Raw genomic sequence first — 288,358 nt, forward strand, 5'->3', positions numbered from 1 at the left:
TGTTCAATATTTTTGGTAAAGTCAATAACCATTCATGCCGCAATTCAGGTAATTTCCTTCCATTTATATTCACATAACTTAATTTATGACTATTCAAATATGGTGGGCTCTAAAATTAGACTGTGCTATACTGGAACCATGTGAGGGTGAGGCGCTACAGTTACTTAAGATGAGCGAATGAATACACACAAAAACACACACAATATAAAATTTATAGTAAACCATATTATTTATTAATTATTAAAGATGTATTTTGTTTCTCAAATTCCCCGTAATGAATGGAAATTCAAGTTATACTATATCATTATAAAAGTACAATAAAAGTGACCGTATTTCCATAAAAATCATAGAGAATGCCGGTATAAATTTTGAAATAAAAAGGCTTATTTAGTTTCAGTGAAATTTAAAAGAAATTTGTAGTGTTTTTATAAAATAACATTTCTACTTTTAATTGTTTCAAGGGTAATTATACCATCGCATGGCGTGAGCGTGAAGGCTAAACCGTGGACCACAATATTATTAGAGTTAGCGATTAGACTTTGACTTTCAGTGCTAAAGGATGTAATATGAACATCTGCGACTGGGGTAGGCACTAATACATATTTGCATTACATTACACGCATTAACAACTTGCATGACATTTTTTTATAAATTATAAACTACAGCTTAACTCCATTATGTTGACCAAAAGAAAAACTCCAGTAACTATACTTAAATTGTGCCATAACTATACAATAATAATAACAAAAGTCTTATTCTACTAACCAGGGTTGATGATAAAGAGAATTGTGCCACAACAATGATCACGAAATTTTCACATTATGAAATACTCATCCATGAAATTCAGCAGATGCAAGGGAGGGAATTATTACTCTCCAAGAACTAAGATTCAACAACGCGAAGGGCAACATGGTAATATCATAAATTAGGCATACGTTTAATTCCCTCATTAATATCTCAACATCCAAATGTACATCTCAAAAGCTGGATCTAATCCCGTTGAAGCAAATCACATTCATCAACTTTCTCAAAACAAATTCAGAAAGCCATTTTCATATCATTTTTAGTACCCAAACGGCTTATCACTTTTTGAAAGTACGAAGGCACTTTTTGAGTGAGAAAACCAAATAACCCTTTAATCATGCTTACCGTGAAGTTTGAAGTGCGCAGACCAGCTAGCAAGGAATGCTCATATTAGTGGCTCAGATGTTCAGATAAATAGGAAGATCCGTTAGTGTGTTCAAAGGTTTATGCTATAGATAAAATTAGGCTGTTTCGCGGGCTCAATTACTAAAGAGAAAAGGTCTCACCCCCTTTCCTCCAGAGCTTTGAGAATATCATAATAGAGGAAGCGAGCACTGTTTTCGGCCATCTAAAACTCTGAAAACGCATACAACCCACTCTCGTTACACTTATAATGTCTAACTTATCAATCACCCACAAATACAACCGAAATAGGGTTTACATAGCTAATAAACTCAGCTATTTCAAGATGGGAAATGCCTCGGAGTCCAATGGTTTCAAGAACCACTCGCTAAAAGGAGGTTTCCGCTTAAGAACTTTAGAAGATAATCGGTATTCTTCTGCCCCATCCTGCAAAGAATTGATCAGAGAAACAGATTAGAAGATTACAAATCATAACACATCTTCTCACTACAAAGAAAAACAGACAGTGTCCAGGATATTTAAGAACAAATCAGGACCTTAAGTTCTCGATAAGTAACTACAGCCATAGAATTCGAACACTCAGGTCTCAGTGACAAGAAAGCCTCCAGCAGCCTCTTTCTGAGACAATACAATACCGTAATTAGGGTCCAACAGGCAAAATTTTAAGGGAGGTGCTGCTATGCTTACTTGCATAATGATGATTCTGTGGATGGGTAAAATGCCCCTTTGGCAGAGGTGCCCTGTTTTCTTCCGGTGGTTCCAAGAATGACTTCATGCAAGCCACATTTATTCCAGCAAATAGAATATCTGCAAATTTGAGCATTCAGATACACTAAAACATCAAACCATAAATTAAACGAGCACTGGGAATTTGCCAGCATTTGATGCAAATACCCGCATGTTAGAGTGTTAGCAGCACTTTCACAATGTTGAAAGTCCTTGGGCGGTGCTGACGCAGCCAGAAATAATGGCTGCAAAATGAAATATATATCTAGTCACAGTTTTGTTTATTTTAATATCTACTAAGAAACTGAATATTCAATCAACCTGGTTCACTCGAAATGGACTTCTTAACTTGTTTGACAAAGGTAGGACGCGATCATACAAAGCACCTTTTAAGTGATCCTCGATTAGAAGATTTTCAGAACTGCTAGGGGGCAATCCAACAATGATTGAGGATATATAAACTGGTTGGAGAAAGTAGGAAAGCAAAGCTCCTGAAACAAGAGAGACAATTACTCCAGTCAAATCATACACTGGATGTGGTTACTACCACAATGTTTCATGCAGAATCACTAATATTCATCTACACATTGATGAAGAATGGGAATAGATTAGGAACGAATTATTAATTATAAGTTAGAAATTAACAATATCAGACCAGCACAAAGCTGTATGTCATGTTTGTCACATTACAATTTGATGTGTAGGTAACTGACCTAGCTTGATCCTCACCTTTGCGTGAATAATTAGTTTATAAACATCTAAGCACTACTCTTACAAAATGTAATAGCTTCGCAGAAGAATAAAATCAACAAGGGACAGGAAATCATATAACCAAAGGTTTTGGTGCAAAAGATAAGCATGCATAACTGCCTGCATAAAACTAGTTCAACATGATCTATTAAAATTTTAAAATCATAACAGGAGTTTTCAATCTCATTCACATGTAATGTAAGCATGAAACTCCAACTTTAAGGAACGAAGTACTAGTTGCCCCACTTTAAGTATGTCTAACCTTGAACACCGACAATATTCCATCGGGCTATCTTGTCTGAGCAACTAACTGACAGAGTTGTATCACCTCGACCTGGCTTCCTCTGAACTTTTCCTGTTTGTTTTGGACCATTATCTGGAGATGAAGACAAAATAATTCTGTTAAGACTATAAGAAATGAACACCATAACAACTTTTGAAAAAAATTCCATCTGATATGCAATTAAAACAATATACTATATGGTGAAAATAGAATGATATAATTTGGATAAGAAAATAATCAAAGATAAATACATAAAAGATTGAAAGACACGATAGGTACATAAATGCTTCTGCTATCAAGAAATTCTCATTACTTAAGAGTGTTTTCTCGTCTAACAAAGCTGAGATCCAACTAAACCTTCTGCTATTGGCCTTTGCTATATTACAAATGGATTACTTTATCCTTGTTACTAAGGGAGGAAGACAGTTATTTTACTCAATTGGTGGGAATATAAGCAAATTGTATAGCGATCTCCAATCTCCAATAAAATCATCACATTACTCAAGCTGGGTCTATCAATATAGAACAAAGTGAAAAGTTAATGCAGCTATAGTACTCTAGTGATTTTCAGGCAAGTGCGAGTGTGCAATAGCAACTGTCCAATCATAGTCGAAACATGGTACTTGTCTAGGTGCACTAAAGTAGAAAGAATTGTGTCCAAACTAACAACTATAAATCTAGTTGTAAGCACTCAATCTAACAAATAATATCCAAGAGAAGTGAAGTGTTTAATTCCCACGGGGGAATTGTTGAGGGGGTGATGGTTGGCTGCGTTTTGGTAGCCATCTCCTGTGACAGAGGCCCTAGTGCAGGGCTGAGTCATAATCAAAAAGCAGCACTTGGACTAAGTGTGTGCCTCCTAAGATACATACATACATACATATTGTCTTAGTGATAGGTGTTCAATCAAGTTAAGATGTCCTATTTTTAACAGAACGGAAAACAACTAAATCACAAACAATTAGTCAATCATTTCATCTTAGAATAAACCCCATGACCAAATAAATGTTTAGGAACAAGAGAAGCGAATGAAGTATGAAAAGTTGCATTCAACAAAGAAATCTACTTATGGTAGAAATATAAAAGTCAAAAGGGCTGTGAGAAAATTATGTAAGCCGTGCATCCAATCCTATTATTATTGGATATTTTAAGAGCAAAACCCATGGGTTTTTAAGCTTATCCAGACACGACGATGAATTACTTTCTCTTTCTCCAAGTGAAATACTATCTGAAGGTGAGACCAGAGAACTGAGTGAAGCATCCCCGCCTACAAAAAGCACCCAAATAAGGGATTTAGCCTAAGCCAAATCGACATAATAACAATGACGGAGGCATTATTAATTATTAAAGCCTTGGATTACATGGTAGCTGCGATATGTACATATGTAGTTTCCAACCCTCTTTCAAGTTATATTTCGCTGTATCAGGACACTCTGGGACCAACACAAACGGTATGCTATCGTCGCCAACTTTGAACCGTTTGCATCCGTTGCTGGGTATATGCTTATTACAAGTTTCACTAACATGTTGAATCTGTGTATAGAAGAACCTGGCGTGAATAGAAAAGAATGAAAAAACATCGCTTCACATGGCAACACGTTACATGAAGGGGGGAAAAAGAGTAGGACTTAATTTTGTTCCAGAAATCCTTTGAACACCTCAAATGGTAACATGTAAAAAATCACAGAAAAAAAAAATCCAGGCTAGGAAATGATGTTCGTATCAGCCATGCCAACGTTTTTATTGGAAAAAAAAAAAAAAAAACAAGAAGAAGAAGAACTTTCCAAATTAATCATTCAAATTAGAGTACCAAACTTTATATACAGATTTTAAAGTAAAGAAAATGAGAATACCTTAACAAAGCTCTTCGTGATATAATTTCAGCATGAGAATCATTAACAACGTCACCATAAGGGCGCAAAAGTGAGCGTCCAATACATTTCGTTCCCGTTCCGAGAGAAACAACCTCCATATCTGCAACCTGAAATGAATTAATGACTTCCTTGGGCCAATATATGTGTGTGTGTTCATTATATATAGCATTTAATAGAGAAAAGGAAATATATAGGACAGAAATCCAAATTTCTAATTTGCATATGACGAACAGACTTAGAGAGAAGGAGAGAGATTCAGAGAGCAAAGAAGAGAGTGAACGAACCATTGGAAGGAGAAGACAGAAGGAAAGCAGCCAAGACGGAGACTTCGCGCCCTTGAGGTTTCCCTTTCTTGGGAAGAGAGTTGTACAAAGCAAAAACCTTATCCGATACTCTCTGCGCCCAACCCTTTTCCTCTGAAGATGAAACCGGCGAGGCCATGAACGTTGCCTCCGGGAACGCCCTCAGTCCCGACTAGACGCAACCGGGACGGTGTTTGTTTAGCCAAGTTCACAGCTCGCCTCATGTATAATCGTATCTGAAAAAACAAAAAAGCTAGAATGACTAAATCATCATTATTTAAAAAGAAAAAAAACACCCCACAGCATAGTTATTTTTTTTTTAGTATAAGACCACAACAAAAAATCATCCAAAAAGGTTAAAGTCAAGTCATATCAAAAGTTATAATGCTTCTACAATCTATGGGAGGCTTATCAAATAAAATAATATCAAAATGCTCGCTTGAGACATTATGGCTAGAAGATCAACACAACAATTAGCTTATTTGTAGATGTGTTCTAAAGTAACTTCCCAGTTCCTCATATTTCTAATGCTTTTGATGATTGTAGATAGAGGATGGTTGTGGTCAAAGCTGCAATTAATGAGGGATATAGTCTTTATGAAATTAGAACAAACATTAATATTTAGAATCTTAGCATTCCAGCAAATGTTTAGTCTTTTTAAAATTCCTATAAGTTTAGCAACTATGCTGGGTTGGTAGTCAATATTTTAGAGAATCCTTTAATTTAGTTACCCTTGTCATCTTTGATAAGACCTCTATAAGCAGCAGTACCATTATGATTGATGAATAATCAACATCAAGTCTCATCTAGCCAAGATTCGGTGGCTTCCATCTCGCTTCATGTTTGGTGTTGAAATCACTCAAATGGTTAAGTTTGGATTGAAACTATAGGTGATTTATAATTTATTGGGTGCAGGAGAAAGCAATGTCTTTGTTCGAAGTATTATCTTCAAAGTAAACTTTCTTGCATCTTGCTTTTCATATGTTCCAGCAAGCACGGCTAAAAAGTTTCTTCTAAGGCAATCCTTTGGTAGATATGCTTCTTACTTCATTTTTAGCATTCTAAATTATACAATCCTATACAGGAAGAGAGAAAAAATTATTATATTTAGAAGGGTTGATCGGTTTTTCCCAAATCTCCTTAGCATCCTTACAATCTTGTAAAATATGAATAGAAGATTCAAGAGAGTTATAACCTAGGTGACAATTTCAATGCTATGCGATATTTCCATTAGAATGCATGACATTTATTCGGAGATGATCTTAAGCCACTTTCCAAATGAAGCATTTGATCTTCACATAAGTAGGCCATTTCCAAATTTTGGCCCAAATATCAAAGTGATCCTGTGCCTGCCGATTTTCTAAGGCTGAGTTGGCAGATTTAATAGAAAAGTCACCATCCGAAGAGGGCCTCCAAATAAGAATGTCATATTCACCTTGAGTATTGGGAGGTTGGACAAGAGCAATTTGTTTTTTAATATTCGGGTAAAGGTAATGTCTTATAAAATCCAGATTCCATCCATCATTGGGCTTGCAGAAATCTAAGACTCTTGCATAAAGAATAGAATCGATATTGTGAAAAGTATGTTTAACAAGAGGGTCAAGTAGAGAAGTCCATTTATCATACTAAAAGAATACTTTATCACCTTTACCAACTTTCCAACCAATGAATGACATGAATGTGTCTCAGATTTTGCAAATGCTACTCCAATTATAGGAGCAAGAATTCAATTTAACAACCATAAGGATAGTGGGTGTGTTATAATTGTAGTTATCCTGTAGGACCCGTACCCAAAAACAATTTGTTTTAGTGAGAAGGCCCTAGCAAAGCTTTATGATAAAGGCAATATTTTGGCTTTTGAGATTTCTGATGCCAAGTACCCTAACCTTTTTATCAAAAGTAATGCAATCCCGGGAAAGAAAGTGAGGTTTTTTTCTACATCAGAAGAATCCCAAAGGAAATTTCTAGAGATTTTATCCAAATCTATAAGCACATTATCTAATAGGAGCATAGTTTGCATGGTGTAGCTGGGAAGAGCCGAGAGAATAGATTTTATGAGAACAGATTTTCCTACAATGTTGAGGTGTCGACTTCTCCAATTGCCCAAGCGAGAGTTTGTCTTCTTAATTAAAGGTGCAAAGGTAAGTTTAGTAACTTGCTTGTGAATAAGAGAAATTTCAAGATGTTTTTCAAGGTTACCAATGAGAGAAATTCCAAGTTCATCACTAATTTGTAGAGCGTTGTTGATATTGACATTCCTAAAGCAAAAAAGTTTGGATTTGCTAGTATTGATCTTTTGTACTTGAGAAACATTGAAGAATGAAGATTTGTGCTTGAGAAAGAGATAATTCTATAAAAAGGAACAAATCATTAGCAAAAAATAAGTAGGAAATAGGAGGCCTATTATTAAGTGTAAGTTTGGTGGGTTTCCATTCATTTTTATCAATACTACTAAGAATACAATAACCCAAACATTCAATACAAAGGATAAAAAGATAGGGAGAAAGAAGATTCCCCTGACGAATGCCATGTGAAGGAGTGAATTTTTTAGTTGGTTCACCATTCCAAAAGATTTTCATTCGAGTGGTAAAGATAGCTGTAAGAATTAATTTCCTAAAGTGACTGTTTATCCCAATGGAGATGAAAGTATCCTCAATGAAATTCCATGATAGTCTTTCAAAAGCCTTTTTCAAGGTCTACCTTAAGAGCCATAAATCCTTTTGTACTTGTTTTGTTCCTTATAGAATGAATAATTTCTTGAGCAATAATAATATTATCACTATTTTACTGTCCTTAAATGAAGCTACTTTGGTTATCTCCAATTAGATGATTCATGCAAGTATGCAATCTCGTGGAAAGAATTTTGGTGATAATTTTATAGCTAACATTGCAAAGTGAAATAGGGTGGAAGTCTTTTATACAAGTAGGGTGATCAATCTTAGGGATCAAGGTAATGAAAATGTCATTAATCTCCCTTATAGAGTTAAGTTCTCTAAAAGCCCTTTTGATCAGGTTGAAAATGCTGTCCTTAAGATCATTCCAAAAAGAATGAATGAACTCAGCATTAATGCCATCAGAGTCAAGGGCTTTGAATGCCTCAATATCAAAGGCAACATTTTTTATTTCTTCTTCAGTCACTTCCCTATGTAAGGATTGTAGTTGAATAGAAGATAAATGTGGAAAGCAAGTAGTAGTAGGGAGTCTAGGTCTAATATCGGTATCTTCCTTAAAGAGGTCTTTAAAAAAGGAAACAGCCATATTCTTCATAATATTTTAGTCCTCCACCCAATTGTCATCATCGCTTTTAAGAGATATGAGCTAGTTTTTTTTCTTTCTAATGACAGATGTAGTATGGAAAAATTTCATATTTTGATCTCCCTATTAAGCCATTTACATGTAGCCTTTTGGTATCAAATCATCTCTTCTTGCAAAAGAACCTTGTTATAGTCTTCTCAAAGAGATTTTTTCAATTTTCGCAAGAAGTAATTATCTTTGTAGCTTCTATTCTTATTAATACCTTCCAATCTCTTTAAAATTCTATTCTTTTTTGATGGAATACTGCCAATTTTTTCCTTATTCCAAGTAATAGTAGAATTGGCAAAATTTGTAGCCTTATCCGTCTAAGTTGTTATTAGTCTATGAATCTTTGACCATAGGATGGAAGGATTCCTTAAGCATCTGACAACATAAAGGTTGTGTCTATTTCTTTAAAGGAGACTCTTTAAATAATTGAATTCTAATTAGATGATGATCAAAACCATATCTAAGCAGATGAAAGGAATTTTCCTAGTGAAATTTGAGTCTCTATTCAGTATTGTAAAAAGCCCAATCAATCTGTTCTTTCACATTACCTTTTTCCCAAATAAATCTATCACCACAGAAGTTGAGATCAAGAAGGTTGGAAGAGTTTATACATTGTCTAAACTGTTTCATAGGTCTCTGGTTGAAATTATGTCAACCACTCTTGCCATCACAAGAAAGATATAAGTTAAAGTTACTAACGATAAGCTAAGGATCAGTAATATTATGAGCAAGAGAATTGGTAAAATCCCAAAGCAAGTCTTGCTGGAGAGGATTGGGATCTCTATAAACACATGAAAGCAAATAAGAGCAATTATTGGCTGAGATATTAACCTTGCAATGCAACAGTTGAACATTAGAGCATGCATAATCGATATTAACAAGATCATTATTATTCCAAAGTAACCAAATATCACCACTATAGCCAATAGCTTTGACATGAATCCAGTCAGAGAAACCTAATTTCCTGACAATATAATCTGCTTTGGAACTACTGGCTCTAGTTTCAAGAAGAATAAGAATTTAAGTATTAAAGGTTTTAATGATGTTCTTTGATACATGTAGGAAAACTTTTAGTACAAGCATCTTTACAATTCTAACAAATTAAATCCATACTAAAAGAAAAGGATGAGATAAACCTGGTAAAAGATTACTCTTCTTGATTTTCCAAAGAATCCTCGACTTGGTCATCACTAAATTCTTCATCCTCAAGATCTTCATGGTGGACAGATTTGTTATAATCTTCATCTAGGAGATCATCCTTGAGAATATCATCTTCATCATTATCCTGTATGAATTCGTTTTGGTTGACTTCCATAGCTAATAGGTCATTTGTCATAACTTTAGGAGAGTCCTTTTGTAATTAGGTTTCTAGTACAATACTAAGGTTGATATCAAGGTCTAGAGGTTTTTTATGGTCAAGTTGTGAAAAGGAAGAATTAATATGATTTTACTAGAAAGAAGAAATATCTTCATTGATAAGATTTTGTTAGATTTTAGATTAGGGGAGAAGACATTTTCAATCAGATTTAGCTCAGCATTTTCCCTAAGGACGTTTAATTTCATTGATTCGTTAATGGGCTTGTCACAAGAGCCCGAGTTTCTTTTGTTGCCTTTAACCACATTGTGTATTTGTTTGGAGGTTCTGCTAGGGATGCTTTTGGGCTTTATCTTGTTGGAAGCCCTTTTATCAATATTAATCGAATTCGAGCCTTTCCATTCAAAGCTTGGCCTAATTTTTTCTATCTTTGATAATATCTCTCTTTCATTTTTTACCCTAGTTCTCACTTCATTATCAGTTTCGTCTAGCTTTTTGGCTCGATTTCTTTTCGTGCCAGCCAGATCTTTTCTCCTCCAAATCTGTCTAACAACCTTAATAGGTGAAGCTTAAGGTGGAACATTAAAGGTAGCTTCTCTTTGATTTATGCCGCAAGAGTCATGGTTAAGGTCGGTGAGGATGTCAAATCATGACTTAGAAATGAAGCTTTGTCTATGATTGTGATGTGTTGCCTGAAAATCTTTTAGGTTTCTAAAAAATTAGGAGTTTTTTGAGTGATCCATTCTCCATATTCCTCTTCTAACAGGTCAAGGATGTTTTCCGATGAGTTTCGAGTTATATGATTTTGATTTTCATCTTCAACCTTCTTCAAACACTGTTGATTGTTGTTGTTATTTTGGCCAACAGTGTTCACATATTCTTTAGATATATTATCATTTATGTTCTTTAAGTTGTAGGGGCAATTGTTTTTGTCATGCCCTTAGCATCCACATTTAAAGCAGATCAAATTTAGACTTTCATATTCCACATTATATAATTCATCTTTAATTAATTGCTTGAGTACCAATTTTTTTTGGAGGTCAATTTCAATACTAATCCTCACAAATTTCTCCCTTTATATTTTCCCCTATTCATCTTTAGAGTTAGATTCAGATAAAGAATTAGAGTCAACCTTCAAGGTTTTTCCTATGCAATTTCCTAATCTCCATAGTATTTCTTTGTCATAACATTGTATAGGGATATTAGATAATCTGACCCATAGGGCAACTTTACCTAAGATATTTGAGTTTAGGTTAAAACTAGGTGACCAGCGTTGCATAGGTATGCGATGATCAAAGATTGTCCAAGGACCACCATTTAGAATTTTATCAAAGGCTGATTCATCCTTGGTTCTAATAATGTAGTAACTATTAATCATATCTATCAATTCAAAATCTTTTAGTTGCCATATTTTAGCTAACTGGGTTTGAGGGATCTAGGATTGAGATGTAATCCTAGTGTGTTGATGACTATGACATCCATCGAGGGCAATCATATTTTCTTCTATTCCTCATTTGAAATTTGTAGGGCTAGCTATTGGTCCATTAGTTTTTTTTATTCTTTCAGATGGTGACCAAGCCTTATCTAATTCTTTTGCAAGAGCTTCGTTTCTATAATTTGTTTCCTTCCTAACATTGATTCCATAACAACCATTATAATCGATCCGTGACTCCTTATAAGAGATAAGAGCTTTAATCCTTCAAATTAGTGAAAGATTATTATAGTTTGCATTATCAATAGGATCGTCATTGGATTGTATTTCCATTGGTTGCTTATGATAGTTCTTAGAAATGGCTATGTTCTTATGTAGAGACTGAACATTTGATTGCTATTGTAATTCTGAAACTTTATCAATCATCTCATCATCTAGCTTTGAGTTGTTTCTAAGTAGTAAATCAATCTCTTCCTTAAAAGCAAGTGGATTCATGATCTCTTTATGTGATGGCGTTATTGAGAATGTGAAATTTAGATTGACAGGTGGTTTGATGTTCATGGAGAAGAGAAGAGTAAAGCAAGAATGATATGTAAGAAAAGGAAACGAGAAAGAAGTTGAACCTTCTACTTGGAGAGAAGGCAAAGCTTCAACATAGTTTTATTTTGACAACCTTTTGAATTTCGATCCTTTACCAGAAGAAGCAATCCTTCCATGTTTTGTTTACATATATGATAACGATTTCAACAGCTAAAAGCCATATCTAAAGGAATAGTGGAGAAAATTTTATGTAAACACACACTGCTATGTTATTATCCCCAAAAAAATTCAAACATATTATTTCGTGCAAGTTCCTTTTTGTTGCCAGGATTGTTTTGCGCCAATTCAATTGTTTGTAAGAAACATACAACTCTTAGAAGTTACATCTAGGATCTGTCATCCAAACAAGACTAAAATCATCATCATCAAAAAATAATTAAAATCCTCACAATGAAATCAATAGGAATTGAAATTCTTACAGTAAAATTAGTCCATAAGATTTGTCTAAAGAGAGAAAAAAAAGTAAAATTGGACTTGTTTTAAACAATTTTCGTTTTATTGTTTTGAGGGTTGATATTTTGTAACATATGTTCTAAAAATAAAAAAAAATAATGAAAATAAGTGTTTCTTGCATTTCTCTTATTTTTTAAAATAATAATTCTAAAACACTTAAAAGAAATTTTAATTTTTTTATTTTCTAAAATAATTTTTTTCAAATACTTTTTAAAGACAAATTGTCAATTAGATTTTGTTATTTTTTTATTTTAAAGAAATAAAAATTGGTTCATAACATGTTGCCAAACAAGACCATTTTTTCTGTCATGCTCTCAGCAAAGTCATTCATCTTATCCTATGAATATTTTTGTTAAGGTTGCCTAAAATTGCCTTCTCTTTGATAGCCAAAGCCACGTTATGCTCGATGGGGTTCAAGGTGTTCAACTATGTATCATTTTAATTGGTTCAATTTCGTTCTAATCATATTAAAATAAGTTTTTTTCTAGGATGGAAAAGGGATTCAGGATAGGATGGGATATGAGATTATTCTTGGAACATCCCATCCCATTTTGAATGTTATATATGTATGTGTGTTATTTTTTATTTTAAAAATATATATTAAATATATTAATATAATATATTTTTATTCTAATTACATTAATCATAAATTATATTAATTATAATTTAAATATTTATAATTCCTATTTAAAACTATAAATTATTGATATTGATAATTTTAATAACATAGAGCAAGTAGTAGAAAGTAATATCTTTCTTTACAATATATTAATTATATTAATATAGTTTATTCATATACCTATCTATTTAATAATTTTTATTTATATCTTATTTTTTGCTTTATTTTTGAAAGATGTATTATTTTAACATATATTAAAGAAAATGAACAATAACTTAATGTTGTATCTTGTTTGTCTATTATTGCTACTCTTATAGCTTGGAAGTCACTTGTAATTGCTATCATAATATATCATGTCTCACATATATTTGGCCTTGAATTATACATTTGTAGTTGTAATTGATGTAATTCAGTAATTGCTTTAAATTATTGTGATTTATGTACTCATATTGTTTTAGGTTTCAACTTAATAAGTCATGCAATTTAATTATCATTTAAACATTTTTCCTACATTTTTTGCTTTTATAAGGACAATAGGACATCTTAATCTTTTTATGATTCTTATTAGGATGGGACAACTTCAGGATGAGGTAGGACACGAAACAAAAATTCACTCCCAATAATTTTTCAAGATAAGATACAAGACAAGAATGTTTCGATCTTATCCCATCACATGATCACCCCTGGCACAAGTGCATGTTGCTTTTAGATATTTAAAAATGCATATGCAATGGATGGGAAAATATACCGTTAGCTTCTATGTCATGTTGTAGGAACCAAGGTACTTAAAATCAAACTGGTCATTGAACCAGTCAAGGCATTGAGTCACGGGTTAGCAGTTCAACTGGGGTTGAACCATGGGTCAAACCAGTGGCAAACTGATCATAATTAAAATAATATAATTTAAATAAAAAGACATTAATTATAAAAATATTCAATCAAATCCAAGATTAATCTTTAATATAAGATATCAATACAACAATAATTATAGAAATATAACTACTCAAAAGTCTAACAATAATAAAAAATAACAATAGACAAAAACAATCAGAAATGCTAAGCAACAATAGATAAATTAATAACAACAAATAATGTAAAAACCACTTATTCTGAATTAAAAATGTAGAGAAGGAAGAGGCATAGCAATTAAAAAACTAATGACTAGATGACAAGGAGATTCACTGAGAGAGATAGAGGATAGTAACGTTACAATAAGTTCTGCTTTACGGCAAGTTTTGCTCCACGATAAGAGAGAGGACAGCTAAGAGCGACACAAATTATGCATCATGATCACGTTGAGTTTCACACTTTTACTACATGGAGAGAAAGATAGAGTACGAATTAGGAAAACTAGGAGCCCAAGAGAGTAACAATAGCAAAAAAGGGCAATGATAATGGTCGATGACTGACGAGTGGGGTTTGATTTAAGCTAGGGCTAGGGATAAGTGTTCAGAGCTAATAGGGGTAGGGTTCGATCAATTGACTTCAACATTCAAAAGCAAAACCAGCAAAGCCTTTTTGCTTTTTTAGTTTTTTCTTTTTTAAAAAAACTCAAAAACGTGATATTTTAGATATTTTAAAGGGCAAAATAGAAATTTTTATGGTTTTTGAAGAGCAAAATAAGTAACTTAGTTGACCCATCTAACCTATTGGGTTATTTGGTTTACATCGGCTTGACCTTAGGTTGGCCGGCTTATATCGAGTCACTTGCTGACTGGGTCAGGATGAAAACCAAATCAGTGAAAAGGCCAAATCACCTGTTCATAGGTTGACTTGGCTGGTCCAATCTGATTTTCTATGCAATGGTAGGAACACATAAATTGTTAAATATTCTATTCTCAATATAAGTGTGAATGTGTGATTAACCAATGTATCTTAACAGGATAAAGCTAAACAAGTTTGACTACATACAGCCCAATGTAAGATAAGATGGTAGCATTAACAATTGCGTGGAATTAAAAATAATGGTAAGTTTTTTGGGCCAACAAAAATAATGGCAATTACTAAATGATAAATGTAAATAATGACCTGTAAATTATAAGAATAAAAAAATTTTAAAATTAATACCATAACATGTCATAGCGAGCAAAACAACACTAATAAAAAGTCAATCTACTAAAAATCAGTTCAGTGAAAATTAATTATTATAACAAAATTTTTGTTTTTTTACTGAAAATAGCAAAAATTTTGTTAGAAATACTTTTTAAAAAATCTATTTGGTGAATTAAAAAATATTTGAAAGATAATACATGTATACTTTTATGACCGATGAAAATTAACTAAATATTGTTTGAAAGCTAAAAGTGACTTTTGAAGAGTCTAGTAAATGTATTCTTTGAAGTAAAAAAATTAATCAAATAACTTTTAATTTTTGAAAGTACTCTCCAGACCTTTCAGTCTAAAAGATCGAGACTGAACAACGAACGTGCCTTTATTTTTATTTATTTTTCTTTATTATTATGATGATGATGATTAATACTATTTTTGCCGACTTTATTATTATTATTATAATTTACAAAGGCGGTCTGTAATGGCCAGAAAAAGAAAAAAAAAAAAAAAAACTCGGTTAAGAAGAAGTTGGACGCTTTGTGCATTATTAGCGAAGAAGCGGGGCCATTCAGTAAATAGAATCAATCTTCTTCTTGATGCCCTAGTAACTTGGAAGGAGGTCTCGCCATTTTTCCTGCTACTACTCTAACGTTCCAATCAATCACAAGAAGTACCAAGCAAGAGAATTAAGAAATCACTCTCCTCTTGTTCGATTTCTGGGCTTTCATCAATTTTTCTTGGCAGAATATAGATCACCGCCAATCCTCACTTTTCATTGCACTCTTTTTGCGATAGATCTGTACAAAATCCCTAACGATTTTTGCCTTCACTTTATTCCTGCCATCATAGGAGAAACGATCCCTATTTTTGGGTCCTTTAGCTCTGTATTATACTCAGAAATTTTAGATTTTGGCAGATTTAGGTTTAAACGCGAGCCATTTCTAGAAGCATTCGTGGGTTTGGTTCCACTTTGCGAGAAACGCTAAATTTGTAGTTGGTAGCATCTTTGACATTTTGTACATTTGTTGGTGGAAATTTCTGTAGGTTTTTCTTTTGAATCGGCGGAATGAACAATAGAGCTAGATATCCGCCTGGGATTGGCGTAGGCCGAGGGGGAGGTATGAACTCAAACCCTGCGTTTCAGCCACGAGCCCCTCAGCAACAGTATGTGCAAAGACATTTGGTGCAGAATCAACAGCAGTATCAACATCAGTATCAGCAGCATCAACAGCAACATCAGCAGTTACAACAGCAGCAGCAGCAATGGCTTAGAAGAACGCAATTGAGTGGCACTGATTCTAACGTAGTTGACGAGGTCGAGAAGACTGTGCAGTCTGAAGCCGTTGATTCAAGGTGTGGTTCTTGAAATGTTATGCATTAGACATGCTCCTCATAATGGAAGTGTAATGTGTTAAGACTGAATGTGTTGGAAATGTATAACTTTTTGAAAATTTGGGTTAGAAAATAATGTATTTGGCATGAGACCTTTAACCTTTTCCGTACGATGTGAGCGAGCTTGACTCTCTTCCTAAGAACATCAGAGAAATAAACGGCAACATCTTCGTAGTTAGAGACTTTTTTTTTTTTTTTGGGCTTGGTATTCGTGTGACTAGATTTGTTGAGAAATTTAGGTGTGCTTTACATCGTTTTGACGGTCAATATAACAATTTGTCCAATTTCTTTGTCTCTATGTACAAGAAGCGACTCTGGGGCTTTTGGTTTTCTTCTATCTGGTTGCTTGCAAGGTATTTAAAATTGGGATTGTTTTAAATGGTCATCAGTTTGCTAACTTATGAAACAAATGGAAGTGGTTGATTGATTCTTGGCTTTCTCATTTTTCTTCTTCTTTCAGTTCACCATGGTTCTGATTTTGTATATTTTAAGTAATGCCTGATTACTAAATTGAACCTATTTTATCCATGCAAATATATTGCACCTCAATACTTTAATGCATGGTGGAGTTGTTATTCCCATATTGCAGGCTTAATGCCTGATGAGATTTTTATGTCATGGGGTTGATATTTGATCGACTATGATTTTTGAGTTTGTGGAAGATTTTGGAACTGGCACTATGTAAACCTATTTACTAGACAACTGTGGCATGCATTGTCACCACAGCAGCATACTTCACTTCTGAATACAACTAATTTTTAGATTCTAGTAAAAGAATTGAAGGTGTCCTAATATTATCCTCCTTTATTTTGTCTTGGTAGTTCTCAAGATTGGAAGGCTAGATTAAAGATACCACCACCTGATACACGCTATAGGACTGAGGTATGCTTATGAGTACTATTATCTTATGCTTCGTGTGATGGGTTATATGCACTGGATTTTGCCCTTACATTTTGAGTGAGATTTGTAGGGGTATAACGCGTTATTTGTGATTTCCTATTTCTTTGCTATTCTGATTTTATTTATCTTTACTAGGATCTAGTTGTTATTTCATAAAATAATTTATTGAAACTGTTTGTTGAAGTTGATTTTGTCTTTAGACCAGCATTATAAGATGCACGTCTCTTTTTTTCTGCCTTGTTTTTCAAAAAAAAGGTTAGAGGCTGTTAGTCACAAAGATTGTAGAGTACATCTGAAGTGCTTTAGTTGTTTGTGCTTAATGTAAGGATAAAGATGTAGAAAAGGTTTGCTGGATTCTACTTATCATAACCAATGCAATTTAATTTAGTTTCACAATTCATGGGGATTTTTTTTATCCTATGAAACTTGAACTGTATTCTTATAACAGTGTGTTTATGGTTTTGGGCGTTCACATGATGTTTTTCTATTCACTTGAAAAGCCCAATAAGTTATACCATCTATGGTTCGGTCATTTAATGTCTATTGTTTATGGTGTTTTGGGAACTTATTTAATTTTAACATTTATATCTGTCTTCGCCTGTCTTTTGTTTTCCCTAGGATGTGACAGCAACTAAAGGAAATGAATTTGAAGATTACTTTTTGAAGCGTGAGCTGCTTATGGGAATATATGAGAAGGGTTTTGAAAGGCCTTCTCCTATCCAGGAAGAAAGTATCCCAATCGCTCTTACTGGTAGTGACATTCTTGCTAGAGCAAAAAATGGAACTGGAAAAACAGCTGCATTTTGCATTCCTGCACTGGAAAAAATTGATCAGGATAACAATGTAATTCAAGGTTTGTTCTGCTAAAAGCTTTATTTCTTGGAAAATGTTTTAGTCTTGTATGGAGTATTATTGATAAAGATTCTTTAGCAACCTGCAGCTGATTGAACATTTTAATGTATTAGCGCCTTCCTCTTTGTTGTGTTGAAAAGTTAGTGCCTTGCTCATGAAGCTGAAAGAAACTAGTGGAGCCTTTTAGGATATCAGTTGGGCTTGAAAGGACATGGAATTATTTTCTGGCATTTAGCCTGAAACGACACTGCGTTGAGAAAAATTTGTATTTTGTCCATACATTTTAGATTATTTTAAAATTATTTTAGTTGATTATTTTTTATTTACTGCTCTTTCATCCTTGTTATTATTAGACAGGAGAGATAATTGTAGAGATAGAATTTTCTTTCCAAGTTGATCAAAAATGGTCATGGCAGAAGGCTGGTGCCATTGTTGATACTGTCCCAATTAAGTTGAATGAGCATCGATGATAGTCACTACTCATGCTGACTGTTTTTGCTTATAATCTATCTTGCAGTTGTTATACTGGTCCCAACCCGTGAATTGGCTTTGCAAACATCACAAGTGTGTAAAGAGCTGGGAAAGCATCTGAAAATTCAAGTCATGGTTACAACGGGTGGTACCAGCCTGAAAGATGATATTATGCGTTTATATCAACCTGTTCATTTACTTGTTGGAACTCCAGGAAGAATATTAGATCTTGCAAAGAAGGGTGTATGTATTTTGAAAGACTGTAGCATGCTTGTTATGGATGAGGTAAATAACTTCACCTAAATTTACAATTGTATATAAAACCCAGTTGGGGGATGGGGGGGGTTTAAGAACTTTTTTGAAGAACCAGGATTTGAGGTTATTCGAAAATTACGATCTGGTCGCTGATGCCCAGTTAGGTATCTCTTTTGCTTTGTTAAATCTGTTAGGATTGGGGATCTGTTATTATACTTCCAAGTTGGTAATGCTCCATTCGTTCCAAAATAATTGTCACTTTGGAGGTTTGGTTTTGTTTCAAAATAATTACTTCAGGTTTCTTTCAAGAAAGCTTAATTTTTTTTTTTGACAATTTCACTCATCAATGAATGAGAAGTTTTTTAAAGCATTATAATAAGGGTATTGTAGTAAAGTACTATTATATTTTTTAATGGGTGCGCACAATTTCAAGTTGACAATTATTTTGCAACGGAGGGACTAATGCATTATGTATCTCCAATTTATGTTGTAAATGTTGAGCACATCTTTCTTCTGCCCTTCACTTGTGTTCTTTAAATGGCACTCTGAACATTAGTCATCTAACTATAATAATTGTTTATCAATGTGAGGAGCTTAATGTTTTCTTGTCTTTTAGGCTGATAAGCTTTTGTCACCTGAGTTCCAACCTTCGATAGAGCAATTAATTCACTTCCTGCCTCCAACCCGTCAAATCCTGATGTTTTCAGCTACTTTTCCTGTTACTGTAAAGGACTTCAAAGATAGATTTCTTCAGAAACCGTATATCATTAACCTTATGGATGAGCTAACTCTGAAAGGTATTACACAATTTTATGCATTTGTGGAAGAGAGACAGAAAGTCCACTGCCTCAATACGCTTTTCTCTAAGGTTTGATATTTTTTATCCTTTGTTCCCCCCGCAAATTGATCTTAGGCAGAGATAAATAATGTGATGGCTTGTTTATTTCAGTTGCAAATAAATCAGTCAATTATCTTTTGCAATTCGGTGAATCGGGTTGAGCTCCTTGCCAAGAAAATCACAGAACTTGGCTATTCATGCTTCTATATCCATGCAAAGATGTTGCAAGATCATCGCAACAGAGTATTTCATGACTTCCGAAATGGTGCTTGTAGAAATCTTGTTTGTACTGGTATGTTTCTATCACTTCTGCACTTGCCTGAACCCTCTTGTTTGTATAGATATAATCATGTCTGTAGAGTTAATGTCAGGGAAGCTTATAAAATTTCTATTCTCCTTGAATGTATGTTTTTGATAATTACAAGTGGGGTGAAGGCCTCTATTTATAGGGCCTATGGAAGAAGCAAGTTTACTCAATTGTCCCTAGTATGAAGTGGAATGTCTAATAAGTGTTGAAGAGTTAACTTATTTACAGTAAACCAAAGAAAAAAAAGTTAGGGATAATACAATTTTTGGCCCTATAATTTTAATGTGTTTCGGTACAAGTCGTATTTTTTTTTTTTTGGGTTCTAGGTCTCTCTAGTTTATCTCGTCTATGACATTAGTCTCTACTTTTGAATATGCCCAAAAGGATGATAAGGTCACACTTATGTTGAATATTTTGACATGTACTAACACACCTATAAAGGCGACATCCGACAGTGTATTCTGGCGTCCAAGTAAATGGGGTCAAGCATTTTTCCTTCGGCTAATGCTCTAAGAACCCTCAATTAAGTGGGGTCACTTCACGTGCTGCCTTTAACAATTAAACCTGGACCCCTTTTTTCGCTTCTATATTAACAGTATTAGTGACAGGTAAAAAAAATTGACACTTTTGAACATATTCAAAAGTAGAGGGACTAACATTGCATACAAGATAAACTAGAGGGACCTGGAACAAGTAAAAAAATTACTGGGACCTATAATGAAGTATGTTAAAACAATAGGGACCAAAAGTTGTGTTTCCGCAAAAAGTTAATAATTCCACAATGTCTCAAGCCTCTGTGCTGATGGTGAGTCTTATTTTCCCAAATTACTATTTCACATATGTAATTGTGGCTGGTGACAACTTTCCTTTATCTTTTGAATTATTTAACTATCTTGGTGTGTTTTGTTGCTGAATTTAACTATGTAACCTATACTAATATAATCCGTATTTTTTCTGTGAAATTAATTGGCAATGTTATGATGGGTATAAAGATAGTATTTGTTACAATTTTGTTGAATCTGTTCGATGGGCATGGAGCAAGCTTGGAATTTGTATGCGCTAAACTGGTTGTTTGTTTCAACTTCCATTTTTCTAAGTTATAATTGTTTCCTTTTTATTGCAAAACAAACGCAGATCTTTTTACCAGGGGAATAGATATTCAAGCAGTTAATGTGGTCATTAATTTTGATTTTCCCAAAAATTCAGAAACTTATCTGCACAGGGTATGTTAGAGCCTTCTTAGTCTCCTTTTTAGTTTATCTTGGTAGCTATTTTCTGCATGTGTTTTGGTCTCATTGATGTTTTGCCTATCCACAGGTTGGTCGTTCAGGGAGGTTTGGGCACCTTGGTCTAGCAGTTAACTTGATCACCTATGAGGATCGCTTTAATTTGTATGTAATTTACATTTAGATTTGAATTTAAATATACTTGCTATAGATTTTGATTTTTTTTTTCCTATCGATTTTGTTCAGATATAGGATTGAGCAAGAACTTGGCACTGAAATAAAGCAAATTCCTCCACACATTGATCAGGCAATTTATTGCCGGTGACTTGGGTAATTATCAGGGTTGTGTTCCCAACTTTGGTCAATAGCAATGGTGAGTGGTAGGTTCTAGGAAAAATTGTGCTGTATTTGTAATTGGCTCTCTTGTGGCTGTCAATCATTGTAGTGTAGAAGTGCAAATATATTTGTAAAAACATGTTTTGAAAACTCAGAAGTTGGCTTCATATTATATATTCTCATGTTTAGGCAATGGCTTAATCAATAAGCTTAGCTCAGGATAATGTTTTTATAAAATCAACAACCAGTCAAGGAGAAGTTGATTTTATTCTTTTCTTGTAGGTTATGATTAACATGTTTTGGTTTCGTATGAAAAATTGTATGTTCATTCTCGTGATAAGTTATTGTCTCTAATTGAATTCTTTTTAGGAAAAGAAAGGATGCATTGTGGGATGCTGGACTGCCTATCCTTTTGTCATTTTTTTAATTTTCTAAGAATTACTGTCGAGTTATGAAGAGGGATGGAAGATAGTCTTGAATCCTATGAAAGGGGTAGAGGAGGACCAAAGAAAATGTTTTAGTTGTTGAACGGGACCTTTTGCTTAATACATCCAAAGGATTGATTATTGATGGAGTACAATAACATTGTACAATTCATGTAGTCGGTTTTAACTTGTGAAATAAGGCTTTTTTTTTTGGTTGTTGTTTCTAAAAATTACTGTAAAATTAACCAACCAATCAAGCAGAAAGGGTTTTGTGCACTAGGTGATGATAATATTGAATGTATGATTGGTTTTCAAGCTTGAATATGCTCTATACAAGGACATGTGATAATTTATTATTCATCGTGTCTTCTTCAAAAAGCTAGTCATGTCAAGAACTGTGATTTTCAAATCTGAGACCGGTTCCATACAGTATTTTATGCCTGATGCTTCAATTATTTGAGAATATTTGACTTGCTATGATGCTTAATTTATTCCGACATGTGATACAGTCAGCGTACTTATAGTTTGTAACGTGCATGTATGGATTGTTCCTTTCTTTCAGGTTGATGTGAGTGGCCATTTAAGCGGGTTTGCATGTAGCTCTGAATCTGGAAGAATGTGCAATGATCATTGGGGTATTGTTGGACCCCTTGTTGAATGCTTTTTCACTACTTTGTGGTTAAGAGCCCTGAATTTTCTAGGACCGTTGGACTTTAATATTGGCTTCTAACTGCCAGATACATGTCGGGTCAAGTTTGGGATTTCTATGGTTACATTTGCAAATGTTGTTTGTTTTTAATGTGTAGTTTCTTTTGTCCTCGCACTGTTTGGGGATGCACTATCCTTTATGCCTTATGTGCTATTTGGCCTGAGATTGTAGACTGCTAGTGATTCATCATATTTGTCTCAGCATCTTCCTGCTTATATTATTTGGTTGACAGCGGTCCGTGCTCATCATGAAAGAGTGCTCTTGGGCCTTGGCAATGGCGATGTGCTTGATGTGACTATATTATTTAGTTGCGTCTTGCATGGTGTTGAGAGACAACTGTTGCAGAAATTGTATGCGAATGCTACGAGCAACTTTTTGATGTTAATGAATGTATAGTGACATTCCTCATGTGGCTTTGGTTATAGCTTGCCTCGGAAGAAATTGCTTTTCGACGATATCCAAGCAGTCGCAAGTGATGATTGGGTCATACGCTTAAGTAGGGTTCTTGTGATAATAGCTTGTAGTTTATTACTCAGTTTCATGTTATGAATTTTTAGTACTCAAAGCTTACGTTCTATTCACACCATAATTAATATTGATATTCTAATTTAATATGATTAATAAACAATGAAGAATATTTTAATTTGTTATAATTAATATCAATCAAATTGTCATATATTCAAATGTGAGTAGAAGCTGATTGGTTGATACTTCTAATAAATTTTTATTTTATATTTTTTTGAAGTTGGCTAGAGCAAGTGTTTTTCAGTTTCTTTAATTGCACGTTGTGTGTGACAATTTACAATGATTTTGTTGCCTGGTAAGTGGAACTTATTAATCACTCTAGCCAGTTACCTTGTTCTAGAGTCTTCTCCCGTTAAATGCACCATGACTGTATTATGGTTAAGAGGCTTCTCTGTCATTGACCCTTTGTAACTTCATATTTGAGAATTTTCACTGTTATTGTCATCTATCAGCTTATTCAAATGACCGTATGCTGTGAATTGAGGTGTAAAAATTTTAACTTCGTTATCATCTATTCAAAAACAAGGGTTTGCATCTACTCCACAAAGCATCCTTTTTAGCGTACCACCTTATGTTGTAAAATGGTAATCAATCTTAAAAATCTTACTCTACTATTTCATTGAAAGCACCCATTCAACTATTCATAAAATGCTAGTTTCCATCAACAACAACAAGCTTTTATTCCATTAGGTGGGGTCGGCTACATGGATTGTAAAATGTCATTGTACTTTATCATTTATCAACTTTTTAAGAATATTATTAATTAAAAGATCGCGTTTAACAACTTTCAAGAGTGTTCTCTTAAGCCTTCCTCTACCTCTCTTAATCGGACTCAAAGTTATATATTTCATTCTTATTGGTGCTTCCTTTGGTCTTCTTTGTACATGTTCAAACTATCTCAATCGATTTTTTACCATTTTTTCTTCAATAGGTGCCACCCTCACTTTTTCACATACGTGCTCATTTCGAATTTTATCTTTACGTGTATGTCTGCACATCCATCATAACATTCTCATCTCTGCTATTTCAATTTTATGCTCTTGTTGTCCCGTTAGAGCCCAACATTCACTACTATATAACATTGCCAGTCTGATAGCAGTGTGATAAAACTTTCCTTTAAGTTTATTAGGCACCTTACGGTCGCAAATAACTCCTTTAGCTTTTTTCTAATTAAACCACCCAACTTGAATTCTATGTGAAATATCTCCACTGATTTCGCCATCATTTTGAATAATGGTTCTCAAATATCTAAACTTTTTCACTTGAGGTATAATTTAATTTCCCAATTTCATTTCCAAATTATTGTCGAATAGTCCTTTACCAAATTTACAATATAAATATTCCGTCTTATTTCTATTCAGACGAAAACCTTTCGACTCCAATGTCCTCTTCCATAACTCAAGTTTGCAATTAACCTCTTCTCTTGTCTCTACTATAAGAACTATATCATCCGCGAAGAGCATACATTTTGAAATTTCCCCTTGAATATGTTCCGTCAAAACATTTAAGATCAAGTTAAACAAATAAGGACTCAGAGATGATCCCTGATGTAGTCCAATCTTTATAGAAAAATCCTTTGTTTGACCACTAGGCGTTTTTTATACTAGTTTTTACCCCCTCATACATATCTTGTATGGCTTTAATATAAGCAATCCGTATTTTCTTTTTTTCCAACACTTTCTAAAGCACTTCTCTTGGTATACGGTCATAAACTTTTTTCAAATCAATAAAAACCATGTGTAGATCTTTATCTTTACAACGATATTTTTCCATTAATCCCCTTAGTAGATAAATCGCCTCTATAATTGATCTACTTGGCATAAAATCAAACTGATTCTCAGAAATACTTGTCTCCAATCTGAACCTGTGCTCAATTACTTTCTTTCACAATTTCATCGTGTGGTTCATGAGTTTAATCCCTCTATAGTTAATACAATTCTGAATATCTCCTTTATTTTTATAAATAGGAATTAATATACTTCTCCTCCACTCATCAGGCATTTTCTTGGACCGTAAAATCACATTAAATAATTTAATTAACCATCTCACCCCTTCTTCACCTAAACATTTCCACGCTTCGATAGATATATAATCAAATCCGTTGGCTCTACCATTTGCCATTTTCTTAAGAGATTCCTTTACCTCCTTATCACGTATTATTCGATAGAATGACAAATTTTGTTCTCCTTCACCAGTTACTAAATCCTCCAAGTTACTAAATGAACCCTCTCTATCATTGAAAAGCTTAGAAAAGTAAATCTGCTATCTATTTTTAATTTCATCATCTGTAATTAAAATTCTTCCCTTTTCATCCTTAATACACCTTACCTGTTCTAGATCTCTTGATTTTCTTTCCCTACTCTTGACAATCTTATAAATATTTTGCTCTCCTTCCTTCATCTCAAGGCTCTTATAAAATGCTAGTTTCCATCAAATGAAAATTTTATAATTGGCTTGTTTCTTTTATAAATCTGTATTTAATGCTTTTAAAAAGCCAAGTAATATCCAAAACACTCAGACCATGAGAAAGCATGCCCTTAAAATTTTGTAGGGAGAAAATTAACTCCTAACCATAATAGGAGGAGGAAGAGAAGGAACAACACAACCGTGCATTTCAATTTTTTTGATGTCCGAAACACCCTTTCTCTTCCTATTCTCAATCATCATACAATGAACTAAATTTAGTGAATGAAGATGAAGATGCTAATTACACGCATCAAATTTACGGTGTTAAAGAAAAAGCTAACAAGATTTGCTGCTCAAAACAGCTTTCATAGATTGATTCCACAAACAGCAAAAACCAGTATCTCTATTTGTTGCGTTTGGTAGCGCGCCTTCCTTGGCCCTTCTTGGGGGGTCCTTTTCCTCTCCGCTTCAACATTTCCAGCCTTGATAAGCGCCTGTAAGAACAACATAATATGCATAGAAAATCTTAAATTATTATCCATAAAATTAGTTAAAGCTGTAACAGTTTCGATATAACATAAGAACATCCTTCAGATAACCATAATGACCATGCTGTCCAACTTGTGCTTTTAAATATATAAATGCGCTAGAAAGAATAGATGAATTTAGAGAAGTTTTCTCATAGACAAATAAGCATCAACTTGTCGATTGCGTGATCGGCAAAAAGGCAACTAAAAATAGCCAATCACTACAGAATGAAATCCCACCAAGGAAACACAAACAAAACTATATTTCACTTGCCTAGGTCTAGCTTTTGTTCTCAAAAAAATGAGATCACACTGCAAAAACAACAACAAAGGAACTAAATTCAGGCATAAAGTGAACATCAATGGCAAACAGATCATTCAGATGGCGGAGCAACAACCAAAAAGATCTTATTTTCCCAACAGATTGTTGAACATTCCATAGCAGATAAGATGAATATTGTGAAATTTAATTGCTGTTTCAAGTTGAATTTAGGTGTTGAATTGCAGTCAAGGAATTCACATCGCTGAAAAGACTAACCCATATTACTAAGATTCACGTAACATCAGACAACGGGCATGTTAGATATGCCATGAAGCTCGTTTATTATCAGTATAAATAAGCCACCAGGTACCATGGATAGTAACAGATTATCCAGATAACCAGCAAAGAACCAAAATATAACACATGCCCCCAGACCAAGAATTACCGCCTAAAGATAGGGAATATCTATAATTCTATATATTTAAACTGAAAAGACTCGAAATCAGTTCAATTGGGGCTGAACATTTACGGGTCATCCAAGGTTACGTATTGCAGAAAAGGACCTACATTGTAGTCGACAATTCCACACGACTTCAGAGATCAAACAACTTCAAAACTGAAGGTCATTTACCAGCAGATTTACAAAACTCAAACAATGTGTATCCAAAACTTTGGAATTTAGACTAATAGACTGATTCTATAGTCCCAAATGAGAACAACGGCATCATAAGAAAGCTGAAGTCAATTGTCTCAAACAGAATTGCTAAGGATGGGGTCTCCAAAATTCGCAATGATCTAGAACGCCTAACTTTGCTTCGTTAAACCTACAATTTAATTATCAATCCCCAGCCCCACAAATACAACAAAAGAGGGGTGAGGGAGGGGAAGAGGTCACTTTAGTCTTTCCAGCAATGTCATTTTCTTAACAGTAATTGCATGAGGAAAAAAGGAAAGGATTGCTAAGCGTATCTAATTTTAGCCTTCGAAATGAGAAAGAACATGAATTAGAAGTAACGAATGCAGTGCACACGTTCAATAATTAGAGCATGACGAGTCATTTTCGAAAACTTACAAAGTCTGTCTGCTAATCCTTCCAACGTCTGAAAATTACTTGAAAAGAGAATTAATTTGACGTATGTCATTTTTAAAGTGTGAGCAATGACCAAATTGTTAATTTTCCCAAACGAAAGACAGAATGAAGAAAACCAAGAACCTAGTTTTGCACAAATTGACAGTCAAAACATAACCCACAATCAATACTACCAGAGACAGTAGAGCAAACACATGACGGACATCAGGCATTCAATGTGCTAGGGTTTATGTGGTTCAAGTGAGAGAGTAGGGAAAGAGAGAAGTTACTCTTGTTCTTGCTGGGCCATGACGAGAGGGTCGTCTCGCTGAATGTCATAAGGGTACCACTGCGCCACTTTCTCACCGATAAGCTTCTTCCGCAGAAGCTTATGCGCAGATCTCTTGCCTGTGGGATTGATTACATGTCCGAATATCCTTGCTCGTGCCTCGGTCAATCCCTGCGTTACCGCCACAGCCAGAATGCTCTTCAAGCTCCCGCTTGCCATTTTCGCATTCGACAAGAACCTACCATCGTCTTTCGGACGTTTTAGGCTTTTAGCCCAAGTGGATCAGAATTCGGAAACTAGATGGATCGGGCTGAATCAGTTCCCGATTCATTTTAAGTTTTAGCCCGAGTTATTTGAGCCGCAGGTCTCATTTTAAGTTTTCCACACGTTTGCGTGTGTGTGATGCTTCTATTCTATGCGCATATTATTATATATGAAAAATACTCTTTGCCAGTTGCTACCTTTATTTTTAAATCAATCTTTATATTTTAAATCATTTTAATCAACTCTCGAGATTTTGTTAATCCTTATGCATTATAATATTTTTAATTTTAAATGACTCTCTTGTCTATCTCAACTTGATTTCATTGTACTAAGAATCATGCACATAAATTTTAAATCAGTTTATAAGTACGCTTCAACTTTTAATTTTTAATTGCGGTCCCCTATTAGGTGAAGACACAATAAATCTGATTATCTTCAATTTTTTATTTGTATTTCTCTCCCTACACAATCTAAAACCATAGTTCAATCCAATTGATTGGTGAAAGATGATATCTCATCTCATTCATGAGGTTTTTTATTTTTTTTTTAACTATGAATTTCATACCCAGTTTATTTCAATTCAATTTATCCTTCAAGTTTGCCGCAATAAGTTTCTGTTGTTAATGAAGCACCAAGAACAATCACTAGAATACATAAAACTGGCTCTCATATATATATATATATATATATATATAAGAGCTCGTAACAACACTCTTAGCATATTCCTCCTTTGAGATTTTGAATTGAATTTCTATTTAATTTGAGTCAGAACTGCAAATCACATGCGAAAGGGGGGGGGGGATGCTCGGAGAGAGTACCGTTTAAGATCCAATAACATTAGAGAAGTCAATTCTTATTTCACTGAATTTACTTATCATGACTCAGCTTTGATCAAAATGGATTGAATATATTTTTGCACATATGCCACCTTTTACACAGATTTGTTAACACATTCATCATCACATCCCTCATGTATCTCCAACCCCAACACTGAAAAGTGAAAACATATGCCGGTTTGGAGAATTTCAATTATGATTATCAGTAGTTATTTAAAAGCAGCTGTAACTTAAACTTTATAGAATCTCATTTGTTGCCAACTTTTGTTTACTGAACAAACAAAAGTAGTGTTGTGATATCAATAATAAATAATATATTTTCAACAGTTATCACTCACATAAAGTAACCTCAACATCTAGTGTCTACCATTTTCCACACCAACCTTGCTTCAGAAACTTCTGACTTGGATTCTACTTCCATTTTCAGACCATCAATCTTTTCCTTCAGAGCTGTGACATTCAAGGAAGAAAGAATACTCTCTTTGATATCTGCTTCAATATTTTCTACATCCTTAGGGCTTGATCCTTTAGCCAGCTCATCTTCCAACTCTCGAACTTTTTGTTTAAGGCCTTTTGAATTTACAACCTTGTCAATTTCACTGTAGATTTCATTGTTCACCTCTATTATTTTCTGTTTTACATCAGGCGGAAGGTTAGTTGCTCTTCTCTTCACTACTTTAACAACCTCCAGATTAGCTGATCTCAAGATCTCTTCTAGCTCTTCCTTTGTTGTCTCTGCTTCTGCCACCAATTCTTTGTTTGGTGAATTCCCATTTGATAGCTTTTCTTGAGCGTCCTTCAAGTTTACTATCTTTGCCTTGATATCATCCGAAACCTTCTGATTGATCTCTGCTTTAAGTTTCTCTTGTTTGACTTTCATAACAATCAGTCTGTTCACAGCTTCTAGCTTCTGAAGCTTATGCTTCAATCCCAGATAAGCACCTGGCCGTGACAAGTTGTCATTGAATTCTTGCATGATCATATCCACTTTTTCCTTCAGGTTACGATCAAGGGGTTGATTCGGTGAGTGATTTGCGATTTTAGATAATTCCAGCCTTAAAGACTCAATCTTCTCTTCTAATCCCATTTCAACAAGTACATCTGTTATCTCTTGGTCTACTTCTTGCTCGCTCTTCTCTATTGCTTCCTCTGTAATAGGATCAGATTGTCCCTTTGTTTCAAAAATTGTCTTCTTGAGATTTTGGAGCTCGGACTCAATATCCGTGATCTTAGAAGTGTTCACATCAAGTGGCTTCATGTTACGCTTCCTCTTTGGTTCTACAATTATGCCTTCTTGCACTTTTCCAATTGACTGGAACTTGAGCATTCGATGGCGTTGTACCTCTTTTGAATCCATTTTTTCCATCTCCTGTGTAGATTCCAGAACTAGTAACTTGGAGAGGATTCATCTAGTAACTTGGAGGATTTAGTAACTGATGAAGGAGAACAAAATTTCTCATTCTATCGAATAATACGTGATAAGGAGGTAAAGGAAGCTCTTAAAAAAATGGCAAATGGTAGAGCCAACAGATCTGATTGTATATCTATCGAAGCGTGGAAATGTTTAGGTGAAGAAGGGGTGAGATGATTAACTAAGTTATTTAATGTGATTTTACGGTCCAAGAAAATGCCTGATAAGTGGAGGAGAAGTACATTAATTCTTATTTATAAAAATAAAGGAGATATTCAGAATTATACTAACTATAGAGGGATTAAACTCATAAGCCACACAATGAAATTTGTGGGAGAAAGTAATTGAGCATAAGTTGAGATTGGAGACAAGTATTTCTGAGAATCAATTTGGTTTTATGCCAGGTAGATCAACTACAAAGGCGATTTATCTACTAAGGGGATTAATGGAAAAGTATCGTTGTAAACATAAAGATCTACACATGATTTTTATTGATTTGGAAAAAGCTTATGACTGTATACCAAGAGAAGTGCTTTGGAAAGCGTTGGAAAAAAGGGAGTACGAATTGCTTATATTAAAGCCATACAAGATATGTATGAGGGGGTAAAAACTAGTATAAGAACACCTAGTGATCAAATAAAGGATTTTCCTATAAAAATTGGACTACATCAGGGACCATCTCTGAGTCCTTATTTGTTCAACTTGATGTTAAATGTTTTGACGGAACATATTCAAAAGGAAATCCCGAAATGTATGCTCTTCGCGGATGATATAGTTCTTATAGCAGAGACAAGAGAAGAGGTTAATTGTAAACTTGAGTTATGGAGGAGGACATTGGAGTCGAAAGGTTTTCGTCTGAGTAGAAGTAAGACGAAATATTTATATTGTAAATTTGGTAAAGGAATATTCGACAATAATTTGAAAGTGAAATTGGGAGATCAAATTATACCTCAAGTGAAAAAGTTTAGATATTTGGGAGCCATTATTCAAAATGATGGCGAAATCAGTGGAGATATTTCACATAGAATTCAAGCTGGGTGGTTTAATTGGAGAAAAGCTAAAGGAGTTATTTGTGACCGTAAGGTGCCTAATAAACTTAAAGGAAAGTTTTATCACATTGCTATCAGACCGACAATGTTATATAGTAGTGAATGCTGGGCTCTAACAGGACAGCAAGAGCATAAAGTTGGAGTAGCAGAGATGAGAATGTTACGATGGATGTGCGGACATACACGTAAAGATAAAATTCAAAATGAGCACGTACACGAAAAAGTGAGGGTGGCACCTATTGAGGAAAAAATGATAGAAAATCGGTTGAGATGGTTTGGGCATGTACAAAGAAGACCAAGGGAGGCACCAGTGAGAAGAGTGGAACATATAACTTTGAGTCCGATTAAGAGAGGTAGAGGAAGGCCTAAGAGAACACTCTTGGAAGTTGTTGAACACGATCTCTTAATTAATAATATTCCTAAAAGCTTGATAAATGATAGAGCACAATGGCGTCTTGCAATCCATGTAGCCGACCCCACCTAGTGGGATAAAGGCTTGTTGTTGTTGTTTGTTGTTGTTGCTGTGTAGATTCCAGAGTTTCTATCAGTAACAAGCCACAAAAGGAACTACAATATAAAAAAGCTCTAAGAATGACAAGAAAAAAATTCCTTCTTGGTATATATTTATTTGTAAATGGCTTAAAGTCACGTTTAGGTTTTTGAAGCAAAGAAAGAAGGTATGCGTGAACATATCTTGGGAAAGTTTAAGAGGGGAATAAATTGCAATTTCAGAGATTAAAATTCATATATGCCAGACGTAAATACCTCCATAGCCTGCATGATTGCATGTTTAATTAGCTGTGACGTCCATGCAGGATCAGCATGTGCACCACCAAGTGGTTCCTGTGCGTAGAAATGTAAACAAGAGCACCACTATCTATGAATTTGAATTTTGTGGAAAACAAGAAATACCTTACATATAATATTCTGATTATCCCATAGTTATCACTCATTTTTCCTCAAATCAAATGTAAATAAGGTTACTTATCTTATCCATAGCCAAGAGTATTCTGATATTCTGATGTACTTTTGCCCATTTATTTCTAAGATAGGCTTTTGTTCTAGCCCATAACTTCACCTACAGATCTCTGTGTGTGCGTGTGAGTGTGTATTCAGAACATTTACAGATCCCGACTAATGTCCTGGAAGTCATTGCTTCTCTGAACAAGTTTTTAGTTGATAGTTAGCTAGCAGAATAGTGTGAATCATTTTATGTGCCGTACAGATTCCAAGGAGGAACAATCAATTCACATTCCCTGAAAGTTCAACTGTTTATGGCATGTAACCAAAGTTTTTATTGAAACAGAGAACAAAGAGATATAATTTCCTAAAATATTCGAGCATCCATAAGAGCATACAGGTCACAAGAGAAACACAGAGAAGGATCAATGTACTTACAGGAATAATACCATCAGCAATTCCACGTTTGTGATGTTCCTGAGCTGTTATTCTTAACTTTTCGGCTGCCTATAGATTCACAGAGTCGACCAAAATACGTGAAACAAAAGACAAGATGCCTCAAATAACCATTAAAGTTGATATTAATGAATGCTAACCTTTGGAGCGGCTTTAGAAGATTTCCACAATATTGCAGCACAAGCTTCAGGACTGATTAGAATAATACATCATTTGGAACTTTTTAGTATTGGCATGTCATTTAGATAGGACGTTTAATAGAACGCAAAAATTAAAGAAAAATATAAAGCAACTTATGGACCAAATGCCCATGAAGTGATTTATATCATATTGTTAACAAGAGAATGGACCGTAATCTTTAGGGCTCCGAAGTGAGCTAGGAAAAAGATGGCAAAAGTGAAAAACAGCACCTTGCAACATAAAATGCAGAATTCTCCAGCATAAACAGCTTATTGGCACAGGCGATAGCAAGTGCTCCACCTGAACCACCTTCACCAATTACGACAGATATTATGGGGACTTGGAAGCCAAACATGGTCCTCAAATTTTGAGCTATTGCTTCACCCTGCATAAGAAGAGCAATCAAATGTGCAGTGAAGATAGTGACTGCATGATAATCCAACTTTAGAGTTCAATAAAAGAAAGGAAAACGGTTATGCGCGCACACACTTGGCCAAGTTCCTCAGACTTGAGATCAGCATAGGCTCCGGGAGTGTCAACAAAAGAAATGATGGGGAATTTATGATGATCAGCATATTTCATCATGCGCAGAGCTTTCCTATACCTGTTTATATTAAATTTCTCAGTCAATATGAAAAATATACAAAAATTTCATTACTGTGACTTCAAATTTTATAGAACTACATCACTTTAGCCATTAGAAACTTTATACACATAATATATAAGTCAGAGTTAAATGCCAGATTGTGGCATACCCATGAGGCGTTGGCATTGCAAAGTTCCGGGCTATGTTCTCCTTTGTGTTCCTACCTTTTTGATGGCCTATAAACATGTAACTTTTTCCATCTATGCTACCTATACCCGTCACAATTGCTGGATCATCATAACCTGCTCGATCTCCATGAAGCTCCACCCACTATAGGTTCCAAGATAAGGGGAGAGAGAAGCAAAGAAGTAAGGAACTGTCTGTAATCAATTGTAAAGGTGATAAAAAAAAAACATACACCTTATCTGTAATATTAAGTATATGATCAAGAACTGTTGGCCTGTTGGGATGTCAAGCAATACTTAACCGTTGAATTGGTGTCAAATGAGTGTATAGATCTTTAAGAGCCTGAATCCAAAATGGAGAAATTTGGACTTACAGATGTGAGAAAAACTAATTGTTTTTGTCAATAGTATTAGGTCATCTGAACTACAACGAATGAACTGTAACATAACAAACACACTCATTATCCTATGTCTTCTCAATTTTGTTTTGATCATGTCACTTTTATCATGACAAATTCTATTTTCTTAATAATACCAGTCACTGATTATTAGTCTTGTGAAAGGACCAGCTAGTTTAAGTGCTTAAGTCTCTTAATTTTATCAGACAACCAAGAACTGATTACTATTTTGAGGGTGGGAGTATTTAGTGTGTCATTATTCTGTTGCATATATGATACAAGCTTGAAATAATATTCTCTTTCCAAATCCACAAAAAAAAAAACATCATTTCCCTTCATCATTTAATTCTTGTGTTTCACTTGTGCTTTTGAAAATGCAATGCTCCCATAGAAATTATATATTTTAGTCAATTTCACTCATGAAAAAATTCATTTGTTGAATTGTTCTGGGATTCAATTCTGAATTTAGAGAACAAGCTTAAGGCATATATGACCAAGGCACATAAATGAAGAAATAACAGTGCGTTATGGTTATTCCTCAATGAACTTATAGAACTATTTGTAATATGATAAAATTTATTTAACACACCTGTTGATACTTGTTCTCCAAAGCACCAATTTGATCGCTGAAGTCTAATCCGGTGTCATCTGCCATTCTACGCACCTTCAAGAAAATGAAAACAAAAATATATAGACAAAAATATCAAGGATAAATTGTGCCCCAAAAAAAAAAGAAGCAATTAAGAAATGTTGCCTTTGGCCAAAAAAAAAAAAAAAGAGAGAGATGTTGCCTTGGTAGAGGCTTTGAAACTATGTTGCTTAGCTACAATAAGTTGTAAAATAGCTATCTAGGATACATTACTATATGTCCTTCTGGAATACTTAATGGTCTTTAATCAAGATCTAGGGTAAAATCTGTCATGAAGGACCATTAGGAAAACAACCTTAGTTTACCTCTATAATCTTTTCTTCAAGATCAACAAGTGGCTTCTCAAAATCAAGCGTCACAGGTTTTGGTTTCTCAGGTAGAGGCTTGACGTTAGACAGGTAGGTCAAAAATCCGCTGCTGATAGTTGGATCCATGTTGTCAGGCCATGGATAATCATGCTTATTACCCTTTTTAATCTTAGCGACAACATGAAACCAGCTGTCTTTTGTATTCCTTGGACCTGCTAAGTCCTTTGGCCAAATAATTGCCCTTTTGGATAAACTTCCAAGAAAATTATTTGCAGGGTCGTCTTTTCTGATAGACTGATTTACCATTTCACTGGCATGATCTTCAAATCTTCTTCTGCTAAGATAGTTTCCGCCTAAAAATGATAGGGAAGTCATCTTCACAAGCTCAAAAAGCGATATGTTTGATGTGTATAATCTGCATCATTCCCGCATGCCAAGCTAGAAAAGAAAAACGAAAAAGATATCAAGTGAATTCAAAAGTATGTTGTGCCTGAATGAGCAGAAAGGAAAAAGATGTTTGGTGGGAAAAAATTGCAATTTAGATATCTCTTCTAGTCAATCATCAGCAAGAAATGTTAGAGAATAGAAAAGGTTAGAAACAAAGCATCTTGTTGAAAGAAATGTCACATTTGTTTTAGGAGAATATCTAACAATTCTCTTTCAAAATACAACAGCCTTTTAGAACTCATATGTCAATAATTGAAAAAAAAAATTACATGCAATCACTTCTGTGAATGCAGAGAATCCGAATTGAAGCAAGACGTGCACCTTACATCTACATTATCCTTTCTTCTAACATTATTATTGTTCTTAATTAATTTATTCTAACATTTACATTTAGGAAACTCTCGCAGATTCTTGGGCATGGATTTTCACCTTTTTAAAAACAAGAGCATTATATGAAAATAGAAAGATTGTTAGCATAATAAAGTAAGTCCAGAAATCCACAACACAAAATCATATGTGAAAATTGTTCTCCTGAACCAATTTAAATAAACTTATGATAGTTGAAGAAAATCATTGAGATGACAATGACTAGTTAATTTCCGGACTCAAAGTAATTATAAATCACTAGTAAAAAATTGAATGCTCTATTCCTTTTGCCAACACGAAACAAAAAGACAGTTTTGAATTTGAAGCACCAATTCTCAAATTATGAGCCCAGCAGCAAAAATTGTGGAAGTATTCGACAAATTCCAGTCCCCCTCCACTTTTTCCTCGGTTTCTAGGCAACCAAACAAGAAATTGAGTGGGTGTGAATTACCTCGAAAATTGAGGCTTCTGGGGTTCGTAAGAATGCAGGAATGCTTTGGCAGTAACAGATGGTAATGAATAATGAAAATGAATTAGGGACGAACAGGATGGAAGGCGATCATACTCGTAGCTAGCATCATAACAATACGGCCTACCACCCGCATGGTGCTATAATCTAAGGAACCATACATTGCATTCAGAGAAATGACAGGGATAGAGGAAGACCCCTCACCCTCAATGCTAGTAGTACCTTCCGACTCATTATCAAGCGACTGTACCCCAATAGACTGGTCATCAAGAGCATCTTCCACTAATTCCATAAGGAAAATCTGTGAACCACGCTTTTGTACACAATCATGACCAGGTGAATATTTCTTCTTACAGTAATAACAAAGATTCTTAGCACGACATTCTTCAAGTTCCTTTGGCGTCAGCTTTTGTTTAAAAGAGAAATTTGAATGACCCATGTTCTTACTATTATTCAAGTTGCTCGACACATTGGAAGTGGATGAGAAACCCCATCTTGGATCTGTAGCTGCATACTTATCCTTGGAGGGATATGTTAGTGCCTTAATGGGGGGCGAGGACGGCAGTAAACCCTTCGATGAATTTGAAGGTGGGAGAGACTTACCCGATGATTTAAGTGGGTACTGTTGTAAAGAATCCAAGTGTGACTCTTGAAGACGAGCCAACTTTGAAGCTTTCAGCAAAGATTGTGGACGTAGCAATTTCACCCCTGAAGCTATCTCAGGACGAAGGCCGCCGATGAAACATCCAATCTTACGAACCTCCGGCAAGTCAAGTTTGCACATCAGATTGTCAAACTCTAGTTGATATTCAGACAGCCGTCCATGCTGGCGAAGATGCATCAGCTCTTCCATTGGGTCTTCATTCAGAGGTCCATAGCGAATCTTAATGGCCTCAACAAATGTCAGCCATGGAACTATTCCATTCAGACTTTTCTCAAAGTGCTGGTACCACTTGTAGGCAGCATCATCTAGTGCTATGCTTGCCATGACCGTCCGTCGAGCATCCGGAGTGCCGTCAAGCAAGAAAAAACGCTCACACTTAGCCAACCAAGCCTCCACATCTATGGAAGAAAAACTGGGAAAATCAAGCTTGGTATATCGTGTGGGTACCTGATAGTCCCCATCTCAGTGATCGTGCAGTCCACGATCTCGAGGAACTTGAATATCCGTAAACTGTATGGACAAACGTCGGACCACATCTTGGAGACCCAACATTTGCGTACGTAACTCCTGCACACCTTCTAATTGCCCTTCAATTCGAGACAAACGGACATCCATTTCAGTGTATAACCTGTCTTCAAGCTCTTTCAGTGCAGTTACCGAGCGAGTACCGTCAGCCATGGGATCGACTGCTCTGATACCAGTGATAAGCAGAAAACAGAAAATAGAGATAGAGCAAGAGGAGATGTAACAGACGAGAGAGAGAAAAGAAGTGAGCAGGGAAAATTCTCATTTACAATTTTCATAACTGATACGTGCAGCGACGTGACCTATAAAACAGAAAAGCTCACGTGCCAATCATTAGGTAAAGGTCCCCACAAACTAAAACGGATAGGACAAAAGTAATTGCAAAATATTCAGTATTTATTTAATATCCTATCAATAACAATAAAGAAGAAGGGGATTCAGGTTTAAGGATAATAAAAGCAGGAAATGGGCCCTGTGTTTTCTCTGCTACGTCCGTTAATCCCAGTCAGTGGGAGTGTCTGCTTCACGAAGGGCGGGGGGTCAGAGAGAGACAAGATCTTTTGATTGGACAGTGGATATACGCGCTTCGGTTCTCGATTGGAGGTGACAAATCTGGCTCGACACGTCCTCAAAATTGTAGATAACTGATACTGATAACGCCAGAAGAGACGGGTCCCACAAAGTCAATTTCCAAATCACAAATTTTATTTTTGAAATAAACACTCCATTTTATAGATCATATTTTATAAAAGTAAAGTAATTTACTTTATAAATTATTAAATTAATAGTAATATTTTATTTTAAATAAAATATCTGAATTACTCTTAAAAAATATGAGAGAGGATAACAAAAAAATAATATTATATAATTTATTTACTTTTTGAAGGTTATGTTTGTAATTTTATAAAATTTTATTTTTTATACCTTTATTGTATTGGACATTGGTATTGATAAGGTTGGTAAAAATAACTTATAAATAAGATCAAAAGGAATATTAGCCATTTTCTAAAAATATCATCTGAATCACTTTAAAAATTGATTAATTGATAAAATTATTTTATTTTAAATTAAATTATTTAAACTATTCTTAAAAAGTAAGGGAAAAAAGACAGAAAAATAATATTATATTATTTATTTACTTTTTATTTTTTACTTAAAAGTTATATGTAAAATTTTACTTACTTTTACTTTTTATATTTTTTTATATTGATATTGATGAGTTTAATAATAACTTATAAATAAGATTGAAGGGAGTAATTTATTATATATCTATTGTAGGGTGACTGGATTTTTTTTCTTATGATATGGTATGCAAAATAAAAATAGGAACTTTTGAAAAGAATTTTTAGAAAAACCTTAAAAAACAATTTCTATGTGTAAAATTTTAATCAATACAAATTTCGGCACTTAACACCCAACTATTAGGGGTCCGCTTGGATTTCAGTTGGATATAATATATTATAAAAATAATTGATTAAGTGGTAGATTTTAATCATAATTGATTATATTATAACGCAATCTGTTTGGATACTATTTTTCTAAAATTAATTTTAACAAAATTGAAGATGTTTGGATAATTTAATCAGAATTAATTTTTTACTATATAAATTACTATATAATTTAATTTTTAAATATCAAATATTAATTTTTTGAAGATGTAAAGTTAAAATTTTATTAAGAAAAAAAAAAGACAAAAGAAGAGAGTTTAATTTTATTTTTATTTAATTATGTGCTTTCTTTGTAATTTTTTCTTGAGCCTGTCTTTATAATTTTTTTTAATATTTTGGACAAGCTTTTGGTATAAAGCAGATGGAAGTAGCTTACGGGAAATATGAGTATGGGCTCAAAATTGATTTTCATGCTTTTCTAACTGTTTGGGTAATTTACTGAAAAAATTAATTTTCAAATTCAAAACGCACGTTCTTTCTTTATCCAACAGGCACTAGGTACAAGAAGCACATGATACTAGGCTTTAACATATATCAGTACTTCTCTAACTATAGCAGGTGCCACTGCCGTGGATAAATTTTCCTCTCAAGGCTACATGTTATTCGATTTCAATAAAGGGAACCACTTATAAATTGAGGTGCCGGATTAGAATTTAATGACGTAACACCTTAAATTGTAAATAAAACTCAAAGGATAAAAAGCGTACTCTTGCCTTCATTTTATCTAGATACGCAATTTAATCTATAAATGTAATTTTATTTTTCTAAAGGAAAATTATCGAGATTAATTAACATTTTTCTTTTTTTTTTTTAATTCTGATGAATGAATGCAGTATCTGGTTATAATATAAAAACCTAATAATATCAATATCATATGATACTCATCATAAATTTGGACTATCTATCAGAACCTGAATGGTCCAAAATATAAATTTTTAAATATTTTCTATTTTAATAGACACACTATATTAAATAAAGATAACTCTTCAGCTGTCATTTTTTTCAAAAAAAAAACAAATTAAAAACGAGACCCACAATATATATTTCCCAATATTGTTTATTGAAATTAATGAGGGGAATTTAAGATAATTTTGGACTGCTGGATTCTTTCTCCTTCCACAGGATTGGCTAATATATATGGCAGGTGTTTTACGCACACATCGTCATGCATTATTAGGTTTTGGCAAATCAATTGAGTGGAATGAGGAAGAGATCGAGCTTTCTGACCCGGGTTTCCTTCTTCATCTTGTTTATGCTTATCTTCCTTCTAAGCTCTCTCTTCAATCGGATCGACCTCGTGTGCCTCGTTTCATTTGATTATGTAAGTCCTTTCTCAATTCTCATCCTTATGTTAATTCGTCTCGCTCCTTTCTCTGATGATGATCAATTTCAAGATTTATTTACCTTCATTAGAATGAATTTTTATTCTTCTAATATTCATCTAGCTAGTGTAACTATGTCTGTTTTGGATGCGTTAATTGTCTTCTCTTTGAGATTTTTGAGCCGTTGTCTCTTTTACAAATTTGCTTGTTTAATTTGTTCCTTATCACTGTATTTAATTTCTGGGCCCAAGGATAGATGATTGAGGTCTCAAAGCTTTAAGAACAAATTCTTTTAAATCTTCTCTCAAGCTCGCTATATTCTCATATACTCACATGTAGTTGTGTTAGTACGCTTATTGTTTGTTTACTATATATATGTTTCCTTCTTTCTGGTCTTGATGCATCTGATTCTCAAATCTCACTACAAGTTTAGTTTTTGTTTGTAATGCATTATAGTGCTTCTCTTATCTACAATCTCATGCTAATAAAACTGAATCCATGTCATACATTTGGAGAGACAACGCAGAGAAAAATTAAATATAATAACAAGAATAACAATCAATGAGATATAATTGCACACAATGACATTATTATTTTATTTCACAAGCAATATATATATATATATATATATATAAATGTGGATATTAAGTAATCCGTTACAAACATCTTGAATGATTTTTACTAATTATATCAATAGACTCAGTTTTTAATATAAGTATACAATCATCTTGCTATTCTAGTTAGGTACGCACTTTGATTTTGATCTAGTCAATATAACTATAATAATTTTTTGCCACATGATAAATAAGACACGTCATTTAAATTTTGCCTATTTTTTTTTCCTGATTTTAAAGTGTTCATCGTTGGTGATATAAAACATGTTTAAAATAGTATAAAGTTTGAAATATTTTATTGACAAGGCTTTGTTCGAGTCATCAGTATCTGTTAGTTTAATGGGTAAAAAAATGTTAGACAAACTAATTCAACAGAATCTGCCGACAATCAATATTGATCTGACAAAATTATAAAAATTCAATTATATGTTTAGTCATAGTGATATTTGTTAGTCAAATTATTAGTGACAGTAATTATCTCTCGGTGATTCAGCGTCAGATTTCAAATAAAGAGAGATAATTATATTTTAATTATTTATTCTGATGATGTGTTAGTTAACGTTTGATCCAACAATATTTTGTAAATCTTATATATAATCTCATCCCTTAATATATAATGAATAATCTTTCCGGATTTAATTAACATAGGAATTAATTAATTAATCCACTCGTGTTAAGAAAAATAATTAATTAAATTAATTATTCATCTTTTTTTTTTTAAATACCACTCCTTTTAAACTATACTTGTAGACGTTTTTCTGTTTGTTTTTTTCATAAAACAATTAAAGGAAAAGAAAATTGATCATCAATAGAAATGAAAATTATATAATGATGGGTTGGAATGGGGATGAGTGAAATTGCAGGCGAAAATAAGAAGCCAGATAAGCGAAGCGTTGGAGGGAGGGGAGGAGAGGAGAGAAGAATGTCCAGAGCACTTCAGGTGGATCCACGAGGACCTCAAGCCCTGGAGCAGCACCGGCATCAGCAGGGACATGCTCCACAGCGCCGCCGCCACCAACATGTCCAACTTCAGGCTCCTCATCCTCAACGGCAAGCCCTACCTTGAAAAGTACAAGACTTGTTTTGCCACCAGGGACGTCTTCACTCTCTGGGGCATCTTGCAGCTCCTGAGGTTGTACCCCGACAGCGTCCCAGATTTGGACCTCCTCTTCCAATGCGACGACCTGACTGTCGTCAAGAAGACCTCCTTCCCCGACCACCTCCCTCCCCCTCCTCCTCTCTTCCATTACTGTGGCGACGATCATTCCTTCGATATTGTCTTCCCTGATTGGACCTTCTGGGGCTGGTAATTTACAACCTCTACTCCTGCGCCTCTAAAACAGCTTTTTTTTTTTTTTTTTAGTGTAATGAATTAATATGATGATTGATTGATGAACTTTTAATTTGCTTGCAGGGCTGAGACCAACATCAGGGCATGGGAGAGAACATCCAAGAGCATACAAGACAACAACCACAGGAGCCAATGGAAGGACAGGCAGCCCTTGGCATTCTGGAGGGGCAATACCAGAGTGGCTTCCACTCGCCACACCCTCTCTCACTGTAATGCCACTGATCACTATCACTCCAAGGCGCACATTTATTCTCTGGTAACCAATCTTCTATATATCATGCACATATTCAGATGACAACCTTGATTTCTGAAATATTCATATTTTACTTTCAGCAATGGGATAAGGAAACCAAACGAGGGCGCAACAACCACACCAAGCTGGAAAATCAATGTGACCACAGGTAATTAAAGTTTGTCAAGTGTTTTTTTCCCCAACTTGTGACCGCTGATTGTGTTTATGAAAATGGAAGGTACAAGATATACGTGGAAGGGAGGTCATGGTCGGTGAGTGAGAAGTACATTCTAGCATGCGACTCCATGGCCTTATTCATACAGCCCAACTACTATGACTTCTTCTCAAGAAGTTTGGTTCCTTTGCACCATTATTGGCCCGTCTCCGTCAAAAATATGTGCCAGGACATCACTTTTGCCGTTGAATGGGGCAACTCTAATCCTGATAAGGTCCATTTTTCTCCCTCTCTCCAAATTACTGGTGATTTCAAATTAAAGTGACTTTTTATTTAATTTAATTAATAATATACACACACACACACACACACACACACACATATATGTTCTTATAACATGGTTGATTGATCAGGCAGAAGCAATTGGGAAAGAAGGGAGCAGCTTCGTAGAGCAGAACCTGAGGATGGAACTGGTATATGATTACATGCTTCATGTGTTGCGAGAATATGCGAAACTGCTGAGGTTTAAAGTCACGGTGCCAGAAGGGGCCGTGCAGGTGTCTCTCGAGACATTGACCTCCATGGTTAATAGAAAGGCCAGGAAGTTTCTAGAAGATTCCAAGGTGCAGAAGCCAGCAACAGATAGACCCCCCTGCAAGATGCCTCCTCCTTTTGAACCTCAACAGCTTCATGTCTTGCTCCACACAAAACAGAGTCTCATCAAGCAAGTGGAAATGGAGGGGAATCAATACTGGAAATCTCGTCACATTAATAACAAGTAATCATCAATAGATATTACAAAATCCCATTATTCATGGTTTATTAATAGCACCATTCATTCTTTAATTAAGCATAATGCATGAAAAATTTTTATATATAGCTTTAATATCATATTGAAATACAATTTTGTAATTGTCTTTCTAAAATTGACAATGCCAGATTTGAAAAGAGATACGTTGTTTAAAGTTCATCATTTAGGTGAGATTCTCGCCTGGTCAACTACAAAAAAGGTGAGATTATACATGCGTGCACATGCATCTTCCTAAATTTGATTATTAATTAGGCGTTTGGTTGTTGAAAATATTTTTATTTTAATGAAGTAAACGATGAAGAGGAATAAAATTAGATGCATGAAATGGGAATTTAAAACTGCAACAGTAGCTGTTTTAAGGAAATATGACCTCAATATATTTAAAAAACTCATCAAAATACTAGTTCAAGAATTAATAATAAAAAAACATGGTTAAACCATTATCAAATTGATTACATATAAAACATTTTATTAAATTAATTAAGATGTTGATTTGACAATTTATTAGTTTAATCAAGCAGGTTGATCCAGATTTTCATATTATGCTAGACCCGAACATGTGCTGCATGTTAAAACGAGGTCGTTTTCCTCCAAGGAATGCAACAAGGGCTGGTCATTTTACGAGAAATCCTGATCGTTGGTTTTGTTCCAAGTGTGTTTCTTTTTAATGGAAAATTAAATAAGGAGAATGACAAATGAAGAACTTATAAGAATATTAATACCAAATGAAAAATTTTAGTATTAAAGCATGGTAAAAGGAATATTGAAATTTAAAAATGTCAATGTTTAAAAATTTTAATTTGACATTAATTCTCTTACAAGGTACTTATGATATTTGTCATTCTTCCAATTAAAATTCTTAACTTTTTTTCCTTGTCTGGTTTGATGATGGAACTCGCTGCCATTAGAGAATTAGAGAACAGGAATAGAGGGACGAAGGTATGTGAATTTTACCACTTATTTATTTTAAGATTAAAATAATTTATTTTTATATAATTTAAATATTTTATAAAAAGAAGATATCATTTTATACTTGGTTACAATAATAAAAATAATTATTAATCAACCATTTTAAGATTTTATAGTATTTTCATAGATTTTTGTTTTATATAAACGATATATTATTTAATTACTTTAAAAATTTTATGATACATTCATTTACATGAGGCCGACCCAATTTTATTTTGGTCATATTAGAAAAGGTCTTTCCTAACCTGAAAAAAGTGAGATGAGATTTTTCAAGATGAGATGGAAAGTGGTTCGAGAAGGGACAGGACGTGTGATTGCTTTCGAGACATCTCATTTCAAATATTATAATATATATTATTATTTTTTAAAAAATATGCATTAAATATATTAATATAGTTTATTCATTTATTAATTACATTAATAATAAATTTTAATTTTAATTTTAATATTTTCAATCCCTATTTAGAATTAAAAGTTTTTTATATTAATAATTTTAATGGCATAAAACAAGTAGTGTGAGGTAATATTTTTTTAATAATATGTTAATTATGTTAATACAATTTTAAGTCCCAAGTCTTTTTCCTATGTTATCCATAGGGATGTTCATGGGACAAAACAAAACCGAAACACCTCCATCTTATGTAACACCCTCAAATTTACAAACCGATTTTTCGCAAATTATTAATTCAACAAATTATTTTTTTTTCTTTTTTTTTTGAACCCTTATCATACCCTTATCATGGTAGAAAAAATTTCCACCATGATACATCCAAGACAATATACCACAGTCTTAAAATATCTCAAAAAGCAATTAGAACCATGAGGGACAGACATGATCCTCATAGTATGTTATTCAAATTAGGTCATGAATCAAAAGGGACAGACATAATCCTCTTGGACATATAAATGCATTTAATAAAAAATTAGAGTTTACATGCTCCACAAACAAGATATGTCCTAAGTTGGCACAAGATACATCGTATAATCTAAAATAAGAGGCAACGTAAAAGATGGTGTCTCATACACCATAATTACACCTCTGGTGCTTTCTCGGTCGGATTCGCTCCTGTAAAAATATTAACCACGGGGAATGAGACTTAAAAGTCCCAGTAACCAAAAATTAATATGTAATGATGCATGCGGATGTAACTAATCATGCGATTGCTAAGTGGGCACACAAAACATTTAACCGAACAATATTTTCAAACAAACCGAACAAGTATTTAATTTGCATGACTACACCTTATATCCTCCTTTCGCCATGCTCGGACGCCAAATCACCCGGCCAAAGGTGAGTTGGACCAAGCGACACGCCACTCATTAGGTCCAATGAGGGCTTACCACGTGGTAATAATTAACCGAACAGAAATTCCCATTAACACCATACATTAAAATATCCTGACAAGTCATGCATCATTCAAATATCCAAACAGGAATATATCCGAACAATAATATCTCATCATGATAAATAAAAATAAATTCTTGACCCACTTGGCAATAATTTCAAACAAGTATATAACAGTATTTATTTTCAATAATTCATAGTTTTTTTTCCAAACGACAAGTCAACACATAACCATTCACAAACACACTCATCACAACACATTAATAATGGTTACCTTGTGTCTTGAATAACAAGTTCCCCTTCACAACTCCTTTTTCACTACTATCTTTGTCAATATAATCTACATAATTATTTCACAATACTATATATTAATTTTACATTAAAATAAATAACTCTAATTTAAAGAATTAGAAAGTCTTAGATCTATAATCCATATTAATACTAATTTAAGTTTTATGCCTCATTTAACTTCCCAAATTCTTTTTCTAAAATTCTCGTACCCTAATAAACTATTTTTTTATCCTTAAATCACTTCTCGTATCACAATTTCATCCTTCTATATTCTAAAAATTCGTCCAAAAATAAATTAAAAATTTTAAAATTATCCTGAAGTCTCAAATCACCTTTCTATAACCTCAAAAATACCTATTCATACTTAAATAAATATTTAATAATCATAAGTTTATCCCTACATCTCAGATTCCACATAAATTCAACCATATAGATCTAGATTTTAACTCAAAAATTCTTAAACATGAGTTTCAACCTCAAAAAAATATTCTATAATATTTATTATATCCCTAAGAGTTTTAACCTATATTTTTAATCCATCATATCATCAGATTAACTATCATATAGAAAAATCCTAATCAGAATATTTACTCTATCCTACAAAATAATCATATCACTAGAAAGCTAATATTATTTAGAAAATAACTATAAAATTAATTTTGTAATTAAATAAATTTTTAAATTTTAATCTAAACAGGAAAGTTAGAACATACCTGAAGAAAAAGAAAATAATCCCCCCTTGCGAGAAAACGCCGAGCAACGTGAGAGAAAGAGAGAAAAATAATATAAAAATGGGATTGTGGTCCCAAAATTATATTTAAAAAAATTATAGGTTTGAATTTAATTATTCAAACCTTTGGGCCATTACTTGCAATTTTCACAAATTGCATCTTGGGCCCTTAATTGCAATTTTCACAAATTGCAATAAAAAATTCTTCATGCTTCCTCCACAATGCACCTCCTCTTTATACAGGAGGTGGTGCTTTTCATTCCCACATCTAACCGATGTGGGACTAAACCCCCTTCCCCTTTTTTTTTTACTTTCTTTTCTTTTCCTTTTTTTTAACTCACACTCACACATTAATAATATTTTTTTTAAATCTTAAAATTATATCTTAACAAAATATTTCTTATATAATTTTAAACTTAAGTTTTTAATTCATAATTAAATGCCTAACCATATTATTATTTTCAAATAACCTCAAATAATATAAATTACTATTATTATCATCATTTTAAAAAAAACTTAAATTTCATAAATTTTTTTTATCTAAAAATTAGGATGTTACATCTTATCTCTTGTCTTGAAAAAAGATTGAGACTAAATTTTTATTCCATGTTTTGTCCCATCTCGTTAAGAATTAAGACAGGATCGAGATGAGATTAAGATGTCCTGCTATCTCGATAAATCGAACAATATAAGAGAAAGGTATGGATAATAATATTAATTAAAATTTTAAACTACATAATTTATTAAGTTTAAAATTAAAATAACAAGAGTACATAAATCACAATAATTCAAAATTAGTTATTGAATTCTATCAATCATAATTATAAGTGTATAATATTATGATAGCAATTACAAGTGATATTTAAGTTATAAGAGTAACAATAAAAGACAAGTTAGATACAATATCAAGTCATTATTATTATTTTTTAATTAAGATATGCTAGGCTAATTACTCTTTTAAAAATAAAGCAAGAAATACTATATAAATAAAAGTTATTAAATAGATAGATATAATAATAAATTATATTAATATATTTAATATATTATAAAGAAATATATTATCATGTACTGTTTATTCTATATCATTAAAATTATCAATATAAAAAACTTAGTTTTAAATAATAATTGCACTTATTGAAATTATAATTGACATAATTAATATAAGTATAAATTATATTAATATAATTAATATATTTAATATATATTTTCAATGTATATATATATAATATTATGTCTCGTCCCACAAAGTTCCATCTTAATTATTTTCAGGCCGGGATAGAATCAGATTTAATTGAAATAGGTACAAATTAAACACCTTAGTTATTGACTTGGGATGTCCCAATCTCAAGGTTTGGAAACTGTAAGGCAAGTAAGACAATTGCTTTAGGCCTCCATAATAATTTCTTGGTACCCCTGTTATATATATATATATATATATATATATGAGTGTGTGTAGGAGTTGATATTTGTATTGTTATATATTTAATTGTATATCAAAGGGAATAAAAATTATTGATTGTTTTTCCTATTGAAAAGCTCCAATTATTTCCAATAAAACATTTTTTTTTTGCCAACATTCCTAGTATAACATTAGGGATTAGCTAAGCTCATTAGCTATATGAAAAATGAATAGCGAGATCCATGATATATTGATTTGCATTACAATAAATTGCTATAACATTTTTCATTTTCTTTTTTTTTCTGATTCTAAAACTTAAAACATTGCCCAACACCAGAAGGTCATATGTAGTTTTTGGCCATCAATGCAACATCTTTAAGTCTTATTAAAATCTCATTTATAATTTATATAATTATTATTGATTTTTTACATTATTTACCATTGAAAATCATTGGTATTCTTTTTATTAAAAATGTATTGCCACTGCACCCCATATCAATGCTAATATTCACATTCTATCACAATATATATGATGGACTAGGAGCACTTTGTCACTAATTTCCATCTCTCTATTAAATTAATTTAGAATTTTATTAGAATTACTATAATGTAAAATTTTAATATACAAATTTGTAAGAAATGATGAGTGGATTTTATTTTATTTTATTTAAAAAAAAGAGCCAAGTGCACATACTAGACTTTACCAATAATTTTGCCTTAAGCCTCAAAATTTCTTCACACAGTTCTATCCAATCTTGTCCCGATCCTTAACGAGACTTAATGATTTTTGAGATGGGATGAAATATAAAACAAAAATTTAATTTTAGTCATTTTTGGAGACAGGACACAGGACAGAAGTATCTCAATTTTATCACATCTCATAAATACCCCTACATATATCTCTGTATTTTCATGCTCTCATGTTGGTCAAATTATTTTTCAAAAGCTAACGTAAGTAGCTTTTCAAAATAATTAAAAATTTATTTTTTTTATTGTGATTATTTTTTAAAATTTAAACAAACATTATAAAATCTTTGAAAATAAATTTTTTTACAAAAAGTAAATTTTTATGGGAAAAAAGGTTGAAACAAACAAACCTGATGGCTTTAGAATAGTATCACTAAAAATGATTGACATTGGGAGCCGTCTAGAGATTGTGATTTTATTTTATTATCTTTGGTAAAAGATTATAGGAATGTTCACAAGCGTAGCAGAGTTTGGGCAGTGGAAGAAAACTGAAAAAGAACAAAGAAAGCACGATTGCGGATTGTCTCCCATGGAATGAAATGGTCAAATCTATAGCACCACGTCGTTGATGGATAAGCCTGGGCCTGGAATCTTGACTTGCTTTTGGAAACTCGGACTACTTAAACGAAAAAAATATATTAGGAATAGAAACGCAATTTTAACGAGTCCTAGTCGTGTAATGTCAGGTGATTGGATATATTTGTCAACGAAAGACAATATCTATGTATCTAATTGTGGGGATAAGCTTTCTCACGATCGACAACAAAGTAAACTTTTAACTCAGCCAAGTGAGGGATGTAGCAGCCAAAATTCAAACCCCAGTAAAATTTGGGGGACTACTATAATTAATTATATAGTACTTTTTACAAATAAAATCGTACTAAAAGTTGGGAGTGAGCCCCTTATAGACCCAACCAAGAATTTCATTCTTATCATTACAATTACAGTACAAATTGCTACCAAGCAAGAAACATTGGCTTATCCAAAAATTGAGAGAATTTAAACCCCTCATCTTCTTAGCATTTCATACCATGAGAGGTTACAATTTTTTGAGAAAAATTTTGCAGACAAACTACTTGTTATTTGGTACATGATATTACCAATTGTTTCAATATTCTGTATTCAAGCAGGATTGAATCTTAAATGGGAAAAGACTCTTCTAAGATAACTTTTTTTTATACACGCAGTTCATGAAAATAGTGCATTTTTTAAATGGTAAAAAGAGCAGTTCATGAATATAGTGCATTTTTTAAATGGTAAAAAGAATAAATTGACTTATAAATTATAAGTATAAAAATATTTAAGACCGTAAGTTTAATTTTTGTGCAAGATTCTCTTTCAATTTTTTAAAAATTGTACAATTCAATCTCTACTATTAACAAAAGTTTACATTGGCCATTATTTGAGCAAAGAAATACCTCAAAAATTATAAAAAAGGGACCAATAAAATTTTTAGGATTGTAATTTTTCATCATTTTTTTATAATTTTTGATGTCATTTTCTACATTTTATTGTCAATTAAGAGTCAAAACTATCTTTTGTTAATGGTAAAAGCTAAATTACACAATTTTAAAAAGTTAAAAGAAAATTTTATATAAAAAATAAATTTAAGATCCTAAATGCTCATAGACTTTTAGAATTTAATTTATTTTGTTATCTTTTTTTAAAAGCACATAAAGAAATATACAAGAGTATACTTGAATATAATAGATTTTTTTAATGAGACCATAAATTCTTATTACAAAAAGAAGAGTACATATACATTGTGGCATGTATTAGCAAGAAGAGGTTAGCAAGAATTTTCAAAAGACCTTGAAGTCTTTGTTTACTTATATACTAAGACATTGTGGTATATGTTATCCAAGTTAATTGAAAATCTAAATTATAGAAAATAAATTAAGAATAAAAATGTACGAACATACTTCTTCTTATGTTTATTATAAGTCATTTTTAAAAGGAATAGATGGCTCTTATTATAAGTTATTAAGTAAGATATTACTTAATTTTTTATTATATTAACAAGTCCTATTAAGGTATTAACAATGATAATTACGTGATTAACAAGTAATGTAACTTTGTTATGAAAGTCATGGACTTAACAAGGAGAATTAAGTAAGTGACAAGTTCTGTTAAGGGATTAACAAGTACAATTATATGATTAACAAGTAATTTATTTCTATTGCAGTAGTCGTGGAGTTAAAAGGAAAAGTTAATTAATTAACAAGTTCTGTTAAAATATTAACAAGTAAAGTTATGTAATTAATAAGTAATATAATAATCAAGTGGTTTGAAAATAAGGTTTATTATATATATAATTTTATGTATTATATAATTGAATGGATTAAGTAGCTTTTTAGTTTAAAACCTTTTGGTGAACCAAAGGGTATTGGGTTTTACACCCACCTTGGTCACCTTTGGAGAAATTAATTCTCCAGCCACTGCCAACGGTAGTTCAGTCAATGGTTGGAGCTCTGACAACAGAGGTCCAGTGGCTGCAGTCATCGACAACAGTGGCTAGTGGGTTTTTTTTAAATATTTAAACTGAGGATATTTTAATCTTTTTTACTTTTAACTTATTTTTAATTTAGTCTCATAAGACTAAACTGATATTTTAAAATTTTTTGGGAGCCACTTGAAGATATGTTGATTCTCTTATCCTTAAATGAAATACTTGCAATTTAATATCATTAATGTTCAGAGGGACTAACATTTTAGAAGGCAAAAACTAGAGGGATTGATAGCAATGAAAACAAACTACAAGGGTTAAAAGCAAAACATCATGAAATTATAAGGATCAAACATTATGTTTTTCCTTTAATTAATGATATGTGAAATACTCATTGGCTATTGGGGAAAAAAAAAACAAAGGAAAAAGCTTAGTGACATATATTCCTAAAATTTGTACCATTGAATTTGTGTAACAATATAAAATTCGATTAGCCATATATATTTCCGTTTAAAACTTTAAAAAATAATAAATAAAGTTGCAGGCATTGACTAAAAACATTGATCGTCAGCCTCACATTGATTGATAAAAAATAAAATAAAATTTCATAGACTTAAGCGTCTTGACTAATGTATTATATTGATCCGCCCATGTGTTGATGTATTTTAAATAAAATCGTGAAAAGGAGATAAACCATCAATTTCGCTTAAATAATTCAATCTATAAATGTCTTTATCAGCCAGTCTTCATGTGTACTCTTGCCAACCTTCAAAAGAAAATAGCAATTAAACAACTTGTATGAAATGTGTATCAATCAAAAATTAATTATTATTAAAAATTTAAATAAATACTTATCAATTTGAATTAATTTTTTATCAATAAGTATCTATTTAAATTTTAATAGCAGCTTATTCTAAATTAATAATAATCTATTCAAACTTATTTTTTATTTAAATTTTGGTAACAACTAATTCTTGATTGATATAAATTTCATGTAGAGGTATTTGATTACTATTTTTCCTACTTTCATTGTAAATGCCTAAATTATATATAGACACTTAATATTTTTTATCTAATCAAATAAAAAAAATATGAATTTTAATGTGTTAATCATATTAGTAACAAGAATTTATTATGGAATAAATAATTTATAAAAAATATACATATCCTTATTTAATAAAAAAACAAATACTTTAAATATATAAAAATAAGTATATAAGGTTTTCTGATAAAGGAATTTGCTCATTATTTACTCTTCTTGCAAAACAAAAAGAAAAGAAAGAAATAAAGAAAGAAACAAGGAAAGGAAAGGAATGGGAAAGGGAAAAGGAAAGGACATAAAATTTTCATCACTCCAAATAAGTTATCTTTTAAATATTTTAAGTTTTAATTACCCATGATAAAAAATATATGAATAGTATATACAGTAAATTTAGTATAAAAATATAAAATTTATAATAAATCACGTAATTTATAAATGATAACGTGTTTCATTTATTTCTCAAAATTCTATGTAATAACAGATAGAATACGTGTAAAAACATGTATAGTTTTACTAAATTTTTACATGCTTTCTTCATCATGGTAAAAATAATTATTAGCATTTAAGGATAAAAATCCTCTAAAGTTCATTTTCTAAAATTTCCTGAACTTTAAAGTATTTGATTAAATGAATATTCATGATTTTGCCACATAATAAACAAAACCATGTGATTTTAATTAAGTGGTTTCAATAATATAATATTTTATGTCAAATGTCGAGTGTTTCGTGTGTAAAATTACACGCTTATATTTTCTAATATTGAGGCCTAGATGTTCTCAGCTTTTGGAAATTGTAGAGAGTGAATGTTAGAAAATTTTCATCCAGTAGTACTTAAAATAAGACAAAACATAGTACCAAAATCCATATGATGGATATTTAACATATAAAAATAGACAAACATGCTTTAAAAATTAAAAAAGCGCACGCATCCAAAAACACCAGATAGGAAGTTAAAAACCGAGGCATCCTCAAAGATAACTTGGTATAAAGATTACCAAAAAAAAAAAAAGTAACTTAGGTATAAAATAAACGGCAATTAATTAAACATGGTTATTTCATCTGTTGGGACGTATCAGAGCGCGTGGCCAGCTGACCCCACTCAGAAACTCTACACGAAGATGGTCTCTTGGCGTTAGCATTTCAGAACTTCATTCATTGGCGCGAGCCATGCCATTGCTTTGTAACTCTGAAACTGCACGAAACGGTACATCCTCTGATAACGACTTTTTGTACTACTCGCCCCTGCCGTTTTACTCGTTTTTGAATTCAACGACCCTTGTTTCTCTTTCCTCCTAATTTCCCTTGTAGGCTTGTACCATTCCTGGGTTCTGTATAACTTCTATCCTGCGTCCCTTCCCTCGTTCTCCAAGTCTTTGTTCCTTCTTCTCTCTCATTATTATGCTTCCTTGTTGAAGCTCCTCTTCTTTCCTTCTCCTAGGCTCTTCGAGTGGTCGTCCAGAAGGTCAAACCTGAGGTGCGTTCACTGTTTTTCTCTGTCTTTCTTCTGGGGTATGTTGAGGCTTATGCTGGTTTTTGGCTAGATATGGTTTCTTGTTTTGGGGGGAACTTTTACGGGTTCTATTGATGTTTGACATATGGTTCCGTGAGTATATTTCAAAAGTGGGAGCTTTCATGAAGCCTTGATTTTCTTTCGTTTCATTTTGTTCTTAACCAGAGGCTTATGATTCGTTCCTTGATCCCCCCTGTCACATGGAGGCCTTACCTTCTGCCCCTCTTCTAGACTACATATTTCTCAAAACCTCGGGAGTACTTTGATTCTCTCTGTCCTAGAAAGTATGTTCGTTTGCTTCTGTCTTACTTTTTGGCAATGGAAAAGACAGTTGCTGGATCCGGTGGTTGATACTTTTCAACTCTTCCTCTTTTGCTTGAGCCCAAAGGATTACTTGCTTTTTGGCAGACCGTCCCTTTTCTCCTTCTTTTTTCAACTTTTATTGGACCAAAAAAAAATTATATTCAGCTCTGTTTTTCTTTATGTATCGCTTTTAGTTCTGTTTCAGCGTTGTTCTCCTTGATTGATTGGAGTCACAAGACTCTAAAACAAAAAAATTCGGATGCTCTTTCCTTTTCCTGATGATTGAAACACTGAATATCTGTGCTTAATAATCAGTGTCCTGGGAATTTTCAAATATTCATGCTCACATCATAATATAGACTCAGCAAATCCAGGGATACATTGAATATTGTTAAGGACAGCTGCGTCTCCAGCTTGATGTGTTACCTTCAAATTTATTATAACAAAAAAGGAAGAGTTCTTCTGCCAAAATAATTGAAATTTGTAGCATAGATAGCTTCAGACCTCAGAAACTTTAGCATAAGTATTCCAATTCACTTAGAACTGCTTTTAGAATGCTTCTGTGAACACAATAGGATTAGGAAAGCATGAACAAAGTGCTAGAGGCTAAGGAATATCTACTGTCTCATTAATCTTGACTGTTTTTGCTTCTTTCTGTTTCAGATATAATCAACTTTCTCTCTGCATAATTTCTTGGAAGCAAATTAAATGGCAAGTCTCAAGCTTGGTGTGGAAGTTGTGGGTGCTCATGACCTTTTGCCCAAAGATGGGCAAGGTTCATGTAGTGCTTATGTGGAACTTGTCTTTGATGATCAGAAATTTCGAACCACAATCAAAGAAAAAGATGTGAATCCATATTGGAATGAAAAGTTTTATTTCAACATCTCTGATCCAAGTAAACTACCAAGCCTCACTCTTGAAGCCATTATCTATCACTACAACAAAAGCTCAGCTTCCAAACACTTCCTTGGTAAGGTTCGTCTTACTGGAACATCATTTGTTCCCTATTCCGATGCTGTGGATTTGCACTATCCTCTGGAAAAGAAAGGCTTCATTGGACGCATAAAAGGAGAGCTCGGTTTGAAAGTCTACGTCGTTGATGATCCTTCTGTGCGATCCTCAAACCCTCTTCCTCCTATGGAACCCCTTTTCAATACAGGCCACTCAACTGAGGATCAAATTCAAACTCCAGTATCACTAACAGATGCAATCAAGAACACCATTCCTCAGAAGAAAACTGAGCCAAAGCGCACATTTCATAAGCTTCCTAACTCAAAACAAGATCCTGCTTCCTCACCAGGTTTGCAATCAAGTGTAAACTATGCTATGAATGAGATGAAATCTACGCAGCCTGCTACAAAAGTTGTTCAAGCATTTGCTAGCGCATCATCTCCGGTTGATTTTGCACTCAAAGAGACTAGTCCATTTCTTGGAGGAGGACGAGTTGTTGGTGGGAGAGTTATTCGCGGGAATAGGCCAGCCAGCACCTATGATCTTGTTGAACAGATGCGTTACCTTTTTGTGCGGGTTGTGAAAGCTCGAGACCTTCCAATGAAGGATGTCACCGGCAGCCTTGATCCATATGTGGAGGTGAAGGTTGGAAACTACAAAGGGACCACCAAGCACTTTGAGAAAAACAAAAACCCTGAGTGGAATGAGGTGTTTGCCTTTGCAGGGGACAATCTGCAGTCATCTGTTCTTGAGGTTGTGGTTAAAGACAAGGACATGGTTCTTGATGATCTTGTTGGAACTATAAGGATAGATCTCCATGAGGTTCCTACACGCGTTCCACCTGACAGTCCACTGGCTCCAGAATGGTATCGAATTGAGAACAAAAATGGGGAAAGGAAGAATGGTGAATTGATGCTTGCAGTATGGTATGGCACACAAGCTGATGAGGCCTTTGCTGATGCTTGGCATTCTGATGCAATCTCTCCTGGTGGAAGATCTTCAGCTGTCTACTCTCAGATTCGGTCAAAAGTCTATCATTCACCAAGATTATGGTATGTTCGGGTAAAGGTGATTGAAGCACAAGACTTAGTTGTGCCTGAGAAATCTCGATTTCCAGATGCCTATGTCAAGGCACAGCTAGGTAACCAAATTTTGAAGACAAAAGCTGTTCAAGCAAGGACCATGAACCCACGTTGGGAGCAGGAGCTAATGTTTGTTGCTGCAGAACCCTTTGAAGAACCCTTGATTCTTTCAGTTGAAGATCGCGTTGGTTCTAACAAGGATGAGACCATTGGCACTGTTGTTATACCTTTGACCACAGTGGTGAGGCGTGCTGATGATCGATTCGTCCCAAGTAAATGGCACCACCTTGAAAAATCTGTCTCATCTGCTATGGAGGGTGTGGAGCAGGGAAAAAAGAAGGAAAAAGATAAGTTCTTCAGCAGACTTCACCTCAATGTCTATCTCGATGGTGGCTACCATGTGCTTGATGAATCAACTTATTATAGCAGTGATCTTCGTCCCACTGCGAAACAGCTCTGGAAGAAGTCAATTGGGATCTTAGAGCTTGGGATTCTAAACATTGATGCACTTCAACCTACAAAAACAAGGGATGGGAAGGGGACCTCTGATACTTATTGTGTGGCAAAGTACGGACAAAAATGGGTCCGAACTAGGACCATTATTGATAGCCTCAATCCAAGGTACAATGAGCAATACACATGGGAAGTGTATGATCCAGCAACAGTTCTCACCGTCGGAGTATTTGATAACGCTCAAATTAATTCCTCAAATGGTGGTAACAAAGACTCCAAAATCGGCAAGGTTCGGGTTCGGATCTCCACCCTTGAAACGGGTCGAGTTTACACACACACTTACCCTCTGCTAATGTTGCAACCTTCTGGGGTGAAGAAGACGGGGGAGCTTCACTTGGCAATAAGATTTTCCTGTACATCAATGATGAACATGATGCATTTGTATTTCAAACCCCATCTGCCTAAGATGCACTATGTGAAGCCACTCAATATCATGGAGCAAGAAAAGCTTCGTCACCAAGCCGTCAACATTGTGGCAGCTCGGCTCAGCCGAGCCGAGCCGCCTCTTAGGAAGGAGGTGGTTGAGTACATGTCTGATACAGACTCTCATAAATGGAGTATGAGACGTAGCAAGGCGAATTTCTACCGTTTGATGCAAGTTTTCCATGGATTACTCTCAGTAGGAAGATGGATGTGGGAAGTTTCAAGGTGGAAGAATCCTGTAATGACAGTGCTAGTACACATTCTGTTTATGATGCTCGTGTGTTTCCCAGAACTCATTCTTCCAACAATCTTTCTCTACATGTTCGTGATTGGGATGTGGAAATGGAGGTTCAGACCAAGAAACCCTCCTCACATGAACATTAGAATCTCTCAAGCAGATGTTGTGATGCCGGATGAACTTGATGAGGAATTTGACACTTTTCCGACCACAAAAAGCTCAGACATCGTGCGTTATAGGTATGATCGGTTAAGGAGCGTGGCCGGGAGGATTCAGAGCGTTGTGGGAGACATAGCTACACAAGGAGAAAGGATCCATGCGCTTCTGAGCTGGAGGGATCCTCGTGCCACGGCCATATTCATGATACTTTGTCTTGTGGTTGCGTTTGTTTTGTATGTGATTCCATTTCAGATCATGGTTCTCTTTGCTGGATTTTACTTCATGAGGCACCCCAAGCTCCGGCACAAGATGCCGTCGGCCCCGGTGAATTTCTTCCGCCGCTTGCCGGCTTTGACAGATACGATGATGTAATTATAGGCTTTGTGTGGCAGTGCTTGTAAAAACCCTTGGATGATGTTTATGGAGTTCATGGAAGTTGATACGGATAATGTATACATCCTGTGCAAAACCGCAATGTTTTGGCTCAAAAATGGCTCAATTTTGGGTTCAAACACAATGTAATAATAGATTTCCCCCTCTTTTTCCTCGCACGATGTGGTAAATCCATTCGAGTACAATTTTTTGTCACAATGATCAAATTTAAAAACTATTAATTCCTAAAAACCTCGAGTGTAACTATTAAAACTGTAAATTTTTGTAATCTAAACTGTTAATTGATATTTAGACATGATTAGCTTCTGAATTTGATCATTGTGAATAATGTTTCCTAAATTTTAATTAAAAAATAAATATAATTGTGCCACCAAAAAGTCAAACATGAATTTAGGAATTAAATGGTGCCATTAGATCTATGGTTTGGAAAAGTCAAACGGAGTCATCAGTCTCATTTGTCACACCGCACGAAACTTAGACGTGTATGGGAAAGCCTTATCCTCATAATAAATTAGACTGTAGTGTGTACACACGCGCGCGCGTTTGATTAAATTATTGAACAATGACAACTTTATATGAATTGATATGTGGAAAATAAACTGTTGGTGCATTAGATACGTTAGGCTTAAAATCTTTTCTCATGATGAGGTGTCACATGATTGTGCCCCGCAGTCTAGGACTCTCCGGCTACATATGATAGAGGCATTGCGTGGTGGAAATCCTTATTTATGATCAACAAAGCCATCGCAATCATGATAAAATTATTATAAAATCTATAACTGAAACTTTTCTATATCTAATTTCATCCAATACTTTGTTTTACAATATTTTTAGCATATATTTTTCTGGTGAAAAAAAAGAAGACATATTTTAGTATGATTTTGAAAATTGAAAATTTTACATATATCTTTTTTTGTAACAAAATTCTACACGATTAATGTCAATTTGGATGCTTTAAATTAGTTAAGTTATTTTGATAATATCCATCATTATTTTGAGTTGATCAGTTGAATATATTGAACCTTAGAATCTGGTAAAAGAAAAACCCTTATACAGTTACTCTCCTCCTCCATTTCTGTCATCATTTGTAGTGCTATTTGATTTCGGTTAGAGAGGGAAGAGCAAATCGTCCGTTTCTGTTCTGCAGAGATGCTGGTCGGTCACTTCTTCCTCCGTTTTCGCTGACTTCAAGTTCTTTGTATTCTCTTTAGTTTGCTTCTACGCGTTGCTTTTGTTGATTGTCTCTAGGCTACCATTCTCTTTTCTTGGTTGCTTTCTCGTTTACATTTCTTCTTCTTTCTCTCTGTCTTTAAATTTTATATCTCTCGCGTTGGACTATGATGGGACAATTTCAAGATTAAAGGTCTATTTGAGATTGTTTTCATTTTATTATTATAAAAATTTATGTTTTGTAAAATATATTTCAAAAATAATAAAAATAATTATTTTTTTATTCTCCCTTACCCCTTAGAACAATAATTTCAAAACATTTAAAAGATGCTTTTATTTTTTTTTGTTTTTTAAAATGTTTTTTAAAAATAAGTTATCAAACAGATTTTTTTTATTTTTGTTTTTATGTTGAAAAACAAAAAACTGTTTTCATTTAAATCTCAAGCAAGAAATGCATCCATTGACCATTCTGTTCCATAAAGATAATTCAACTGCAAAATATGAAGATCCTGTTGGTTTTCTTCTATTTTATTATCTTATACCTCCTTTATTTTCTTTTTTATTTTTCCTTCAGTATATAACTTTGAAGTACTATCATTCAATAAGCGTTCCATTTATCTCTAGTCTCAACTCAATGGTTGACTCAAAAACAAGTAATCTTCAACGTTTATTTACCTAATTTTAATTCTTCTCAAGACTCACATATTACATAAAATGATTGAATTTGTAACTAATTCACTCACTTAATATGTGACAAACTGTCTAATGTTAAGCAAGTTTCCTGAGTTTGGATTGCAAAGGCAGAGAAAATTTCATAGATGAACTTGGTTTGGAATGGACTTCTAATTCTAATGATAATCTTTCTTATGAAAAAAAACAAAAGCATAGTAGAAGATCTAAGCAAGACAGGAAGGCAATACATGACATCACAATACTTTCCTGCCAATTTCAAGAAATACTATTACATGCTTGATATTGTCAGTAGGACAAGATGCCTACTAAGAGCATCATTCTTGTAACATTTTAAAATTTAACTCAATGCTTAATTAAACTAATTGAAAGTAATTGAATGCTTAAAGAGCACTAATGAATTTATTGGGTTATGGTTGTAGCTTAAACATTGAGTCCGAAGCAAAATTAGGCCTTAAAAGAGGAAGAGAATATAGAGGGTTATTTCTGTACCACACGCCACGACACCGAAATCACATATGTATGATGATTACTCTCTATATCACATGCTGTAGTTTGTGTAGCATGTGTCATGAAATGTGGTCAAAATTACGTATGCTAAATGCTAGCCAAAAGCTTAAAAATAGAAAGAGAAACTCAAGAGTTTGACTTGGACACCATTTGGGAGCATTTTAGAGTTTCTCAATAGGCCACCCATGATGAGGGCTTCATAACTTGGTTGGAGGAGTTGTTACATCCCACATTAAAGAAATTTGAGAAAGATCTTAAGCATATAAGCCGGTGCGTTGAACATCCCATTGAACTAACTTTTTTTAAAAAATTAATGACCTAGTGATAAAATAGTATTAAAGTCAAGCTCAAGACCTTCCCTAAGTTCTTTCAATATGGGATGTAACATATCACTATCATTATAAAATCTATAACTAAAACTTTTCTGTATTCAATTTTATCCACAACTTTATTTTTATTGTACAATATTTTTAAAATGTATTTTAGTGGGAATTTGAAAAATTTTACACACACACGTGTGTGTGTGTTTTGTGAAAAAAAAAATCTACGCCATTAATGTCAAGTTGAATATTTTAAATTAGTTAAATTATTTTGACAGTATCCATCATTTCAATTTGATTATTACTTTAAATGACTTAAAAATTCATAATTATGTATTAGTGACGTTAAAGTTTTCATTTGCATCCTCATTCATTTGTACTCCTTCTTTGTGACCTTTTAAACATTTTAATTGTAATAGATGGAAGTTTCTTCTCCTCCTCCTCTCCATTATTTTTTTTTTTTTAACAATGTATGGATTAAACACGAGACATAAACCTGAATGGACCAAAGAATTATTATAATGGCCCAAGTCCCTTTACCACTTTTCGGTTTTCGGTTTTTGGTTTTGTGAATATTTCTCCCTAAACGGGGCCGAACATTTATTACAAGGGCCCATAAGTGTTTACACACACACACACACACACTCGTTGAGTTAGTTCAGTATATATTATTCTTCAGAGTTGATCACTTGAATATATTGAACCTTAAAATCTGGAAAAAGAAAAGCCTCAAAATAATGTCGCATTTTGAATGGTTGGCTTAATAATATTCTTCCGGCATGGGGTGAATATACTTCAAGTTTTACCAAAATTTAAAACTTTCAATCCTTAAGTTTACCTAAATTATTAATTTAGTTCCTTGAATTTATCTTTTTTGTCAATTTCATCATTTATATTTTCTTACATTATTATATCAGTCCTTTGAGTTATAAAATACAACTTAATTTTTAAATTAATCTAATATGTAAAATATATTGATAACTTGACATGTATATATAATTTAATAAGAACAAATAGCCCTCAAGTCATTTTAATTTTTTTTATCAATCTAGTTTCTCATTCTGCTTTTCGTTTTTTTAAAAAAATTTATTCTGTTTTTTTATTTGAATAATTACACTTCTTTTTATTAATTTACATGGTTGCCATCTATATTCCATGATTCACGTTAGAAGAGTTTGAGAGATTAAAAGTTTTGTTATTTTAAGAAATTATCAATCTTTAGTTTCCATTCACGTCTTTCACACTACATAATATCCATGGCCATGTGTGACACTAGACAATTAAGGCTGTCATCTTAAGCCTAAAAAAATGTTCACTTATACTCTATATAATCGATTGTCATTTTTCTCATTAGGTATTAATGTTAATTGTATATTTTCATTTAGAAATTATTACTTGCTTATATCTTAGATAACTATTCATTAGGAAAAGCGATATAAAGATAGATAAATAATACTCCCTTCAGTCTTTAATATAAGGTGCTTTCAACTACTTTACTAGAATTAAAAAATGATAGTTAATTTATTTAACATGTCTTAAAATGAAAAAAAAATTCCCACTTTACTTCTATTAAAAATAGGAAGAGAGGGATACATATTATAAGATGAGCCATAAAATTAAATTTAAAATAGGGGTAAAATTGAAAAATGGTGATAAATGACCTTCATTATGTCTTATAGAGTTAAAAATATGAGTCAAATTATATGGGTTGGCTTGAATAACTAATCATAAGGGTTGGATCGAGTTAAAAAGTTTGACACAAATAAAAGTTTTTTCTTGCCTAGACTATATAAACCATATGGGGTATGACTTTGTGAGATAGCTCAATTCATATATCTTAAATAAATATTATGAATTAATATTTTGGTATATCTAAAATGACTCATGAAATTCATCGCTTAGATATGTATTTTAAAAAAAATCATGAAATAAATAAAATAAAATAAAATAAATGAGTTAACAAGTTATCTCATTTAATCTGTTAACCCTCAAGGATTGGGCTAAGTTGTAATTTTTTCAACCAATAATGAGTTAAACTCAACCCAACCCATATTTTTTCCAATCCACATGGTGTGAGTTGACACATTTTTTAAGTTTTAAATTATCTTATATTAAAGACCAAAGAATCTCTTTAAAATACATCTTATAATAAAAACAAAAGGGAGTAACACATCAAGCCCAGGGCCCATGCAAGCCATAAAGCAAATGAGGCAATTGCCTTAGATTTCCAAAAAAATTTCTTAACATCCCTATTATACATATGTGTAATTGATATTTGTACTATTATGTATTTAATTACAAATCAAAGGGAATAAAAAATATTGATCATTCTTTTTATTGAAAAGCTTCAATCATTTTCAATATAACATTAATTATTAAGCTAACCCAATTATCTACATAAAAAAGAAGTGAAATCCATAATATACTAATTTACATCACATTAGCTTGCTCTAAGTTCCTTTAATAGTCTCATTTTTTGTTTTCTTCTTTTCTTATTCCAAAGCCTAAAATATTGACAAATATTAGTATCAAAACTATGCCTAGTTTTAGATAATCAAGGAAAACCTTTAAGCCTTATTAAAATTTTATTTATAATTCATATAATTATTACTAGTTTTCACATTAATCATTGGCATCATCAGTCTTACTTATATCCTTTTATTAAAAATATATTGCCACCCCATATTAGTATTAATATTTATATTTTATCTCAATATATAAGATGGAGTAGGAGCATTTTATCAACACCAATTTTCATCTCTCTATTAAATTAATTGAGTATTTTATTAGAATTATTATATTATAAAATTTTAATATATGATTTTGTAAAAAATGATGAGTGTATGTAAATATATATATATGTATATATATTTTTTTTTAAAGGGGCTGACAATTACTCATGCTAGAATTTAATACTAATTTTGCCTTTAGCCTCGAAACTTCATCACACGGCTCTGATTGGGCCCCTTAAAGCATTTTGCCTTATATATTAAAACTCCTTCACATAGCCTTGATAATATTGAACCCAATACTATAAGTCAATAAGATATCCATGATCTTTGCTTTTCAAACTTACCTGCTGTCAAAAAAAATCAACTACATTCCAATACTTGTTTTTCTAGATTTAGAGCAGAGTCTCTAGTTAAAGTATAAGTGCTCTATGTTTTTTACGCGCGCGCAAAAAGAGCTAGATAATGAATACTACAAATGTTTGTGTCCAACTTCACTCTCGAATTCTCTTTTTTATGCTTTCAAGTTTTTATATTAATGTCTCATCACTCCTTTATCTCCATAGAACTAAATAATATTGAACCCCCTATACAAAAGGCAGCTGCTAGTATATTATTGCAAGGTTAGAAATTAAAAAAAAATAAATGATTCCATGTCAGCTGCTTGTATGTTGAGCATGCTTTTGTTGGGTTCCTCTGGTCATCACCGGGAAATTATGAGTGATGCACGCTCGGATGCTCTAATCTTGTCTTGCAGTGGAAACCTAGCATCGTACATAAGATTCTGCATTATTTTTTAAATTTATTGTTTTATGGGATTTGAATGATAATGGCCAATAAAGCAAAAGCCTTGCAAAAGATGCAGCTATCGTTATGGCTAAGACAGGTGACACATAACTCATTGGCTGACCAAAAGATGAAACCTTTACAGATCAACCTATACACACACACAAACACAGTCATACATAAATCAAAAAACCTTCTTGCAAGTTGAGGAAGAAGAGAGAAGAAGATACAAAATCAGAATGAGAATGTTGTGCAGGAACGCATCCAGCTTATTGCTTCTACTGGTTTTCCTGCTGGCAACAAATTGTGTGTACATTGAAGCTCAAAAATGCCGCGCAAGTGGTGTGGTCAAAGGCAAAAAGGCACCTCCTGGACAGTGTAACAAAGAGAATGATTCAGATTGTTGTGCAGACGGCAAATTCTATCCAGTTTACAAGTGTTCACCACCGGTGTCTTCCCGCACAAAGGCACATCTCACACTGAATAGTTTCCAGAAAGGTGGGGATGGAGGTGGCGTCTCAGAATGTGACAATCAGTATCATTCTGATGACACGCCTGTTGTTGCACTCTCCACAGGATGGTTCAACCACAAGAGTAGATGCCTCAAGAACATCACCATAAGTGCCAATGGACGTACTGTGGTGGCCATGGTCGTTGATGAGTGTGATTCCACAAGAGGGTGTGATGCAGACCATGATTACCAGCCTCCCTGTGATAACAACATTGTTGATGCCTCCAAGTCTGTCTGGGAAGGATTGGGAATTCCCAAAAATCAGTGGGGCTGGTATGATATCACATGGTCTGAAGCCTAACTGTCAGATATTTACACAGTACTGTACTGTCTGTGTCTTGCAAGCTTTAATTTTTTCTTGTTTTCATGTTTTAAATCCTTTGTCATGTATATTCTCATGTAACTGTGCGTGAGTGTGAGTACTGCATAGCCATTGCATTGTCTGATATGTAATCCTCATATACAGTAACTTTTTAACCAGTTCTGTGTGTCCGTTATACATTTTGCTAAATGGTCCAGCAGCTGAACTCCTAATACCATGCGTACAATTGTATAAAGCGTTGTGTTGTGTAGTGTTGGTCCTCCATTATTTGTGCTGGAAAATGACAAGCTTTTGGAATCAGTTTTAAATTGATGAGTTTTACAAGAAAATAACTATCTGTAATCTGAAATAATCTCCAAGCTCCGGTCATTTATTACTCCCTCCATCCCCATTCATAAATAGTTGCTGGACTCTTGATTTTCCAAATTATAAGAGCTAAAGTTGGAGAAAGTTAGTAGTGTAATTAATGCGCTCCTATTTTATTTTGCCCTTCATTTAGTGATCATGAATTATTTAATGCGTGATAATCTACTTGGGCATTTCTGGAAATAAAAACAAATTATATAGCATGTTTAAAGCATTTAAGACGCAAAACTAAAATTTTTCTTGGTATTGAAAAAAGTTAGTACTCCCTCGCCACCATAATATAAGACATTTTTTAAAAATTTTATCTAATTCAAAATATAAGGTGTTGAATAACTTTTATATTTGTTTTTCTAACTATATCTCTACTGCATTTATTACTCTTTTTTTCAAAAAAAAAATATGCATTAAAATTTTAATTATTATTATCAATATTTTTATATAGGATATTTAATGAGAGTGTTAATGAAAAGATATGGATATTTTTAAAAACTTAAACTTTCAACTAATATTGTTCGTAAATGTAAATTAGTTAACTATGACTTATATAATAATCTGAAAGAAGTATTTTTTATGTGTATTTAGGTACAAAGTAAATATGTCATTTTAAAGAGATACTCTTTTTGGTTCAAAATACAAGTATTTTCTTCTAATTAATCTTGTTCAAAATATAAACAACTTAATATTTGTAACAAAAACTTTCATTTTACTCCTTGTATTTATATTAACATCGATTTTTGTGTACATGAATTTATAACCTTCTTCTCACTTATCATAAATTAGAACTAAGGATAACAAAATATATTTTTTCATGAGAATAAAATTTTTATTGTTATCAAGTTAAAAAATACTTATATTTTGGTAAGAACTAGATATTGGCAACAACAAGAAGTAATATTATCAACATCAATAATGTAAAAAAGGGTCAAGAAAACTAAACTATTACGGTTAGAATATTGATGGGTGCTACTGCTTGGTGCTTACTCTGTTTTGTTCCTACAAAAGAATTAAAAAACTATAATGTAGATTCAAGGCATTTTAATGGAACGAAATTCTCTCCAATTAAAACTCAATTAATGCCGGCAAACTAGATTCCAGATTGCTAAAAAAATGGTTATTACAATTCAAAAAAGGCATTTTTGAAACTGAAGAGGCGTATGCATGAAATGAAATTAAACAAGGTTAGTGAAAAAGAATATAAGATTTTAATAATAAAATGTTTAACAAAAGTCACTCCTACTATATTTCAATTAAATTAAAAAAAATCTTAAAACTTATTATCTTTATCTAAAAATTTAAGTATTTCCTATTTTTCTGATTTTAAATATATCATTAATTTTTCTTACTTTCCTATAACAATTAAATAGGGTAAAAGAAAAAATTATAATAAGAAATTAATATCACGGCCTATATAAAAACTATAAAACCTCTCATCCAAGTGCCTTATACTCTTTCTAATCCTATTTATAAAATAAAAAGAGAAGATTTTTTGTAGTATATTTATAAGTCACTTTCAGCATTTTCATCAAAATAAAAAAAACTTGAAATTTCATTAATTTTGTTTAAAAATTTAACAAAATTTTAACTTTTTTCCTATTAAATATATACTCTATCATTTAATAACATTATCAACATTTGATAAGGGTAAAAGAATAAAGATGAATATAATAATCATTAAGGTTTTTTGTAAGTAGAACCAAAACAAACAAGCTCTCTCTTTGTCTCTCTCTCTCTCTCTCTCTCATAAATATGATAAGAGGAATATAAGTTATATCATTAAATTTTTATCACAAATTTTAATAAAAATAAAGTTAAAAATTTATTGAATTTTTAGGCAAACTTAATGAATTTTGAGATTTTTTTAATTTTGATGAACATGTTAAAAGTGACTTGTCATAAATAAGATGAGACAGAGTATTACCATAACATTGTTACATAAAATTATGACACATTGGTTGTCCTAATCAGCATTCACATTTTTGTGTTCGACCAATGCATAGTTCGAAAGATTGGTATTTGCAATTCCACTCTCAATATCTGAATGCTTTCCCATTGATGTTGATACAAAGACGACTACTAATTCCTTGCCCTAAGTGTTATACCTTTCATTTTCAATTGAAACCTCGAAGAATTAATCTTCTGTGTCTTTTTTTTTTTTTTTTTTTTTTGTAATTTGAAATTCAATTGTTTCAAGGGGTCAAAGTGCTAGTGGCCAAGCAAGAAGTCCTAGAATGATGTAGTTATTATCATTTTGGTTGAACAAGGTCGAATTGATACGAAGAGACCAATTTTCAATTCCAAACCTCTGAATATAATCTGGTACCTTTCATGTTCAATTGAGACCAGGCTGCATCTAACGATCCTCTCTGTTTTTTGTCCTTTAAATATTTGGAGGGCTTAAAATGCTATTATCCAAGAAACAAGTCCAAGAGATGTAGTTGTCATTTTGGTTAAACAAGGTAGATCAAACAGAATAAAGAAATTTTGGTACATATAACTCTAGTCTGGGAAATAACTACATATACCCCTCGACATTACCAGCCACAGATCAAACCCATCCAATCCAAGATATCACGACACGTACGTAGACAAACAGCATGAAGGGCTTTTTCACAGGAGCATTCTTATTTCTTCTGGTTTTCCTCTTGGCAACAAATTGCCTTCACATTGAAGCTCAAAAATGTCGCCCAAGTGGTGCGGTCAAAGGCAAAAAGGCACCTCCTGGACAGTGTAACAAAGAGAATGATTCAGATTGTTGTGCAGATGGCAAATTCTATCCAGTTTATAAGTGTTCACCACCGGTGTCTTCCCGCACAAAGGCACATCTCACGCTGAATAGCTTTGAGAAAGGTGGAGATGGAGGTGGCCCCTCAGAATGTGACAATCAGTATCATTCTGATGACACGCCAGTTGTTGCACTCTCCACAGGATGGTTCAACCACAAGAGTAGATGCCTCAAGAACATCACCATTAGTGCAAAAGGGCGTAGCGTGGTGGCCATGGTGGTTGACGAATGTGATTCTACAAGAGGGTGTGATGCAGACCATGATTACCAGCCACCCTGTGATAACAACATTGTTGATGCCTCCAAGGCTGTCTGGGAAGGTTTGGGAATTCCCAAGAATCAGTGGGGCTGGTATGATATTACATGGTCTGAAGCTTAATACTAGCATGTATTGATGTCGTACTATGATATCTCTACTTGGTATATGTGTTTTGTGGGCTTTAATTTTCTCTTGTTTTTGAGCTTGTGCACAAATCCTTTGTCACATGCAGCACCCTATATGTAAATATATTAAATAATGATTGCACTGTATGTTATGAAAATCTTGCATGCATGCTGGAGTGTGCACAAAGCAGCTTCTTAGCTAGTTAATGATGCGATTAATATGGCAGTGCTTGTTTTCCTATTTTAGTTGTGCAGTTAACAGATTATTGCATACCACGTTAATGATTAATTTTCATATGGGCTGAGGTCCTTGATTATAAATAGAACTCTGAAAGATCTTATCAATACATAACTCATGAGTCAGTGAAAGCCACCCATCCTCATGAGTTTCTATCTATGAAGCATCTTCTACGCCCAGTAAAGAAAAATGCTTTGAAAAGGATGCTTAGGACTCGCGGGCAGTGTACAGAACATTTGATCAAAAGATCCTTATCGTATGATTTGTAACATAACAAGAATTAAGTATCAAAAACCAAATCTCAAAGGATAAGAAATGGAAACTGAGCAAGGACCAAGATTTCAGAAGAAAAGACCTTGAACAGTGGTGATCTATCTACTTGTGTGCTCACTTTTAATTAATGGATTAGCTACCTATTTGAATTTGATACTAGAGGGAAAAAAAAAAGTCAAAAGATTCTGAAAAGTTGCTTTTCTGTGATCAATAGAGGATCACTGTTTCATTCCTTTCTTTTCATTACAAATATCGAATACATTGAAAATTAAGAAGATAATTTTTTTAATTAAAAAATCATTTTTTAATGCTTTGTGAATATTTATCGAAAATATATTGGCGCACATCGGTGTCGGATACAATACTAGTATACCACTATCGATGCATCAAGAGCCGACATCCAAATGACTTCATTCCACAGTACTTCATTCGGCTTTCTGCCGGTCAGAACCTTCTATAGGTAACCCTTCTCTTGACACTGGCTCTCAATGAAAGCACCAACATGACGAGCATAAAATTAAAAGAAGAGCCCATCCTAAAAGACTAACCTAATGAGTGAAAGAACCCTTTGAATTTATAAACCTCACGTCACTTATGAGGTTTCTCAATGTGAAACTCATGACATTGGTACATTCTGTTTTGGGCATTTAAATGTATTGGATGTTAACAAGAAATTAGAAGGCCTTTCTTTTGTTCTATGCTAAAGATTCTGATTATAGCTCAATCGTCACTATGTTATAGATCGTCATGACTTCTTAGAAATACTGTCATCATTTTTTTTACCCAACTTTCACCAATTGCAGGTCATCAATTTGAGTTCATGCCACTGTCATTGATGTTGTTGATATAGATTATTTCTTAATAAATCTTACTAAAATAACTATATATAGTGCATTGCTGCCAAAATCATGCACGTATGAAAAGCATCACTTGCAAAACAAAACTGTGGCCATAAATCTGTCATATCCCAACAATTTGCTTTGCAGTTCAATTCATGCCAACTCTCAAATTAATTTTAAAATATACCACTGGCCAAAAATATTAAAAGAAAAAAGAATCTCGTGAGATCAGCCAAGGCTATTTTAATTATCTTTTTCCTCAGCCTCTATAAACTTCTTTTTCCACTTTTGCTCCAAGCAAACCAGCAATGAATCGCAGAACCGAGATCAACTTCGGTGTCAAGGGCATCAATTTTGGTGCTGGCCATTCTAATTCTGACAAGCTGCTTATATTGCGAAGCTGGCAAGTGTCACCCCAATGGAAGGATCAGAGGAAAAAAGTCAGGTTCAGCACAATGCAACACAGAGAACGATGCAGATTGCTGCATAGACGGCAAAATTTATCCGACATGTATATGTTCACCATCTCTGTCTTCTCACACAAAAGCTTATCTCACTCTTAGAAGTTTTGACAACGGTGGGGATGGAGACGGCCCTTCGGCATGTGACAAGCAGTATCATTCTGATGACACACCTGCTGTCGCACTCTCCTCTGGTTGGTTCGACCACAACACAAGGAGTCACAAGAACATTACCATAAGTGGTAATGGTCGGAGTGTCGGGGCCATGGTGGTGGACGAGGGTGACTCCACCATGGGATGCGATGAATAACATGATTATCAGCCTCCATGTGACTACAACATGGTTGATGCCTCCAAGGCTGTCTGGAAAGACTTGGGCGTGCCTCTTACTCAGTGGGGTGGCTTACGCATTACTTGGTCAGACTCTAGTTAATTACATGATCTTGCGTTTCCTTGTAAAATCCAAGCGTGGTCATGTTGTTCATGAACAAATGTATATACTGTTATGTATTGAATGTTGTAACATGATTCTATTCAAGATATGTGGTTTCAAAATACTCGAGATCACCAACTTGAAATTCCGAAGTCTAATAATTTTGATCGCTAGCAAAGTGCCCCTTCAGTTGAACCTATTTACTTACAAAAGTGCATTAACATCGTTAAGTTGATGACGATGTGGCAAATAACGGTGAATTAGCAATAAGTCGCGATGCATGCTTTCAGAATGAAGACACAGCGGATGAAGAAACTCATCAACCAAGTAGCGGTGGCTATGGATTCTGCTAAAATTATCAATCCGACCGCTAGGGACAAGACTTTGACACCATCGATGAAGGCCCTCATTGAAGTATTATGGTTATTTAGCTAGAGACTTTGTATTATTCCATTCATATTTACAGAGGCTTTGTTAGATCGGCACATGGTCTTAATATAAAATTTTGGTCTCTCACTGATTCTCCTTTAGGTTGTAGGAAATTATTAGTACAGTTGTACAATGAGATGATCTGAGACTCTCTTCATGTACTTAATGGTTTTTTAAGTACGCTGCTCGATTTAAAAATTGAGCCATGGTATAGAGACTTGCAAAGTCATTTTTTTTTCCATAAATTTGAAGAGAAACCATACGAAGATTCAACAATAGAGGGAAAATAATTTACAAGGACAGCAAAATGACAAATCAGTGATAAGTCGAATCTAAATCAGCCTCCCCACTCCCCCCCAAAAAAAAAAATTGCTAAAGCAAACGACAAGCTAAAGACCTTACAGTCCAATCTTAATTATTTTCTTTCTTGTGAACACAGAACAGCATACATCAAAATCCCCACCATAATGATGGAGAAGTATTTTGACCTATCTTCTGTCATCTTCTGACAAGAACAAGGTTCGCTTCCCAAAATGAGATATACATTTTTCGGCAGAGGGCGTTTGAATTTAAACTCAATATATATATATATATATATATATAGATCTGTCGTAGACGTATTCAGTTTCTGTCAAAATCAAGCTTCCATAAAACTCCTCCATTTACAATCAAAAATATGGCCACAAATCTGTTATTTTCCAACAACTGCTAATCTCAACATCGCTTTCAAACCAATTTCAAAACCAACCATATCCTTCAAAAAAAAAAAAAAACACATTCACAGTTCACACCCTCTATAAATTCCATCACTTCCATCTCTGCACCAAGCACCCTCAACATCTCTACAGACACTGAAAAAGAAGAAACAGATCACAAGAATGAAGATCACTCGTCCCTCAAGACCATCAGTTTTACTTTTGGCTATTTTAATACTAACAAGTTGCTTATACTGTGAAGCTGGAAAATGTCGCCCCAGTGGGAGAGTGAGAGGAAAGAAGGCACCACCGGGACAATGCAACACAGAGAATGATTCAGACTGCTGTAAACAAGGCCAATTGTATCCAGTTTATGAATGCTCACCACCTGTGTCTTCTCACACTAAAGCCTTTCTCACTCTTAACAGTTTCCAGAAAGGTGGAGATGGAGGTGGCCCTTCAGAGTGTGACAATCAGTATCATTCTGATGACAAGCCTGTTGTTGCACTCTCCACTGGATGGTTCAACCACAAAAGCAGGTGCCTCAAGAACATCACCATAAGTGGTAATGACCGAAGTGTGGTAGCCATGGTGGTGGACGAGTGTGACTCCACCATGGGATGTGATGAACAACATGATTATCAGCCTCCATGTGATTACAACATCGTTGATGCCTCCAAAGCTGTGTGGAAAGCCTTGGGTGTGCACAAGGATCAGCCTCAGTGGGGTGGCATGGACATTACTTGGACAGACTAACTAATTCCAAATCATATTGTGTAGTTGTGCGTATCTGTATGCTAATATTTATGCGTGTTTAAGTTTTAGAAATGTTATCCGTAGTTGTTGGTCATGTTCATATATTATTATTCATCGACGGTTACGTTCTTGTACTTATTATGTACTATTTGAGTTATGAGTTTGTATTGTTCAATATGCGTTATGCAGGCTAATTTCCAGGAATACATGTATGGTTATGCTTGCTTTCAAAAGAAAATTGTAAAGCCTACGAAAAACAAATACACACGCATATAAAAATTAGATTATTTAAAATAAAGTTGATGACGTTAACACAGTGAGTGACAAAGGAAAATTGGCAAGACTTTATTTTTCATCCATCACAGAGATTGCTTCTTTATTTCAATCTCAAGCTTTATCTGCAATTCTCTCCGAATAATATGGGCGAGAGGCTTCATCAGATCTATTTGGAGTGATATTGATTGCTTATACATATCTTAATTCCGAAATTAATTCCTAATTGAGACTCTTGATGTGCTGCAATTCTTTTTGTTGTCAAGGAAAGAAAAAACAAACCCCCCCCGGGAAAAACAGAGACTAAACAGATTATGATTAATTCATATTGTCAAGAAAACACACACAGACTAAACAATTATAAATCAGTGGATTATAATTAATTCATATTTATATGTAGATTATGTCTTTTTACATTGCACGGGATTTAAAAAAGCGGAAAAATTGAACTTGCTTGAAAGAAACAGATTTTAAAATTGGAAGAAAACTTTCCAAACAAAAAAAAAAAACAACACTCAAACAATGGATTGTATGAAAAGTAAAAAAGTTTATTGAAAGAAGCAAGAAAACCACATGAAGTTAAAAGTCAAAAAATATTGTTTACAAGCGGACAACTTGCTATAAATTTATAGAAAACGTAAAATATATAGATGAAATCATGAGAGTAAGATGAGTGATAATAAATTACAACCATTACACAGCATTTTTTTGTTGGGGAAAAAAAACTTGCTTTTGACTAAATGTTGCCGGGGCTAATGAACCAAAAAGGTTCGGGATAGAACGAGGACATAAGAAATGATCCAGTTAGATCACGCATTCAATCTATGAAAAACCTAAACAATAAAAAACCACAATACTATTGAAATATTAAATGAAAGATTTGGCATAATAGACACTCAAACCACAATTTATATGGTTCACTGACAATGACAATTCTTTGCAGAAAGGAAATAAATCATTACCAGTCGGAGATACAACAATTTGAAATTGAAATTCCTACTCAAGTATTGAGAACAACGACAACCCAATTGCTAATCATGGGTCCAAAAGTCAGCTAACTTCTACTCTGATCGCAGTACTTCCCATTCTGTCTCTACTAGATACTCTACCACAGGAAAATTAGACCAGTGACCATGAATCTGAAATATATGCACATTACTAGTGTATATTATTGTCACCCACGCATTAAATCTATGTCAACATGGGAATTACGAATGTCCATCGTACGAGATGTCGGCCATGTACCAACAGAAGATGGTGGGGTGAGATTCTGATTGGCCATAATGTTATTCATACCAACTGGATTATGAACTGCGTGATGATCCTGACGATCCAACTCCATGGGAGCTTCTTCAACTTCTTTTTTCTTGTTCTTGGTCTTCGATCCACCCCATGAAAAGCTCCCAACTATCACCTATAGTCATGAATCAGTGTTTCAACCTACCCATCCAACAAGGGGTAAAAGATGGGGAGGGGGCATTGCATGCTAAAGACAACTTTCGGATTTGACATGGTTTTTAAAGTTGCTTCCGAAAGAACATCATGATATGATTTCCCTAGAAGAAAACTCGCAATTACCTGTACGGGACATGCTGCAATAAGCATTCCACCGACTCCTCCACCAATGATTTTACCCTCAGGACTAGCAAGAGAGACACTCAATCCACCAGTTCGATTGCGTGAGCCACCACTTTCATTAAGCAAGTAAGAGCCTGACAGGCACAATATCTCATAACGCCCCTATTGAAGTCGTAGTCCATGAATAAATCATCACATGATGACAGGTAAAATCTAATCAAAACTGTAAAGTAACAACTTTCTTGAGATAGAGCTTTAAAAAAGATTTGAGTCAAAAGAGCGAATCCCTGACTGTGACCAGAAGGCCAATATTCTTGATAATTGTTTTTTAATCAATGATAGATAACTATAAAATTTGGGTCAGTATCTTTTTGTTCCTTCATAATTAGTAACGTGAGAAACTACCAATCAGAAGCAAAGATCTCACTCACAGGTGAAAATGTTTCAACGGTGGCATTAAAAGAATCTTAATTTATTCAGTAGAATGCTAGAATTAAAAAAAAAATATTCATGCATCATCAGCATTTATATAAATGGATATCTTCTTAGCCATGCATACAAAAATGATGTGTTTATAAATAATGATGCTTGTCCAACAAAATTAAGGTTACATTCAACTCAATTTCAGGAAGCCTGGCATCTTGAAAGACCAGCAAAACAAGCCCCACATATAAAACAAGCTGCAAGTAACCATAAAACAATTTCACTTGAGCTTTGATTCTGAATTCTACATACTTTTTTTTTATATATAGAGGACCTCCATGAGGTATTAGCATTGATAATGAACACAGCAAACATGCATTTCAACCATGTATACTTATGTACAGTATCCATATGTACAAGCAAGTAACACTGAGAAAATGCTGAACCTCATATGTGACAGAACCACCCAAAGTTGAAGGCTGACGGAGGGTTGCATTTGAAACAGCACCATTGGCTGATAATACACACACGGCTGTAGACCCCTGCTGGGAGAATGCCATTATTCTTGACACAATATCCTATAGAGAAAGAAAAGTAAGTCTACACACAGTAATTCTCAAATCGTAACACAAGGAACAGAAAATGTAGCACAGCCCCTTGAAAAGGAGCATGCAGACTTTAAGCAGTTTTGACCAATAACATTTAAGATTTAATGAAGATATAGAATACGATCAGTCAGTCCAAAGTGAAATCTTTTTGGAAGTATTATATGCAATGGATGGTTCTGCGGAAATTAATCAAGTTTACATGGCAAGAGCAAAACAAAACTTTTAGAATGAATCCTAAGAGTAAACAGGCAAGGCACTCCATTTAATTACACAACTTCCAAAGTTATCTTTCTCTTCACCACCACAGATTTCAACATCCATGGTACATAAGAACACAGATTTTGGGAGTTCTATAGTTTTCAATGTACATGAACGTCCAGAGACCCATTTTATTGTATGCCTCCTTTCTCAGCAAGATACGCCACATCTTAGCTAGCAGGATAAATTAAAATATGGTTTCTATCGCTTTAAATAAGAGAACCAATATACGGATGCATATTCAAAATAAATTTCTGTAAATTTTACTACGATTACAGATACATTGATACATATTGATATGAATGTTTTACATACTTCTCCAGCTGCAATGGTGATGATATGAGGAGTGAAACCCATTCCAGCAGAACCAGACATCAATTCACCTAGCAAAAACCACTTATAATATCAAAAATGGAAAATAATCATATTCAAACCACAATTTACGTTTAAACAATCTGGCAGAGCCAAGATTTAATCAGCCATTAAAGACAGAACCTAGCAAATCTCTTTGCAGCTGCTCTAATTTAGAGTGCACATGCTAGAAAGAGAACTTACCACTCCTTTTGCCATGTATATTTATCAGATACAACCTTAGGCAAGAACAAAAGTATGAATTATAAGACCCTTGATCAAGTTAGATAATTTAATTTTCTTCATCCCAAGAATTAGTGTGAAAACAAGGACCAGGAAACATTCGCAAAGGATGTTAGACCCCATAGTAACGTATGACAGCTAAGTCTGAAATTAAAAGTATGGGATTCTGATAGGATCCAAGTTAGGTAGAGAGAAGAAAAGGAAGATAAATCTCTATTAACATGAGATCAGAATCTAAGTTCATAATATTAATAAGAGTAACATAAAACTGATACGAGAAAATAAAAGGAATAAATCTGTCAAGATGATACTTCTTTCAATAATCACACTTAGGAGGATCTCCAAGAACTAAAAGTCTCAAAAGTCTGTTTTATTTATGATATGCCTACTTCTGTGATGCTAAAGATGTTTATAATGCTAAATACAATCTAAAATAATGAATAAAATCTAGTTAACTAGATAAAACTGAATAAAATCTAAAAAACTAAATATCTAAATAAAATTTAAATAACTAAATATCTGGATAAATATCTAAATAAATTCTGAGATAACTAAATGCCTAAATAAAATCTAAATAATGCTATTAAATAGAAAATATCCAAAATAAATTAAAAATAAGATTTATTTCTAATATACATCTAACTTCTCAAATTATCCACTACCTCGCCATAATTGGTACTCTATCAGATTCCAATATATACTTTATATGGAATTGGAACTCCACATCTCCATGAATAAGCTAAAATTGGGACTTGTTCTCATAAAGAATGTTAAACAGTTTTGACAATGAAATATTTTCTTATGAATAATACAACTCCAGAAAGGTTTGGTCACATTGATGCACCTTTGGACTGCTGATTCTCAAGAAAATTTCAGCTTCCTACCGTCTAACTGAATAATCTAACCATCCTCACTGCTTGTAGGTGATTGCTGAAATTTCTCATTTCTATCATACATGGTTGTTGTGCTTTTATTTGCCAGTGGCCTACTGCAACAATGGCTAAGTTCTTCCACTGGGTGGGTATAGACCTTTGTGGGTTGCATGGTGTGCGAGTTTTTCCTCCCCCATGGGGGGAGGGCCGTAATGGGTTAGGTATGTGTGTGTATTATGCTTTTACTAGCTTTATTTGACTTAAATTTCTTTCCTCTTCTTATTCTTCACCGTTACTAGTTAAAAAATTAGAGGCTATTTGTTTGTTGGTGATTGCATGGGACTCTCGTACCCTTTTCCTATAAAGTTCAAGGCAAACGGCCTTCTCCTCACTTCCTTCATGGTGTCAAACAAAGCCATGTCAAACATGTCTTCATCCACTTTGGCCAAGGTTTGGCCTTTACTACAAAAGCCAACGATAGGCAAGCCACTTCAACTACTTGCCCCTCTAACTCAAGACAGAACGCACTGCACATGCAAGCCAGTTCCTATTTCAAAAATGTAACATTCAACTCGTCACACACGTAAACACTCCAAGGTGGCAAAAGAGAATGACACATTCCCTACAGTCGGCTCAAAACAGCACCACTCTCATGACAGGCCACCAGACCAACAGGATTAAATATATTAAGTGGTCTGCAAGTGTCATGATGTTTGTCAAAGGGAAAGCTTAAGCATCATTCCTGCACTGAAAACAGCATCAACTCTGAATACAGTTCACAGCCCCATAGGAGTAACAAACTTCTCTGGTGGAAAAACACCCTTTCATTGACAACAATGAACCCCAAACTGGATTTTATGAAGCAGGAAATTGTCCAAGTTTACTCAAAAATGAAGACGGTGAATAAGGCAAGGTAGCAAGTGGCCCCAAGGCCTGATCATGAATCTAACCTAAAGCCACATATGCCTTCTGATGATAGTGGGTCTAAAAATTCACATTCACCAACTGCATTAGGAAGGAACTGAGACTTACACGAAGCATCCTGTCTATAATTGTGTTATGATAAACCCTTGACAAAGCATACCTCGTTTGTGACCACCCTTTCCCGTGAAGAGGGGCTTTGTTCCATGCTACTTTGTTTGTCCTCTGAAATCTGTGTTATATATCGTTAAAAATTTATGAAGCCAGATCTTTGTAGGTTGAAAGCTTTTATGTTCTGCTACTTCGTTGTAAAATTGAATGGATTGTGCAATTGTTCGTGTTTCTTGCAACTTTAAACTATGATTTCAGTTTATGGGTTGTGAAATTGAAGGGAAGAATGGATTTTTTTGTGGGTGAAGGCAGAAGTTGAAATGGATAAAGAAGAAGATGAAGATTTAGAGGAAGAGATCAAGCAAAACTTGTAAGGGTATTATAGTCTTTCTATTATTCCATTACTTTCTATATTTAAAAAACCTCTTAGCAAACAAAATTCGTACAAGCATTTCATTTGCTTTTCTTTACATAACATCCACATTCCTCTTCCAATTCCATTTCCCTCAAAAGGTCTTCCATCATACCAAACAGGTTATAGAAGATATCAACATTTAGTTTTTCAGGGAGAATTTCCTGCCCCACTTGGATGCCTATCATTTCCCACTGAGTGTTTCTAATCAACTCTTGAATCAACCAACTCAGATCATTAGCAATCAATCTATAGAAATGTAAGACATTTGAAGATAACCTTGAGTGACACAACCTTCAAGATAAGGTACAAACAGAAAAATACCACTGACTAGGGTGAACCACAAGCCAATTATTACCAAGATGTCTGCCACTAGATTTTACATTTTCACATAGCTTGATCTAATTATTTGGAGGAGTGAAAAACAAGATTTTGCTAGATCAGTGCAAAGGCTAAATTCAGCTTACGCACGGAATTTCTATAGTCTTGTGGCATGAAGGACTTTTGAAGTAACCAAGTACTCAGATGTAGAAGCGTATGAAAATAACAAGCGACAGCATGGAAACTATAAGCATTAGAAAGAAAAACTAATACACCATGATTGAGCAAAACATATAAAGACTGAAAGAAACTATCAAGGCAAAGCTTGAAGTTGAGATTCTTAAGCTATCTAACACATGATCCCAAACAAAAGTTACTATTATATTGACCAAGACCTTATCTCATGTAAGGTTTGAAGGGCTAATAATAAACAAGTTAGATATGCATGATATCTACGCACTAGCTTGAGGGCGAATTTGGCGATCTCGAAATTTTCTCCTTTGTATCGAACATTTTACTATGCTTTTATTAGTTTGATTTGACTTTATTCTTTCTTTTTCTTAATATTTACTATTGTTAGTCGACAGAATAGGGATTGTGTTTGTCTAATGATGAGACTCTTTCGCCCTTCTTCCAATTTAGTTTTAATTCTACCAAAGAAATTTAGAGCAAATTCACTACTGGCTAAATAAAATCAGCTAAATAGTACTTAATACCACTATGCATTTTCATTTGCAAAACAAATAAGGACTAGTCAGATGAAGCAACAAGTGATAAATCAGGCAATGTTTGCTTTGCATATCCCCAATAGAATCAACATCAATCGTAGAAAAGTATAATGGCAAAACTGAAGAAAATTTAATTCATATCAATCAAATTAAATACCCACCGGATACTGGCTCCTAAAAACTAGCAAGAGAATGTGTGAAAGAAAAGACATAGACTCGTTTCCATGCAAGCATGCGGACATTAAGAAAAATATATAAATAAACCTTCACAGAAAAGAGAGAGAGAATTTATGGCTAAGAAATCAACAAGCATATAAAACATCAGCTACAGTTTAGCCCCAAATTATAATCATCTCAAACACACAAGAAAAGCAAAAGATGCATCAGAGATTTACCAAGAGAAGCCAACTGCTGCTTCTTGCCAGTCCCTGGTGGGCGCCCTCTACCCCGCTTATGGCTCTGTGTCACAGTTCCACTTCCAGACTGACCGGTTCCGGGATGACTAGACGACAGTGGAGTCAATGCCAGTGACACGGTTCCATCTGGACCATATTTCCTAGGCCTTCCTCTCTTCCTTTTGACAGGTTCACCAGATGGCACTCCAGATGAAGCACCCACGTTAACACCATGAGGTGAAATGGCTGAAGATTCTAATGGTAGCGTGGATCCAATAGTACCACCCCCAATGCTGGGTTGAAATGGTAGATTCGAATTAGAAAGTTGGTGTATAGTTGGGGAACCATGAAGCTCAGGCTGTCCTGCAGAACCAGCTATTCCTCTCTGCATATAGTAAGATGCAGACCCAGACAACGCCATTTGGTCCCCCCGATCCATGCATTTACTCCGAACTCGTGTAGAATCTTTTAAAAGTAACTTCCACCTTAACAACCAATATGTGAAAATCTATCACCAAGATATGTTCTCATACCTGGTACGAAAACAATAAGAAATAATAAATTCTTAAATTATTATTAATTTTATAAAATAAACTTAAATAAGAATAACATAAAATATACGAAATCCAATTCGTAATAAACAATACAATTGCTAGACAGTAGGATAAACATGTCAACGATGTGACTCAAACTTGAGAAAAACCACTATAAGCATTTCAAATCAAATAGAGGAGCCTGTAGCAGATAAAATTTCTCAACGTTGGCACTTGGCACCGTATCAATATTGAAATAAGAAGATCAGAAAGTCTTACTGTGTAAATAAAAGGAAGAGAAAAGGATACCCGACCCAAATGCCACCAAACATGTAGAAGACAACCATGAAGTATACGAAAGAGTATTGAAAAGGATATAAAGCTAAGAAGCCATTCACGCAAGAAAGGAAAACAAAGCACCGATCTTCGAAAAGCAATGAGTTAACGAGAAGACAAAAACATAAGCTATTTCACAGCTTACCAAACCATTAAAAAAAAAAACACAAAGCAAAACAAAACGACTTCAAATTGAAGATAAAGACCAGATGAACTGGAAAAGGTCCCCTCTTTACCAACTCATCATGAACCTTAAACACCAAGCAAGTCCCACGGAACCCGATAACCAGAGAGATACGACTGAAACTTTGATGCCAAAACCCAGAAATGAAAACCCTAAAAAGTAAAAGAAAGGAAAAGGGAATTACTCGAAGTCAATGCCAGCCCAGTTCTGAGTCCCCAGCTCAAGATGCGAAAGCAAGCCAAAACAGCTTAAAATGACACTGCACTGGACAGTGAACACACAGAAAAGCCATGCGAATTGGGTTAATCTAGAACAGCTTTTAACAACAAAAATACAAGAGGATTATAACGCATCATGAATCTGTAGTTGTAGAGAGAGAAAATAAAAACCCAAATAAGATAAAAAATAAAAGCGTCACACTGACATTTCTGAAAACATCCACTTTCCCCGTGAAGACCTCGAACTAGTGAGAGAAACTAAAATTTGAAAAGGCCTCTTGGGAATTAAAGGAAGGACGCAACAGTGCAAAGAAGCAATTACTACTGAGTGAGAAAAGGTAAAACACAGCTCGCTCTAGTCTCAGCACAAGTCCTTATCGGGATTGCATAATTTTCTAGGGTTGAGCTCTCTTGCTCTTTCTCTCTCACTTACTCGGTCACTCTATCTCTCTCTCTAAAATGCCGTTTGAGTTTCTCGCTCTAAAACGCGGTTTGTCTCTCTCTCCAATTTAGGTGAAGAGCTGATGGTGATGACGAAGGCATTGTGTACTGAGTGAGATTTCAGGAATAGGTTAGGAGAAGCAACCAAACTCGAACCGAGAAAAGCGTTTCTGTTTCGGATAATACTGAATATTTTATTTTTTCAGTAAACAATGCTATTATTTATTATTTTATATTTTAATTTTAATATAAGGAGAAGTTCGAGTCCATGGGGACTGTCAAGGGAGTCTATGCACGCGCCGTTAGCCGAATATTCTAATTCTATTTCTTTTTTTATAAATCTAATCTAATCTATCTAATTTCTATTTCAAAGTACGTGATTAGTTAGAGTACTTCTTTTTTTGGGCCAACCTAATTGCCTAAACCTAAGTAATTACTACCGAATTCTCCGATTTCTTTTTCAATAACATACTATCTTAGTACTTTTTTATTGACACATGCGCATACGCAAGTTATAAATACGAAATTATCTTCACGTTGCCTTTAATAACATCATTTGATTTGACTTATCTGAATAAATTATTTTTATAATCAATTAAATATATTTAGCTCTTTAAATTTTTTATTATTATTTTAAACTTTATTTTTGTTATGACGATTGTAAACCATGAAACCAAATTTTAGGTTTGAATTCCGCGAGTGTTTTAAATTCACCTATTCTATTAATATTTTGTATGGCACAATAATAACTGTTTAATTTATTAAATAATTATTAGATATTTTTTATATAATATTTAAAAGTATCAAATCCTAAATTTTCAGTATGCAAGGAATGTTTCTAATTATGAAAGAATTTTTGAAAAAAAAATATATTAATGATTTTTAAATATTAGTAGAATCTAAAAAAGGTAATGAAAGGTGAAGTCAAATATTTTTATTAAAGTGGTCAAGATAACAAAGCGTATATAATAAATAAAAAAATTAAATTTACACATATCATTATATAATATAAATATTTCAGTGTGTATATTTATATTCAATTTCATAAATATATAAAAAAATATAAACAAAGACTTTTATTTCTTATGTTTTGCTCATATATTTTTTATAGTATAAAAACAATTAATTACCATGTCTACGGTAAACTTTTAAATAATTTTTTCTCAATATAAATTATTATTAAATGAGTAAAAATTTTATCTTTCTTGTAAGCATTAAATGATTTAAATGCATCATTGGTATATAAAGTTTTGTCCAATTAAAAAAACTTTATTACTTGATCACTAAATTTATTGCTTAATTTTTTTCAATTGACAATCATGACATGTAAATATATCAATATAGTAATGATGCTCAATTATCATAAAATATTTATATCAATTATAACTTTTTGTTACAATATTTGACAAAGTTTGTTAATAATAATTTTTATAATTTTTTTCATCGAATATACAATGAAAGTAGAATCAAATGACCTTAGCAATAATTTAAGATCATGTGTAATATCGTCTTGTTGAAAATAAATAAATCTTATGATAACTATATCTTCAAACTACTAAAATAGTTGTACTATATATACATAAAAGATTACATATAGATTTAAAATGAGAATTCTATCTAATATTTTAAAGCTTTTGTAATGTGCTCACTTAGAGATTGAAAATATATAACTATTTGCATCCAAATTATGAATTTAGGGGCCCAAGCTTAACTCAACTTAATTTAATTTAAAATAATTAGAAGAAAATATTTATAAAGCCTTAGCTATTAAGTCAAAACCATCCACAATTCACCCATAATGAATAACCACAATGAAGAAAGTGGTTCCTAAATTTTAAAAAACTGGTGATCATGGGGCTTGAACACTAAATCAGGATCATTTATAAATAGAAAAATCCTTTTCTCAACAAGGATCATTAACATCAATAAACTACCCATCTCATATTTCATGTCTGCTACTTTATTTTATTTTTTCTTTTATCATAAAGTTTTAGTTTTTATTTTTTATTATACAGCTGGCATAACCCGCCATCTTTTCTTTTAGTTACGCATCTCTACTTCCATGCATCTACATTAATTTTTTTCATTTTACATTTTTACATCCGAGTAAACTGTAATAAGAAAGCCCGAATTCTCCAGTGTGATTGAAGTCAGGTTCTTCAACTCTTTTGAAACTCCACATTTGCACGCCTCATGAGACACCCTTTGTAAAAGCAAAACCACATCCCCTCCTTATTATCTTACATGAAAAAATAGAGTTTATGTCTTGATTGTCATATTTCACTTATAAATTCATGACAGTTGTTGTGAATCTTAGAAAAGCAGTTGTTAAGAATTATGAAGTATTTACATAGCAACCTCTTTCGCTTCACATTTGTTGAGTTGTAAAATATGAAATTCCATGAAGACCCATTGTTGAAAGACCATGAAGTATTCATACAACTTATAAATTCATAAGGATGCAAGTGCTAAAACTAAAAGGACCAATTGTTCACATGACAAATCCCTTCAACTTCATGCTTGTTCAATTATAAAATATAAAATTCTACCCATAAATTCACGAGGATTAGCTATGAATATAAAAATCAAGGATCGTGAAGTATTCACATAACCACTCCGTTAACTTTACGCTTGTTCAATTGTAAAATACAAAATCATATTTCACATGTAAATTGATGAGAATTAGCTGTAAATCTAATAGGATCAGTTGTTAATGGCTAGCATTTCCTTGACAACATTTTTATCTCAACACTCGCTTAGTTGTGAATTTTACCTATAATTTGTCAAAAACTAACAATGCAACTAAAAATTCTGAAATCAAGTGATCATAGAATGAAATATTACAAGTCCGGTCATCAAAAAATAGGTCATGAGTTACCGAAAATAATATGGTTTTGTTTAATTATTTACTCTGACTCTTTAGCATTAAATAATATCTTAACCTTATCTTAAAACAATTTCATTATTTTAAAGTTATAATTTAATGATAAAATATATTTAATGAAAACTCATTATATTATTTTATATAGTCATTATAAAATTACAATAATACAATAAAATTAATATCTTTAAAAGTTAAATGTTAGATTAAACAAAATAAAAAATGATATTGAAAATCCAAAATCAAACTGTCAACGGTGACTCAAAAAGTAATCGTTGAAAGTCTCATTTTCAGTGGCTACACTATAAAGTCATTATTGATTGTCAACTTTCAGTTTATTATAACATTATTTTTTAAGAAATTATAATACATTTTAAAATATGTTGACTTTCAGTAACGACACTATAAAGTTATTACTAATTGTTAACTTTCAGTGGTGACTTCTATGTCTCCCATGAAACTTAGAGCTTCGGTAAAAATATACCATTGTCGTTGTTAAAAGTCTAATAATCAATATTGTCGTCGTGGATAGTTAACCTTTTAGCGATGACATTTTTTATCTTAGTAGATTATTCATTTTCAGCAATGACTTTTTAGAGTCATCACTGAAAGTTTTTTTTTTTTTTTGCTTGTAGTGATAGATTGTAGTGAATGTTATATACTATGGTAATAAAATTAGTAACACCTAAATACTACTCCCTCTATTTCTATATATAAAATATTTTTAATTGAATCTTGTATACCAATAAAAATTTATTATTTAGTTGAAATCACATAAAATCATAATGATCTTTTAATTTTGCCCTAATAATGTCACAATTAATATTATGGTGGTGGAAGGAAAAACACACAATTAATGATCTATTTTGATTTTTAAAACAAGGAAAAAATTATTTAATTATTAAAAAATATCATTGACATCCCTTATATTTAGAAACAAAATAAGCTTTTAGAAGATATCTTATATATAGGGACAAATGAAGTAAATTTCATTGTATGTACTCCCTCTTAAAAAATATAAGATATTATTAATCAAATTATATCTTAAAAGTCAATTAATTGTTTTTAAATTAATATCTTCTTTTTATATTTATCTTTATTTAATATAGTATCTCACTAAGAAGAAGGGTTGAATGATTTATTTATTTATTAAGAATGTTTTTAGAAAAAAATTTTAATTATATATTAAAAACAAAAAATACCTTGTATTTTAAATATCTGACCTCAAAAAAAAAAAATCTCCATATTTGTTAACCAAAGGAGCAAGTGTTGATGACAAGGCGCATTGAAAGCAAGTTCTTGAAAAGGGAAGACTGGAGCACGCGCTGGGGAAGTCGCGTGAGGGGGGTGGGGCCGGTGAGAGAGATGGTAAAAGAAAGTGGGCAAACTTTGGAAGCATGTGACTGAGTCACCTCTGCTTTTCTGTCTGGTCCCGTTCCTTCCCCAAAATATCTTTTCTCCAACTAGCCATAACCTCACCCACCCACTCCGTTTTCATCAACCAAAAAAAAAAAAAAAAAACAAAAAAAACAAAAAAACAATTGCACACTTGTACTCCCGTTTAGTAAGCAGGGTTAAAAAATGATTTTAATTCATGCGATGTACTTCCTTTATTAAAAACATATAAAATATTTTTAATTAAATTTTATTTAAATAAAATAATTATTTACTTTTAAATTAATTATATATTTTTATATTTATTTTTATTAAATATCTTACAATAAATATAAAATCATTATCAGGCATTTAAAAAAAAGACAATAATAACACATCAAAAAATTAAAAATTCTTTACATTTTTTAACAAACAACTTCTCAAAAAATACTTTATATTTTTAAACAAAAGGAGTATAATGTATTACATATTCTTTGAAATAAAATAATATGAAAGCTAATATTGCTATATTGATGCAATTTAATTCATTCTAATGCTCGATACAAAATATAATTTATATAAACTATAAATAAAATGAATTGGATTTTTAAATTTTATGCATCCCATAATAGGCCTCCTAGTTGAACAAAAAAAAAACAAACAAACAATTTTTTTTGGTTTTTTTGTTTTGCTTTCACACCTGATATCTTGACAATATTTGAGTATGTTGAGTTCATTATTTGCCCAACTTACTCCAAACTAATTCAAATTTTCATTTAAATGGGGTCCTATTTGAAAAATTTTGTGGGTGCTCAGTTATGCTAGTATATATTTTGAGACTCAAAGTCAAGATTCTAAATTAAATTGTTTAAGTCCCTCACTATTAAAACAAGCGCCAGTTGGTAAGGAACAAGCAACTTCTTCAAATCCAGCCTCTGTTATTGTTATTGTTGTATCGCCACGCTGCCACCTCGGTTTATGCTATCACTTCAATTAAAACCCTTCGCAGAGGATTCGAACAGACATATGTTTGGATTTTCAGAGGTAGGAGTTTTGTGCGAATAATTTTTATGTAATTAATATCAATCTATTATTCTTTTTTTGGCATAAAAATTGGATTTTAAGGAGGGTCAAAGTATGCTTAACGAGGTAAAAATAATTATAAACTGGAAAAACAAAGTCATCGTTCAAGTAGGTACCAAAGAAATGAGAAATATTCTAAAGCCACCCCCGTTTCTCAGACTCATCGTCTTTTGCATTGATTTAAAATTAAAAATATTAACAAAATTAAGACGCACTGCTCCGGCTGGGGAAGATATAATATAATAAACATAATTTTCATGATTAGGCCCACCTAGGATCGTCGATTATATTCCGAGGATGGAGGAGGTACTTGGATCTAGGGCCTTCATTGTAAAATAATATCCAATAACTTTGGAAGTCAACTTTAATGTTTTAATATTGCATTTGACCATATGTGCCCTCTCGTCAAATCTTTGATATATTTTAATTTAATGTTCCCTTTTTAAAAAATATAAAATATTTTTAATTAAATTTTACCTCTCAATAAAATAATTACATTCTTATAAACTAATTATATCTTTTTATATTTATTCTTATTAAATATTCTACAATAAATATAAAATTATTATTAATAGAATAATTTTAAAAAATAATAATTACATATTAAAAAATTAAAAATGCCTTATATTTTTTAACATTTAATTTTTTAAAAAATATTTTATATTTTTAAATAAAGAGAGTATCCAATATTTTTTTTTAATAAACTTCTCCGTATTTATAGTTCTTTAGGATATAATTTCTGATTTTTCTTCGGTCGCCAATTTTCTTATTATGGGTTTTCAATTTTCATGTGCTTTTCCCTTTAAATCGTGTCCATAAGCTGAGAGAAAATAATGCCTTCATGAGTAAACTACCAAATTTAGTAGGTATCGTTTCCTGTATCGTGCTCCTTTGCATAATAACAGTCTATTTGCCTGTTCGGTTCAACAAAACAAAGAAGAAATGTGGGATTTTTTTTTTTACAGGAAATATTACTCTCTCAATTCAAAAATTCAAAAATGTAAAATATTAAAAATTTAAAAATGTAAAATATTTTTTGAAAGGTTTGATTTTTAAAAATATAAGTTATTTTTAGTATTTTAAGATATAATTAATGTATTTTTTTAAGTGCTTATAATAAATAAATTACTTTATATTTATTTTAAAATAAAGCATCATATTAAATAAGGATAAATATAAAAAGATGATATTAATTTAAAGATAATTAATTACTTTATCAAAGACGAGATTTAATTAAAAATATTTTATATTTTTTTAATAAAGAGAATATATACTTATTTTTTATGTATTTAAATTAATCACCTCCCATCAAATTAATTGATATATATGGATTCTTTTAAAAAATAAAAGTAATAATAACAAAAGTTAGTCATTGGATAATTTATGAATTAGGTAGTTGGCAACTAGATTTTAATAAAATAAAAATACAATTAATTTTTATATTTTTCTTAATATTACTATACAATATTTTTGTACGCTAGTTTAGATATTTTTTAAATAAAATTATATTTTTAATATTTTTTATAAATATATATGTACGTATTGTAATTATATCATATCTTGTGTTTTTAAAAATAAAAGTATCGACATGACGCATATCAATACATATGCATTTATCATAAATAAAAGTATATACTTGTAATGCTTATTTTTAATTAAATTAATATTTATTTTTTTAATTAATGATGAACTCTAGTTAACTTTTCATATTCGTATTTTTAATTTAAAAAAAATTAAATCCATGCGCACTAATTTGATTGGAAGGAAGTAGTTTAACTACATAAATTTAAATATGTAATTTTTTCCCATTGTTCCATCTATAGTGGGAGGAATTTTAATATTCTTTTTTCTAGAGGGGAGGGGAGATGGGAATGTAGACATTAAAATTACGTCATGAGATTCTTTCAATTACAAAATATAGGGGAAAATAATATAATTTAAAATAACCGGGAATATTAAACAATAATCTTGTAATTACAAAAAAATATTTTACTCATTATATTAATAGGTTATGCCTTTTTTCTTTCATCTAAATCTCTCCCATTATAACTTTGTTTTCTTTTGAAGGAGGTGGGAGAGAAGGGGATATTTTCATCCATTTTTGTTATCCAAACGAAAGATAGGGAAGGAAAAAAAAATAGAAAAGATTGAGGACTTCCAAAAAAAAAAAAAAAGTCATGCAGATGATAATTTGAATAGTTGAACCACGGGATCTTGATAATAAAATTTGGGATTAAAATAAACACCCAATTTATTCAAAACACCATATTAATGACACCGTTCTAACCTATCAAGCATCAAGCAAATGCAGGACTAGAAACATTTTATAGGCAAAACCTGCACCAAGCTAATATATTGTTAGCTGTTACTTGTTAGAGTTGCTTCATGACACAAAGGACAGTTCATTTATGGGCATCTGAAAAAATAAAAAAAATTGTTGCTACACACAAATGACATACTCAATCGTCAACTCACGTTGATTTATTTTAATTAAAATCCACATGAGTCCACTCGTTATGATCTGTCTAAAATGTGGTGCGAGCGTGGTGGGCCTCCAATTCTGAGAGAATTCAACAAATGGTTTGACGTTGCTAATAATGCCTGCTTTTTAGCCTTTTACACCAAACCTTTTTTGTGAAAGTGAAGCCATTTTGACAGTTCACTATTTCCTGTCATCCATTTCCTATTCAACTTATTCAAAGAATGTTGTCCCTTTTGAAACAATCAAATGGATTTTCCTGCAGTCAAAAAAAGAAAGAACCACTTTATGTTTAATTTAACTGGCAAAAGAGCTGGGAATCAAAGATTTCGAGTTCAAGCCTTCGCCCAAATTATCAGAGAGAAGGATTCCCCTGTTTCTTTTGAACATTCACCAAATATATAGAAAAAATACTTTCTCTCTTCTCACCCATATTTCTTTCATCCTTCCTACTGTTCTTGTGGAATGTTCAAGCAACCAGGATCTCCTTTAACCAAAAAAACACACATCTAAATCATTCATATGATCATATCATATATGGTTCAATTATTTTAGTACAAAAAGTTTTGTAAAATTTGAACGGTACAAATCTTATTTAAATAGTTCAAATCATATACTATAAACCTCGAACAGTTCCTTACCTATAGGATCCATTCGCATGTTCAAACTTGTCATTGTGATTACAAGACGAGAGAGTGGGAAAAGGCCCAATTATCTAATTGTAAAACAAGCCCTTTCCATCATTCATCACTCTGAAATTTTAGTTTGGGACTTTGAGTAAATTAGTGTTAAAACAATTAAATTTAATTCATTTGAATAACCTTAGTCCTTTTTCTCAAATAATTTCAACTTGTGGTCCTTTCCTAATAAAATTAGGAAGAACAGTCCATATAAAGAGAGGGGTGAGTAATTAGTGAAACAGAAAAGTAAGAGAGGAGCACAAGTTAGAGATCTGTAAATAAAGTTGCTTTTATGCTGGTTCCCGCTACCAAAAAAGAGCAGAAATTTTCAATCCAAAACTCATGAAGAGTTAGAATGCACTCTTTCTAGCCCTTAATTGTCTAAAAATAGAGAAATTAGACTTTGAGGGATGCACCTCATGGACTCATTTTCTCAGAAATTTATCCTCTCTCATTGAGTTGGAAATGTCAAGAGGAAAACTCTCGTGCACTAGCCTTTTATTCCTCACTCCACTGGGAGGTCAAGGAACTTGAACAGTACAATGTTGACAACAAAACAAATATTTCACAGATAGAATCAAAAGGCTGTATTTGAAAGCAGAACATTTGAGCAAGGTGAAGACATGGTATGAATAGTTTTCGATTAGGATATGAAATTATGGGCGCTGAAATCATGCCCAGTTTCTAAAATGGCTCTACGCTTGCCACATACAGGCAGATAGTATTACAGATTAAATACTCATCAAGCGCAAAGAAATAGTATGAATTCACAGTTGAGCGAACAAAAACTGTGAGCAAGAAAGCAGCTATAGTACAATTAATCTATCGGATAGCTTAATGGAACAATATTCAACCTCAAAACAACTTCGAAATTTGCAGAGTTAAATGTGTTATCATGAACTACTCTAACTTCATTTGTCAAGCTCCATTGCCTGGGCAGCTTTAGCTTTAGCTACGGCCGTCAATTTAGTCTTCACTTTTCTCTTCCCAACCTGAAATCCACTTGCAGCCCTCTTCTTTGTCTTGTCACTGCCATCAACCTAAATATATTTTCCAAGAGAGAATTTAGTAAAAGAAAAGGGGGAGCCTCTCAGTATACAATAATCTATTAAATTCTTCAAACAACATAGAACTAAAAGCACAATTTAACCAAAACCTCTCAGATTTGTAATTTAAAATCAAAGGAAACATTTCATAAGTAGAGCGCGAAAACATGCCTTCATCTTATTTTTCTTTGCCACCAGCTTCTTCTCCTTCTTTTCCTTCTCTAGTTTCTCTCCTAAATCACCGCAAAATCAGAAACATGAGCCATAAATTCCCATGCGACGAAGACAAACGGCGAGATTTAAGTGCCTGAAAGCGAACGATTCACACACAAACACACAAATAAGCAGAAGCAAGTGAACATACTTTGGAGATCGAATACGTGCTGTTTCTTCCTCTTAGCAAGGTTGTTCTTCTTTGACATTATTTCGTCTATTTCGAATCAGGGTCCTCTGGTTGGGTGGAGTGGCCAAGACTCGAGTCTGTGGACAAACTAGCGAAACGTTTGCTTGCATGAACCCTAGCCTTGATCATCGATATATTCTACAAGAGTCGCATTTGAATTGAGCCCATGTTTTTACAAGTCCAAAACAAGGCCCACAAAAACTACGCCAATTCACTTGGATATCTTCTGTTTCTTTTCTTTTTTATTCGTATCAATTACATGAGTTATGAATTTCAAAAAATAGATCCCATTATTTATGATTTATAAATTACGCAATTATTTTTTGCAAGAAAAAGGTGTGTATATTTAACGATATTCAGTCATAAATTTCTATAATTTAGCAATAATCGTAAAGCAGTTCTTATTAATTTTACATAAACACTCTCAAATTCTATCTAGCACTTGTCACACACGTACATACAATTTAAACAATAGCACATTTTATTTATACTTATGGTGATTTAGATAAAAGAAATTCAAATTTTATATGATCATATGATTGGATCAGATTCAAATATTATCAAATCCAATTAAAAATACAAAAATAATGCAATTCTGGCAAGATTCCCTCGCGTAGTGTACCTGCGTGTACATGTCGCTGATGGAAAATAATCTAAATCCTTTTGAGTGTGTGTGTGCGTGTGTGTGTGTTGATAGATAGAAGATGATCCAAATATCCTTGAGCGGTGATATATCGAGGACGATAATGGATCATTTATAGGCTTGCTAATATTGACACTATGTATGTAAAGAATAAATTATTAAAATAAATAAAATGAAGATATAAACTGTAGTATTGGCACCTAGACAACAAGATATCGTGGAAAAGTCACGTGTGAACGATAATAATGTGAATGATGTTTGCTTTATGGTAGGGAGGCCCAGCCAGTGGGGTATGCTGCTTTGCAGAGAGATTTTTTTCCGTGTCAATAATTTACAGATAGATAGATTGTTTGTGTCTTCCATTATGTTGTCTTTAAGAGTGATGGACAGGGAAATATTGCGGGATTTAAATCTCTTGACTTACATCTCTCACCTTTTCATTTTTAGTGTTTCGTTTTAATTAGGTACATAGCTACCTATTATATACTAATATTCCATCTGTTTAAAAATATAAAATATTTTTAATCGAATCTCACCGTTCAATAAAGTAATTATATACTTTCAACTAACCTTATCATTTCATATTTATTCTTATTAAACACCTTAAAATATATATAAAGTCACTATTAATAGGGTACTTTTGAAAAAAAAGTAATGATTACATCTCAAAAGACTACAAATATTTTACATTTTTTAACATTCAACTTTTAAAAAAATATTTTATATTTTTTAATGAAGAAAATAACATTTAACAAATAAGTCATATTTTTTAATAAGATAGGAACAAATATAATTTCGTTATAGATTTATATTTTATATTCTATCCAAATTTTATTTTATTTTATTTATAACATGTTTTGATGGTAGAGATTGATCGTGGGAAAAAAAATTGAAAACTTATTAAAAATAATATTTTGTTAGTACTCAGTAGATTATAGAAACTTTTTTTCCCACCGTTGATATATTAGACAAAAATTATATAAATAGTTCAACATATATCAATATTGAAAACTAACATGATTAATTTTTGAGCCTAAAATGTCCTTTGCTAGTCACAAATTATTTTTCAAATTTTTTAAGGAAACCAAACATTTATTAATTTGATTTGTCAAAAACTTGTGATTTTTTTTGGGTATAGAAATCAGGAGTAGCATGATCCTATAACAAAAAATTAGGGGATGATGTTTCAAAAGCACATTTCAAAAGCTCCCCTGGACCATGTTGAGCAAATCCACTTTGCAACCTCATTTGAGCGCGCTATTTAAAGGTTATTTAAAAAAAATTTACATCCAAATAACATCCTATTTTTTAAAAATACAAAAGCACTTTTTAAATGTAAAATGTTGAAAAACCAAACAAACTCGACCTTCCTCCTGTGCAAGTCCCTTCCACTGGTCATTGCCTTTGTGGAGAAGAATTGGATTATCCATATTCAATATTTCAATATTTATGTTTATTTTATATTTAGTAAAATAAAAATTTATGAAAATTATAAAAAAATTTAATAAATTTTATTACCAATCTGGACAGCCTATATTAATATTGTATTACCAAAATAAAAAGTATAAAAAATTTAATATTAAATATGCATGGTCTAAAGTATATTTGGACGATCAATTTATAAAATTTTTAATATTAATTTAAACCATTCAAATTAAATCAATATATTCTAAATTGGGGAAGAATAGATTTACTAATTTTTTATCAAATTTTATTTTAATAAATATAAAATAAAAATAAAATTTTAAAATTTAAAATTAAGAAGTTCCAAATTTCCAATTCTTCTCCATAGGACAGCAGAGGTGCAGCAGAGGAGGAAATCCGAAATCCAAGTTAAAACCAACCGGGCTCTCTATGAAGGGGCGATATCGTCATCGTCTCATGGATTCCGGGAGTGATGTTGGGCTACCTTGCAGATTTATTGAATATATGAAATAAAAAAAAATCATTTCGTCATGATTTTAAATTAAAAATATTAGTGTAAAGAGAACGCAAATCCAAAACAATTACGCAGAAGTGATGATAAGATAAAAGGAAAATGAAAGTCAGCAGGAGCATTGAATTGACAGGATCACGGATCACTATAACATTGCCCAATCATTCCGTTTGGACGAGTAGAAGCAGCGGCATCGTAAATAACATCTAAATCCAAAGATTCCTAAACAAAACAGCCACTCAAACTCTCTAACTAATTTCCCTTCCATTAATTGGTCCCACAAGATGCCCAACCCCACTGCCGTCTCTTTCCCCTCGGCATCGCTCTTTTCTTTTTCTAATTCGACACTATAATTATAATTATAATTTGCAATTACTCTCTCTCTCTCTCTCTCTCTTCCCACTTCCAACCTGTGCGTCTTTTCATTTAGATTTTATACATATAGATTCAGATGACCCGTACACCTCACGCTCACTCATCTTCCTCGCCATCCTGATCCCCTCAAAATAATTGGCGGTGGAATTATAAAAATCGAAATAGTAACGATTGTACTGAACCATGGGAATGAAAATAAAATAAAAATTCCACAAGCAATTATGCCAGCAGGCTAGACTTGAAAGTTTCAAAGCTCTGCCTAGCTCCATCCCCAGCACCATCTTCGTTTTCTTCTGCGTCTCTCAGAGATCTTCCCTCTAGCTTTGAGTTTTCCAGCCATCATATATATCTTTATTATTACTATATTTTACCTTTTGTTTTCAATATCTTGTTTCGTCTCTTGGACTTGCAATCGGGAGTGGGGAGATTGAAGAACTGTTGGGTTTGGGAAATCTTGATTTCTCTGCGCATAAACGATCTCTGGGCAGAAAATGTGGACCTCGTGAAGCTACTGATTTCATAAAGAAAAGCAAAGGGGAGACATTCTCTCAGCTCTAGGTCAATCAGTTTCTTCCCTTTTTCCGTTGGCGGAGAAGAGGCTTAAAGGTGAAGTTGCTTTTTGGTTTAGCTGGAAAAGTCGGGCTTTACTGAACATTTTTACTATTTAGCCTAAATCTAAAGTTTTAGTAACATTCGTGTGGTGGTTGAAGTCATTGAGTTGGCTCTTGACTTGAGAAAACACTCAGATGGCTACCCTTCATCTGTGTCTTTCCGATTCTTCTTCTAGGCAAAATGCAGTTAAATCTTAATCTTTGATGTTGTCTGGCTCTAAATACAAAGATAACCGTCTTTTGAATACCATGTCCAAGAGCATCAGGAGTGGGTTCTGGCTCTATCGTTAGTTATGGTTGTAATAATTTGAGGTCATCACTTCTAAAAATTATCATTTTCCCTTGTTAAATGATGTAGCTTTACTTCTGCAGTCATTTTGTTGATTGTTCATCCTTATCTGTTTCTCAATCTGACAAAATCGCAAGCAGTTCCCGATGGTAATTGCTGCTTAAAAACTGTGTGTAGATGATTTTTCGTTTAGGAGAGAACAAATGCGGTACTTTTGTATCCATAATGTGTGTTAAGATGGAATTATTTGAGATTTTGTGTTTACCCCTTTGCCTTCACTTAAAAAGAACTCTCAAGTGATCCACAGGCTTTCCTGGCTCCGACATATGCAAGGACACTGACAGTTGGATGAGCTGACCAATCATTAAAACCACTTTACCAAGTTGTCTTGTATCGGTGCGTAAGGTTGATATAGTTCGGGTGGATCTGAGTGGACTGCATGTGCCACTTTTGGATATACTCAAAAAGGCACATAGTTGAAACTTGAAACCAGAATTTTCATAGCTTCTGATTTGATTAGCATATCATAATGGGGATTCAGTGCTCCAGACTCATTCCATGTTGTGTGAATTCACAAGTAAAGGCTTCCATTCTTGAAGCTCCAGATACTGGTGGGTAAATGTGACGATACTGTGCCTCTTGTTGTTCTGGGTGATGAAAAGAAATAATGACTGATTTATGTTTATATATGTTACAGAAAAGGAGGAAAGAAGTGAGGCTAATAACTGGCCTGCATTCCGTGAATTTTCATTAGAGCATCTAAAGAATGCAACATCTGGTTTTGCTGTTGAGAATATTGTATCTGAACATGGAGAGAAGGCACCAAATGTTGTTTATAAAGGAAAGCTGGAGAATCAAATGAGGATTGCTGTTAAGCGCTTTAATAGAAATGCTTGGCCTGATGGCCGGCAGTTTTTGGTAAATGTTCTCTTTTTCTAAATGAAATTTCAATTACGTTTCTAATTTTCAATCGTGATGTTGATGACCTATCACCACCAAACGAATGGTATAAATTTAGATTACCCTGAGTCAATCATTGGTAATGAATAAACTGTTATAACCTTAAAGAGACACAAGCAAAGGCATATGGACAAGGATTCTCATGTAGCACCAACCTCAGTCTTTAAGATTGAGTTAAGCTTGATGTCATGGGTTTGATCCTTATCCATGCTCCTTTCATCTCCCCTTGTTTCTTTTTTTTTTTCCCCTTTATTTTTCTGCGTGTGGTTTGTTGTTGTTGTTTTTTTTTTTTTTTTTTTTGGGTGGGGGTTAGCTTTGGGGAAAGGATGACCTTGAAGGTTGTATGGACCTATATTTTTGGAAGACCATGCTTGATGATTTCTTTTTTTCCTTTTGGCTTTTCACCTACTGTGCTTGACTTTTGCTTTACATTTTAAATGAATTTCTTAAAGGTTAAATGAATCTCTACGTGCTGACACATATTATCAAGTCAATGTACATTTATGGGAACATGCTATGTGTAATTGCTTCATAACATTGAAACTAAATACAAGCCCTCTCAATGGTGGTGATCTTAATCCATACTAAGTATAATGTTCAGTGCTTCCACTTCAAGAAACTACTTCTTTCAACCTGCAAAACTTTCCCGAATTCTTAATACCACTTAATAGGACACAACTTTGCCTAACCTCAAGACTTTTGAAATTCTTTATGACTTCTAAGGGCTTCCAATTACCCAGAAAATTTTCATGACTGTAGGAGGAAGCGAGATCTGTTGGTGAACTCCGCAACCAGCGACTAGCAAATTTGATTGGTTGTTGTTGTGAAGGTGATGAGAGGTTGCTTGTGGCAGAATTTATGCCAAATGAAACACTGGCAAAACACCTTTTCCATTGTAAGAGCTCCTTTCATGCTTCACCGAAACATTCCTTCTATCTTTAATTTTTTTTATTAGTGAACATCTGATCAATGTGTCATGAAATTCATGGTTTATATTTATTCTCTGCTTCATGATAAGTTAGCATTGGGGCTAAGATGGGGCAATATATGGAACTAATTTTAATAAGCCCCAAGAGTTCATTCGTTTTCCTGTTGGCAGTGTAATGAGATCTAACAGTTGCAGTTAATTGTTTGGGAGGTATTATCTGGACATGGACATATCCAAATGACTTTAGACAGGGTGCCAGTACAGCATATAGAGACTACAATCATGCAACTGTTTTGTGATGATTAAAATTGAGGCTCTTTTTTATTGTATATATTGTTCAAATCTATCCTCTTAAATAGTGAGCAAGAGTTATTTCCACCTTCTAAGAGTTTGAACAAACACCTCAATAGGTGTCAGATTCTAGCCCTACTGAAGTGGTTTGTGTGAGACAAATCTGTCATAAGTATTTGTAAATAGATATAAAATTTCACAGCATATGCTGTCCGTCACCTGTAAGGTACTTTATTGCTTTTATCTGGTGAACCTTATATTTTAAGGCGATGCTTTGAGTTGGTATGGCGTGAAATAATATGTTCATGTCTCTAAATCAGGGGAAACACAGCCTATGCAATGGGCAATGCGATTAAGAGTTGTTTTCCATCTTGCACAAGCTCTAGAATATTGCACAGGAAAAGGGCGTGCCCTCTATCATGACCTTAATGCATACAGAGTTTTATTTGATGAGGTAAGATTTTCTGCTCCACCATATTTTTTTGAATATCTTGCAAGATTAGATTCAAGTAAACTATGTTAAAAATTTTGCAGGATGGCAATCCTAGGCTTTCTACTTTTGGCCTTATGAAGAATAGTAGGGATGGGAAGAGTTATAGCACAAATTTGGCTTTTACCCCTCCAGAATATCTGAGAACTGGTTGGACATATTTCTTTATGCTTTTGGTTTCATAATCAGAAAGTTATGATCTGTTTATGTAAAAAAAAAAAAATGTTTACAGGAGTCTTTGCATGAACACAATACGTTTGCATTTTTTTGATCTTCCAGAAAATTTCAAATGCTAATATTGATGTGTATCCGGTTACATTGTCAATGACTTCAGCGGAACAAGTTATTATGTTCTTATAAGAAACTGAACTACTGCTAGAGGCTTATGTTTTCTTTGTATGCCACTTGGCCCTCAAATTCTTGCATTTGATGATGCTTTCTTTTCTCCCACTCTCCGTTTTCCCTCCTTGGAGCATACCCTGGGCAAAAGTAGCTTGATGTTGCACAAATTGGCTTTAAAGATTATTGAGAAATTGAGATTGTCTTTATACCTAATGTAGTAAAGTGCTCTGTTCATGATCATATTTGAAAGATATCAATTCATCACAGTTTTTTTGTTTGGTCCTTTTATAGCATATTTTCTGCTCTGCTTGATATTTGAAAGAGAATGGTTGCATTGAAAGTTACAAGTTTTTACATTCAATATTTTGTAAAGATCAATTGATTCAGGACTTCTTATAGCTCTTGCCTGTTATGTAGGGAGAGTAACAGCAGAAAGTGTAATATATAGTTTCGGCACTCTTTTGCTTGACCTTCTAAGTGGGAAGCATATCCCCCCAAGCCATGTAAGTTATTCTTGCTGAAGCAAATTTTGTGATTCTTATTGAAGCATAATTATTCCTCGTCCATGGCCCCTTATAAATAATAGAAGGAAAGAAGTAAAGGAGAAATAAGTTGAAAATTGCAAATTTTTTTGAAGAATGGTTAATTGTACATGAAAATAAGTACTTTTAATATTTAATTAAAGTGAAAGGTTGCATAGCTTCCTTTAATTATTAGTCATCCCTAAAGTTGCACATCTAATTATTGAAATTTTGGAGCAGGCCCTTGATTTAATTCGAGACAGAAATCTTCAAATGCTTACAGATTCTTGTTTGGAAGGACAATTTTCGGATGATGATGGAACTGAGTTGGTACGCTTGGCATCTCGTTGCTTACAGTATGAACCTAGAGAAAGGCCTAATCCTAGATCATTGGTGGCTGCCTTGGCTCCTCTTCAGAAAGAAACAGAGGTTGGTCTGTTATTTTTATCATGTAGCAGATAGGAGTCACTTTCGAGTGGCAAATTACCAATATGCTTAACTTGGTGATGAATATTATTTACAACTTGACTGCTCAGGGCTCTCTTTTCAGTAAAGGCAGAAACAAAATGAAGTTGATTACTTCTAATTAGATTGATATTTTTGTCATTAGGTATCTGTGTAATTAATTACCTTTTGTTTAGCCTTGTCTGATATTTAGCTAAAAGGTGGAGAAAGGTTTCAGCCTAGTCTGATATTGGTTTAGTACATTGTGTGAATTGAAATTAGAAAAGGGAGGCTTTTGCTTGGACTGGGATAACTTAGTTTTAAAATTCCTTGGTGATGTTTGGTACATGAGAATTTAATTTTCCAAGTACTTGGAAATCTATATAAAGTATTTCAGTACAAGAAGTGTGCCAAAAAAAAAAAAGAAAGAAAGAAATTTATGTGCTGTATCTTAAATATCATAGGAATATTAATTTTTTTGATATGCTTGTGCCCAGACATTTTAAAAATAGATTTCTTAGCACTTGAAAATTATATTTTCCACATACAAATAACGAGTAAAAGATATTTGATGTGGTTAACTAATTTGGAGATTCAACTAGTTCTTGATGGTTGTCTTCGCACATTTATTCCTTTCTAGGTTTCTTCACATGTCTTGATGGGAATCCCACATGGTGATGCTACCTTTGCTTCGTTGTCCCCACTTGGTGAAGCATGCTCGAGAAAGGATTTGACTGCCATACATGAAGTTCTGGAAAATATTGGCTATAAAGATGATGAAGGAGTGACAAATGAGGTTCCCTTTATTTTTATACTTTTATATTGATGAATTGCTGAGCAGGATTAATGTTTTCCCTAAAGCTGTCAATTAAAGCCAAACCCATCATCACCGGTTCTTTTAAGATTGAAAATAGTCAGGGCCGGGCTGCTACTTTAAGATAGAAAATAATAATTCGGCTTAAGGGGCCTGCCCTTTTAAGCTTTTAAGCCCTTTTATTGTTTTCCTTTTTTTTTTTTAATTTCAATCTGAAAACGAAAAACAAAAGATTGAGTATATAACTAAAAGAAATGAAAACCTTAGACTCATTCCCCCCCTCCCTCATTCATCCATCAAGATTTAGTTGGTGATGCTAGCAAAGTCTAATTTTTATTGGTGTTAATTTTGATATTAGACTTTAATGTTTAAGTTTTATAAATTTGTTGTGCTGTGGATTGATTTAATTTTCCTAAACTTAATCTTATGTGTAATATTCTTTTTAGGATTATAAATGTTTTTTCAGATTTTAAAATTGAAAAAAGAAAAAAAAAATTAAGGCTAAGGCCTGCAGTGCTGGCCTTTCATCCTTGAGGGCTAAGATTAGGACTTGCAAAATGAAGCCTGAGGTATAATTGGGTTTATCAGGACTAGCTTGTTTAGGTTTTGGCCCTTCAAAGGCCAGCCCCTTTGGAGATGGATAATTCCTAATTGATAGCTCTAATTTTCCCAAAATTAGATTGTTTATTAATATGTTATACTCACACGTAAACTAGTCTTGTGATTTTTTTCTTCGGTTTGGAGATTCTGACTTGTGCATTCTTTCTTCCTAAATTGCAGCTATCGTTCCAGGTTTGGACTGATGAAATGCAGGAAACACTTAACAGTAAGAAAAAGGGGGACGTTGCTTTCCAGCAGAAGGATTTTAGAGTTGCAATAGGGTGCTACACACAGGTAGAGTTGGACTTCTAATGAGTTATATGACATGTTGCAAGCAGTTATATGATTTTCATGCCTGTGAATGATGCGATCAAATATATTCATGATCAACAAAAAAGCATTTTATTCTTGATTCGAATATATTTTTGGGGTAAAATATAGTTCAGTAACTTGCAGTTTGGGTCATGACTGGTAATTTGGGTCATTCATACTTTGTCACTATGTGGTTCGAAAGTTGACATTCTAATTACCACGATGTTTGCTTGTCAGCACAATGCTATTTTGTGCTTCATTTTTGTTGAATCAATCCAAATTCCATCTCAAAATCCCTAATGTCAAGCCCACTCTTCCTAACCAAGTTTTACACTTAAATTCTTGCCTAATCATTTGTGTAAGGTCTATTATGCCTTTGTAATCATTAACTCGATGCTTTTTCTTTCCTAAAAACAAGCTTTTACTGTAGGGATATGAAGGCCATTTCTCATCCTAAAAATTATTATTATTAGTTTGTTTCATTCTATTCCTTTTTATGTATCAAATGAGATTCAAATCTAACATTTCCAAATCTCCACTTCATAATTGAGCTCTTTATGCTCCAAATTTGTACCCCATCTTCAAATTCTTCCCCAATCTGTTTTGCAGAAACTTGTTTCAAAATGAATACAGAATAGGGCTGCACTAATAGGGCAGATCTCTTGGATGGCATAATGTCAACTTTTGAACCATATGACATCAGAGCAAGAACAGCCAAACTCGTGTGATAAACTTTATTATACGCTAGTTTTTACTATCTATTTATTAACAAGTCCACTGTTTTATAAGCAGTTCATTGATGGCGGAATAGTGGTTTCTCCAACCGTCTATGCACGGCGAAGTTTATGTTATCTGTTTGGTGACATGCCTCAGGAAGCACTGAACGATGCAATGCAGGCACAAGTCGTATCCCCTGTATGGCACATAGCATCGTACCTTCAATTTCTTGCCCTCTCTGGACTTGGTATGGAGACTGAAGCTCAAGTAGCACTTAAAGAAGGCACAACTTTGGAAGCCAAGAGAAGTGAAACTTCTGGACATAAGTGAAGAGCGTGTACAGAGAGTCTATTTCACTTTGGTTGCTCTATAGGTCCATGAAATGTTTACAGTGCATTGAGCATTAAGCATTTCTTCCAAGAAACAATGGATAAGTGTTGGTATCCCTATCCCTTTTTGGCTGGGTTGGGCTGGCTACGGTGATCATTAAGTTTTGTACTATGATTTGATCGATTAAGCATCACTCCAAACTCAACCTTGATGTGAAAAACCAAAACTTCTGTTCCCAATCTCGTACGTTTAGTTGAAATGCCAGGCATGATTCTATTCTATGGTTGTGGGAATATTACCAGCGTCAAAAGATGCTTCAATATGATTGATGAAATTGCTTTCATGCGCAACATTACCCTGAAGTCACTCGCAACATTATTCCACAACAATTTTCTTGGATAAAGAAGAGTCAACTCACGTTAATATTAAGTTCTTCAATAAAAATGTAATGTGCATGTTTTTCACCTCTTGGCATTAAATGTTTAATGCCTATTATCTAGATGTTATGTCTAGCTGAAGAGCATCATGACAAACAATAAAAGTAATTTAATCTTGTCCAAAATACTATAAAAACATAAACTTTGGCACTGCTCAAAACATGGCAACATGGTTATTATCATTTACCCTTCATACGGCAACATCATCAAGAGTTCTAGGCATTGAAACATCAGATTACAAGCATTCACAAGTTCAAAGGGTTAAAACAAAATCTTGATACAGAGCATGATGTTCATACACGAAACGATCATCGTCCTATGGATGTTCCTTATTGCCATCTGACTTCCCTAGCTTACTTTCTTGAGGTTCTCCCTTTGATCCAAAAATATACTCTTTGACAGTATTCTCTGCTGAAAGTATTCCCTTCTTGATCTGCCAGCAAGAGATTGCACCATTATTATTTATAACTCAAATTACAGAAGAATATGGCTATGAAATGCAAATTAAATTCTCACAAAGTTCAATAAAAGCAAGCAAACAGCGTATGAAAAAGGTAACAAAGCTTTACACCGGGGGGAAAAAAGGAACAGAGCAACAGAAATCCCCCATTTAATAGACAAGCAAATTTGAAATTGGCCTCCACAACTTCGACGTGTATAAGATCATGCAAACAAATACCAACGCAACTAGAAATACTGGCTCAACTATTGTATATCAAGATAGCATTTTGGGAAACGCATAATTTCAATCAATTTAACCTATAATTACTTTTACCTGCTTAATCGTTGCCCTCAAGCTCCGTTGCAATAAGCCCCTAAGTTTCTAATTTTAGAAACATATATAAAATTATTAAAGTACCCTTCCTATATATTACTACTATCCCTTTCTCCTTCTCTTCATCTTCTCCAACCAATCTATTCATACCCTTCAAATTTGGCAACTTATACCTAGACAAATTCCTATAACAGCAGCAAGAGGACGTGAACAACTAGGACAGGAATGTTATTATAATCCAACGCATGCGGGAGTGGCAGAGCGGAGTGGAAATCCTTTCTGGTATGAAAGGCCAAAAATGCAGTGGAAGCTTTAATGCAATCCTGAATTATGTCCTCCAAATCAGATATTTCAGAATTATTGCTAAAACTGCACCACCTGGAGACTATCAGTCTTGACTAGCACAGAATGAACACCTTGCTGGAGGACTAAAGAAGCAGCCCAACGCATAACCATAGCTTCCACTAAAGCAGGCCCAGAAATTGGGGAGGCATGTGTGTGAGTCAACCATGTATGTAGGAATTGGGTCAGGCAACTCACAGCATCATAGAAGGTGTCAAAGAATGGTGTGTATGAAATTCAGTTGAAGAAGCTATAGGATAGGCATTTGCGTTGGCGTGAAGTCACAAATTACCAAACTTGAAGGACATAATATGGTTGGAAAAGATGAAGGGGAGGCAAAAGGGGGCGTTAGACCAAATATAGAAAGGGTGTTCCAGTATTTTAAACAGATGAATTTTCTAAATTTTGACAACTAGGGGAAAATCGCAATCAAGCTATTAGAATGAGGGTTGATTGCAATATATTTTTTTAATTAGGGAAGACATTTGCAATAGAGGGTTGATCGTTCTATGACCACTGCTATCTATCTACCCATCTCATTGCCCTGCAAATGACAAAACTATTGCCATTGTTTCGACAGCTTCTATCAGTTAATTCAACAAAACACTTCAGCTAGCATTTTTAAGGCCTAAAATCGGTCTTTTTAAAAGACATTCAGCTTTTCCAAAGCATTCAATCTTATGTTTTGGCCAAACAGTACTTTTGCATTGCAATGACACCATATAGTAGACTTTAAATGACTAATTGCCTTGCATTGCAATGGCACCATATAGTGTATTTTACATGACTGATTGCCTTTATTTTCTAAGAGCAATTTACATAAATAGTCACCTGACTCACTACTAGTACTCCTGCATATCTGTTTGCGTGCTTTTCCTCACTCACGGAGAGCTAAATCCTCCAACAAAAATACATATCTCGAATCATTTACACTTCAAAAACACATTAGATTTCAGGGATACAGATATTACCATATTCTTTCAGCCATTAACTTCTCCAATGATATCATTATAAAACAAAGAAAAGATCTTTTGACTTTTCTGTACGAGCCCTCTATACGATTCCTTTCCTATAAAATCATGGGGATCAGATGCCCCCTGCCAAAGGCCCTAAAGGGACCTCTAGATAAAGATGGGAAACCACTCCCAGCCATCCTCCAGCGTATCCAAGTCAGCATGGTCAGAAACCAAGATGGTTCTTTGCGAATGCCTGAATCAATTTGCAGGTGGAGGGAATACCAGTAGCATTTGGGTGAATTAGCCCAAATTGGGACCATTATTTCAAAATGATATTTGACGAGATTATGCGAAATCTGAATTGTAGCCATAAATATTGGCAACTACTAAGGGCCATGGAATTGATGACCAAAAACATCCCAGGAGCAAGAAACCGAAAGCCCACCAGAAACTTCAAAACAAGACCATCCAAAACATCATAAATAAAATCAAAATCAATCATAAATACAATAAAATAAAAACATGACAAGAAATGGAAACGCCACTCGGAAACTTCAGAATCGGACCAACCTTGAACTCTGTTTCACTTGCGAAATCACAGGGAAGATGCATAACCGTTCACAAATCCAATATTTTTTTTTCAAAAAAAGCTCTTTCCAAGGAAAAATAAATTACTTACGGGGTCAAGAACATTGGGTTCAGGGCCATAGTCAGCGGTCAAGAGAAAATAAGAAGCAGTTATGGTTGCAACCATGGTAATCCTTTTCACCAACTTGTCAGTTTTAGAATTCATCGTATGTTTCTACTTCGGTACGTTGATTCAAGAGTTCAAAAACTCAGTTGCTCGTGGTTGAGTGACAACGAGAGGGCTCGAAGGAAAACGTCGAAGCTTTTGGATGGGGCTCGGTTTTGCGGTTATCTCCCTAATTTTATTTTGGCTTACTCTTGTGCCCTGTTTATTTTGGTAATTTTACTATTTCTCCTAATTTTATTGGTCAAGCTAATAACATTTTGAAACAATATATGTTTTCAATTTTTTATACAAATAATAATCACATTAAAATTTATGCGTAGATAAGTTCTAAAATTTCAGGTGATCTTAAATGGCCTTGAATATTATTTCTGGCTATTAAAATAGCGTTTGTATTAATCAACTGCAAAGTTTCTCTTATTTCCGAGAATCTTCAGCTCACCTGTGAATTTCTTTTTGCTTTCTTGGCTAATCATCATTTCCATCTGTAATAAAGAAATTTACCCCAAGTTTGCAACAACTAAATTTTCAAGTGAGTCGCCTATTTTTTTTTTTTACCAACTATTCTTTGTAAATTTTTAAACTACTTTTATTTGTTTTTTTTCCATAACTTTTTCTTGTTCAAATACTCAGATTTTTATTATAAAAAAAAGATAATATAATTTTTAATATCTAAACTTATTTTAAATAATTGATTTAGTCATTTAACATTGATTAAATACAATTCAATCTTGTAATTTATTGAGTTAATGAATTATAAGAATTACATTATATTGAATAAAAAAATTATAAAGATAATTTAGGAACTAAACGATAATTGTTATAAAAGCATAAGGAAGTATGGAGAATGATACTTAAATCCTAAAAGAACCATTTTATTTCAATAAAGTCCAAACGAAATTCAAAATGCAAATATAGTATTTTGATCCTTAATTGATATTTTGACTAAATTTTAAACCTCTAATTTGCAACTTATTTTTTAAACTTTTCAATTTATTATACTTTAATTTGCAACTCAAATTCTTAATTTAATTTTAGAATATAAATTTTTTTATAAAAAACATATTTAACATTAAATTTTATAAGATTATTTTTTTTAGTTTCAGAAATTTGCAATTTACTCTCTCAAATTCGCAACTTTATCTGCTAAAATTTGCAACTCTATACTTCAATTTTATTCATGAACATAATCTCAATATTTTTTTTCATGAGAAATTATTTGTCCAATTCTAAGAATTTGCAATCAACTTTACCTGATGTGCAATTTCATTTATCTTAATTTATAAGTGAGTTTCAAATATTATTTAAAACTTCATAAATACAATTTTTTAAATAAAATTAATATATGAGAAAGTAAGTTGCAAACACCTATATCTCACAAAATGACATTATAAATTCAAAGTTGAAATCTTGAATTTTTAAATAAAACTTGAAACTTGAATTGCAGACTATGATAAATGGAATTACAAACTAAATCTTGAAATTGAATAATTTATCATGCGAAAAATAAATATTGAGATTGTGTTCATAAATAAAATTGGGATATATAATTGGAAATCATATTAGATGAAGTTGCAAATCCAAAAAAGTAAGTTACAAATTTCTGGAGGTGGATAAATAATTTTATACAATCCAATGTTAAAGTTATATAAAAAATTTGTGTTCTTAAATTAAAATAGGAAATCAAGTTGTAAGTTGAAGTAGAAGGAGTTGCAAATTTCAAAAAATATGTTGTAAATTTGTAAGTTTAAAATTTTGTCAAAAGATTAGTTAAGGACCAAGAAGCTTTCTTTATATTTTAAAATTCATTTAGACTTTATTGAAATAAAATGATTCTTTTAAGACTTAAGTGTCATTCTCCCAAAAAAAATATGAACAATAATAGAACCAAGAGAGAAATGTAGATATAGGAAATAGGAAGAATTCACATTCATATAGATTTTGACACATATACATATTCATGTCAAGTCTCAATTTATAGACCTTTAGAATTTCATAAGTAAAATTATTCTACATTATAGTGCAACATAAGACTATTGGAAATTATGGGAAAATATATATCATAAAGCTATCCATTTGAGAGTTATGTAGTATAATGACATTAATCATAAGATGACATTTTAAGAGGTTATAGAGTCATGGGCATTTACTGATTATAATATTCATAACAATAATTTTTAAAAAAAAAAAATCAATCTAAACATCAACTTGGCAATTCCTTGCCACGTGGCCTGTGGCCTGAGGACATTGCGGTCTCAGTAGATGGGCCAGTGGGTAGGTAGCGTTGGATCCAGAAGAGTATACGTAAGATTGTTAGAATTAGAAGTCAGGCAACTCATATAGGATAATATATTGTTTTTGACCGAAAATATATGTTCAGGTATCCTCGTGAGTTTTTACTGTGCCTCACGCTGAATTAGAAAGACGCCAACCCTTCCTTCAAAATCTTGATGATTTGATTGAGAATGGAGTTAAGGTGTAATTTTATTTTTAAATTATTTTTAAAGAAAAATGTTGTTTTTAAATTATTTATTATAATAATATTACTCCTGAATTAATTAAAGTGAAGTAATATTGTTCCCACAATTTAAACATTTATTACTGTAGTTGGTGTGACTCACTTTTATAAGTTAAGGTGTAATTTTTCTCTTAAATTATAATTAAAAAATTAATGTTTTTTTAAAACTAATTAAATTTGAGTAATGTTGTCCTCACCGTTTAAAAATAATAAATGTCTATTAACTAAAAAGAAATAATGAAAAATACTTTTTGTGTTAGTATTATTCTATTCACATCCTTTCTAACACTCAATAGTCATGTGAAAGCATTTATTTGTGTTATAATGCTCTCCATCAACATTCCAACGAGTCATGAACTAAACATTGAAAAGATTGATTGTGTTTAGCTCGCAATATTTGGATTAAATTTGTGAAACCTTCAAAACTTAATATTTTCTTTTCCTTTCCTGTGCAAGATTGGATAAATTATAATGCAAAAGTCAAGGCAAGAAACCTAAATACAAAAAGAATCCCCTAGCAAAAGATTTTCACTCAAGTCTGTTGGAATATTTGAAAGACGTTGTAGAAAGATCTACTCGAATGATATCAACCAAGACATCAACATTGCTTTTTCTAGTACCTAACAAGTTGTCAATGATATAAGGCTCCAATCAATAGTTAACATCCTTAATCGAGATGGCAAGAGATTAAAGGCATATTAGACCTCTTAACCTAGGATGAATCTGTCTTGACATTGACGGAGCTATTTGCTCCAATGGAGATGTAAACTATGGTGGAATCATGCACGACGATAAAAGTAATTAGATTAAGGGATTCTTCAAATGCTTTGACTACCAACCCAGCACCACGGCGAAACAATTGGCCATTTTAAAAGGTCTTCAGCTTTGTTGGAATGCGCAACTCTCCAATGTTAATATACATTCTAACTCAATGGAAGCTCTCTCTTTTATTTATCATAATCTCTTTGATAATCATCCTTTCTTTAAAACCATTAATAAAATCAGAGATTTTGTCATGAAGAACTAGATCATTACCAATAACCACACATTCAGGGAAGCAAATAGATGTGTTGATTTTCTTGCTTATCGAGCCTCCCAAGAAAATTTAAATTTAAATCTTATCATGTTTTATCATTCGCCCCTAAGATGTAGATCCCTTATGAAATTTGACATAATTTATGTATCTCTTTTGCTTGGGTTTTTCATGGCCTTGTATTAAAAAAAAAAACATAAGTTCACACTTAGAACGTTACAAGAGGAGCTCTTAATTCAATAAAAAGCATATAAACAACATTTTTGGGTAAAAATATTGCTTTTTATCTTCTTGAGTGAATCACCCTAGAATTTGACTATAATAAATAAATATACTCTTTTATATGCATTATGGACAAAAAAACTTATACATAGACCATTAGAAAGTGGTTATCCAAAAATTAATTTGGCAATTGAAATGCCATAGTTTAGTTGAAATATTGATATGATTCAATGTTAATTAAAAAGAGATAATGAAAGGTAAATCTTACTAACTATAATAATAAACGTTTATGATTTTTAAATAGTAAAAGCAACATTGTTTCTATGAGAATAATTTAGGAATAAAATTATATCTTAACTCATAAAAAGTAGTTAAACAACGGAAGTAATATTGTTTCGATTTAATTAGTTTAGGGACAACATTAATACAATGGATAGTTTAAAGATAAAATTGCAATTAAACCCTTAAAAATAAGTAGGTTTTTAACTTGTAATGCTTTCCTTGTTCTCGTTGGTTTACAACTAAGATTCACACTTTTAGACTTGTTTGTTTAAATATTTCTTGTTCATAAATCATCTCCTTTTAAAATGTTCAAAACCTTATAACTCATTTTTTTACCCTTCCATGCTTGCGGTTGTACACATAACTTGTGGATCTTTTCAAACTACGTTCAATGAATTAAATTTTAGAAGCTAATTAAAGGTTAAGCAAGTACATATTCAGTAAAATTCAAGAGAAATAGATTATATTTCGCTCCAAAAAAATTAATCATCATATTTTTATTAGTATTTTCAGCTTAAATGAAAATACAAGATTTATAAAAAATTATTTAATATTTAATTTTCTCTCCCATATCTGAAACGTGTAAAAACGTGCTTCACAATTAACTGTCTCCACCGAACCCCTTGCTGCTCCCTCTCTTCCATCCACTTCGCCCTAACGCACACCCACCTACCCGCTCTTTTTTCTCTGAAACACTCTCAACTCAAGAACATGCTCTCATCTACCTCCTTCATTCTTCAAACCCTAATTTCGCTTCTTCTTCCCATCAATGAAGCAATCTCCATACCGTATCAATCCCACAACCACCACCTACTCCTCCAAATTCACTCCAAAATTTATCATCAAGTTCGACCCTGTTCTGCCCTCCAAACCCAGAATTCTCACTTTCAAACCCTTCTCCTTTCACTCCCCCGATTCCTCTTCCTCTCCCACCGAAACCCTAATCTCAATCCTCCGAATTGTTCCTGATTGGGCTGACCGCGTGAAGGAGCGTGGCATGCAAAAGAAACGAACCCTCTACGACCACGAGAAATGGGTTCAACACAGAAGCTCTCTACGCCACCTCCGTCACCTTCTGTCCAGTCTCTCTTCCCGCGTCATCTTGTCCCTGGTGCCGCCGGTGATTGCTTTTACTACGTTTGCTGCGCTGATTGCGAGTTATAATTCTGCGGTTTTGACGCATTGGCTGCCGGAGTTTTTCCCGGTACTGAGGGCTTCCTCATTGCCGTACCAGTTGACGGCGCCGGCATTGGCGCTGCTGTTGGTTTTTAGAACTGAGGCGTCGTATTCGAGGTTCATGGAGGGAAAGAAGGCTTGGACGACGGTGATTTCTGGGACACATGATTTTGCTAGGCAGGTAATGGCAGTGGCTGAGTGTCCGGGTGATTTACATATCAAGAAGGCACTTCTGCAGTATATTATGGCATTCCCAGTGGCGCTTAAGGTCAGAATGATTCTAAAATTTTTTCCAGACTCATCTAAAAGCAAAAACGAAGTAAAGGACCTCTTATAAAGTTTGGTTCAAATTGTGTAGGATTAGTTATAGATTGATACTTGGTAGTGCAACTTACCAATTGAAACAATTTCAATGCAGTGTCATGTATTATATGGCTCAGATGTTAAGAGAGACCTCCAACATGTGCTGGAAGTAGATGATCTTGCAGTACTTAGTAATTCAAAACATCGTCCTCGCTGTATCATTGAGTTTATCTCTCAAAGTCTTAAAATGCTGAAGTTGGAGGGTTCAGTAAGGAATGTCTTGGTAAGATCCTTGTAATTGTTATCAGTTTAGTAATATTGACGGTGGCTAACTGATATTTTCTCATAGGCATCAGCTAACTAACGTTGTTTCAAAAAAAGAAGGCAACGTACTTTTAATTTGAATGGGCACGAAATAAGAGACTGAATTCTTGTGTGATCATTGCTAAGATATTATTGTGCCGTGCTTTGGTTGAAGTTCTATATCAGGTGTTTGAAATATGAACTTAGGTAAAAGTCTAGATGGCTATCATTAGAGTGAAATACAGATCTGTTACCTTTCTCACTGCGAGATCAAGACATCGATGCTGTTTAATGGACAGAAGAATTAGAACCTGTGGGACGTTTTGTGTTTTATAAATTTCCTTCTTGCGTTCAAATTGTGAACTTTGGCTAACACTTTGTGCACTGTCTTGTGTATGTGGTTATCTAATGCTTCCCTTATTATAAAACAGGAATCAAAGGTTACTTGTTTCCATGAAGGAATTGGCGTCTGTGAACAACTTATGGGTATTCCCATTCCACTGTCATATACCCGTTTGACGTCAAGGTTTCTTGTCCTTTGGCACTTAACACTCCCTATTATTCTTTGGGATGACTGCCATTGGATAGTGGTTCCTGCTACCTTTGTTAGTGCTGCCTCTTTGTTCTGCATTGAAGAAGTATGTTCTTCTTCTTCTTCTTCTTCTTTGAGATTTTAACTGTTTGAGTATGAAATTAGTTTGTGCTAGAATTTGCTTTACCAGTTGTTAAAGCAAATGTATCCTATTCCACATTTGCCATCTTTTCTTTGCCCTGCATATTCTTTCAGCCAAAGTGCTTGCCAAGGACTCGTGCTGTAATGGATACTCAAATGAAAAGTATATGAAGCAACCTTTCTGTCTTGAATATGGGGGTCAACAAATTGATTTTCATGTGCGACTTGTTTTTCTTGTTCCCTTTTGTCATATGAAATATTGTTGTTCGGTCACTTTTGAGTGTTGTATATTATTTTAGCTACTAGTTAAGCCAAACTCTACTAAGCTGTGAAATGGCAATAACTTTTTAAACCCATACCAGATTAACTCTTTTAAGGTATTTTTTTTAAAAAAAAAAAGATAAAATGTTTTCTCCCTTTATGTCACCATCTTAATAATAGAAGAGTGATTGTTGCGTGGATTCTTGAAATGTTCACCCATGTTTTCTGGATCAGAAAGCTGATTAAAAGTCCAGCAATGTGCTCAATTTTTTTTTTTTTTCCCAGGTTGGTGTTCTTATAGAGGAGCCATTTGCAATGCTTGCTCTTGATGATCTCTGTGCAAAGGCCCACAAAGACATTCAAGAAGCAATTGCAACTGAAAATTTGATTCAAGCACAGATCGCTGCAAAGCGAAACTGCCATTCGAAGGAGCATTCACCAAATGGCTGGCCTAACTCCTAGATGAAAAAGAAACTTAACTGTGATTATCTTCTCCAACTTCAGCTTTAGGTGGCACTGTATATGTTATCAGCCAAATTAATATTAGGAACGTGTCTCATTTTGTAAATACCTCATTATATTTGTGCATATGGAAGTTTGGCAATCTTTCTATTAATGATCACAAAGTTCGTCAATTTTGCTCGAGGCATGTATTGCTGTTGGGGTGAGCAAAATCGAACCAAGCTCTTGGTTTATTGGGTTTTTGGTTTCGGTTCGATTATTTTTTGAAAAATGGAGAATGGCAGTATAAGAATCACTGAAATAGAGTACTATGAGTAAAGTTTCACAAAATGGTCTAATTAGTAATTACATTGCAATCATTAGGGGTTTTTTGTCATTAAATTTTGTTGCCAAATTACCATACTAACTCTGCATATTAAGAGGAAAAGAGAGCTAAGGGTAAAATGTGAACTTGTGATTCAGTTCCAACTTCCTACCAACACAAAATACGCAAGAAAACTATTATAATATTTGAAAAACCTTACTCCTTTTTTTTTTTCAAATAATTTTACCATTTGGTCCCTCTTGCCAATTTTCCTACCTTTTTTTGCCAGCAAAATAGATTATATAACAGTAATAGAATTCTAACATATATCAAGTTCAAAATAAAAAAGAAAATATGTTCATCATAATTAAAAAAAAAAGGCTAAATTAACCAATGTCAAAACCTATACGTATCAACCTGCAAAAGTTTTTGCAAAGGTAAACGAAGGTCTTAACACCTAATCTTAAAAAATGTGACTCCCTAGTGAAGTTTAGCAATCCATATAAAATTGTGATTCACAATCACATTCTATAAAATAAGAATATTTTTAAAGTACATGCCACTTCTTTGATAAAGAAAAGGCCAACTTTTGTTTTCGGCCAAACAAAAAAGGCCAACTCAATGAAAGATAATCAAGAATTTTACAATCAGATATAAAATCTACCTCTAGGAGTTGATAGTGTTCGCTTGCTAGAACAACAATTTTTGGTATTTAAATTTGGAGTAGATAACTCAATGAAAGATAATCAAGAATTTTACAATCAGATATAAAATCTACCTCTAGGAGTTGATAGTGTTCACTTGCTAGAACAACAATTTTTGGTATTTAAATTTGGAGTAGATATATGAGACTATAAGTATCCCCTAATATTCAGAATTAAATTAATATTATCTGATAAAGGAACAATTAATGTGACACCCAAAAAATAAAGGGTAACCAATACAGGATGTAAACCGTATTACCCATTCCTTAAGTCTCCAATTTAAAAAATTATTTCATTTTCAAAACATAATTAAATTTATATTAAAATTATGATATCTTTAATAATATTCATTATAACGAAAGCTTCAATACATACATACATACATACATATATATATATATATATATAAATTTTGGCAGAATCTCTATTATAAATAAAATCTCTTAAAATCTCTACAATAAAAAATATTATAATATACATTTAATAGTTCAAAACTATGCTCCCCAACAATAGACAGTCAACATAAAAAATAAAAATTAAGATCTTATCTATAGTTAACGTAAAACACCTAAATTATAATTTTAAAGTAAAAGACATCATTTAATATTTTCATCAAAAGAAAAGGTATTTTTAAAGATAAATATTCACTCAATATTGTTGCAAACCTCTCAATGATAGATAGAAGGTCTAATGCTAGCCAATGAATTTAAAATTAAAATATTTTTTAATGAATAACATCTTCAATAAACAATAAAAATAAATAAACTCAAAAAATTATGTGAAATAGCTAAAAAGAGGATTCCAACTTAGAACCAATATCATAACACCAACAACAATCTCCACTAAGCAGTGTACCAAAAAAAAAAATCTCCACTAAGCCATCAATTTACTTTTGGTAAATTATTCCAAAATATATATAAATATCATCAAAATAACTAACAATAATTGTAATATCCTAAAATTTTAATGTAATAATCTAAACATTTTAATAGAAGAAAAAATATTAAATTAACATTAATATACTTTGATTATATTTTTATTTTTATTTTCCCCTACAGATAGAATGTCGGTATGGTGCTGGTTATGTTTAGAGGTGGGAATACGGGCGGGCCCGACCCTTAAGGGCCTAAGCCCTAAAGCCTGATTTTCTATTTTGACCCCCATTTTTTAAGCCCGGCCCTTATACTCAGGGCTCAAGGCCAGGCCTGTAAGCCTTTTTTTAAAAAATAAAAAAATTAAAATAAAATTAAAAATTATAAATAAATTAAAATATTTTAAAATTAAAATCATCATAATTTTTTAAAAATTAAATAACATACATTAGAAGTCTAGTAATAAAATTTAAATCTTTATTTAAAAAATAGTTCATTTTTTTTATAAAACTACAAACATAATAATTATAAAAAAATAAAAAATATCATAAATTTTATACTATACACTGATATTTATTAAATTATATTAAATTAATTTTATAATAAATTAAAATTAATAATAATATAATATATGCAGGATTAGGTGAGCAGGTCATTGATTTCAAACACGTGTTTTACTAAAAAAATAATAATAAAAATAATATAACAGGGCTTGAAGGGCAGCCCGGGCCCGAGCCCTATTTTACAGGGCTTATCAGGGCCAAGCCCTCAAGCTCGATTACTTTAAAAAAAATTTATTTTCAAAGCCTGAATCCTTATTTAAACAGGGCTTTCAGACCCGGCCCTTATTTCCGACTCTAGTTTTGTTGTCATTTTCCCCTAGCAGCGTTGGTTCGAATCTTGTGTATGCCACAGAGATGCTTTATTTCTTTTAGTTCAGTCCTTGGTAAAATTACCACTTTGGCCCTATGCGCTAAAAAAAAGAGAAAAGAAAAGAAAAGAAAAGAAAAAGAGGAGCAGAGAGTAAAAACGCACGCCTCAATCTTCTTTCATTTTTCATTTGCTAGTCTTCATGGGCGATCGAGAAAGAGACAGGGAGAAGCTCTGAACCGGAAAAACACCTCTTCCATCTCTGTTTTCTTCTTCGTTCTCCGTCTTCAAGGTCGCCAGTGTGGGTTTGTGCCGCTGCTGTTCCGTCGAGCTTACAACTTCTTCCTCTTCTGTTCTCGTCACAGAACCTCTTTTCTTTCCTCCTTCATTCTGTTCGATCGAGGGTGATGAGCGCGCGAAGAACAGGGCTGTTGTTAGAGGTATGATTGTGTTACTTCTATTCCTGTTTATTACACCAACTCCTTCTTCCGTCCCCTGTCTCTCGCTGCAGAATTTTCTGCTTCTCTCTCGTTCGTGCAGCGGCAGATTTAGGCGCTGAGCTCTTATTCCTCCCTATTTGACTGGCCAGAATTTTCTTTCAGCTTCCGCCATTGTTGATCTAAGGTGAGGCACTTCAATTTGTCTTCTCTTCTTACGTGGGAACTCTGTGTTGCGTATGGATGACCGAAAATTTTGATTGTCTTCCCTTGTTTAATTGTTGGCTCGATGAAAATTATTGGGTTGGTTTTCCGAGTTGAATTGATTTACGATATTGATATTGTGAAATTTTTGGGAAATGCAATTGAAGAGAAAATAGGTTCGTATTAGTTTAAGGATTAATACCCATGAGGTGTTTGACAAAATGCTTGAAAGGAAGAATTTTGGGAAATGGTAGGAAATAAATGTGATAATTGTATTGTTGATTTTTAAAATATTTATAGAATGTTGTGGCAATGTTAGAAGGAAGTTTGTTGGACTTATAGGGAGAATAACAAAATCTTATTGTATGTGGAGCTTAGCATCAAAATTTTAACATTGATGCCTATAAGATGTTTTGATAAAATGTGTTAGGGGAACTTTTGCTTGTTTATGTACTTTCTGAAACTGTTATCACTCTTATGAAGCATATTTGATTTGGATATTAATCATTTGTGAGTTTAATTTGAGTATTGTGAGAGATTTGTTGAATATGGAGCTTGAGTTATATGGTTGTATAGGGAAGTGAGTATGTAAAGTATTGAAAGGATTGAAAAACTAAGAGTTAGTTGATTAAATTATAATGATTTGGAACCCGATTGACTATAGTGTTGTCAATATCGGAAGATAGTTTATTTGGCTAGAGTAAGACCATTAAATTATTCTTGATCTTGAATAGGGTGCTTAGAGGAAGAGAGACTTGAATGAAATGTTAAGAAATGAATTTTAGTGTTTGGACACACTAAAGATAAGTGAATAGCGTCCAAACTAATTTATCAACGAAATTATTGTTATCGAAATATTATCTTTATATAGATTATTTTTGATGACAATTATGTTGAGTTTTGAATACTTTGTTAATTAAATTATTTCATTTCAAAAAAAAAAAAATAAAAGATGTTGGTGAAGAACAATTAAATTGTGGCATATGAATGTTTTGTTTCTTGTGAGATATACTTTCAAATTGATGAAATCATTACACTAGCTTTGGCCATTTTTGATTAATCAATAAATGCTGGTATGGATAATAATTATGAAATTTTATTTTGGCAATTTTTTATGCTTAAAAACTAATCTTGAGAGTTTGATTTTGGAGAATGGAAACTGTATTTTAACAGAGATGATTTTCTCGCATATTTGATAACAGATTTGGAGGGGACTTTATATATAACACTGGTTGCTAACGGTAGTCTCATTAGCCCTGGTGCACTAAGGCCAATAACTAGATAGTTTGATTTTTATGAGCTCTATTCTCACGTTTGTTATTTATGGGTCTTGTACCTACATTTGATTTTTGTGGCTTCAAGCCACGTTTAGTTAGCATTGCTTTCGTGGGCTGTGTGTTCACATTTATTTCGTAGATCAAGCTACGTTTGGTTAGTATTACCTTCGTAGATTGTGTATCCATGTTTGTTAATTATTCTGATAAGTCTCTAGAAATATAAATTTTTAATTAATTGATGATTTCATATTGAATGGTTTTTAATTAGTAATATTATTATTCTTGTTTATTTATCTAATAATTTTGACTTGTCAAGATCAAATATTAAAGTTGCTTTTTCATTATAGATTTAAATGTTCTTGTTATTGAAGTTATATAAAACTTTTATTCCAAGTTTACAAATTTTGTTTACATTGAATTGCTTTCTCATTTAATTTATGCAACTATTGTATTTTATTCATTGTAATTCTGAAAAATGTTATAGTTGAGATGTTATTTTCCGGAAAATATTTTGATTGGTCTTAGATAGCATAGCCATAGTTGACATGGTACCTCCTACTGACCTCTGATTGACTCACTCCTGAATTGATTAGAAGATCAATTTTTAATATTTTCCTTTTTATCTAAATTCTAAAATTCATGTATTATGTTTTGGAAAACAAATAGGGTATAGGATGTTTCACATTGACTATAGTTAGGGTCCTGATTCTTTTTTGTTATTTTGTCTATCTAGTTCTAAAGAGCAATGCTTTGTAGTGCTTGGTGTGTTTTATAAAATTTTTGTTGTAAAAATTTCGGAAGATCCTATTTATGGAGGTGTTGCCAAAATTTTTACAAAAAGTTTAATATTTTGATTTATGTGAAAGGCAAAATTGGATTCATATAATCAAGCTAATAATGTGTAAGATGTGTCAATTTAGAACTTTTCTTAATTGAGGCTTTAGGGATGTGTATTTGTGCCTATATCCCGTACCGGTCGCGTTAAATTGTGGGGCATGACAATTAAACTAGTTATTTTGCGACTTCATTGTTACTTGTCTTTAATTTTCAGGTTCTTTACACAAATTTGTGATGGAACATCTAGCTGGTGGGACAGACTCATCAAACAATGCAAATGAACTAGAAGTAACTAATTCTCAACTCATTAGTGGCCTTCCAGACGATATTTCTCTTTTCTGCTTGGCAAGAGTTCCTAGGAAGTATCATTCAGTTCTGAAGTGTGTTTCAAAGCGATGGAGGGATTTAGTTTGCAGTGAAGAGTGGCATTCCTATCGTCAAAAGCATAAGCTTGCTGAGACCTGGATCTATGCTTTATGCAGAGATAGGTTCAAAGAAATCAGCTGTTATGTTTTGGATCCAACCTCATCAAGAAGGTGCTGGAAGCTCTTGCAAGAGCTACCGCCTCATTTGTCAAAAAGAAAAGGAATGGGTTTTGAAGTTTTGGGGAAGAAGCTATTCTTGTTGGGTGGCTGTGGCTGGTCTGAAGGTGCTACTAATGAGGTCTATGCATTTGATGCCTGCTTGAACTCTTGGATTGAAGCTGCCCCTCTGTCAACTGCGAGGTAAAAATCCTTATTTTTTTTTTCAAAATTAAGGAAGTCAATATTCTTAAGAATTGAGAAATAGAACCGAACTGAGGATACCTCTAAGCAATTCCTTGTTTTCCACTCCAGAAGCTCAATGGTTTTACTTCATCCTTGCTAAGCTTGAGAAATAATACATAAACTGGCCTCGCCAGTTTAAAACTATATGATGCATGCACTATTTGGCTCTATTTTGAAATTGTTATTCTAATAACAGTCATGTGCAATTGGGGGTTGATCATCCTTTTAATTCGACAAACCTACCTATTTCTTTATTGTTACAAATAATGTAGTTAATTGGGTGCCATACTTGACCAACATCCAAGTGACTAAGCGGATATCTCTATCAAGTTTCTAGCATTTTGTAGGGAATTTTGAAGCAGCTTCAAAGTGCCTCCATATTTAGAACTTCGTGGAATTCCTTAAAATTAAAATATTTATATTCACACAACGTGCTGTAATGTCTGGGATTTTGATTTTATGATTTTTAATAATTTTAAAGCAGACATATTTTTATATAAAGATGCTTATTAGACTATTACTTCTTTAAGACATGCTACAATGCCTTACCGACAGCGGACACAAAATGGACATAAATATATTGACACATCAAACTTGAAAAGCTATACAGCACATGACACCATGTACGTTTTTTATATATGTTATGATTTTATAATTCTGACATTAGTTAGTTATATTGTTAAGGGAATATAGCCGTTAGGTATTTTAGTTATAGCCGTTGGGTACTATTGATTCTCTGTATTAGTTCCCTATAAAAACCTTATAATTCAATAGTAACAGCATGCTATGAGAGATCAATAAGATTCATGTACTATTCTGTATCTCCTATCTCTCATTCTCTAATCTCTCTCAATCTCTTAGGCCTCATTTGGTCACTAGAAAGGATTGGATTGAAAAATCAATACAAAAGTGAATTAAATCACCTTTTCTCCTCATGGTAAGCATGATAGAACTTATAAATATATACTACAAATGTGAGAATCGTCATACGTTTCAAAAATCTCATGAATCATGATTTTCAACTCTATAAATTAAATTATTCCTTTCTCTTATAAATGTGGTTCATTATCTCTTTTGATGATCTCATTTTTACTTTTATTTTTTCAATCCATCCCATTTCATTCCTTTCTAGTACCAAACGAGACTTTATTCTTCTAATCTTTCTGATCTTCTATCAATCTTTCTTCTTCCCTATACTTCTCTATCTTCTGAAATTACAAACCTACATCAATATAGTATATATCTTTATGTATATGCTGGATATTTTCACAAAGTGATGTGTATATAATCTTGCTTACCAACCTTAATGAATCATCGTCATTGTCAATTTATTAAAACTTGGTTTTTTGTGACTGATCTGTCTAACATTGTTGAGATTTTCCCTCTCTCACCAAAGTAATGCTTCTTTCTTTTTTACCAACAAGTAATGCGTAATTCATGTAGGGCCTTTTTTTTTTAATATTTTTTTTAAAGTATGCATAACTCTGTTTTCTGCATGGCCTTTTGTGAAGCCCAGAGGGCGGTGGAGTTTTCCTTGTGTTTTTGACTAGTTAATCATGAAATACTTTGCTAGACGGGAGATCTACTATTGTGTTCACGGCTCATTGACTGTCCGCACCTGCAAGCTGCTTTGCATGTCTCATCTTTCTTATCTTTTGCCCTACTGAAATGTTGAAAATTACTTTTGTTTTTAACCCTTTTCAGGTGCTACTTTGCTTGTGAAGTTTTGGATGAAAAAATCTATGCTATTGGTGGTTTAGGTTCAAACTCAAGTGATCCTCATTCCTGGGATACTTACGACCCTTGTATAAACAGCTGGAAATCTCACAAGGACTCTAACATTGTCCCTGAAATTGAAGACTCAGTAGTTATGGATGGTAAAATATACATCAGATGTGGCACATCTCCTGTAACTTCCCATGTATATGCTGTTGTATACGACCCATCAAATGGCACATGGCAGCATGCTGATGAGGAGATGGTTTCAGGTTGGCGAGGTCCAGCGGTTGTTGTTGACGGGGTACTTTATGTATTGGATCAGAGTTCAGGAACTAGGTTAATGATGTGGCAGAAGGAGAAGCGTCTGTGGATGCCGGTCGGCAAGCTGTCACCCTTGCTTACAAGGCCTCCTTGTCAACTTGTTGCTGTTGGCAAGAGCATTTTTGTTGTTGGGAAGGGGCTGAGCACAGTCGTTGTTGATGTTCGTGATGTAGGGAATATGGGAAAGGTGATGGTGGGTTCTTCCATACCCAAGTTGATTTCTTCTGACGATGATGTAATTAGTTGTAAATGCTTGGCAATCTAAGGATTTAGTTCTTCATAATGTGTATTATTGCGTTAAAGAAAAGTTGCATTGATGTTGCGCAATCTCGTCTTATGTATGTTGTTACGTTGTGACCTGAATTGTCTCTGTAGTAGATATCATTGTGTTATATCCGTGTGACTATCATGCCTATTTGATTTCATGTTATATTCTTCAGGATCTGCCATGTTCATCTTCTACACAATCTGCTGGGCTTTATTGATATGCTATTGCTCTAGAAGGGTAAAACCAGAGAGCAACACATGTTCCGTCCAGTGGCGAACTCAGGACTCAAGGCTTGGGGTGCAAGATAATTTAATAAAAAATATTTTTTAAAATTACAATTTAATAGTTAATAATAATAATTATACTAGGACTAAAATGGTAATAACATAGATAGATCAATCATTTCTTTAGAAAAAAATTATATTGAAGTTGATATGGTCTTTTGTTACAAATAAATTCTTCATATCTTATCTAAATTATTAAAATATTTTATATATAATAAGTTTTTAAATCCAATTTTTTTTTTATTTAGTTTAAAGAGTACAAAAAGTTATAAAGTTATAAAATTTACACACCCTACTTTGTAATTTTTTTCCATGCACCTCCTCAACGTAACGGGGTGTTTCCATCTCGGGTAACTCTAGTGCTCTGACAAAAAGGACGTGTAAGAATTTAAATTTTGATCACGTGACATGATACGCTAAAAACATTTATATATCGTGTTTTGGCGCCAGCATCTTCTACATGGGCGCCACGCCACCACGCACCCAATTTAATAATTTAGTCTAAGTTCATCTAAGATTAATATCTTTTGGGTTAGTTTTGACTTGGAATATGGCTCTCCAAGACCATTTCAACGTCACCAAACCAATTGCATATGAGAGAATGACAAGTCCCAAAAGACCATTTTATTTTAACCCAATAAAATCCTAACAAATTTCAAAATACAAAATAAGTTTCATTGGTCCTTAGCTGATATTTTGATACACTGAAAAAGACTCAAATAACCTTAATACTTATAATAGAATATTTTAAATATAGAAATTTGCAATTTATCTTCTGTAACTTGATTTCCTAATTTTATTTATCAACACAAGATTTTAATATTGGATTTTGAAATTGTTTGGAACTCATTTTCTCAAATTTGGAACTCCCTATCTTGATTTTATTTATGAACATCTATCCCAACTCCAGCAATGAAAACCAAGTGGTACCACCATTTTCTCCACCATTTCCACCTAACAACTCAAATGCTACACTAACAGGGGAAAGGTGAAGCCATTAGTAATAGGCTTGATATGGAATCTGACAAGATTGATGCCTGTGAGCTGCAGAATGAGAATGAGATGGCGAGAGAAGGAGGAGGACAGCTGAAGCAGCACGCGATGCGAACCAGAGCGAGACTTAGTGGAGGAAGGGAAGAGCAAAATTTCAAAAGAGTGAGACTGATTATATGTGAAGATATGAAGGAGAGAGAGTGAGCACATGAAGAGAAAGAGGGACTGATGGAATTTTTGCAAAAGTCCCTATGCAATCTAGAAGCGGAGAAGATGATTTTGTAACTAAGAACATTAAAGTAATTGCGTATTTATTTTTTAATCATTTAAAAGCATGAAACTTTGTTGGCATTCGAAAATTTCTTGGAACTTCATTCACATTAAATGGCTGTTTTGGAACGTAATGGTCATTCTCCCGTGGCATATTGATACAATTATAATGGTAATTACCTATGATATAGAACTTCGTAGTTAGAAAGAGGTGTGAAAGTTAATGCAAGGAATTAACTTTCTTTCAGCTTTCCCGAAAGAATATCAGAAATGACAAAACAATTTACATTTGACACAGCTTTCCTAGTATCAAATCCATTTGTAAAGGCATACCTAGGTGGAACACCCGTCGAGCTCAACAAATCAAGGTGGAACAATGTCAGAATACTGAATACACATCTCGCTTCATGTTAACGTTTATACAAGTATCTTAAGTTTGATACATCACGCTCCTTTAGTTTTTTTCCTTTTAAATGCCGGATGTATGATTACATTGTATGAATCTAACTTCTCTATTCTTGCAATACACTCTTTCATCCTCTTCAAAACAACTGGCATGACACAGGCATTGCTTGAGATCTTTTGTTTCAGCAATTGCACTTTCTTGGCAGTTTCTGGGTTCTCCACATCAGATAGTTTCTGCCTCATCAAAATGTCTTGTTCTGAGGCACCTGCACAACGCAAACCAAATCATCATACCTAGTGCAGAATAAAATATACCAACATACAAGAAACCATGTAGTAGTTAAGTTTAACTATGTAACTGGAATATACAAGCAAGCATACACACACATGAATGTACATTTGTGCATAAGGCTAGTATCTATCATTCGCCCTGAATTGGATCCTTTGCTTTTTTTTTTTTTTTTAAATTATGAAAACCTCCTCATTTTCCTTCTTGTGGCTAACTTTTAAGAAATTCAACGCCATCCAAATTCATGTAGATGTAAAGAAAGTCACTTCTTTCCTTAGTACAATTAGCAATCTCATATTGAAGCTCAAATCACTTGGTATACAGAACAATAGGCATAAAAAGGAAAAAAGAGATGAAAATAGATGGGAAAATATGCTTGTACCTCCACAAAAACTTAAAAAAAAAATATCAAAAAAAAAAACCCCAACATGGTCAAATAATGATAACAAGGGCATAATAAACTTTGCGTGCTTTATTTTATATTTTTGGATTGGAAATGAAGTCTATTTTCCTTCGTATACCAACCAGGCCAACTAATACGTATTAAACACCAATTTGAAAATGATCCTTTTTGGTACCAGTCCAGCCATTTTCTAAAAGGTATCTTCTCCACCAGTGTGCTACCTTAACAACAAAGCTACTGAGGCAAGTGATTATCACCAATCGTTCATCACTAAACACAAACTCTAAGAACTGGTCCATCCCATGTACAATAAAATAGGTTGAGAATGCCAGCTTCACTTGTAAAATATTGCAGTCTAATCATACATATAGCTTATTAGAAAGGAGGAGAAATGCAATATATTTGCCTCCATTTTTTTTCCCGTTCCACCATAATGAAGGGTGAAGATAGTTTGGATTGGACACTCAGGGTACTCAAGTTTTTGTAGCTAAATGTATCGAAGAGGTAAAGTTCATCCAGTCCAATCTCCTCTACTTCATATCATATTTAGACGCGAGACAGAGATTCCCACGAAAAAAACAACTATGACATAAATTTTGTATTTGGGACTACCGTGAGTTTGATTTTTCAAAAATTACACATCTCATCAACGAGATGAAAAAATTCACAGGGAGGATGACAACTAAAGACCTCATAAGAAAATTAATACCAAATCAGGATCTCGTCATAACTTAGGTTCTCAAATTCAGTACACATCCTCTTGTATAATGTTTCCGTACTGAAAATCTTGAAAAAAATCCTGATTCAGAGTTACCCTTCTTAGGAGATCCTTAATTGTCATTCTCCCAAAATAAAATCCAAACCAAAAAATCTACCAACTCGAATGTTCTAGTCTAATTACGCATAATCATCCCGGAAGTTCCTGACCTAAAATTCGAAACCCTAAATCCACCGACTTAAAAACAGGTGACTGAAATTCCAGTTAGATCCAAATGAACAGGGGAACGAAGCATAAACTAGAACGCACCCGACTTGGGAGCTTCGGGTTGGCCTATATCTGAAAATTCCGGAACAAGGGGTCTTTGCGAGGCAAGAACCGAGGCGAGCGTGCTCTTAAGCTGCTCCGGAAGAGTAGATCGGCGTTCCATTATCTCTTGCGCCATTTGTTCCACATCGAACTCCAACTTCTCCGACTCATCGGGACAAGAATCGTCATCCGCGGGTCCACCTTCGGAGCTCAGAGCATCTTCATGGGAAATCCCCCGTTTTTTCGGGAGCAGCGGCAGAGGCATGGTCGAGATTAGAGGCAGTGCAGCACAACAGGGGTGAGGGAGAGAGATGAGTTTTTTTCTGTTTCCAGTTCTTAATCCAAGTTTTGGGATTGCAAGAAGACTTGAAAATTTAAAATACGTGGCCACACCTGAAAATTCAAAACCTGGAGAACCCCATCATTAAAAATAAAATTTAACGTTCACTTGCTAAACATGATACTGCGTTTTTAACGGAGCATTTTTTTTTTTTGGGGGGGGGGTCAAAGAAGGAGAATGTGATTATATAAATGCAGGATAGTATATTTGATTTTTTTTTTTCAATAGTCCATGTGTAATCTACTCCTTTCTTCTCTCTTTTTTATAAGTTGCACTCAGATAATTTCTTAATCTTTATATAATTTGTTTATTTTGTTTTTATAACTTTTAATGTACAATTTTAAAAATATTTTTAAATAAATTTTTTAAAAATGCAATATTTTAATTAAAAAAAACTCTTCTCACACATCAAATTACTCTTTTTGTAAATTTATGATTAAAATTTAAAAGTAATTTATTTTTAAAACAATTTTATATCATTTTAACCAGGGAAAATTAATCCACCCATGCTTACAGTTTCACATGATTTTTAATTAAGTCTTTAAATTTTTTTTTTTCTTTTAATTGAAACCTTAGAATTATCTTGGTTAGAAATATTAGTCCTTCTCCTGCAAAAGAGTTAACTTGCCGTTAAAAGCGATGAAGTGGCTCACACGTGTTTATGTATAATCAAAGTTAGTTTCTTTCTCTCTCTTTCTATCCCTCCTCGTCTCCTGCAATAACCATTAATCCATTATTATCGACGTCTTCTGCTCCCCAGTCACTGTAACTTGCCTCAGCCACAGCCTTTATAAATGTTCAATATAACGAACCTAAGCAACCCCACCCTGAAATGTGAGATTACAACTCCTTGGAAGATCTCCTTCACGTCTATAATCCTTTTTGTGCCGTCAATATTGCCTGCCAATGTAAGTAAAGGTGAGAACGACGTTCGCTACTGTAGCCAAACATTATCGTTCTCAATGTCTGCTTCGAAACTAAATGTTCTGACTCTGTAATCACGTTCATCTTCATCTACTTCTCCTGAATTTCTCCTTCCCATATCTACTATCTGCTTATATAACTTGTCCTCATTCTTGCCCCACCTTGAATTCTTAATTTTATACAATTTTTTTAAAAAAAAAACAGAGGAGCCAAACTTTGGTACCACATGTTACTGAAAATCCATGAGGGACCAAATTAAGATCTAACCCAGGTAGTAGTTTTACAAGATCAATGAGGGACCGACATTTAGAGAAGCCTTGAATCAGGTTGTGGTGATGGAGAGAGGGAGGCGAAGAAGAGCGGTTGTTGTGATTGTGGGTTACCCGATCACAATGTTGGCAGAGCATGAGGTTGTTGATTGAACACAATTTAATTTGTATAGGTGTTGCGAAGTTTGAGGTGAACATGCTTGAGGAGAGAGCATTGGCAGAGTAAATGTGTCGGCCGCACAACAAACAGAGCTTTGCAGAGTCAGCTCCATAGAACATAATCGTCGTTTTTGAGTTGTAGGGAAATTGCATCTGTCTACACTCACTTGACAATATATTTAAATCGAAAGGAAAAGGGAGGGAGAAAACGAGGGGGAAAAAAAGATGGCAACTTGAAGATAATGAAACGCAAACGACAGTGAAAAACAGGGGTTGAGAATGAGAGGGGGAAGTCGTGGCCTCTTCTGTAATGTACAATTGGGTATGAAGTGCGATGATAACCCTCTTTTGCAGTGGAGATGGTAATTCATCTTTCATCCATTCACAGTCTCTATAAGCAAAGATTCAGCCGCCTCTGCAAGCACCACCCCGCCAAAAACTGATTGAAGACAAAGACCCAGGTCTGATCCATCCTGTTTCTTTTTCATTTTTTGGTTTAATCCTTATATACTGAGAGTCAAAATCAACAACTGGCAAACTCAGCAATCATTAAGTCCGTTACACTAAAATTAATGGAATTTGATGAAAAGGATTAAAGTTTATAGTTGAGAAAACTACAAGGATTCCATAAAAAGGAAAACAAACTTCAAGGACCTGATTAAAAATTATATAAAACTCTAAGAACAGGGGGATTAATTTTTCATTTTAACTAACTCACCTTAGTTTTGGTGAATTAATTAGAAGTGACTTATAAAAAAAATTAAATAATATATATTATTAATTTTAACATATTAATTAATATTAATCTAATTAGATAGAGGCTTCATACATTTTAAAAAATAATGAGATTTTAATACGCTATAAATATGTGAAAAATGCTTTAGACTTGCTACATGTCTGTTTGCGTAGAGTCAACTTTTATAATGTTTCGCTTGGCGGCCTTTACAACTAATTGCTATATGACTATTTACTATGTTGTAATACTTTTTTCTTTTTTTTTTTTCATGCTGTCCAGACCAAAACAGATCTGCAGACTACACAGGTTTCTCACTCACGTCTATATATATATATATATATATATATATTAAGTGAGAAATGTATTGGAAATTTGGAATTCATTATTTATTAAATAAAATTTGTATTTATGAACATGAATAAATCTGAACTTTCCTCAAAAAAAAAAAATACCTTCCTTGCTTTATGGAGTTAACAAAACCAACCATGTTATTTATAAGATATAAATAATGCAAAGTCATCCACCAAATAGTTGCACAAAATTTGAATAATAAACTATACTATTCATTGCTCGTAAATAGTATAGTGTCTAGATTTTATGTTTGAAGAGATAGACCATATTCATTTTCATAGGACTCAATAAATCACATTACAAATGATCTGTGAAAAGTGACTTCCTATTCATTTTCACTTTAAAACTAGGTATGTCTTATAAACAGATGTGAAAAGATATTTTATATTGAATAGTGTTTTTATAATACTTTTTATAGTACTGAAAAAAGATTATCCAATATATATTTTTACAAACAGTAATTTTTTTTTTTTGTAAAAATTTAATATTCAACTGAAACATGATTTGAAACTATTACGTTACATTACGTAGTTTAATACATCAAGAGCACTAAATAGGAGCTCCGTTTTTAGGAAAAGAGAGAACAAATGAGGTGATAACCTGAAACTTGTATGACCTACATAGTTGGATCATTTTTAGCCTAACAATGCCTTGTTCTGGTTCCAATATAATTTACCCTCTAATTTCTAATCAAACTTCCACGTAATCTGCATAAAAGGACAGATGCAGTATCTCTACCCCTAAAAAAAAACCAAGGAAAAAAATATATATATCATAAAGCTCTTGTTGGTTTCGAGCAGATCACAACTTGGATTTTGTGGATGAAGCCCCCAAATTAGTATTCCTGATTAGACCTTCTTGAACCAAGGATACAAGAAGCTGCACACAAATCAATCAATGGCAACATTATAAGACAAAGCTGGTCCGCCAAGGCAAGGATCTTCAAGTGATAATAATTTTCAGAGGGAATTTGCTTTAACCTTCCCTTATGAAACATCCACTCTGACCTCCTCTAGGTTTAATATGAAAACCTCCATTCAAAGAACTAAACTGTAAATAAAGTCTTAATATCCTATTTCTGTCCACTTTTCCTCCTAAAATAACTAATTCAATGAAGTACAACTCATTAGAAAACTAGATTCATGAACACTAAAAAAAATAGGGAGCGACAGAAATTTTTTCAAGAAAAAACAAGAGGCGGTATGAGTGCAATTTACTGTAAATGTAAATAAAAGACAACCGAACTAAATGTAAAAGGAGGGAACAGAGGAGGCACATCTGTAAAAGCATTTACTAAGGTATTTACCTCTCCATTCTGATTGAACATTTGGCCAGAGACAGAGCCACGTGCATTATAGGCAGTAGGGCTTTGGATCTGTAGAATGAATTAGACGCAAACTTAGAAATGCAACAAAAAATACAATGCAAGAGGAAAATGAGACACTTGTTGAAACTTACCACAAATAGCACCCAGTCATCAGCTCTTACAGGGCGGTGGAACCACATTCTGAAATGAAAATAAAAGGATTAGCAAGAGGCACGACAGATAATGTGTACAAAAATCTTGTTCCTTTGTGACGTTAGACACATGCCAACGAATAAATTACCGATCATGAACTTAATGGTCATCAGATACTTACGTGTGGTCCAGACTCACACAACGAGTCTTCAAATCCTTCTGCCGATGAGGATTCAAGCTTACTTGAAGAAATAATAGATCTGAAGCATATGCCACCACACACCTGCAATACAACAAACATATAGAAATTGAAGACAAGAAACCAGCGGCTTTCTCTGAAATATTTAGAAACATCATTTATGGAGCTTTTAAGCATGTTGAAATAACTATCACATTGCCATTCATTGACAATCGCAGATATCAAGGTTCAAACTCCCAGGCGTAGTTATTAATAGCATGTAGCGCTACAAGGGCCCTAAATGCCATATATAGTGCATAGCGCATAGCATTGTACAAATTGCATGAAGACGTAGCATAATTATAAGAAACTCTATATATTCGGTAATGATATTTGGTAATAACTAAGACAGATAACCGATCATTGAAACCCTCGTGAGAACAAAAAAATCACCCATTAATCACAACATCAACCTTTTAAACTATAAAATATTCAATGCTTAACAAAGGTTGACGTCAATATTTATCCTAAGATATGTAGTCCCATTTCTTTTCCTGAAATCCATCAATTTGATCATCATCATCATTGAGAAATAATTCAATCTCCTCTTCATTTATTGAGGTCTTCATTTGTTCGCCAACCTTATGACGGGCACGAAAGAGGAGGATGACATTTCCTTCTTGTGCTCTTGATATGATTTTCAGAAGACATCAATTGTCCAACGACAGGTCAAGAGAACCACCAGCACTGATAATTGAAAAATCAGTTAAAAATTCCATCGTTATTGCCCTATTCATATTTAGAGCTGTAGAGCAAGCTACAACCACACAAAATAGGACCTGTAATATGGATACAATGGGGTTAAATGAAAGTTGCAAGGCTACACGTGGGACCTGGTACCATACCATTGAGTGAAAAGCTACAATGCATTATTAATAACCACGCTCCCAAGTCCCAATTGATCCTTCCTCAAAAGACAAGCTTTCAAAGGCAAGATAGAGATTTTAATTTAAAAATTTTAAAGTATTTAAACTTAGATGGGAATCACAAAGACATCGAGAAGGTCTTGGATGCTTTTCATCCTAAACAACTACTTTGCTTCTCTCCCAAACGCACCAACATAATATTCAGGCAGTTCATGTCAAATATATTATTATGGGATATAAATACTAGCATGCAGTATTACAAACTACTGATTCTGCCAAACTGCTGTGTAAGACATATCTAATGATAAACAGAAAATGAATACCGATGCAGAGCCTGATCATCTGAAAGTTTTCCTTTGGCCCTAAGCCAGTATCGCAATCTGCCAACAAAATTTATATATTGGTTCCAGCACGAAAAGAAACATTGAATGCCTTATTTAAATTAAAAGACTGTAATAATTTAAGTCAAAAGATTTCTCGGAAAGAATCAGGCTAACCTAGGAGGAGATTTGGTCTGGCTTGTAGAATTGTTAGGTTCACAAAACCGTATCTCTATGGGCCAGGGAATAAATTCAGAAATAGCCACCTTGTTCCGGTACGTTCTGAAACAACAGAGCAGAAAACATTATTTTGCTTGAGGGTCTTCGCACGGTCATTAAGAACTGAAAATTCTTAGAAAATAAGAAGAAAGGTCTTCAAACGTGCATAGTTGTCAATAATATTGAAGCATGATAACCTTGAAAGCAATACAGACAGCAGTTCCATTATAGCCACTTGGCATGTCATTTTACATCATTGAGAAAATGTCATTTATAAAAGGATTTTGAAGTCCCATGGTCAACACCAGAAGCCACATTTTTCCCTCCAACATATTTTGATAAACGGGAAAATGAAGCTTTAAAAGCAGCATTGTTTTTCCTTCAACATATTTCGATAAACTAGAAAATCAATTTTCTTCAGCTTTGATAGCATTTAATTAATCCTAATGGAAAAAGATACATAATCCTGGTGGGCTTCCACTCGCAGAGCTGAACAAAATTATCTTCTACCTTACATTTTTAAGCTTACATCTCTTAGAAAATTTTACTGGATGATTAGACATTGATTGAATACATAAATAAATCATGGGAATCTTCTGCTAGAAGAATCAGGCATATAAACTTTGGCAGCAATGATACTTGAGATGGTCATTCCAGCATCATAATTTATTAGTGAACTACAGGAAATCACAAACATTAATCCATCAAAAGATTAGACTGCTTAATCAGAACAGAAAAATAAGCTAGTTTAAATAAGGTGATATTGGGTCTAAAATTTACTTCTACACATGTTTAATATAGTTACATATTGTGAGGTCACGTGGTGTTTTTCGAAATCAAATACTGAAAATTATGTGCACTAAAATTATGATTTAATTATAATTTGTAAGTATACATATTCAACTTCACTACCATTTGTTGTTCTAAGTTATCAATTTCACAGTTTAAAACTCATGCACAATACACGGGTGGGTGGTTAAAAAGTCTACAGAGTGGCAGGAAAAAATCTCATGTTCCAGACGAGTGGTTTATGGATTCAACTCTGCTTAGGCCAAAAGTTCTTTTTGTTACATCCCCAATGGAACACCACAATAGTTAAGCACCAAGCATTCCAACTTGGGGGTCCCAAGTTCAAACTTAATGAAAGCAAGCAAGGTGGGGCAAATTGGAAAGATGTGCGCACCCCCTGTCTGATATCCCAAATTCTGTTAGATAAATTATATTTTATTTTAATCCATAGCCTTCGCATTGCTCAGATATCCATTTTGATTAAAATTAAAGAAGGGTCAAAAAAGTGAAAAACTATCAATAATACCTTGGAAGACGAGGATCAGTAAGACGTCTCTCTCGGAGCTCTTCCATTGACAGAAGCTATAACATATACCAGATTACACGTTTAAAATTCATAACAGGAATTGGGAAAAAAAAAATCTAAAGTTGGACAGTTACTTGCCATATCAGGATGAGGGACAGATGGCATAGTCACTTCCTGGTGATCAAACCCTGTTTCCTCTTTCTGTAGGATAAAAGCAACAATAGATTTTTATGTGCTCTGGACCATAAGAACAAGTTTCTTGAACTAGTGCATGAACAAAAGTCATAATCTAAACTAAGTATATGTATAAAGATGCCTGTCACACTAAAACCACAGAGCTAAGGGAATGCTGTCTCACGACAGACCCTGGGTTTTCCCATCACATTAATACATTAGCAATATGTAATCAGTATAGTATTGATATATTGCAATACTATTCAAGATGATCCTCTAAGTGACTGTTACCTCCTTTGCTTCAAGGCAATACAAATCTAAAATATTAATCTAGAAGATCACTGTTTACTTCTAAAATTGACAACCTGGACAGTAATAACATCAAGGGGGAAACATCTATAAGAAAAGAGAGAACGAAGCCCAAGAACCTTAACTAAAGTAGCACCTCCTGTAGACATAAAGTAACAGGGGACCTAAAATGTACCTAGGTTCCATATCTATCCAGCCCTCTTTTCCCACTCCCAACTCTGAAGCACTTGTGCTTTCTTTATAAACCCCAAAGCCAAAAAAACAGATTCACATCTACACAAAGAACAGATTTTTTATTTTTGAAAACAAAAGGATTCAATTAATTCACAACAGATGACCAAATATTCATATTATTTCAAGTGAATGAGAAAGATTACTTGAAATGAAGCCAGCAAAGAGAATATAACATTTCCCTTTTGAATTGCATCCACTCTTCGTGTAGCAAAACTTTTACCATCACGTAGACGATAAACTTGATATATAATTGGCACTGCAAAAGGAAAATATAAACCAAGTATAAGTTTTAAATTTTATGAGTTAAACTAAACAGATGAATTAATATTACACATAACATAGTATATGCATAAAAACAATGGAACAAATAATGCAATTCAATAAGTTCATAATGCATGCTACACAATTCACTCAAAAATGAATTGTTAATATGTTACCCTAAAGGACCAACTCAAGGATCAAATTCTAAAGAATCTATAGGGAGTCACTTGAAACCTACCAAAAAATTGATTCTTCAGATAATATTAAAGTCTAAATCATTAGTTCCTATTAACAAACATATATTACACTTTTTGTTTAGAGGAAAAAGTTGCCAGTTTTATTCACAACCTCTCACGATTTGAGTCTTTTGTATTGTCTAATTATTTGTACTGTGCAGCTTAATCTAGCGCAAAAAATTTAAACAATGAAGAACAGTTGAAGATATCCTACCAAAACACTTACGCAGATTGGTATAGCGAGGTTGATGATGAAAAATTATAAGTTATGAAAAAAAGAAGAGGATAATTCTTTAATCACAGACTAAAGAAAATAAGGATCCAGACCATTGGCACAGTAATATACAAAAATAAAGAAAACTTTTTTTTTTGGGGGGTTAATATGTAGAAGGGGGGAACAAATCGTTTGCTCACATTTAACATAATATGCATATCATCTTGAGAAAAAGGAGTAAAATTACATACAAAAAGGGAATTATATTAGAGCATTGTCGTCAAACAAATGAAACAAACTTACTGTTAAAATCCCCCACAAGAAGGAAATAGGCATGCAAACTATGAACAACCTTAAGAAAGTCAACAGATTTCGATGCTGCTGCCAGTGCCTGCATGTGATGCTCTATCTTGTAAATACATGTCAAGAAGCATAGGTGACATCATTAGTATCCTGTAACATTGAGATAAAGCAGTTTTACCCATACCTGGCCAATCATCTGACCCCCAAACACTTTCCCAAATTTGGGAGCATCAGGGGGGGTGATTCCTCGGAAAAGATCTACCTTCAATAGAGAAAAATTTGAATTTTCAGTGAAAGAGTATGTTACCGTGAAAGATACACTCAATGTCTCCATCAATATTTATACCGTTCTAAAAACAAAGCCATTGAATTTAGTGCTTATTATCCATGAAAACTAAGTGTAAAAGAGACAATCTTCTAACAAAACCATGCTTTTGTAGCAAGGCTGTTGTGAACAGGGTTTTTGAATCTTGATACCAGCAGGACAAGCACACAAGACTGACCCTTTTTCCCCAAAAAAATATACGTAACTTCTTCTGAAAAGATATCTGCTCAGGAAAAAACTGTAGTCTTTGCCTTTTAGTTGGGGAACTCTCTCTCTCTCTCTCTTGCCCACACACGCAGTGAGAAATGAGAAGGAAATAATTGTATATTCAATTCTCTCTAGCATAATACATAAATATTTTCTGCAAGTCATGTGAATGTTGCATCAGGACCTATGAAGGTGAATAGCAGTATTTATATAATTATATCTTGCTCAAAACAAATATAATTATAATGACAATAGAAACAGCCTCTCATGCAGAAACATCCAATATTGTTTTCTAACACAATAATCAGATGGTGAAAGCCTTATTAACTGTTAAACGAGAAGAAATCAAGAACTCATGAAAAAAAGTATACTAAAACCACCTCTATGGGCTCTAAATGCAATATTTGTTCCACAGGTGAGCAAATCTCTAGAGAATTTTCAGCACTCCAGATCGATTTTGGCTGTAGCAGAGCTGAGTGTTCATGTGGCAGTACTAAACATGTTAGCTGCAAGAGGAAACAACAGAAAGTCATTACAGGAGTAAACATCACTCATTTTAAGTTGTACCCCAAGGACCTGTGCGCCCAAGATAAGATGTCGAATGTTGGAAGCAGTAGAATAAAAATTACTACAGCACCTTAGACAAAGCAATGACATCTGCATGGTGAACTGCCTCTGACAAACCTACAATTTGCAACTTTAACATTATTCTTCTTTAGCTATCATTCATAAAACAATCCAAGCAATATCTCTGATATCTTTATAGAATCAAGAAAACTCCATACAGAAAAATAGATGCTAAAGCTCAAGAGTTATGAGCCAGACATTAGGCAATCGAATATGGACTTATGCTTTTTTTTTTTTTTTGGTGGGGGGGAGATTTAGTTAAAAAATGTAATAAGTGCAAGGCAAACCCATATTGATTTGTCATAGGGAAAAAATGGTATCCATGTCTTAGATTACTTTATAGAGAAACAAAATCTCAGTTGGATGATTAAAAAGTTTGAACAAAATGACACTTTATCAGTGCAAAGGAGGGTCGTCAAATTAGGAATAAACTTTTCATGGACCCATTATGACACAAACTATCTAACAAGCCTAAGCCCAATGCATGAAATGAAATTACTTCCAAACAATAAAGTGCAGATTTGAAGCATAGGAATGAAGAATACTACCATAACCAAAATAGTCAAATCTTTTGAGTTGGAACTCTGGACGATTCTCATCATTTGAAGTAACAGACCCAACAACCTCAGCCTATAAGACCGGATACCGGACGTTAGAGTATAAAATTTGCAAATTTTGAAAGTAGGCGTATAAATAAAAATACCTCTCCTTCCCATACGAAGTAGATTCCAGCCCCAGATTCACCCTCACGAACAACATACTCCCGCGGCTCTACACACAATTATACAACAAATCAGAACAAAACATTAATCCATGAAATCCGTTTATCCATTTTTCCCCAAAACAAATATGTCTTCCAAGATGCAGTTAAAATGTAACGAATCTGCTTTAGCGTTGGAAGTCTGAATATTCAAATTGTTTCTAGTACTTCATCAGCCAGCTTGTTCACTTCGTAAAGGTCAGATTTTCAAAACCAAATAGAAACCAAAAAAAGGGGCAAATTCCCAAATTTAAACTTCACCAAAGTGTTTGACAACTACAAGCTCAGATATCTTCCTCAGGGACGAGCTAGGAAGCTTCTGTAGTAGTGGAACGCATCCAAGAAACTCAAACACTGCAAATCAAACGAAGGGAAATAAACTCAAAATCCTCGTAGAAATTGGAAATCATCATCCACCTGATTCAATAACATTGGCTCTTCACCAATTCCTCTGCTTGCTCAGGAATCGCTCAATTATGAATACAATAACTAAAAATGAAACATTTTCAAAATCACTCAGCTTTACAAATATTTTCCGAGATTTTCTCCACAACGGAATCAAACGGAGGGAATAGTGTCAGACTCACCTTCTTCCTTGTCCATTAATGAGATAACTCCGCTTTCCTTCCAAAAGTGGCTTGATACGAATCTGATTTCGCAAATTACAGAGGTAGCTAGCTACTCCTGATCCAATGGGGAGCGGCGTAGGGTTGAAGCGTGTGACCTAGTGTATCAAGCCATTAGAAATCCTTGGTTTGGTGGGCATAGCGAGGCCAGAATCGAGGCTGCGGGGATGGTTTGGAAACGAGGAAGGAGAAGCAAACACGTGAAAAGCGATGGTCTGTGGTTGTAAAATATTACGGCGGGATGGCCCACACTCGATATGGCCTCAATGATGGGCGCACCGTGCGTGCATGGTTTCTTTCTTTCTTTCGTTCTTTTTTTTTTGGGGGGGGGGGGGTGTTTTGTTTTCATTTCGCAGCGTATTCATGGTTGACGGATGGTTTGGCTTGCTTGTGCTGTGGAGAACGTAGTTTGCAAGGATATGTTCGGATCGTACGTTTTGTTGATCAAGTTCTGGCTTGTTCCACGTAGTTAGTGAAATGCCTGAATTTGTTATGATGGAACGAGATTTCTCTTCTTCACTCAAAAAAAAAAAAAAAAGATAAATCAATGTCTTATTCAGGAGGCAATTCTTTGAAAAGCTGCTATGGTCAATAATCGTTTAGATCTTGATCATACAATCAGAATCAATCAGTTATTGTCCAAAATTGGAAGGATACCCACAACATATAGATTGAATAAGAATACAGACTTGACAACATCGAGTGAGTTATGGCTTGGAATCATCGATTTTTTTCCTCGTCAGTATATACACATCCATGTTATTAAAAAAAATAATAATGTAAATAGAATTTTTGAGTAAAGCAATCAATATCGTAAATTTGCCTCTCGTCATGCTGAGAAGATTTTAATATGAAGTCAGACTAATTCATATCAAACTGGAAAAAAAAACCCTTTTGTGGTTGAAACTCTACTGTTAATACTTCTACATTTTGAAAGCTTAATTCGAAATCTCTTGTTAAAAAGGCACAACTCACATGCCAATTGGACAATGATGTGTGCGGACTATCTGGCAAAAAATGGCGCATGATTCTTCCAATGAGCTCACTTTACTTAGGTGACGTGAATCTCTTATTTTCATTGTATATAAACGTAGGTCAGGTTGACTCATAAACTAGTCACCTAATTGGATTGGTTAATTGAGGAAACCATTTACTTATACACTAACTTCAAAACAGTGAAACTCATGCAACCCGATGATTTAATGGGTTGATTTGGGTGGGATTTTATTTTTTTTATTTTATTTTTTTATTCTTTTGAATATTAAATATTAAATTAAATATAAATTTTTAAATTAATAATTTCAATGATATCATATTTTATTATTATCAAAAACTTATAATTATTATTTTTATCAGACATGCATAAGATTTTGTAGGTAAATTTTTCATTTAATCAAGAATTAATGACTTTTATTTAAATATTATGGTCCTTCATATAAATATTTTTGTATATTTGATTAAATTATGTTATGTTAACCGTAACTGATTTGATTTTAACTTAATCTTTAATTGAACCACTAACTTTTAAATCACTATCTCAATTGATTCAAAGAGCGATCAAGTTTTTATGACCTTGCTTATTTTGATTGATAATAGAGGGGGCTTGTCCCACGTACTTGATCAGCTTGTTATTTTATTTTAACTCCTAGCTTTTGCTTGCCCGCTTAATAAGGAAAAAAACATACCAAGGGTCCATGAGTATAACATGAATGATATTAAGAATTCTCTTGATGCCAATTAATTTTAATAATTGTGTTAAAATATTTGATATAAATGTAATTAAAAGGGTAAAATTTTATATCCTGCTGTACTGTTTTGATAACATATTTTATATTCAATATGTTAATCAATTTACATACTTTTAGGCTTTGAATATGTAAAGAGTTTTGTTTTGCTATTTTATATTATCACGTTAAAGGAAAAATTTATCTTGAATTTTTAAAAAAAAAACACTGAATATCCTAAATTTTTATTTGAAATATTTTTACACTAAAACTTAAAAAAAGAGGCTTTTTTTACCTTGCTCTCAGTGCTGACAGTTAGTTGACTATTTATTTAACTTTCACTGTCAAGTGGTTTTTTTAAAAAATTAAAAAAAATAAAATAAAATCACACGTGGCCATTAAAGCTTTTATGCTCTTCTTCAAAGAATCGTCTGCTCAGTGCTCTTATCCATCTTCTTCCTTCCTTGTTCATCTTTGCGTGTGACGCCGCCTCATTCTTCTTCAACCTTCCTTTCATTTCATCCACACCCTCCCTTCCCACGCTCATTTCCCACTCCCACCTCGACTTTAAGCTATTAGCGAAGACTACCATCGATAGGTTTTCTAAGCTGCAGATAAACATGACAACCTCTTCTCAGTACCTTCAAAATCAATTCTCTATATTTAGTTTTCATGCCCTGTTTCATCTTTTAATTACCTCTCCAAAATTACTTTTTTCGCACAAGTTGGCAACAATTATTAACTATCCATGAAAACGAAAATCTCAAGTAATCAAAGTCCCAAGCAAGACAACAAAAACAAAATTATAAGCCTAGAAGCTTATGAAAGATTGATGACCAGCAAAATTTTGATGAGGAAAATATATAGATATATGCTTTTTGGCTCTTCCCTCAATTTCACCATTCTATTGCTTTCTTTCTAATGTACTTTCTATTTTTTCTTTCTTAAGAATAGGCACAAGTCAATAACAAAGGAGAGGAGGAAAGGAAGATATAGAATCAAGAAAAATAATTCTCAGCGGCTAGCGCATAGAGCATAGAAGAACTTGCGCTTGATGGTGAAGCAGAGAGGCTTGTGGTTTGTAATACCTTTTGCTCGGGAGATGCCGAATGGGACCTATCGATTTTCATTTAATTTCAAATCCTCCTCGTTCAATTGGCCACTAATGTGAAGCTAAGAGGCTGTCGGCGCTGCCGCAGCGTGATTAGGCGTCATCGAGGAGTGGTGCATGTCACATTCCAAGGAGATGTAGACCAACCCAGACGCCATCGGCTAATCGACTTGGATGACCTCGTGGCTGCGGCTAACTCGATGATCATGGAGATGGAGGGGGTGGACTTTGGGTCGGATTGGAAGGTAAGACAAACCTGAGCTCAACGATGGCTGAAGAGGGTCCTGATGACGAATGAGAGAGAGAGAGAGAGAGGGGGGGGGGCATGGGAGAGTTGGGTCTAAGTGCAGAGAGAAAGAAGAAGAAGAAATACACGGATCCAATCAGCTTATCTTATGAATGCGAGGTGTTATTTCGTCAGTCAAACTTGAGTTTTGACGGTCAACGAACGAGAGATAAAAGCCCTTTTTTTCTAAGTTTCTGGATAAAAATACTCGAAACAAAAATTTACAACACCTGATATTTTGAAAAAAAAAATTAGAATAAATTTACTCTTTAACCCTGTGTCATTTTCACTTGATTACATTGATTATTAATTATATTTAACTTTATTATGCGATTAATTGTGCCAATGTGATGTGACATTATCTCAGTATTGAAGATTAGCATATATGAAGACATGATCCGGCCACCTTTTGCTTATGATTGTACTATTCCTATGTAACGCCTTTTTACTACAGCCTGTCATCAACAATTTTAAAACTTACCTTTTTTTTTTTGGGTGAGCTTGTTATGTAGATTCTTGCTCAAAGTCCTCAAGAGTAACCAAAATAATAGTTGCTTACCAAAAAAAAAAAAAGCTTAAGGGGAATCAGATTAGAAAGTTATTTTATTTATTACACCAAAAAAAAGTTATTTTATTTAATATGTAAAAGCAATCCCACGCGGATGATTGAAAACATGTTCGAAGAAATAGTTAAGCTTGTTTTAAATCGTTATTCTAGATGAAGATGTTTCCAGGTGAGACCAATAACAAAATCAAGACTTGAGTTTAAATTTAGGGTATGTTAATACTCACTTGAGGCCAAAAAAAAAAAAGCCAAGGCAGATTTATTGGAAGCTTAGAAACATGAATGAATATATATATATATATATATATATGTATGTATGTATACCTGTATAGCAATGGAAACTTAAACCTGAGTTCAACTATAAAACATTAAAACCCAAGACTCTCAAATAAGAGGAGCAATCCCACTACCAAGGCAAAAAAAGGACCTAAGAATTGAACATTGAAGTGCTTGAGTTGTGATATTAAAGCTTGCAGGCTTTGATGTCTCGTCCTTGCAAATATTAAAGCCATGGCAGTAATAATCATGGCTAGACTTGTTGGCAATTGATTGTGTTTACGGCGACGCGCACTTGGCTTACTTCCAAACATTATATAGAATGTTAATTTGACAAGGCTTAAGAGAGCTGTGACTCGAAATCCCCAATTCGTTGGACTCGGACTCTCGCGCACGACCAAATACGCGTCTGCACAACCGACCAATAACGTGAATATTGCTAATCTATGGCGAAGCAAGGGCGACAAAAGTTCCACGACGCGAACCAAACATGTCTTTGTTGCTTTTACTGATCTTGCTTCATTATTTGCTTCATCTGCCCAATACATGAATGGATTTTAGAATGCGAGCGAATTGATATTGAGGATTATGGGGAAAGTGACAAGAGCTATGTAAATAAATACCTGCAGAGTCATGAGGTTGCAACCTCTGATTTTGATAAACTCTTCTTGGTGTTCTTCGTCTCAGTAGTTGGGAAGTAAGAGTTGGCACAAAACTCGTCATTGTTATGTTACTTGCGAGGTTTCTCTAAAATTTGAGTTATGTTATTAACCCGTCACTAACTGCGTTTAATTTATACTGGTGATGATGCTGCATGCACAACAAGTTGAAGATAAGCAAAAATAATTTTTATGTGGATACAGGATAAATCATTATCTTTAATTTTTTGTAGGATAAATAATAATCATCTTTTTAACAATCAATCTATTGATATTAATATTAAGATTGTGCTTTGCCACAGAAAAGTATTAAAAATATGAAATATATTGTTAATACAAGATTAAAAACTAAAGCTTATTTTTTTTAAAAAATAATTATAAGTAGTTTAAATTTGTTATTAAATTATATAATTTGATAAAAACATGGATGATGAGAATTAAATTTATAGGTAAATCTAATCTATAGAATCTAACCTAATCTAAAAAATATAACTTGCAGAAAATATATTAGCTGGATTACTTTTCATGTAATTAATTAATTAATAATGTTTATGACTGTATTTGAAACAAAACGCCAGTTTTCTCAAGTACGCTAATTTACTTAATTGATAGACAGTGACAGATAATGATAATTAAAGATATATCACAATAATTTCCAGTGGACAATAAATTTAATTTAAATAATTTAGAAATTAATGAAAGATAATCAAAACATTTATCGAGATTTTATAAATAATTGTTTGTTTTATTTTTAAAATTTGCTGGAAGTCTAATTCTATATATGTACTTATTTTTAAAGTTAAAGATAATTAAAATATCGTTTAAAATTAATTTAATTTTATAATTTTTAAAGAAAAGTTTTTAAATATTTAGAAATTAAAATTTATTTCAGTTCTGCTCAATCGATAATTTCCTTAATTACAAGGGAAGTGTGGGACTTAATTTATAGAATTAGAAAATCTAACTTACACAAAATATATTAGCCGCAATCTTTTTCATATATTTATCTGTATTTGAAACTAAACGCATATTTTCTTAATTGATAGATAATATATAATTACAAATATATCACAATAATTTATAATGAGCAATAAATTTATTTTAATTTAGTTTTTTTTTTTTGCTCTCACCCTAGTTTCTTAGGTCAAATACCTAGACTAATTCAGTGAATAACTTGTGAGTATCTTTTTGAAAATATACCTCTCATTAAGAATTTAATTACTATGGTATGCACAGAAATTAAACTTGAAAACTCTAGTTAAGAGAGATCAACCTCTTAATTAATTAATTAATTTAAGCGCTTAGTTGTTAATTTAATTTAGAAATTGACGAAAGATAACCATGACATTTCTCGAAATTTTATAAATTTAATTTACTTGTTCTGTTTTTTTTTTTTTAAAGCTGGCTGGAAGCCTTTATATACATATACATATTATATATATATATATATATATATACTTTATTAATATTAAAGTGTCGGCTTGAATTTTAGAGCCTTGCGCCCCTTGTATGTACCGGGCATACAAAAAGAATTTTAGTCCTCGAATGTGTATGAATCAGGTATTGCGATTTCTGGGGTCTTTCATCGTAATTATATTGGAATGCCTCGCTGAGCCATCAAGAGTCCAGGAAAAAATACTCCAAAGAAATAACCATTCATCCACAAGAAAGTATTCTTTACATTAAAAAATATAACGTATTTTTAATTGAATTTCACCCTCAATAAAATAATTATTTATTTTTAAACTAACACCATCTTTTCATATTTACTTTTATTTAATAGGGTGTTTCACTCTAAAATAAATATAAAATAATTTATTCATTAATGACACTTTTAAAAAAAATATAATGATTATATATTAAAACATTAAAAATGCTTCATATTTTTTAATATTTAACATTTTAAAAAGTGTCTTACATTATTAAATAAGGGAAGCATAATTTAGATACTCCAATTAATGGAGTGAGAAGCAAAATAACAAATATAGACAGGGAACCAGGGTCACGCGGGGCAAGATTTTGGCTTGATAGTTAGTTAGCAGGTTGAGTTTGATGGAGGAGGGAGATGTGGATAGGGAAAGAGCTCTTGTTGTTGGCCTTTTCCTTTTATACGTTCAGGTCACTACCCTCTAATTCAAATTTGAATTTTGCCCTCTTCAATGAAGCTATAATTGTGGGCAGTATCTGAAGTCAAGCACCCCATGATGGTGGAGCGTGGCTTGAAGAGTGCTTTGAGATCTTCAAGGACCTGATTACATGACCAAGACTTTGTCATGTGTGACGTTCTACTAAATTTGTTGAGGTCCTGACCTTTAAGGGTTCGTTGGACTTGATCCATGTTCACACTTCACACCTCTTTGTTTTGTTTTTCTCAATGATCAGTCCATTCCAACGAATATTTTTGGTCCAAACATAAAGATAAAAATATCCTTCAAATTAAATTTTATGTAGCAATTTTTAAGAATAAGTCTGAATGCACCATAAATACCAATAAAGTAAAACTTATTTAGGTTCTGTTCAATAAGTTACTTCTTTAATTTAATTATGAGGAAAGGATGAGAGTTAACTTTTTTAGTAGTTAAGATTAAGACTTTTAGTGAATCAAGTAAAGAGAAGCTGATTACATTTCAAAAACAAAAAATAATATTAGAAGATTGGTTGGACACGGGGCAATCTAGAAATCGATTTATTGATTGTTTTCGTAAGCTATTAGGAGACCGATGGAGGTTGAGGATCTCTCACGTGTATAGAGAAGGGAATCAGAGTGTTGATTGGCTTGCAAATTGGAGTCACACTCAGACTAGCTTCGTCCAGCTGCTACAAGAACCACCTGAGGGCTTATGTGATCAACTGCATAGGGATAACTTGGGCGTTTCCTACCCATCCATGATTTCTGCTTTAGTTTTGTTTTGGGCTTTATGCCCCGTTGTATACCCCAAAAAAAAAAAACACAATAATAACATTTCTTCTTCACTTGCCTACATCCAACTTATCATACCTCTAGATATTATTGTTATCCCCAGCAACCAAAACTTTTTTTTTTTTTTTAAGGATTTAAGACAGGTATTAGATAAATTGAAATTTCCAATTACAAGAAGTGACGGGAACTCATGTCTTTGCAATTATATAGCCAAATGAAGAGATTTACTGAATAAAACAAGTATTTTAAAAAATTATGGCCACTTTCTTCGATGAATTAAATTGGAAAAAAATTCATGAATTAAATAACTATTTTCAGAATGACAAAATTATGATAACAAACTAACGTTCACAAGTGACGGCGGAACCGAAAGGAAAAAGTAATTCGCTGTCCAAGCTAAAATTCTGCGGGGAACGAGAAATCCACATGTCAGCAGTGGCTAGGGAATTAAATTATACTAACGAGTAGATTCTCGAAGCTTACTCGCTGATTATGGGTTTGACTTGTAGGTGGAGGCCCGTATCAATTCTTTCTTCTTGTCCTTTTCTTCCTCCTCTGATATCGTTTATTCTGTCTCCCCTTTCAGTTTCTAGCTGCAATTCTTGGAGGAACCCAGAACCCAAAGCTGTCAACTCCTTTGTGCCTAGGGATTTATCATTTTCCCACTCATCAAGTATAATACAATGATTACATGCCTTTAGACTTTGGCTAGTAATGATTTGTGCTCAAAGCCCCCAAGAGTCCAGACATTTATTTATTTCTTTGCTCCTTATATTTCTCCAGAATCGTTTGTCCTTGTTTTTGGCATTTTCATGTGCGGGTCGCTCGTTTGTTGCGGATTTTCTGTAATTTCAAATTTAAATTCTAACAAAATGGGAATCTTTTCATGTGTTTAGGCGCTTTGCTTCACCTCAACGCTTGCATTTGAGTGGTGTATCTGTATATCGACCCCTTAAGTTTCGTATGTCAGTCCTAATTGTTCATGTATGGAGTCATTCTCCACTTAATTCTCTTTCCTATTATTGATAGAGTTGTTGCCGACCATCTGCCTTCATATCCTGAAATCTGAACCCTTTACTTTCTCTAAGGAAAAAAATTCCGTAGTTTTTCTATCGATCACTACCTGATCCAGTCCTATTGGTGTAAACTCAATTCCTGAAACGCATCAGCTTCTATTATTATTATTATTATTATTATTATTATTATGTAATAACTTCTATTTGGCTCTACCATCTGTAACATCTCTCAACATGCTCACATCATAGGCGTTGATGTCAATTATCTGTGGGCTTCCTATACTTGAGTGTGTTTATTGTCTGGCATGTGCTCGCTGGGCTTGGCAGAAATGTCTCTATACTGCTGGATATGAGAGTGAAAACTGGGGTCTAGCTTCTGCGGAAGAATTTGAGCCTGTACCTCGAATGTGTCGTCTCATATTAGCTGTCTATGAAGATGACATTCGTAACCCTCTGTGGGCTCCCCCTGGGGGTTATGGCATTAATCCTGCCTGGGTAACCTTACGTAAAGACTATGGGGATAACCAAGGTCGTGTTACTCCCTATATGATATACCTTGATCATGATCGTGCTGAAATTATCCTGGCTGTTAGCGGACTCAATTTAGCAGTGGAAAGTGATTATGCAGTTTTGCTTGACAACAAACTGGGGCAAACAGAATTTCATGGTGGTTATGTTCACAATGGGTTATTGAAAGCGGCGGAATGGGTTTTTGATGCAGAGTTCGAGGTTCTCAGGGATCTGGTTGCAGAAAATCCTGCATACACGCTGATATTTAGTGGGCATTCCCTAGGGGCTGGGGTGGTGGCATTGTTGACATTGATAGCAATTCATAACCGAGACAAATTGGACATAGAAAGAAACAGGATAAAATGCTATGCTATAGCTCCTGCTCGGTGTATGTCTCTCAATTTGGCTGTAAGATATGCAGATGTTATCTATTCTGTCGTACTCCAGGTTAATTGATCTCCTTGCATCGTGAACTTTATACTTTACCATCTTTCCTGACTGATTTCAAAGCCATCATGATTCCATCTAAACAGACAAGACTGAGTCTATAGAGATTATCAAGACATGCGTTTAATTAGGAAGTGGTAATATATCTTCATACAAGTTCTTAAACATGATGTAAATACAGAAAACTGATAGCTTGGTATGGATAGTGGTTGCAGTGAAAGTGGACCTCTGTGTCACATGTATGTATGTAACACTGTAAGTCTGTAAGTTGTAACAGTAATACTACCAAGATTGCTGGTAATAAGCTTAAGTGGATTCTATCTTACAAACTTTGTTTGCATATGTAGCAATGTAGCATGTTACTTGTCATCTGTCATTGCTAAATGTTCAACAACAACAACACAACAAGCCTAATCCCACTAGGTGGGGTTCATAGCTAAATGTTAAATTTATATATTAATATTTATATATGTCTGTGGGTATGATTTTTTTCCTTCACATGAATCTAGTTATCAATGTGATTGTGATATGCTGATTGCAAGTGAGCAAAACTGTTAAAGTTTTTCTCAAGCAGAAGGTTAGAGACGTTTTACGTGCATCAAGAAAAATGCCCTAATTTGGTGAATGGTTGATTATTCTGAATGTTTCAAGTTCTCAAATAACACAGTTAATATATTGCACTTCTGGGGATGAATATCCCGGAAATAAGAATAATTCACAGTTAGTGTGGATACAAAAATAGAGAAGTCAATATGAATTTTTTGTCTCTGTTATCTGTTTGTTATCAATTTGATGCACGTCTATCCTAATATGATTTTCTCTGCACAACCAGGATGATTTTTTACCACGGACAACCACTGCTTTACAAGATGTCTTCAAGTCACTCTTTTGGTAAAACACTTTAGCATGTCCTTATCATTTTTTTGGGGAGTATCAAAATACCTGAACATTAAATGGCTGATACTAAGGAATAGATTGAAGGTGAATTCATTATCATGGCATTGTTAAACGGCTCCCTTCAAATGAAAAAATTGAACACCTGATCTTTCATACATCTATATTTGTTGATAAGGCAGGACTTAGAAGCTAGATAGTGAAATCCATGGGGTAAGTTGGAGCTAGGCCTTAATCTGTAATTAATAATTTTCTTCAGTGCCTGCAGGCTCATCTCTATAATTTATTATTTATATTATGACTTCCCCAGCGCCATAATCTCTCTCGTAGTCTGGCTGAAAAAATTATACTTTTTTTTTGTTATCCTTACATTTGAGTCTTGACTTAAACTGTTCATAGTCTGTACTTTCAAAATATACCCATGGCTTGTTCTCATTATGAGTTTTTGGGGCTTGTTGAGCGAAGCCTGATTTAATATTTGATCACAATAAAAAAAGTTTTTCATGCATATTCATTTGAGTGGATCACCATTTGTGATGTTATGGTTCAGGTTTTTGCCCTTAAGATAAGCTTCTAAGTTGGTCATGCTGTACTGGCAGTTTGCCCTGTTTGTTGTGCCTGATGTGCTTGAAAGATACTTGCACGTTGGAGGAAAAGATGCTCAGGGATCCAAGGCGCCTATATGCACCTGGTCGTCTTTATCATATTGTTGAGCGAAAGCCCTTCAGGTAGAGAAGTTTTCTCAGCTCTGTTTTATTGATCATTATGTATATTGTAAAGCATTATGTTGAAAATTCTTGGTCAGAGTCATAGATCATTGTAACAGTGTGCCTGTCCTTAGGCAAATCACACTGTGCAAAACAGAGGTATTATCTGTCTCTTAAGGGGATGAGATTCTACCTCTTTAATTTGCTGAAAGGCAGTTAGGCACTCTATTTGTAAAACGGGGAAAGGAACGAATTGGAGAGAGTTGAATATTTCATATATTGTGCACAAAAATGAAGTGCAATTAAATAGAGATCATGGCTACATTAAATGATAATAAAGGGATGCAGCTCGAGGAGTGCAAAAAAGAAAAGAAAATATGTGTACTTGATGATGGCTTAAACCTAATTTTTGATCATATTTGCACAAGATTTCCACTTGTTGTAAGGACAGCAGTGCCTGTTGACGGGAGTTTTGAGCATGTAAAAATCAGCTCATTTCTGTGTGGCATCTCTGGTTGCAGGGTGGGGAGGTTTCCACCTGTTGTAAGGACAGCAGTGCCTGTTGACGGGAGGTTTGAGCATATAGTTCTTTCTTGCAATGCAACTTCAGACCATGCTATCATTTGGATAGAAAGAGAAGCACAAACGGCTCTTGAGGTAAGCTAGTCCCAACCCACCAATGTCATTTGTATATTGATAACCTGTAGGCTATAACAGTTCTCAGGCTCAGTGGCCTTTGCTTTGATTTGATGTTGGAGACCTGGACTGAAATGAGCTTTTCATGACTATAGAATGTAGTTTAATGAACGGGAATTTTATGGAAAACAGTTTAGAATTTTACTTACATTGAATTATAAAGCTTGCATTTTTTGTGAGTTTCTTTAGTGTATACAAGTATTTTGACTGCTGCCACACATGTATTGCATAGTCAGGAGTCTTGAAACCACAATTGTATGTGTCAATATAGTTGTTCTTGAAATATATCCCATGTTTCTTATTCTTTTCTTAGCTCCGACCATTTGATTGATGAAATTATCTATTGATATATCTGTGTGCACATAAATCATTGTTTCTGCATCAGTTAATGCGAGAGAAAGGTCGGCTTATGGAGGTCCCAGCAAGGCAGAGGATGGAACGGAATGAATCTCTAGCTCGACACAACCAAGAGTACCAGGCAGCGCTTGAGAGGGCCGTTGCTCTGGATATTCCTCAAGCATACTCACCTTCATCATACGGAACATTTCATGAGACTGATGCAAGGGAGGATTCTGCTAGTACAAGCGGTAAGGTGCCCCCCTGGTCTGGCAAGAAGCGAAATGATAGTTGGAATGAATTTGTTGGGCGGTTGTTTGATGTGGATGATTCTGGTCATATGGTGTTCAAGAAAATACATCGATAAAATATAATTCTGTCTTTATGTACACTCGCGAATAGAAACCATTCTTTGCGTTTTCCTTTGTTTACCCAAGTGTATAGACGATAGATAATGTAATGCTCGATGAATATCCAAAGATAATTGATTAAATATATCCAAAAGATTACCTAAAGGTGGCGCTTGGCATATATAGAAATAGAAAGGGAAGAATGTATATAACTATGTTTGGTATGATACACCAGGGTCTGTATAGTTGGAATCTGGAGGGAAGGGAAGTGGAGATTCTAAAAAGTTATATTTTAAAAAAAAGTGGAGAAGCGGGGTTGAAAGATTTTAATTAATTTTTTTCTTATTTTTTAGAATTCATTAGAATCTTTTCACTTTCCTCCCGCCAAATAGGGCGTAAAATGGTTGTTCCTTATTTAAAATAATGTTAGAATGAAAGGGGAAAGGAATACTCCTGCAAAATATATGTTTTAAGGCTATGTTTGGTTTTGAGGAGAGGAGAAGGAAGAAGAGGGATTATGTCTTATTAGGTTTTATTGAGAGAGAGGGAAGATGGGGGATTTTCAATGATTCTTTATTTAATTTACACTTTGTTTGATTTAAGGGAGGTGAGTAGAGGGGAGGGAAGGGGAGGGAAATGTTGTAATATTCCCTTGTTTAGTCTAATTTGGGTGTTGGGAGAGGGAAAATTTTTTTTAATGATTCTTTGTTTGGTTTATGAGAGAGAGGGAGGGAAGATAATAATTAATCATTATATATATAAGGATTGAAGATTATGAGAAAATGTCTTGTGTTCTTTTTTTAAGTTTGCTGCAATTTTATGTTTTGAAATGTTTTTTCTACAATTTTATGCCCAGAAGTTAAGTTTGGAGTTAAGTTCGAGATGATTTATTATTTTTAATATATATATATATATATATATAATATTATACAGGTTTTGAGTTAAGTGCATGATGAATTGTTAATTTTTATATGTATACAAAAAATATTTTTTACCTATTTGAAATTCAAATCTCATCTATCTTGATAATTTTTAAAAATTTTGAATGACATGTCAAAAATTAAGCTTCATACAATCGAATATATATATATATATATATTTGAATTCAAATTGATGTTTATCTATTTATATAATTTTTTATATTTATATAAAAATTAATTTTTAACTATTTGAAATGAAAAATTTGATCTATCCCAATGATTTTTGAAAATTATTCAAGCAAAAAATTATATACATTTTATCTATTTGCTTAACCTGCATTCATAGATATTTAAAAAAACATTTAAATATAATAAATTATGAATATATTTTGTGCTTAAAATTAGGTTCGAGATGATTTCTTATTTTTATATGTATATAAAATAAAGAATTCAGGTTTAGAATAAGTTTCGATATTATTTATAATTTTTTATATAAAAAATAAATTAAATTTTTTTATGTTTGATATGTTCAATTTGGAAGATAATATATATATATATATATATATATATAAAATAAAGGAGTGATTGCCCATTATGTTTGTGTGAGTATTTGAAATTCAAATCAAATTATTTAAAAAGGGGTAATCAAATTATTTTATATTTTCATACAATAATAAAATTAAATATTGTTTATATTTTGATAGGTCCAGTTTGTAAAATAAAATGAAATATATATTTATATATATATATATATAGATTTATCTATTTGAAATTCAAATTATATTTAATTATGGGACAATTTTATAATATCTCCCTCTATATCATTTAAAAATAAAAAGGTTTCATGTTTAAATTCCAAATTTTAAGTTAGATTAGTTTAAATTTCAATATCTAGTGATTAAATTAGATTTACAATTTAAATTCAAACTTTCCTCCAATATAGATATTATATCAATTGTAAATAAATGTGCTTGGCTATGATTTCATTCCACATTTTCATCTTGGAACACCAATTTATTTTATGTTGTTAAATTATTTTACATAGTTATGAAATATTGGGTTTTGAATTACAAAGATATTAGGTATGCTAAATATATTTGAATTTAATTTTATTTATGTGTGCTACTTTAACGATTTATGGCCCACTTGTGGTTGTCATTAAAAATTAGTTTGTTTTAGATAGGTTAGGCCGTCAGGGATTTTATATAAACAGATCAATTTATGGAAACTTTATAAAATAAAAAAACATATTCTTTCATATTCTTACTCGATCATGTGTTTTAAAAGTAAGGTTTAATAATTGATTTTAAATTGATTCAAGGATTATGTTATTGATTAAAAATTTATTCTGGGTATTTTGTTTTGATTTGTTGTAATTGCCTAAAATGCTGTTAATAATATCAAAACATATCAATGATAAATTGGCCTACTAGCTAAAAAATCCTTGTGCTTAAAAAATATGGACCAAATTTTTAAAAATTTGGAAGTATGATTGGTTCATCTTGATTTACAATGGGTCTGTCATTGATATACAAGAAATTTATTATTAAAAATTTAAAAACTTATAAAAATTTTATCATTAATATACAACGATATATTATTAACAAATATAATAAACAGGCCATAATATAAAATATAATAAATATTAAGTTGTCTGTTTGGTTTAATCCTATAACATAAGTTATATCTACAAAAGCATCATATATCAATCTAAATATTTGTTTGACATAATTATAATAGATTAAAATGTTACAAATATTAAGATTAAGATTAATTAAAATCTAAACATACCATATAACCAATTAATATTTTTGTTAATATTTTGAATTTGTTATCTGTATAATTATTGTTTTAATAAATTTTTTAATAAAATAATCTAATTGCATTGGATTGGATTGGTTTCGATGACAACTAATTATTTCATAATATAATTATTTTTTATTCTAAAAAGCCATATGTTTCTAATTATTTTGAAAAATATGATTGTATATTCAAATTATTATTCATATTGAATTTATGATTAGTAAATATTCGGATTTAATTTTGAAATATATAACCAAGATAAGTTAAAGGTATAAAAAATTATCACATTAACATATCTTTGGTAAAATAATTTTGCCAAATTAATCATATCTTCCAGAAGTATTTGAAATTTTGATAACATTGTAATTTGATAATAATATGTTAATAACATCGCTCAATATATTCAATAAATTTGGATTGACAATATAATGTACTTAATAATAAAAAATACTTTAGGTTTAAATTTTGAATTTTAAGCTAGACTCTTTAAAAATTAATATATGGTAATTAGATAAAATTGTCAATTTTAATTCAATTTTTCCTTTTGCCTAGATATTATGTTAATTATAAATAAGTGGCATTAGCTACGATCATTATATATATAAAAGTAAGGTTTAAAACTATAAAAAAAAAATATCATGTATTTATTTTTAGGTTTACTATAATTTTGTGCTTTGAAATGCCTTTTTTGCAATTTTGTACTTTAAAGTCAGGTTTGAGGTTAGGTTTGAAATGGTTTATTATCTTTTAATGTATATAAAATATATTATTTAGGTTTAAGGATTAAATTTATGTGTGAAATGAATTATTAAATTTTATATATATATAAAAATTATTTTTACTCATTTGAAATTTAAGTCGCATCTATCTTGATGATTTTTTAAAAATTAAGCTTCACAGAATAGAATGTGTGTGTGTGTGTGTTTGAATTCAACTTAACGCTTATCTATTTATATCATTTTTTAAACCAATATAAAAACTAATTTTTAACTATTTGAAATGAAAAATCTGATCTATCTTGATGGTTTCTTAAAATTTTTCTAGCAAAAAATTATATACATTTTATCTATTTGCTTAACTCACGTTCCATTCATAAATATTTAAAAAATAATATTTAAATATAATAAATTGTGAATATATTATGTGCTTCAAAATTAAGTTCGAGATAATTTATTATTTTTATATGTATATAAAATAAAGAATTCAAATTTGGAGTAAGTTTTAAGATTATTTATTATTTTTACACACACACACACACATATATAAAATAAAAAAGTGGTTACCCATTAGCCATTATACAAGTAGGTGTATATATATTTGAAATTCAAATCAAATCATTTAAAAAGGAATAATCAAATTATTTATCTCCCTTCTCCTCCAATTCCTTTAAACCAAACATACCCTCAGTGATTGGAGACATTAATTAATTTATCATTATTTTTTTAGATATTATTTTTTTTTACTTCTTTCTTGCATAAATTAATTTATGAAAATTCAATTTCATACCAACATATTGTTACTATATGTATAAAAATCAATATAATGATAACAACAATTTTTTAACTCCCTTAGGCCCCGTTTGGTTGGGGGGGAGGGGAGGGGAGGGGCTCCTTTTCCCTCCCCTCATTTGGTTAGGAGGAGGGGAGCTCCTCCCCTCCCCTCCCCTCATTTGGTTAAGAGAAGGGGAGGGGAAATTTTTAAAATTTTCCCTCCCCTCCCCTCCAAAGCCTCCCCTCCAAATTGAGGGGGGAGCTCCCCTCCCCTCCCTTCCCCCTCCTCCCCTTCCCCTCACCTCCCCTCCCCTTCCCTCCCCTCGAACCAAACAGACCCTTAAATATATAATAAAAAATTACCATTATATGTACACAGACTAAAACTATGTTAACTAGTCTAGATCCAATTCCAACCAAAATTGCTCTTAAGATATACCTGATGTTTCCAGTAAATCTATCCTAACACAGACACACATAGAGAATGTGTCTCCCTCTTGAGTTTCCTCTCTGGGTGGTGGGACTTGGATATCGTCTTGGGCAATTGAGCGTTGCAGCAACTCCCTCTCTAACTTTCACTAGGTGTAAAGGCGTCCATGTGGTATCTCTAGTCTACTATCTTTTCTATTTTATTTTCTTTTCTAGTGGTCTTTTCTGATAGGAAGGTCATTTGTCGATATGGAAATAATCAGATCTAAGGGGTCTTCTAGCTTTTACCTTTGCTTGGTGGTGTTTTTGATGGGTGGCTGGATAGATCTGGATCTTGGCACTCTGGTTCACATTTTTAGGGCATGGAGAGCTTCAACCATCTCTATTCTTTTTTGCTTTACTTTTCTATTAGCTTTAGCTGGCTTTATGTGGTGGTGGTGAATCTAGAGTGCTAGTGAAGAGACTTTTGAAATCCATTAAGCATAGCATTTTTGTTTATGGTCACGAATTCATCTTCTTCCTCCTCCTGTCTTCGCCTGATTTGCTGGTACCCATGTTTCTTTTGCTGTTGTGGGGTCCTTTCATAGCTCATCTTTTACAACCTTTTTAGTTGCATCTTTGCCATCAAAAGGGATGGCCCCACCCATTATGGCCCTGTTGCCTTTGGAGTTTTCTTTCTTGTGGGTTCTAGTAAACAAGTGATGACGGTTTTGTGTAGTTAGCGGCAACAACAAAAAAGCTCCCTTGCATTCTTTTGGTTAGGGTTGAGGTTCTTTTATGTGGGCTTGTTTATTTGGGCTTCTTTTGTGGGTTTTATTTAGCTTTGTTTCTTTGTCCTCTTTTATTTTTCTAATATTTGTCTTCTCTAGTAAAAAAAAAGACATATAAAGAGACTGTCGGAGCTAAGTTTGAAGCAATCTAAACGAAGTAGCAATAAAATTGTTACTCTAAAATTATAAGTTTTTCTCCCTAGAAATTAGTCTCATGTGCAAATAATATGATAAATAAACCCAGACATTTAAATCAAATTTCAAGCATTTTATGCTTTACACCTACCACACGAGAGTAGAGCTTAGAAAGTGTAGAAACAATTTTAAAGAAAGCTGCATATGGTCAAAACTTCAATGACCATGAGATTAAATCAAAGAAAAAGATGTAACTAGAATAGCATGATTCTAGAAATACTCACAAAAGATAGCTTGATGGAGACAAAAGGATGAAATGATGCTGATTAGACAACGCTGGGACGAGCAAGGTGAAGGTCATATTGAAGTTTATTTTATTGTTTACCTTTAGGCATTTGTGGAATATGACAAAATAGATTAGGGTAAAATAGTCAAAAAAATTTAACTACCTTAAAAAAAATCCAATTTAAAAGAGACTAAAACCAGAGGAGGCAAGGAGAGAAGAGAGGATAGAAAATTTTATGAATATGATATTGATGCTTGCTTGGGTAGTGTAATACTGTAAGCTCAATGTGTTAATGTTAAGTAAATTAAATTGAGAAATGAATGAGCATGAACATTGCATGATTATTTTGTTAGAGTTCGCCTAGAGAGAAAAGTAGATAAAATTCATATGATACTCACAACTGCCTTTTGGTGCATGAAGGCATAGCCTTACCCACTATTTATTGAGAAACTATTTTATAGTTTGTTTAGGGTTTAAAACCTAGCTATCTCCACCAGTTTATCGAGAAGATTAGCTTATGGTATATGATACCCTAGAGATTCAAAAAAAGGAGAAGCCATTATTTGAGAGTGAGTATTGTAATCTTTGGTCGGGTCACACCTCATAATTAGTGAGCTTGGATGGTCCAATCACATGGACGAAACCCCAATTGATATTATAGCCCATAATTTCAGTCAAAAGATATAAGGAGGGTATAAGGAAGAATTAATCATGCATATATGTTTATCTGACGTGTTGCATGGTTATTAAATTTGTAACAAGTTATAATAGTGAATGTATATTTATGACTTGTTAAATTACTACCGTGAAAAATAAAACGTCTAATATGACTTGTAAATTTCTTTGCATTACTTTGCTTGTTAAATCTATAATGTTACTTGTACAATATCATCGTGTGCAAATCCATCCATGGCTTATTAAATTATTAACATGACAAGTAAAATGTCTAATATAATTTGTAAATTTCCTTACATTGCTTGTTAAGTCTGTAATGTTACTCGTACAATATTCATCCAGTGTAAATCCATCCATAACTTGTTAAATGAATAACTTTACAAGTAAAATATATAATATGACTTATAAATTTATTTATGTTGCTTATTAAGTCTATTTTGTTACTTGTGAAATAATCATCCTGTGTAAGTCCATCCATGGCTTGTTAAATTATTAATGTGACAATTAAAATGTCGCATATTACTTGTAAGTTCTCTCATGTTACTTGTTAACTATATCAATACTTGGTAAATAGTCAAGTAAACAAATCAAAACAATTAATTTGACTATCAAAAGAAGTATGAATATATTATAGCAAATAGTCAACTTACATTATATAATTGTAACATGAGACTCCTAACATAATCTCCAATTATTTAAAAAACATCAAAATAAAATTCATCGTTGCTTTTTTTATGCTAGTTGGCTATTTGATATTAGTGAATGGGTAGATCCAGATATTGAACTATATGAACGATCCACTTACAATCAGAATAATTCAACTTTTAATGTAGATAGTTTATCCTACATGACAAGCATTTATAAGGTTAATACTTATGCTAATTTACTCAATATAACATTAAGTATAAAACAAGGTCAATACTTATGAAAATCTTTTTTGAATTTTTTAAATCTATTACATGTGCTTTCTTTTTTCCTTCTTCTTTTCTTTGTCCTTCTTTCTTCTCTACCATATTTTTAGCCCTACAAAAATTGACATTAAATCTCTTACCCATCAATTAACACTACTTGTAAATTTCCTTACACAACTTGTTATCCAACTCCACTTGTCAATCATCCAAATCATATTAAGTATAAAGAATGGTTATTATACTTGTTCATCTAGTCTAAAGCTTTGCAAACAAACAAGTAGAAATCTAGGTTGTAAAATTAGTATAAACAACAAGCAAATTCTCTAACAGCACTTGTCATTTACTAACCATACTTTTTCATTCCTCCAAATCAAGGGAGGACTTCAAAACACAATGTAGAGAAGCAACGATGAAAAATAAAAACATACAATAAAGGGACAAATCACTATTCTTAAATGGTTCAATAAACATGAAAAAAAATCAACAATGCAAAATTTGAGTGAACAATTTTATACTTATACCTACGAGTTTCAAAATTAATGAAAAGGTTCCTTAACTAACTTTAAAACTAAGCTTGGTGTTGAAGATTCCATCAAGGTTTGCAATATAATGTGTAAATAATATTTAAAATTAAATTTTCAATACATTCTTACTCCATTCAGTACAGGGGAGAGGGAATAAGAAATGAATTGCACATGTATTATTGTCCTTCAGCATTCAATAAAGATGTAAACCTAATAATACACTAACAACTTTGATGCACACAATTGCATACTTGTATCATAAAAGGTTCCTCAAGCAATTGCCTTTACTTCCACAAAATTGGCTTTGATGAAATCTTCTTGTAAATCATAGGAGTTAACTCTGAGTTTCTTTCAAAAATGGCTTCTCTCAAAAGTTATGCTAAAGCTTTGTTGTTTGTTTAAACATTAGGGCTTTCTAATAATTTTACAAAAAAGTTTATGGATTCTTAGACATTTCATAAAGAAAGTTCATTTCAATTTGGGCCTCAAAGTTTGCATTGTATTTTTAGAAATAATTGTGCCTAATTTAAAAATATTTGTCTACTGTGGTCCTAAAGTAAAATTCTCCCTTTAACTATTTATAAGTTGTGAAGTGTATGAAATTGATTAGTTAAAACTATGAATTAATGCCATAAAAATTCAAGCTCTTAGTCTCTTGAATTAACTACCATCTTTAGACAAAAAGAATAAAGAGAAAACCACTATAAAATCTCCCATAACTATTTTAAATATTCAAAAGTCTCACCAAATGCATAAATGGCTATTAATGTTTTAAAGACTTAACTATAAATTTTTTTTGTGAATTGATTAAAATGCCACTATTAAAGAAAGGAAACCACCTCTAATCTACACAAGTAAAAACAAAAAAAATCACCACCCTTCCCATCTTCTTCTTCCCAACACATCTTGGATGCAACTAACCTAGAATAATGAAACAAACAAAAATGAAGAGCAAAATCAAAGTTGTTAGCACAAGCTGAAGGTAACAAAATTAAAATCATAATAGCATATACATGTCTTCAATTTGCCTTTAATAAGAGTTGCAAGTAAGAGTTGTATAAATCTTCTCTCTTCGAAGAGATTTGCCTCAACATTATTCTCTTTTATTGAAATGAGACTTTAAAATTGAATTTTTACAAGGGTTAAAGTATAATTTTGTCCCTGAACTTTTCACTAAGGTGCAATTGATATCTAAAAATTTTACAATGTGCAATGTTCCCCTTTTACTTTCTAAATCAGTGCAATGTTGCCCAATTAGACAGCCTCTAAATGTTGACCATTAGAGTGCCTCCAAATGTTGACTATTAAAGCACATGTTTTGACCCTAAAATACTACTTTTTCATGCCATATGGGATCGAACTTAACATCTGATGTGTATTTAGGGTTACCCAAGTAGGAGTAATAAAGACATAGTATCTGGAGTAAAAAAGAATTGCAACAATGAGAATGCGACAATGTGAGACAAGCTTGAGTGAGGTTGAGAGTGTGGCATGCTTTGGTAAAGAATCTCCTTTCCCTTCAAAATGGTCTACACTATAACAATCCATGCTCCATTAACAAGTTAGGCAGCCAATCTCTAACACTTTTTATGTTCTTTATTTAAGGTTAGTGAAATTGCATTAAAGTCCCTAGTTTTGTTTTGACCTAGTTGAGTTGGGTAAAGTCAACGATGTCATTTGATATATTTAGTGGGTCTTTCGATTCAAATGATAAACTTGAGGTGGGGTCCTGGTTAGAAAAGGTAGGGTCCAACTCAGACGAGAGAGTTAAGGTGATAAGAGGGGGTGATAATGGAGTGGCAAATTAGGATACATAAGCTAATGTTTTTGATAAACTAACTTACCTTATTGAGCAAATCAATGCAAGGAAAAAAGAGTTGGAGGAACTTCATGAAGGGTACCCCTTTGTAATAGATTCAATTGTCAATTACCAATACCAGCCACCCTTAACCCAACCATTAAAGGTTGATAAAGGTAAAGGTGTTTTAGTGAATGAGGTAACATCAAGAAGGCTTAGGCATGACAATAGTAAGATCAACAAGGCTGAGATAGAGGCTGAAGGTTAAGAATTTAATGAAGTTATTAGTACCCAAGCTGATAAAGTTGATAAAGGTAAGGGAATCAAGTGGAAAGAAGAATATCAAGTAGGTTTGGGCATGATAATGATAAAAACAATGGGATTAGTGAGGTTGAGTCAAAGAGTCATATAAAGAGTGATACTAGTAGCCACTCTAAGACTGAAGATTTTGATGACAATGAGTTCTTGGGTATAGATAAAGGTGAAGGCTCTAGTAAGGTTGATAATGACTTAGAGGAAGAATTAGGTTTAACAGATGAGTTAGGCCCAATAGAAAAAGAGAGAAGGCTCGAGAATTACTATAGATCTGACACAAGGCCCCTTGTCATGTTAGGTATGACATTTATAAGCAAGGAAAAGGTCATCAATGCTATTGATAGGTATGCTATACTGTTAAGGTTAAGCTAAAGTTGATAAGGAGTGATCCATTGAAAGTGTCAGTCAAGTGTCAAAAAGACTATCCATTTATGTTGTATGTCTTGAAAGATAAAGCTAACCCTAGGCTAAAACTGAAGACCCTAGACTATAAACAAAAATGCCTTAGGGTCTTCAAAAATCCTAAGGCGACAACAAAGTGGCTTGCAATATATTTTAGAACCAAAATACAAGAAAGGCCACAGTATAGGATTAATGATATGAAGAAGGAAGTTGAAGATGATGTGTAATTGCATGTGAGCCTTGATAAGTGCAATAGGGCTAAAAGAATGATCATGGAAGAGATGGAAGGAAGTTACAGGGAAGAGTTTAGTAGCCTTAAAGCTTATTGCAATGAGCTAAAAACCTCTAATCTTGGATCTGACATTAGTCTTGGGCTAAGCAAGGATGCTTTAGAGTAAGGAAGAAAAGTATTTAATAGGATATATATGTGTTTCAATGCTTTCAAGTTAAGATTTTTACATTTGCTAAACATAATAAAACAAGCACCAGGTTTTTATGTGTGTCTATGGATACTGACATAAGTTAACTATTATGTAGGTTGGTTGGAAGGCTAGCTGTCGACTATTTATTAGTCTTGATGGCACCTTCTTGAAAGGGAATGCGAGAGGAATTCTCCTCATAGCTATAGCACTAGATGTTAATGATTTCCTATATCTAATTGCCTTTAGTCTAACTGCTCAAGAAAATAAAGCCAACTGGAAGTGGTTTATTTAGTTGTTATAGAAATCTTTGGAGCTTAAAAATGGAAGTTTAATTACACTAATGTCTAATATGTATAAGGTATATTGAATTGAAGTATTTGTATTTAATTTAATTGGCTATTAAGCTTGTTTATTTGTGGTTAGATTGAAAAATAACAATAATCTCTTTATTAAATTTATATCTTCAATGTCTAAATTATGTGCCCAACACATATTAAAGAGTTATATTAGTTCTTTTACTGTGAAGTATATGTTTAATGTGATAGAGTTTACACTTTTCTGTTAAGGAGGTTCTTCCTGAAGCAGAGCATAAGCTATGTACACGATATGTTTATGCTAACTGGAGCAAATATTAGAAAGGAGAAGCATTGAAGAAGTTTTTCTGTTGTATTTAAAGTACATATGAGGACAAATTCAAGGATAACCTCAAGGTCCTTGGATCTTTAAGTAAAGAAGCTATAGAAGCATTAGTGAGTTGCCCACCTCAAACCTAAGTAAGAGCATATTTCAACACAAAAAGTTTATCATGGGTAGTTGATAATAATTGCAATGAGAATTCAAATGTATGGATAAATGAATACAGATATTTATCAGTCATTAGGATGTTTAAGAGAATAAGAGTTAAGATGATGTGTAAGTAGATAATGAGAAGAATGTGGAGAAGTGAACTATCGACTTTAATCCAAAATCCATAAAACTATTTGATAGCATTAGGTACTTGTCAAAAACTTGTAGGGTGTATTTTAATAGCAATGAGGGGTATGAGGTGATAAAGGACAAGATAGACACACAACCTTTATATGTAAGAAGGTATACACTTATAAGGATTGAGATTTGACTGATATTCTATGTCAACATGCAATTGTTGCACTTTATCATGTAAAGGTTGAGACTACTATCCAAACCTCTCAATACTATCATGGGAATTCATGCCTAGCAAGTTATAGAACTAAATTTCAACTCATTAAAAGGAAGAGGTTTTGGAGTGTTTCTAGATATAAGCCGTTAGAGCCACCCCCTATTTGCAAGCTACCTAGTAGACTAAAGGAGAGAACTCAGACTGAAGAGTGTGGTAGGAGAATAAAGGGACTACCAGTGAGAAAACCTATTCATAAACATCTAAAGTACTGCAAACCATTTGCCATGTCCTGAGAAGATAAGCAGGGTAGGCTCCTTAATGGAGTGCAACATATGTAAATAAGTGGGTCATAATAAGGCAACATGTAAATATATAAGTAAAAATTTCTCATTTCTTTTATTTATTAGTGAGTTTCTACCTAAGAAATTTATTACTTCATTATGACTGAAATATGTTTTTCATTGCAAAAACTGACTACCAGCATAACAGGTATAAAGAAGCGACAAAAGAAAACCACTATGAAGGGTCCAAGCCAAAGCCAAGTGATGAATCAAAGCCAACCAACTAAAGATGTGCAAGTTTAAGTGACCCCACAAACTCAAACGGCACCTGTCCAGTGAAAGAGATCACCACACACAGGCACACTACAAGCATTACCAGTAGGGCCAAATAGGTCACCATGCACATGCACACGTATACCACAAGCATCACCAGTCCAACCAAGGAGGCCGCCACACATAAAAGCTAATTATAGGCCAAGGATTGAGACTAGCATCGGCATTAGGGTTGCTGTGGGAAGAATGACTTCTAACAAGTATTTTATACATTCCACTACTGTGCTGTGGGTAGAAATTAAGCAGTGATCAAGCTATTTTGTTCAAGTGACCGTGAATGTATTTTGGTTTATCATGGTTTGGTAAATGAACACACTATTATGATTTTAATATGGTTTATTCAAGTTCTTTAAATAAGAGGACCCATAGCAATAGCTATATAGCCTAACTTTTATTTTATATTTATATATATATATATATATATATTAATAATATTCACGAGCAGGATGAATTTCACTTAAAAAGCATTTCACTTTCGATAGTAAGCATTTTCCCTTGGCCTCTGAAGCCTTTCCTTAAGGAGGATTTTTACCTAGTCCATGATTATGACTTAAAGTATGGTTCATTCTGGTTAAATGTATCTTTTTAGTCTAGTTAAATCAAATAGGTTGAACTCAAAATCAATGAAGTATATCATTGAATGCATTAAAAGTGAAGACAGACACAAAATGAATACCATAATAACTTTAACTTACATAAGTAACTAAGTTGCTATCAAATTATAAAGAAAAAAAAAAAGATTTTTCTTCATCTTGTTCTTAGCATTAATAATCTCCAGTTCAACTTTTCTCTCTAACCTTTCAAGTTCAACCCATCATCGGTTATAGTGTGTTGATGTGCCATTATTACTTTTATGTCGTCTTCTCAATCTTATATTTTCATCTCCTATCCATATGCTCTATAAGCTAGATAATCATAAGTTTGCATCTTTCATCCACCTTTACATCGTGCCATAAAAATATTGACACCTACCTACTTGCCACATTTTACGACATTAAGAAACAAGATGTTAATTGTACAACCACTAAGAATATGCTAATCACATACCTGGAAATAATTCAAGCATCTGTAGAATCTCCTACTCAAGTTGCTCATACTCCATGATGTCCATCAAGGAGCCAAGAGACCTCAATTACAGTACCTCAGTATTCCTTCATAGGTTACTTCGGCACAAACCCTTAAAATTATAGCCTTTCTTCTATTACTTGTCGTTGATGATGAAGATGAATCAGCCATGGAATCTCCCTTGCCCTATAAAAGCTCGGCAATTCCTTCTGTGTTGTGTAGGCATCACTTTGAAGGGAAAGGAGATTCTTTACTAAAGCGCGAGCTTCCACACTCTCAACCTCACTCGATCTTATCTCGTGTCATCGTACTTCTCACTATCGCTATTCTTTTTCAGTTTAGATGTTGAGTCTTTTTTACTCCAGCTTGGGTAACCCTGAACACACACCAGATGCTGAGTCAAATCCCATATGGCATGACAGAGTAGCATTTCAGGGTCAAAACAAGTGATTTGATGATCAACATTTGGAGACTATTTGATTTGGGCAACATTGCATCGATTTAGAAAGTAAAGGAGGAATATTACACATTTTAAAAGTTTTGGATACCAATTGTACCTCAGTGAAAAGTTCAAGGACAAAATTACCCTTTAACCTTTTTTATAATTTAGATATTTCTTCCTCATCGCCTCTTCATTATCAATCTTGTCTCCTTGCTTCGTTCTTCTTCCTTAATCTACATAATGTTCATTCAAACCCATCAACCACTCACTTCATTCAACAGTTAATGGGTGATGACAACAGGAGGTCCTCAAGTTATCCATCTTCAATGCCTTCCTTGTCTACTTCAATTATATGAGTCTCTTGCTTCCAACTCCATTGCCGACATCAGTGTTTTGTTTTTACACCTGTTGTTAACATCATTGTTGATGTCCCTCACTCCCACCCTACTTTGATAAAGCTTGGTCAACCTCCTCACCTATCCTCATAACAAATCTATTCGTCTTCTCCGTTGACAACTTTGTTTGAGAAGGTAACCAATTAGGGAGGATTGCCCTATCATTGAAACCAAAACATGCTTTATATATGATTGATGTTGTAGTTAGATTGAAGGTGGTAATCGATGCCATAAACCTATTATGTTTGCTAGTAGTAGGGAGGGGGAGAGTGAGAGTTTTGAATTATGGGAAGAAGATGCATGGAAGGAAAAATGGACAATCTAGTAATTAGACCATAAAAATTATTTACATCAAAATTTATTGGGACTTTAGGGAACTTTGAGTAATTAGAATTCATTTATAAGACTCAACAGTAGTTTTCCCAAAAAAAAGAAAAAAAATAAATGTCAGAATGAGCAGTGAAAATCAGGTTATTCTTGGATGTTTGGTTGGTCATGAGACAATTTGAACATAGCACAATGATTGGGTTGGTGTTGTCGCCTAAAAACAAATGCTTTTAATAAATGTCCCTTTTACTTTTTATGTTTTATCAGTCTTGTCTTTCCATTCATTGTCACCCCAACTTATTTTTCTTGCAAACAAAATTTTTTTTTCTTGATCTAGTAATTCACTCGAACATCCTGAATGAACTTAAAGTCATGGGGATACTTTTCCTTTCTTAATAAAAACTTCATTGTGATTTTTTTTTGATAAATTCATTGTGATTTTACATTACACATGAAATTACTAACTACTTGATAACATAACACTTCTCTTAAACTAATATCGTTCTTATTTTTGTTAAGGAACGGGCCTAGAGCCCAAATAAAAACACTTTTTTGCTCATCTCATCTCCATAGAAAAGTTCACTGAGACTCTTAGGTGGATTATATGGGTTTGAAAGAAGCCCCATTTGATGATCGAGTTAGCACACGTATTCTGCAAGAGACTACCAATCCTCCCAATGAAATTATCACCCTCGCTAATCTCCTATAGAAATCCCTCCATCCGTTGGACAACTGATATCCTGTCTGACTCAATAATCAACAATTATATTTATCTTGAACAATTTAAATTTAATATTTTACTGAACATCTAATTCTTATTAAATCAATCTTTTAAAACCTAACTATCATCCTATTGAGTTTCTCATAAAAATTACTGGATAAAGTATTATTAATGTATAATTACATATACTAATGTTACAAAGTAGTACTCCCTCCCTCTTGAATTATAAGATATATTTGAAAAATATTCAATGTTTTAAAATATAAGACACTTCAATAAAAATAATACTTCCTCTGTTCAAAAATATAAGGCATTTTTAACAAAATCTTACTTCCCAATAAAGTAGTTATTTACTTTCAAACCAACCCTATCTTTTCATATTTACCCCTATTAAAGACTCTACAATAAATATAAAATCATTATCAATAGGGGCACTTTAGAAAAAAAGACAATGATTACACCTAGAAAAATTAAAAATACTTTTCATTTTTGAATATCTAACTTCTTAAAAAATGCCTTATATTTTTTAACAGAGGGAGTATTTTGTTAATAATTTTTTTTGATATTATCCTTTTCATTATATTTTTTCTTTAATATTCTTTTATAAATGAAATATTAAATGAAGAACGTTTTTAAAAATTTATATTTTCATTTTAATAAAATTGAAGAGTACACTTAATGAGCTTTCTATTATTGGCGACTGCTGGACAATAAAAATAGATTACAACATTAGACTCTCGACTGCAGATGAAGGAAAAAAAAGTCAAGATATCTTTAAGTCAGCCAACTTTGAACAGTTTTACATGGATAATTGAAAGTCAAAAAAAAAGAAAAAGTGCGCTGCTTATGTATAAAATAATACAGTTTATTATTATAAATTTTTGAATTTGTTTATGGAAAGTGGAAACAAATGCCAACAAGACAAAAAAAAATTCTAGGCTGGGAATTTGGGCTATGATGATGATTTACATGACAAGGATGAAAACCCTAAATTGAGATAATTTGGGGATTTGGCCGATTATGAGGTAATCGAAGACTTTTATTGGCACAAGATGATTAGTTGAGCTTGGACAATTATGTCTTCTGCCTCATTTTTGTTTGATTTGAGTCTTGCATTTTTTTTAATCCTATAATACACCAAACATAATTTTAAAAGTTATTATCACTCCCAATCCCATATCTAATTCCATTCCTACTCCCATTTCCAATTTTTTTAAATTTAATATCTCATACCAAACAGGCCTCAGGTTACAAGTTGTTTATGTGAGCATTGTACTTGTGCAAAATCTTTTTGATAATGCGTAGATTAATTGTGGATTGTCGCGTTGGCTTGTGGGATCCTAAGATTTGAATATCCTTCATGTATTATGGCATGGGGTTTGAATGGTGGGCCCCAGTATGTTGATATGTACAGTAAAGTCTTCAATCTTAATTGCGTAGGCCTACTTGTGTGAAGGATATGTGTGTGTGTGTGTGTTGGGCCCAAAGTCATTGAATAAATGTTTATAAAATGACTTCATTGTTGTCAATGAACTAAATAATTAATGTATGAAAAATAAATAAATAATTTATAAAAAATGATTAATAAGGGTGGATGAGATTTGCAATTTTCATTAGCAATATAGTATCACCATAAATATAAATAAGTGAAATTAGGTACGTGAATAATTCATGTAAGAAAAATAAATAATTAATATATAAAAAATAAATAATTGATATAAGTGGAACAAGAGTTGCAAATTCATTATAGTGTTATGTTGTTAATAAAAGTTATAAATTTTATTTATGTTAATTATTTATTTTTCATATATCAATTATTTATTTTTTCTATACAAGTTGTTCATGTGTTTAAAAAGTAAGGTCATTTCAATCAACAATTTCATTTCAGCCCTCCACATGTGCAGTAAAATTTCAAAAATTTTAGAAGATTTGTCTGAAATTAAGTTGGATTAAGAGTCTGACTAAAATTTTCCTTTATAAAATTGTTTTTTTTACAAAAAGAAATTCATTAGTTGGCTTATTTTTTTATTAAATTGGGCTAAAGTATACTTTGAGTCCTTTAATTTTATATAATATTTTAATTTAATTATTTAATTTTATAAAGTATTTTTTAATCTTTTAATTTTAACATTATTAACTTCAATCGATTATTTTTTATATCAATTATTGTTATTCTGAAAAAAATTAAACTTAATATATTAACGTTTAAAAATATTTTTTCAATATTTAAATTTTAATGTAAAAATTTATTGAAATAAAATTAAAAATATTAAAATTTAAAAACTAAAATAAATTATTGTGTAGAGTTAACAACATTAAAATTAAAAAATTTAAAAAATATTTTATAAAATTAAGAAATTAAAATAAAATATTTTATAAAATTAAAAGATTAAATAGATATTTTAACCTATTAAATTGTCAAAGATATATTTAAACTGAGCCCTTTAAAAATTAAAATGCATGGTGATACAGATTTGATATGAATAAAATAAATTAATTAAAAAATAAAGGATTGAGCATTGACTAGATTCGTCGGTAGATGGTAACGTCCGGGTGGGGGTCCAGCCAAGGAAAATGAATAGCAAGAGGTTGTGGCCATTAATATCCATGTCCTCGGTCGCATCTTGTCCTCGTCATCCACGCTTCACCTGCTCCCTTATCATATAAAAACAAAAACAAAAACAAAAAAACTCATATTTAGCAAGATGGGAAGCACTGTTTGTTTAAATTTCAATTTACATGTGATAAAAATATATTTTGAGAATCTAATTATTTATTGGACTTGATACAAGTGCACCCCATATATGATTTAAATATATTTTTAAGAGTTATTCAAATAAGTCTATAATAAAACAATCACATGAGATGAATTATTTCATTTGAAAATTACAAATTTCAAAAAATATTAATTACATTTTTTTAAATTATCTTCTTAAATGGATAATAGTATAATTAAATTATAGGAAAAGGTAAATATTAATTACAAAAATATTTTAATTTAAATATTTCAATTTTAAATATTGTTATTATGATGAATGAGCTTTCTTAAATTATAGTTGTTTGAAATTTTTTTTATATTTAAAAACGGGGTGAGTGTTTGTGTCTATGAGTGCTGTGAACCCTAATGGAAAGGTTTGAAGTGAAGTGAATGGAGAAGATGCCATGGTTTGGGGTTATTGATGAACTTGATTTAGATTAATTAGTCAGAATATTATAATGTGAAACATGATGATGATGATGATGATGAGGACGAGAGTAGATATTTCAGGGACTTGGAGGCATCCTTGTTTATTGTCCTCACTTCCCACCTAACTCGGGGTCTCTCCATTTTGACTGTTTGGTTGGGCTGGAAAAAACTTGTTTATTAGAATAAAAAGAGACTCCACGATAAACGAAATTAAAGAAGGTCGAAAAATGAAACCAAAAAAAAAAGGCAAAACGTGAAACATGAGAGGGAGTGAGGGAGGAAAGAACGAGAAGGGAGAGCCAATATTTGAGGGTTAAAAAGGCCACACAGAGACACGCAGGCACAAATCAAAAGCACAGTGATTGTGTTGGAAACAGTGCGCTCAGGCTCCAGTAAAGAGGGCAATCACATGCATGCAGATTTTAAAGATACAGGGCCATGTGCTCCGTTCAAGTGGTAGAAAATCATGCCAGGTCTTAATTTTACATTTTAGAAATTAAATATTCGCTGGTATAACTTTGCCATCTAGTTTGGCAAGTTTAGAATCCTTGCTGATCCAATTTAAGAGAGGGACTAGGGCTTGTTTGTTTTTATTCTCATTTTTTGTTATTAAAAGCTGTTTTTTAAATAGATTTTTTTGAATTGTTTTTTTAAAGCAAAACAAACTAAAAATATGTTTGATTACGTTAATTTAAAAATAATTTTAAAATTAAAAAATTGGCTGATCATGACAGTCGCTGATGGCTAATAGTGATGACTTATGATAGTAATTAATTAAGCTAATTGTAATTTTTAATAATCAAATGTTATGTATTTTTAAAAGTGAAGGTTATGCTAGCTTAAGGATAAAAGAGTAAATTGGCTTATCTAAATTAAAGGTGTAGGAACACCCAGCATTCTAGACTCATTTTCTTGTGTAATATTTTTCTTTAATTTTTAAAAATGATATAATCTAGTCCATGTTATTAACAAATTCAATAGGTTTTTGGCAAGAGAATGACAAAGGAAGGAGCTCAAAATTACAAAAAAAAAAAGACCAATAAAATTTTCTTGGTTCTTTTTTGTAATTTTTTGGGTTATTGCCAATATTTTTTGGGTCCTTTCTTATCATTTTTTAGTCATTTTCTATAATTTTTTATGTTATTTTCTAGTCAAAACTTTTGTTAACAATAGGGACCAAATTACATTAGTTTTAAAAGTTGAAGAAAATATAACACAAAAAATAAGTTCATAGCTTTTACAAGTTTAGGAGCCAATTTGTCATTTAATCCTAACTTAATTAAAGATCTTAAATTTTAGGAATACAACCTCATTAAAGACTTAGGTCCTCCAATTTTAGAATGCATGTCTTTTTAGAAGTGTAAAATATAGTCTTTATTAAAATTTTTCTTGTCATGCTCTATTCTATTTAAATGACTTTAATCTATTCAACCGTATCAATTAGGGGTAAATGTAGTAATATAATCAATATCTTAATATCTCAATGTACTAATCATGTTTTGAATGGATATGTGTAAATCTTAAAATATTAATATTTTTTCATAAGTACAAGGAGTGAGTACTACCAATTACTGACACTATCTTCCTCAGAATATTGAGGGCAAACGTTAAACCTCTCCATGGGTAACTTTTGTAACATCCCAATTTAAATTTTAATAGTTAATTTAGGTTAATAGAAATTTTTTTTAAAAAAAATAATAATATTTAGAGGTAAGAAAATTAGTAGAAAATAATTATTAAATCTAATTTAGGATATAATTCTAAATTTTAAAAAAAAATTTAAATAAAATAAATAAATTTATTAAAAAAAATTAATTAAAAAAATTAATTATTAAATTATTATTATAAAAAAAAGGGAAAAAGGTATGCCAAAACAAAAAAAAAAAGGAAGAAGAAGAGAAAACGAATTTGCTTTCGGCGCCGCATGAATAGTAAGTATAAAAAATAATAAAAAAAAAGGGGGGAAGAGAGAGAAGAAGAAATAATAATAAAAAAAAATGTGTGAGACCCACTGAATTTTTATAAAAACTCACCTTCCTTCATTTCCTCATTCATTCTGCGCGCGAGCTGAGGCGGAGAGAAGCGAGTTGCCGGTGCGAAATATCTAAATTTTTAAGGTAAGAGTTTTTAATAGGATATTTAGGGTGTGATTTTAAGCTTTTCAAGACTAAGTAAGTGTTCTAAAAATTTTTCTTAATCATCCTTCTTATTTAGTTTCTGAGTTTGTAGTGGTAGAAAATTTAAGATCTGGAAGAGGGATGAATTTATGTTGAATAAATATGATTTTTGAGGTTGTCAGTAGTATAATAAATGTTCTAGAGTATAAATTTATTGATGATCTTTGAATCTGTGGCTTATGGATCAAATTCTAAACTAGATCTAAAAATATATGTTGATTTATTGAGGTTTAGATGATTATTTGGGATGAGAAATGAATTATTATGGTTATAGGATTATGATTCTAAGCTAGAGACTCAATTTTTAATTTTTGGGTATTTTAGGTACGAATTTATAAAATAAAAAAAAAATTTGATAATAGAAATTAGTTTAAAATTTGGTTTTTAGATTATTAATGTTTATTGATAATTAAAAGAGGAGTTAAAAATTTTACTTAATAGTATTAACTATAGATTTGTATTAAGATTGAGATTAGAAATTATGTTATATTTTTAATTCTATTATTAGAATTATTTTATTAGTTTCAAAAATTGAAACTAATATTTATAAATAATATGTTATTTGTAGATTGTATTACTGGTGAAGATTGTGGAGAGAGAGAAATTTTAAGGAATAATTTATTGAAAAAGCCACAAGGTAACCATGCTTTTAATTTGTGATTAGTGTTACTTCTTGTTAATTGGGTGATTATTGAGAAAATTATAAATTTTGTAATATTATATAATTGTGCAATATTATTTATAATTATTGTATTTGATTATTGTGGGAGGTGTTGGGAGATTTGCTATTATTGTTGTATTTATGTGCCACGTGGTATGCCCCTATTGGAGCTCAATAGGTGGTTTGTAAGGGCTCGGGCTAATCTACCTTTGGCCGGGTAATTTAGCACCGAGTGAGGGCTACGGCTCGAGGTTAATGGAGGGATATAAGGATGGTTGTTTGTGTTTATTATAATATTTCTTATATTTGTTGGAATTATATTATTTTTAATTCTCACTTAGTAAGTACACACTTAACTGTTTGTATACACTATCATAAATTGGCTTTGGTTACTGGGACTTTTGAGTCTCATTATGTGGTTAACAATTTTCAGGAGAAGAGCCACGAGTGACACATAGAGGAGTCCCAGAGGCTTAGTGGTATAGATCCACTGTCTCTTTTGGGTATTTAATTTATGATTTATAATGTGTTATATTGCCAATATTAGGACTTTTTTATGTTTATTGTCAATTATATGAATATATAAATGTAATCATGCCTTTCAAACTATTTCTATTTTTGGTACAATTTGGATGACTGTAATTTTAATATTTGGTTTACTTTGGATTGGTTAAAATGGCATGATTATAAGGTCAAATAACTGGCTTGTGTTGAAAATTGATTAAATTGCTTATTTTACTTGTTGGGAGTATAAGGATGGACAAATGTGATTTAGTTTACTTGTTGGGAGTATAAGGATGGACAAATGTGATTTAGCCTAATGGCATGTGGGAGGTAAAAATTTATCTGAAATGTTATAGTGTGTGAGTTGAAGCCAATTATAAAATATTTTATATCGAAATTATTGATATAAAAATGTGTTGGGTGGCTGTAACCCAACTATGGTTGAGTTAAATTATTTAAAAAAAAAATTTGGTGTGTTACAAATTTTGGTATCAGAGCTATATGTTTCAAATTCTTATAAATTATGAAATTGTTATACATTAACCTAGTTTATTGGCAATATACATTAGTAAATCATAATACTTCTCCATTATTTTTCTTGTCTTGAGATTAGTGTTAATTTAATTATGTGACTTCCATCCTTTAGGAGGGGAGAGATGGTGTCCAAAACTAGGAGAGGTGGCGAAATTACCGGTGATTCTATAGAGCCAATAGGAAATGACATACCTTCACTGCCACAACCGGAGCCCACACAGCAACAAATTGGGCAGGGCGAGCCCATACAGTCACAACTAAGGCAGGATGAGCCAACTATGAGGCAAATGATGGATCTACTATATAATCTTAGTGACCGTATGAAGAGACAAGAAGAAGAGTTGGCCGCTTTAAGACAATATAAGGAGAATGATAACCGAGAGGGAAATGGCCAACAAGAAGGAAGCCATACCAAGGTATTCAATGCGAGCCAATCTGCTGATGAAGGCTTACCTCCCTATTCTCACCATGAGACTAGTCCGAAGAATGTGAGTCTCCACTCTGAGCAACAGACATCCACGATCACAAAGATCTGGAGTACTTTTCGTAAGTTTAATCCTCCTACTTTCGATGGAAATCTTAAGCCGGCGGTAGTTGAAGAATGGATAGATCAATTGGAGAGTATTTTTCGTATGGTTGTGTGCACTTCTAATCAAAAGGTGCAGCTGGCAATATTCCTACTACAGAAGAGTGCTAAGAAATGGTGGGAAACATCAGGACCGAAGGATGATTCCTCTCTTACTTGGGAAGATTTTAAAGCCATATTGTTCGAGAATTATTTTCCTACTGCACTGAGAGCAGAAAAGGAGGCTGAGTTTCATGCATTTCGCCAGGGTGATCTAGATGAGGATGAATTTATTGAACAATTCTCAGAATTATCTAAATACTCTACTTACCTCCAGAAACATGAAGACACGGAGTGGATGGCTGAACGATTACTAGAGAAGGCGAGGCCTGATCTAAGGGAACAGTTAGCCCCTTTTGAGATCAAGACATTCAGTGAGATGTGCAATAAGCTTCGAATAGTTTCTCGGAGGAAGAGAGAGGCTAGATTAGAAGCTGATAGAGAGAGGAGGAAAGAACCTCATGGGAAGCCCCCTATCCACACCAGACCCATTGGTGGAGTAGAGAAGAGGAGCAGTCAAATCTTTGGAGGCTTTAGAAATCAGAAGAAGAAGGGCTACTACCATAAGGGCCAAAGCTACAGAGGGAATCAGAGTGGGAGTCAGGGGTCCTACAGGAGCCCAGCTACCTTTAATCCTACTTCCGGTGCTGCTAGTAATCAAGCATGCAGTAAGTGTGGGAAGTTTCATTCTGGTGATTGTTGGGTTTGTTACATCTGCCAGAAGCCTGGTCATATTGCCCGATTCTGCTATCAAAATCAGAATAGGGGTAATGATCAGAGACCTACAGTACCAGCACGAGTGTATGCCCTCTCTGGGCCAGAGGCTGCTAACAACCCTAATGCTATCCGAGGTATAATCCGAATCCTTGATAATGATGTTTGTGCTTTGTTTGATTCGGGTGCTACACACTCTTTTGTGTCTGATGAATGTATGAAAAGATGTAAATTGCCTGTGTGTACCTTACCTTTTGATGTGAAGATTTCTACTCCTGCTGGTTTGACTGTAAGGACTGCTAAGGCATGTCTAAATGTAGAGGTTGAGTATGAGGGTCGAAAGACCACCATAGACCTCATTTGTTTGTCTTTGTCTGGGATTGATGTTATTGTGGGGATGGATTGGTTGTCTGCAAATGGAGCTGTACTTAATTGTCAGAAAAAGAGTGTGTCACTCTCAGCTCTTACTGTAACCCCTGTAGAGTCCCAAAGTCCTATGTTGTTGTCTGCAGCTCAAGTAGAACAGTGTATAAGAAAGGGCTGTCAAGCTTTTATGATTTTCTTCTCAATCAAGGCAGAGATTGAAGAAGGTGTAGATCAGATTCCAGTAGTGAGAGAATTCCCTGACGTCTTTCCTACTGAAGTGATCGGTTTGCCTCCAGAACGAGAGGTTGAGTTCTCAATTGAGCTCGTACCTGGTACGGGGCCTATTTTAAGGCACCCTATAGGATGTCTCCATCGGAGTTAGCTGAGTTGAAGAGACAAATTGAAGAGTTGTTAGAGAAGGGGTTTATCAGACCGAGTGTATCACCATGGGGGTCACCGGTACTGTTTGTGAAAAAGAAAGATGGAAGCCTTAGATTGTGTATTGATTATAGACAATTGAATAAGGTAACCATCAAGAACAAGTACCCCTTACCTCGAATTGATGATTTGTTAGACCAATTAGTCAATTCAGCAGTATTTTCTAAGATTGATCTAAGATCAGGGTATCATCAATTGAGGGTTAGAGCAGAGGATATCCCTAAAACTGCTTTTAGGACTAGATATGGGCACTATGAGTTCCTAGTGATGCCGTTTGGGTTAACAAATGCCCCAGCTGTCTTCATGGATTATATGAATCGAATCTTCAGGCCTTATCTCGATGAATTTGTTGTAGTCTTTATTGATGACATACTTATTTATTCTCGAGATGAGGTGGACCATGCTAGACATCTTAAAATTGTTTTGGAGATATTAAGAGAGCACAAGCTTATGCCAAGTTGAGCAAATGTGATTTTTGGCTTAAAGAAGTTAAATTCTTAGGCCATGTTGTTTCAGAAGAAGGGGTAGCAGTGGACCCTAGTAAGATAGATGCAGTGATGAAATGGGAGCAACCTCGAAGTGTGACAGAGATTAGGAGTTTCTTGGGTCTTGCAGGCTACTATCGTCGTTTCATTAAGGGTTTTTCACAAATTGCAATGCCCTTGACTAAGTTGACCAGGAAAGATGCTCCATTTATTTGGACGAACGAGTGTGAAGTTGCCTTCCAGGAGCTGAAAAAGAGGTTGACCACCACACCGGTGCTCACCTTACCTGTTCCAACTGCTCCTTATACCTTATATACTGATGCTTCTAAGAAAGGTTTAGGTTGTGTATTGATGCAGGAGGATCGAGTAGTGGCTTATGCCTCTCGACAGTTGAGACCTCATGAGGAAAATTACCCTACTCATGACTTGGAGCTTGCTGCTGTGGTATTTGCCTTGAAGATTTGGAGGCACTATCTTTATGGTTCTTCTTTTGAAGTCTTCAGTGATCATAAAAGTTTAAAATATTTGTTTGATCAAAAGGAGCTCAACATGAGACAGCGCAGATGGATTGAGTTTTTGAAGGATTATGACTTTGAGTTGAAGTATCATCCAGGGAAAGCTAACGTAGTCGCCGACGCTCTGAGCAGGAAGCTTGTACATACTGCTCACATGATGGTCAGAGAACATGAATTATGGAGTAGTTTTCATGCAGTAAATGTAGAAGTAGTCGAAAATCGTTTGGCTGCTCTACATATTACTGAATTTGAGAATAATTTTTGGGAAGAAATCAGAATTTCGCAGCAGAAGGACGATTATTTGAATAAGATTAGGGTAGAGATTGGGGCTGGAAAGGCTGAACATTTTGATGTGACCGATGATGATGTCGTAAGATATAAAGGTAGAGTGTGTGTGCCTAATGATACTCGATTGAAAAATATCTTACTTGAGGAGGCTCATCAGAGTAAATATACCATTCACCCAGGAGCAACTAAGATGTATCATGACTTAAGACGTGGTTGGTGGTGGCCAAGGATGAAGAGAGATGTAACTGAACATGTAACTCGTTGTTTGACTTGCCAGAAAGTCAAAATTGAGCATCAGAAACCAGCCGGGATGCTACAGTCTCTTGATATTCCAGAGTGGAAATGGGACAGCATTTCTATGGACTTCATTACAGGATTGCCTAGAACATCTTCTGGTCATGACACTATATGGGTAATCGTAGATCGACTCACCAAATCAGCTCATTTTCTTGCTACTAATATCAAGTATTCTCTCGAAAAATTAACTGAAATCTACATAAGAGAAGTGGTGAGATTGCATGGAGTGCCGACAAATATTGTATCTGATCGTGATCCGAGATTCACATCAAACTTTTGGAAGTCATTACAGGAAGCCATGGGTACTCGTCTGAGTTTTAGCACCGCTTACCACCCCCAGACCGATGGGCAAACGGAACGAACCATACAAACTCTTGAAGACATGTTAAGAGCTTGTGCCATTGAGCTTAGAGGTAATTGGGATAGTCACTTACCATTAGCTGAATTTGCCTACAATAATAGTTTTCATTCTAGCATTCAGATGGCACCTTATGAGGCATTGTATGGAAGAAAATGTAGATCGCCACTGTGTTGGACAGAATTAAGTGAGAGAACTGTTTTGGGGCCGGACATTGTTGATGAGACTACCCAAAAGATTGCTTTAATCAAGCAAAAATTACTCACAGCTCAAAGTAGACAAAAGAGTTATGCGGATAAGAGGAGAAGACCGCTTGAGTTTGAAGTAGGTGACCATATATTTTTGAAAATCTCTCCGGTAACTGGTGTTGGAAGAGCTATTAAGGCTAAGAAGTTGACACCAAGGTTTATGGGGCCTTTTGAGATCTTAAAACGAGTTGGACCAGTAGCGTACCAAGTAGCATTACCACCCCAAATTGCTGGAATACACAACGTATTCCATGTGTCACAACTGAAAAAGTATCAACCAGATCCTTCCCATATAATTGAACCCGAGGAAATTGAACTCAGGGAGAATTTAACATTCAAAGCTGAACCAGAAAGGATTGTGGATTATAAGGACAAGCAATTAAGAAACAAGACCATTAGATTGGTTAAAGTAATCTGGAAGAGCACAACTCCAGGTGATGCTACGTGGGAGACCGAGGACAGTATGCGACGTGATTATCCTCGTCTTTTTGATTAAGTAAGTAGTTAATAGTTATTAATTTTAAATTTTGAGGACAAAATTTCTAAAAGGAGGGGAGAATTGTAACATCCCAATTTAAATTTTAATAGTTAATTTAGGTTAATAGAAATTTTTTTAAAAAAAAATAATAATATTTAGAGGTAAGAAAATTAGTAGAAAATGATTATTAAATCTAATTTAGGATATAATTCTAAATTTAAAAAAAAAATTTAAAAAAAAATAAAATAAATAAATTTATTAAAAAAAATTAATTAAAAAAATTAATTATTAAATTATTATTATAAAAAAAAGGGAAAAAGGTATGCCAAAACAAAAAAAAAAAGGAAGAAGAAGAGAAAACGAATTTGCTTTCGGCGCCGCATGAATAGTAAGTATAAAATAATAATAAAAAAAGGGGGGAAGAGAGAGAAGAAGAAAATAATAAAAAAAATGTGTGGGACCCACTGAATTTTTATAAAAACTCACCTTCCTTCATTTCCTCATTCATTCTGCGCGCGAGCTGAGGCGGAGAGAAGCGAGTTGCCGGTGCAAAATATCTAAATTTTTAAGGTAAGAGTTTTTAATAGGATATTTAGGGTGTGATTTTAAGCTTTTCAAGACTAAGTAAGTGTTCTAAAAATTTTTCTTAGTCATCCTTCTTATTTAGTTTCTGAGTTTGTAGTGGTAGAAAATTTAAGATCTGGAAGAGGGATGAATTTATGTTGAATAAATATGATTTTTGAGGTTGTCAGTAGTATAATAAATGTTCTAGAGTATAAATTTATTGATGATCTTTGAATCTGTGGCTTATGGATCAAATTCTAAACTAGATCTAAAAATATATGTTGATTTATTGAGGTTTAGATGATTATTTGGGATGAGAAATGAATTATTATGGTTATAGGATTATGATTCTAAGCTAGAGACTCAATTTTTAATTTTTGGGTATTTTAGGTACGAATTTATAAAATAAAAAAAAAATTTGATAATAGAAATTAGTTTAAAATTTGATTTTTAGATTATTAATGTTTATTGATAATTAAAAGAGGAGTTAAAAATTTTACTTAATAGTATTAACTATAGATTTGTATTAAGATTGAGATTAGAAATTATGTTATATTTTTAATTCTATTATTAGAATTATTTTATTAGTTTCAAAAATTGAAACTAATATTTATAAATAATATGTTATTTGTAGATTGTATTACTGGTGAAGATTGTGGAGAGAGAGAAATTTTAAGGAATAATTTATTGAAAAAGCCACAAGGTAACCATGCTTTTAATTTGTGATTAGTGTTACTTCTTGTTAATTGGGTGATTATTGAGAAAATTATAAATTTTGTAATATTATATAATTGTGCAATATTATTATAAATTTATTTGATTATTGTGGGAGGTGTTGGGAGATTTGCTATTATTGTTGTATTTATGTGTCACGTGGTATGCCCCTATTGGAGCTCAATAGGTGGTTTGTAAGGGCTCGGGCTAATCTACCTTTGGCCGGGTAATTTAGCACCGAGTGAGGGCTACGGCTCGAGGTTAATGGAGGGATATAAGGATGGTTGTTTGTGTTTATTATAATATTTCTTATATTTGTTGGAATTATATTATTTTTAATTCTCACTTAGTAAGCACACACTTAACTGTTTGTATACACTATCATAAATTGGCTTTGGTTACTGGGACTTTTGAGTCTCATTATGTGGTTAACAATTTTCAGGAGAAGAGCCACGAGTGACACGTAGAGGAGTCCCAGAGGCTTAGTGGTATAGATCCACTGTCTCTTTTGGGTATTTAATTTATGATTTATAATGTGTTATATTGCCAATATTAGGACTTTTTTATGTTTATTGTCAATTATATGAATATATAAATGTAATCATGCCTTTCAAACTATTTCTATTTTTGGTACAATTTGGATGACTGTAATTTTAATATTTGGTTTACTTTGGATTGGTTAAAATGGCATGATTATAAGGTCAAATAACTGGCTTGTGTTGAAAATTGATTAAATTGCTTATTTTACTTGTTGGGAGTATAAGGATGGACAAATGTGATTTAGTTTACTTGTTGGGAATATAAGGATGGACAAATGTGATTTAGCCTAATGGCATGTGGGAGGTAAAAATTTATCTGAAATGTTATAGTGTGTGAGTTGAAGCCAATTATAAAATATTTTATATCGAAATTATTGATATAAAAATGTGTTGGGTGGCTGTAACCCAACTATGATTGAGTTAAATTATTTAAAAAAAAAAATTTGGTGTGTTACAACTTTTGGAACTCAAATTTGGATATTTGATAGTAACGAAGGAGTTGAATGTATGCTTGCTTTTTGTATTTTACCATACCACCCTTCCCCTCACACGTACACCTTCTTCCACCTTTTATTTTTACTTGAGGTGAGCAAAAATAAGAATGTGAAGACACGCACGGGAGGAGAGAGAGGGATAAAAGAGTGGGCAATAAAAATAATTATTAACATAAAATAGTTGTGATCCAAAATTGTCCACGAAAAAATATTAAAAATGTAATAAACATAGTTATTAGTAAAACAAGTTGATAAATCAATTTATTTCTTGAACGTGGCTTTGGGAAGAGCGACAATCAAGAACCTGAAAAAATATTAGTAATAGTAGTACTCCCTCTGTCCTGATTGATAAGATACTTGTAAAAGAATTTATACATCTAAAAATATAAGACACTTTATATAGATTAAAGTTTTATTAAATGTATTAATTTTAATATTATCATTTCTCTCTTCATAATTAATTTTTGTCCATTCTTTTTTCAATATATTAAATAATGAATATTTTTAAAAGTTTATATTTTTGTTTTAGAAAGATAAGGTTGTTAAGTGTATTTAATGAGATTTATTGATATATGAGATTTTATCTAAAAGTATCTTATAATTTGAGATGAAAAAAGTGTAAAACAATGACCTGTTAATTGTTGAGTTTTCAAAATTTATAACTCAAAAATATTTAATTGTAATTTATCACATATATTTTTAAATATTTTTAATACATTATATTTATGCAACAAAAATTATAAATCATAAAAATTGATGTCGATTTTGGTAATATTATATTTCAAAACACCTTTCCAATATATATATATATATATAATTTAAATAATGTTCAATTTATTTGATTGACTTTTCAAAAAAAGTATATATAAATTTAAAGTTCTCATTATAATAACTAATTTTTATTAAATAAATTTTTGTTAAATAAATTTTTGACAAGACTTTTAACTAACGAAAAATTAAATAGATGCTAAATTGCTGCATACTTTCTCAGATTTTATTTATAACTTCCTTCTAATCATATTATCAATGTCAAGATGATGTAATTAAATTATTAATATTATGTAAAATAGAAAGAAATCTCTCAACCAATCATCGTTGAACGTATTATCTTTAAAAATAATTTGTCTCTCATGTAACCTTTTTTTATTTCATAATTTTTGACTCTTTATTCATTAAAAACTGCAAAAAAGCAAAATTGGAAGAAAGTAATTAATAATCTTTTTTTTTTGCCAGAATTGATAATGTATTTTTTGATGCAAAGTGATTATAACAAGCGCCTAATTTTTTTTTCTTAGAAGAGGACTTAAATACAGGACTGGAGGGAGTAGACTTGAGATTTAAAAAGCCAATGAATGAAATTCAAATCATTTTCGTTAATTTTAATTAGTAACTAATATCGTGAGCAGGGGGAATTAACAAAATTGGATGGGAACGTCACTCTGGCATGGCAAGTCGCAAGGGGTTGAGAAAGTGGCTGTGAGCCTGTGAGTAGGAGGGTCGCGTCTTTGTCAATCACGTGTCATAGAATCGATTTTGTCATTTTGCACACTATTAGTTTCCATTATTTTTGTTCTCTTCTATTAATTATTACCCTCTAAAGTCCAAACTCATTGGACGTCTTTTCCTATTCCACCTTTCACGGCTAAACCATAACTCTCCCTTCCCGCTTTTTACGTGATTGCGTCCCCCATTCTTGACACCCGCACACACCTGCACTGCATTTACTTCTGGCAAATAGACTTCAGTATTATAAATATATATATATATATATATATATTTATTATATTAAATATTATTCTTTTAAAAATATTTTTCCACATGCTATGAATTTAAAAAATGGTTTATATCAAATCGAGTTTCAAAATTTTTTTTAATATTAAAGTGCATGATCCAATCTTTGCTAAACCAAATTCTGTGACTGTATACAAAAATATTAACATCTGAGTGTAGCTTGACAGGGCTGGCTGTGAGTTTGTCATGCCGTCTCATGTAACTAGATTTATCCCCGTGAAAGTGTTTTACTTGTTGACAATAAAAAATATTAAAAAATTATTTTAATATCTTTAAAGTAAAATATATTTTTTTTCCTAAATTTTTTCTAATTTTTAAAATTTATATAAATTCCTCTTAAAATTAAAAGTTAAGAATTACAAAATATTGATATACCTCATACTTTTAAGTTTTTATTTTCACTAACCCAATCATTAATTGACAGTAAAGTCACATATGTTAGATTAAAATATTATTTTGATATGTTCTTTTAAATTTTTATTATATTTTAAATTTATTAAACTAATTTATTTAGTATTTTTTAAAAAATTAAATTCTATATGATCTCTGAAAATATAAAACCTTATTATTTTTATACCTTATTTAAAATTTTAAAATTTATAAATATAGACCCCACTTACATTTTTTTAATGGTATACTGCTTCAATTTTTAAAAAATTAAGTTTATTAAAATTTTACATTCCTTCCGTTATCCATAGAACCTCAATTCATATCAATTCACACACCACTTTTTTAAATCACACTACTTTAATTTTTTAAAAAAATTAAGTTTATTAAAATCTTACATTCCCTCCATTTCCCTTAGAGCCCTAATTTATATTAAGTTTAAAATATCTAAATATATAAAAAATTTATAGTCGAGCCTGACTGTCAACACCTCTATCTTTTGGGTTTATTTGAGATGGCTTAACTACTCCAAATTATTAAAAATTATTGCATTTTTTTTGTCTCTTTATTGAGCCCATAAACTGTATTTTTGATTTTTTTTCTAATTTATATATTTAATTTTTTAAAATAAATACATTTAAATAATACAAAATTAATTTTTTGGGTTAATTATATAATTCTTACACAAAATTTATATTTAAATGAGGGTATTTTAGTTCAACATATATGACTTAATAGCCAACTAATGACTGGGTGAATAAAAATAAATTTTTAAAAATAAAAGAGAGGCTTCCATTTTATAACTATCCATACTAAAAAATGTTTATATAAATTTAAAAAAAAGAAAATAGGTATCACTAATTAGGATAAAAATAGATACAATATCTTAATCATTTTAATTATAAGTTTATATTAACAATTTTTTTTTGTAAATTCGACATCTACCTCTTTTACTACCGGCCCATATTATTCTTTATCCTTTCATTTATTATTTCATATTAAAAAAATTAACAAATAAAAATTTTAAAAAGGAAAGAAAAAGTTGGCACAGTACCCATCATAGAAAATAAGAATAAACACAAAAGGTAGGATGTCTACAATACCCAACCATAACAAATAAAAATAAAAAATGAAAAAGTTGGATGGGACACTGTTAGAATATATTATCTACAGTATCCATCCGAAATATATTATGGATTGATTTCAGGAAAAAAAAAAAACTGGGGGCATTTTCAATAATTTACCATTAATGTAGTGTTCATTTGGCATGTTAAATATATATAGATATAGGTGTTCATTTGGCGTCCCAAATTTGCATAGATATGGATTTTCCTCTTCCCGCACCCCACTTCCTCTCTCTCCCTCCACCCTCTTTGGCGTCCAATCCCCCTTGTGTGTGAGTGATGCATATAATATACTCATTCTATTTAAAAATATAAAATATTTTTTAAAAAATTAAATGTTAAAAAATATGAATTTTTTAATTTTTTAAAGTATAATCATTAATTTTTTTAAAAAATATCCCTATTAATGAATAACTTTATATTTATCATAGGGTGTTTAATAAAAAAAATAAAAATATAAGGTTAGTTTGAAAGTAGATAATTACTTTATTAGAAAAGAGATTCAACTAAAAATGTGTTATATTTTTAAATGAAAGGAGCATGTACTATCCTGGGCGGTGTTGTCTCTTTTTTGTTTTCAGCATATAATTCTTTTAACCCAGGAGATTCCAACATTTAATTGGGTATCTATATATAATATAAGTAATATATCATGTATTAAAAAATAATATATTGTTTTATTAATTATAATTATAATAATTATATACTTCAAAAAATTATACAAATTACAAATAACTAGGTAATCAATAACAACATAATTTACATAAGTTTATATCATGATATATAATTTTAGGCTAAATCATTAAAGATCATTTCTTCTCCTCAACTTTTTTTAGTAGCACTAGAAATTCTATAAGGTAGGGAATTATTATTTCTAAATAATTTTTTTCAAGAACAAAATTATTATTTTGTTACAAACATACCATCTTTTTCATTATTTGCTAACATAAAATAATCGTCATAGTGCGTGGGTCACATAACTACTCCATATTAGCAAAAATATACCCACAAATAGCTTCATCTACCTTACTAAGTTATTTTCAAAAGGTCAAAGCAACTTTTTAAAATAATTAATTTTTTGTCATATTTTAAGTATTTTTAAAAATTTTAATAAACATATTAAAAGCTTAGAAAATATTTTTTTCCCAAAAAAAAGTAACTTTTTATTTAATAAAAAAACAAAAACAAACAGGCCCAGTAAAAGAGTAAAAGGAGGGAAGCTAACTCAATCTATAATTCTATATAAATAATACTTCACCGGTTTTTAATTATAAATTTTCATGTAAATATGGATAGTTTAAATAATACAAAATAATAAATATAAATTCATATCCATTTATAATTGACAAGATTATAGATTATGATATAAAATGATTAAATTTATTTGGTTGCTTATTTTTTAATATAAAAAAATTAATCTATAATTAAAATAATTATATTTATAAATTTTATCTCATACCTACGTTTTTTTGCCCAAATTATCATGCTTATGTTATATTATATAATGAGAAAATTAGCTCAATGATCTCAAAAAATACAACCTCTATAAATTATGGATGGGGTTTTTAAATATTTTGAAATATGGCTTATTTATGAAATAATTAAATGTATTTTTTTCTTATCCTCATAATAATTTTATTATTAAAACATAATATATCTTATTTTACTAATCTTTAATTGATTAAATCTTTTATTTTTATCATAAAAAATCATATTGCATGCACTCCCTCTCTATGATTTATTATTGAATATTTTGAAATATGGTTTATTTATGAAATAATTAAATGTATTTTTTTTTTCTTATCCTCATAATAATTTTATCATTGAAACATAATATATCTTATTTTACTAATCTTTAATTGATTGAATCTTTTATTTTTATCATAAAAAATCATATTGCATGCACTCCCTCTCTTTGATTTATTATCTTTGAATATTTTCTTTATTAAATTTTTTGATCTAATTTTTCTGGATCATCATACTCATCTCTCATACAGTCCTTTTTTTTGTTAAAATTTTTTATCTGATTTGCTCATATCACCATCTTCATCACAAAGTTTTTTCTCTCTTTCCATCTCTATTTTCCAAGGTATTATGAAAAGGACATTAGACATTGAAGAGAAAAATTCATTACTGATTTGTGATACTATATCATTAATATATAGCTGTACATCAATGATAAATAAATTGATAAGTTTTTGTTGATATGGTTTATATATCAGTGATAGACAAAAGTATATCACTGATATACTATTGTAGATCAATATAACCAATTCGACATAAACTTATTTATAATTGATATAAAATCGTGTATCAATAATGTAGTATTGCAAATCAATAACACAATAAACACATAATCATTTACCCAAAGTAAATCAAACATACTCTACAAAAAAATTTGTACTCTTAGCTTATTATAGAGAATCAAATACCTAAAGTAATAAAATAAAAAAAATCATGAATTTGTAGCTCTGTTTTCCAGTCGGCTTGCTTCGTTTTGTTAAGTATCATTGACGTATCTCACCTCGCATTTGTCTCTCATCGTCATGATTGTGACTTACTCACACTGCTATTATCTTATGTTTGTCTCTCTCACGTCAAGTTTCATCTTCTCTCTCATACTTGTCTCTCTTGTTCTAAATATTTCTTACATTTTAAATCTCCTAATATTTTAAAAAAGCAAATATTAAAAAGGGAAATTTTATAAATTAATTATAATGTAAATATTAAAAAGGTATTTTTTGAAATTTAAGAAGGGATAAGCTATTTCTTTTACTTGACCTTATAATATGGGCTATCTGTGTAAAGGTCCCTTATTATAATTAGGATTGATGAGCAAAATTGATCTTGAAGTATCGCGTGAAAAATGTCTTGGACATTAAACTTTTAAAATGTGCAAAATAGATCCTAAAATTTTAAATTCATAAAAAATTAAACCCTACCATTAACTGATAATTAGTGCCGTTACTGTTCACTTATTGGATTCTAAATCAAGGTCAAGTCCCTTGCTGATATGTCATTTTTTTAATTACTACCGTAGATCTTAAACTATTCTACAAGTAACATCTTGGACCTTAAATTTTAAAATTTAGAGCAAATTATCCCACCATTTTTATGTATAAAATGGTGATTATTATGTAAACCAAATTAGTTTCAGTGTGGTCCATCGAGGTGAATGCATTGTTGGCCATGAGAAACTATCCATAATTTTGTGAAATAATTTTTGTCCTTTTTTTGCAATATTTTTCAAACAATTGGTATCTCATGCTTTCATATATTTTATAACTTTGATTTAATCTTATTTTAAATAATGTTTATTTATTTAATGGTAAAAACTTAGGATCTCATCTAAAAAGAAGTTTAAAATTTTAATTAATTGATTAATTTTTGTTTGAAATTCATTAATAAAATTACTGGCTTTCGCAATCATTTTCTGTAAAATCCTTGTAACATCCCAATTTAAATTTTAATAGTTAATTTGGGTTAATAGAAATTTAAAAAAAATAATAATAATAATATTTAGAGGTAAGAAAATTAGTAGAAAATGATTATTAAATATAATTTAGGATATAATTCTAAAAAAAATTATTAAAAAAATTATTAAAAAAATTAATTAAAAAAATAATAAAAAATATTATTAAATTATTATTATAATAAAAAAAAGGGAAAAGGTATGCATAAAAAAAAAAGAGAGAGAAGAAGAAGGAAGAAAACGTGAATGCTTTCGGCCGCCTCAATAGTAAAATAAAATATTAAAAAAAAAGAAAGAAGAAGAAGAGAGAGAAAAGAATAAAAAATGTGTGGGACCCACTGAATTTTTATAAAAACTCACCTGTTCTTTCATTTCTTCATTCCTTCTTTCGTGCGTGAGCTGAGGCAGAGAGAGCATCTGTGAGCCAAGTTCACCGGTGTTGGGTTTTAAGGTAAGAATTTTTAATAGGATATTTAGGGTGTAATTTTAAGCTTTTCAAGACTAAGTAAGTGTTCTAAAATTTTTTCTTAGTTATCCTTCTTCTTCAGTTTCTGAGTTTGTAGTGGTAGAAAATTTAAGATCTGGAAGAGGGATGAATTTATATTGAATAAATATGGTTTTTGAGGTTGTCAATAGTATAATAAATGTTCTAGAGTATAAATTTATTGATGATCTTTGAATCTGTGGCTTATGGATCAAATTCTAGACTAGATCTGAAAATATATGTTGATTTATTGAGGTTTAGATGATTATTTGGGATGAGAAATGAATTATTATGGCTATAGGATTATGATTCTAAGTTAGAGACTTAATTTTTAATTTTTGGGTATTTTAGGTACGAATTTATGAAATAAAAAGAAAATTTTGATAATAAAAATTAGTTTAGAAGTTGATTTTTAGATTATTAATGTTTATTGATAATTAAAAGAGGAGTTAAAAATTTTACTTAATAGTATTGACTCTAGATTTGTATTAAGATTGAGATTAGAAATTATGTTATATTTTTAATTCTATTATTAGAATTATTTTATTAGTTTCAAAAATTGAAACTAATATTTATAAATAATATGTTATTTGTAGATTGTATTACTGGTGAAGATTGTGGTGAGAGAGAAATTTTAAGGAATAATTTATTAAAAAAAGCCACGAGGTAACCATGCTTTTAATTTATGATTAGTGTTACTTCATGTTAATTGGGTGATTATTGATAAAATTATAAATTTTGTAATATTATATAATTGTGCAATATTATTATAAATTTATTTGATTATTGTGGGAGGTGTTGGGAGACTTGTTATTATTGTTGTATTTATGTGCCACGTGGTATGCCCCTATTGGAGCTCAATAGGTGGTTTGTAAGGGCTCGGGCTAATCTACCTTTGACCGGGTAATTTAGCACCGAGTGAGGGCTACGGCTCGAGGTTAATGGAGGGATATAAGGATGGTTGTTTGTGTGTATTGTAATATTTTTTTATATTTGTTGGAATTATATTATTTTTAATTCTCACTTAGTAAGCACACACTTAACTGTTTGTATATACAATCATAAATTGGCTTTGGTTACTGGGACTTTTGAGTCTCATTATGTGGTTAACAATTTTCAGGAGAAGAGCCACGAGTGACACGTGGAGGAGTCCCAGAGGCTTAGTGATATAGATCCACTGTCTCTTTTGGGTATTTAATTTATGATTTATAATGTGTTATATTGCCAATATTAGGGCTTTTTGTTTATTGTCAATTATATGAATATATAAATGTAATCATACTTTTCAAACTATTTCTATTTTTGGTACAATTTGGATGATTATAATTTTAATATTTGGTTTACTTTGGATTGGTTAAAATAGCATGATTATAAGGCCAAATAACTGGTTTATGTTGAAAAATGACTAAATTGCTTATTTTACTTGTTAAGAGTATAAGGATGGACAAATGTGATTTAGTTTACTTGTTGAGAGTATAAGGATGGACAAATGTGATTTAGCCTAATGGCATGTGGGAGGTAAAAATTTATCTGAAATGTTATAGTGTATGAGTTGAAGCCAATTATAAAATATTTTATATTGAAATTACTGATATAAAAATGTGATGGGTGGCTGTAACCCAACTATGGTTGAGTTAAATTATAAAAAAAAAAAAATTTTTGGTGTGTTACAATCCTCTTATGCTTAAACTTCTTTTCAAATAGAATCCCAAGTTTTTAATATTAAATAAATAAATAATATTTAATATAAGATTAAATCAAAGTTATAAAGTGTATAAAAGCACGAGATACCACTCGTTTGAAAAACATTACTAAAAAGGGGCAAAAAATATCATTTTATAAAATCATGGGTCATTTGCCATGGCCAATGATGTATTCACTACAGTAGATCATACTAAGATTAATTTGATTTATATAATAGTCAACGTTTTACATATAAATAGTGGGGGTAATTTGCTTTGAATTTCAAAGCTCAGGGTCCAGAATGTTACTGGCGCAATAGTTTAAGATCTACTGTGCTAATTAAAAAAATGACACATCAGCATTTTGACTGAGCCCTATTGAGTGAACAATAGTGGCGTTAGTTAGTAATAAATGATGGGTTTTAATTTGCTATAAATTTAAAAGTTTAGGATCTATTTTGCACATTTTAAGAGTTTAAAATTTATAGTGTTTTTAGAGTTTAAGATTCAGAATACTTTTCGCACAATACTTTAAGGTCTATTTTACTTATTAATCCTCATAATTATATACCGATGTCTATTAACAAAAATTGAGAAATCAGCCGGATATAGATTGAGTTTTGTACTCCAATATTAAAAAAAATTTACTTTAGTTCTAAATTTATAATATACAAAAAATATTTTTAAAGGTATTGTATTTAAGTAAATAATTTTTTATAGTGTTGAAGTCAATTTGCGTTTAATTCCACACACAAAATTAACGATTTGTGCAATTCTGGGCATTTATTATTCTTCAAATTTGAATTTGTTATCAACAAATCTTTCTAGGTTTACTTTTAAAATGTTTTGGTCACATTTGTAATTATATGATAAAGAGAGAATGATATTTTGGTCACATTTGTAAGTTACACCATTAATTTTTTTTATTACAAGTTTTTCTGTTTGTCCCATTAAAAATTGGTAAGAGAAATATATATTGTTGAACTACATAGAAAAATAATAATAAAGTTAAAAATTTATTAAATTTTTAAATAAAATTAATAAATTTTATTTTTTTTAATTTAATGAACCATGTCAAAAGTTACTTATAAACAGAACTGATGGAAGTACAACAAAATTCAATCCTCTTCCATCAAATTTCTTCAATCAAAAGTCCTTTTTTTAAGTAAAGTTACACTTAACATAATACATGTCATGATCTAATTAGATTCATGGAGTCATTAACTGATATTAATTTGACCTTAATTATTAATTAAGGACCTCATTTTGTGCAGCTCCTATTTAATTAATTAATTTTAAGAAATATAAACTTGACGATTTAAAGATAAAAAGATAATAAATTTAGTCAAATTAACAATGTCATAAAACCCGAAAATGGGGCGAAAACAGATAAAATAGTGCGTGCATGCGCCCACCTTTTTCCTTGGTTTCTAGCATATAAAGAGCAAACCACTTTTTGTAGAAGCCAGTTTGCTGAAACTAAAGTTTGGTCTATGTTGGATAAGGCAATTTGGGTTTTTCTTTTTTCTTTACGCTGTTCAAACTGTGTTCATGGCTTCATCTTTTTTAACAAAAGCACTTGTATAAATCCGATCCAACAAGTTTTCTTCTTCTTCGTTAATGTCTTCTTTACCCCCTTACTGCTACCATTTCTTGGAACAGCCTCAGAGTCATAAAAAATGGCCAGTGGGGGTGAGAAAATGTCCACAAAGCTGAGGACAAAGCTAGCCGTTGCAGTAAAGAGCATTCAATGGAGCTATGGCATTTTCTGGGCACCTTCCACTACCAAGCAAGGGTAGAGAGAAAGCCCATCTTGGTTTTTTGTGTTTTCTTCGCTAACATTTCAGATTGTTATGCTTCAATTTTGTTTTTCTTTCGGTTAGAATTACTTCTGAATCAGGGTTTTTGCAGGTTCTTGGTAATGAGAATCTGGAATATAAACAAACCGTTATCTGTCTTCATTTCCATACATGTAGAGCTCAGATTCTGAATTTTTAGGGAAGTTTGGTGATTGTAAATCCGAGGAAGGAAGCAGAGTTATAGTAAAGTAGTACGGATAGTTGTGAATTTTGAGCAGTAGCCCAGAAAAGGAACTAATATTAAATATTGCAAATTTGTTCTTTCTTTTGTCAGGAAAGTGAAAAAGTGGTCGCATTTTCATTACATGAAAAGAAAAAAGTTTATAATGAGATCGCGGTCTTATGTAATTATAGCACAATAATTCTTTTCTTGAGCTTCTTTTTTTCTTTTCGTGATGACTACCTCTTAGTTTAGCTCAACTAATGCGAATAATGTGATCAACAGATCATTGGAATGGAATGAAGCGTACTACAATGGAGAGATCAAGACAAGGAAGACAGTCCAAACTATGACGGAACAAAAGGCTGACAAAATAGGGTTTCAGAGAAGTGAGCAGCTAAGAGAACTCTATCAGTTTCTTCTTGTCAGCGATACCGATTTGCAGGCTAAAAGGCCTTCTGCTGCATTATCTCCAGAGGATCTCACAGACTTGGAGTGGTACTACTTGGTTTGCATGTCATTCATGTTCAGCCACAGCCAAAGGTGGTCTTCTCTCATTTAGTTTTGTGTCACTTTCTTAGTCTACGTTGTCATTATAAATTTATAATGTTTCTATTTAGTCTTATATAATTGTAGCCCATGTTGTCATTTTGTTTCATCATGCTAGATTCTTGTGTCATTGTCATAGTTTGCCTGGAAGAGCACTAGAAAATGGTGAAACTATCTGGTTATGCAATGCTCAATATGCGGACTGCAAAGTTTTCTCCCGCTCTTTGCTAGCAAAGGTTCTTTATTTCTTTCTTTCTTTCTTTCAATGACTGATTTCTGAATTAATCTTAGGACAATGCTTTCGTTGAACTCTCTGAAAAAAACATGACAAGTGAGTTCATTTACAGCTCACTATCATATGACTGACCTTTTTAAGGTTCTTCATATGTTGTGTTTTTATTGGAGAATCTGATTCTAGACACCAAAATGTTTTTAGTTCATCTTTTTTCTTAGCTATAACTGATGTCATAGCTAGCTAATTCTGTTTAGAGAAAACTGACTTTCTGCATCTCTGTCCATTTTTTGACTGAACGTGGGAACCATCTGCTGTGTGTAGAGTGCATCAATTCAGGTATAGAAATTTCTACTTAGCTATTGAAATGGTCCTTGTTTTTGTGAGTGGTGGTACAGTAAAAAGTTACTAGGTATGGGGTATAGTTTTTATTTGAAGGAGTCAATGATGAACTGCCGGGTGAGACAAATTTCAATTTGCTAAGCTTTTATGTAAGAACCTTATAGCTCACATAGAAGGGATAACATGAAAGCTGTTTTCTTCTTTTACATGGACTGAGAAATAAATAAGATTCTTGCAGCCATCTGCATACATCCTTCATCATCATATTAAACTGTTGAATTCAAACATGTCAAACTTCAAAACTTCAAGATATGAAGATCTTTAGATTCGATAGGATAAAAAAAATGCTTATTGGTTCACCATTTACTAATGTTGATATTGATAGATTAATATTTATATTAATCTCCATGCTGCCTTTTAAATCCTCTCAATTTCAGACTGTGGTGTGTTTTCCCTACCGTGGAGGCGTTGTTGAGATAGGCACAACTGAGCTAGTAAGTTTTCCATCGTCCAGTGCCCTTTTGGAGAAACTTCCTTTTTCATTTTAAAAAATCCATGAAGATATGCAGAAGATAAGTAGTCAGTGCTGAAACTTTATGCTATTTTCCTTTGTTGTTTGTAGGTCCCAGAGGACCCTAATCTCATCCAACATGTCAAAACTTGCTTCTTAGAATTCTCAAAACCTATCTGCTCTGAAAATCCTTCCTTTGCACCTAACAAAGCAGATGAAGATAAAGATCCAACATGCACCAAGATTGATGCTTGGGCATTGAATGATACTCTGACTTTGGAAGACCTTAGTTCGCCTGCCAAGGAACTAAAAGAAGATAACTATGAAGAGGTTGACATGGATTCTTCTGAAGAATGTTGCAATGGTTGTGAACATCACTGCCAGGTGGAAGACTCTATGTTCGAGTGCATCAGTGGTGCCCAAGATTCCTTGAGTTCTGGAGATTGTATATCTGAAGCGCTTGAGAAGCAAGCCAAGGAAGCTACAAATGTAGATCGAGGCCAATTGAAATTAACAGGACTTCATGACTGCAATCACTCAAAACTGAGTTCCTTGGATATTGGAACCGTTGAAGACTTGCACTACACAAGAACTCTCAGTTCCCTCTTGGGAAACTCTTTGATGTTTAAAGGGCATTCACATGCTAGCAACTCAAATTGTAGGTCGAGTTTTATACCATGGAAGAATGGCAGAGTTGTTGAGAGGTTGAGGCAAAAGTTAGACCAAAGCATGTTAAAGAAGATTTTGTTCACTGTCCCTCAGATGCAAAACAGATGCGTCTCTTCCAAGTCACCAAAACAGCATGATAGAACAGAATTTCACAGAAAATTGGACAGTGATGATCATTGTGTGGGGAAGGCTTTATCTGATGAAAGAAGAGAAAGCGAAAACTATCAGGTTCTCAAGTCCATGGTCCCTTCTAAAGATAAGGTATATACAAGTCATCTTGGAAGAATCATGTTACCAGTCACCATATGATTTGAGGGAAATTTTTTTGTTTGTACCATTGGATGAACTTTGATGTTTAAGTCAGAACACCCTTAAAAATGGTTTCGATGTTAACAGCTATAGGCTTAGTTTTCTGAGTTACAGAAGTGCTTAAGAATATGAAAGTTTATGGGTAGAGATCTCAACACCATTAAAAAAAAAAAAACTTGTTTTTGCCCTATATTTGGACAGGCTTAGTTTTTATTTCTCTTGAACCATTTTCTCATGGATGTTGGATGATGAACTCGCAAATCATATGCAGGTGGACAACATTTCAATCCTCAATGACACGATCAAATACATGAAAGAGCTTGAGGCAAAAGTGGAAGAACTAGAATCTTGCATGGATATTGCAGATTCTGAAACCAGAATGAGAAACTCAGAAGTTATGGAGCAGACATCAGATAACTGTGACATCAGAAAGATTTTCAAAGCAAAGAAACCTCAGAAGAACAAGAGGAAAGCTTGTGACATTGATGAATACTGCGCAGACTTGAACAGTATAGTGATTAAAGAAGGCAAATCATGGGATGTAAAAGTGGACATGAAGGAGCAGGAGGTTGTGATTGAGATGAAATGTCCTTATAGGGAATTCATATTGCTTGAAATCATGGATGCTATAAGCAACGTGCATTTAGAAGTTCACACAGTTCAATCTTCAACAGTTGATGGATTCCTCATATTGACACTTAAATCTAAGGTTTGTGCCATCCTTATTGGTATGAAGAATGTGGACTGATTTCACATGACACAGTGCGCAAAATCATTTTAAATATGACAGAGACAGAGTTCGATGTGGAATCACATTATTCACGGCTTACAAACAGTTTATCTTCTTACACACATACACAGGTTTCCTTTTTCACTATTATGGTCCTAATATGGAGTAAAATGCTATTTAACAGAATGAGTTTACTCTCTATGTTACGTGCATAAAATTTTTAGTGTTCCTTTAAGATCTTTCTTCTGTTATATTTTTATGGGAGAACCAAATAGTAAACAATATTCAAATTTTATACTCAATGTAGTAAAGTTTGATATCTTCACCGCTTTATTTCAGTTTCGAGGAGCAGCAATTGCGCCAACGAGGATGATCTATGAAGCACTATGGAAAGTTTGTGACAAAACTTGAGTTTTCTGTTCGGATTTCTTGGCATTGAACATTTGAGATTATGTAACTTCTGGCAAATTGAATGAACCTTAATTTCAGCTACACTGTTTCTAACATCTCAATCAGTTTTGCAATCTGATATGCATGAGAATGATTTGTAATTTTCTACATGAAGTGTTCATTGCAGGATGAAGGCCAGGATATTGCTTGAAAAAGATTCTGTAGCATTTGTATATATACTAGGAACTGATGAGGTAGATTTATATATATGATCTAGCAAACATGTTAAACATTTGGTTTATTAATAAATTAGTAATTATTTATTAGATCCTTTTACGTGTGAAATTGCTCCCTTACTGGCAATTACTTTGCAAAGTTTTCAATTCATCGTCATTTCATATGTATTATAAGAAGTCTAATTAGGCTGAAGTCATTACAGAAACGCTAACTTTGACATCACTTGATCCCAACTCTAATACCATCATATAAAATGGCTTCAATATCACTTGATAGGACATGGGAAGCATCTAGAAATGGGAGAGATCCAAGAAACTTATAAGATGATGCATATAAGTAGGTTCTATATTACTTCTTAACCAAAAATATTAAAACAATAAGTTTATCGCCAATGTTATTGATAGGAGCAGATGAAGTATGATTTGTAATTTTGCAATACCTTTGAAATATGATTTACGGGGATCAACCCGCATGTAGAAAAACATCAAGCATTTGGATTTTAAATAAAGTAATTCTTATTTTGTTTATCTCTTTTGGTTTGAATTTGTTCCCTAGCTTATTCCCTATGAGTATGCACTATGAAATTAGATTTTTTTTAAAGTATATACTTGCATATATATCATATCAGGAAAGTTACATAAATATGTAAAAATATACATTAGACTCAGTTTTTCTATAATATTTTTTATTCTATTCATTTTATCCCTAAGATAAAATTATAGGGATAAAATGATAACAAATAAGGGCCACAAATGTACAGTATGAACATTAATTAAAGGGATAATCACATGTAAAGACCTGTGAAGAATGTTATTTGCAGATAAGGACTAATAAAAAGTCATAATTTGAGAAAAAACAAGTTAATGTTCCTATTTTAATGATAATTTATTCTGTATTTATCATTGTTTGTGAATAATAATATTGAAAAGTATTTGAATGTGATTCTCTATTAAATAAAGGCCCAGCTAACAACCATATCTTTGTACCATTTTCTTTTCGTAAGATTATGCCAAGGGAACTTTTTTATTTTAAAATAGACAACTCCTTCCATGTTCCAACTTTTTTAAATAATAATGATAAAAGTAAAGCTAAACAAATAAAAAAAAGAAATATAAAAAATGAACAGTAGTGATTTGCCAGGGTTTAGAATTTATTAAAAATGGGTAAAAATGATCATATACAAAAAATCATGTATTTTAATAATGTAATAATTGGATGATAAAATATATATCACACACTGTATATTAGTTGAATAGTTGACTGTGAGATATTAAAAAAATGATAATATTTGATTCCATTGAGAAGAAAATGAAAGCATTCATACACAACAGTTGCAAGAGACCAACTGCCAAATAATGAATGAAACACATCAATAATCATGATTATGCCATCATGGCTTAACTAATGCTTCCAACAAACAAAAGTATATCAAACACATTAAGCTCTTGCACTCTGCTATGCATCATTCGTTCTTCGCTATAGACTTAGGTAAACATTAGAGTTAGAAATGTTTATAACTAGCTTGAGTTAAAATAAGAGTCTCAAGTCTTAACTATCCTAAATAAATCTTAAGATTTTACTTTAATGCTTGATGGAATAAATTTATAATTTGTTTAGTTCAATTTGATTTTATTTATTAATAAGTATAAAGGCGTACCATATATTATAAAAGGTTTTAAAAATATCATTTTATAACTATCATCAAAATTATTTAAATGAAGTCCAACCAACTCTCTGTTAATCCAGCTCATGTGCAAGCCTATACTGAGTAGACATTTGCAAAAGCAAACTAATACTCTCTATATTAAAAAATATATAATATTTTTTAAAGAGTTAGATATTTAAAAATATAAAATATTTTTAATCTTTTAAAGTGTAATTATTATTTTTTTAAAAAATAATCCTATTGATAAATTACTTTATATTTATTGTATGGTGTTTAATAAGGATAAATATAAAAATATAAAATTAATTTAAAAATAAATAACTATTTTATTAATGTTAAAATTTTATTAAAAATATTTTATATTTTTTAATGAAAAAAATATTATATACGCAGCTTGCGTGTGTATATATGTTCATTAAATTAAGGCTCGTTATTGCTATCAGAGAGCAGTTTTCCCCCCACGAATAACGGGGTGATAGAAGAATGCATAATTATTGTCTATTAATTTCTAAAGACAAATAAATAACAATAAAATTGAGAACACAATATCGTGCGCTTGCAGTCCACAGTTACAAATACAACTACAACCTGATTACCTTTCTCATCAATCACCTATATAAATCATTATTAGCATCTATTGCCTCTGGTATCGTAGGATATTTTAACCACTTTACCAACACACAAACATATATTTTTATCCGTATCACCCAAAAGAATGATAATTTTGAATTGATTTTTGATAATTTTTTATAGTCTCACTACATCAAAAATTGGTAGAACCAGCCAATTTGAGGATAGACACAAGTATGCCAATGTGTCTGATTGACAAATGTTTATGGCATGCTTACATGTCTAATTTATGATCGACTTAGTTTATCAAATCTTTCAATGGGTTTTCACGAAAATATACTTAAAAGCACAAGTCCAAAATGAAAGAACAACTAGAATTCAAAATATTCAAATCTTGCTATTTCAATCAATTATCATTTATTTGAGAAAATTCCAATTAAGACTAGAATCATCTATATCTTTTGAAGAAATAATAAAGAGAGAAAAAAAGGGTGCAATCCACTTAAGTGATTTGAACTAATCTCACGTTATCTTGCTCTTTTTCTCTCCTTTTTTACACTCACATCCATTTCATATATATATATATATATATATAGATAAAGCACATAATTAAAGATTTATTTATAATTGATTATATCTACCTTTTTTACAAACCAAACCCTAGCAGACACTTAGAGTTGAGCCTTAATCCCAGCAAAATCTGTAACAGTGAAACCTACCTTTTCAAACCTTCCCTTTTCATTATTCTCTCTGAATTTCAAATACTCCAAGCACAGAAATGGCCTGTACAACCTCTTGCATCCTTCTCCAACCACTTCATCTGGTGCCACCACCACCTTCTCATCCTCAAAGCACCAAAAGAAAGCCAGAGAAAACCTATTCACTGGCTGTTTCAGAACTACCCTATGCTCAGAAGACCTTAACTTCTCATTACTCCAAGCTTGAAGCATGTCCCCTATGTTAACCACAAGTGTACCTTCTGAAGGGTCTATGTCTACCCAATTTCCTTCCTTTGATCTCACTTGAAGCCCTCCTATGTCATCCTGGTATAATACAGTGATACAGCTCATGTCCGTGTGCTTCCCAAGCCCTTCAACTTCTTTTTCCATGGTTTCTGGGGCAGAGTAGTTGTTTATCCTGAGGTAACCATGGCAGTTCTTGAACTCTGGTTCATAGTATTTCTTCTCATATCCTTCTCCTAGACTCATCAGAACAAGCTTCAGGATTTTCTCCGACAATGCTGCCATCTTGTTTCCATATTCATGAAGTATCTCACTACGCAAAACATAGAGAGACAATCTTAAAGCTCAATCATATATTCACGGATAAAGAGGCAAGAAGATCAAAGGCTTCAAACAAATATATCGGACATGGCAAATAGTAGCAGGGTTGAGTGGAAAGAATTCCATTTCCCTCTAGCAAGATCTCTTTCTTAAGTAGAAAAATAATGCTCAGAGAGAGCTATTATAATTTTAGAACAGACAATAATCCAATCTGAAATGGTTGGTAGCAAAGCATCCCGGATAGTTTTTACTAAAACTATACTAGACATGACATGGTACGATTTGAAATATCCAAGTATACTGTGAGGACAAGTTTGGAAGCTAAGAATGAAAAAATCCCAGAACGAAAAAACAAATGGAAGGGAGAAACTAAAAGCTTACCTGAATTCATAGTTCTGTTTGCCAAGGAGGACATCTGCAGAACTCTTAGCAGAAACATAGAAGTTAGGCCCATTAACTCTGAGGCTCTCAAAGAAAGGAGAAGCAATGAAGTGAGGAGTGTAAGATTTTACGGGGGAGAAAGGGCCAAGTTTGAGCTTAGTATCAGAAGGGAGGTTGAAGAGAGATTGAGACAATGAGTGAAGCTGTCTGAATAGATCTTTGGAGATTCCATGGTTGATTATGTGAAAAAATCCCCAGTCCTTGCAGGCTTTCGAAAGGGAAGATAAAGAGGATGACTCTAATGGCTGAGAAATGTCTAATACGGGAAGATCAACAGAGAATCTGGGCTTAGACATTATGGTCTAGGACGTAGGAAAAGACATGGTGGGTATCTTTCCACCTATGTTTCGGGTTATTTAATGTACAGAGGGAGAAGGTTGGTCAGAAGCTTAGAGAGGAAGAAGGTCTGTTTTTATTTGTCGATCAAAGGGAAGAATTTACACCAATGATTTATAGCATACCACCAAAAACAAATTCCAAAGTGGCATGGCATGGTCCCTTCCCTTGTGTAGTGTGTGTTCAGTCTTAAAAATCAATTTAATTCAAAATGTCAAACTGTTCAAAACAATTTACATTATCATATATAGCACACCCTTTGCATGAAAATTCTTTAAACTTCAAGCATGGAGAAAATCTAATTTATTGTAATTAATATGTTCAAACAAGTGTTTGATTAAAAAAAAATTCTGATATAATGTGATATATTATTATTAACTCATCTTTAAAATATCCTGTGAAGACCTATAAATAATTTTCTTATTATTAGATTGAGCAATAAAATATTTTGCAAATCTTTCTGCTTAAATCATATTAGCTCAATTGTCCTGATTCGATCTAATCTTTATTGAGTCTTTCTAAGATAGCATGTTGGTCCACCCAATACAAATAATGTTTAACGAGTAATTAAAATGTCAATGAAAATTAATGATTTAGTCTGAATTGAGTGGCTGTGGTTGATCATTGCTCTATGGCCACGATAATGATGAGATGCTACCACTTTGAAAAGGCTATCCTGCAACAAGGGGCATGCAAATATACAAATTTTTGTCCCTAGAAAGTGCACTTGCTTTTTTCTCACTCTCTAATGCGCTGAAAGAAATTAAAGCTATGTACTCCAAACATTTTAATCAATACATACATAATAAACTTTATATTAAAACATTAATATTGCACAGAAAAAAAAATATTGTAAATAATGCACACACTAGCTAGGAAAAAAGTATCAAGGAAAAAAATTGACATAACTGAGGGGAGAAAATGATAAACAGAAATAGCAGGACTGGCGAAGAATAGCAGAGACATATGCAAGATGTTCCAGACAGATCCTTTTATTATTTTTTCTCTTTTTACCTGAATTGAATATATGTTCGTATTCATCATGGACAGGCTGGGAATGAAGCATATCAGCCACGAGAAGTTTGTAAATTCCGCTATTCATGGAGCTCACATTCTTCTTCAGAAAGTTTCGCTTTGACTAGCCGTTTATACTCGGTCAACACAAGCATCTGGAGGAGCTTGAGGATGAGTTTAAGTAATATATAAGCAATTGAGCGAGGAGAAGTACAACCTACATAGATGCTTTCTTCGACTGTATAGCATAGATGATTCAGATATGACTAGAGATAGAGTGTGTTCACAGAAACAGAAAGAACTACCAGCCATGGCCTCAGATAATTACTTAAAATTTGGACATTATTATAATAAAATTTTCTCATGAACCTATGCTATAATTCTTTAATATTACTTGAAAGGTATGCGATTCTAATTCCACGTTAAAGGAATGGAATTTTGATACAGAATTTACATGCATAATGGGTTTTTCAACCACACAAACTTACCTTCGATATGTGACTCTCCCAGAATATTTGTACTAATATTCGAGCCATCCATTAGGTCTGCCTTGTAATTGTGCAATTTAAGTGCAATGATATTAGAGGTGTATATATATATATATATATATATAGCTCAGAATCTAGTCAATTTAATTTGAGTCAATCGCATTGAATCGAATTAGATCGGATCAAAAATAAATCTTTGGGATCGAACTGAACCACTGGGCTAGTTCAATCAACATGATCTCTCTCTTTTTTTAAAAAAAATTTAAAAAAGAAAAATTTATGAGATTCGTATGAAAATTTTAGTTTTTAAAAATAAAAACTATAATTGTAGGGACTTTTATGAAATTTTTCAAGACAAATCATATAACTTTTACCGGAGAAAAGAAAATCATTCCAGATGAATTGAAAACCCAAGTTTTAAGATGGATTAAAACGGGTCAGATCATGAACTAATTCAAAGAGTTAATCCAGCTTTCGAGCACAACAATATGACCATCAATATTGCTATAGAGGGTAGAGGATATAGTTGCATTCTAATAATGGTAAGGTATGAAAAGAAATCCAAATCAAGTAATAAACATTCTGATGTAGTATTGAGGCTAAACATACAAAATTTTATGTTCTCATTCTCAGTTAATCATAAATCTTATAGAAAAAGGAGGGAAATTTCAATGCGAAATTCATTTGAATCTTACTTAAACTCACAAACTGAAATCCGGATACAATAAAAATGCAGAATGCAGAGGAATCTTTAATAAATCTATATATGCATGTGGCAACTACACCAATCAAAAATTGAATTATTAACGTCAAAGATTCACTGATAATCTCCAACATTCAATGGCTTCATAGTTCGTACATGTACATGTATCTAGAAAACCATATATCCCCAAGATTATTATATTGGTCAGCACACAGACTTGGTTTAAGGCTTTAGGCTCAGCCAGACTCAATCTCAAACAGTTAATCTGCACACAAATGATTAACTTGAAGACCTGTGCCTACTAATTAAGACCAGACACCAGTCAGACAAAATGATGTCCAAAACATTATAGGATTGACCTTAAGGGAGAAAGATTGCGTTCTAAATCACCAGGGAATCCAAGAAAGCAAGGGGCAGAATCTGAGCACTAGATTGCAGGGAAGCAAAAAGCTAGGATATAATAATTGAAAATACCCATAAAGGCGAAGAACATCGAATGCAAATTTGGTATGGAGATCACTTACGGGTTCGACGTGGACCGGTGATATTGGGCTTCGATCGTGTACTTCCAATCGCTCCATTTTCACCGCTTTCATGATCAGAATTCATTTGAATCGACCAAACCCCATTTAGGATTGTCTCACGTTATGGCGGCAAAGTGAAATGGGATAGTTTCCGATAAGGCCATAACACATAAAACAATATATTAACTGATAAAAGAAGCAGACATGACCAGTAACGATGAGAAGTGCAAATGATAACTGAACTAAGAACGATAGTTCACGAGAAAGCTATAGACATTTACAACATATACAAACCCAAGAAAAAGGAATCCTGCACAATATTGCACATTCTAAGATAATCCATATCAACTAGGATCACTCTCTTTTTCCTCGGAAGACAAGATTGCCCTTTTACTCTGATTTTCGTCTTTATCCATCAAAATTTTCAACTGGAAATATTTAGAATTTCTCCCTCTCCGGGCATGATAAGAAATTCTAGCAGCACCACCAGGCAGAACATTCCTCTTATCATAAATTTTTCATGGATTATATTCTCAACACATCTTAATCCAAAGGAGAAATGACAATTAAGAACTTTATAAAAATATTAATTAATAACAATTATCAGACTTCAAATTATTAAAATTTTAATAATAAATTATGTTCTTTAATTGTAATAAATTATCTTTTATTGATTAGTTTAACAGTGTTTGGATATCCTCTGACAATTGATTAAATGTACCAAAATTACAGTTTTGGTAAAATAATAATAATAATAATAACCAACTGGCTCTTTTTTTATATAATCGATTATTTTATATTAAACCACATTTTGGCCTAAGCAAGAAAGAAGGGCTTTGAGTAATCGGTTACATCCGTAAGTCGGTTGATCACTTCTATTTATATTCGCAAAAAAGTGAAGGCTCATTGCCACGATCTCTGTCTCATCTCTGCTACCACCACGTCTCCTCTGATCTACAACCTCCACCTCTGACTTTTCTTCTCCTTTGCGGTCCTCTTTATTACAATGTAATATAGCATTAAATTGAAATTATAAAAGACTCTTCTATTTTTGATACAATTTTCATAATTAATCATATATATGTTAAATATTAAACTAAAATATATAAAACCTTCTTAAATTTTAAGGCAGTTATATATAATTCATAACCTTTAAAATTTAAAATTAACCCTCTTAACCTTTAATTTTATTTTATAAAATCCCCTATTGTTAATCATGTTATTTTTTTATAAGGGTTAAAATGTCAATGAACTAAGAAATATTATTAAATAAAAATATTTTATTGTGTAATTATTTATAATAAATTTTTTATATTTTTTGAATAGATGAGACATTGATAACACAAAACATTATTGTAATTGTATAAATTTTTAAATATTTATATTTATATTAGTTTTATCCATGTTTTCTTTGTTATCAATGGTGCATGATTTTATTATTTTAAAAGATAAATTTTTATTTATTTTTTATGTTAGATTAATGTAATGTACATTACTAAAATTTATATATTTATAGCAAAAAAATTATAAGTAATTGACTTGTATTTTACAATCAATTCTCATAAACTCCCATATAACATTATAAATAATCTCAAGTATATTTATTTAATTTAATTTTTTAAATTATTTATTTATATATTGATAGCAAAAAATTGAGATTTATAATTGACTCTTTTAAATCCTCAATTTATCTTATAAATAATTTTAAATGCATTTAGTAAATTTTTTAATTAATTATTGAGATTTTTTAAATTGCAGGTAAGGACTATGGTTTCTAATTGTCATTTTTTCTAATCCAAACTAAAAAAAAATGATAAATAAAAAATGTATATGACAAAAGAAAAGTGAGAAAATTGAATTCTAAGACAATCTGTCGCAATTACATAGCTACGCTATAAGATCTGCGAAGGTCGATGGCGGACCAAGAGGCGAAGGAATAATTAGATTATGAAGATGACATCACCAATGGTGAAGAAAGGTGGAAGAAGCTCGAGGTCCAAGAATTTTGAAAAATCAAGAGGGGTATTTAGGTCAGCAAAATTAATTTCTCAAGAAAATGTCATTTTCCATGGGTCTGAAGTGAGAATCAGATTTCCACTCTCTTTCCTAAATTTTCCATTCTTAAAAAATTTTATATTAACCAATCAAAGAAATTTATTATTTCTTTTTCTAGAACATTTTTCCAGTGAACCAAATGAGGATTAAGATTTTTTTAACACTTGAAAATGAATCTTAGATTTAGACCAATATTTTTAAAATCAAATAAGATATTAAACTAAAAAAAGCAAGTGATTCACAGTTCCTATAACCTCAAACTGATATTGTAATAATAAATAAAAATAATATAAATATATATATATATAAAAAAAAATAAATATAATAAAAAATATATAGTATGCTAATAAAATGATATAACATAACTGTAAATTAATAATATTATAAATTATAATTTTATAACCTATCAAATATAGGTGAATTTTGGTTAAATTGTATACAAGTAGACTCAAAATATTTATATTTGCATATTTAATTGTTAACATCTTTATAAAAAATAATTTTAAATTTTATTTTATACATGTGAATTACTTAAAAATAAAGTTGGCTTTCAATTGGATCTAATTTTTAAATTTTTCTATTTTTAAGCTTTTTTTAATATTATGTTTAAAACCGTTTGATTTTTTAAAAACTACTCTAGTTCTTGGTTAAACTCTAATTTTTGACTCAATAGCGATTCAACTCAAATGCAATTTTACTCAATTATAAAAATGATTTTTGATCCAAATTGAGTTGTTAACGGCTTAGGTTGATGATCCAATTGTCCAGTTTTTAAATAATTAATTTAGATACTTAATCTAATTTTTGGTGAAAAAAAAGATACTAACCTATAAAATAGGTTAATGTCTTTTTAACTTGGACCCAAAAGGCTTTAAGTTGGAATTGTAACTTCAGCCTAAAAGGAATTGCAATTCTTATCCTGCCCAGCCTTTTCATTGAAGAAGTGAGAAGTTCATTAGGTAAAAATATAGAATTTTCATGAATATTTCTCTTAATTTAATTGTACTAAAAAGGATTCTCTATTAATCACACTGAATTAAATCTGATCTGTGCATGGGTATACATGGAGCCATCCCAAAAAATGAATCGAATTGTATTTTTGTCTATGTCTTATCCCGTCCTTCTTGTCTTGAAAATTGTCTCATCTTCTTTAAGATTGGAACAAGCTATGATGAGATTGAGACATTCTAATAAAGCATGCGAAATGTGAAGGAGATATTTATCAATATCACCCCTAATACTCCTCCAACCAAACTGAAAATAGTGTTGACTACATACTTTTTTCCTAATAGGCATGAATAATTGCGGCTGAAATCGACAAAAACGTCTCCATTTAAGCTTCTTTGTCCCAATTTATCAATCTTTTTCATGATTACGCTTCATATAAATGACCTACTCTCCTAATACCCACTAGTTAATTGTGGGCCTTGCATGTTTAACCTACTTGTCCATCAACTAAAAAAGTTAATTTTTACTTTTATCCAGATTTGCACGTTAAACTATTCAATGTAAGGAGTTGTTTTGTTTCAAGGAAGGGGTTTCAAAGCAGGGAAGGAAAAGATTTTAATATTATTTTATTTGATTCAGGAGAGAAAAAAAATAATTATATATAAATAACTTTATCCTTATATTATTAACATTATTTTTTTAATAAAATATAATTATGAATGTTTTTAACATATAATTATTATTGTTAAATATATTATTAAAAATACATAATTATTGAACTTGTTTAAAAATATGAAGAGTAACAATTAAAAGAAGGGCCATTTCGATCATTGTGCAACAAAATTATATTCCTCCCTTCCTAATCCCCTCAATTTTGAGGAAATGGGAGATTTTTTTAAATTTTTTTTATCTTTTCCTTCACTTTTTTAAACCAAACAAAGGAGGGTCCCCTTCCCTCTTCCTACCAAACAATTCCTAAGTCTTGACTCTCTCTCTCTCTCTCTCTCTCTCTCTCTCCTCTCTCTCTCTCTTCTCTCTCTCTCTCTCTCTCTCTCTCTCTCTCTCTCTCTCTCTCTCTCTCTCTCAAGTTTGCAAAGAGATCTAACTACCTTTTCTCGAGTTGCCTGGGCCTATCCATATTGCCTGCTTCATCGTTTTATCATAGGTTAGAAGCTCTCACCTTGTAGCTTTGAAATGCACAGTATGAATGAACGTCTTCACTTCACCGGCGACTGTAGACCAACTTCGTCTCAAATTCAACAGGAGTCAATAACGAACATCGAATGGAACGGGGTTTGTTTATTTTATTTCTCCATCTCTTGGTTTACAGGTGCCCTAAATCAATAACTTATTCCATCTGCTTTTGCATTTTGGGGTCTGTGCTTTGGAAATCAACACTTTCTTGACTTGTGCTTCCTTCCATTCATGCTTCATCTTCCTGTAATAAGTGATTTCAAGGCTAGTGGTGATTTTACATCTATTAAATCATTTATTTTTATATTTTTTGAGGTTGTTGAAGGGTTCCTTTTGATTTTAATGGGTTTTGTTTCATGCTTTTCAAGAATTTGATGTTAATGTAAAGGGGGCAACCTGAGTGTATTGCTACTATTCTTCCCTTATTTATTTTTATGCAATGTTGGTTTGGCTACGAGGAGACTTTAATGATTGAAGAAACATGTGAAATGGTTAATTGAAAAAAAAAAAACATAGAGTTGTGAGGGAACATACTTCCCCACATTGATGTGCCCGGTCCTTCCATTCTTAAGTATTTTTGTGCCTTTAATAAGGTTATTCAATACCTATGAAAATTATAAAGGTTCTGCTCTTTGTTTCTCTTTCATTTCTTTGTTACTTCTATGTTCATTTTCTTCCCGAGGATGCAAAAAGCATGAGAGAAGGTTCAATCTTGATGTGGGATGCTCAGCATTTTGTATTGATTACTCTCCCCCTCTTTTTTTCCTGTAAAAATTCAATGCAGGTTCCCTTTTAGTTGAATGTTTTAGATTTTAGTCCTTTTGAGTGGTTATTTTGATATTTTCTCATAAACTGTGTTTTTCATTGGTAATTATTTTTGGTTACTCTATCTCAAATTATGGTTTAAAACCACTGTATAAAATTCTTTTGCTTGAATGAATATAAAAGTAATGAAGAAATGGAAGTGAAACAAAAAACAACAGTGATTAATATAATAAAGTGAAGAAGCGTCTGTAGCAACACATGAATAGGAAATTGGGATTAATCAATGAAATCTCAATTTCCTCATGCCATCACTTGCATGCTTGGATTGTTATTGGGATGATGACTGCTTTTAGCCTCTCCTTTTCTCTCTCTTGAAAATTCTCCCTTCATTATTTCTTTCATCTCTAGCCCTCGCTTTAAAAATGAAGAAATACGTGGATGAGTGGTTGTATTTTATTGGCAAGAAATAAGTGGATGAGTGCTTAGATGGCATAACGTTCACATGGTAATTCTATTAATGATGCAAGACCAATAAGGGAAATGTAAAAGAGCGACAAAAATAGTAATAGGAGAGGTAGGGTGAGGATGTTTAGAGATACAAAGGTGAGAGTGAAGGGAGATGATGAAGTTATAAGAGCAACCATTGAAATAGTAAATCAATATTTCAATGATAGAACAATCATTGAAATAGTAAATTAAGTTAATGATTATAAGTGTTCATTGCTTCTTTGTGATTCTACTAAGTTCTTGAGTTTTGATTCCATTTGCAAGTCAATTGAGGATAGCAATTTCTTTGATAATTAGTATAGCATTGAGTTTATTAACACAATTACTTGCTTTGGATTACCTCCTCATAAGCTCCACTTGAAGGTGAGGACTCATGTCATGTTGCTTCACAATATAGACTGAGCCTCTGGTTTGTGTAATAGTATAAGATTGCGAACCACTCATATAAGAAGAAATGTAATAGAAGCCATAACTTTGAATGGTCCAAAGCAAAATGAGAAAGTATTAATTCATAGGATGGATATGAATTCTTTTCAAAGTATATGACCTTTTTAAAGGCAAAGAAAGTAATTTTCAATTATTGTTTCATTTGCAATGAAAATCAACAAAAGTCAAGGGCAAACATTATGTAATGTTGGTTTGTATTTACTAAAGCCAGTTTTCACACATGATTAGTTATATGTTACGTTATTGAGAGTTAAGAGCAAGGAAGGCTTGAAGATTCTATTGCCTTATGGGACATGTACCACAACAAATGTTGTTTATAGAGAGATATTTAGGAACTTGGTTTAATATGTATTATGTTTTTAATTGTTTTTTAATATGTCTCACTTTATGTGTAATTCAATAAGTTCTCTTTGTAATAAGTTTTTTAATTTTCTAGAATGTATATGCTGTTAATCTATATAAAAGTTAGTTTTGCTAAATAAGATTCAAATCATATAATTAAATGCTCATAGGGAGGTAAAGGCTAGTTGTTAAAGATAGAAAAGAGTTTTTACAAAGAAAGGAAACAATGAAGAATTTCATTAAGGGGCCACGAACAAGATTTAATAAAAAAAATGAGGCTAAAAAAATTCAAACAATTCACTGCAGCATAATAGGAATCAGATGGAATAAATTTATTGATTAAATGATCATATTACCCTCACTTAAATATTCATAAAAAATAAAAGAGCAAAGAAGCTTGCCTAATGTAATACCCCAACTTTACTAACTAAAAAATTAACCAAATATCTAATAAAAAGATTTAAACTAATAAAAATAATTATGGTATAAATATTTAAAACCAATTCTCATATTTATTTTGAAAAGATGATCACAATATAAAAAATTTAATTTATATTTTAGAAAACTATCATGGTTATAAAATTTTCATCTACTAAATAGTCAAAAAGGCTATGAAGGTTATAAAAGTTTGTATTTACTTTTTAAAATGATAAATAACACTTTACCATGGTAGATAGAAAGGAACCAAAAAAATAAATATTCTATTCAATAAAAGTATAGGCTTATTAAAACCTGCAGACATGCATGTCATATCCCACCATAAATACTTAAATATTTACTTTAATAAATGACTCAATACTAAGAATTTTAATTAAAATATTTAGTCTAAATAGATTCATTAAGAAACTTTTATGACCTTAAGCCTCAACTAATAATACCTTTTTCAGTTATCAATAAATAATAAATAATTTTAAAACTCAACTCAAATGACAAATGAATCATATATTAGCAAATGATTATTTTACAAACTAAAATAGGACTTAAAGCTTACTCACGCTAAGCCCCAAGCTTCCAGACACTTTTCTTTTGCTTCGCAAAGCTTACCTAAAGTGTTAAAGAGATGGGTAATTACTAACATCTCAGTAATCTAGAATTTAACCATACATACACAATCAACAATCACACAAACACAAGACAGATATACAAGTAAGTTCACAAGAATCATTCATTCATGAACATAAGAACTTCATATGACATAATTCATAAGTATCAAATGCAACATGCTAATATGCAATACCACTATTCCCCTTTATCACTCCACCTAGCCTTATCTTACTGACTAGAACCATAGACTTATATACAATCTAGCCCACACACTAGACTGACTAAAGCTTCTCTAGTGCTCAAGATGTACCTGACCAAAGGTACAAAGCTCAAGTCCAAACTATGGCTTCTCTCCTCCGAAGAACCCAACTAAGAGGTGTCACTATCTCACGTTCCCCTTTTACAAACTTGGCTAGGTGAGTATTGAGGAACAGGGATATGAAAGGAGCTAACCACTATGCACGAAGTGGAGGTAAGCCACATGATCACTAAATCATATATATATATATATATATATATATCAACATCATCATCTCCTCATCAAGCCATTCCCCTGTGCATACTGCACATATACAACATTTATCTCGCATACAAGCATGCTTGAAAAGAAATAGAAATATCTCATTCGATCAACTCAACTTACAAGCATGCTTGAAAGAAATCAACTACTTTTAAATAAAATATAATTTTGATCAAATAAAATTATCAACATGCTTTCACAAGCATGCTTAAAAAGAAACACTAACAATAATATAGAGCCAAGCTACAAGCATGCTTGACGAGATTCAAATAACATGTAAATTTTTTATAATTAAATTTATGATTATATATATTTGTTATCAAACATAGAGCTTGCACACATATTCAAAAACTCCGAGTTACCTGTTTTCCTCGAGTTAACAAGTAGTCTCATAGCAAAAATCCAAGCAAATAGAAGCTCTTAATGACAATCTATAGAAATTATATAGATACAAAAATATTAAGATACAATTTAAAGTTACTAAATATTATACTAAAACTATTATGATGTTACCCTAAAATTACTTTAAGACCTTAAAGCTATCCTAAAAGACTCCAAAAATTCTCTCTCTCTTTTTTCTTTTTAGACCCATGCCCCTTTATAATTTAATTAATTTGTTAGACTAGCCTGAGTTCATGCTAAACTTTAATTATACAAGCTTTTCAAATTAAATCTTGAGTTAAGGTACAATTTTACCTTTAAACTATTCTCAAAAGAGCAATGTTGTTTCTAAACTATTCATCGTAGCAATATTACCCCTAAACTAATCAAATCAGAGTAATATTACCCTTATCTTTTAAAAATCATAAAATTAAATAAAAATAAAAATATAATAATATTAAATGTCTATATAAGAATAAAATTATAATAATATTAAATAAAAATAATATTAAATGTATATATAAAATAAATATAAGAAAAAATATAAACTATAATTTTATAACTTGTCAAATATAAGTGAATCTTGATTAAATTAGATATAAATAGACTCAAAAGTATTTGCACTTATAACTATTAACATACTCATAAAAAAATGATCTCAAATAATATTTTGTACATGTGAATTGTTGAAAAATAAAGTTGACTTTTAGTAGGATTTAATTTTTATTTTTTTAAATCTTTTTTTGATATTATGTTTAAAACCGTCTAGTTTTTTAAAAACCGCCTTGATTTTCAATTCAACTTCAATTTTTGGCTTAATAGCGGCTTAATTCTTGTCCAACCTAACTCGATCATGAAAATGGTTTTTTGGTCCAAATCGAATAGTTAACGATGGCTCTAGTCGATAGTTATAGGTACAAGTGTAAATACATTTGAATATACTCATATTTAATTTAATCAATGTTCACTTATATTTGACAAGTTATAACATTATAATTTATATTTTTTCCTATATTTATATATACATTTCATATTATTTTTATTTAATATTATTGTAATTTTATATTTATATATGCATTTAATTTTATTTTCATTTATTTTTATGATTTTTAAAAGGTGAGGGCAACATTACTTTTTTGAAAATAATTTATGGGCAAAATTGTACCTTAACTCATGAAAAATGAATCTCACTTACTATAATAACAGAAGGGTAATATTATTTCGATTTGATTCATTTAGAGATAATGTTGTTATGATAAATAATTTAAAAATAATATTACTTATTTGAGAATAATTTAATGGCAAAATTGCAGCTTAACTCTGAAATTTTTAAGTGATAATCTAGATTTCTATTATCTAAAATAGGTATAATGCTATATGATGCCTTTAGAATAGTATCCCGTGAGCAGAGAAGTGTATAATTATTAAAATGTTACAAAAGAAGCTGACATTATTATATTATATAAGTATATAAGGTGAAAGTTCCGGTAAATAAAAGGACGAACAAGGAAGAATGACCATCATATATGTCTATAACGTGAAGGCTGGAGTAGGGAAAAGGACGAACAAGGAGGAATGATTTGATGAACAGTTCCGCGTGCTGTATGTGTGTAAGCATAGATTCAGTATATATACGCACAAGACACAGGAGGAGAAAAACAAAAGAGAGATGGGGGGAAAGACAAAGACGGATATCTGCGGGTGCTGCTGGAGAACAATAGGTGACCCCGTCTAGAAAAAAGTGAATAAAATTATTGAATATAAAGATAGGATTTTTACTAGATATATAGGTTTAAATTTATAATAATTTTTAAATTTTTTATTATTATTATTTAAATACCTATATCTTTAAAGTTAATTTTAAGATAATATGATATATTGCAAAATTTAACAAAATTATTTATCTATTATTATTTTAATTATTTTTTTTAAAGTTAGTTTCAAACATTTGTTAAATTTTATTACTTTAATTATTATCATTTATATATATATATATATATATATTTACTCCCTTATTATTTTAAGCCTAACATTTAATTCTATGTCCTTTTTAAAATGTCTATAAACATTTTAAGACCCAATAAAATTTAAGATACAACACTTAATAAGTTGAGAATTTGTTTAAAATTATTTTTATTTTATCATTATGAAAATTGGTGTTGTGTAAAATATATTTTGAAAATAAAAAAATAATAAAAATAATGTTTTTTATATTTTTTCTTGATTTTCAGAATAATAATTAAAAAATATTTTTTATTCTTCAAAATAATATTTGATTTAAAAAAACATTTTATCAAACATATTCTTTTATTTTCTTTTTTGTTTTTTCAGAACTCCCTCCTTGCCAAATAAGCCCTTAGTCACCGTCTTCTCTCGCTCTTCCTCTTCCTCCACAGCCATAGCCATCGCTGCTTCTCGCTTCTTTCTTTCTTCTGACACCCTCTCTTCAGTTACTGTGGCAGAGATATCCCTCGATCCTGCCGTCATCCACCGCTCAAGAGTCCCAAGTATTCAACGACCTCGCTTCTTGCGACATCTTTGACAGAACTTAGGTTCCATGCTGGGCTTGAGTTGGCGAAGAAGTTGACGTTGGCTTGGCTGTAGAAGTATGTGTTGATGGTGCTGCTCCGCTAAGAACGCGATCGAGGACGAGGATGCGGTGTTTGCAGGACAGAACGGCGGCAAGGCCGCAAGGGGGCCCTCGGTGGTGCAGCAACCGATGATGATGTAGTCGTATTAATCTTCCAGCGGGAAGTCCGTGGGATTTGAGACAAATGTCACAATCACTTTTAGAAAGAAAGAGAAGAAACTATAAAGTTAGGTATTTTTGGAGACGTCTAGACGGTGGAGAGACTTTTAATTTTTAAAAGAATTCAAAACGTTCACAAAAAATCTAGTATGTTTTAAAACGTTTTAGAGGCTTTTAAAATAACCTAGAATAATTTAAAGAAATTTAAAAATTTTTAAAAGATTTTAAAAACTTATAGAGAAATGTAAATATATTTAAAATATTTTAAGATATTTTAAAATGTTCTAGAATATTCCACATATATTTTGAAAGTTAGTTTTTAAAAATATCTTTATAAATATCAAAATATTTATTGTAAATATTTTTATGGGATACTTTAGCGGATGAATGTAAATCGTAAGATTAGATTAATCTCTACCATTTATTAAGGAGGTGAGAATTTTTTAGAGAAAGGGGGAGGCTTGTAAATACCCTATAACTCCTCATTTGTAAACAACAAAGAAAGTAATCAAAATTTTAAACTCTCAAGTTCTCTCATCCAAGCTCTCTTCTCTCTTGTATTCAAGTTTCCTATTCGGTTGACTTAGTAAAGATCAAGAGGTTAATTACATTAAGACCGGCATGGTTCAAGATTGAGAAGTTCTAAGTTCGTGACATTATAGGGTAGCTCTGTCTCCAATCAAATACAGAAGCAGTAAATAATTCTGTGCGATTGAAAACAATTTTAGCGAGAAACTGAGAAGTAAAATGGATTACCTGATTGAGATTGAGGTTCTTGGTATCAAGAAGCAAGGATCATCAATAGAGGGAGAAAAGTATATGAAGGAATTCCATTGAAGCTATGGCTTTGGCACCTGTAAACCGACCCTTTCGTCAATGTCTCATTTATAATGTAGGTAAATGCGTTCCCACTAAAGTAGTCAAATTACTTGGCAAAAGTGGGTTTCAATTTGTTAATGCAATTTTCATAGCTGATTTATGTAAATGCAAGCAACAAGGTGGAGAAACTTTGTTACCTCTGTAATATTACCGTGAACAAAAATGCTGTTTTTTGTGATAGCAGTGTTTGGGCTCCTGTACGAGCATGCATTGGTGAGAAAGCTAATATGAACTTGAATTTACAATTGAGAATACAAACAGTTCTGTACTAATAGAAGGAAAATGTATTCTTAGAAAACTGTGCCATGTTTTGCTCAAAAAAAAAAAAACAGAGAAAGAAAACTGTGCCATGATTATTGTTTCAAGGAACTTGATTGAGTTCTGTGTTTTTTATTACTTCACCCAAGGCATGTCAATCAATTATCCCCAAGCTTTCCGAAAGAAAGGCCTGATAAAGCACCTCATAACATTACATAACATCGTTCACTAAAAAAGCGAGTGTTGGTAGTTATGTTAATGGCAAGTCCTTGATGGTTTTGGGTTGGGCTGTCTCTTAGATTTGTTAATGCATTTGAAATTTTAAATGATGGTTTACTCCTGATATGACTTGTTAGATGCATTTGCTTTTGCAACTGGAGGGAAGTGGAGATGGAAGCCTATAGTTCAGGCTCAAGAAATTGGAGTTGTGCTTCTTTAATTAGGGATTAATGTTGTGATTTTCGTTGTGCGTTTACTTTGCCCCGGGTTCCATTACCTGGGTCTGAGCTGAGGAATCCCTCTACGTTTTGTTTCTGAATCTGCTTTGGTAAAGGAGTTGCATTTGAGATTTCAGCAAAACTTGTCCTTATATAGAGTTAACCACAGGCATTAAGAATGTATTAATATGGTGTTGAAATAATCAGAAATGTTAGTTTCTAGTGATCTTAACTCTGAAAGTAATTTATACATGCGTTGAACTAATATATCTAAATTTACGTATATTGATTACGGGGAGTTTGATGCTGGGTCAATTATAAAAAGTTGATAATTACATGCTATTATGTTTTAATATTTTACCCTTGATTATAAAATTCCTAATATGACTAGTTAATTACTTAAGATGACTTGTGGATTGCTGGATAGATCGAACGCCTTTGGATAAAAGCTCACTCTCTCCACCAATATAGGACTTGGATATAAAAAGCTCAACTCTTTCTATTCAAAGCTAAACTATTCATTGTAACAATATTACCCTTAAATTAATTAAATTAAACCAATGTTGGTCTTGTTGTTAAAATGTCCGTTACCACTTTTCATGAGTTAAGGTATAATTTTATCCTTAAATTATTTTCAAATGAGCAATGTTGCTCTTACCTTTTAAAAATTATAAAATTAAATAAAAAATTATAATAATATTAAATAAAATAATATTAAATATATATATAAATATAAAATAATAATAATATTTAATGTATATATAAAATAACTATAAGAAAAAAATTTATAGTATATTAGTAAAATATCATAAATTAATAATATTATAAATTATAATTTTATAACTCGTTAAATATAAGTGAATTTTGATTAAATTAAATATAAGTGGATTCAAAAGTATTTGCATTTGCACCTATAACTATTGATTAGAGCTGTCATTAACTACTCAATTTGGACTAAAAAACTATTTTCATGATTGAACTGGATTGGACAAGAATTAAGTCAAAAACCAAAGTTGAATTGAAAATCAGAGCAATTTTCAAAAAAACTGGACGATTTTAAATACAATATTTACAAAAGCTTAAAAAATTTTAAAATATAAAAATTTAAAAATTAGATCCTACTAAAAGTCAACTTTATTTTTGAATAATTAACATGTATAAATTATGATTTGAGATTATTTTTTTATAAACATGTCAATAATTATAAGTATAAATGCAAATACTTTTGAGTTTACTCATATTTAATTTAATCAAAATTCACTTATATTTAACAACTTAGAAAATTATAATTTATATTTTTTTCTTATATTTATTTTATACATACATTTAATATTATTTGTCATGTTCCTAAGTTGGTATTATAACACAACATATTTGTTACAAACCCAAAAAGGAAAAAGGAAGAGCTATACAACTATTGCTTTTCACCCTTCAGTTACTCCTTCCTTCCCCTTACCCTTAACAGAGCCCTCACCTATAAAATGTAACCATGGGATAAGATAAATATTACAGTAACAGAATAATTTACTATCGTTAATTAACATGCACAATCATTAGGGAGTAAAGCTATTAAACACCAAAATATACTTTTGCATATTATAACACACTCTTTTTCATGAACACAAATCATTTATCACTAGCATGATCATTCTATCATTTGAGCCTTTATATCACCTCAACTGAAACCATGAGTTTTTGGACCAAGTGCACATTCACAATGGTCCGAGTTCACCTTCAGTGGTAAGATTACTTGACTAAAGGTGTCCTATCCTACTTCTAAACTATGATCTCCTCCTATCGCATATGAATTGGAGTGTCATTACTCTAATACCGCATCACTGATGCTAAGGAGCATCACTCTCCAATGTCATATCCTACATGGATACTAAGAAGAAAATCTCCAACATCGTGCCTCACTAAACACTAAGGAGATACATGCCATATGGACTTTAACTACTTCTTCCTACGGGTGAACTCCCAACCCCTAACGTGATCGTGCTCAGACTCATCATATATAACACATATACATTTTTAATTTTCTCAACCAATCCATATAAATTTTCACCACTCTCATCATTTGTAAATAGTTTTTCATGCACAAAATCACATTTTACAAGATATAAGATTATCAAATCTCAAGTTTAAATTAATATATCTAGTCCCAGACAGTTAAACAATATAATCAGATAATGTAAATTATTTTGTTACCTCAATCTTTTATCACACAAAAGGGTTATCATGGCTTAATGTTAGCTCCACACATTCTATATGCGCGTGGTAGCTCGAGCAACACTTAATCTACATAATCAAGTGACAATTGTCAATTATCACTCTGAATAAACCCTGAATTTTTTAGGTTCTAAGTGCCCCTAACACTCAATTTTTTTATCTAACCACACCAACTATTTTAAAACAATCTAACCATCCTATTAAATATCCCAACACACCAAATTCATCATTCAATTTCTCACATTATCTCAAAATCTTTAAATTATATCTAGGGTTCGTCTAAACCCTCAATAAAATTTTCAATCACCATAAAACTCGTAAGCCTAGGGTTAGAAGCTTGATTTAACTCTTCAAGATCTTAAATAAACTAGTGAGTCCGGATTAAACCTAGGGGAACTAAGATCAAGTCCCACACTACCACTTAAGTCAGAAATTTTACATAAATGGGGAAGAAGAGGAAATGTGAAACTTACCCAATAGTGATTCAAGTTTTAAATACTTCTAATGTAGCCTAAGGATCATGCCCTAGTAGAACACAAGCTCTTCTCAATCGCTCTCTCATTATCTTTCTTTCTTTCTTCCATTTTTCATCTATTTTGACATCTGATAAGTACTGATTTTTGCATGCTTGCTGCAGTGCATGACACAGAAAGTCTTACTAAACTTTAAACTCGCTTTCGTGCCATGACCTGCTCAAACATTAACTTAACCCTCTTTTAAAGCTGTCCAAGGATCCAAAAACTATATTAATCTCTCATAAACCTCGTTAATTAATAATTTATCTAATTTGACTAATTTACCCTTAGAAACACTGATAATTACTAATTGAAAAACTTATAATATTACAATATACACATTTAATATTATTATAATTTTATTTAATTTTAATATTTTTAAACGGTGAGGGCAACATTACTCCTTTGAGAATAGTTTAAGGATAAAATTACACCTTAACTAATGAAAAGTGGGTCCTATAAGTTACAGTAACAAACATTGTAATGACAGGGGTAATATTGCTTCGATTTGATTAGTTTAAGGGCAATATTGCTAAGACGAATGGTTTAGGGACAACATCATTCTTTCACGAATAGTTTAAGGATAAAATTATATCTTAACCTTTGATTTCATTGTGGTACATGTTGACAAACTTTCACAAGTATTAGCATGAAATATTTTATAGGGAAAATCTTAGTGAAGGATCTTTAGAGCATTTTATTTACAGAAAAGGATTAAAGGATTATGAATTCACTCTACAAGACCAAAAGAGTTTCAATGGCAGTCACTGAATCGATAAGAGAGACAAATTAAAATTTTTTTAAGGTGGCCAAAAGGGTTTCAAACCACATCCCCTTTTGGCCACTAAAAGGATAGTTAGTAATTAGGCTAGCAATTCTTTTCAATTATATAATACAAGTCTTTATGTATATTTTTAATTTTGTTTTCACTTTTTATACCAATACTTATTAGCAATTTAATGGTTACTTGTCATTTCATAAATAACTACTTATTAAATTACTAATGAGACTTGTTAAAAAATTTAATATGCACTAGTTTTTATAAATGTTTAATTGTTTTTATTGTTAATGGGACTTGTCACCGATTCGACAGGGTGGCCCACCTATTGGCGTTGGACCTTTGGTGGTCGGTGATAGTGGGAGGGTTTTTTTTAAATGAGTGATAGTTTTATCTTTTCACACTAAAATTTAATTACATTTTGGTCCCATAGTATTGCAAAGTGAATTTAGAATTCTTGAATCCTTTTTTGTGAATAAAATGCTCAAAGAGTCTTTTAATGTGATTTCCCTATTTTATAAAGTCTAATATTGTACATATTTTCAAACTAAGGTATATTTCCTTAACTTCACTTATAAATTATCTTATATTACTTGTTAAGATTAGAATATTATTTATGTAATATTCATCTTGTGTAATCATTTGTAGAACATCTAATAGCACTTATAAATTGCCTTACACTACTTATCATATAGACCTAAATTTATACATGACTTGTTAAATTATAAACTTTATAAGTAGAATGTCTTGTAAAGCATGATAATGTACTTATCTTTAAATTAATGTAAATTCCCTTAGTTCGCTTGTAAGTTGTAAAATTTTATTTGTAAATTTTCTCACATTACTTGTTAAGACTAGAATATAACTTGCACATTATTCATCTTGTTAAAGCCAAATATGACTTATTAAATTATTAACATCTAATATTATTTGTAAATTGTCCTGTGGCTTGTTAAATCTGTAATCTTACTTGCAAATTTGGCTTCTCTCATTTGCTATTTACTTTTGTTTAAATACTAGGGTAATAACATTATTTTGCTATGAAACTTAATTTATTTTTTGTCTTCAAAATTTGCAATGTTATTTTAGAAATATATGGGTGTGTTTAAAAAATTCTCCCATGAAATAAAGAAAGAATTTACTTTTTTTAATGATTATATTAATATTTTTAGCTCTAGATAAGTCATTGGGAAAATGAAAATTAAGGACTCCATTGGGCTCATGCATAGTGACGTGTGACATGTCATTTGGTACTAATTTGCTATTGAATTTTTTTTTTTAGGAGTGCTAGGCACCCTAAAGTATTTTTGTGGAAGCGCTGGGCACCCTAAAATCTAGTTAAAATAAAATTAAATAAATATTGTTCAAATATTAAGTATTTTAATATTAATAATTTAAATATTATTATTTAAAATATTACACCACCCAATTTAATATTTTTGATATTTTGCAATTTTGTATTGAAAATGAAGTGAATGAACCTCTAAGTTAATGAAGGAATTTTTTCTTCTCATCTCTCCATTTTTCTCTTATTAAGTAACTTTTTGGTAGCATATTAATGGAATAAGCGATATCTTTTAATATTATTATATTTAAATATTATTTTTGCTAACATTTTATAAATTTCTAGATGATCTCTTCTTTTTTATATATCGATTTTCAATTTTTTTTTCAATACAATACCCAAATCGTTACAACTTTTGTGCGTATCAAAACTTACTTATATTTTTAATATTAGTTAAGTTTCTTAATTTTTTTTAATCAATTAATTATCTTCCTCCAAAATATTATATTATTTAAATTTAATACTCTCTGTACGTTGCAGTGTTAACGATAAAATATTGAGAGATATCGCTTATTTCATTAATATGCTATAAAAAAAGTTACTTAACAAGAGAAAAATGGAGAGATGAGAAGAAAAATTCTCTTCATTAACTTGAAGGCTCATTCACTTTATTTTTAATACAAAATTGCAAATATCAAAAATATTAAATTGGGAGGTATAATGTTTTAAATAATAATATTTTAAATTATTAAATATTAAAATACTTGATATTTTAACAATATTTATTTAATTTTACTTTATCAAGATTTTAAGGTATCTAGCACTCTGAGAAAAAGACTTTAAGGTATTTAACACTATTAAAAAATGCGTTCAAGGGCAAATTAGCATCAACGGACAAGCCATGTGTTATATGTCACTTTGCGTGGGCCTCACGCACATGCCACATTAGTAGAAAATAAAAAAAAATTAATGATTGATTAATGAAAGGGGGTTTTTGCTCTTTTAAAAATAGTTCAAGGATAAAATTGCCTCATTTAAGAGTATAGGGTGCCCAATGCTCCTAAAAAATAAGTATAAGAGTAAAATTGAACCTTAACTATAAAAATATTAATGATAATTATATATTTTAAAGTATTAAAATTTTAATAATAAATCATGATTCATACTTGCAATTAAAAAAAATGAGAATAGTTAGTAGGGAAATCAACAAAATGCACTTGGGATTATTCATAAGATTAATTAAAAATATATAAAAATTAATTGTGAATCTTAACTTTTTACAATCAATATATAAATAAACTACTTGAAAAATTAAGAAAATATACCTAAGATTATTTATAATGTTAATTAAAAATTTACAAGAACTAGTAAATCGCAAGCCATCACTTGTAATTTATTTATGTCAATATATAAATAAATTACTTAAAAAATATATAAAATACACTTAAAATTATTTATAACGTTAGGTGAAAATTTACAAGGATATAAATCGTAAATCAATCACTTAAAATTTTTTGCTATCATTTAAAAAATCAATAAAATATACTTGAGAATCTTTACAATACAGAGAATTTTACAAATATTTATTGTGAATATTAAATCAATTAACAAAATATAATTAATTGCAAGTGAAGACTACAATTTATAATTTCAATTAAAATTTATAATTATCATTAATATTTTTATTAGCTCCCTAATTGTTATTTTCCCTGGGTTATTCGTTCTCATTGCCTTTGCTGTTTGTACGTCTAGCTTGTAATATTGTTATTCGAGCACTTCCTAATTCTCCCTCCAATACTATGGAAGATATTGGCCCTTTCTGCAAATGGATCTTCCTTCTCCTTAGACCAAATTACGGATCAGAGAAATCACAAGTCCGGACCATTTTTCTTCTTCTCCGAGTTTGTTCAAAGAAAAGCTTTCTTCTTTGTATCAACAAAAAAAAAAGAAAAAAAAAGAGCTTTCTTCTTTTGGAGGGAACTGCTTCAAACGAGGCTTTCGCTTCAAATTCAAATAAATTAAAAGCAACTTGAAAAAGAAAAACTGGGGACCGTTGCTTTTTTGGCTACCGTTGCCTTCGAATTTTTAAATTTCAGTTTCTTCATGCTTTAGTGTTAAATCTTACCCCTTTACTGCGTTTGCGTTCTTCAGTCAATTATTTTGGGTGTTAATCCCAGAAACCTGTTTTGCTTGCTTTTTGCTTTTCTATTTCCAGAAGCCGAGAACATTCAAAGCTTTTAACTTTTTTTATTCCCTTTTCTCTTTATCCCGTCCTATTCGGGCTTTGATTTCAATGTTCATTGTACGTTTAAACATAGTCCCACCTAATTATATGTCTCCAGGAGATCATATAGTTCTCAAATTTAGAGCCCATTAACTCCAATTTGACACAAAACTCTCATGATTACTATGTGCAGGTTTTGAGGATTTTACCATTACGTTCTTGAGCTGAGATGTCAAAATCAGCCATCCATGATGAAAATCATGATGTGGGTTATAAGCCTTCGGTTTCTTCTGTGGATCACAATGATCATTTAGGCAGAGAAACTCCCGAAAACTCCCCACTGAGTGGTGATTCTCTTGCATACTTCCCAAGTGACTCTGAGACCTCAAACTTCTCAGAGCCTGACTATGGCTATGCCAGTGAACCTTTGCCTTCTCGGTGGCCAGCGTCTAAACCCCGAGCTAATCTAGCTGTTGTTTCCGGGTTAGGAGTGAAACAGCAAATGAATTCATTGAATGATGACCATGATCTGTTATCTTCAGGTTGGGTTGCACATATTGCAGTTTAGGTCTTGGTAAAATTTCCCCTTGGTTTTTTTTTTTATAAGCAGCATCTGATCAGATGGTACTTTGCTTGTTTGTGTGTCATTTGCAGAGCTTGAAATGATGAAGGAGAGATTTTCAAAGCTTTTGCTTGGAGAAGACATGTCTGGTAGTGGGAAAGGTGTCTGCACTGCAGTAACCATTTCAAATTCCATCACTAACCTCTATGGTAATTCCTTCAAAAGCAGCAATAACGTAATGATTTTTGCCAAATTCAAGAGAAGTTTATGGTTTACGTCCCTATGGTTTCCCCTGAGAACAATGTGTTCCTTGTGGTTTAATATGTATCATTCTCATTTAATTCTTCTATGGTTTGTTCATATCAGAAATAGCCACATGAATTTAAACGTATGACCAGTTCCACTGTTGGAATGAAATATGCTTCTTCTGTAGCTTAAACATGGGACGGACTGATTCAAAACTAAAACTTGAGGCTTAAAATATATTTTACTATTAATTCAATGTCATTAAACATTTTTGAATTGGGCATTTCACAGCCACCATATTTGGACAAAATTTGAAGCTGGAGCCTCTGAAGCCTGAGAAGAAGGTTATGTGGAGAAGAGAAATGAATTGCCTTCTCTCACTCTGCGATTACATAGTAGAATTTGCCCCAACTGCACAATACTTGGCAGATGGAACGGTTGTGGAGGTAAGGTTCCGTAAACAATAGCTATAGTATTAAAGAAGTTATATTGGTTCTCGGATAGACATAGCCAACAAAAGATAAAAAAATAAATAATCATGAAGAGACATGTAAAAACATGTTGGAGGTGAGTACTAGAAGCATAAAAGACATGTTTATATGTTTCCTTATGATCAGCACGATGTACCTATATTTAATACATAGTCTACCTGAGAATTTTAATGATGATGATTGGAATCTCTATCCGTATCTAATATATCCGGAGTGATGTATCTCAGATGATGACAAGTAGACCAAGATCTGATATTTACATCAACCTCCCAGCTCTGCGGAAGCTTGATGCAATGCTCATTGTAAGACAAAACTCACTCTCAGTGCTTCTAGTTTATGAAAATCCTGTTTCATTCCACTGACCTCATGGCTTATTTACATAAATATTTTTATGATAGGAAATCTTAGATAGTTTCTATGATTCTGAATTCTGGTATGTGGAGCAAGGGAGCCTATCAGGGGACTCCACTCGTTCACGTGCCAGCTCATTTCGAAGGATTGTTCAGAGAAAAGATGAGAAATGGTGGTTGCCAGTTCCTTGTGTTCTCCCCGGTGGCCTATCTGATAAGTCAAGGAAGCACTTGAGAGAGAAAAGGGATTGTGCTAACCAAGTTCACAAAGCTGCCATGGCAATTAACAATAGTATTATTGCAGAGATGGATATCCCAGAAACATACATGGCAAGTCTTCCCAAGGTTAGGCCACACCAATGAACTTACCATTAGTCATGGTCCAAATTATTCTGCGGATTTCATCAAATTTGATATCATACAGTAAATGGTTTGGGATTTGGTTATTCAATTTCTGCTCATTGTGATGAGCTTCTAATGGCTTCTTGCGCCAATTTATGAATTATGACATGTAACTAATTTTATGTGTAAGAATTCTCTTGTAAGCTAATGGGAACGCTAAATCATGTTAAGTCGACAGAATGAATTAAATTTTCTCATATTTCTGACTTCATCTTCAGTTGACATGTATTTTGCTTCCAAAAATTGATGCATTCAGAGTGGAAGAACAAGTTTGAGAGACTCGATGTATCGCTACATGTGCCTTCCAGATAAATTCTCTCCTGAGCACCTTCTTAATCATCTTAAGATAAGTTCTGAACACGAAGCACTGGAGCTGGCAGACAGAGTTGAAGCTTCAATGTATTCATGGAGACGTAAAGCTTGCCTGAGCCATTCAAAATCATCATGGAGCCAAGTGAAAGATCTCATGTCTGAATCTGACCGTATTGACAAAAACTACATGTTAGCTGAGAGAGCTGAGACTTTGTTGTTTTGCCTGAAGCAAAGATATCCTGAACTTTCTCAGACTTCTTTGGACATATGCAAGATTCAGTACAACCGAGTAAGTTTTATCTGCTATCTGTAAATTCATATCCTGAACATTTTAGAACTCTTTGGTTAAATTTGTGAATCTGAAAGTTGAAAAAATCCTTGTGTAGACCATATGTACATACAAGAGTCAAGATTTGATCTGAATCATGGCATTTTACTGTATATGATAACACTTGGAACTTTTTGTGATGTCACAACCCATGACAATTATATCATCGAAATGAGAAGATGTTGACTATTTTCAGGAAGTTTGATGCCCCATTTAAAAAATGTCGAGTCAGTTTCAAATTCCATTTCATTTAGGTTCATTTCTGCATATCAAATCCTCATGCAAATAATAACTGTTATCATAATTATTTGTGAGCAATAGAGAACAATTTTTTGTGCTTTCCAACATAGTTTTTTATCTCATTCCCATGGCTTGAATCCAAGACTTTGCTTAAATGACAGATCCAATTATCGTTAGTAACTAGAAGAAATCTGAATTATCGTTATGTTGTGCAGGATGTAGGGAAAGCAATACTGGAGAGCTACTCAAGAGTGTTAGAAGGTCTAGCATTCAACATTGTGGCTTGGATTGAAGATGTTCTTCATGAAGATAAAACAATGAGGAAGCAAGGTGTATAGGAATTATTTTTCTGGTTGATTGTAAACTTGAAAGAATGTAGAGGGGTTTGGTGGACGATGTGATGCTGATATGAAAAAATGCTCGTTTGCATTTGTATGAAGTTTAATGTTAAGATTCAGTGGAAGGATTTAAAGCATATTCATGTGATCATATCAACTTTTGTTGATTCTCTAAAATTGTTTCATGATACTACATCTTAAATCGCGGGCACTATTGTGTTGTGCCTATGGAGCTTTTATTTATTGCTAACAAGAAAATCTTTTCTGGGTTCACAAACGCTGCCTCCACGCCAATCAATATATGTAGGGGTGTTCAGCCTAAACCCGTCCCGATTGGCCCGGTATCGTCCCGATCATATCGGGACGAGTCTTGTCCCGGCCCGAAAATAATCGGGACGGGACTTTACGGGACAGGACAGAAAAGGGGTTCGGGACGGGACGGGACACGGGATTACCATCGGGACGTCCCGTCCCATCCCGAATATTATATATATTATTTTTTATTTTAAATATATTAATTATATTAATATAATTTATACTTATATTAATTATATCAATTATAATTTTAATACTTGCAATTCTTATTTAAAACTAAAGTTTTTGTATATTAATAATTTTAATGGCATGGAGTAAATATGATGATATCTTTATTTATAATATATTAATTATATTAATATAATTTATTCTTATATCTATCTATTTAATAACCTTTATTTATAACATATTTCTTGCTTATTTTTAGAAGAGTAATTAGCTTAGTACATCTTCACTAAAGTAGAAGAATAATGATTTGATGTTATGTTTGACTTGCCTGTTGTTGTTAATCTTATAGCATAAAGATCACTTGCATTTGTTATTATAATATGTAGTTATGATTAATATAATTCAATAATTAATTTTAAATTATTATATGAATGTTATTATCTAAATCTTTTTTCGATATTATTCTATTTATCGGGACGGCGGGACGTCCTGATCTTGTCCCGGTCCCGTCCCGACTCTTAACGGGACGGGACGGGACACGGGACCAAAATTCAGTCCCGATCTTTTTTTCGGGAAGGGACACGGGACGGGGGTATCCCGGTCCCGTCCCGTCCCGTGAACACTCCTAAATATATGTAATCCAAGGAACTTCAAGGAGTTGGTCATGTGAGAAGAGAGCATGTGATATATAATTAGGTATGATAATTCATGAGAAACGATTAGATTCTAAGCTTGTATTTTAACTTTATCAATCTGTTGGAATCAGGTTGCAGTTTTTAAGTGGATTTTTAAGCTATAGCATGGATAGTTTGGGTTTGATTAAACCAAAGATATATCACGATAGAGTAAATTATTACTTTCCTTGCTGAGACATGTTTGAACAATTACAGTCCTATTTTTATTAGAAAATTATACACAATTTTTTCAAAACTCCATAATTTTGATTTTTTTTATTGAAAATAGAAACGACTAAAAAATATTTTTGAAATTTATATTTTAGTATTATTTTATTTTTTGGTCGGTAAATATTAATTGATTTTAAGTTTTTATACATGAGTGTATAATTTAGTTGAGAAATAAGGAGGCATGTTCTTAAATACAAGCTGCAAATTACCGATCAGATTAATCTGGATTAAAGACCTGGGATATCAGAGCTCATGAAAAAAAAAAAAAAATCAAAAACATAACCAGTCAAGGAATAAATACCTGCTGGCATTATACTGATCTCCACAAATAATTCTATTTCCAAAAAAAAGTTGTAAAAGCTGATAGACTTGTATAATATAATACTCCCTTCATCCTAAATTATAAAATACTTTTTAAAAAAATTTACATATTAATAAATCTCATTAAATATAATTAAAAATTTTATTTTTAAAAAATAAAAATATAAACTTTTAAAAATACCTTTAATTTAATAAATTGAAAAGTGGGAGGGACAAAAATTAAATAGAAAGAGAAAGCATAATATTAGAATAAACTTATTTAATGAAATATTAATTTTCTAAAAGGTCTTATATTTTGAGATACCAAACTCTCTTAAAAATGTCTTATAATTTGGAGTGAAGGGAGTATTAGGTTAAGTTTGTTTAAAATCACATTTCATACTTCATTCAACAATTAAAAAGATTGTTCGGTCCAAAAAGTTGAAAATAAAAACAATTGAAAACGTGGTTCACGTTTAATATTTGTTTTTTGTCCATTCTAATTTTGATTTTACATTTTCAAATTCAATAATAGATTAGGCACTAATTCCATATTCATCTGGAATTTTAATTTATTTAAATTGTCTCTTCAAGTTGCACTTATTAAATATACTTATTTTAAACTTGAATTACTTTTTTGTGGTAGATCCTTATCAACGCTCACGAGTAGCAGGGATGGGGAACTATATTTAGTTCATTAATGATATTTTATAGAAACATTTACTTACTTATTGAAATTATAAATTAATACTGTGATATTTTTTTAAGAATAAACATTACTTTATATTTTCGCATTATTTCACTTATAAAAGTTAAGGAATTGGGAAGAGATGGCAGTAACGTGCCTTCCCAACAATCAACTGAAGCACCCTTGTACAATGGGAAATTGATGACAAAATATATTGGGAGGATTAGAATTAATGGAATCTAGTGGCATCTGGTGGATCAGAATTACAAATTTTGTAAATGGCATCAAAGCTTAACTAGTAGTATAAAAGTTTCAACAGTGGCATAAAAACAAACTGTGGTACGAGAATAAAAATAATAATTAGGATTCAATATGTATATATAAAAAAAGAGCTAGATATAAATAATGATTCATAAAGTATTGATGCCCTAAAGATTGAAGGAAACAGAAGAATATTTTATTTAATTAGTAAAAATACTTTAAATTATTTATTTTTATTCATTAATAAAAATATTTTATTTAAAAAATACTAAATAAAATTTCTGGATTATAAAGATCCACCCTTCAATAAGCCATTTAAGAAAATTTAATTTAATTAATTAAATTAGATGAATAATTTGTTTTTTTAATTTCAAATCTCAAATGAGAAGTGAAGGAAATTTTTTTAAGAAAGTTATAATATAAAAATGTAAAAAATATTCTATTCAGAAATTATAAATATTTGTAAAAAGGGAAAAATTTAAATAGTTAATCTTATATATTTAATAATATTTTTTAATTGTATCAAGACAAGTGAATACATGAAAAAACAAAAAAAAAAAGAACGAGCGGAAATGCAGATATGAAAGCGCAGTAGAGACTTGCTCACAAAGTTTGAAGGAGAAGGAAAAATATTTTATTTAATTAATAAAAATATTTATTTTATTCATTAATAAAAATATTTTATTTAACAAGTAAAAAATAAAATTTCCTGATTATTTAACAAAATTGAATTTAATTAATTAAATTAAATGAATAATTTGTTTTTTAATTTTACAATTCTAATGAGAAGGGAAGGAAAATTTTTTAAGAAAGCCATAATATAAAATTATAAAAAAATTCTATTCATAAATTATAAATAGTTGTAAAAAGGGACGAATTTGAGTTGTTAATCTTATATGTTTAATAATTTTCTTAATTAAATCAAAACAAGCTAATATTTGAACAAGAAAGCTAGTGGAAACGCAAACTTACATTGCGTTTAATTGAAAAGCAACACAGACTTCCTCGCAAAGGTAGAGGCTGGAGGAGGAGGAGAGTGTGTGGGGGAAGAGAAAGAGAATTGAGAAGCAAAGGTAAAAGTCGAAAAGAATGGAGAATATGGAAGAAGAAATCAACTCCAAGAAGTGGAGCACAAAGAGATAACCTCTTCTACCTTGATTCTTCTCAACATGCTTCCAATGGCTGTTTTTTCTCTTGCAAATTGAATTTTTAGTTTTTTTTCCCTCCTTCATGCACAGGATTAAATGATGGAATGTGCCTCTTCTGATTCTCTTATTCTGGTATTACCAAGTTTTGGAAGATGTTTTGAAACTGATTATTTGAGTCGCCTCCCGTTGTGATTAAATTTCTTTGTAATTGGCGTCAATTGGGATTACTCCACTCGTTTGACCATTGGTTTAAACTTATCATTGTTAGAACTTGCTGGTCTGGCTCAATGACTTGCTGTTTCCTGATATCTTTAACACGGTTTAGTTAGTTGTCGTTGCAAAATCATGGCATCCAGTTAAGCTTGGTTTTGTTTTGATTTGAAATTTTAAGCTTTTAACTTGTCCAAACATTGATTATTTCAAGTGGTAGTGGCTTGAGCATTGTTAGGCTTTAATTTAAGAGAAACATAATTTTTGATCCTTATAAATCTATTGAGTTTTGTTTTTAGCCCTTGTAATTTTTTTTTAATGATTTTAGTTCTTATAGGGATTAAAACCACTGAAAAAATAAAAATTATAAGAATATAAAAAACAAAAGTCACTCAATTTTTCTAAAATTATAAAAATTCAAAACACTAGAAAAAAACTATAAGAACTAAAAATAAAATTGAATGAATCATAAAAACCAAAAAATACGTTTCCGCTTAATTTAACCTTGTCCTGTACGACCAACAATTAGCCCTTTCTATTATAGCTTTGATTAGGATTCTGATTTGACATTTGTTTTTACTAGCTGTAATTTGTCTACTTGATGTTTAACTCTCAATGATTTCTGGCATGACATTCAGCGTCATTTTTGGTTGGAAACTTGAGGTTGCAAATCTATTTAGATCTTGAAATGCTTTCCTTTTTGTTTCAACATGGCGTGATTCTGGTTTTTAGAAGTCAAGCAGAAGAACATCAAAGGACATTACTAAGTGAAACTTTTTCCACAAATGAATTTATTAACATGTATCCCTATTTGGTTCAAAGTGAGAGGAAGGAAGAGAAGAGTTTCCTCCCCTTGTTTGGCAAGGATGAAGGAAAGAGGAGATTTTTTTTAAATTTTTTCCTCCCTCCAACCAAACACTATGATAAGGAACAAAGATTTTTTATTTTTTTGTTCACAGGTATTGTTAAAGATAAAAGTACAAAGCTCGTAAAATGCATTTAACGCAAGGTAATATAAAGGCAAGTACATGTGAAGCAAGGTGTTATCGTATAAAAATGCATAATCAATAAACAATAAATCATAAATAAAATAATAAATATAAATTTATTTAACCTTCATATAGAATTGTGTCATACGAAAAAAAAATTATAATAAAATTGTCATATAAATTTTTTCCTTTGGATGGCAAAAATTTTTCAATCATATTTAAAATTTCAATCAAAGATAATTTTTTGTAATAAATTAACATTTTTCTCTTATTCAAAATTTAAATTGTTTTCTCTTATTTAAAATTTAAATCCTTCCTTTTTTTTTTTTAGATGATGTAAGTCTCCTTTTTATATCATATAACTTTCTGTATTTTATATCATATTTGAATTTTAATATTTATTAAAGTGTGATGTAAAATACGGAAACACCCAGTTGGCCATCGGTCTCGAACTCGCAATCACAACTCCCACAGTACCGTGTCGGTTAGTATCACACAATACCCTGTCGGCAAGTTCTTCGTCTATCAGTCACGCAATATCGTCGACCGTCCTCGATCGTCTTCTCTTCTTGGGTTCGTCCACACCCAGTCGGCGTCGTCCATCGTCCTCGACTCCTCGTCTTCTCTTCTGCGATAACTAGACGGCAAGTCGGCATCTTCTCTTCTCTAATACCCTGTCCCTGTCGATCTTCTCTTCTCTACTGCTTCAAGGCGCTGTCAGTGATATGGTTTTGATTCTGGACAATTGTGGCAGTATTGTTCTGCGTATGTCTGAGGAATGGGTTTTTTGGTTTGTCAAGTTTCAGGCTTGAATTGATAACATGGGAACATTATTCAAAATTCGCTTCCAAATTCCAATTCATGAGCCCTAGTTCTTGCTGTGTGTGGCCAAATTTCTGCACAAATTTTCTGCATTTTAATGACTTTATATTATGTATCTCTGATTTGTACTTAAAAATGCTGCATTTATCTATGTTTTTGTGCAAAATCATGCTTTTAGATTGCTTCATATGCTTTCATTCTGCTTTCGAGCTAAATGTATCACATGGATCCATGTTTTAGTGCAACAATCTTCAATTTAATTGCTTCACATGCTGTGTTTCTGTTTTGGACCTAGAAGTGTTATATGCCTATGTTGATGCAAAGTTCTACATTTTTGTTGCTCCATGACTTTCATACTGGAAGGGCTGCATATATCCATGTATTTGCACAAATTCTCTACATTATACTGTTAATCGATCATGTATCCATGTTTCTGCATATATGCTGCTGAATACTTGTTGATTCTGTTTTGGTTGTAAAAGTGCAGCATACATCCATGCTTCTGTTACCAATTCTCTGTTTTAAAATGATGCATTACTTATGATTTGGTTTTAGGCTTAAAATAATGCCAAAGGCTATTTTCTCTGTAAAACTGTGTGTTAAAATTATTGCACAGCTTGTAGTCCTGGTTTGTATATTGCTTGTGTCTCTGTGCAAAATTCTGTGTCAAAATTACTGTGACAAGTTGCCATTGAATCAATTTGAATCACAAGAACAATTGTGTAATTTTTGTAACTTTAATTTAATTTCCAATGGTTCATGATTATCATTCTCCTGACAACTCGTTCATCTTCCCTCAATTTCTTGCAGATATTGCTCATAAAGTCAAATTTTATTGCTTCCTTGGTATAACACTCAAACTTTTCCCAAATGGCATTGGTTGTGATATGTGGGCAGCCATGCAGTGGGAAGACTAAAGCTGCACTATGTCTAGCCGAAGCCTTCGAAGAATCAGAATCAAAACTGCAAATGAGGGTCATAGATGAAGCTTTTTTCCATCTTGATCGGAATCAAAGTTATGCCAATATGCCTGCAGAGAAGAATTTAAGAGGTGTTCTCAGGTCGGAAGTAGATAGGTCAGTGTCAAAAGATAACATCATTATAGTAGATTCTTTGAATAACATCAAAGGTTATCGATATGAGCTATGGTGTTTGGCTCGTGCAACAGGCATTAGATACTGTGTGTTGTATTGTGATGTTGAAGAAACCCAGTGTAGGAAATGGAATGTAGAACGTAGGGAGAAAGGGGAAGCTGCTTATGATGATACAATCTTTGAAGATTTGGTTAGAAGGTTTGAGAAACCAGACAGAAGAAATCGTTGGGACTCGCCTTTGTATGAGTTATGGCCACATAGGGATGGGATAGAAAAATCTTCTCCGGCCATTAGAGATGCTCTATCCTACATAACCAAAACGGTGGACTCCAAAACCCGAGATGTTAAGATTTTACAGCCAACTATTGCAACTCAAAACACACGCTTTTCTGATGCTAATTCTCTTTACGAGCTGGATAAAGCAACTCAGGAGGTCACCAATGCCATAGTAGAAGCTCAATCCCAGGCTCTAGGTGGGCCTATGAATGGGATTTCTGTAGGGAAGGACCTGCCTGCGATCAATATATCCAAATCAGTTGGGCTGCCGGAGCTTCGGAGAATGCGACGTACCTTCATTAAGTTGACAGGGCAAACAAGTTTAAGCGGACCACCTCCTCCTTCAGATGCGGATAGTGCAAAGAGAATGTTTATTGACTACCTCAACAGGGAACTAGGAGCTGCTTGAACAACAATACATATAACCTTCCGAGTCTGATTGGTGTGTGCCCAAAGCTGCCATATCCCACTGCTTGATCAATAAAACATATTACCAATTCGGTTTGCCCAACTTGTATTATCTTTCTCTCTCTTTTTTTTACTCAACTCTCCCCGAATCTGCTTAGAATGATCTTGCTTCTGTTATGGAATTTGTGTTTGATGAACTCAAAGGCTTTATATTTATTAATGAGTTTACTCTAGAATACTCCCTTTGGTTCTATACATGTTACCTTACCTTGAACTAAAAGAGGGGTAGTTAAATTATTAGTTTTTAAAAAAAATAGAAAATTAATTTCTCAGTTATCTTTTTAAAATGTGTTGTTTTTAAAAATATTGTCTCATGTAATTTACTCCATCCAAAGAAAATTATGAAGGGCTAAAATATTTCTTGTATTTTTTATGTTGTACGTACGCAGCTTTGCAGAAATCTAATGACCGTTGGTCCAAAATAAAATGAGCACGTTTAGTTACCAGGCTGACTTGTTTAGAAACAAAAGATTTTGCTATACTACTCTGCTCCATTAATATAAAACGAAATTAATCAACTTCATATTTATTTAAGAAATGGGAGTTATATTCTTAAAATTTTTTAATTTTATCCTTATTTGCAATTAATAATTATAATAAATTGTATTTTTGGAATTCAAATAACAATAAATAAATAATAAGTAAGTTGAAAATGCATTAATTGCTCTAACTTCATCTTATATTAAAAACCCAAAATTAAAAAAAAATTAAGCTTCCTCTACTATTAAAAACAGGATAATATAATTTTCTTTGCCTTTTCTCCTCATGAAAACCGCCGCGACTATATCTTCCCAGTACCTTACATGGGACATTATGATTTGAAAAAGAATTCAAGGATAATCTGATTTTGATGCCCCTTCCATTCATTTGCATAAAAATAATCTTTTAAAAGATCTTAGCCTTCTTACTAAGACTTCTGCAAAATCTAAACAATAAGATATTTTAAAAGTAATAATGTTTCAATTTAGAGATCGAATGAGAGAAGCATTCAATCAAGTGTATTAATGGGAAAATGAGGTAATTTAAGAGCAACAACTAATTTTCTTGGTCTGTGTTAAGTAGATAAATTTGGCTTTATTAAAAGGACTCAAAGGAAGTATAAGTGTACTGAGATTATAAAGTCCTCCCAAAAAATTCGTAAATGGGAACTGAAATAAGCTAACATAATTCTTTGGTTTTCTGGGCAAAAATATTACACAGGACTTACCATTGAACAAAGGAATGCTACATTTCATGCTCCGAATCAAGCACATTCTTTAATGATAATAAAAATATAGAAAGAAGCAACAGCAGATGAGAGTGCATCTAGACATGGGCACGAAACAGAAGAGATATCACTTGAGGATATATTACCCAGATCAATTGATAAAAAGTGAAAAAATCATATCCCTATATATACATCAAATCTCCCAAACCGTGCCAGTAGAGCAGTCAGAAGGGGATGATCAACAGGTTAGTAGTCAACCGACCGGAGGCAGAACGGGCAGCTCAAAAACATTGCCTTCACTTTTCAGCAAAGGACCCACCAATTTACCCGTTTCTTCCACATCATCTAACCTCCTCAACCTTCCTTCTTCAAGCTGAGAAGGGCAACGCACGAATCGGCATCTTCATGCCAGTAATGCATGCGTCATAAGATAATGGAACACCGAGCGCACCTGCCTGAGGGGTTTCTCCAGTGCCAAACCAATTAAAAATCATGTCAAATTAACTCTCATCATCCACTGCACCAATGTATGTTAAATCTGTTCGTCGCATTCTTATCGCCCCTTTAAGCCAGCAAGCAGCTCGAAGATTAACATGGTCACCGCTCCCTATGATAGAAGTATTACTGGCAGAAGGGCTTAGTCCAGCACCATCTTCTAACAGTGTCCAAGGGTCAACTTCCAAGTCATTGTCTTGTTTCAACTTCCCTGAAGTGTTAGCTACACTTCTTGATGAGGGAATCAGATTCTTCTGAGGAACATTTGAACTGCTGGAATTAAACCCAGAATTTGCAACACCTGGTTGGAGAGAAAAAATAGCAGAAATTGGAACAGATGGTGGCTGGCAGGACAAAGAGCACCGCAGAGAGGGAAGAAGTACTGGCATAGCAGCTTGGATTCGCCACCTGATGATGTCTGGCAATTGCGTACGATCAAGTTCATTCTGCAATCAACAACAGAGCATTAGATGCGCAAGAAAACTTTCACCTGATTAACTTCATCCTTCAAATATGACTAACATCTAAAGATTCTGATACAGGTGAGAGAAAAAAAGGCAACAGACAGAGACAGTTGGGAGGAGGGGAAAAAATTCCTAAGCAATTACCAAGTCATGGTAGCAATGTTAAAAATGAAAATCCTGCCGTCCACCATATGCGCTGTACTGCTGTTTGATTCAAGCAACCTTGTATTGCAACTAATCATTAACAAGGAAAGTTCGTTCTTCACAAAGTTTTAAGGGTACAGTTGGCTTTCATACTGTTTATTTATTTATTTTAAGTGGCTTTCATACTGTTCATTATGAAAATACATAAACTTCCTCGAACATGAGACCTCAACTCATATACATCAACCTACTTGAGGTAATATCATGGAATACTTTGTTTCCTCATTGTTGATTTTATTTTACAAAATGTGGCTGCAACAAGTCTTGGACGAAATACAAGTTGGAGCAAGCTCACCATCAAATCCAGTATAACATGATAGCTCTAAACATGTAGAGATAGACCAACACTTCATCAGAGAAAAACTGGAAGGTGAAATTCTATGTTTGACATATTTGCCTACAAAATTGCAAGCAGCTGATGTTTTGAGTAAAGGACTACTGGGACCTTCATTTGAGAATTGTATAAGTAAATTGGACATGATTAGTATCTATGATCCAACTTGAAGGAGAGTGTGGGAATGTTTGGTATTTATTGTAAATATTGTATAGCCTTTATCAGAATTTATTAGGCTTTATTAGCAATTATTTTCCCTCATATATATAGTCAACTTGTCCTCAGGATTATCTATTAATGAGAAATATTATTTTCTCCCAAATTCCACAAAAAACCTTGAAAGTTGCCTATATTTTGGTCCCCAATCAGCAATAGTTTAAGGTCAAAAGCACCCAAATATTACAGTAACTTGAGCAATGAGTCATGATATTTTTAGTTTAAGCTCCCCCCCCCAAAACATTTTCAGAGCAATTTCTTGTGAAATTCTTCACATTTTCCAAGCAGTTTTTTATGATAATTTAAAAATAGCATTAAAATCAATCTCAAGTATGGCCCAAATGCCTTAACAATGACCACTGAATGCAAAAGCAGTAAATTCATATACTAAAACATCCACCTGCAAAGTCTCCAGTAGTTCTCGATCAGAACCAGAAAAATCCCTGCTAGGCTCATTAATCGTCTTTGATGAAGGTTTTGACTTGAGCCAACTGGGAAGGCAATCACTCAACAATGCATGCAAAACCAACAACAAACGATCAAACAAACCATCAACTGAAAAATCTACCAAAGCAGCTTCAGAAGGTGATTCCACTTCCTTCTTCAAAAGAGAAGAATGCATGGCATTCACTGAAATGTCAGCATCCTCATGCACAACCCGATTACAAAGAAGACGAAGAATTACAGAGGCAAGTGAGTTTCTCATATTCCGCACAGATGGCTCCCTGCAAAATTTAATATATAAACTCAGATAAACAGATTTCATCATTCTAAAATATGACAGCTATACCAACTACAGATATTTTGTACGCCACTAGTATTTCATAATTTCAAAATTAAGAAGGACACGAGCCAGTTAGTTACCATTTCCAACACCGAAAAGGAAGTTCTCAGAACCATTATGAATCAAGGGAAAACCTATAACCATCAGTCTGACAGTGCAAACACGACAGCACAAACACATCATATTGCAGCATGCAGACATTTTGTCAAAACGTTAGAAAAACCATATTGCATTTACCAAGCCTAGAAAGGGTACCCCACTTCTATAACAGCAAACGGGCTAAGATAGAGGAGGCCAAATCACTAGACATTTGCCAGATTTATAACATAGTGAACACCATCCAAGACTATCTCTATTTCACTCAGCTATAGAAAAGACTATAGAACAGCAGTAATAAGCCAGGAAACAAAGAAAGGTATCTCAAAAATAGCATAGGAAAATCCTGTGTAGATAATAAACCCAGTCATAAATCACCTGTCTGTGCAAAGAATAGGAAGAAATCTCATGAGTAATTGCAACCGCAATGACATTGAAGCACGTAATGCTGCAGGAGAAGGTGGGGCAGAATCTGTAGCAGATGCTGTAGCAGCTGTTGGCCGTCTCCCCAACCCAGGGCTGCTGCCTCTTATATTTTTGCGGGTATTTACTTTATTTGTTTGACCTTCAATTCCAGAAAGAGTACTCCCAGCTGGTTTACTTGGCCCACGAGTAACTGCAGTTATTTGTTGCTCAATATTATACAACTGTTTGATCAAATCATTTGCAAAGGAATTGCGAGATTCTTCAGAGATTTGATCAATGCAGGGAAGTATCAACCCAATAAGAGCCCTTTCAGTTACGTGCTGCTGAATTATGCTCAAGTTTTCTGAATCAGATCCCTGTGAGAGCCCTTTTAGGGTCCTTTTCAAGTCCATTCCCTCTTCAACAACTTCTCCTTCTTCAAGACAAGCAGCATCAAATTTCTTTTTGTCCCCTTTATTAGTCAAGGGATCACTACCAGGACTACACCATCCCCAGGGCTCCCAAAACTGGGTTTTAACTGAAAGACCTTTGCTCTCAGCAATATTGTTTAGCCTTTGTCTTATAGTCTTCCGACCAAAAAGGACATCTTGACCACCAAGAAACCATTTTGCCTGCAACAACATCGAATCCTCCAGTGATCTCCCAAAAAGATGAACCAGCTCTGAGAAAAGGGGTGCAGCATCAGGTCTGACCAATAACCTTGTGAGTATAATTTCTATAAAGTTGTTCTCATTTTCAGAAGCAGAAGCAGCCTTCTCTGAACTAGGTGAGGACAACTGTATAGCATTGGCTAAGGATATGTCGTGTGCCTCAAGTTTTTCAATGAGGGCTTGTTCATTAAGAAGCAGCCTAAGTTCCACCCACTGCCAGTGAAATTTGGCAGGTTGCAAGCTATCTAAAACGTTTACAAGCTTATCCTGCAGCTTTGATTCACTATCAGTAAACCGAATTTTAGACTCACCATGACCAGAAACGCGGCTCCCATCCTCCTGTGTAAACATAGACTGTAACATCTTACAATCAATGATGGCATTCAGGAAAAGCCTAGCACGGAGAGGAACAAAGGCCTTAGACTTCAAATGAATGTCAGAGCCATTCATCTCAAGCAATTTTGCAAATTCAGCATCAATTGCATCTGCAGCTATAAGATCGTAAAGACCCTGACTATCTCTCAACAATACTTCTCGAAAAGGCAGATGTTTCACTGCATCATTCATGGCCATTGTAAGAGACTGATACAGTTGATTCATGTCTTCACGGACTGCAATATTAGCATTCAGAATGAAAGGCCGCCACATAACAAAGGCAAATATTGAGTAGGCAGGTGGAAAGACCAAGCTTAAAGGGAGCATCCGCTGCATCCTTAAAAGAGCTATAATAGAAGGTTCACCCAAGAGTTCCACCACTAATCCTTCACAGATGGTTCTGCAGTTCCCAACAAGCAATCTAAACCAATGGACGTAGAGTTCAATCGAACCATCAACTTTAAAAGCCCCAACCGAACGTGCATTCCCATTAGAATTGGATCTTGTACTTCTTGCAAATTGAACTACATCCAGCCCCTCCTTTAATTTCAGAATTGTTACCATTCTTTCCAAGCTGGTAACACCATATATGATTGCACCAACAAGAAGAGCAGAAACAGCAGCAGCAATTTTTGTTGATTTACCAACCACGACTTTATTAGAATTTTGTACATCATTTGAAATAGTGTTAGTGTCATGGGCTTCAGGAGACATTTGAAACTGACCTCGGGATGCTTTACCAGGAGCAAAAACTCCAGCAAGAGCGGTGAGAGCTTCTGTAGCAAGTGCAATTTCAAATACACGGCTTTGGCGCTCTCCAAGGGCTTCCTTAAGCAGGCAAAGGCAAGTTATATGCATTCGCAAAATGCATCTGGCATAGTTCAAAGAAGTTGCAGTTGATGTACTACTTGAATGACTATTGCCCGCTGAAAAATCAGGCATTTTCACTAATGTTGGGCCCACACTACCAACAATGGCAGAAATAGCAGAAGAGACCAAAGAAGGATCCCCTTCTTGTGCGGCACCACCAGTCTGCCTTATGCACTCAACCAGACCCACAACTATCTGTTGAGCAGTTTGATATCCATTATCCCATTTTTCAATAGAAGGACCCTTTGTAGTACTAGAAGTAAACACTTTCCTCTCCTTCCCAAAAAGATAGTGAATTACCTCTTCAACATTACGCTGCACAATGTCTCTCATGCCCAAGCCTACTCTAGATAACCGTCCGCCACTTATCTTTTGACGGAAAAAATCATCAAGGTCCTCAACTCCTGCAGGTACTCCAAGTGGAATCCCCAACTCCCCATCCACTAACCGTCCAGACTCAAGTTCAGAAGCAAGTCTCTTATCACACGTCACCTTGAAATTTTTCTCCCACTCAATGACACCAGTCACATTGCTATATTTTTTCAACAAATAACGAGCAAAGGGTAGGGCACCTGAACCTGAAATTCTTCCATTAGATGCTACAATAGCTGCAGCACGATGCATAGCAGCTGACAAAGCTTCAGGAATAAGATCAGCTGCAGCAAGAATGTTTTCATACCTGAACCGAAGACAATGCAAAAAGCTCATCTTAATTAACAAGGAGATAGTCCAACACAATCATAAGAGATGCAAAAGTAAATTGCTTATAAACCACTGGTTCAATAATACTTTACACAATAAATATCTTTATCTTGTTCAAGAAAAAGAATAGAAGACAAGAATATAGCAAAGAACAAGATTCAATCAGAGGTAAAATGTGCTAAAAGCTCAAACAAAGTTGCAGAAACCTTATTAAACACTAACCCAACCTCCAGCACTAGCATTCAATTATTAAAATTTAAAACCCACCAGTTACATTTTCCCAATATAATAGTTCAATTTATTTGAGCAAGTCTAAGCAGCAGTCAAAGGAAATGTAGGTTTTGCCGAAACTGCCCTTATTTACTTGATGAAACAAGGAGGATGACAGAAAGTGCTAGCGTACAACAGCCTGTTAGGTACTTTTGATAAAAATTATAATTGAAGTAAAATGCATAATATCTCATTATAATTCTCACCAAGTTATTGGCCAAAAAAGAGGCTGCTTAGATCATCCATATATGTAGATATATTTTTCAGAAATAGGAGGCTACGCCATTAGAAGGCAATACAGCATCAAATATAGGGAAGGAAGATGGGGAATAGAAGCGAATTCACATGTTAAACTTTCCGTAAAATAAAATCGGGCACATCTAACAAACTATATAATAGGAATTAAAATAGTGCAAACCTTCGCAATGATGATAGCAAAAAAGCCTCCCCCACATCACAAACTTGACTTTCCACATTTCTTGGCAGCATCAGAACATTCCTTCCACTATGAATAGTAGAACTGGGGCTACTGACGGCCTTAGGCAGCAACCAGAGAAGGAACTTGACAGCTGATACTAAATCATCAGAGATATCCATCAGATAAAGTATAGCAGAAAGTTCATCCTCACCAAGTTTCCACCGTATTGAATTGCGATCATCCACAACAGCAAAAGGCCTACCAAAATGGCCAACCTTACCAACAGTTTTCCCAGTCTCTTCTATGAGATGCCTAACTACAGTCATCAACCAAACTGTCACTGACCTTTTCTCAACAAAGCGGAGCCGTTTTAGTGTTTTTCCAATTGAAACAATATCCCCACTTCGGCTTGTTCGATTTCCATCAACTGACTTTGGGATATCACCGTCATTGGCAGTTCTATGATGAGGGCAGCTAACTCTGTTATCACATACATGACTAGTAGATGCTCCTTGGCTACCCTCAATTCTAGCAGCAGCCAATTGAGCAAGACTTTGGGTTTTACGCACAGTCTTTTGGCGACTCTTAGTAACCTGCTTGATTGGTTTAAGTGGTTGATCAACTTTCAGAGACTCCAAGGACTTCAGGCCCTTCTTCACCCACCATGCATCTTCATCATCAGATAGAACTGGAGAATGAACTTGAACAAATGAATTTCTTTCCTCGCTTAATTTTTGTCTCTTTGCTTTTCTGCATTCTTCACACCCAGGTGTACCTTCCCCCAGATCAGTCCTGATCTGAGGAGACCCAATAGGTCTTTTAACACTTCCTTGAGATTCATCTGATCCCGTAGAGGTCAAATTAGAAAAACTATCAGGTAATTGTAGCTGCATTGAGATGGCTTCTTTCAGTTCTTCAATATTAACATCATTTTTTACATTTTTTGAAGATAGTTTAGAAGGGACATTTTTCCACTGATCAATTGGACCTGTAGAAGCTCCATCCTTTGTGGAACCTGGAAATTTTTTCTTCAGAGCAGATAAACCAGCACCATTATTGTCATTAAAGTGACCACTAAGAGGAGAATGAAGCATGAGGCGACGTTCATTTGAGTAGATTTGCAAAGCTTCCACAAGCTGCTGCCCCTCAACTAGGCCTGATTCTTCCAAAGCATCATGCAGAAACTGGCCAGGAAGTTGCTTCAGGATTCGATAGTGTCTCTTCTGTCGCTCTAGGTCAACCGCATTTGCATTCATATCCATGATCCCACTTACTATAAGCTGACGTGCATATGCCAAAGGGTAAAATATACCTGCCCGTGTGAGCTCCACTATAAACAAATGAAGTCGTTTCAGACCTTCACCTTTATGGATCACATGCTGATCAATCCAACAAACTATAATATCATGTAGCGGACCTGGGCTTTCAAACATAAGTGAGGAACTTCTACTACTGTATCCATTTTTTGATTTAGATTTTACTTTTGACACATTAGCCATAAAAGTCAGAGTACTCTGCTGTCCAGAACATTTAGCTAAGTTGCTGACTCCATGAATGCTTTCATTCTTTCGCCTTGGAGGATTCTGCATATCCCTCATCTTCATCTTTAAAATCCTAACTGCTACATGTACTTGAGAAAGATCTTTCCTACCTGTGAACTTTATGTCACATGGGGGAGCACTCCGAAAATCCCTGAAATCACATGTTGCCCACTCACAAAGGAAAAACACAGAATGAATGAGTAATGTATTCACAGTCCCAATCCACTTGAGCGATAACCTTAAGCAAGGGCTGACTTTCGAAATCCACCCTTCAGACACAACCCTGTCACAGAGGTCTTCAAAGAGTAACTTATAAGCTCCTTGTATATCACCCAACATAAGGGACCTATCCAAAACTTGAGCAGCCTTAGCTAGACAGTAACCAGGATACCCTGGGTTTGCAGCTTTCACAAGATCTTCTGCATGCTTTTGAACGGATGAAATAACATGGCTAAATGCCAATGATTGATATTGCGGATCAAGTCCTTTACTTCTAAACATACATGCAACATCATCAGAACTACTTTTTATCTTCCCTGCCACTTCAGATGTCTTCAATACAAAATTCCCGTCATTTACTGTATGTGAAACCACACAGGATGGTAAAGGAAAGCAATCTAAAGCAACAAAGGTATCTGGTGCTGCAAGAATTAAATACCGAAGCATCTCAATTAAAGCAGAAGTTGTATATGCCCTCCGAGAATTGTCAACTAGATCCGATCCACCAGGTGCAGGATCACGAATGATACGAAGTGCTATTCCAGCAAGAGTGCGTACATATGCTTGAGATAGAACTATGGTTTCTAAAAAGCCATAAATAATAGGCAATACCAGCTGTAAGATCTCAAGCATTTGTTTTTCCTGGAAGGAGCAGAAATGTCATAAAATCAAAACCTATAGGGATGAAACCCTTAAGAAGATCACTTATATGCAAAAGAGCAAGACTAAACAACTGATTGTCCAAGATCAATACCTTTAGCTGAGTCAAAACCCAATCAATGACAAGAGAGGGAAGAATCAGCCCTTCAGCATGATGCCATTGCAGAAGCCGCACAACATACCACCATTTAAAATGTAGGGATGGCTCATCAGAATCAGAAAAAGATGATAATGAATCAATTCTGCGCGGCAGCGAGCCAGTATAAGGCATTTGTGGTGATCGATCTCGACTATTAGGAGCAAAATGAGAAGCATTTTTTGAGAAAAAATCATCCAGAAGAGATTGCAGGTAATCAACAACATCTTTAGTCCAATGCTCAGAACGAGTCAGCTGAGTTTTATCAGCAGCCCCTGAAGATAATGAGGCAGATCCAGGCTGAACCTGCAAAATTCAACCACAACCTAGCTTCCATTATTAAAAGGAACAATACTTTGGGAAATGGTACTTAAGATATACACCAACACTGACATATCCCCACCTGGTTGAGGTAAGTTACTTTAATATACCAGGTTGCCCTCAGCAATGGAACATTATTCTTGATAAGAACTTCTAGAAGTGATTTTTTCTTATAACCATGAGGAACATGATCAGCCAAAGAACGTAATCGTTTGTGGTGTTGAGATAGGCCCTGTAACAAAAATTGAAGGAGTTGAAGTTATTGAAACAATAGCAATATCTGTAGCAGAAAAGTCCTAAAACAAGACAACAACCAAATAAGATTGGTGAGAGAGCTCAAGGATTTGACAGGCATATCATCCTAGAGTGTGAGAAAAATCAATTTGTTATAGAAACTTACAGGACAAGGATTGTTTCAAGTTCATGAATAGGCAAATAGGTAGTGCTAGACAACTCAGCATATTAGCATATTTAAGATGTTACCATTTCCTGTGCTTGATATAGAAGCACACACATTTTTTGCTTATTTTGGCCCATTCCTAGGAGAAGTCCAAACCATCCATTCAAGCGTTTTAATCATTAATATTTGGAGGTAAATCTTTCAAATTTTCCTCCTTGATTAATCCCTAGAGTTGACTGCCTGATTCAAATACGATCAAATAACAAACTCTACTGACCTCTATGGTCAGTTAATGGCTCAACAGAATGCATGACAGCCAATCACAATCAGGTAGGAGAGGGGTACCCAGAACCCCAGATTTTTAATCTGAGGTAACATATACAACTTAACCGTTGATTTAAATTTGTCTTTAACGATGTAATGTTCTACAAATTTTCCACTATTTTGCAGTTAAATGTTGGTTTAAATTAAATGTTGGGCTTGTCCTACATATACAAAAACTTGTACTTGACCAAATTCATGTAGATGTTGCCTACCTAAGTGAGTCAGCGTCCTAATTTTTCTAATTACAAATTATACCTCAATCCATTTCTTCCGCAAGTCTTCACCACATGCCCTTAGTTCAGGGAAAAGACCAGGCTTAGTGAGTTGTGATCCTGAAAGAGCCACGCCATAGATTTGACCAGCCTGACATAGTAAGCACTATAAGTCATCAAAATTTTCAACAAACTGGTAGAGAGATATAATCCATTAAATCTCACAGCAGACAAAAAAAAAGGGGGGTAAGCAATTAATATATTGTTGCAGCACTATTTTCAGCAAGCATAACAAAAGCAGAATAAAAATATCACCTTCCGCTTCTGAACACGAGATTCATTGATGGCCCTCAGACGTTTTCTAATGGCCTGAAAAGAAGATGGAATTAAATTATATTAACACATTTCCTAACCAATATTTATTTTTCTTAAAAACAAGAATAAATAGAATGGGCATATAAGTATATCACCGAGATAACAGATTTACCTCTTTGCAATTTAGAACAATTGTCTTGTTAAAGTTTGCTACTTGGGTCAATGAAATTTCTCTTGCTTCCTGATGACTCGGAACATATTGCCATGTTAGAGAACAGGAATTTAGGAAAAGGATATTTAATTTCAAAGTATTCTTAGAGTTGAAAAATTACAAGTAGCATCGCTTAGGGAATAGAAGAATGAAATATATATTTAAAAAAAAAAAGAGCCTTAAAACTTGAAAATAACGAGGCTGCTGTGACATTATAAAATAATTGCAATGCAATAAATAGTAAGAAAATAATTAGAAAAGTTTGAGACAAGCATCTACCTCAGAATAAATCAGAAAGTGCGATTGGAGGAAATGCCAGGCAAAGATAGAAGAAATGCCAATATATTATGCTTTCAATATATACTAAATACATTCAAACAAATATAGTACAATACAATAAACGGACAGTTCAAGAGTGCTCTCACTAAATTCAAAACCCCACAAGATCATCAATAAATGGATGTTTAAACAAAGCACACACTGTCAAATTTGCTACTATAAATCATCTTTTTCACACAACCGAAATAGAATCTGCCAGAGAAATTTTATCATTCTACCTCAAGGCCATCAACTGTCTCTCTATATCCAGATTGCACATATTCTTTTGTTAGAGTCTCCTCGGGGCAATTTGGTGTTTGGGGGTGAAAGTCTGGTGGCCCAAGTCTGAGATTCAAATATTGACATTTAATATTCAAATTGGCTACATTGAGATGATATGAACGCAAGAAAAATTAATAATAACTACAAAGTTTAACAACTGTTAGCTATATGCTTTAGAGTGTGAATTAACAAAAGCCAACAGAAGAAGTGAAGAATATTCGCAACCTGCACATCATAAATCATAGAATTCCCACAATCTATGAACTAAAACGAAACAATACATTAAAAACAGGTGCTATTATAAGCAGGGATTACCTGGAGTTTAGAGACTCTTTATCGCACCTCAATTTGTAGGGGGTTAGCTGTGGTTGACGCCTGCACATGCAAAACCAGTGCGTTGAGAAGAATTGGATGCATTACGTTACTGATATGAATAATTATCAAGACAAGCAAACCATTTTATCACCAAGTATCAAACACAAAAAATCAAAACTCCAACTGTCATCCTTATCAATTAGCTTAAGACACAAAGACTTATAATCCGCATGCTCTCAATCAATTGTCCAGCTGAAAGCTCAAGGGTCGCATGTTTTAGCAGCTAGCTTTGGATTAAATTTAATAAAAATAAAGCAAAAATTTTCGCCCAAAAGGAAAAAGAAAATGAAACAAAACAAAAATGAAACCTTTCTGCATCCATTGCATAAACCAAACCACCTTCAACCAGTATAAAAGGTCTCAGCTTACTGGGGCTGGCATTTGACAATATTCAGAAACAATTATACAATGAACGTGAGAAAAAGAAACACATTTAAACCATAACACAAAGAAAGAGGAACTGAAAAAGATCATTATACCTTTTCAGAACAGCTGATAATGTTCTCTAGTTTTATGATATGAAATTTAATCATCAACACTAATTTTGAAATTGAAATTTTCTTTAGGCAGTATTGAGCACTGCCATTGAGCAGGAATTTCATTAACGTGGTGAAAAAGCAACTTCATGTAACAATCATCTATCTTATTGATAGCCAACTCCAGGAACTCAAAATGCTTCAAATTATATACAATATAAATCAAAATAGAAATACACTCTAGATTCAACAATAAGTTTGCATAACTTCTAAAATATCTTGTACAGGCCCTCGAACATTTTCTTCACCAATCAAGTCCAGGATGACAAATATTTAGTTTGTACAATTCAGTGCATAAAAACTCCAACGGAAAAAAGAAGTTTGAAGGATTAAAGATCAAATGGAAAAGGTTTTGCTCGTTTAAACTAGATGATGCAGGACAAACATGATTGAATAAATAGATTTGACAATTTTCAGCTACCAGGACTTAAAACATGGATAGTTGCTAGATGCTACTGCAGACAGAAATTTCCTCTTTATTTTCAATTCTGACCACCCAAGCATATCATTAAACAACAACAACAACACCAAGCATATCATTAAAAGTAGATAATTTGGTAAACTGACAGAGAATTCTTAAGCCGCTAACAAGCACAGTAGATAAAAAAAACAACAAAATGAAATATTCTGATAGGCCAAGAACAAGGGAAAAATCATAAGTTGCAAAATGAATTAAATAATATTATAATCACTAGGAGAAAAAAAGTTGGCAATAAGATCTTAAAGAGACAAAGAAGGAAGGTCACCAACCTTGAATTGATCGAGTAGTTTGCTGGCAGAGAAGATGATTCAGATCTTCCAGAGTCCCTAGCCGAAGGCCCGCCTATTGAACTGTTATTAACTGCACTAGTGCAGCTGCCAGCATGATACCTTTGCATTTCCCCCAACTATCACCAGCATACTGCCCCCAGCATCAAAACACAAGCAGTTGTGATAGCTAGCAGGCACCAGTGACAATGTTTTAAGTCATTTTCAGCAAAAGCAAGGATGAGCAGGTTAAAAAGTCCCAAGCATCACAGTAGCCAAGGAACAACCCTTCATTAAAGAAAGGGTTGGCTTTTGGGTATATAACCTCTGGTTTTAAATCTGAGATCAGTCCCAGACATGGGGCATACTGTATGCAATATAAATCAAACTAGATATGCTTTAACTGCCAAAGAAGGTACTCCGAGATCAGTCCCAGAATGGGCCACACTGTATGGACCGAAGAACCACTGTGAAATATCAAAAACCATGCATCCCAAGTGTGCAACTCAAATGCTCCTACTATGCAGAGAAAAGAAATAAATTGTACCTTAACAGTACATTGTATCCGAAATAAAAAATCTTAAGAAAATTTACAAGTCAGACTCTGCTCCATGGTTAGTCCTGTTTCAAGTATTTAATAACCTAGCCCAAATGCCATAGCAGAGAATAAATGAAACAACATGACATTTTAATTTCGAAATATCATATTTTCATTTTGAGATTAAAGTCCACAGTCCATGTAAACCCAATATATACTTTCAAGAAAATTTGCAGACGAGAAAGTCGTAATTAGATGATGATATCCTCGTATGCCCCATATCTGCCGTATATGAAAATATGGAAAACCCTACAAATTAGTTAATGAAATTCTGGACTAGATATCGACATGAAGCATAATTATATAGAGTTAAAACCTTCGATTATTATCTATCTGAGAGAAATTATAACATAATAATAATAATACTCATAAGACTCGGCGCCACCATCGAACTAAAATTTAAAACTTCACGCCTACATTTGGGAAATGCCATGATTTATAACTCCAACCCGTACCTTCGCCAGTAAATTACAAGCGACAATGGGAAGCAGCATAAATTAATCAAAACGCTTCCGATCCAGGTGCATACGTCCAAAACCCATAATAAGATAACCTCGATTGAAACCTAGGCCCCCACAACATAAATCACCAAGTAGCTTATATTGTTCGAAGTAGCTAAAGCACAAAAAGAAACTTCTTCAGGTGTGAAATGAATTGGAAACAATCCACTGACTTAATCTACCAATTTATTTCAGCTTACGGTTGAATCCAGATGCCCCATAAATTCTGGAACATCATCGCGCAACCCAATAAAACAAATCCAAAGCAAAATAACCGCCGGAATTTGAACTTTAAAGCACGATCCAAAACTAGGGTTTTCCTACGAACTCTAATTCTTCAACTTGACAAATGCGCACGAGAGTTAACTGTGTAGCTGAAAATTGGGCCTTTGACGTGAATAAAGCTAGGGTTTTGATTGGCAATCCCGCAAGACCTGAGAGCTTTCGAAAATAACGGTAACAAGATTTAAGATTACAAGGAAAAGCAGCACATACCTCGTGAGAAATTCCGAGCCCTGGGAGAAAGAGACGAAATGCACTGTAGATAGAGAAAGTAAGAGAGAGAGACGAGCTGCTACGGAGAAGGAAGGGTCGCGGGCTATGAGGGCTTTGACTCTCAGCTTCGCTGATGATGACGATGGTGCTTCTTCTGTTTCTTCTGTGTGATGGATTAAAGGGTGAAGGGGATGGATCTAATAATTATTAAACAATATAATTATCCTTTCCTGTATTACACTTTTGACCTCGTAATATCATGCTATTGCCTTTAAGCATAGTTGAAGGAACAAAATTAAAGCGGGCAAAATAGTCAAATGAGCTGTGAAAACCATCCTTTCGGGAGTCAATTTGTAATAGATACATGGAGGAATTAAAGAGTTCAATTTTAATCTTTTTAATACAGACCAACCCTTTTATCGCACGTTTTGTTTTAAAAATTGGGCAAAAAATCTAACAATTTAATTTTTATTATAAAATTAAGCAACTACAAAATAAAAATATTAAAAAAAAGTAAAAACAAGAAAATGAAATAATTTTTTTATAGACTATTGTGACTTTCAATATAAATAACATATACTATTTGTAAATATGGTTCTTACACATCAAAGTTACACTAACAATAAAAGTAAATCAGGAATAATCAACTCTCATGATAGTGAGAATTTGATGGCAGAAGATAAAGATGAAAATTGATAGGGTTCTAAGATATGTAGAGAGAAATAAGGAACATAAATTTTTATTAACATATGAAATCAGAATCTAATTTCGTAATATTCATAAGAGAACATAAAATTGATAGAAGAAAATAGAAGAAATAAATCTATCAAGATGATATAGAATAAAAATCTCATCTTATATTTCACTCAATAGTCATGCTTAGAAAAATTTCCAAAAGGCCAAGTCTCAAAAGTCTGTTTTATTCATGATATGTATACTTTTAAGTTGCTAAATATATTTATAATGCTAAATACAATATAAAATACTCCCTCTGGTCCTAATTATAAGCAGAGAGAGAATAATTTTTTAATCCTATTTATAAGTCACGTTATTAAATTTTCATAATAAATTTTCTTTTTTACCCTCCATTGAATGTTTGAGAAAGAAAATATGTTATTGAAATGTATATATTTAATATGGGCAAAATTGAGAATTTATTAAATTTTAAAACAAAGTTAATAAATTTTAAGGTTTTCCTTGCTATTAGTGAAAGATATTGAAAGTGACTTATAAATAAGACCAGAGAAGTAATGAATAAAATAAAAATAACTAGATCATTAAATAAACATGAATAAAATCTCCTAAAATCTATTCTCTTTGTTTAAAAATGTAAAGCATTTTTAATCTTTTGAGGTGTAATCATTGCCTTTCTTTCAAAAGTGCCTCTATTGGTAATGACTATATATTTATTGTAGGGTATTTAATGGGAGTAAATATGAAAAAATAGAGTTAATTATAAAGTAGGTAACTACTTTATTGAAGGTGAGATTCAGTTAAAAATATCTTACATTTTTTAATAAAGAGAGTACATCTATATAAAATACTAAATAAAATAAAAAACTAAATATCTGAATAAAATCTAAATAACTAGATATCTAGATAAATATATAGATATCTAAATAAATATTTGAATATTTATATAAAATCTAGATAACTAAATACCTAAATAAAATTTAAACAATATTATTAAATATAAAATATCTAAAATAAATCAAAAATAATATTTATGTATAATATCTATCTTCTCAAATTATCCATTATCTCGAAACTCTATTAAAGATGACGAGGTAAGGAGGATAGACATCCACCCTTTTTTGAATATTCATAACACTCTCATTAGATGTCCATTACATGAGAATGTGTCTTATTAAAAACTTTAATTAAAAAAATCTAATAAAAGAAAAGAGTACATCATTCATTTATGCTTATCAACAGGGCATGTTATTTGTATTAAAAGGCATAATAATTTATAAAAAAAATTCTCTCATTCTATTAACTCTATTTCTTCTCCAAATATCTTTATCTTTTAGTTGCTTAATTTTATAACACATCACTTGCACAATTTTATTTTATTTGCATTCACTTTTAGGAATGAGGTAGAATCAGTTGGACAAGATTTATAATTTTTTATCAAAAGCTCGTTATTTTGTTCAACCACGAGAAGATAATAAATTAGTTTAGAATATTTTTTGAAACTTTTTTCTTGATATTGTTGCTGTAAGAGCACATTAGATGCATAAAATGTAGAAATATTTTTTTAACATATCATTATCAGTGGCTTTTTCTCTACATAATTTCAATTGAAAACTTATTCTAAAAATCATAGAGCTATATTTACTCACAGATTTAAAATCTTGCAAACGTAAATCCATCCAATTATAATAAGCTTTTTGAATAATTAAAATTTTTTGATAGTCGTACATTTCTTTTAAACTGTTCCAAAGAATAAGAGGGTCTTTTATAGTTAGATACTCAATTTTCAATCCTTCATGTAAATGGTGACGAAAAAAAAATTACCTTAGCCTTATTTTGACTGGATGCTTGATTGCCATCTTTGATTATATCTCCAAGACCATTATCATTTAGATGGATTTTTGCATGTAGTACCCAAGATAGATAATTTTTTTTTAATAATGTCAAGAGCCACAAACTCAAATTTTGAAAGATTCAACATATAGATGATATAATAAAAATACGATAAGAGTTAGATTATATTCAAGATTGAAAGGATAAAATGATTAGAAAATAAATTAAATCACATATAAACATAAAAATTACCTTAAAATGAGAAACCTTACTATAGAACCTTTAGGTTATCAAAGCTCATGTGCTAATAAAGTGTTATAAAATCAAGCTACTGCAAAATAAAGATATTGGGAGGAGAAGTAGAGATAAGAGAATGAGAAAATTTCTTATAGATTATTGTATCTTTTAATATAAATATCATGCTCTATTTATGAGCATGGTATTACATATCAAAGATTACACAAATGATAAAGGTAAATATAGAGTAATTAATTCTCATAATGGTAGGAGTTTTATGAAAAAAAAAGAAAATGAAAAGGTGCGAAAGATGGCCATCCGCTCTTCTTTTAATATTCATAACAATGTTGTATGAAATCCAGGCTGAGAAGAATTCGTATAACATTCTTAGTCCAAAATCTTATTGTCATCTAATAATAAAAACATAGAAATATCAAAAGGTTTTTGTCTATCATTTCAAATGACATTTCAAATACCCTTGTTTATCACATTAATAAGTAGCGTGAAGTTTTTTTTTTTGGGTTTGCCCGTAAGTTTACCAAAAATACAAAGTTTTGAATCAAATTTAGAGGTATTATATATCAATATTAAAATATAATGTTGGCAAAAATAACATTAAAATCTAAGGATCTTTTAATTAAATTTTAAGGAATAATGAATATTTTTTGTCCCTCAAATTTATCTCATTTATCAATTTGGTTTCAAAAGTTTAATTCTTATCATTTTGGCCATTTATATTTATATTTTCTTAAATTAGCATGTTAGTCCCTCAAATTTAAAAAGGGTTAAGGGTCTAAAATACCCTTCGATTAGGTAGAAAGGGTCAATATCACCCCCTAAAAATAAGAAAAGGTCATTTACATTTCTCAATTGTTAAGATTTTTGATTCTATCATCATGCCGTATATTCAATCAAATTTCACTGTTAGTAGGATCCATATTTGAATTTTTTAATATTTTTATGAGTTTCATCGTTTTTTATAGGGTTAAGGGTCTAAAATGCCTCTCGGCTAAATAAAAAGGGTCAGGATCACCCCTAAAGTTAAGAACATGTCATTTATATCTTTCAACTATTAAGATTTTTTATTCCATCACTCTATCATCTATTTCGTCAAATTTTACCTTTAGTGGGGCTTGCGCTTAGTTTTTTTTTTATATTTTTATTGTGTCTTGCATTTTTTTTTATATTTTTAGTAGGTCTCCTCAAGGCTTGGGCCATATCTCTAAGCAAGTCTCTATTTAAGCTTGTAAAAATTTAAAATTCACACCATGACTCTTTGATGGCTCTAAGCCTAATTATTCTATCATAATTCCTAACCTTGCTTTTAAATCTGCCAGTGCTAAATGGTGCCAGAACTCCACGAACCATTGTAAGAACTTGCTTTTAATGCACTCTTCAGCTTGACCATTCATGATGATAAGAAGATTGCAATCAGTGTAACATCCTAGAGGATTTAACCCTTAATTAGTTGAATAAATAAACTTAATTAAGTAAATTAATATTGTGTATAGTTACAAAGAGCTAACGGGTGTTACAGGTAGTGATTTTAGCCTTAGGATTAGGCCCAGAGCAAAGTCGAGTCATCCAGATGTTAAAAATTAAGGAAAACAAAGTGGAATGACTCTATGCCACATGTCGCTGCCAAGCATGGCATGTCGCAGCACACAAGTCATGAATCTACAAAAATAAGAGCGCATCAAAGTTCAAAAATAGAGAAAGAGGAAGAGAAAACAACAAAAATGCAAGGAACTTTGCTAGGACTTGAGATTTGGATGCCTTAAAAGCATTTTAAAGCTTCAAAAACTTGAAGGTAAGACTCCTAATCTCTTTCCCTCTCCTCTTCTTGCATTTTCTTGAATTGAGAAGTTAAGGTTTGGTTAAGAGAGATGATTTTCGGTCTATAAATGCCATGGATTTGAATTCATTGATTTAAATAGAGTTAATAAAAATTATTTAGGTTATTCAAACCTAGCATTTATGGTTATATATATTTCTGGTAGTTAAGAGCCTCAAATACATGAAATTTCACCAGTAATGAGGTGGTTGGTGTAATGTAAAGCCATTAATGGCTAATTGAAAGTTGAATGAAGTTAATAGAAGTTAGAGGAGGAAAATAAATCCAATGGGTACCTTTGTATGCGAAGAGATTAAATTTTAAGAGTATTGAAGTGTAGAGATAGATAGTGAAATTATTCAAAAGGGATATTAATGATTAATATTGTGGTTAAATATAGAGTAAGCATATTTGGCATCATTCAAGGTTTGTGAAAGCTTTAGGAGTGATAATTGAGGGGTAAACTTTTGATCTTTTAAAGGTTTTGGATAATTAAGGAAAAGTCTTTCTTGTACTTCTATGTGTTAATTGATTTATTAATTTATATGTTATAATTGAAGTGTGTAAAATCATTTGACATGCATGTGTGACATAAATTACTTGAACATCAATTACTATGATTTTGTAAATTTCCATGGCATGATGCATGTGAAATTTTATGAAATGATGAAAGTAGAGTTCCATAATATGGTTTATGTGGAGTACAATGATTGTGTGTTAATGGAGTTCAATGATTATATGTGATCATGATTGAGTATGAAATGAGAAAGTGTGGAAAACAATGAAGTGAATAGGCATGTTTAATGTGTGAGATATATACATGCCATGAATGTTGATATTTGTGCATTGCATGATCATGTGAGGAGGAAGTTCACCTAAAAAGTGAAGTAGTGAGTTTAAAATCCACGTGGTAAGGCTTTCATCAGAGCTCGATGGTTTTTCTGAATTTGTTTATACTTATCTTCCCACTTGTTCAACGAAGGACTGCCCCATTTATTCTATAAGGGACTTGAACCTAACTAGTTTTTTCACTTGTTCGATGAGGAAGCTAGTTTAAAGAGACTGACATCCTACAGTGTGAGATTTGAGGGAAACCGTAACTCACAAGTGAGTTAGACAATCTTGGCCAGGTATTCTCTCATGCGTGAGTAGCTGGGATAATATTATTTCATAAATGGCCTCATTGTGTTATAGCACATGATTTCATGTCAAAGGCATAAGAAGGATATAAGGGACGTGTATCATGCATATTGTGATAAAAAAGACACATAATTATCTGTATTGTGTCCCCCATGATGAAAACATGTGATTAGTTGCGTAACAATGTGAAAATGAACTATTTGTGTTGTCATTTCATGACTATATGCTCCTAATGACGTAAAATGCTAATATGTGCCTGAACATGATAAATTGACATGTGTCTGAAATCATATTGTCACTTGCATCTAAGTTGATTGACATATATTAGCATAAATTAGAAATATTTTGGTTATTGAGTACTTGCATTCACCCTTTTTTTTCAATAATTATAGAAGCTAACTCATTAGGTCATGATTGAGGGAAACATACTGAGACTTAGGATTTCAATCATAAAATTGTAGGCCTCTTTTATTTAGAGTATTATATGTGTATAATTATTGATGATAATGCCAACTAAGAGTTTACTTGTGTACTTACTTGCATTATATGTTGATTAATGTTAAAATGTGTATTTTAGGTCCCAGGCTAAGTATATGTGTAAATTGTGAAATTTAGGAAGGGTCAAAATACTAGTACAAATAAGTAATAGGTAAAAATGTGATTGATATTGATTTATTATAATGATTATGACATTGAGGCTCCCCCTTCTATTTTTGTGATTAAAGGGGTTGAGTATTGAAAATGTGTTGAAGGTGTTAAGTTTGTGATGTGGTGTACTATATAGGTTCGTATTAGCCTATTGAGCGCGATTTATAGTGTATTTGAGGCTCTTGGAACTTAGTATGAAATTAAGACACCCAATATGTGTTTAGTTTGTTAGAAGGAGTGCATTGTAAAATGGGTGTTTAATTTTTGACTGAGAAATAATTTGATTATAGAATTAATACTATTAGTTAAAGTTAGGAGAAAGCTTTCTGTAGACACCTAGATCGCCTCAAGTAGACGTCGGATGGAGAAATGGAGCACATTGAAAGTTCGCCCCTGCTGTTGTCAAATGACAGTAGCAAAGCTGTCAACATATGTAATGCACCGCGACGCATGACATAAACACAAATGTGTCGCTGCATACATATGTTTTTCTGCACTGTTTTCTTGTTTTCAACTACTATACAAATGCTCTAGCTTGTGAAAAATCTCATGCTTTCGCATACATTTATAGCTCTGATTTTTGAATGGTGAAGATATATTGAAGTGTTTTAATTTTGAAAACTTGGAATCCTAATTTAGGTAAATGTTGCAAACTTGGTATTCTTATTTGGGGTTAATCCCTTGATTACCTTAAATTTGAAATTATGAGGAGAATAGTAAAGGAGACCTTACAATCAATATGCCAGGTGCTCTGCCATCGCTACTCCACTTGCTTCAATCCAAGAACAAGTGAACGAGAGAGGGAATGAAGAGCGGGGGGAGAGAGAAGGGAAGGAGAATAGGAAGAGAGTGAGAAGAGAGAGGAATGTTTATTAAAATTATAAAAAATATTAAAAAATGATGGGACCTGAGAAAAAAAATTAAAAAGTTTAAATATGAGTTCCACTGATAGTGAAAATTGCCAGAATAGATTATAAGACAGTAAAATCAAAAATCTTGGCTATTAAAGGATATAAATAACCTTTTTTTCACTTTAAGGGTGACTTTGATCATTTCTACTTAATTAAAAGGCATTTTAAACCCTTAACATCAAAAAATAAAATAAAATAATATACCCACTATTATATTTTATTATTAAAAATATTTTAAAAATTCACGTGGACCAACTAATGAATAATTAACATCACGGGCACGAAAGATGCAAAATTATAAAGTTAAGGGATAAAATTAAACTTAAATTAAGGATGCGATGATTTTTAAGCTTTTGTACCCAGTTGAAAAATAAGAATAACACTTTAACTAAATAGTCCTTGGACATGTAGATGTGAGTGGTGCATATTGTAGCAAAAAGTGTTCACAAGCATGTAAAACTAATAGATGCGCAATTGCTGTCTCTAGATTTAATCCTCCCCCCCCCCCCCACCCCCACAAAAAAAGCCTCATCGTCTATTAATTATATTATATATTTTATTAGATGTATTCTTCTGGAATTTTTTTTTTTTTGCCATATCTTGGAATGAGTTTTATTGAGGTGAGCTTGATTGTGTTAGTCATTCTAAGCATTATTCAGTCAACCAGTCTCTAACAACAAAGACAACTCATGCATACTCGAGAGGATACTTGATTGCACCACCGGCATCTACATGTCTAAGAATTATTTCTAATACAATTTTATTATTCTGCGATACCATACGAATACCACATGTTAGACCTAGAGAGCATTGAAAAAAGGAAGAATCCAATCGGAGCTATCAACAACAAAAGAATGTACATAAATAGGCTCGACTCCATATTTTAAGTAAACATGGAGCTCTGATTTGTCATCCTAAAAATGGATTAAAGTTTGATGATGTGCGAAAATGATAATAAAACAAGATAGATATGCTTAAGTTGGCGTTTGAATACAGTATAACTGGACCTTATTTGGTGGCTTCATGAAAGAGCATATCCAGTCATACAACACAGTGTTGACGGCACCAACCATCCATATCTTTTAATATCCCTGCTATACAATCTAAACAAAAAGCTCACATACCAGCAAAGTGCAAGGGCGGCCCCTCATACTAAAATTTCAGGTTGAGCTGGTTGTTCCTTGAGCTTCTGAACAACATTTCGAGCAACATCACCATATGTTTTGGATGCTGCAGAATCAGGGGCGGATAACACTACGGGGTCCCCTTCAACACAAGCTTCTCTGATCTGCATCTCCAAGGGAATCTCTCCCAACAATTCTAATCCCATTGCAGCCGCTGTCATAGAAGCCCCTCCTTTTCCAAATATGCATGAATGTTCACCACAATGCGGACACTTAAAGCAGCTTATGTTCTCAACAATTCTCAGAAGAGGAACATGAACTTTATTGAACATATTTACTCCTCTCCTAGCATCCATTAATACAACATGTTGAGGAGTTGAAACAATCACTGCACCGGATAATTGCAGATTCTGATAGATAGCTATCTGGGCATCACCGGTCCTGGGAGGCATATCCACCAGCAGAATATCAAGGTTTCCCCAGTCAACTCCCCGTGTCATTTTCTCAAGAGCATTTGCTACCATGGGACCTCTCCATACAATTGGCGCATCTTTCTCCACAAGGAAACCCATTGACATACACTTTATACCATAGTTTTCAACAGGAATCATTTTCTTTTCTGGGATCACTTCTGGCTTTTCATTAATGCTCATCATGGTGGGAATATTCGGGCCGTATACATCAGCATCGAGCAAACCAACCCTGAGTTTGCACACACTTGTGAGTGAATAGCTAAATTCGGTAAAGTAGTAGACTTGCCCACCCCGCCTTTACCAGAGGAGCTGGCAACAGTACTTTTAACCCCATCAATAAGCAGATGTTTTTCATAGCTCCTGAGACTTCCAAGCCTCCTTAAGGAACCGTACACCTGGCTCATAGATTCCTCCAAAAAAAAAAAACAATGAGGGAAGATCGAGCAGTATAACTGGACCTTTAGCCTCTTTAAATAGAACAGCGCAATGTAAAAGTTTAAAATGAAAAAAGCTGGCCATATTAAACCTAACCATATAAAAACAAGTTGGTGACAAGTTTAATTCTTCTGACTCCATGTTATCAAAGGCACGTGCTAGCATTCAAGAGGTCGTGCAGAACCAGTTGTGAAATTGAAGGAGCTCAATATAGAAACAATTCAGCAAGCTGTTTTGAAAAGTAATTAATATGGTACATCATGCTCTAAATCAAATAGAAATACACAATAGATTCATCTTCTAAAATATCTTGTACAGGCCCTCGAACATTTTCTTCACCAATCAAGTCCAGGATGACAAATATTTAGTTTGTACAATTTAGTGCATAAAAACTCCAACGGAAAATAGAAGTTTGAAGGATTAAAGATCAACTGGAAAAGGTTTTGCTCGTTTAAACTAGATAATGCAGCACAAACATGATTGAATAAATATATTTGAAAATTTTCAGCTATCAGGACTTAAAACATGGATAGTTGCTAGATGCTACTGCAGACAGAAATTTCCTCTTTATTTTCAATTCTGACCACCCAAGCATATCATTAAAAGTAGATAATTTGGTAAACTGACAGAGAATTCTTAAGCCGCTAACAAGCACAGTAGATAAAAAAAAACAACAAAATGAAATATTCTGATAGGCCAAGAACAAGGGAAAAATCATAAGTTGCAAAATGAATTAAATAATATTATAATCACTAGGAGAAAAAAAGTTGGCAATAAGATCTTAAAGAGACAAAGAAGGAAGGTCACTTACCTTGAATTGATCGAGTAGTTAGCTGGCAGAGAAGATGATCCAGATCTTCCAGAGTCCCTAGCCGAAGGCCCGCCTATTGAACTGTTATTAACTGCACTAGTGCAGCTGCCAGCATGATACCTTTGCATTTCCCCCAACTATCACCAGCATACTGCCCCCAGCATCAAAACACAAGCAGTTGTGATAGCTAGCAGGCACCAGTGACAATGTTTTAAGTCATTTTCAGCAAAAGCAAAGATGAGCAGGTTAAAAAATCCCAAGGATCACAGTAGCCAAGGAACAACCCTTCATTAAAGAAAGGGTTGGCTTTTGGGTATATAACCTCTGGCTTTAAATCTGAGATCAGTCCCAGACATGGGGCATACTGTATGCAATATAAATCAAACTAGATATGCTTTAACTGCCAAAGAAGGTACTCCGAGATCAGTCCCAGAATGGGCCACACTGTATGGACCGAAGATCCACTGTGAAATATCAAAAACCATGCATCCCAAGTGTGCAACTCAAATGCTCCTACTATGCAGAGAAAAGAAATAAATTGTACCTTAACAGTACATTGTATCCGAAATAAAAAATCTCAAGAAAATTAACAAGTCAGACTCTACTCCATGGTGAGTCCTGTTTCAAGTATTTAATAACCTAGCCCAAATGTCAAAGCAGAGAATAAATGGAACAACATGACATTTTAATTTCGAAATATCATTTTTTTATTTTGAGATTAAAGTCCACAGTCCATGTAAACCCAAATATACTTTCAAGAAAATTTGCAGACGAGAAAGTCGTAGTTAGACGAAGATATCGTCGTAGGCCCCATGCCGTATATGAAAATATGGAAACCCCTACAAATTAGTTAATGAAATACTGGACTAGATATCGACATGAAGCATAATTATATAGAGTTAAAACCTTCGATTATTATCTATCCGAGAGAAATTATAACATAATAATAATAATAATATTTATAAGACTCAGCGCCACCATCGAACTAAAATTTAAAACTTCATGCCCTACATTTGGGAAATGCCATGATTTATAACTCCAACCCGTACCTTTGCGAGTAAATTACAAGCGACAATGGGAAGCAGCATAAATTTATCAAAACGCTTCCGATCCAGGTGCATACGTCCAAAACCCATACTAAGATAACCTCGATTGAAACCTAGGACCCCACAACTTAAATCGCCAAGTAGCTTATATTGCGTTCGAAGTAGCTAAAGCACAAAAAGAAACTTCTTCAGGTGTGAAATGAATTGGAAACAATCCACCGACTTAATCTACCAATTCATTTCGACTTACGGTTGAATCCAGATGCCAATAAATTCTGGAAACATCATCGCGCAACCCAATAAAACAAATCTAAAGCAAAATAACCGCCGGAATTCGAACTTTAAAGCATGGTCCAAAATTGGGGATTTTCTACGAATTCACATTCTTCAACTTGATAAATGCGTACGAGAGCTAACTATGGAGCTGAATTTGACGTGTGTTTTGATCGCCAACCCCGCCAAACCTAAGAACTTTCGAAAAACACGATGTTTTTAAGATTAGAAGGAAAAGCTGGACACAACGCGTGAGAAACTTCGAAGCCTGACAGACAGAGAGAAGAGACGAAATGCACTGTTGATACTATCTTGAGAAAGTGTGAGAGAGAAACGAGCTGCTGGGGACAGGAAGGCCCTGTATGGTACACAGCTGCAATTTAAAAAGATTGGGACTGAAACTGAAATTGGAATTGAGACTAAGGATCCATTTGGTTTTCCTCCGTTTCATATTTAGAAAGTAAAATTTTACTTTCAAAAAGTTAAAAGTTGTTTGTGTAAAATATTTAACAGAAAAGCACATCCTGAAAGTACATTCAAACAGTAGCTGAAAGTGGATTTCTGAAACGTAACTATTTGAAGCTTTTGAAAAGTGGATTTGAAAAGTAGGATGTTATTTGACCATACTACCCTAAGTTTAATATCTTATTTTTTTATTTAAAAAATAGTTAATTCATTAAAAATATAATTATTATTTTAATAATAATAATTAGGTATCAATTTTTTTAGTATTATAAATTGAGTAATTAATCATGTTAATTTTTAGCATTAATGTATAATAAAAATTACAAATCTTTATTACATCTTTTAAAATTACAAATTAAAAAATACAAATAATTAGAGATCAAATTTTTAGCATTATAGATCAAAATTTATGTTATTTATAATCTTTATTACATTTTTTAAATATTTTGAATATATTACATTTGTATAATAAAAGTTATAAATCATTATAAATCAATGTCCTTTTTGGTAATTGTACATTCAAAAGCACATCTCACTATCACAAACCAAACAACTTTCAATGTATCAAACTGACTTTTGAAAAAATATATCCAAACACAAATTTCGTTACAACAACTGACTTTCATTAAACTGACTTTCACCAAATGAACTTTTTGCAAACTGAAAACCAAACGCACACTTTAAAAGTGTGCGTTTGGTTTTCAGTTTGCAAAAAGTTCATTTGGTGAAAGTCAGTTTAATGAAAGTCAGTTGTTGTAACGAAATTTGTGTTTGGATATATTTTTTCAAAAGTCAGTTTGATACATTGAAAGTTGTTTGGTTTGTGATAGTGAGATGTGCTTTTGAATGTACAATTACCAAAAAGGACATTGATTTATAATGATTTATAACTTTTATTATACAAATGTAATATATTCAAAATATTTAAAAAATGTAATAAAGATTATAAATAACATAAATTTTGATCTATAATGCTAAAAATTTGATCTCTAATTATTTGTATTTTTTAATTTGTAATTTTAAAAGATGTAATAAAGATTTGTAATTTTTATTATACATTAATGCTAAAAATTAACATGATTAATTACTCAATTTATAATACTAAAAAAATTGATACCTAATTATTATTATTAAAATAATAATTATATTTTTAATGAATTAACTATTTTTTAAATAAAAAAATAAGATATTAAACTTAGGGTAGTATGGTCAAATAACATCCTACTTTTCAAATCCACTTTTCAAAAGCTTCAAATAGTTACGTTTCAGAAATCCACTTTCAGCTACTGTTTGAATGTACTTTCAGGATGTGTTTTTCTACTAAATATTCTACCCAAACAACTTTCAACTTTTTGAAAGTGAAATTTTGCTTTCTGAACGTAAAACGGAGGAAAACCAAACGGACCCTAAGATTGGGGATGAGGTTTTAAAATTATGTTTGATATGGAGTAATATTTATAAGAAATACTTACTTATATTTTATTTTACAATTAAATATAAATCATAAAAAGACTATAATATCCTTAAAATAATAAAAAGAAAAAGTTGTAACCTATCTAACGCATTACCCTCCTCCCCAAAGAGCACGACGGCGCGTCTGCACTTACTCCCCTTCTTCCACAGAGAGCACGCCCCCCAGAGAGCACAACGTCACATCTACAATTTCTCTGCATCTCCTCCAAAGAGCACAGCAGGGCACAAGGCCATTCCCTATGCTCTCTCTGCCACGCTCAGTCTTCTTCTTCTTCTTCTTCTTCTTCTTCTTCTTTTTCTTCTTGCTATTCCTTTTCTGGTTTTCATGTAGATCAACGGAGTGATAAAGATCTACTTACCAGTGACCAGCGACGCAAATGGGTTTCTGGTTTTTGATGGATGAAGGCCACTTATTCATTGGTGATGTAGATCGACGAAGTGATGGAGATCGACAAAGTGAGATGGGAACTAAGAGACGTCATTCAATCACCATTATGTCTGTGTGTGGCTGTCGTTAGCGTTGTGCCTGTGTGTGTTGCCGTCGACATTGTGCTTATGTGTGGCTACTGTCGACATTGTGCTTGTGTGTGGCTGTAAGGTAGGGTGGAGGTTAGAGGGTAAAGGGAGAGACGAGAGAGGGATGGGGTGGGCGGCATTTTGGCCAAAAAATAATTAATCTCAGGATTGATTTTCTAATACTAAAGAGGTGGGTGCTATTGAGTAATCCCACTTTGAAGGGATTAGGATTGGGATTAAATTTCCTATTACCACATACCAAACATGAAAAGATGGGATTGCCTAATACCAATCCCAATCCCACCCTCCTAATGCTATGTACCAAACATAACCGAAGTGTCACGGGCTACGAGGGCACGATTATCCTTTTTGTATTCCAATTTTGACCTCACAATGTCATGTTATTACCTTTAAGCATAGCTGAGGGAACGCAAATTAGAGGGGGCAAAATAGTCAAGCGAGTTGTGAGTGCAATCCATTGGGGAGTTAATTTGTAATAGATGCATGGAGGGATTAAAGAGTTTAATCTTTTTAATGCAATTAGGCAACCAATCTTATACTTTAATTTTGATTAACATTCATGCGAGAAGAATTTGTCTTACATTGAGTCCAAATTATTATTGTCATCTAATGATAAAAACTTTGAAGTATCAGAAGGTTTTTGTCTATCATTTTTTTTGAAAAATAACATATAGACTCTGTAAAATTGACTTATTTGTAAATAAATCTCACGAAATTTAAAACCTATAATTAGGTATCTCAAGACCTAATTGTAATTTAAAATTTAGATAAAAATAAAGATGTTTTTATTAAACATATATACATTATATCAATCAAATTATTTATAATTATTTTATTAATAATTTACAACTATAATTTCAAACTTTTTATAACTGTAACTTTACATATTCAATATAGTTTAATTATTGAATATATAAAGTTACAGTTATAAAAGATTGAAATTATAGTTGTAAATTGCTGATAAAGTAATTGTTAAACTTGTTAGTAATACATGATTATTTAATTATTAAATATGTAAAATTATAGTTGTAAAAAATTAAAATTATAGTTTTAAATTGCTAATGAAATACTTATAAATTAATTATTTAATTGATATAATATATATATATATATATATATAATAGGGATATTATTATCTTTGCAATCTAATTTCAAATTACATTCATGTATTAAGAGACTTGGTTGTGGTTTTCAAATTTTCTGAAATTTATTGGTGAATATACTTGCTCCACAAGATTTATATGTAATTTTTCTATTTTTTTTCTAATCAAACATTTGTCTGTCATTTTAAACGATACATTAAATACTCCTATTTAGGGTATCATAATACAACTAGGATAAAAATTAAGAATCTTTTAAATTAATTTCTTTAGTTAAGAGAATTAAATAATCAAGGTTCTTTATTCCTCTTGACATTAATCATGTCATAAATATATGTTAATATTTTAAATAGGGTTAATATGTGATATAAACCTTAAACTATATATCTAAGGATGATTTTAATTATACACTTTTAAAGGATATATTTTGAACCTTAAACAATTAAAGTTAGGATAATTTTGCCCCCATTATTAAATTTCAACAAACATTCATTTGTTTTATAAAAATTGAGGCCCAATGTGAGATTTTTACCAAATTTCACTCTCCCTCTCTCTTCTTCCCTCATTCAGTAAAAATCGCATGTTAAATCCCAATTTGATGAACATTTATTCAAACTTTATGATGGAGGCAAAATTGCTCTAAATTTAATTATTTATGATTTAAAATGTACTTTTTAAAAATTTAATGTTCGAATCACATCTAAACCTATAATTTAGGGTTTAAATTACATATTAACTCCTTTTAAATATCATGGGATCAATATAAGAAAATATCACATGATCCATATTTTTTAATATAAGTTAAATTTATATAAAAATAAAATGATTAGTGCATAGAAAACCTAACCTACTGTCCTGATAGAAAGGTGAAATATTCATGAACCATTAATAGGGTGGCACATTTTAAGTATGTATGTCGAGAAAATTAATTATGTAATATCTAATGATATGGTAAGTATCTACCGTGTCAAGATCATCTGCTATAAGTTAAGCTCTCATTTTCATTTTCATTAATGCCTATCATATACTAATTATATTATATATTTTATTATGTGTATTTTTGTAAAGGCATTTTTTGCATACCATGTAATGAGTTCCTCTGAGGGTTTTTGGTTGTGCTCAATATTCATAGCGTTAGTCAGCCAACCAACATCCAATAGCAAAGGCAACCAAGATGTGTACCTGAAGGGAACTCAAGTACCATCAGTGCATTAAACAGCCATTTCTAATTCTTCTACTGAAACCTTTAATGAAAATTAAGTCCCAAGTTCTGGTGATGATATTCCTTTTTCCCCCACCGTCAATGCTATTCCAAGTGTGAGCGTTTGTTCTTCTCCTTGCAACACAGTAGGGATGGGGTCCACTTCACAGCTCACAAAAGCATACGTCCTTTATTTAGGCACTGGATCCAAAGAAGATCACTTCTGGTAAAGAGCTTCAAACAAAGTTTCATAATGGATGCATTGTGCATGGAAGCCTTGAATGTCCTTTTTGTTTATTATTCACATATATTTTGTAATGAACACAAGCTCAAAGGGAGAGCCCATTTTAAAAGATTAACTTATTAGGTGGGATAGCTCCTTAAACTTATTAACCCCATATCACTTGTGAGGTTATCTGATGTGGAACTCGTGACAATACCACCCTGTTGAGAGCCGACGTTCTCGGCAACTCCACTCCACGATGGTTCACTTGGCCTTCTACCAGTTAAAACCCTCTGTGGGTAGCCTTTTTCGTGACACCGGCCTCTTAATAAAAGCACCAACGTGTTGAGCACAAGTCTAAAGGAAGAGTCCATCCCAAAAAACTAGTCTATTGGGTGGGAAAACCTCTTGAACTTATAAACGTCACACCACTTGTGAGGTTTCTTGACATGGGACTCGTGACATATTCTTTTACTAAAGACACTTGTGTTCAATGTGTAGTTGAATTTTAAATGTAAATACCTCTTTTAACATGGATTTAAATATTAGTTTCACCTCTCCTTTTTACCAAACTCTATACCCATTGGTGGCCTTAAAAGTCATTTCTTTGAACATAAGCTTGACTTTTTTTTGCTTTTGAAATTCTTATTGTTGGTGCATTTATGGAAACTATTGAGGTTTTATTTATGTCTGGATGCATGTTAGATGTTTGCCCTCCCTCTTTTCAGAGTTTACTCCCGGGTTCCCTTGATGGGGTAAAGAGCAGGATCCTCTCAAGCTCAATTTACTCAAGACAAAGCATGTTGGTAGTACAGTTATCTCGAAGTCTTCAAACGATTGAATTCCCAAGGGCTTGGCATAACATGCACCCTTGAGGTTTAATCCTACAACCTCTCCTATAAAAGCAAAGAAGTGGGCTCAGCTTAGCAGTATCAATATTGCCAACTACTTTGCTTTTGTAGGAGAGGTTGTAGGATAGAACCCAAGAGATGCATATTATGCTGAGCACTTAGGAATTCGATCATTGGGAAGGTATGATGATGGTATATTACCACATACTTCCACCTAGCAAATGGGTTCAAAAAGGTCTTACTCTCTGGTCTTATCAGGGACGCTTGGAGGTTTACCCTTAACAAAAGGGGAGGGCAAACATTGGAGTAAATGATACAAGAACTTTCATGCTTTTATAGATAATGTTGAAGCTATCAACTTGATTCTCAAAAGAAGTGATGTGAATTATACTTATTAAAACAATATTGAAGAAGCTAACTCTTTCTACCATGGGAATTGAAGTATTAATTATTTTGAATTTTTGTTACAAGGAAGCTAGCATGTATGTAGATACTATTGACAGGCATGCTCACAATTTGGATAATATCTTATATTTCTTCGATCAACTATTTCCTTTATTGTTGTATTTTTGTTCTAGATTGTCATGGTTGTTTCTCCTAGTGCAAAAAAAGATTGCTCAATTCTTCTCTCATCATTTCCCACCTCATGCAAAAAAAGGTAAGAGTTAATCAAAGAAACATAAAATATTATCCAAATTGTGAGCGCGCCTAACAATAGTATCTACATACATCTTAACTTCCTTGTAACAAAAATTCAAAACAATTAATACTTCAATTCCCACAGTAGACAGGATAGGCTTCTTCAATACTATTTTAATGAATATAATTCACGTCACTTCCTTTAAGAGTCAAGTTGATAACTTCAATGCTATCCATAAAAGCATGAAAGATCTTGTATCATTTACTTCAATGTTTGCCTTCCCTTTTTGTTTAGGATAAATCTTGTATCATTTACTTCAATGTTTGCCTTCCCTTTTTGTTTAGGATAAACCCCCAAGTGTCTCCCATGGGGTGGAGAGTGGAATTCTCTTGAGCCCATTCACTTAGACATGCCATACACCATCCGCATACCTTTTTAATGATCGAATTCCCAACCATTTGACATAACACATACCTTATGGGTTCAATTTCACAACATCTCTTACATAGCAAAGAAGTAAGCAATATTAACTAAGACTCATAGTGAATAATAACAACATTAAAAAAAGATAACGATAAGATTTAATTTACTACAAATTTAAAAATTTTAAATTTATTTTATATATTTTAACGGTTCAGAATTTATAATATTTTTTGAGTAAAAATTTAAAATTTATTTTACCCGTTGACCTTTTCTTAAATTTCACTTAACACGATCGCGTCACATTTATTGAGGAATAAAATGAAAATTCAAAATATAATACTTTTTTTGGGAACAATATATATATATATATATATGTTTTTTTTTTGGTAACAAATGAAGACAGTATAACGCCTTAATGCCTTTTGGCAGTTTTCTTGCAAGTTGCGAATGAAGTCCAATCAAATCAAGTAACATCGTACACTGCCCACGAGAGCAAGGCATTGAATTTCTGCAACACGCTTTGTCTCTGAATATTTGCAGTGTCCGGTGTCTGAATGTGGGCGGGGTCATATGATTGGGCCCAGCCTACTATTATTATACGGTAGAGTAGCTAGCTCTTTTAAATCCTAAAATGATTAAGGTTAGACTATTAATTTAGGATAGAAAATAATAATTTAAACTTGAAAGGGTCAACTATTTGAAGCTCGAGAATAAAAGGTTTATTCCTTTAAAACTCGTGTACCAACAAAACGTGCTTGAAGGATCTAATTGCCCGTCAATCAATCATGTTTGATCTTACTGGTATCTTTTCACTCTCTTAGTTATTTTACCATGTTGTTTACTATATATTTATATTTAAATTTAAAATTTAATTTCTATATAAAAACTTTAATCCAATCACTATATCTACTTTTTTTTCTTTTCAATAACTCATTTCATACTCGTGTTCATACATTATCATGTGAAAAATAACTCGTTTATATTTCTAACATTATTAATTTCATTAGTTAAAAATGCCAACAATAAATTTTTAAATTCTGACAAAATATTGTCAAAATATTAGCATATTGATTTTTTTTAATAACAATAATCAAAACAAAAAAATTATCATATAAGATGAATGGCACTAAAGTTAGAGGAGTAAAAAAATATTTTATGAAATTAATGAATAAAATTAAAATTTTATGTAAAGTTAGGAGAATGAATATATAAAAAATTTGACTTGTTTTAAAATTTTAAAATATATATTTTTGAAAATATTAAATTTTAAATAATTCTCCTACTATCGACTAATTTGTCACTTCACTGACAAAATATTCAAGGTTAAAATTTATCAGAATTATATGTACATTATTCAAAATATGAAAGAATTCTTTCCATGGGAATAAATCTTAGAAGGAATATTTATTGACGTCTCAAACTTTGTTAAGATGTAGACTAATTGTCGGCGCCGTGTTGCCTAATGTCTGCACAATTTTTCAACGTTTATGAAGATTCTTCATTGAGTTTTAAAGACTAAAACAAGTATAAAGCCATAACTCAAAACTACAAAGAATTTTTATTGGAAGGGGTTTCTTTATTTAATATCCAACTTGTCTTAAATATAATATAATACATGTGAGTAATAAAAAAAACTGTAAAGAATTTTGTGTAATTTAATTTGAAATTTTCCAGGAGAAAACTTATAATTAAAAGTACATGCTTATAATTAAAATCTTACAGGTTTTAATTAAGTCACCTTAAGTGAATAGATAAAAATGAATAATCTGGCATGCATTCCTTGTTTAAGTTAGAGGATTTAAAATTTTTATGAATAGTTAAGTGTTACTGAACTCCGAAAAATTATTTTTTATAAAGCCAAAAATAAATTTTTTTAATCAATCCAGCATCTCAGCTCCCCTCTAGCTCCATCTTGAGGGAAAGAGAAACATAAGAGAAAATAACATTTTTTTCTATTTGGATATGAAGAGAAAAATGGAGGTGAGAAAAAAGTGAAATGAAAATAATGCATGAGACCCATATGTTTTTATTTCTAATTTCTTTTTCTAAATATGGGAAAATTTTTGAAAGAAAGTTTCATTTTCAAGTTTACCCATCAATTCTTTTATTGTCGTCTCTTACTTTCATTTATTTTTATCATGATATTTATAGTGTAGTTACAATTTGATTATAATTTTTTATTAAACAAATAGTATATTTAATTTTTTGACTAATTAAACAAATGCAAATTCTAAGTTTCATGTTAGTTTTTAATTAAGTACCTTATATTGTTTCAAATTTTAAATTATTACATATTAAATAATTTAATAAAAAAAATTTTAAATTGGATAAATTTTTTGTCAATATTAGATAAAATAATTTTTAATTATGTTTTTGTTTATTCTATAATATATAATAAAAATTATTTATATATAATATGGTAAAATATTAAATTTTATTATATAAATATTTTTTATAAACAATCAATTTATTATTATTTATATAAAATTGATAACTTTCCTCCCCTCTCAATTTTCTCGCTCAACCAAATATAATAACAAAAAATTATATTTTTTTTTTCTTTTCATTTTTTTTCTTTTCTCATTTTTTTCTTTTTATTTTCCTCTACAACGCAAGCACAATACAAGATATACACATAAAATATGTTTATCCCTTCTGGATTTTTTTTAAAAAGCTCTTTTTTAAATATTGTTTTTAAAAACCTTTGTCTGGTTTGACGGCGGACGTCATAAAATATCCACACTGTCATTCTATACTTTTCGTCTATGTTCTCCACACACACGGAGTGTGTATTTTGGGGGATTTGTTTATGTTTGGATGATCTCTACAGTAAATTTTAGAAATTAAAACTATAATTTTATGAAAATATATTTAAATATTTTTGTTATATGTTAAAATTAATTAAAAATATAAATAATATTTTTTTAAAAAAATCTAAATACTCAATTAACAAATTAAAAGTGTTCTTGATAGTTTTTTTTTTTGTGGCTCTTATAAATTAGGGAGAATATTATCGAAGCACAATTGAAAGAATTTAATGTCTAATAAAAACTTTAAACAATTAAACATTAATCATTAACAAGTATATTGTTTTAATAAGTATCTCATCCATTCAAGTTCTTTTAAATATTAAATTATTTTAAGAGTGTCTCATTAATATTCTTTCAATAAATCATGCTCTTATAGTATTTTGTAAAATATATGAAATAAAAAACCAACCAAACTAGTTGGTTCGACGACTGAATCAACCTCTTTGTCAGTTCGATTTCACCTAATCCAAGGTCAACCCAAGAATGATTGGTTGGCTGGGTCAGTTGGGTTACCATTTTTTAGGTTTTTATTTTTTTAAATTATAAAAATTAAAAAAATAAAAAATTAGCTTGAAAATTTAAAAAGTGAGGCAACAAAAGGTGAGGCAATTAAATCAGATTTCATTATCTGTAGTTTGAATTTCAAACAAAGGACTTTAATTGTAAGTTCAAAGTTAAAAGATTCAATATTCTTCTTCGTTAATCATGCCTTAATTATTTTAATCTTCTATTATTTGTTGATATTCATTTGTTTGATTGTTGTTTAGCATTTATGAATTATAATTATAATTGTTGGTGATTTTAGTGTTGGTGATTATTAATTTAATTTTTTTTATTGATTGAAGGGTTGTAAATTATAAATATAGAAATGATTAATTAAAAAATTATATTTTATTATTGTTAGACATTTAGGTAATTGTAATTTTATAATTATTATTACATTTGTATTTTATATTAGAGATTAATGTTATATTTAATTAAATATTTTCATAATTAATATTTTTTATTTAAATTATATCATTTCAGTCATAATTAGTTTACCTTTTGGATTAACTAGTTCAACTATTAATCTACTTGTTGGCTTGACTGATTTAACGTTCGATTCAATTTTTATTATCTCGGTAAAATGGGTGCAATAACCTCCCTTGCTAACAATATTTATTGTATCGTTCTCCTATGTTATACATATCATATATATATATATATATATATATAAATATTAAACCGTCTGATTTATGAGAACCGGAGCCTTGAAATTAGTGGACGATGCAGATTCATATGTCAATCAAGATGCGTTCTAGTTTGCACGCGGCAATAAGACGCGTGTGTATCGACATTGATGACGCTTTGTGCGATGACGTGGGGCGAGGAACGAGGAATATGCGCATATTCTTATTTGGCCGCCACATTATCTCGATCATATTATCGCATTTTTTTTGGATAACAAAAAATTTGGATGAATTCTCATATCTCCAAATTTAAAGAAATGCTTATAAATTATTTATTTATGAAGTTCTCATTACAGTATTAAAATTTGAATTTATAATTGTATGGGTTATGAATAAAAATTTTATCAATTAAATTAATCTTTATTAATTATTTATATCATATTTCAACACTATATTTTGAAGTTGATTTTTAAAACTATTACTCTTTCGTTTAAAAATATAATTTTTAAAAGTTGAACGTTAAAAATTAAAATATTTTTAATATTTTAAAATATAATTAATATGTTTTAAAAAATTATTTTTGATCTTTATAATTTTATTAAATTTTATTTTAAGTTTCATAATTTTTTTTAACATTTTCAGTCATTATATAAAGGTTAAAAGCACTAAGAAAAATGAAATTATAGGATTATAAAAATAAATATTACCTAATGTTTTTGAAATTAAAAAAATTGAAAACATTAAAAAATTATAAAAATTAAAATTAAAATTTGATGAAATTTTAGGAGTTGATAATTATGTGTTTTTAAAATTATTCATAATAAATAAATTATTTTATATTTATTTTTAAATAAAATATTTTATTAAATAAGAATCAATATGAAAAGATAATATTTCCTTCGTTTAAAAATGTAAAGTATTTTTTAAGAGTTAAATATTTAAAAATGTAAGATATTTTTAGTTTTTTAAAGTATAATCATTATCTTTTTTTAAAATATTTTTATTAATAAATGACTTTATATTTATTATAAATTATTTAATATAAATAAATATAAAAAAATAAATTAATTTTAATATAAGTAATTATTTTTTTAAGAGGTGATATTCAATTAAAAGTGTGTTAAATTTGTAAGGGGGAGTACTGGTTTTAAAAAAAAGTTAATAAATGTACTAGAAATCGATATTACTTAGGAACGCCTTACTTTTTTGAAACTCCTTGTGTATTATTATCAAATACTATTATATTAGCATATTGATCGCCTGATCAATGTCAAATCTTACCTATATGTTGATGAGAATAATGAAGGTTCTAATCTCCCAAAAGAAAACAAGCATGGCTAAATCTAAACGACAGAGAGAAAAATCTTACATCGAAGTCCAGTCCCTTTTGGCAGCTTCTTCTGGCTTCTTTTATGTCATGTGCATTTGATGCAGTAGGGTCCACTCGCCTTCTGGGAAGTTTCGTTCTGAAGAAATTTAATTTGAGGGAGCAAAATGGAAATGAAGAAGAAACCCACAGGAGAGGAGACGAATGAGTTGTTTTAAGGTTGAGATGGGGGAAGACCCCACGGGAATTGTTTATGAAATTTACATTTCAAACTAATGCAATTATATCTTCATAATTTGGGTCTCTTTTGCTTATACACTCGAATGATTTGAGCTCAAGATAAACATGCTCTTTTCAGTCTGGGTGATTTTACCTGTAAAACAAAGCTGAAGCTTATTCAGTCTCCCACTCACGCCCCCCGGTAAAAGGGGTTTCCTCTGATTCTTCAGTTTCATGCGATTTTCCATGATGGAAAATGATGTTTCCTTTGTAGTAAGATGAGAGATTTAGGGGTCGATTCAGTTTATAGAAAAAATTAGAGACAGAAAGCCAGCTATACTTTTGTTGGTTTGGGAAAATCTAGAGAGAGAGAGAGAGAGACAACCGGGTTTGGTTTTGTTGTTTTGCTTTTGTCGGGCACTTTTAGCTGTTAAGGAGGATTTCCATTATGGAAGCGAGAGAAAAAGTGTTTATTTGGGATTTTCATTGTTTTAGAGACAGATTCCTGGGGTTTTGATGGTTAAAGTTTCTTATTATGACGGACAGAATAAGCACTGTTTGATAATGTTGGTTGAGCCAGAAAGTAGAATGTTCTTGTTTTGGGGCTAAAGGAGGTCAGTGAGTTTCTTAATAAGTTTATTCTGAATTGAAGGTGATGCTGTTTAATGGAAGAGCGAGTCTTTAAGATTTCTTAGCATGGCTGTGGTGAGTCCTGTGCCTGCAATCCCACGAAGTTTCGGTTCTGTGAGGTTGCCTCAAGATTTTGGGGTCACCAGCAACATGGCTGGGATGGGAGAAATTGTAGAGGAGCCTGAAACAGGTGTGGTTAATGACACTATCTACGTTGCTGTGACAAAAGATTTGAAAGAGAGCAAGTCAAATCTGACATGGGCGATACAAAACTCTGGAGGAAACAAGATTTGCATCCTCCATGTTCATGTGCCTGCAACTATGATCCCCTTGAGTAAGTTTGCAATAGACTCATGTTCAGTACTTGTGTACATACACGGACTTGTTTGATGTGTTCATAATTCTGCAGATTTCAAAGGCAATGTTCAAGATATTGCCTTGATGACCACTATTTTAGAAATTAACAATGTAATGCCCAATAGATACTGAGGTTAATTTCAGAAAAATAGCTATGAATTCCAAATGTTTGAATACATTTAAAATTTAACGTTCAAAGATTTATTGGACTGCTATTTATAATGTTTCTTGGTTTTGCTGTCAGATAAATAATTAATTATTTGATGTACGGTTTATTTATTGAGCAATTGACAAGTAAGGAAGTTATTGAATAAGCTTATCGCCTTGCTATATCTCTTGACCATACAATTTTCAGTCTCTAGAATTGGCCTTTACAATTGATATTCTGTTTTGTAGTGGGTACTAAATTTCCGGCCAGTTCACTGAAAGAAGACGAAGTTGAAGCATATAGGGAACTTGAAAGGCAAAACATGCATAAGAGTATAAATGAATATATTCTCTTCTCTTCACGAATGGGGGTACATGACTTTGACTTTCTGTCCATGATTACTAATGTTGAAACTTATTCACTCTCCACTGACAACATTCTGATGCAGGCCCGGGCAGAGAAGTTGCATATTGAAATGGAATGCGCTGAGAAAGGTATTGTAGAGCTTGCCTTTCAGCATGGCATCCGTGAGCTTGTCATGGGAGCAGCATCTGATAATCGTCATTCTAGGTAGGAAAACAGACATGAAACACTGTCCACAGCACTGTAATCTTGTTAGATTGTAGCTGGAAAAGCCACTGATGATATCATATTGTATCGGAGAGAGCATGTTCGTTTCTCATGATGTGTCGGAGAAATGTGACAGTAAATCTGTCAAAGGTTGCTGAGATAGAGATCCCTTTTTCTTTACTGGTATTGTTTAAGTTTAATAAAATGTTATCACCGATCTTTATAATTCTGACATTGCAGGAAAATGATGGACCTCAAATCTAAGAAAGCCATTTATGTGCGGGAACATGCTCCAGCTTATTGTCAAATACGGTTTGTCTGCAAAGGGCGCCTTATACACAATAGGTTTGTTGCATTTTAAACACTAATGAAATCTGATGTTGGATGACAAGCAGATTTCAATTTAAATAAGAAACTTTTTAGCTGCATAAGAATACAAAGCTCAATACTTTAATATTTCAGAAAGCTTTTATAATTTCATATGGTCATGTTTGTCATTTTACTTGCTTGCTATTATTTTGAATACTGAATCAAGTATTGTATCAACATAGAAATCGCTGTTTGGGTGATGGTAATGAAGAGGCTGCATCACCTTTGCCGCAGCATAGGCCAAGCCCTGTGCATTCACTTCACCTGAGATCCCAATCTATTACGTTGGGGCAGAATGATCGGGCAAGACTCATCAATGAAAAGCTTGAGTTACTTCGCAGAGCAAGGTCTGCTATTGCTGGGCAAGAACGCAAAACAGTGATCTTTTCTTCTCCAGACACTGAAGGGTTTTCCAGTCCAAGTAACAGATTGAGTGCAGAAGTTAGTAGTGATGGGTCAGACGGGCTGTTAAGAAAGAGTCCTTCAGTTTTCTCAACATGTTCTGAAAGTGGAACTGCTGAAGTGGCATTGACTCCAAAATTGATTTCTGAGGGGAGTGAGAATGTGATAGACTCAAGTGAATTTTCTCCAGCTATAGCAAGCCTCTGTCGTTCATCTCCTCCTAGCGTACTGCTACTCCTAATTTCAAGCGTAACTTCTTTCCTGTCAATATTTGTTTGTGGTAGAAGATGTGCATTGTTTCAATGTATTAGTTAAACAGTCGGTGTCTTGTTATAGTATTTTAATTTAGGTTAAAATACATAAAACCTTTTTGAACTATGCATCTCATTTTTAAAAGTTTAAAATTAATCCTCTTAGCTTTTAATTTGTTTTTCAAAACTCCTACTGTTAATTATATTATTTTTTCATAAAGGTTAAAATGTCATTTAACTAAAAAAATGTTATTAAACAAAAATATTATATTTTAGAACTATTTATAATTAATTTCTTATATTTTTTAAATAGTTGAAACAGTGATAGCCAAAAAAATATTATTATTATTACTATAAAATTTTAAATATTTACGTTTATATTAGTTTTATTCTTTTTTTTTTTTTGGTTATCAATGGTGCATAGTTTATTGTTTTGAAGCATAAATTTTTATTTATATTTTCAGGTTAGATTAACATAATGCACATAACTAAAATATTTAAAATTTTAAATATTACCATGTTAGACTAATTTATCTTTTAATATGAAAGAACTATGTACTATTGATAACAAAAAAAATGGATAAAACTGATACAAAAGTATATATTTAAAATTTTATATAATAATAATAATAATAACATTTTTTTGGCTATCAATGCTTTAACTATCCATAATTTTCCTATATAATATTTTGTTTAATAACATTTTTTTTGGTTAAATGACATTTTAATTCTTGTGAAAAAAATAATATAATTAACAGTAAGGGGCTTTGAAAAATAAAATTAATGGAGAGGAGGGCTAATTTTAAATATTTAAAAGTGAAGGAGGTCATATGCAATTGTTTTGAAATTCGGGGAGATTTTATACATTTTAGCATTTAATTTAACTTATTTGGTTGAAAATTGACAGAATGGAGGAATGGATGATACTCTCTACTATCAGCTTGAACAGGCCATGTCTGAAGCTGAGAGTGCAAGGCGGGATGCCTTTCGAGAAACACTTAAGCGTGGGAAGGCTGAAAAAGAAGCAGTTGATGCTATGCGCAGGGTGTGTGTGTGTTTTGCCTTTGCTCATTGCTTCATGTTACTCCTGTGATGTGTATAGTTAGCGGTTCTATGTCTCTGCACTTTTCTTTTGTTCTCAAGTTTAGCATTCCCCCAAGTGGAGGCGCATTTTTGAGCCAGCCAAAATTAAAATAAGGTTTTGCATTTGTTAATGCATTTAAAACAACAATATCAGCCCGAAAAGACTCGAATGATGGAGATCATTTTAATGGATTGGCATCAATTTGTGTTGCTTTCCAGTTCATGTAAATACCTGAATGAAATTTTGATATACTCTTTTGGTTATACCAATCATTTGACAGGCTAAAGCCTCTGAAAGCTTGTACAAAGAGGTACTCAAACAAAGGAAACAAATTGAGGAAGCACTAGCAAAAGAAAGAGAAGAACTTGAAGGGATGAAGAGCCTGAGAGACAAAGTTAAGGAAGAACTTAGACTTGCCCTAGATCAAAAGATGTGTTTGGGGAGTCAAATTGAATCATCTGAATTCATGGTAAGGGAGTTAAAACAAAAGATTATATCTGTTGTGGATCTGTTGACAATATGCAAGAAAGAAAGAGATGAGTTACAGATGCAGCGCAATGATGCATTAAAAGAAGCCGAGGAGTTGAGGAAAATAAAAGAAGACGTTTCAAGCACACATGGGCCTGAGTTGTTTTCAGAGTTCTCTTTTCAAGAGATTGAACAAGCAACGAGGAACTTCAATTCATCCCTAAAGATTGGAGAGGGTGGATATGGAAATATCTATAAAGGTGTCTTGCGTCACACCGAAGTGGCCATAAAAATGCTGCACGCAAACAACTCCTCACAGGGTCCCGCAGAGTTTCAACAGGAGGTATGGTGAATCTTTCTTGACCCTTTTGAAACCATCTTTTGCTTGTTTTGGTGTCCAACATTGAGATGACCCTGTACTTTACCATTCTAGAATGCAAAAATTACTGGCGTTTACAGATGATAAATCCATATTTGTTGTGAGAGAAGGGTATCCAAGTTGATCCTGACTTTGGTTCTGTATCAGGTTGATGTGTTGAGTAAGTTAAGACATCCGAACCTTATTACACTCATAGGAGCATGCCCAGAATCCTGGACTCTTGTCTACGAGTACCTCCCAAATGGAAGCCTCGAAGACCGGCTCAACTGCAAGGATAACACGGCTCCTCTATCATGGCAAGCTCGAATCCGCATTGCTGCTGAGCTCTGCTCTGCTCTCATCTTCCTTCATTCCTTTAGGCCTCACTGCATAGTGCACGGAGACTTGAAACCCTCAAATGTTCTACTTGATGCAAACTTTGTTAGCAAGCTCGGTGACTTTGGAATTTGCCGCATATTACCCAATATTGAGAGTTCAGGTGATGATACTACAGATTGTTGGAGAACTATTCCAAAGGGCACTCTAGTCTACATGGATCCCGAATTTCTCGCTTCCGGGGAACTCACTCTGAAATCAGATGTTTATTCATTTGGCATCATATTATTAAGATTGTTGACTGGGAGACCAGCCTTGGGAATAACAAAGGAAGTGCAGTACGCATTAGATTCTGGAAAGTTTCAATCCCTCTTGGATTCTTTGGCCGGAGACTGGCCATTTGTGCAGGCTGAACAGTTGGCTCGTGTGGCTCTGAGGTGTTGTGAGTTGAGCCGGAAAAATCGGCCAGATCTCAGGTCAGATGTCTGGAAAATACTGGAAGCGATGAGTGCTTTTTCTGGAGGCACATACTCCTTCAAGCCAGGTTATGAAGGGTCTGACCAGCCTCCTTCATATTTTATTTGTCCAATCTTTCAGGTAACCCTTCCTTCTGGGGTCCATTTTCATCCTTCACTTTGATAACACGTCTTTCAATCATCCTGAGTTTGGTTCTTTTGGATAGAGAAAAATAAAAGCTAACAATAACATGAAATTGCTTGCCATGGTTAAACCTTACAGGAAGTGATGCTAGATCCGCATATCGCAGCAGATGGTTTTTCTTATGAAGGTGAGGCTATACGAGGATGGTTCGATAGTGGTCACTCCACGTCACCCATGACAAATGCGAGGCTTGAACACCATAATCTTGTCCCGAACCATGCTCTTCGTTCCGCAATTCGGGACTGGCTACAACATCACTGAACAAGTTCTCTCTTCCCACTTCCTGTTGTTTATATTTTACCAGTTTTTTGGGAAAAAGTTCGGTACATAGATTTCTTCAATCAATTTTGTTACAATGAACCGTGTATCCAAGCTGTGTTGTTGTATAGCTTAGATCATTATTTGGGAAAAAGTAGGATGGTTCAGATATTCTAGATCTTTGTAGATTGGATTTAATTATATATTTACTAGTCATTAAATATGAATTTTTATTTATCAAATGTAAGTACTCAATAAATTTAGTTAACTCAAAAATCAGCATTTTAGCGAAATTTTATGATTTCGATTTTAACAAAAATAAGTTGTATCATTGATGTGCCAGTCATAATTTATAAATTAGGTTTCAGTAAATATTTTTCAAATCTCTCATGTATCTCTCTAATTTGAATTCAATGTATTCTCACACTTACAAAAATCACAATCAATATTCTATTGTATATTCCAGGCGCAAGTAAATCTTTAGGATTTTGTTTGGTTACTAAAAAAAATAGAATGAATTAAAAAAATAAAAATAAAAATAAATTAAATCACTTTTTTTATAATAATTATGATAAAATTCATTAATATATACTATGAATGTAAGAATAATCATATTTTTTAAAAATTTTATAAATTATAATTCTTAACTTTATGAATTAAATTACCTCTTTAGTAAATATGTTCATTTATCTTCTTGATCATTTTATTTTTACTTTATTTTTTTAATACATTCTTTTCTAATACACAAACGTGATTTTATAATTTTAAAATTACAAGACAACATATATATATATATATGTATGTATGTATATTTGATTGTATAATTGGATGATCTCATGAGGGGGTTGTGGGAGCATTAATGTTTAATAGTTCCATTTGCCCTATTAAATAGTTATTTTTTTAGGGTTTAAAATGAAGGATTTCTATTTCCCGTTTGGGAGTCTTCTTTTCTCATTAATAGGTCACAGTAATTTATTAAAAACGCGCGCGCACGCGCGCACTCTTCTCATTGGTGGGCCGGTGGCTATTGGATCTTATGGGAGCGGCACTCGTTCTCCGCCCATTTCTAATACGTCTTGAAAGTATTTGTTGGGGGTTTTTGTCAATTGCATTTTGGGTCATGCGAAAGCTAAAAAGATGACAAGAATAGAAACCATCCCATGTGAGCAAATCACGTGGGGAGGTCAGGGAAAGTAATATCTGCGAAGAAGATGGACTTGTGGCGGTCGGGGAAGTGGGAGCTTCTTGTAGCAGATGATGGCTAAGCTGGTCGAACGATGCCAAGACTGAAGAATGAATGATCTAATGATTCTTCTTCCCGGCACCCAAAAGGACACGAGATTCTAGTGGTCAAGTGGTGGTGAGCTAGGATATCACTCGTAGGTATTGAGCCACGGATTAACTTCCAAATGAAAAAAAGATTTTTGTATGTAAGTTGAAGCTTCCAAAAATCTTTCCGGTGATGACCAAGTCAGGTTCTAGTGTCAGTAGACCTACGAGTGAGCAATTTAAAACCATCTTTCACAGAATTACCTTGTAGCTTCCCCTTCCTACAAGGTTTGATTTCTTTGGCCAAGTAGGATTTGGTTTGGGTTGCTTGATGCTTACATCTGTTGTGATGTGACTATTCTTAAGTACTTTGTAGTTCTATAACCGTATAATTAGTTGCAGGTGTGATGTATGGTACAAGTTGTTCTTTTATATAGGGAAATTTCATTTAAATCTTCTCAACCACATTTAATGAAAAAGAAAGCTCTTTGAGCTCTGAAAATTCACTTTAGATCATGTGCATTGAAGTGAAATTAAAATGTAGAATAAAATTACCTTATCATTCCTCATCTTTTCTGATTTTCCACTGAGGTTGCTTATTTCTTTACATAATTTGAAAAGAGAAAGAATCAAGCTTAAATCATGGCTAGAAGTGAGAAAAACAAACTTCTCTACATGTGCAATGAAATGCATAAGTTGAAGGCTGCATTGACATTAGCCTTTGTTGTTGAAATTGCTAATCAAGACTGCTAACTTCAGGTTACTGGGGTGCTTCCCATCACAAGAGACATCTCTAAACCTATTTTGCGTGTGTGTGATTCTCAAAATCAACTCCTTTCGATGGATTCTACACGTATGTTCTGCATCTCCCATCAGACCATGGCAATAAATTCAGTTTCCAAATTCCTATCAGCTTCCTAGTTATAATAGCAAAAGCAAAAAAAAAAAAAGTATACAAAATAGTTAAAAATAAATTAGATATCCATGATAAAAATGCAAACTTCTCTAACTCACCCATTGTAGCCAAATTATTGGAATGACAACATGTATAAACAATTTGAAGGTGCCAAATTTCCTCATGAAGTACATAATTTCTAAATCTGCATTTTAATTTCGTACCCCTCATTTGAAGTAAATTTTCAGAGTCTAAAGGATTTTCTTTTTTATTAAATATGGTCAAGAGGTCTTAAATAAATTTTATATATATATATATATATATAATGTTGTTTTAATGGCAGAAAAATTATATATTCAACTATAAGGTTTCCGATTATTTTTAGCTATGATAAATTTTTTAATCTCTTAAGCTTGTCTCATTTGTCAATTTGGTCTTTCAAGTTTATTTTTATCAATTTGATTCCTTATATTTTATTAAATTATTGTGTTAGTCCCTTAAATTTACTCTCAAATTAATCAAACATGAAAAGCATTTTGGCATGTACATGTAGTTAAATGAAAAAAAAAAAAAAAATTAGCCTTCAAACTATTTAAATTTTTTTTAATCTAGTCTCTTGTGTTGTATTATATTCTTTTGTTTATTAAAATTTTCAAGTTTTTTTCCCTTTCAAAATAATTACATTTCTTTTTACTAATTTGCATTGTTGCCATCAATATAACATTATCTATGTTAGCAAATTTTAACAATGTTACTTTTTGTTTAAACAATAAAAACTAAATCAACAGCTTAAATAAATTTGAGGGACCAAATTAATAATTGAGATAAGTTGAGGGACTTAACATTTTATTTTCTCTTATTTTTATATACAATTTAATTTTTTTACCATATAAATGTATATATCAATTTATCTCTATATTTTTTATACTTTGATTTAATTTTATTGCTTATTTTAACACACACACTCTCTCTCTCTATATATATCCTCCACGTCACCACATGAGATGAAAGCACGACTCTCCAACTCACCATAAGGAACAATATGCCGGCTTTAACTTCATTACTTAAACTGAAGTGAATTTATTTTATCTCCATCTGTTTGGCTTATAATTTTTGTCTCTATTATTCTGATTATTATATGCTTATGTTTTAGGGTAAAAGTACAAATTTGGCCCTCAATCATTTTTTCAAAAGCAATGGATAGCCTATACTATAAGGTGGTACAAAATAAATTCTCAACTTTTAAAAATGGAGCATTCAACAGCCTCCATTTTATTTGGCGAATGCTAACTTCCTATGTGGGGCCATAAATTTTCTACTGAAATGACACGTAATACTCCATCTTAGTAAATAAATGTGCAAATCTAATCATAAACTATTTTTCAATGAGCACCGAGTAGCCTTTACTATAAAAAAAATGAACTATCCAGTACCTTCTCATCACTTTTGACTAAATGCTGATTATTTTTAGACTTATGAGACCTATAACGTGTCAATTTATTCAATTTTTTTACCTTCTTTGTTCTTAATATTAGCTTGAGAAGGAGAGATTCAAACAGTTCTTATCTGAGGACAATGCCAACAAAATAGAAGAAGAAGAGAAAGAAAATAAGGTTTCCTTTAAATCTCTGTGGCAAGTCAAAATTAAGCTTCTCCCACACGTAGTAGCATCATAATACAAATTGGTACTTTACTTGAATTGCCATAAAATTTTAAAAGCCTTGTCTTCTTCCTCTTTTTCTTTTACTTTATTGGTGTCGTCCTCCTGAATGTCTTTATATATAAAAACTTTTTGAGCTTCTTCTTCTCGAGCTGAGACTGAGAACGAAGGTAAAAAGATTGAAGAAATTGATGTTTTATGGGTCACATAAGTCCAAAAGTAAACAGCATTTTGTCAAATTGATGAGAATGTGCTTGATGGTATTTTTTATAGTATAGGCTACCTAATGCTCTTCAAAAAATAATTCATAGGTAGATTTACATCTTTATTTGCTGAGGTAAAGTGCTACATGTTATTTCAATTAAAAATTTGCTGGCCCCACATGAAAAGTTAATGTCCATTAAGTTAAAATTAATAAAAATTATTAGATGCTCTGTTTTTTAAAGTTGATAATTTATTTTGCACCACCTTATAGCAGAGACTGCCCAGTACTCTTGAAAAAATAGTTGAGAACCAAGTTTGCATCTTTACCCTATGTCTTCACATATAATACTTTTTCTCACATTCTATTGATCTCTCATTCCCATACAAATATTAAATTAATTAGAAGGTTAATATGCATTTTTGTTTTAAAAATTTTTCCAAGCAACACCCAATATCTTAAATGATTTAGTATAACATTTTCTTCCATAAAGTAATTAAAATGTAACTGTCTCCACCCTAAAGTTAAACAATCACAAACATCTATTAGATAGTCAAATTAATTTATCTTATATTAATGGTCAATGTTTATTGTTTAACATTTAAGGTAGAAAAAACTACGCTTTAATTATTTTAGGATAAAAATATTATACTAAATAATTTAAGATCCTAGGTGATAAGACTTATTGTTCACACATATTTATTAGCTTAAAAGGATCATTTTACATGCCCAAATAGTCTTCATATTCATTTATATTGCGTTTTTAGTGCAAAATTAACTAAATGTTGATTTACATGCACTAAGGTATTTTGACCATAAAATGTACTTTTTCACAAATGAGGTTATGCATTGAAATTATGTCTTTTAATTGACTAAGATAATTGATCAAATTAGTTTTAGTGATTCATCTTAAGTTGAGAGTTGCTAAGAAAAGATATACTTTAAGGTTGTCTCTCTATGAGGTTTTCACTTAGCCTTAAGATTTAGTTTAAGTGTGTGTATGTCTACACTTCTATTTTGTGAGTCTTTTGCATTCATATTCCCTTACTCATGTTATTACCTAAGTTGAATTAAATATTTTTACCTTAGTCCAATTAAATAAATGTCATATCATGATAAATTGATTATTTAATTAAATTGTGGCATAGATGGATTTAATGTGAAATGTGAAGGCATAATTTAAAGCAAACCAAAGAGGCTTCAAAGGGCAAAAGTGATGTGATAGTCAAGAACTTAGGGAGTTGTAGATTAAGCTAAGAAGTGGTGTATTGTATTAGATTAGAAGATCACATAAGAATTATTAACATTTTTCTCCAAAATTAGTAGGTAGTTTTGGCCAAATGGACTATTCACACTTTTTCTCATTTTCCTCTTAGCCAATTTCACGTCTTAGCTCTTCAATTCATATTCTCTTTAATTTTCCCATCTTTAAATATTTTTTTCACTTTCTTACTTGTTCATCCATTTTTTTAATCCATTTAATCTCTCATATCTCTCTCATTTTTCCACCAAATCACACAAAACTTATCTCATTCTTCTCTTCTCATCATTTTCATCCAAACCCTCACAATTATTCAAGGACTGAAGGCTCAAATCATCCATGAAAATAGGTCATTAGGTTTGGCCTGGCAAGGAAGAATATGGAGATTTCAACAACGGAGATGGAAGGCTAGAGATCATGAAAAAATCTTAAGAGAAAGATCAAAGAGATGGAGTCCACATAGTTTACACTGGGCTAAGAGGCTTTTGAACCTAGCTTCTTCTCATTTTACTTCATGTTGTGATTCCAAATTTAAGTTGCAACTTGATTGGTTTTTGACTCTAATTGAGTTCATCATCTTTGTAACGAGAGAGTGCTTGTTTGACTCTATTCTTTAGCTTTGTTCAATGCTATAATTTGGCCATAGTTATTTGGTACATAATCTCATATTGAACTACTATGAATTGTCTTGAACTTACCTTTATATGATTTTGTGGGTTGATTCATTGGCTTGCATTAGGGTATTGTATAATTTTGTGATATTCCTATGTCTCTATGGTGCATTGGCCTTGGCTTGAGTAGAGAAAACAAACTAGGACATCTTATAGGTTGGTTGATTGTAGTTTAATCTACTTTAATCTTAGGGATTTGGTTTAGATTAACTAACTAATCTAACTAGATTTACTTGAATCTAGGAAGATTTTAATCTAGTGAAGAATGGGTTTTTAGTTAAACATTGTAATTAGGCAATGAAATCTCCAATATTATATTCTTGAGGATCTCCGTATTTGTCATAAGAGTAATTCACACATTTTCATTAGCTTGGATTTACTTGCATTTTTGATAGTTCATCTCAATCAAACGTTTGCAAATTTGAATAATTTATAACCTAAATAATTTCATATTGATTTAGGTCACCCCTTAAGAAGATAACCTATGTTGCAACCTTTATTACATTAGAATTAAACTTAGTACTATTTTGATATAGAGGTGACGCTTTAGTCATTGGGTGTTTACCTTTCACTGAAATGCTAATATCAAGAATTTAAGCATTTGACTTTTAATTAGAAATCTTTTAGGTATGTGTTATTATCAAGATTATGATGTGACTTTGGAAAAGGACTACTCTAGGACAAGAGAGCTTGTCTCTTTCAACTTAGAGGCAATTAGTTCTTCATTTAAAAAAAAAAAGAAATCAAAAGAATGAAAAAAATAAAGTCGATAATTCAAAAGGGCTAGATTTATTTAGGTCAAGCTCCATTAGGGTCGGATTTAAAATATTTTATCTTTTTTAAAAAGCCTATATAATTAAGTTTGACCTTAACACCTTTAGGTTTTTACTTATTTGAGTTGATCTGAATTCTCAAAACTTTTTAAAAATAGTTTTTTCTTTATTTTTCAAATCAACTTTAATTTTTTAATAATTTTGTTAAGCATAAAATATTATTTTAACTTTAAAATAATAAAATTAAAAAAATAACCTATCAACTTTGTACTTAAGTAACTCTGTTATTGTTTATTATATTATGTGTAATTTATTCATGAATATTTCCTTCACTTGTAAATTAATATTTTAATTGTTTAAATATTAATTTTATCATGATCATATAGAAATATTTTATATATTTTAATTAAATTATATTATTTTAATTATGATCAAGTTGATCTTAATTCAATTACAGTTAGATCATTAATTTAAAATTATTGTCTCAATTAGTTTAAAGTTTGTAATAACTTTTAGGTAAACTGTATTTTTTATTTTTAAGAATAGGAAAAAAGTAGTTATCATTATATTATATAAAATAAAATCATTTAATTATGAGTAAGTTACTGTTTTTTTTAATTTTTATATTTTTTAAGCCCTACGTATATATTTTATTCTCAATTTTAAACCAAATTTGAAGTGGATGATAACTATATAATTATTTAAGAATATTTTTTTATTTATTATATTTATTTAGTAATAAGTTGAAAATTTGTACATGCCAAATTTAATTTTTAAAATTATTTTTAATTTAATTTTTACTTTAAAATTAATTATCTTATTTTATAAAAAATATAAAATATATTTTTTTAGATACTCAAAATGATATATGGGATTCAAAAAATTTTTTAAAAAAATAATTGGGTCTAAAAATATAAAAATAAATATTAAAATATATTTTAAATATTATTTTGAGATGTTTTTTAATTAAAAATAATAAAAATGAAAAAAATATATAAATATTTTTAATTTTTTAAATAAATAACTATAGTAATGCACTTTTAGTATAAAATGATATAAAATTTAAATAATTAATTAATTTTTATTATATTTTAAAAATATTATTTTTTATTCAAGTATTTAAATCAAGTTCGATCTTAGCTGAATAGGCCCAGATATTAAAAATTATTATTTTTTGAGCTTAAATCTTAATTTTTCAAATGGATTTAGGTTGGTTCAAATTATCAGCTAGGAAAAAGACAACGATTAACTAGCAAAATTTCTTAAGGGAAATTTGCACATTTTTTTTTACATAAAATGCTGGAATTTGTAACGTGCCTTGGCATTCAGTATTTAAATAAAAAATATAAAAAGGTATCGCGTAACTGCATGAGAATCTTTGGGATGAGTCATGACTAAAATTATTATTTGGTTGAAGATAAACATTAGAATCGTTTAGCGTACGGATTTTTTTTTTAAAAAAGGACGATTTAATGAAGGCGCGCGAAATGCCTTTGTCTCTTTTTTATATTAAAGTATTTTTATATTATTGAATATAAAAAATATGATAATATGTCATTAATTTATATTGATTTTGCATGCAATATTTTTTTCTGAGTGTCAAAACAAAACTGGGCGAAGTCCATAGTATAATAAAAATGTAATTACACATCCGTTCATATTTTTCTTATGAGTTGTTTAAAATGTGATTTTTTATGGCATATGGTATTTTCCTATTTGATGGAGATGATTAATCACTGGATATGAGCATTTCTCTTTAAATATTAATTATCATAAAATTAGCCAATTCAACTCTCATTGATCTAAAACTTTTTTTTTTTTGATGAGTTCAAGTCGACCTTCATGCCATGATGAGATATCTACCTCTTGGTCAAATATGAATCATAATAAATCTATTTGGTATCATATTGAGCTTGTGGGAAACAAAATTAGTTTTGATATTTAACTAAATAAAAATTTGCTCATAACAAAGAGCAATTATGATAAGTAAATTTCATCTGAAACGAAAGTTTTTGTCCTACTACAATCATCGATCTTCTTTATTCTTTTTGATCGTCCTTCCATTTTCACCACCATCACCTTCAGGCTTACAACAACAACAACAACAAACAAACAACAAGAACAACAACAATGACAACAACAACGATCCAAAACTATCATTAATAGAAAATCATGTCTTTAGTACAATGTTTATTATCAAAATTAAATTATTCATAAAATCTCTCTCAAACTTATATCATTTTATATTATGTGATGAATTAAAATATCTATTTAAAATATGCTTTTAGTAATTTTAAAAACATAAATGAATAAGCTTGATAAAAATTAAAATCATAATATTTTTTAATATGATAAAATTTGATAAATTTTATACTGTAATAAAAATTTGAAAATGTATTTATTATATTTTAAAATTGTATGCAAAAGAATATATTTTTTTAACAAATATAGATTTTAAGAAAATTCTTATGTAAAAAAGAGTTGTTTTAGTCGAATTAAAAATTTAAAAATCAAAATTAACAATCAACTAATAATTGAATGAATGAAAATATAATGTCAAATATATAAAAAAGGTTCATGTAACATATATTTTAATTTTAATGGAGGTTTATATATTTTTTTAAAATAGAGGAGAGTTCTGTATAATTAAGATATAATAAAATGATGGTTAGTGTATTTTGCTCAATTAATATTTAATGATTATATCTAAAAAATTTGTCATTCATTGGACTTCCAGATGGGGTTGAGTAAAACTAAATTGAAACTGAAAATCGAACCGAATTAAATTGAATTTTATTTATTTGATTCAATTTTTCAGTTCAATCTGATTTTCTTTTAAAAAAATTTTGGTTAATCAGTTTTATTCGGTCTGAAAATTCTGGAACTAAATAAACCGAACCAACCAAATTATGCATATTTTTCTTTTTATATTTTAAAAAATGTGAAGAAATTCTCATCTAGGTGAGTAAGAAATGTCTTTCTATCACTTGCAATAACAGTATTTTTTGTTAATGTGATGTTTTAATTTTTTATTTTTATAATTTAGTTTTTAATACAATAATATTGAGTTTTATTAATTTTCTCATGAATTATGGTATAAGATTGTTATTTTTTTGTTGGGCCTTCAACATTAAAAGAAAAAAATAGATAAAAGAATATATGAACAATTAGATTCCATATATTCAAAATAAAGTTTATAAATTAAATAGATCAATCGAATCAAATCATTATAATTTGATTGGATTTTAATTTAGTTTGATCATGCATTTCGATTCAATTCAATTTAAATTTTTTATATAATTTAATTTTTAAAAAAATTAAAATCGAACTGACTGAATGTTCACCCCTAATTTTAGGAACTAAGCCAAACGAATTTTCAATAAAAATTTTATCTCTTTAAAATCATGATTATTATAATTATTATTCAAATATCTCGTCCCATGATTAATAATTTTGACGAGTTTAAATTGGGCTCCACACATGTGAATCTGCACACGTGTGATTCTACCAACGATCAATGATCATGTGTCACGTTAGAATTCGCCTTACCAAATGGGTGCCCATGTGAGGGCCCACTTTAGAACTAACATGTCGTGTGCCTTAAGGAGACTGGAGAAACTCACTATGCGATGAAGTTCTTATGTTCATGGCACGTCACGAAGACAAGTTGCGTTGATATTTTTAGCATGAAGCGTGATGGGACGACGACCACTTTCAAAACCAATAAAGTTATGCCACCTGTAAGTTACACGATGCACCGCTGTGCATTGGATTAATTTAGATTTTAGAGGCATTCGCACTGCACCCTCATCTGTACGGTCCATACGGAATTACACTTGTTTAGACAGTAGCCGGTCACCTCCGTACGGCAATGAAAAACTTATCCCACGCGCCATGATAACTGCATATGCATGGATACAACTACAAGCACCATCATCATCACTATTTTATAACAACGACGACGAGAAAATTTAATCAGTAATAAGTTATTTTTTTAAATTTTATTAATATTAATATAAAAAAATAAAAAAGAATAAAAATGCATAAAAATTTAAATATACTTTTATAAAATAAATTTAAAAAGTAATGTCATATTACTTTCTTTCTCACATGACGAGTAATTTTAAAAATATCTTTTAAATATTATTTAAAAGGTCGCATCGTAACTTATAAATAAAACTAATTTTTTTTAAAATATATTTTATAAATAGAATCAGAAGGAGTAACATATAAAAAAAATAGGATAATAATTTAGTACTTATACCTCAAATAGGATTGCCTTAAATGAAAATATATGTGAATAGTAAAAAAAAAGTAAGTGGAGTGCATCCAATTTTATTATTTGAAAAAGTTAACCAAAATATTAATATAATTAATACATGTTTCTACTAATGTCACTCATTTAAAATAAGAAAAATAGGAGTATCATTACTAAGTATTAACATGGCATTGTAAGAAAAAAAATTAATTCACGACATAATTGAAAGGAATTAACTTTTTTAAATATTGCATAACAGTTATTCATGCTTATATATAAAACCATGTGTATGGGGAATAAAAAATATCACATTTAATTAACTATAAAGAATAAAATTAGATCAATGGGAGTTGGGTGTAATAAAAGAGGCTAGTTTCTTATAATTTGGTGAATCAAATTAAGGTTTGAATCCTCACTAAAAGAGATTTATATATTTGATACCTGCTTATACTTTAAATATGATTACCTTTCATAGAAGGATATATAGCTTTGAGCAATGAAAAATAAATAATAAATTCAGAATATAAGAATTTAAGTATTTTTAACAATTACTAGTTTGAATGAATATGGTTTGAATTTGAATTTTTTTATGGGCTAAGATTATACTTAGACTTAAAC

The 288,358-nt window shown here is 32.2% G+C and overlaps 22 protein-coding genes and 2 pseudogenes across 43 annotated transcripts; 13 read left to right on the plus strand and 11 right to left on the minus strand.

Moving 5' to 3' along the window:
- Nucleotides 1-1,237: 1,237 nt before the first annotated feature.
- On the minus strand, nt 1,238-5,328 carry LOC129291119 (tRNA-specific adenosine deaminase TAD1). 2 transcript variants are annotated; one of them, XM_054928294.1, is made up of 10 exons: nt 5,085-5,327; nt 4,780-4,900; nt 4,288-4,475; nt 4,128-4,193; nt 2,906-3,019; nt 2,215-2,384; nt 2,062-2,138; nt 1,855-1,974; nt 1,704-1,785; nt 1,238-1,593 (listed from the first exon to the last, which is right to left on the minus strand). In XM_054928294.1, exons 1-10 carry the CDS (start codon nt 5,239-5,241, stop codon nt 1,483-1,485), a joined length of 1,206 nt encoding a protein of 401 aa, XP_054784269.1. In that variant the 5' UTR covers nt 5,242-5,327; the 3' UTR covers nt 1,238-1,482. The 2 variants fall into 2 exon arrangements, with proteins under 2 accessions (XP_054784269.1, XP_054784270.1); XM_054928295.1 differs by lacking the exon at nt 1,704-1,785 and having other exon boundaries at nt 5,085-5,328.
- A 10,048-nt stretch (nt 5,329-15,376) lies between these two features.
- Nucleotides 15,377-22,992, plus strand: LOC129290837 (DEAD-box ATP-dependent RNA helicase 8). Of its 2 annotated transcripts, XM_054927862.1 has the most exons (11): nt 15,377-15,492; nt 15,918-16,226; nt 17,087-17,147; nt 17,784-18,018; nt 18,535-18,773; nt 19,360-19,611; nt 19,693-19,873; nt 21,023-21,111; nt 21,206-21,279; nt 21,361-21,487; nt 22,438-22,992. In XM_054927862.1, exons 2-10 carry the CDS (start codon nt 15,940-15,942, stop codon nt 21,437-21,439), a joined length of 1,497 nt encoding a protein of 498 aa, XP_054783837.1. In that variant the 5' UTR covers nt 15,377-15,492; nt 15,918-15,939; the 3' UTR covers nt 21,440-21,487; nt 22,438-22,992. The 2 variants fall into 2 exon arrangements, with proteins under 2 accessions (XP_054783837.1, XP_054783836.1); XM_054927861.1 differs by having other exon boundaries at nt 15,420-16,226.
- A 2,706-nt stretch (nt 22,993-25,698) lies between these two features.
- LOC129291357 (uncharacterized) lies at nt 25,699-27,982 on the minus strand. The gene is made up of 2 exons (XM_054928650.1): nt 27,664-27,982; nt 25,699-26,009 (listed from the first exon to the last, which is right to left on the minus strand). The coding sequence occupies exons 1-2, from the start codon at nt 27,879-27,881 to the stop codon at nt 25,919-25,921; spliced, it is 309 nt and encodes a 102-aa protein (XP_054784625.1). The 5' UTR covers nt 27,882-27,982; the 3' UTR covers nt 25,699-25,918.
- Nucleotides 27,983-28,971: 989 nt separating this feature from the next.
- On the minus strand, nt 28,972-35,431 carry LOC129291862 (acetyl-coenzyme A carboxylase carboxyl transferase subunit alpha, chloroplastic-like; annotated as a pseudogene).
- Nucleotides 35,432-40,050: 4,619 nt separating this feature from the next.
- On the plus strand, nt 40,051-43,628 carry LOC129291785 (uncharacterized). Its single transcript, XM_054929313.1, has 7 exons — nt 40,051-40,184; nt 41,663-42,105; nt 42,214-42,406; nt 42,484-42,551; nt 42,621-42,831; nt 42,971-43,335; nt 43,497-43,628. The coding sequence occupies exons 1-7, from the start codon at nt 40,065-40,067 to the stop codon at nt 43,519-43,521; spliced, it is 1,425 nt and encodes a 474-aa protein (XP_054785288.1). The 5' UTR covers nt 40,051-40,064; the 3' UTR covers nt 43,522-43,628.
- Nucleotides 43,629-53,631: 10,003 nt separating this feature from the next.
- LOC129291024 (FT-interacting protein 3-like) lies at nt 53,632-58,067 on the plus strand. 3 transcript variants are annotated; one of them, XM_054928115.1, is made up of 3 exons: nt 53,632-53,811; nt 54,013-54,190; nt 54,814-58,067. In XM_054928115.1, exon 3 carries the CDS (start codon nt 54,859-54,861, stop codon nt 57,886-57,888), a length of 3,030 nt encoding a protein of 1,009 aa, XP_054784090.1. In that variant the 5' UTR covers nt 53,632-53,811; nt 54,013-54,190; nt 54,814-54,858; the 3' UTR covers nt 57,889-58,067. The 3 variants fall into 3 exon arrangements, with proteins under 3 accessions (XP_054784090.1, XP_054784091.1, XP_054784089.1); XM_054928116.1 differs by having other exon boundaries at nt 54,013-54,131; XM_054928114.1 differs by lacking the exon at nt 54,013-54,190.
- A 6,263-nt stretch (nt 58,068-64,330) lies between these two features.
- On the plus strand, nt 64,331-68,474 carry LOC129291025 (putative ripening-related protein 5). Its single transcript, XM_054928118.1, has 3 exons — nt 64,331-64,913; nt 65,636-65,637; nt 67,984-68,474. The coding sequence occupies exons 1-3, from the start codon at nt 64,354-64,356 to the stop codon at nt 68,472-68,474; spliced, it is 1,053 nt and encodes a 350-aa protein (XP_054784093.1). The 5' UTR covers nt 64,331-64,353.
- Nucleotides 68,475-69,394: 920 nt separating this feature from the next.
- On the plus strand, nt 69,395-72,787 carry LOC129290893 (ripening-related protein 3-like). Its single transcript, XM_054927959.1, is given in 3 exon segments — nt 69,395-69,410; nt 70,149-70,718; nt 72,110-72,787. Coding segments are annotated over 3 exon segments (1,080 nt in total). The 3' UTR covers nt 72,604-72,787.
- Nucleotides 72,788-73,735: 948 nt separating this feature from the next.
- Nucleotides 73,736-81,915, minus strand: LOC129290815 (AT-hook motif nuclear-localized protein 9-like). Of its 2 annotated transcripts, none has more exons than XM_054927825.1 (7): nt 81,575-81,915; nt 81,335-81,409; nt 80,098-80,630; nt 76,059-76,126; nt 75,324-75,455; nt 74,455-74,616; nt 73,736-74,290 (listed from the first exon to the last, which is right to left on the minus strand). In XM_054927825.1, exons 3-7 carry the CDS (start codon nt 80,534-80,536, stop codon nt 74,051-74,053), a joined length of 1,041 nt encoding a protein of 346 aa, XP_054783800.1. In that variant the 5' UTR covers nt 80,537-80,630; nt 81,335-81,409; nt 81,575-81,915; the 3' UTR covers nt 73,736-74,050. The 2 variants fall into 2 exon arrangements, with proteins under 2 accessions (XP_054783800.1, XP_054783798.1); XM_054927823.1 differs by having other exon boundaries at nt 81,335-81,414.
- A 9,015-nt stretch (nt 81,916-90,930) lies between these two features.
- Nucleotides 90,931-91,874, minus strand: LOC129291875 (uncharacterized). Its single transcript, XM_054929426.1, has 3 exons — nt 91,717-91,874; nt 91,524-91,585; nt 90,931-91,346 (listed from the first exon to the last, which is right to left on the minus strand). Exons 1-3 carry the CDS (start codon nt 91,772-91,774, stop codon nt 91,218-91,220), a joined length of 249 nt encoding a protein of 82 aa, XP_054785401.1. The 5' UTR covers nt 91,775-91,874; the 3' UTR covers nt 90,931-91,217.
- A 2,922-nt stretch (nt 91,875-94,796) lies between these two features.
- On the plus strand, nt 94,797-102,637 carry LOC129290625 (serine/threonine-protein kinase BSK3-like). Of its 3 annotated transcripts, none has more exons than XM_054927452.1 (11): nt 94,797-95,315; nt 95,917-96,220; nt 96,307-96,527; nt 97,329-97,464; nt 98,109-98,242; nt 98,323-98,428; nt 99,038-99,123; nt 99,382-99,570; nt 100,226-100,381; nt 101,180-101,293; nt 102,185-102,637. In XM_054927452.1, the coding sequence occupies exons 2-11, from the start codon at nt 96,139-96,141 to the stop codon at nt 102,356-102,358; spliced, it is 1,398 nt and encodes a 465-aa protein (XP_054783427.1). In that variant the 5' UTR covers nt 94,797-95,315; nt 95,917-96,138; the 3' UTR covers nt 102,359-102,637. The 3 variants fall into 3 exon arrangements, with proteins under 3 accessions (XP_054783427.1, XP_054783428.1, XP_054783426.1); XM_054927453.1 differs by lacking the exon at nt 102,185-102,637 and adding an exon at nt 101,921-102,087; XM_054927451.1 differs by having other exon boundaries at nt 94,801-95,315; nt 102,104-102,637.
- Nucleotides 102,638-102,957: 320 nt separating this feature from the next.
- LOC129290626 (uncharacterized) lies at nt 102,958-105,784 on the minus strand. Its single transcript, XM_054927455.1, has 2 exons — nt 105,548-105,784; nt 102,958-103,228 (listed from the first exon to the last, which is right to left on the minus strand). The coding sequence occupies exons 1-2, from the start codon at nt 105,659-105,661 to the stop codon at nt 103,112-103,114; spliced, it is 231 nt and encodes a 76-aa protein (XP_054783430.1). The 5' UTR covers nt 105,662-105,784; the 3' UTR covers nt 102,958-103,111.
- A 4,516-nt stretch (nt 105,785-110,300) lies between these two features.
- Nucleotides 110,301-113,025, plus strand: LOC129291148 (voltage-dependent chloride channel 1, chloroplastic-like). The gene is made up of 4 exons (XM_054928359.1): nt 110,301-111,118; nt 111,269-111,436; nt 111,888-112,094; nt 112,676-113,025. The coding sequence occupies exons 1-4, from the start codon at nt 110,444-110,446 to the stop codon at nt 112,850-112,852; spliced, it is 1,227 nt and encodes a 408-aa protein (XP_054784334.1). The 5' UTR covers nt 110,301-110,443; the 3' UTR covers nt 112,853-113,025.
- Nucleotides 113,026-115,766: 2,741 nt separating this feature from the next.
- LOC129290835 (F-box/kelch-repeat protein SKIP4) lies at nt 115,767-121,603 on the plus strand. Of its 5 annotated transcripts, none has more exons than XM_054927859.1 (4): nt 115,767-116,226; nt 118,572-119,082; nt 120,829-121,001; nt 121,113-121,603. In XM_054927859.1, the coding sequence occupies exons 2-4, from the start codon at nt 118,592-118,594 to the stop codon at nt 121,427-121,429; spliced, it is 981 nt and encodes a 326-aa protein (XP_054783834.1). In that variant the 5' UTR covers nt 115,767-116,226; nt 118,572-118,591; the 3' UTR covers nt 121,430-121,603. The 5 variants fall into 5 exon arrangements, with proteins under 5 accessions (XP_054783834.1, XP_054783831.1, XP_054783832.1 ...); XM_054927856.1 differs by having other exon boundaries at nt 115,769-116,042; nt 116,114-116,226; nt 120,829-121,603; XM_054927857.1 differs by having other exon boundaries at nt 115,769-116,042; nt 116,143-116,226; nt 120,829-121,603.
- Nucleotides 121,604-123,199: 1,596 nt separating this feature from the next.
- Nucleotides 123,200-125,533, minus strand: LOC129290836 (uncharacterized). Its single transcript, XM_054927860.1, has 2 exons — nt 125,104-125,533; nt 123,200-123,650 (listed from the first exon to the last, which is right to left on the minus strand). The coding sequence occupies exons 1-2, from the start codon at nt 125,366-125,368 to the stop codon at nt 123,424-123,426; spliced, it is 492 nt and encodes a 163-aa protein (XP_054783835.1). The 5' UTR covers nt 125,369-125,533; the 3' UTR covers nt 123,200-123,423.
- Nucleotides 125,534-128,382: 2,849 nt separating this feature from the next.
- On the minus strand, nt 128,383-136,861 carry LOC129291271 (acyl-CoA hydrolase 2-like). The gene is made up of 17 exons (XM_054928547.1): nt 136,537-136,861; nt 136,211-136,303; nt 135,893-135,960; nt 135,738-135,819; nt 135,200-135,246; nt 134,943-135,068; nt 134,215-134,292; nt 134,031-134,118; nt 133,160-133,272; nt 132,438-132,500; nt 132,300-132,355; nt 130,943-131,047; nt 130,769-130,825; nt 129,523-129,624; nt 129,341-129,389; nt 129,189-129,257; nt 128,383-128,761 (listed from the first exon to the last, which is right to left on the minus strand). Exons 1-17 carry the CDS (start codon nt 136,550-136,552, stop codon nt 128,684-128,686), a joined length of 1,290 nt encoding a protein of 429 aa, XP_054784522.1. The 5' UTR covers nt 136,553-136,861; the 3' UTR covers nt 128,383-128,683.
- A 7,728-nt stretch (nt 136,862-144,589) lies between these two features.
- Nucleotides 144,590-149,237, plus strand: LOC129291461 (uncharacterized). Of its 2 annotated transcripts, none has more exons than XM_054928817.1 (5): nt 144,590-146,050; nt 146,922-146,980; nt 147,583-147,711; nt 148,212-148,347; nt 148,772-149,237. In XM_054928817.1, exons 1-5 carry the CDS (start codon nt 145,388-145,390, stop codon nt 149,087-149,089), a joined length of 1,305 nt encoding a protein of 434 aa, XP_054784792.1. In that variant the 5' UTR covers nt 144,590-145,387; the 3' UTR covers nt 149,090-149,237. The 2 variants fall into 2 exon arrangements, with proteins under 2 accessions (XP_054784792.1, XP_054784791.1); XM_054928816.1 differs by having other exon boundaries at nt 144,593-146,089.
- A 40,017-nt stretch (nt 149,238-189,254) lies between these two features.
- LOC129290210 (transcription factor MYC1) lies at nt 189,255-193,861 on the plus strand. Of its 2 annotated transcripts, none has more exons than XM_054926926.1 (8): nt 189,255-189,575; nt 190,085-190,342; nt 190,467-190,584; nt 190,905-190,919; nt 191,360-191,416; nt 191,545-192,363; nt 192,683-193,120; nt 193,481-193,861. In XM_054926926.1, exons 1-8 carry the CDS (start codon nt 189,460-189,462, stop codon nt 193,550-193,552), a joined length of 1,893 nt encoding a protein of 630 aa, XP_054782901.1. In that variant the 5' UTR covers nt 189,255-189,459; the 3' UTR covers nt 193,553-193,861. The 2 variants fall into 2 exon arrangements, with proteins under 2 accessions (XP_054782901.1, XP_054782902.1); XM_054926927.1 differs by having other exon boundaries at nt 190,488-190,584.
- Nucleotides 193,862-196,610: 2,749 nt separating this feature from the next.
- Nucleotides 196,611-201,244, minus strand: LOC129290315 (gibberellin 20-oxidase-like protein). Its single transcript, XM_054927054.1, has 3 exons — nt 200,794-201,244; nt 197,669-199,233; nt 196,611-197,279 (listed from the first exon to the last, which is right to left on the minus strand). The coding sequence occupies exons 2-3, from the start codon at nt 198,022-198,024 to the stop codon at nt 196,676-196,678; spliced, it is 960 nt and encodes a 319-aa protein (XP_054783029.1). The 5' UTR covers nt 198,025-199,233; nt 200,794-201,244; the 3' UTR covers nt 196,611-196,675.
- Nucleotides 201,245-220,026: 18,782 nt separating this feature from the next.
- LOC129291323 (rop guanine nucleotide exchange factor 2-like) lies at nt 220,027-223,780 on the plus strand. Its single transcript, XM_054928613.1, has 7 exons — nt 220,027-220,892; nt 221,005-221,121; nt 221,450-221,604; nt 221,877-221,951; nt 222,048-222,344; nt 222,658-223,002; nt 223,497-223,780. The coding sequence occupies exons 1-7, from the start codon at nt 220,580-220,582 to the stop codon at nt 223,617-223,619; spliced, it is 1,425 nt and encodes a 474-aa protein (XP_054784588.1). The 5' UTR covers nt 220,027-220,579; the 3' UTR covers nt 223,620-223,780.
- A 5,266-nt stretch (nt 223,781-229,046) lies between these two features.
- On the plus strand, nt 229,047-231,441 carry LOC129291324 (protein KTI12 homolog). Of its 2 annotated transcripts, none has more exons than XM_054928614.1 (2): nt 229,047-229,247; nt 230,236-231,441. In XM_054928614.1, exon 2 carries the CDS (start codon nt 230,296-230,298, stop codon nt 231,202-231,204), a length of 909 nt encoding a protein of 302 aa, XP_054784589.1. In that variant the 5' UTR covers nt 229,047-229,247; nt 230,236-230,295; the 3' UTR covers nt 231,205-231,441. The 2 variants fall into 2 exon arrangements, with proteins under 2 accessions (XP_054784589.1, XP_054784590.1); XM_054928615.1 differs by having other exon boundaries at nt 229,234-229,368.
- A 919-nt stretch (nt 231,442-232,360) lies between these two features.
- Nucleotides 232,361-247,132, minus strand: LOC129291280 (mediator of RNA polymerase II transcription subunit 12). Of its 5 annotated transcripts, none has more exons than XM_054928562.1 (13): nt 246,965-247,132; nt 245,375-245,525; nt 244,029-244,088; nt 243,671-243,776; nt 243,075-243,143; nt 242,903-242,956; nt 242,631-242,738; nt 241,734-241,883; nt 241,289-241,636; nt 238,775-241,176; nt 235,442-238,063; nt 234,584-234,908; nt 232,361-233,411 (listed from the first exon to the last, which is right to left on the minus strand). In XM_054928562.1, exons 2-13 carry the CDS (start codon nt 245,500-245,502, stop codon nt 232,971-232,973), a joined length of 6,813 nt encoding a protein of 2,270 aa, XP_054784537.1. In that variant the 5' UTR covers nt 245,503-245,525; nt 246,965-247,132; the 3' UTR covers nt 232,361-232,970. The 5 variants fall into 5 exon arrangements, with proteins under 5 accessions (XP_054784537.1, XP_054784533.1, XP_054784536.1 ...); XM_054928558.1 differs by having other exon boundaries at nt 245,375-245,561; XM_054928561.1 differs by having other exon boundaries at nt 245,375-245,818.
- A 7,966-nt stretch (nt 247,133-255,098) lies between these two features.
- Nucleotides 255,099-258,770, minus strand: LOC129291080 (iron-sulfur protein required for NADH dehydrogenase, mitochondrial-like; annotated as a pseudogene).
- Nucleotides 258,771-270,725: 11,955 nt separating this feature from the next.
- LOC129291106 (U-box domain-containing protein 33-like) lies at nt 270,726-276,993 on the plus strand. 4 transcript variants are annotated; one of them, XM_054928268.1, is made up of 10 exons: nt 270,726-270,860; nt 271,513-271,824; nt 272,244-272,365; nt 272,444-272,565; nt 272,806-272,910; nt 273,117-273,585; nt 274,495-274,632; nt 274,952-275,482; nt 275,666-276,430; nt 276,572-276,993. In XM_054928268.1, the coding sequence occupies exons 2-10, from the start codon at nt 271,557-271,559 to the stop codon at nt 276,752-276,754; spliced, it is 2,703 nt and encodes a 900-aa protein (XP_054784243.1). In that variant the 5' UTR covers nt 270,726-270,860; nt 271,513-271,556; the 3' UTR covers nt 276,755-276,993. The 4 variants fall into 4 exon arrangements, with proteins under 4 accessions (XP_054784243.1, XP_054784244.1, XP_054784242.1 ...); XM_054928269.1 differs by lacking the exon at nt 270,726-270,860 and adding an exon at nt 270,867-271,062; XM_054928267.1 differs by lacking the exon at nt 270,726-270,860 and having other exon boundaries at nt 270,867-271,824.
- Nucleotides 276,994-288,358: the final 11,365 nt, after the last annotated feature.

The sequence above is a fragment of the Prosopis cineraria genome, unplaced genomic scaffold, assembly GCF_029017545.1.
Source record: "Prosopis cineraria cultivar Desert tree isolate PC_DT_omini unplaced genomic scaffold, ASM2901754v1 PC13, whole genome shotgun sequence".
Lineage (NCBI taxonomy): Eukaryota > Viridiplantae > Streptophyta > Magnoliopsida > Fabales > Fabaceae > Prosopis > Prosopis cineraria.

Excerpts from the sequence above, each read along its gene's own strand:
- LOC129291119 (XM_054928294.1), bottom strand. The coding sequence starts at position 5,241 with ATGGCCTCGCCGGTTTCATCTTCAGAGGAAAAGGGTTGGGCGCAGAGA. Across the intron at positions 4,194-4,287 it reads GTACATATCGCAGCTACCAT|GCGGGGATGCTTCACTCAGT; the intron begins GTAATCCAAGGC and ends TGCTTTTTGTAG. Across the intron at positions 2,385-2,905 it reads GAATATTGTCGGTGTTCAAG|GAGCTTTGCTTTCCTACTTT; the intron begins GTTAGACATACT and ends CTCTTGTTTCAG.
- LOC129290837 (XM_054927862.1), top strand. The coding sequence starts at position 15,940 with ATGAACAATAGAGCTAGATATCCGCCTGGGATTGGCGTAGGCCGAGGG. Across the intron at positions 21,112-21,205 it reads CAGAAACTTATCTGCACAGG|GTTGGTCGTTCAGGGAGGTT; the intron begins GTATGTTAGAGC and ends GCCTATCCACAG. Across the intron at positions 21,280-21,360 it reads TATGAGGATCGCTTTAATTT|ATATAGGATTGAGCAAGAAC; the intron begins GTATGTAATTTA and ends GATTTTGTTCAG.
- LOC129291357 (XM_054928650.1), bottom strand. The coding sequence starts at position 27,881 with ATGGCAAGCGGGAGCTTGAAGAGCATTCTGGCTGTGGCGGTAACGCAG. Across the intron at positions 26,010-27,663 it reads ATGGCCCAGCAAGAACAAGA|GCGCTTATCAAGGCTGGAAA; the intron begins GTAACTTCTCTC and ends TTGTTCTTACAG.
- LOC129291785 (XM_054929313.1), top strand. The coding sequence starts at position 40,065 with ATGAGGAAGAGATCGAGCTTTCTGACCCGGGTTTCCTTCTTCATCTTG. Across the intron at positions 42,106-42,213 it reads GATTGGACCTTCTGGGGCTG|GGCTGAGACCAACATCAGGG; the intron begins GTAATTTACAAC and ends ATTTGCTTGCAG. Across the intron at positions 42,407-42,483 it reads AGGCGCACATTTATTCTCTG|CAATGGGATAAGGAAACCAA; the intron begins GTAACCAATCTT and ends TTTTACTTTCAG.
- LOC129291024 (XM_054928115.1), top strand. The coding sequence starts at position 54,859 with ATGGCAAGTCTCAAGCTTGGTGTGGAAGTTGTGGGTGCTCATGACCTT.
- LOC129291025 (XM_054928118.1), top strand. The coding sequence starts at position 64,354 with ATGAGAATGTTGTGCAGGAACGCATCCAGCTTATTGCTTCTACTGGTT.
- LOC129290815 (XM_054927825.1), bottom strand. The coding sequence starts at position 80,536 with ATGGATCGGGGGGACCAAATGGCGTTGTCTGGGTCTGCATCTTACTAT. Across the intron at positions 76,127-80,097 it reads GCAGCAGTTGGCTTCTCTTG|GTGAATTGATGTCTGGTTCT; the intron begins GTAAATCTCTGA and ends GGTTTTTGCTAG. Across the intron at positions 75,456-76,058 it reads TCACCATTGCAGCTGGAGAA|GATATTGTGTCAAGAATAAT; the intron begins GTATGTAAAACA and ends CTTTCTCTATAG.
- LOC129291875 (XM_054929426.1), bottom strand. The coding sequence starts at position 91,774 with ATGTCAAAGAAGAACAACCTTGCTAAGAGGAAGAAACAGCACGTATTC. Across the intron at positions 91,586-91,716 it reads GCACGTATTCGATCTCCAAA|GAGAGAAACTAGAGAAGGAA; the intron begins GTATGTTCACTT and ends GCGGTGATTTAG. Across the intron at positions 91,347-91,523 it reads CAAAGAAAAATAAGATGAAG|GTTGATGGCAGTGACAAGAC; the intron begins GCATGTTTTCGC and ends AAATATATTTAG.
- LOC129290625 (XM_054927451.1), top strand. The coding sequence starts at position 96,139 with ATGGGGATTCAGTGCTCCAGACTCATTCCATGTTGTGTGAATTCACAA. Across the intron at positions 97,465-98,108 it reads GGCAAAACACCTTTTCCATT|GGGAAACACAGCCTATGCAA; the intron begins GTAAGAGCTCCT and ends TCTCTAAATCAG. Across the intron at positions 99,124-99,381 it reads AGCATATCCCCCCAAGCCAT|GCCCTTGATTTAATTCGAGA; the intron begins GTAAGTTATTCT and ends ATTTTGGAGCAG.
- LOC129290626 (XM_054927455.1), bottom strand. The coding sequence starts at position 105,661 with ATGAATTCTAAAACTGACAAGTTGGTGAAAAGGATTACCATGGTTGCA. Across the intron at positions 103,229-105,547 it reads AACCCAATGTTCTTGACCCC|ATCAAGAAGGGAATACTTTC; the intron begins GTAAGTAATTTA and ends TCTTGCTGGCAG.
- LOC129291148 (XM_054928359.1), top strand. The coding sequence starts at position 110,444 with ATGAAGCAATCTCCATACCGTATCAATCCCACAACCACCACCTACTCC. Across the intron at positions 111,119-111,268 it reads CATTCCCAGTGGCGCTTAAG|TGTCATGTATTATATGGCTC; the intron begins GTCAGAATGATT and ends ATTTCAATGCAG. Across the intron at positions 112,095-112,675 it reads CTTTGTTCTGCATTGAAGAA|GTTGGTGTTCTTATAGAGGA; the intron begins GTATGTTCTTCT and ends TTTTTTTCCCAG.
- LOC129290835 (XM_054927855.1), top strand. The coding sequence starts at position 118,592 with ATGGAACATCTAGCTGGTGGGACAGACTCATCAAACAATGCAAATGAA. Across the intron at positions 119,083-120,828 it reads GCCCCTCTGTCAACTGCGAG|GTGCTACTTTGCTTGTGAAG; the intron begins GTAAAAATCCTT and ends AACCCTTTTCAG.
- LOC129290836 (XM_054927860.1), bottom strand. The coding sequence starts at position 125,368 with ATGCCTCTGCCGCTGCTCCCGAAAAAACGGGGGATTTCCCATGAAGAT. Across the intron at positions 123,651-125,103 it reads ACCCGAAGCTCCCAAGTCGG|GTGCCTCAGAACAAGACATT; the intron begins GTGCGTTCTAGT and ends TGCGTTGTGCAG.
- LOC129291271 (XM_054928547.1), bottom strand. Across the intron at positions 134,293-134,942 it reads TGCATTTAGAGCCCATAGAG|GTAGATCTTTTCCGAGGAAT; the intron begins GTGGTTTTAGTA and ends TCTCTATTGAAG. Across the intron at positions 132,356-132,437 it reads CTGTCCCTCATCCTGATATG|CTTCTGTCAATGGAAGAGCT; the intron begins GCAAGTAACTGT and ends TATATGTTATAG.
- LOC129291461 (XM_054928816.1), top strand. The coding sequence starts at position 145,388 with ATGTCAATTATCTGTGGGCTTCCTATACTTGAGTGTGTTTATTGTCTG. Across the intron at positions 147,712-148,211 it reads GTTGAGCGAAAGCCCTTCAG|GGTGGGGAGGTTTCCACCTG; the intron begins GTAGAGAAGTTT and ends CTCTGGTTGCAG. Across the intron at positions 148,348-148,771 it reads AAGCACAAACGGCTCTTGAG|TTAATGCGAGAGAAAGGTCG; the intron begins GTAAGCTAGTCC and ends TTTCTGCATCAG.
- LOC129290210 (XM_054926926.1), top strand. The coding sequence starts at position 189,460 with ATGGCCAGTGGGGGTGAGAAAATGTCCACAAAGCTGAGGACAAAGCTA. Across the intron at positions 189,576-190,084 it reads CCTTCCACTACCAAGCAAGG|ATCATTGGAATGGAATGAAG; the intron begins GTAGAGAGAAAG and ends TGTGATCAACAG. Across the intron at positions 193,121-193,480 it reads TATTGACACTTAAATCTAAG|TTTCGAGGAGCAGCAATTGC; the intron begins GTTTGTGCCATC and ends GCTTTATTTCAG.
- LOC129290315 (XM_054927054.1), bottom strand. The coding sequence starts at position 198,024 with ATGTCTAAGCCCAGATTCTCTGTTGATCTTCCCGTATTAGACATTTCT. Across the intron at positions 197,280-197,668 it reads AAACAGAACTATGAATTCAG|TGAGATACTTCATGAATATG; the intron begins GTAAGCTTTTAG and ends TGTTTTGCGTAG.
- LOC129291323 (XM_054928613.1), top strand. The coding sequence starts at position 220,580 with ATGTCAAAATCAGCCATCCATGATGAAAATCATGATGTGGGTTATAAG. Across the intron at positions 221,122-221,449 it reads TTCCATCACTAACCTCTATG|CCACCATATTTGGACAAAAT; the intron begins GTAATTCCTTCA and ends GGCATTTCACAG. Across the intron at positions 223,003-223,496 it reads GCAAGATTCAGTACAACCGA|GATGTAGGGAAAGCAATACT; the intron begins GTAAGTTTTATC and ends TATGTTGTGCAG.
- LOC129291324 (XM_054928614.1), top strand. The coding sequence starts at position 230,296 with ATGGCATTGGTTGTGATATGTGGGCAGCCATGCAGTGGGAAGACTAAA.
- LOC129291280 (XM_054928562.1), bottom strand. The coding sequence starts at position 245,502 with ATGCAAAGGTATCATGCTGGCAGCTGCACTAGTGCAGTTAATAACAGT. Across the intron at positions 241,884-242,630 it reads TGCGGAAGAAATGGATTGAG|GGCCTATCTCAACACCACAA; the intron begins GTATAATTTGTA and ends TTTTTGTTACAG. Across the intron at positions 238,064-238,774 it reads TTGCTATCATCATTGCGAAG|GTATGAAAACATTCTTGCTG; the intron begins GTTTGCACTATT and ends TCTTCGGTTCAG.
- LOC129291106 (XM_054928268.1), top strand. The coding sequence starts at position 271,557 with ATGGCTGTGGTGAGTCCTGTGCCTGCAATCCCACGAAGTTTCGGTTCT. Across the intron at positions 272,366-272,443 it reads TCTTCTCTTCACGAATGGGG|GCCCGGGCAGAGAAGTTGCA; the intron begins GTACATGACTTT and ends ATTCTGATGCAG. Across the intron at positions 274,633-274,951 it reads CAGTTGATGCTATGCGCAGG|GCTAAAGCCTCTGAAAGCTT; the intron begins GTGTGTGTGTGT and ends ATCATTTGACAG.